The 288,358-nt window shown below is 44.4% G+C and overlaps 1 protein-coding gene across 5 annotated transcripts; it reads left to right on the top strand.

The window, feature by feature from the left end:
- Nucleotides 1-63,659: 63,659 nt before the first annotated feature.
- Nucleotides 63,660-274,489, top strand: IMPDH1 (inosine monophosphate dehydrogenase 1). 5 transcript variants are annotated; one of them, XM_068275922.1, is made up of 16 exons: nt 63,660-64,084; nt 165,315-165,413; nt 202,466-202,514; nt 210,512-210,613; nt 213,501-213,575; nt 215,204-215,410; nt 218,590-218,677; nt 229,589-229,788; nt 230,001-230,091; nt 234,063-234,158; nt 237,694-237,837; nt 239,382-239,526; nt 245,679-245,822; nt 251,244-251,327; nt 257,463-257,479; nt 265,856-269,337. In XM_068275922.1, the coding sequence occupies exons 1-16, from the start codon at nt 63,861-63,863 to the stop codon at nt 265,945-265,947; spliced, it is 1,857 nt and encodes a 618-aa protein (XP_068132023.1). In that variant the 5' UTR covers nt 63,660-63,860; the 3' UTR covers nt 265,948-269,337. The 5 variants fall into 5 exon arrangements, with proteins under 5 accessions (XP_068132023.1, XP_068132025.1, XP_068132024.1 ...); XM_068275925.1 differs by lacking the exon at nt 63,660-64,084 and adding an exon at nt 159,719-159,981; XM_068275926.1 differs by lacking the exon at nt 63,660-64,084 and adding an exon at nt 177,951-178,071 and having other exon boundaries at nt 165,327-165,413.
- The last annotated feature ends 13,869 nt before the right edge of the window (nt 274,490-288,358 follow it).

Below are 288,358 nucleotides of genomic sequence, written 5' to 3'. Positions count from 1 at the left end.
TCTATATTGAAAACTTGTCCTGCTAGGGAGCTGTCCCCGGTAGAACCCACATTTTTACTCAGAATGGGGGGCCCAGGTCTAATATCTTACTTGTACACTTTATTGCTGCCTACTACCCCTCCTATCAAAAATGGTCAGAAATTCTGGAACTAGATTCTGTAGAATAGTCAGAGATTTCCAACAATATATCCAAGGTCTCATCTAACATCATTATAAAGGAGAAAGCGTACAAAATTCTATAAACTTGGTATTTTATCCCCCTAAAGCTTGCAAAAATTAAGGCCATTCCTACTCCGCAATGTTTCCACTGCACCTCAGTCGATGCTAATATGGTACACAGCTGGTGTACTTGTCAACCTATTGCAAAATCTGAGATGACTGTTTTCAGCAAATCTCCATCACCTTGGGTTTCACTGTGCCTGGGGATATAGGTATGGCCCTATTTAGCAAAGATATCCCAGACTTGCATAAACACCATAACAAGCTGATCTCTCTAATGTGCACCACTAATAGGTGCTAAATAATGAAGCACTGGAAAGGTCCCTTAACCATCCTCTTGACTTCTCCACAAAATTTGGTGGATATACCACATGGAGAAAATAACCCACACTTTGGTCACCCTGGATAGCCCGCTTTCTGCTAGGCCACACATCCTCAAGCGGTCCAAATGTATAGCTCTGACACTCATAGCAGTGTATATTGTTGTAAAATCATATGCGCAGTTCTGCTATAAATCCATTTCTAGATGTGTAAGCCAATCTTCCCATTTCTTCTGTTCTTTGTTTTTTTTTTTTGTTTTTTTTTATTGTCGTTACTGAATCAGCTCTATTGTACAAATTATATTTTAAATTGTATAAGTATTTACTGATTCTCAGCACAGTACAGCATATCCAACTCAGCACTTTTGTTAGAGATGTATGCAGAGTTGCACAAGTATATTCCTGTACAATGTGATGTGACAATCTATTTAAAGAGACTCTGTAACAAAATGTTGAGCCTTATTTCTTCTATCCTATAAGTTCCTATGCCTGTTCTAATGTGGTCTGTCTTACTGCAGCCTTTCCTAGTTGCACTGTCTCTGTAATAAATCGTATCTCCTTTCCTCTGTCGTGTCTGTCGGGCTTAGGCTGGAATGTGCAGCACTGCTTGTCATTGGCAGAAGCTATACCCACCCTCTCCAAGCTCTGCATGAGTCACACAGTGAGCTGTTCTCAGAGTGGTTAGAAGCCATGTTGTTTGTTTGTAAACACTGCATACAAATGGCAATTACAAGCCAGGTTTGCAGCAGGGAGTGGCAGAAACAGCACAGATAGGTCCAGGAGAGCATAATGAATAGAATGGTATGCTTTTTATTGTAAGAATTTTAGAGTACAGATTCTCTTTAACATGATGTTAACAGTTACCATGGTATTAAATGTACCTATTAGAAAAAAAAAATGATTGCTGAATACATTGTTACAATTAGCATCCTCAAATAGTGATTTGCATTGAGACTGAGTCCTATTTATAATAAGGAGCTTTCTTCCTTCAACATTTTGCTAGTAATAAAAACTGATAAACTTCAGGATTTTTAACAGGAAAGTGACAGTGTTGTGAAGCTGTTACATTGCTCAATATTTCTTTCACTCAGGTAAATGCTTCTTCCTCAGTAATGGTAATAATACATTTTCACCACAGGGTGTCAGGGAAGGATTTGCATGTAATAATAATTACCAGCTCCTGTCAATAGTGTGGTGAGGATACTTTCTTACAGTGACAGTGTTTTGTGACCCTGATAATGTGTATGTGAAAAGTACTGGTAGCAGTGTTTATTATCTAATTGTGCTTCTATGGTCACTTTTGGCACATTGAAATAGTGCATTTTATTGACAGTATAATGAAACCCATAGCTTTTAGTGGTGGTCAGCTCTCTATACACTTCTTCATCCAACATCTAGAAGACACTGTGACTAAGTTATACCACAGGGCCCACAGGCCGAATGCCTCCCTCCTTGCCATTTTATGCGGCCCTCCAGCAGGGGCATAACTAAGACCCACCGGGCCCCCCTGCAGAAATTTTTAAGCGGGCCCCCTATCCCCCTCCCCCCCCTGTACCCGGTCAGGGACGTTTTGGGGGGCTAGAGGGGTCGCAGCATGAGGGGAAAGCTATGGCCACACTCACCTCAAGCTCTCCCCTCTGCGCTCCCCTCCAGCTTAAATAACTATATATGTGCAGCGGCGGGCAGCGGCAGCTACATACCTTCTGTGCGCTCCAGCACGGATGCTTCTCTCTCTAGTGTCTGACACGACTTCCTGTTTATACAGGAAGTCGCATCAGAGGCTAGAGAGAGAGAGAAGCGTCCACGCTGGAGCGCCCGGAAGGTATGTAGCTGCTGCTGCCCGCCGCTGCACATATATAGTTATTTAAGCTGGAGGAGAGAACCCGAGGTGAGGGAGAGGGGAGACCGTTCCCTGTCCCCGCCGAGTGTGACCATTGCTTTCCCCTCATACTGCGACCCCTCAAGCCCCCCAAAACGGCCCTCGGTGGGCCCGGGGGGGGCCTGCAGGTGCATGGGCTGCAGCTCCTATTGTTACGCCCATGCCCTCCAGAGCTTCAATTGTCCATCATTGTAAGCAGTAAAAGAAAAACAGTACACTGCCTTCCCATCCAGAGGATGACAGTGTCAGTTTGAAACTGGGTGCAGCAACAACCCATGGGATCTCCTCCATGAAATTAGCATGGGGTCCCCTTCCTTGGATCTAACCCCCCCCCCCCCCCCCATATAGCTGGAAAAACACACACCTTTCCAGCTGACACCACCTCCCCACATAGTAGTGCAGCAGAGTACTGTAACATTTTCATGCTCCAGTGCTGTGTCTTGTCTCTTCCATTTTTCATGGAAGTTGCATGCTTCCTTACCTCCAACTCCCGATCACGTGACATGCATTCAGAGCCAAAGGTATGAGACCTGATGCAGCACTGAAGCAGGTAGATATAAAACTGCTCCACTGTGCTACTCTGCAGAAGGGGGAGGAGCAGGGATCCAGGCCCCCCACACGGACACTATATTTATGCCACATTACTTGAGACTGTCCAATAAATGTTAAATCTTAATAAATCATTTGGCCCATGATTAAAGGTGGCCACACAAGATAAAATAAAATGATCTGATTTTACGACCATTTGATAAAAACGACTTTCCTGAAAAATCTAATTTTTATTCAAGCAAGAAAACGGATTTCCCATTTTTTTTCTATATAAGTTGATTGGGAGTGGTGAATTTTTCTGATCAATTTTTATGAAAATTAAATGGCGTAGGGTAGATTGCTGAGTTCTTAATATAAACCCAAGCAATTTTCTCAGTTTTCAATCATTTTTTTATTTATTGGGGAGAAATTGAACACATGTGGTACATTGGTCAGATGTTTCAAAAATTATAATCAATCAGAAAAATTGATTGCAATCCTTGAATTAAAAAGAAATTTAAAAAATGGTATGGTGTGTGGCCAACTTTAGTCTGTGTTTTGGGTTTTGGCCCCCCATGCAATTGAGTTTGACACCCTTGGGGTATACAGCAGAATCTCGTTATAATAAACTCTGATATAGTAAAGCTCTGGTCCCTTGGAGATTACAATAAAGGGATTCTACTATAATGCTTGAGTTCTCCCCACACAGTGATGACTGAATTGGATGCCATAACAATGCATTTTAACACTATTAGGCTTTGTTCACATTGCGTTCCATCCGCGTGTCCGTCCACATTGGCCGGTTTTTGAAGCGGTTTTTTTTTCCGATTCCCGGGGTGATTACCTGCCAGCTGTATTTTTTTTAACTGCTTTTCTAAGCGGTTTTGCCGATCGATTGCGGTTTTTCACTTCCTGATGATAGTCAGGAAGTACAATAAACTCTTTGATCCGGAAAAGAATAAATAAAGTGTATTTATTTTTAAAAACGCAAACGCAATCGCAGCACAAAGCGATTTTCTGAGTGTTTGCGTTTTTCCTATACCTTCCATTGAGGCAAAATCGCCTCAAAAATGGCTCAGGCACCGCTTTTCTTACCGGAATGCGGATGGAAAGCTCCAATCTGAACTACACCATAGAGAAGCATGGTGTAGCCGTTTTTAGGGTGTTTCAGAAAAAAACATTCTCGCTTAAATTTGTCCAAAAACGCCTCTAGTGTGAACGAGCCCTTACTGAGGTTTGCCATACCCTGTAAAACTAAACCACTTTATGTCATTATCTATATTTCACTAATATTTAATTGGTGGCCACTAATGATCCAATTTCAACAGAAAAATAGTTTGAGCGATCAGATAATTTTTATCGGAAGAAAAATCATTCACTATACCATCAACAAACCAATCTTTGCTTCCTATCTATCACAACCAACAAGAAAATCTGAATCCAATCAGACGACTATTTATATAATCCTTCGTAATCGATTGTGCCCATCAACTGAGATTACAACCAATTTGATCAGAATTTCAGATCGTTCAAACGATTTTTCACTAGAAATTGGGACATTAGTGGACACCTTTAGTTCACTCTACATTGTTTAAAGGATACCCAAAGTGACATGTGACATGTTGAGATAGACATGGGTATGTACAGTGCCTAGCAAAAAAATAACTATGCTGTGTTCCTTTTTTTCTTTCTCTGCCTGAAAGAGTTAAATATCAGGTATGTAAGTGGCTGACTCAGTCTTGACTCAGACAGGAAGTGACTACAGTGTGACCCTCACTGATAACAAATTCCCCTTTTTATCTCGTTCTTGCTTTCAGAAGCCATTTTCTGCTAGGAAAGTGTTTTATAGTTGGAATTTCTTATGAGTGAGTCACACTGTAGTCATTTCCTGTCTGAGTCAGGACTGAGTCAGCCACTTACATACCTGATATTTAACTCTTTCAGACAGAGGAAGAATAAAAGGAACACAGCATGTAATGATCGCTGCTGCAGCAGGTGTTGCTGGAAGTAGTAGTGCTGCAGCTCAGGCAGTTCTGATCTCTTTCCATGCAAGCTGCATAGCTTTGTCTGCCTTTCCCTGCTGTCAGCTTGTGACTGATTATTATTCACCTGTGTGGGAATCTGCATGTCTGCTCCCATTGGATGACCTCAGTATAAAGATCTGCTTCCTGCAGGACTCCTCGGGTTTTCATAGCTTCAGTTTAAGCCTGCCTTGCTGTCGCTTCAGCCCCCGATCGTGTTTCTTGTTCTAAAGATACTTTGCTGGTTTTGCATCATATATTGGTTCATTGCCCATATATATGCATACCAGCACGTTTATTATTTTCCTTGTATTCGTGTTACGTTGATACATCAGTGTCGCTGATGTATACGTACACGAACTGTTTATATCCTGTGTGCAGTTAGTCAGCTTTTCAGCACGTTTTGGTAGTTTGCGCGTATCGTGAGCACCCGTGCTGAGCTAGTATCCTGCTCCTGGTCCTGTTCGTGGATTGCGTTCATCTCTGCGAGGAGATAACAAATCCTTCTGAATCCTGTCCTGTTACCGTTTGTGGATTGCGTTCATCTCTGCGAAGAGATAACGAATCCTTCTGAATCCTGTTCTGTTACTGTTTGTGGATTGCGTTCATCTCTGCGAAGAGATAACGAATCCTTCTGAATCCTGTTCTGTTACCGTTTGTGGATTGCGTTCATCTCTGCGAAGAGATAGCGAATCCTTCTGAGTCCTGTTCCCTGTATTACTCCAGTCCTAGTCAGCGTTCCTGCTTATGTCATATATCGGTTCATTGCCGATATATACATATGTTAGTCAGACGTTACAAATAGTTTCATTGATAGCTGTAATTGTAATACGCTAGGAAAACATACTTATTGTATATTTGTCTGTGTTACGTTCATCTATCTTGATCCTGCTATTTCCTGACTATCCTGTCCTGTCTTTGTGAGGCACGCCATCGCTGCAATCGCATTGGCTGCCTCATTCCAGTCTGTCTTGTTTTGGCTGCTTGCTGTCGCTAAGTAGCCGCTAGCTAGCAAGCGTTCATTCTGTCTACCTGTCCTGATCTCCTCAGTTCTGGTTTATGCGCTCAGCGCTACTTTGCGCTGAGACGTTATAACGAAAGCATTGTTTGTGGCTGTCAGATCTGCACCGGCTCTGTGAGCCACAATCTCCTATTGGAGTCAGTCCTCCCCTCCACTATACTAGGGATAGCCTGTTCCCTGTGCTGGTGTGTGTACCTCCTCCACGCCAGCTCATGCGTTGCATGCTGACTGTGGAGAATACACCACCAAGCCTCACATTATGAAAACCCCCTTACCAATCCTCATTGTGGGGGGGATTCCCAGAAAGTATGACACTGTTAATTATGGTTCCTGTTCCTTTAAGAAATTTGAAGAACTTAACTCTGAAACAGAAAATGAGTTTTTCTCTGAATGTGCCAGGAACAATGGCCAATCCCGATCTCCAAGCGACTCCTGTTTCAACCTGGGCACTCCAACTAAGTTATATTTTGTTTAAAGGGGAATTATTCCAGTGGGCATTTGATGTTCTCAATCATTCCGATTTGAAAGAGAGACCGCTGGAATTTCTAGCGTTTGTGATCCATAACTGGTTGCGCATAGATCCATTGCCTTTTCCTCTTAATGAACTCCTGGCAGCAGGCCAATCAGCTTCTCCTTCAATTGCTTGCAAAAATGTTCAGCAAGCAGAAAGTGTTACTGATAATTTTCCTGCAGCCTTGAATAAATCACCAAAAACAGCAGGGTCTAAGGCAAAACGCAAACGTTCTAAGAAACGTGTCCGATCTGCAGAGTCGTTATCCTTAGCGACTGAGACCTATAATGAGATTCTGCCATTAACAGATAATAAAATGCAATTGTCTTTCAGGGGAGTTAAATGGACTTATGAAACTACTAATGAACTTTCCTCCCTGGCTAGGGAAAATAAAGATTTTTGTTTAAAAGAATTATCTGAGTATGATTATGAGGAGATATTACAGAGTATTGAACAAATCAACTTATTTGTGAAGCAAGGAAAGTTTGCATACACTACAGTTCAGCACTTGCTACAGGTATTGGAGATTCTTAGGAATAAGGAATCTGCCAATCACCTGCTAATTAACCCAATATATGTCCCTGCTACAATCATATCTGTAAACCATGATCTGCCTGTTAAGTATGCTTGGAATCCTCCATTTGAGAAAGGAGAGATGGAAGCTCTGGTCAATGAATGGAAGAATGATTCAAGTTCATTTTGTCAATTTTACAGTGCAAAAAGTGAATTAGTATTGAATGCATGCATTAAGTCTGCCTATAACCTAATAAAAACTGGTGTGTGTGGGTATGACTTTGTGGCTCCATTGATTGATGTGTGGGAACTGATTTTGGATGATTTTTATGTGACTCCGAATTCGCAAATTTGGCGTTCTGACCCGCCTGCTTCAGCACCTTTGGCTGATTTAGCAGGTGATTCGGAGCTCTTTTTGTGTGAAATTGAAGTTCCTGCAATTCCACCCTGTACCATGGATAACTCAGTGTTACTTACCAGTAAAACAGAAGCCACTGATACATTCTTAACCTTGCCCTGCGCAAATTTCTGAGCAGAGAATCCAGAGGTCCTGCTGACTTCCGAGTCCAGCCTAGCCAGTACTCATGACTCTTTGTTCAGTGAAACAGACACCAGAAAAATCTTGCCTGCCTCTGCAAACACTTCTGCAGAAATTACCTGTGTTAATAAAGTTCAACTCCTGTCTGATCCAGCAGATGCCAATAGATGCACTACATCAGTTTCCGAGTCCCAGCAATCCTGTCTAGAAACCTCAGAACCCCAGCATCTGAATTTTCCAATTTTACAAATGAATGGTGATTCAGATGCGCAAACATTGTGTCTTGATCTTCCTGTTTCTACACCTCGCTCTAGTTTCGTGAATAGCTCAGAGCATCTGCTATGTGAACCTGAAATCGCAGAATTATTACCTTGTTCAGAAAATATTCCAGTAAATTTGCCCTGTATCGTGAATAGCTCAGAGCATCTGCTATGTGAACCTGAAATCGCAGAATTATTACCTTGTTCAGAAAATGTTCCAGTAAATTTGCCCTGTACCATGAATTGTGCAGTAGATCTCTCCAATGAAACTCAGGTCACAGAATCATTATGCTGTCCAGCAGGTGCTTCCATGGTTTTGCCCTGCAATATGGACTGTTCAGTGATCCTGTCCAGTGAAGCTGTGGTCGCAGAGTCTTATGCTTCACCCAGTACTTTGGATACTTCAAACCCTCTAGCAGAGGAGTCTGAGGCACTGCTTACCTCAGTTGGTGTTGCAGTAATATTCACTTGTCTAGCAGCTGTTTTAGAATTACAGTCTGCTCTAATAAAACTTGATGAATTTCTGCCCAGCAAAGCAGAAGCCATTGAAATATTGTCCTCGTCAGCAAGTGTGTTAGATACCTTGCCCTGTACACAGTCTGATTTAACCAATGTTGTTGAGTCCCTCTCCAGTGTTGTAACAGCCGAGGAACTCCAGCCCTGTCCTCTGAATGTTTCAGAAGTCTTGCCCTGTAACATGGATAATTCTGATTCTCTGGTCAAAATAATAGAAATCTCAGAATTTCAGTCCGGTCTGATGAGTGTTCCTGAAACCCAGCCCTGTATCCTGAAAGATTCTGGTTCTCTGGCCGCTGTGGCAGAGGTTCCAGAGTCCCCTTCCTGTCCAGGTAATTCCTCAGTTTTGCCTAGTCCAGTGGGGGCTGCTGCAATACTGACTTGTTCTGCAGCGCCTCATGAGCTCCAATCCAGTGTATTAGATGAGTCTCTGTCCAGTCCAGAGGTAGTTGTGGAGTCCCTATCTGGTTCAGTGCATACATCAGAAGATTTGTCCTGTCTTGTTAGTGCCCCTGAATCTGATTTGTTACTGACTTTGCTGGAATCAGCGACATCTAAGTCTGATCCTGCATTCTCGTGTAAAAGTCCAGTAGTTGCGAAGTCTAGTCATGATGATTTTTTTTTGGCCAGTCCTGGTTTTGGTCCTGTCTTGGCTGACCCTGAGGCTCACAGTTCCTTGACATGCCCAGAGGTTTCTCTTGTGCCAGTGTGCCCAGATGTTCTTTGTGTGCCAGAATGCCCAAGTGTGTCTAAGGTGTTAGCGTGCTCTGATGCTTCCTTAGTGGGAACATGTTCTGATGTTGCCAGTCTGCCTGCATGCCCAGAGATGGCTCTGGTCCCTGAAAGCCCTGATATTGATGTTTGTCCTTGTGGCCCTGACTCGGGAATTGCCCTAGGTTCCATAGGGGTTCTTGATAGTTCTCCATGTGAGCCTAAGGGGCGTTCTGACCTATGGGGATCTCTTTGAAACTTCAAGGTGTTCTGGGAGGTCTCTGAGAAAACTTGTCCTGGTGCCTTGGACTGGTTCAACAGTGGGTTTTGTGTTGGTAAAGACAGTCCCGGTGGGCATTGCAAAGGCTTTGGCGTTTTTGAACGGTTCCTGGAAGGCGGTGGGTATCGCTCAGGGAGTTTCGGAGGGCTTTCTTCTGGAAATCATGGTTCTGATGGGTGTCACACTGGGGCTTGTAGTACTGATGGGCATGGTTCTGTAGGTTCTGGTTCTGATGGGTCCAGTCTTGTGGGGACTGATTCTGGAATTCGGTCTTGCCGGGCTGTCCCGGTCATCATGAATTATCAGTCAGACTGTTTTGTTGGGAATTTCAGTTTTGAAAAGCGTCTGGAATCCGCTTTTAAGGGCGGGGGTACTGTAATGATCGCTGCTGCAGCAGGTGTTGCTGGAAGTAGTAGTGCTGCAGCTCAGGCAGTTCTGATCTCTTTCCATGCAAGCTGCATAGCTTTGTCTGCCTTTCCCTGCTGTCAGCTTGTGACTGATTATTATTCACCTGTGTGGGAATCTGCATGTCTGCTCCCATTGGATGACCTCAGTATAAAGATCTGCTTCCTGCAGGACTCCTCGGGTTTTCATGGCTTCAGTTTAAGCCTGCCTTGCTGTCGCTTCAGCCCCCGATCGTGTTTCTTGTTCTAAAGATACTTTGCTGGTTTTGCATCATATATTGGTTCATTGCCCATATATATGCATACCAGCACGTTTATTATTTTCCTTGTATTCGTGTTACGTTGATACATCAGTGTCGCTGATGTATACGTACACGAACTGTTTATATCCTGTGTGCAGTTAGTCAGCTTTCCAGCACGTTTTGGTAGTTTGCGCGTATCGTGAGCACCCGTGCTGAGCTAGTATCCTGCTCCTGGTCCTGTTCGTGGATTGCGTTCATCTCTGCGAGGAGATAACAAATCCTTCTGAATCCTGTCCTGTTACCGTTTGTGGATTGCGTTCATCTCTGCGAAGAGATAACGAATCCTTCTGAATCCTGTTCTGTTACTGTTTGTGGATTGCGTTCATCTCTGCGAAGAGACAACGAATCCTTCTGAATCCTGTTCTGTTACCGTTTGTGGATTGCGTTCATCTCTGCGAAGAGATAGCGAATCCTTCTGAGTCCTGTTCCCTGTATTACTCCAGTCCTAGTCAGCGTTCCTGCTTATGTCATATATCGGTTCATTGCCGATATATACATATGTTAGTCAGACGTTACAAATAGTTTCATTGATAGCTGTAATTGTAATACGCTAGGAAAACATACTTATTGTATATTTGTCTGTGTTACGTTCATCTATCTTGATCCTGCTATTTCCTGACTATCCTGTCCTGTCTTTGTGAGGCACGCCATCGCTGCAATCGCATTGGCTGCCTCATTCCAGTCTGTCTTGTTTTGGCTGCTTGCTGTCGCTAAGTAGCCGCTAGCTAGCAAGCGTTCATTCTGTCTACCTGTCCTGATCTCCTCAGTTCTGGTTTATGCGCTCAGCGCTACTTTGCGCTGAGACGTTATAACGAAAGCATTGTTTGTGGCTGTCAGATCTGCACCGGCTCTGTGCGCCACAATCTCCTATTGGAGTCAGTCCTCCCCTCCACTATACTAGGGATAGCCTGTTCCCTGTGCTGGTGTGTGTACCTCCTCCACGCCAGCTCATGCGTTGCATGCTGACTGTGGAGAATACACCACCAAGCCTCACACAGCATAGTTATTTGTGTTCTAGGCACTGTACATACACATGTCTATCTCATCATGTCACGTCACTTCGGGTATCCTTTAATGCTAGGTACACACAATGCAATTTACTGACAGATTTACTGTCAGATCGATTATTTAGAACATGGTCCAATCTGATTTCTGATTGATCTTTCGATCGATTTTCAGTTCACTTCTATGAAAAATCTTTGAAAAAGTTATCGAAAATCTGATTGGACATAATGGAAATAACTGATCTGACAGTAAATCCATCCGAAAATTGCATCATGTGTACCTACCGGTAGCATTAGATGTTTTCAGGCTTTTGTAAGAGCACCTCTAGGAGTTCTGGTTCACCATGAGCTTGCTGGGTAATCTGCAACTGTATGAGCCACCGCACATTATGCGTGAACTGCTGTAACTTGTAAACACATCAAATGTATCATTCTTAGTATTTAGTCATTGAATCTAGTTAGAACAGCAAGGTGGTTGCTGAATGGTTGTGCATATTGCTGACTACCATTTTAAATAAGCCTTTGAGTATTTCTGTTGTGTGCTGAGAATGAAAGCTGTGCCATTAGTTTCCTCTAATATTTGAAGTCAAATTTGTTGCTTGCAGGTATTTTCTTGTACAGGTAAGAGGAAAGTGAATTGCTTGGTGTTTCCTACTGAGTTAATCTTTGCCTCTCTGGACTTTCCTGCTTGCACTAATGACAAGCGTTCAGCATGTTTCCAGCAGCTGCTCATTCCTCTGGAGAACTAGCATAGCAACCTCACATGAAGCGTGTACATGTCTCCCAGGGGAGGAAAAGGCAGAAAACATTATAACAAGACTGAAAGTGCCAGAAGGTAATATAGGGTGCAGGCTCAAGATTCTGAATGGAATTATGATGGATTGCCATACAATATAAAACTAAGAAAGATAGGGTAAGTGTAACTATTGGTGTCAGCAAGTAACAGAATTCTGATTATCAGGTGATCTGCAGTATCACCTATAAGGCAGATATATACCTGATTATATGATGATCTGCAGTATCACCAATAATACAAGTATACCAACAGCTAATGTGATAGCAAAGTATAGTGCTTGGTGCAACAGTAGTACTGATAGGTTTTAGCTATACCACACCAGAGGAGCTGGTGGGCACTAACAGTACAAAACCCCTCACCAGAGACTAGGGCCCTCTGGCGAGAGTAGAGTGGTCAGACTAAACGAGTTGGCAACAGACTGGCAGATATGGTACAAAGTTAGAAGGCAAAGGCAAGAAGGTTTTAACAGGCAGAGTCGGCAACAAGATCAGATGGGCAGAAGTACAGAATCACTGACAGTAAGAATAGTCAGAACGAGCAAGAGTCATACACAGATAATACAATATTCAATTATGATTATGGCTATCAAACAATCCTATCACTGTGTGAAATCCCCGGTTTCCTCCCAGATCAAAGTCTGAGCGCTAACACGAAGTATTCGCAACAGCAGACAAGTTGCGAGTGATTCCGGGAAGCTTAAGAAGCAGAGGAGACCCCTCTGGCACACCCCCTCTCATCAACCAATGAGGAGCGGCGAGCGTCTCCTCTGACGTCAGCCGACCGGGCCGGTCAGCTGACGTGCCTCCTCCCTGCATAAAGGTCTCGTCTGTGCGCGCGCACACGCGACAATGCAACCCTATGTGCTGCTGAGAAACCCATCCTCGGCGTGCTAGACGCCCGAGGCATGGATTTCTCGCTAGGCAGGGAGATGGAGGCAGCTGCGGTGGTATCACTGTTCACCGCAGCTGTCTCTTCCGTGTTTGTTACAGTAAAAGCCCTAGTTACATATATTACACTGAGCAGGATAATTACAGCACTAGTGCAAGATATAGTGGAACAAGTGGATGAGGTGCTTGATTTGAAACCACTTGAGGGCCAAATTTAATGGCTCTGAGGGCCAGATTTGACCTGCGGGCTGGAGTTTGACATGTATGCTGTAGCATAAAGCTAATCATACACAGGTTGACAACATCCTAATTAAATAAGTGATCAATCACTCCCCAAAGTAGTAGTGATCAACATGCCACTGTTCCCCTATGAACTGAAGCATGACCATACTAAACTGAAGTAGTATTATATTACACATACACGGGTCAAAGTCTTTCTAGATGGGCACAAGCGGCCACATGCCTATCTTATTAATTCTGTTACTAGCGCAACCAATGAGCTGCTGAGACTCGTACTCCCGTGGGATTGGTCATAGCTCTAATAACGCTCTGCCCTGTAGGTCTAGTGCATCCCTGCCTATAATTGCATGTCTCTTGTCTCTGAGCTCCATTCTGTGAATTGGAACATTTTAGGCTCAAGTGTAAACCAAGCCTAAACACATTTAAAATATCGCATTCAGTGGATCTGTGGATTGAACAAAAATGGAATGCATAAGCGTGAAAAATGCCTCGCGCATAGTGAAAATTATGCCTGCTGGAACAAAGTGAATTTGGATAATAATTTGCAACAGTGTAAGTTGCTCTTTCTGTGCAGTATTCTACAAAAGGAACACTTCGTGCAGCAGCACATCTTATAATTTAAACCATAAAAATACTTTTGTTACGCAGCTGATACCCCTTTGTTTTTTCTGCAGAGTGCCTTGAGTAAAGTTAATTTTCCAGATGCTTTTCTTAATCATTAGATTTTTTGAAGTTATTGTTTTGGTGTACTTACTTAATTACGCCTCTGGCACTACAACCCTCCGTGATATTTGGCCTAATTCGCGCTTCTTCTCCAGGGATTTCTGTCAGCAGTTATCTCTCTGCATCTTCTCGCTCCAAGTCTTTTAAGATTTTCTATCATATGATTTTTCTCTTGTTTATATGATCTACCATTACCATCGTGTTAGTGATCAAACAAACAGCTTCTTAAAGTGACATGATGAGATAAATATATTCACATATGATACTAGTCCTTTTAAGAAATTATGTATAGTCCCTTTCTGTTTTCTAGTATAGGAAGAGTTAAAAAACTTGAGTTGTTATCTATGCAAAATAAATTTTGTTTCTGAGCCAGAGCAACTTGAGATAATGTCTTACTGCAGAAAAGTTTCAAGGGTTATTACTTCTGCTTGTTTTACAGCTTAAAAGACAGAATATGGATTCTAAACTGCAACTGTCTTATGCAATGTTATAAATAAAGCTATATAACTGAAAATAAAGATATGATACTATGATACTATTTTCTTTACTACTAAGGTTCTATATATTATCCGTGCTGCATAAGCAATTCATTATCTCATAAGTTTATTTTCGCTTCAGATTTGCATTAAAATCTATTTGAGGCAAACTAAATGAATGAGTTTTTCTTCTTTCAGCCTCTAGTGGTCAAAACTGTTCCTCGCCGCAGCTTCGGCCTTTTGTCTGGTCCAGCTGACGGCTCTGAAGTATGCCAACCCCCCATTGGGTAGGCGTCTTCTGCGCATGCGCGGTGCCGTAGTCACAGAAGACGCCGACCATCGGCCATACTTCTGAGCCACCACCAAACACCCTTCAAAGGACAGGCTTACCAATTTTAGGAGAGACCCAGATTATAAGGTCTAGTTCGCTTAAATTGATCACCAAAACGATCATCAAACGATCACTTCTCCTTCTTATTTGTCATCAGAGCTCCAAATGCTAGTTATTCCTCTTCCTTGCAATAATATCAGCTCCCAGCATAAAAACAATAATAACCAGAACAGATCTAAGTGTACTCTGTTAAAAACACCACATTTATTGCACATCTGAACAAATACAATACTCACATACGGGCCCTTGTGACAGGGACCCTCAGAGTAAACTTCGCGTATTACAAATCAATGGAATGCTGTCCTCACGTCTACCATCCGTAATCCCAACCGGTTTCGCTGTTGCGTCATCAGGCGCAGGCAAACGGATGGTCTGAGTTTAGCTCTTTAAATAAATATGCCATATCCAAAAGCCCTCCTCCGTCATGTCATTACTATACACCAGACTACGTAACGTCACTTCCGCCGCCACATCATCAGTCTTGCACTGTATGGAACTCTCAGAAGGTGAAGTATTCAACTTACGCTAGACGGCGTAATGTCACTTCCGCTGCTGCGTCATCAATCTTCCGCCGCTTGGAATGCACAGAAAGGTAAAGTATTCACGTCCAAATGTTATTCTCTACATGGACCGCACAGAAGCAGATCTGTTAATCCACCATTCCAGCCCTATAAATCCTGGACTGGTAGATGTTTTCGGGCACCCCAATATATATTATGTCATATGTACAATACATTTCGCATTATAAATGAATAAAACACAATATATAAATTGATCTAAAAATTTAATATAAAATTAAGAACATTCCTAAAACTAATTAGATCCTCTTCTAAACATTATATGCTGCCATCTACTGGCCATAAAATAAATTAGCCCTACAAAGCTCTTTCTTGGTTTCCATCAAACAAATGGTATACATATTGCACATCTCTTTATTCATCTGTTATAAAACAATTAACCTCCCTGGCGGTAAGCCCGACCTCAGGTCGGGCTATGCCGCGCAGGAGGATTTCTCAGGCCCTGCTGGGCCGATTTGCATGATTTTTTTTTGGTACCCGCAGCTAGCACTTTGCTAGCTGCGTGTACTTCCCGATTGCTGCAGCTCCGCACCGCCCCGCCACACCCCTTGCGCATCCTGGCCTATCAGCGCCAGGCAGCGCTGAGGGGTGGAACGGGACTCCCGATGACGTCACAACGTCGATGACGATCGTCGCCATGGCAACGGGGGAAGCCAAACAGGAAATCCCGTTCTGAATGGGATTTCCTGTTTGCGCTGATCGCCGGAGGCGATCGGAGGGGGTGGGGGGATGTTGCTATCATGTAGCTAGCGCTAGGCTAGCTACACGATTAAAAAAAATGTAAAGTGCTGCGCAGCCCCCTGGCGGTTTTAATAGACCGCCAGGGAGGTTAAGATCCAATTCTATGTTTAACCCATTTGGTTCCATGCAGTTCAATAAAAATATCCACTTAGTCATAGCCTTGGATATCTCCCTAATCCTATGTGTCGGCCTCCAATTCCCCAAATTTCTTTCTATCCCACAGAACTTTAAACCAACCGGATCTTGTGGTGGTGTATCCTAAAATGTTTTGATACAGAATGTTGCCTGAACCCATTTTTTATATTAGTAATATGTTCCCCAATCCTTTCTTTAAGAGGCCTTTTAGTTCTCACAACATAGAACATCCCACAGGGACAGGTTAATAAATACACCACAAACTTAGTTTCACAGGTGATAAATTGCTTAATTTCATAATTTTCTATTCCAAATGACGGCTGTGTCTTTGGGGTTAAGGTACATGTCCTACACGGTAAACACTTTCTACAATTAAAAAAGCCAATTTCTCCAAATGAGCTAACCCCTTAATATCGGGGTGTCTCTGTGGTACTTGATTTTAAAATGTCCTTCAAATTAGGGGCCTTCCTGTATATAACCTCTGCATTCTTTGGCAGAATAGAGCATAACACTGCATCCTCCTTCAGGAGAGACCATTGTTTAGCAATAATCCTTCTTACTTTTTTATGCTGCCCCACATATCTGGTATTGTTTTATTCAGAAGGGATTACTGAATCATTTGTGGGGTGAATTTCTACAATATTTCAAAACATGTCTGTGAAAAAAAAAGAAAAACTGACATGTTTGAATAAAAAAAAATGAATTTTTCTTTTTATTGTTACACATTCCATCAATATCCACCAATAATCCGTGCAGTCAAAATTATCAATGCCCCCATCGATGGATACCTCAGGGGATCTAGTTAACAGAATGGGGTCATTTTGGCGGGAATTTTACTATTTCAGTGGCTTAGTGCTTCAGAGAAGTGATGTACAATGCATTTTATGTCGGTCAAATAACAAGTTAGCAGCCGTTGTTTACCGATGTGAAAACATCCATCTGAACCGGCCTTTATGTTATGTGCTTTACATTATATTTCACTTATCTTTAGCAATTATCCGTTTCATTGCTGGTTCTCTTTACAAAGTATTGTAAGTGTGCCAATGCAGCTGTTGCCATTGCCTTCTGCAATTATCATCTTCACGCATTTTTATTTTCTGAACTCTGGCAATGTTACATCATTTTAACAAATTGTATGAAAATAACTTGTACCAGCTGCCATTCCTGTTATCTCCAGCTTAACCTGAGACACAGTACATGATGTCACAACATAGCCTAAAAACAGATAAACAGACCTGGTTTGACCTACAAAGCACAAGCTTGTGTTCAAAGGCTGTGTGTATGTCATATGAAACCACAACAGGTTTCCTTAGCTAATTATGCATTTTCACAAAGAAGTGTTATTAATATCTTAAGGTACCCTTACGTTACTTGATTTGTGGCATAGATATCTAGCAGATTCTATCATATTAACTGATTATCTGGGAGGGGGGAGTTGGAGGGTGGATGGTGCAGTGGTTAGCTGAGAAAGAGGGGTTAGATGAAATTTAAAAAAAATGTAATTGAGCTTTAAGAGCTATGCCAAACAAGTATGGTGAATCATTTAGTAAAATTGCAAAAAGCAAACCAAAATTAAAACTCTGTTAATGGTATGTTTCTACAATTTTGTTTTTCACAAGACCATTCTCACTTCCTAAATTGCTATTTAATTTAGTTTGTAATATTGTAATCTAGATGATCCTAGGTATGTAATTCTCAATATTTTTTTTAATGTATTTATACTATTGAAATACCGGTATTATTGAACATTATATTCCTAACTTTTGAAATGCAAATTGAATTGGAAGAAGTTTTGAATCAGGATGATACCATTTATTGGCTAACTTAAAAGAATAACAATATGCAAGCTTTCGGCTGTGCAGCCTTCGTCAGGCTACAATCCTGTTTGCTACAAGATGTTGGAACAGACAGCTATATATATGCAACATCAAAAGGAATACATCGGTTTTTTTGCAGGCATAAATACATGTCATAAAGGTGCCTTAAATAAAACAGAACATCTAAATGGGGAGAGAGGTTGTTAGCTGATTGATGACTGATTGAAATGTGTAGATATGGTGCTCCTAAACTGAACCGGTCATGACAGAAATGGAGATGTTGTTGATTAATGTATATACTTCACAATAAGTTTAGACATTTAGGTCTGACTCACTAAATAACAATATCAACTTGTACTCGAGTCGGACCTAAATTTCTGACTCATAGGTGAGGGTAGTTTTGTTGTAGGATTTGATGTTTCTCTGGCCTCTCATCTGATGGCTTCACTGTTTGGCGAGCAGCTGACTAGGAACAAACATTCCCTGTGGCATTTCTGACTTTAGAGGCTGTGTTCTGTATTAGTCAGTGACTGAGGGAAATGTAATGTCGCCATAAGAACCAGGAAACTAACAGCTTGCAAAGGAAGTAAGCAATGCAATCGCCCATAATTTACTCATGACAAGTGGACTGTAATTTCCCAAAGTCCAGTTGTTTCATGTGTATGGTTCCTTGTAAATGGATGAATACCACTCATTACATTGCGAAATATCCAGAGCAATTACATATTATGGGCCCTTCAGTTCAAGTTAGGGCAGCGTTTTTACTTTCCATACTAAACAAAATGTTCAAATCAGCATAACAATATCTGTACCGCACAGACATGCAAATATCTTTGTAAGCAGACTTTTTCGTTCCAGTACTGTCTATGCTTGCGTATGACAGAAACATCGAACTTAGAAACAGCTGTTATCTTCACATGACCTTATCATAACCTTGGGCAAACCCATTTTAAGAGAGATGCATTGTAAGCATTCGTATGTATGTTCTTCTGTATATCTTATATAAATGAGACAATGGACTATTGAAACATTAAATGTACTTGGGGTCACTTTGGGGCAAATGTATAACATTTAGGACTTTGCATATTGAATTCTGTAGATTAATGAGACGTTGAGGTATTTATAATGAGGATTCATTGATTTCAAAGGCAAAGTGATCAGAAGTTTCATGAGAAGTACATCAGAAAATTTGAGTAAAGATGATTCCATTTATTGGCTAACTGAAAATGATGTAAGTTTTCATTACAATAATATCTCTATAACTGAAAGCTGGCACAATGCTGTACTCTACTGCTGCTATGATAAAAGGTTCATAAAAGCATTGGGTAGGTTTTCCTTTCTCACACTTCTTACTTGTGTGCATCGCTGTAGCACAGCCAATGGAATGCTTGATTTATTATTTAGGGGTTTTTTTTCCAGAAAAGGCCAAACTCTTGACTACCTTGCACGGGCAGATATTTTTCACCATGGTATTTTCTAGGATCAGGCTATAGTTAAGTCATCAAGCCTTCTAAAAGCTCAGGGCTCTTGAAGCAGAATGAAACCCAACATTTCTTATTTGCTCCAAAAATGTATTTACAGCATATTATCTACAACCAGCATTTTTTTTTTTACTAAAACAGCATTCAAAGGGTTACACACAGGACTTTAAAGTTCAGTGCAGAGAAATCTGGACACATCCGAAGTAGAGATAATGTTATCTTGTGTTTACTTAAGTGTATCAAGTGAGGAATGTGACACATTCTCTGGCTATGCAGAAGCTCCTGGACACAGATAGACACTCAAAGCATTTCTGCCTTCAATACATAATGAATAAAACCAGTTATGAATAAAATGCAAAGTCAGCTCTCAAAGCTAAAAACTTTTGGGAACTTGTAATTTCTAAAGGAATAATAATACTTGTGCATGAATGCAAATATGATAACCGTATGGCATATAAAAAGTAGGAAAACATGTTTTATTGAATATTATGTCAGGGTTTTATACCGCTTTAAACACAATAACAGGGAATCCATCCCTACTTCCAGGGCCGTGCAGAGGGTCCTTAAGTGGGGGGTGCTCAAATTTAAAAAAGGGGCCTGGCAATGCCTTCCCCCGCATGCCCCCCCCCCTCCTTGTTTCTGGCTAGTGGGGTATTGATTGTCATGCTGCTGAATGCAGATGCTGGGTGCCATGTGGATTCTGGGTGTGAGTACAGAGTGCCATGTGGGTTCTGGCTATGGGTGGGTATCGAGTGTCATGCGGGTGTTGATTGCAAGAACTTAGTGCCATGTAAGATCTGGGTGCATGTACTGGATGTCATGTGGGTGCTCGGTGCAGGTTCCGGGTGTGACATGGGTGCGAATACTTGGTGACATGGCTGTGCTGGGTGCTGGCTATGGGTAGGCTTTGGGCATCACATGGGTTTTGAATGCAGGTACTTTGGGTGCGGGTACTGGTTAAGTGGGTGCTTGGCGCAGATAGTAGGGGCCATGTGGAAGCTGTGTGCAGGGGTGAGTACTGGGTGCAATTTTAGGCCTGGGTGCAGGTACTTGGTGGCATGTGAGTGTGAGTACTAGGTGCCAGCTATGAGGGGAAGGGGTGGATGCTGGGAAAAGTAGAGGTCAGTGTGGGTGCTGCAGGAAGGGGCAGGGCCATGCAGAGGGCCATGCAGAGGGAGAGGTCACTGTGGGTGCTGGGGGAGGGAGAGGTCACTGTGGGTGCTGGCGAGGGAGAGGTCACTATGGGTCCCAAGTGGAGGGAGAGGTCACTGTGGGTGCTAGGTGGAGGGAGAGGTCACTGTGGGTGCTAGGTGGAGGGAGAGGTCACTGTGGGTGCTGGGTAAGAGAGAGGTCACTGTGGGTGCTAGGTGGAGGGAGAAGTCACTGTGGGTGCTAGGTGGAGGGAGAGGTCACTGTGGGTGCTGGGGGAGGGAGAGGTCACTGTGGGTGCTGGGGAGGGAGAGGTCACTATGGGTGCTGGGGGAGGGAGAGGTCATTGTGGGTGCTGGGGAGGGAGAGGTCACTATGGGTGCTGGGGGAGGGAGAGGTCACTGTGGGTGCTGGGGAGGGAGAGGTCACTATGGGTCCCAGGTGGAGGGAGAGGTCACTGTGGGTGCTAGGTGGAGGGAGAGGTCACTATGGGTGCTGGGTAAGAGAGAGGCCACTGTGGGTGCTAGGTGGAGGGAGAGGTCACTGTGAGTGCTGGGGGAGGGAGAGGTCACTGTGGGTGCTAGGTGGAGGGAGAGGTCACTATGGGTGCTGGGTAAGAGAGAGGTCACTGTGGGTGCTAGGTGGAGGGAGAGGTCACTGTGAGTGCTTGGGGAGGGAGTGGTCATTCGGTACTAGGTGGAGGGAGAGGTCACTATGGGTCTCAGCACCCATAGTGACCCCCAGTGGAGGTAGAGGTCAGTATGGGTCCTAGGTGGAGGGAGAGGTCAGCATGCCACACTAGGATTCCTGTCTGGGCCTCTTCACTTGAAAGTGTCCCAGTCGGGGGCGGAGCTTCCCGCGGGTGGGCGGGGCTGATCGCGGTCGGGGGCGGAGCTTATTTTGCGCGGCGAGAGGGGCCTTTTTTGAGGCAGGGAACACACTTGACTGTTTTCGTGCGCGTTTTCTGCACAGAAAAACTGATAACTCATGTTAATCAATGGGCTAGAACACACTTACTGTGTTGTTCACACGCAGAAAAAAAACTGACATTCTGCATCCTGATTCTGCACATTTTGGCAGTTTCCTCTATCATTTACATCAGCTGCTGTGAAAAAACGCGCGCGTTTTCCTGCATGGAAACACACTTGGTGTGCAGAAAAAGTATGCAGAAAAACGCGCGCGGAAAACTGAAAGTCAAGTGTGTTCCCTGCCTGAAGATTTTAAAAAGGGGGGTGCCTGGGCACCCAGAGCACCCCCCTGTGCACGTGCCTGCCTACTTGGCTTCCTGCCTTCCTTGTCAGCTGTCCACTGAGTGCTGCCATCCACTTCCCTTTCCCTGTATACAATTGAAGAAAGAGACCTTGGTGTTTGTATCTGTCTGTGGTGGGGATGAAATAAATGGTGACATCTTTGCAACACATCTGGTGCCCGGATCTCTTTCTTCAATTGCATACAGTCAATGTCCAAGCCGAAGGCACAGTGAGTTATCCACCTAACCCCCCCAGGAGACTGCCATCCCAGCATCTAGTGACGATCATCCTTCTCTTTGACTGCACTTCCCTTTCTCTTATGAGTTATGTCTCCCAGGTCCTGAAGCTCACCCTGACTACACTGGTTACAGCCATAGATAACCCACCCCCTTCCCCACCCTCTAATGGTTTGGTCACTGGTTTCAAGTGCAAGGCATCACTGTGAGGCCATGGCTGATAGAAATAAGGTAAAAAAAAAAAAAAAAAAAAAAGCTGTAGCATGCATGGACCATGGACTGTTGACAGTGCTACTGAGAAACATGCACAGATAATGAGCACTAGCAGAGACAGGAATGGGGGGATGAGTCCTGTCCCATGCCACTGCAGCACCATGACAGCCTGAGAGGCCAGCTGGAATAAAGTAGCAGGTTAGAGAATGAGATGTTCTAAAAGAACCTTCAATCACTTCAAGTTAAGACAAATCTGGGGGGGGGGGCACTTAGCTACATAATGAATTGTTGTGTTCCATGTGAGGAGGCATAAAATATGCTGGTACCATGTGAGATTATATGCATAATTAAACAATCTTCAAAAGTGCGGTGGTGTGGGAGGAGCAGGGCAAAATGTCATATGGAGGGGTTACAATGAAATATCTGAGGGGTATCAAGGTATCACATTTTGCCGGGAGAAGTTCTTCATGCCCTGAGAAGTATTTAGTCAAGAAGCTACCCTCTCTTGCACATACATTCTTTTTTTTCCGAAATTGTATTTGTTTACATCCTGTTCTGCCTTCCACACCCTGAAGACTGTTCTTACATAACTATGTTGTTCCTGACACTCCCTTACAAAATGAGCCCGTGAGTAATTCTAATATTTGACAAGCATGCTTCAATGCCCTATTTCATTTAGTGGCAGCTGTTCACCTGTGTTGTTCTCTCATAACTGTGTGAATACTTACCATTTTTCCCAGACTTATGAACACACCTCTATAATCTTTCATGCAGAAATATACATATTAAGTTCATTTTGTTATGCACCAAGTATGTTTATATTTATTTATATTGGCCAGAGTTTTAAAAGGGAATTTTAGATGAACTATCTATTAATCAATATAACACTCCAAAAATTACACCTTCACGTTTCACATGGTAAAGGAAACTTGTACTGAGAGAAATGTGGAAGCTTCCATCTTAATCACCTGTCACTGGACAACAAAGTTACATGATTGTCACCCAGAGATTTTATACTCTAAGAACACTCTTGAAGCCAGTACATATTCACTCTCGTAGCAGTTTTGTATGATTAAAAGGAAAAAATAAATAACTAGAGAACCATGGAGAGATGTCACCTTGACCTTGTCTGTAATGTTCATTATCTGGCCATAATGTGTTTTGCCCTCCCATGCCCTCAAAAATAGCTAATTTGCCAAGACAGTGATTTAGTTCATTTTATTACAATTTATTTTTATTTTGAAGGAGGTCATGGTGGAGTCCTCCACACTCTCTAATCCCGTGTGTCGTTGTTTCTTGTAACCTGCTAACCTAACTATTTGGCTGTATCTATGAAGATGAAATGCCTGCTACAACCAGAAATGTAAAATAACTTGTTGGTAGATGACTGCATCTGCTTTGATCCAGGTGTCAGTGAGAGCCATGCTATGTCTTGTCTCGATTGTTGCTTCATCATAGTTGTCATGTGGTGAATAGTTTGGGAAGTTCATGTTTTATCCCTGATGGAGATCTCCTCAGCTATGACATGCATAATATACAGAACATTAATATCGCAATTTCCCTTCAAAGTGCCAGGGCTGCAGCCACTAGGGCCCAATATATAGGCAGTAGCAGTGTTAGGGAGTCTTGACCAAGGTCTCCTTGCTAAATAGGTGCTGGCTTACTGAACAGGAAGAGACAAGATTCAAACCCTGGTCTACTGTGACAGAGTCAGTGCCCTTAACCAGTACACGTTCCAGCCATATATTTTACAATTGTTTCATTTTTGTATTTATTACAGCCATTTGGCACCCAGTAAAATAAGTATTATGAAACTTTATCAGGTAGACTAGAGACATCCATATTTATAAACCCAAACGCTTATGGTACTAACATCAAATGAATACAAAAACAAATATGCTGTGCTCATCCTACAAAGACTATAAATAGGGAAAAGGAAGGTTCAAAGGGATGTGGTCAAATCAGATGCAAATCAATATTAACCTTTACATTCAACAGGCAGCAATAAAATCTGCCAAACAAAATAGACGTTTTTAGTTCTCTAAAAATGTTGCAACATTTTTGTATTAAGCCAACCCACTGGAATCATCAAGGTACCCTCCTTAGCATTGGTCCACTCATGCCAGTCAGCATGCAAGCTCTTTAGTGGCTGGATAGTACCTATTCAGTAAGAAGTCCTTGGGTAAGACTTCCTAACACTGCAGGGTGGTGTGCTATACAAATGGTAGGATTATTATTATTCTTGAGATGTAGACTGGGAGCAACTGAGTTTTTTTTTACCTTTAACTAAAAGGTACAAACACATTTGCATCCAACCATCCATTCTATTCTCTCTCACACTATTACAATAAAAAGGATGTAAATGCCCTCACACCTGTGCAGTAGCTCCCCATAGTCATGAGCGAGTGCCAAGCAGAAGGAGAGTTACCGGAAGCACAGACAGCAGCGTCATCGTGAGTATGGGGAGGCTACTGTGCGTGCACAAAGCATAATTACTTCTGGTTCAAAGGTCCTGACTAATGCCTAAGTACTAGGCCTTCTAACAGGACTTATTACAGACAAAAGGAGGCGGACAAGGCGGAATGGAGGACACAACCTGCCAAAGGATGCCATTAGCAACAAAAGTATGTATTCTATTACACACCATTTGTTTTGGTCTTGTATGTCCTTTAAATAGGCACTGTAATAACACAAAGTACAATGTAATACAGTATTTAGTTTATGCTAATGATCCTGGTTTCAGCATCAGAAACACTTCCTAATCTATATATTGTTGTACTGTATATTGGTCTGTAACCCTGCCATACCACTGTGATATTTATCTTAGACTCTGTTTTCCCAAAGCCTTTTCATCCCAGTGCCCTCTGGGAGACTAGGTATTGTTTCTACTCACTTCTAAATTCACAACAAACAAACATTCCACAGTGATGCACCTTGCCAGCAGAAAAGATGTCACCACCTGTGATACATTTAAGAATGTAAATCAGGGTGAGGAAAGATTTTATTACTTGTTAACATTGGCTAAATGATATATAATTGAATACTGTAAAATATACTGTATATGCAATTTTAATCATTAGGTTGCATTCAGAAAAAGTTCTTTTTAAGCTTTGGGTGCAAGGATGCGTATTGATTGTTAATGAAGGCAAATGCATGTAATGTGGGTGTGTTGTGAATCTGGAACTAAATACAACAGCGGTGACACTGTGCTGAATGTCAACCTGGAGAAATCTACAGCACAGTCATGAGACGTAGGTAAAATGCATTGCAGATTGATGAGGTGGGTAAATACCTGACAGAATGAGGGTAAATGTCACAGCACTTTGGCTAGGTGGCTGCACTCTGGCCAGAGAGGGTTTCGGTTTCTAGGTTGTTTTTCTGGAAGTTAGATTCAGTTTTCAAAAGAAAAAAAAATAGGGAGTTCTTCCTTACGGTGACTACATGAAACGGTTTTATAATGATCTGATAAAGGATCCATTTTCTTTGCAGGCAATGAAAATGATTTACATTGTATTCTCAATGACTATTTGCAGGAAGTCTGCTCTCTGATTTTATGTGATTTCCAGTCTGAGCAAACTTTAGAAAGCGTATTTTATAGAGAAGACTTTTTGATCCGAGAGTAACATGGCAATCACCTGTTAGGAGCAGGCAAAACAGGCAGCTTCATATGGGCTAGTCCATTTGTTTTTCATTAATTTGCAGTATTAGTCTAAAGTTAGACAAGTTTACAATTTAAGAAATAATAGCTCGCTTTCTAAATTGATTTTACCTATTTTAGTTATCATTATTAAATTAAATGGCTGTAGTGTAACTAGAAAGACAAATAACACAACACAATCCAAAAGTAACACTCATTTGTGGATGATATAATCATGAGTTATATCCCCTGGGTATTGGCTGTTTTGATAAAGTTTGTTCAGTGTAGTTACGCAAGCTAGTGTTTACATCCAGAATCTAGCAAGGCAGAGAGCTATTTCCAGTCAGTAGGTATTTCTATCACAGGAGCCTATAGGCACAGATGTTCTGACACGGCAGACTTCACTCTTCCCAAACCCACAACCTCCCCCCCCCCCCCCTCCCCAAATCACACTGCAAGTTACCTGACTGGTCCAGTTGTCACCTCTCCCCTATTTCCTCTGCCCGGCATAGGTAGCCACAGATGCCCCATAGTATTAGGAAGCCAGAGGTACCCTCAGTATTAAGTAGCTAGAGGTGCCTCCAATTATTAGGTAGCTAGAGTTGCCCCCTGCTAAAGGGAGGTCTTGTCAGTGAAATGCTGAGACCCGGGTGAGTAACCTGTCATTTATGTGCTGCTCAGGACTCCGCATAGGGAAGGAGGGAGAGAGGCACTCGGGTAGAAAAAAAGAGCCGCCTTTCTATCATTAGGAGCCTCTAGGCTTGGGCCTACAGTGCTTTATGGAAAATATAGCTCTGGGTGCAGGGAAACAAGTTGTTCACAAAGTCATGTTCTAGTATGCTGTGAAGCTTGATATGAGCATGTGTGTCCTGTATATCAATGTATAGGCAATAATGCCCTGTACAGCCAAGATACTACAAGGATATTCATCATTATTTTAAGAGGTTGGGCCTGTGCTTGGACCCAAAATATGTAAAAAGCCCACTTACAATTTATATTTGATCACCTGTGGAGTTATACACATTGACTGTAGCTGAACGTAGAGCAGTTTTCAGTTCTTCGAGGTTTCTGAGAAATTTAGGGAATTTTTTGTCAAATTGCTGCTTGGAGATTTTTTAGCTGACTGGCCTGCTGGGAAAAAGTCACCATTCTTCCAAGTATTCTCCATTTGAAGGGGGTGGTTGCCACCGTGGTTCAGTGAAGTCTTGGCTGGAACCTTATGAAAAGAAAGTATTTTTCAAGACTCTTATGAGTGTGCTTTAATCAGCTATGCATTGTACTTATTTGCTTCTATTGTTCAATACATGCTCCTGTGTTCCTGTACATTGCAAAAACAAGTCTGCAGCAGTCAGTTTTCCTACTCATGTTTGGAAGTGTTACCAGCACTTCTACAGAGGAATAATTCTGAGTGCAGATAGGCAATTTATCCCTGTAAGAGCTCTGGGGAAAGATACAGCCAAATTAATCAGTGTGGAGACTGAGACTAGCACATGCTGCAGCTGGTTAGCATAGGCACAGTGTAACAGCTTATACTGCGCATACTGAGGTTGAAATACCTGTATTTAAAAAAGGTGGTAACACAAGTATTGGATTTCTATTAGGTCCTCATTTTACGTTATTTTAAGCACACTAAGGTATAAGTTCACTAATATGTTCTCTTTCACACATAAGGCCAAACTGCAGTGCTGTTCAGAATTTGATCTTCCCAGCAACAAGTACCTCCTGGCTGCATTATAATGCAGCCACATGGCAGCATTTCTAACCATTAACATGTCAGATTTGCATCCACAGGACAGATGCCTCCTCACTTCCTGTGCCAAGTGCAGGACTACAGGAGCTGCTGACAGGTGGTGGATGCACCTTATGAAGGAGGCCTAAATAACTTTTAGATATTGTCTCTTCTGATGGAGGGGATACAGTTCCAATAGCAAAACTGAGATGACCTGGGAAGAAGTTTAACCTCTCTGTTAGGAACTCACCTGGAGGTTCCCGCAATGCGACTGCTCCTGGCGAGAGTCGCGTCGGTTCCTCCACTTTCGCATGTCGGCGGGCATCCTCTGCTGGTGATGCGCACACTGGGGATCGCTCTGCGCATACTGGTGGGCGGATGTCTCGCTCCTCTCAGCCGCAGTATGGTCTGATGCAACGACAGAGGTAGCTTCAGCTGACAGTGTGGTCAGCTGACACTTAGGCAGGGGTTTATTTAATAAATATAAAATAATGGATGCTGACCCTCGCTGGGATTGAACCCTGGTCTCTCACATCAGAGGTGATGCCCTTAACCAGTATGCCATTGCTGACACTCAGTCAGGATGTTTTGCTGGTCAGCTGACTGGTTAGTCAGTTGACATGTATTGCTACTTGTGTCAGCTGATCTCTCTGTCAGCTGACACTTAAAGCGGATCCAAGATGAAAAACTAACTATAACAAGTAACTTGTCTATATATCTTATCTAAAGTTTAGATAGTTTACACAGCAAATATAGCTGCAAACAGCTTTAATAGAAAATGATTATTTCTTCCTGTGATACAATGACAGCAGCCATGTTGTTTGTAAACATTACACAGAGGCGGGCTTATCTGTATCTTGATCACTAAGCCTGTGAAAAAAACCTTATCCCCTCCTCCTCCCTCCTCCCTCCTCCCCTCTGCCTCTGAAATCAATGGCGAGTAACACCTCCTCCTCCTCTTGCCCAGACTGAGCTCCCATAAGCCCTTGCTACTGCCAAGGCTCTCTGAAAACCAGGGCCGTGGTTTATTTAGTTTATAGGTAATTAGAGTATTAAAACAAAAACAAAAAAGTATTTGGCTTGAGGAATGCCCTATAAACAATAGGAAAGTGTGATGATTTGCTCAGCTGCCTGTGCAGGCAGGCAGCTTTTTGACCATTGTTTGGGTTTGCATGCTGCAGGACTCTGGAAGGAAGAGCTTCTGTCAGTTTTGCAGCTTGTGCTTGCAGAGGAATTTGCATACGTTGTCATGCAAATTGCCTGGCCACATTCATTGGAGGCGTGTACTATAAGTACTATGTCTTTCCCACAATGCTTGGCTGGTCATAAGGATTTCGTCCTATGTAACACTCCTGGTGGGGTGTCAGCCTTACTCTCTGTTTGAAGATCAGCTTAGAGTAATTCCTGAATCTGCGCTAGGCAGGTTTTCCTTAGTGCAGTTAGGATTGTTTATCTGTTTGTTTGTTCTGTTGCCATTGTCCTGTCCCAACGGTGGTCGACAGGAAATGGTTCTGATCTCTGTTCTTGGAGTATAGCTGGTGCAGCAGTTGCTACCAGCTATCTCTTCTGGTCTGTCTCTTTGGATCGCGCTAGCCACTTTTTGCTAGCGCTGTAGATCCTTCTGTTCTGTCTCCTGGGATCGCGCTAGCCACTTTTCGCTAGCGCTGTGGATCCTTCTGTTCTGTCTCCTTGGATCGCGCTAGCCACTTTTTGCTAGCGCTGTGGATCCTTCTGTTCTCTCTCCTGGGATCGCGCTAGCCACTTTCCGCTAGTGCTGTGGATCCTTCTGTTCTGCTACTCTGTACCTGGATCGCGCTAGTCACTTTCGCTAGTGCTGTGGATCCTATCTCTCGCTTGTCCCTGTTATCGTGTGTCTGTCTTGTCTGCTAAGCTTGCTGGAGGCTCGGTGAGGTAACCGTTAAGCAAGCACTCGCGTCCTCTGTTTCATGTTTGTCTGTTAATGGTTAGTTAGGCGTGCTTGTCTCTATTGTGCTTATCACGTGGAGACCGCGCATAACCGCGTGCACTGTTGCGAATGAGTGCGGTGTTCGCGGTTAGCTAGCGTTTGTTATTTTCCGTATCTCCTCATTGTATTATTTGCTGTGCCTTTGCTAACCTCGTATTCTGTTCTGATCTGCCTTGTGTCACGTCTGGCGATCGCACCTCTCGCGATCGCGTTCCTATTTCATATCTGCTGTTGTGTGTGCACTGTTGCGGGGTGGCGACTAGGTTGGCGCACACACATACAACCTGTCCCTTTGCTCGTTCTCATTCGCAATCGCCTCTCTTGCGATTGTGTTCTGCGTTTCGTACAATTCCTGTCTGGCATTTGTGGAGGTACAGAGGATTGGTTCCTCTGCACTCCCCAGCGCCATCTGCCGACAGGAATTTCCCTCTACGGGTGCATAGCACCTTTTGCTGGGTGCCTGCAATTATACGCTTGTGGAGGTTTTCCGCCGTATCAGCGCACGCGTTGTGCGCTGATCACGGAGAAAGTTCCACAATCGTTACAGTATGACCAGCCCAACCCAAAACCCCAGTGTAGACGGAAATTCCGATTTATACGATTTTGTCGAGTTTGGGTCCTGTGTCTTTAAGAGCTTTAAAAGGCTTAATTCAGAGACCAAGGTGGAATTTTTTTCTGAATGTGTGAGGTTTTGTCTGAATCCCACCTTTCAGATTTCTGATCCGTCCACGTCGGCTCTTCTGTTTGCCTATGTGCTCTTAAAAAACGATTTATTCACCTGGGCATATGATGTGCTAAAAACCAATTCTTGGAATGATAATCTGTATCAGTTTCTTGCAGTGATATTTTTTCACTGGTTTAAACTGCCTGGCTTACCACCTGCTCTGATTGATTGTGTAGCTGCTGATAAGTCAGATGATCTTTCCCTTCCATGCAAAACCTTTCAGTATGACAATCAGTTCAATGTGTCAGTTGCCACTTCAGGTTTTAAAAAGCAGCCATCCAAAGCCTCTAAGTCTAAACGTAAAAGATCTAGGAAGGCTTCCCAGCGGAAAGATCCGTTGCCCATAGCAACCACAAATAAAGAGGTTATTTCTGTCAAGTCTGAAATGTGCAAAACCATTCAGTATAACAATGATGTTGATCTGTCTCCTGGTTTTTTGTCTCAATCCAGAGCTTATGTGGATCCTGCTATAGGTAGGATCGCACACTATATTAAAGCAGTTAAAAAAATCTGTTCTTGTTTCTGAACTCCATCCATATGGAGATTATCTAGATACTGGCTTGTTTGAACCTCCATTTGCCTCATGGGATGTTGGGGCCTTATTGGAGGAATTCGATTTTGATTGGAAAGCCTTTTGCGATTTTTACATCGCAAAAAGCGAAGATGTCTTGAATGCTTGTCTCGATTCTATGTACCTTCTGATTGATTCCGATGAATGTGACAAGGATGATGTGGATCTGGTGATTTATGTGTGGCAGACGATTTTGGATGAGTTGCACACACACCAACCAATTGATTCCAATAAAGAGACATCGTTGTCAGATGATTGTTCCTGCCTTTCTGGGGTAAAGCATGTGAGTCTTGACTTTGTGCAATCTGAAATGAATGAGTGTGCCACTGTGCCTGATTCCTGTGAGAATCCTGGAGGATTCTCTCCTGACTGCGTGCAGTTTGAATCTGTGCGATCTGATGCCTGTTTCTCGGATGTTCCTGCAGATTGTGATCGGCTTGAGTCTGCCGGTTTCCTCAAGGATGTGTGGGATCCTTTGTCATTTAGAAACAGATCTTTGAGATCTTCCGTCTGTGACCCTGCTATGGGGAAAATTTCTCGACTATGCAGCGTCAAAAGTAAAATTATTATGCCTAATAAAGTTTATCCTGTTGATGTCGCTATTTCTTCTACAGATGAGTCTCTGTCTCACCCTGTTCACACCTGTAAGGGCCCATTGCCTGATGACAGTTGCTCCAGTGTTTCGGTCCTAGATGCCTTGCAGTCTGCTCCGCAGATCGCGGAGGTTTGCGCTATGGAAGCAGCAGTTTCACAACCTAAAGCGATTTTTGATTCGCAAGTTTTGCGTTCTGGCTCCTCGGATTTGACATTGTTAGCTGAATCTTAGAGTGAGACAGCGCTTCGGTTTTGCAAATCTGACTCTGAAACAGCTCTGCTGGGTCCAGAGAAAGTTTCTCTGAGCCTGCCCTGTACCATGAATAACAAAATGATGTCCAATCACACTGACATTTGTACTCTGGATGAGTCAATATTGCTTTGTACAATATCTCCTGCCCTGCCCCTAGAGGCTCGTCTAGGTATTGCTGCTATTTTTACCTGTTTTTCTGCAGTTTTGGAGTTGCAAGCTAGTTTGACTGCTACGCAGAATTCTGGGTGCAGCGAGATTAATGTTAGGGAGTCAGTGTGTGGTCCAGTGAATATTACTGTACGTTCCACTCATGATGATGAAATTCAGTCTCAGTTTATGGTGGAACCTTCCCTGGGACATCTACCCTGTTCACAAAATAAAGTTACAGTTTTGCCCTGTAACATGGATAGTACAGAATCCTTCTTAGAAAACTTGAAAAATGATGTTCCTGAGGTCTTGTTTGATGTTCTGGAGGTCTCCGAGTTCCTCCCAAAGGGTGCAGAACTTTTAGGAGATGTCTCCTGCCCCCCAAGTCCTTCTGAGGTGTTGCCCTCTTCCGTAGGCATTGCTGCCTTGCTGGCTACCTTTTCAGCTCTGGTGGAGCTTCAGTCATGTGTAGTCAATGATGATATTGCAGTCACAGAAATTTCCGAATTTGAATCCGAGTCTTCTTTTGAAAGTCCAGTGCTTGAGACCATTGCTCATGATGATTCTCTGCCTGGTCCTGGTTTTGGTTTCCTCGTGTCGGACTCTGAGGTTGGCAGTTCCCCAACATGTCCTGAGGTTTCTCCTGTGCTGGTGTACCCCAATGTGCTCTGTGACCCAGAAAGCCCAAGTGTGCCTCGGTTACCAGCATACTCAGATGCTTCCTCGGTGGAGACATGTTCTGATTTAGCCTGCCTGCTTGCATGCCCAGAAGTGGTCCCTGAAAGTCTTGATCTTGATGGGTGTCCTCGTAATTCTGAGTCTAGAATTGTCATTGGTTCTATAGGGGTTCTTGATAGTTCTCCATGTGAGCCTGGTGATTGTTCTGCCCTCTTGGGATCTCTGTGGAGCTTCAAAAGGTTCTGGGAGATTCCGGGAGAAATTTTGCTTGGTACCCTGGATAAGATCAACGGTGGCTTTTGTGTTGTAAGGGACACTTCGAACAGGTTTTGTGGCAGATTTGGTATTTTCGGACGCTCCTTGGAAGGTGGTGGGTATTGTCTGGAGGGTTTCGGTGGCTTCTTCTCTGGTATCCACAGTCCTGATGGGTGTTACGCTGAGACTTGTAGTACTGATGGGCATGTTTCGGTGGCTTCTGTTTCCGATGAGGTCGGTTTCGGGTGGACTGACTCTGGAATTGGACCTTGTCGGGCTGTCCCGACCTTCATGAGTCTTCAGTTTGAGTCTGTTGCTAATAGCACTTTTGAGGGTCGTCTGGAATTCGACCCTGGAGGGGGGGGGGGGGGGGGGTTCTGTGATGATTTGCTCAGCTGCCTGTGCAGGCAGGCAGCTTTTTGACCATGGTTTGGGTTTGCATGCTGCAGGACTCTGGAAGGAAGAGCTTCTGTCAGTTTTGCAGCTTGTGCTTGCAGAGGAATTTGCATACGTTGTCATGCAAATTGCCTGGCCACATTCATTGGAGGCGTGTACTATAAGTACTATGTCTTTCCCACAATGCTTGGCTGGTCATAAGGATTTCGTCCTATGTAACACTCCTGGTGGGGTGTCAGCCTTACTCTCTGTTTGAAGATCAGCTTAGAGTAATTCCTGAATCTGCGCTAGGCAGGTTTTCCCTAGTGCAGTTAGGATTGTTTATCTGTTTGTTTGTTCTGTTGCCATTGTCCTGTCCCAACGGTGGTCGACAGGAAATGGTTCTGATCTCTGTTCTTGGAGTATAGCTGGTGCAGCGGTTGCTACCAGCTATCTCTTCTGATCTGTCTCTTTGGATCGCGCTAGCCACTTTTCGCTAGCGCTGTGGATCCTTCTGTTCTGTCTCCTGGGATCGCGCTAGCCACTTTTCACTAGCGCTGTGGATCCTTCTGTTCTGCTACTCTGTACCTGGATCGCGCTAGTCACTTTCGCTAGTGCTGTGGATCCTATCTCTCGCTTGTCCCTGTTTTCGTGTGTCTGTCTTGTCTGCTACGCTTGCTGGAGGCTTGGTGAGGTAACCGTTAAGAAAGCGCTCGCGTCCTCTGTTTCATGTTTGTCTGTTAACGGTTAGTTAGGCGTGCTTGTCTCTATTGTGCTTATCACGTGGAGACCGCGCATAACCGCGTGCACTGTTGCGAATGAGTGCGGTGTTTGCGGTTAGCTAGCGTTTGTTATTTTCCGTATCTCCTCATTGTATTATTTGCTGTGCCTTTGCTAACCTCGTATTCTGTTCTGATCTGCCTTGTGTCACGTCTGGCGATCGCACCTCTCGATCGCGTTCCTATTTCATATCTGCTGTTGTGTGTGCAGTGTTGCGGGGTGGCGACTAGGTTGGCGCACACACATACAACCTGTCCCTTTGCTCGTTCTCATTCGCAATCGCCTCTCTTGCGATTGCGTTCTGCGCTTCGTACAATTCCTGTCTGGCATTTGTGGAGGTACAGAGGATTGGTTCCTCTGCACTCCCCAGCGCCATCTGCCGACAGGAATTTCCCTCTACGGGTGCATAGCACCTTTTGCTGGGTGCCTGCAATTATACGCTTGTGGAGGATTTCCGCCGTATCAGCGCACGCGTTGTGCGCTGATCACGGAGAAAGTTCCACAATCGTTACAGTATGACCAGCCCAACCCAAAACCCCAGTGTAGACGGAAATTCCGATTTGTACGATTTTGTCGAGTTTGGGTCCTGTGTCTTTAAGAGCTTTAAAAGGCTTAATTCAGAGACCAAGGCGGAATTTCTTTCTGAATGTGTGAGGTTTTGTCTGAATCCCACCTTTCAGATTTCTGATCCATCCACGTCGGCTCTTCTGTTTGCCTATGTGCTCTTAAAAAATGATTTATTCACCTGGGCATATGATGTGCTAAAAACCAATTCTTGGAATGATAATCTGTATCAGTTTCTTGCAGTGATATTTTCTCACTGGCTTAAACTGCCTGGCTTACTACCTGCTCTGATTGATTGTGTAGCTGCTGATAAGTCAGCTGATCTTTCCCTTCCATGCAAAACCTTTCAGTATGACAATCAGTTCAATGTGTCAGTTGCCACTTCAGGTTTTAAAAAGCAGCCATCCAAAGCCTCTAAGTCTAAACGTAAAAGATCTAGGAAGGCTTCCCAGCGGAAAGATCCGTTGCCCATAGCAACCACAAATAAAGAGGTTATTTCTGTCAAGTCTGAAATGTGCAAAACCATTCAGTATAACAATGATGTTGATCTGTCTCCTGGTTTTTTGTCTCAATCCAGAGCTTATGTGGATCCTGCTATAGGTAGGATCACACACTATATTAAAGCAGTTAAAAAATCTGTTCTTGTTCCTGAACTTCACCCATATGGAGATTATCTAGATACTGGCTTGTTTGAACCTCCATTTGCCTCATGGGATGTTGGGGCCTTATTGGAGGAATTCGATTTTGATTGGAAAGCCTTTTGCGATTTTTACATCGCAAAAAGCGAAGATGTCTTGAATGCTTGTCTCGATTCTATGTACCTTCTGATTGATTCCGATGAATGTGACAAGGATGATGTGGATCTGGTGATTTATGTGTGGCAGACGATTTTGGATGAGTTGCACACACACCAACCAATTGATTCCAATAAAGAGACATCGTTGTCGGATGATTGTTTCTGCCTTTCTGGGGTAAAGCATGTGAGTCTTGACTTTGTGCAATCTGAAATGAATGAGTGTGCCACTGTGCCTGATTCCTGTGAGAATCCTGGAGGATTCTCTCCTGACTGCGTGCAGTTTGAATCTGTGCAATCTGATGCCTGTTTCTCGGATGTTCCTGCAGATTGTGATCGGCTTGAGTCTGCCGGTTTCCTCAAGGATGTGTGGGATCCTTTGTCATTTAGAAACAGATCTTTGAGATCTTCCGTCTGTGACTCTGCTATGGGGAAAATTTCTCGACTATGCAGCGTCAAAAGTAAAATTATTATGCCTAATAAAGTTTATCCTGTTGATGTCGCTATTTCTTCTACAGATGAGTCTCTGTCTCACCCTGTTCACACCTGTAAGGGCCCGTTGCCTGATGACAGTTGCTCCAGTGTTTCGGTCCTAGATGCCTTGCAGTCTGCTCCGCAGATCGCGGAGGTTTGCGCTATGGAAGCGTCAGTTTCACAACCTAAAGCGATTTTTGATTCGCAAGTTTTGCGTTCTGGCTCCTCGGATTTGACATTGTTAGCCGAATCTTAGAGTGAGACAGCGCTTCGGTTTTGCAAATCTGACTCTGAAACAGCTCTGCTGGGTCCAGAGAAAGTTTCTCTGAGCCTGCCCTGTACCATGAATAACAAAATGATGTCCAATCACACTGACATTTGGGAGTCCCTTTCTTGCTTTGAAGAAAGTTCTGACTCTCCACCCTGTACTCTGGATGAGTCAATATTGCCTTGTACAATATCTCCTGCCCTGCCCCTAGAGGCTCATCTAGGTATTGCTGCTATTTTTACCTGTTTTTCTGCAGTTTTGGAGTTGCAAGCTAGTTTGACTGCTACGCAGAATTCTGGGTGCAGCAAGATTAATGTTAGGGAGTCAGTGCGTGGTCCAGTGAATATTCCTGTACGTTCCACTCATGATGAAATTCAGTCTCAGTTTATGGTGGAACCTTCCCTGGGACATCTACCCTGTTCACAAAATAAAGTTACAGTTTTGCCCTGTAACATGGATAGTACAGAATCCTTCTTAGAAAACTTGAAAAATGATGTTCCTGAGGTCTTGTTTGATGTTCTGGAGGTCTCCGAGTTCCTCCCAAAGGGTGCAGAACTTTTAGGAGATGTCTCCTGCCCCCCAAGTCCTTCTGAGGTGTTGCCCTCTTCCGTAGGCATTGCTGCCTTGCTGGCTACCTTTTCAGCTCTGGTGGAGCTTTAGTCATGTGTAGTCAATGATGATATTGCAGTCACAGAAATTTCCGAATTTGAATCCGAGTCTTCTTTTGAAAGTCCAGTGCTTAAGACCATTGCTCGTGATGATTCTCTGCCCGGTCCTGGTTTTGGTTTCCTCGTGTCGGACTCTGAGGTTGGCAGTTCCCCAACATGTCCTGAGGTTTCTCCTGTGCTGGTGTACCCCAATGTGCTCTGTGACCCAGAAAGCCCAAGTGTGCCTCGGTTACCAGCATACTCAGATGCTTCCTCGGTGGAGCCATGTTCTGATTTAGCCTGCCTGCTTGCATGCCCAGAAGTGGTCCCTGAAAGTCTTGATCTTGATGGGTGTCCTCGTAATTCTGAGTCTAGAATTGTCATTGGTTCCATAGGGGTTCTTGATAGTTCTCCATGTGAGCCTGGTGATTGTTCTGCCCTCTTGGGATCTCTGTGGAGCTTCAAAAGGTTCTGGGAGATTCCGGGAGAAATTTTGCTTGGTACCCTGGATAAGATCAACGGTGGCTTTTGTGTTGTAAGGGACACTTCGAACAGGTTTTGTGGCAGATTTGGTATTTTCGGACGCTCCTTGGAAGGTGGTGGGTATTGTCTGGAGGGTTTCGGTGGCTTCTTCTCTGGTATCCACAGTCCTGATGGGTGTTACGCTGAGACTTGTAGTGCTGATGGGCATGTTTCGGTGGCTTCTGTTTCCGATGAGGTCGGTTTCGGGTGGACTGACTCTGGAATTGGACCTTGTCGGGCTGTCCCGACCTTCATGAGTCTTCAGTTTGAGTCTGTTGCTAATAGCACTTTTGAGGGTCATCTGGAATTCGACCCTGGAGGGGGGGGGGGGGTACTGTGATGATTTGCTCAGCTGCCTGTGCAGGCAGGCAGCTTTTTGACCATGGTTTGGGTTTGCATGCTGCAGGACTCTGGAAGGAAGAGCTTCTGTCAGTTTTGCAGCTTGTGCTTGCAGAGGAATTTGCATACGTTGTCATGCAAATTGCCTGGCCACATTCATTGGAGGCGTGTACTATAAGTACTATGTCTTTCCCACAATGCTTGGCTGGTCATAAGGATTTCGTCCTATGTAACACTCCTGGTGGGGTGTCAGCCTTACTCTCTGTTTGAAGATCAGCTTAGAGTAATTCCTGAATCTGCGCTAGGCAGGTTTTCCCTAGTGCAGTTAGGATTGTTTATCTGTTTGTTTGTTCTGTTGCCATTGTCCTGTCCCAATGGTGGTCGACAGGAAATGGTTCTGATCTCTGTTCTTGGAGTATAGCTGGTGCAGCGGTTGCTACCAGCTATCTCTTCTGATCTGTCTCTTTGGATCGCGCTAGCCACTTTTCGCTAGCGCTGTGGATCCTTCTGTTCTGTCTCCTGGGATCGCGCTAGCCACTTTTCGCTAGCGCTGTGGATCCTTCTGTTCTGTCTCCTTGGATCGCGCTAGCCACTTTTCGCTAGCGCTGTGGATCCTTCTGTTCTGTCTCCTGGGATCGCACTAGCCACTTTCCGCTAGTGCTGTGGATCCTTCTGTTCTGCTACTCTGTACCTGGATCGCGCTAGTCACTTTCGCTAGTGCTGTGGATCCTATCTCTCGTTTGTCCCTGTTTTCGTGTGTCTGTCTTGTCTGCTACGCTTGCTGGAGGCTCGGTGAGGTAACCGTTAAGCACGCGCTCGCGTCCTCTGTTTCATGTTTGTCTGTTAATGGTTAGTTAGGCGTGCTTGTCTCTATTGTGCTTATCACGTGGAGACCGCGCATAACCGCGTGCACTGTTGCGAATGAGTGCGGTGTTCGCGGTTAGCTAGCGTTTGTTATTTTCCATATCTCCTCATTGTATTATTTGCTGTGCCTTTGCTAACCTTGTATTCTGTTCTGATCTGCCTTGTGTCACGTCTGGCGATCGCACCTCTCGCGATCGCGTTCCTATTTCATATCTGCTGTTGTGTGTGCACTGTCGCGGGGTGGCGACTAGGTTGGCGCACACACATACAACCTGTCCCTTTGCTCGTTCTCATTCGCAATTGCCTCTCTTGCGATTGCGTTCTGCGCTTCGTACAATTACTGTCTGGCATTTGTGGAGGTACAGAGGATTGGTTCCTCTGCACTCCCCAGCGCCATCTGCCGACAGGAATTTCCCTCTACGGGTGCATAGCACCTTTTGCTGGGTGCCTGCAAATATACGCTTGTGGAGGATTTCCGCCGTATCAGCGCACGCGTTGTGCGCTGATCACGGAGAAAGTTCCACAATCGTTACAGAAAGGAACACAATTATGTAATGAGTAAAAGTTCACCTCGGATCCACTTTAAACAGGATTACTGCCCGCATGTGATTGGCTGCTGTGTGCATGTGGCCTGCCACTGATTGGTTGCATGAAGTATTAAAACCTGCTGAGTGCTTTCTGTCATTGCCCGTGATAGCTTAGGCTGTGTGCTTCTGCTGGGTGTGATTTATTGCTTATTGATTATCTGTGTATTGACTTTGCCTGGAATCTGACTACTCTCTGCCTGCTGCCTAAACCAACCTTCTGCCCGATACCCGACTACTCTCTGATCTCTGCCCAGACCGACCTAGGATTGCCTGACCTTGATTACGCCTGCTCCTTGTGTACCTCGATACTTCCGATTATACGTGTATGACCTCGGATTGTTACTGGACTCTGCTTATCTCCTGTTAGATTCTGGTGAGTTACATAGTTCACTCTACGTTCAGCTCCTATACCTTGCACCTACAAGGCCTGGGTGTAAGTGTAGTCGGGCAGGTGCTGTTTCCTCACCCCCTGTTCAAGTGGAGACCTGCCACACAGGGTGAAGAAGGTGGGGATAGATTGGGGCATAGGAGCTGAGCTGTTAGCTGATAACTTGCCAAGCCTGACATTACACTCTCCAACAGTAATACGGACAGCAATAAAAAATAAACTACAATGACACACACCACTAAAGATTTTTTTTTGTGGCTGTCTTATTTCTTACTGTACAAACTTCAGTCCAATTAGGGCTTTTGTACATGTGGTTTAACGGGGCTTGGGCTGCCCTTGAATCATAGTTGTGTTGTGGTTTCTGAGTCTGTATGCATGTTTTGTTTCACTGTTTTTGGAAAACTGCAAGCGCACTACAGCTGCTTATGTTGTGGCTGAGAGGTGTTTTCACTATCGTTCTTTTACAGAGGCCGCAATTCTTCTCAGTGATCCTGAAACAGGAAGTCAAATCTCTCCAACAGAAACACATGCAGCAGAAGTTGCAACCCCTCCCTTCTCTATCCAAAACTAGAATCAACATTTTTGAGTGGAATTCCACCAGGAACCACTCAGTGTGAAAACACATATGCAGTAAAGGGGCAATCAGTAAAGGAGCACAGTAATTGTGATATGCAACCAAATCTAATGAATAATCCAATCTGAGAGTCATATATGTCTGTCTGTCTATTATCTGCCTAATCCTAAAATCAGGAATTTTTTGCCTGCATCTAAAAGGTCATTTTGAATTGTTAATTTTATATATGTTATTAGTGGTTAACTTTGGTTTCAGGAATTACATTGTGTTTCTATTTTCAGAACAGATGGGTGTGTGAGTGTAACATGCCAACTAATTTACTAATGAAACTGAAGCTGATAATCCATTATTTTAGTAATCATTTTTCTGAAGCCTTTGCCATGACAATATGTTGTTAAACAAGGATATGTACAGGCAGCTTGCAAGTAATTTCCTGTATAGAGAATGCCAGAATCTTGTCAGCGGGTGAGTGCCAAATCTATAGGAGTACAGATTTGTTAATATTAATATTGTATGTCTCTGCAACATGTCTGTAAACCATCTGACAAAGAGATGCGGATTAGCTGAGAGCTGATCTAAGAACTACACCAGATCAGGCTATTCTGCACTGTGCCCTAGATTCTGGCTTCTCAATGCATAGTATACATTTTAGAGAGAGCACTTCACTTGGCCCCTGGGGCTATTTCAGCTTGTCATAGTCAATCCATTATAGTATGTTTTGAATGTAAAAAATGATAAACTTAAAATAAAAATGTATAATTTATTGAAAGCATCAGGGAATGTTTGAAAAACACTTATATACACAATGATGGAGCATGCCTAGCAATTACCAGTATAAATGCATAAAAAAGGTACTTGGGGTGATTTCACCTACAGTAGAGTGTACTTGGAGAACACAGTCATTAATAAAGGGAGGCATGTGGTAATAATGTTGAAAAACACTTCTCTAGATCATTAGCGATTTCTCCTCAGATTAACGTGTAAGGGAATCCCTCTCTGGTTTACCAGGGAACAACATGCTGCAGGCCACTTCACCTTCTGACCTTCTGTGAGTGGGTAGTTAAGTCCTAAGGGAAATGCGGCTTATCACTTCACCGCCCTAATAAATCTATTTATAATTCCTTAAATAGTGCAGCTCTTAAAAATACAATGTACATGTTTTTGTGGTAGTGAGACCTTGGGTAGATGCATTCAGGGACCTTTCTGTAACGATTGTGGAATCGTCTCCGTGGTCAGCGCACCAGACGTGCGCTGACGCGGCCGATTTCCTCCACAAGCGTATAATTGAGGACACCCAGGCTAGGTGCTATGCACTCGCAGAGGGCAATTCCCACCGGCAGATGGCGCTGTGGAGTGCAGGCGAACACAGCCGCTGCACAGCCACAGATGCCAAATGGGAATTGTACAGATCCAGGACAAGGTACAATCAGGCAGGGCTGGATAGCCCACAGGGAACAGAGCAAAGGGACAGAACCAATGTGTGCCCACCAAACTAGTCGCCACCCAGCAACGGCGAACACAACGGCGGAAACGAAGTAGGAAACGCAATCGCAAGAATGGCGATTGCCAATAGCGACACAAGACTGAGCAGGACAGAGCACCAGGGTAGCAAAGGCCCAGTAAATCATACAAAGAGAAAGATAAGGAAAATAACAAACGCTAGCTGAACGCGAACACCGCACTCATTCGCAACAGTGCACGCGTTCGTGCGTGGTCTCCACATGATAAGCACAATAGAGACAAGCACGCCTAACTAACCAAGACAAAACAGACACCACACAAACGCGCTACTACACGGTTGCCTTACCGCAGGCACCAGCAAGCGCACGCAAACAGACAGAAAACGAGAATCGATCAAACAGGAACCACTGCTCTTAGAGTCAGAGCCAGTGCGAACCAGGTATCAGAAAGATCCACTGCTCTTGCTGTCAGAGCAGTGTGATCCAAGCACACGACAAACAGAAGGAGTAACCAGCAGCGACCGCAGCCGAGGTTAGCTCCAAGATCCAGACCAGAGGAATCCACTGCCACTAACGCTAGGGCAAGTGCGATTCAGACAGACAGAACAGAAGGATCCACAGCACTAGCGAAAGTGACTAGCGCGATCCAGGAAGACAGAACAGAAGGATCCACAGCACTAGCGCAAGGCGAGTGCGATCCAGGTACAGAGTAGCAGGACAGAAGGATCCACAGTACTAGCGAAAAGAGGCTAGCACGATCCAGGGAAACAGATCAGGAGGGGCTACCAGCAACAACCGCTGTTCCGGTTAGTACCCAGACACACAGAACGACTTCCTATCGACCACCGCTGGGACAGGACAGTCGCAACAGACGAACAAACAGATAAGCAATCCTGACGGCACTAAAGAAACTGCCTAGTGCAGTCCTCAGAATTACTCCAAGATAACTTCAACAAGAAGTAGCATGGCTGACACTCTCTAGGAGTGTTTACTACAAACCCTGAAGGAATGACCAGCAAAGGACTGTGGGTAATTCCAACCTTTAGGCCCGGTTCACATTAGCGGTGGCCGTCCGGAATCGCCGTGCCGGAGCCGGACCGCTTTCAGAACGGACGGAACGGACGCACGGCATGGCAATGAAAGCCTATGCGTCCGTTCACATGCGTCCGTTCTGCCGGACCGGAGCCGGACCGGATCCGGACTCCGGCGTCCGTTCCAACATGCGCTATTTTTTGGTCCGGCTCCTCCGGCAGCCGTATCCGGAGCGGAGCCGGACTGCACCATCCGGCCAATACAAAGCAATGAGAGCCGGAGAGCGCACAACACACTGGCTACAAAAACCGGACGTTCTACCCCACTTCCTATGCATTTTGGATGGGGACCACATGGGCCCAGCATTAGTGGGGCAGCAGCAATTTCATGCTGGAGCTCTTTTTGGCAGCAACATGTCTGATATGTCAGGAGGCGAACAACAGGAAGGAGAGAATTCCCAGGTTTACGAGTAAAAAATGCCTGGATCCATGGTCCCAACTGTAGTCTCTGTATCCACGGATGGTCTCCACACGTCCACCTGTCTCCAACAATGACCCCAGACCCTTCTGCTGACCTCCCAGACCCCAGGTATTTACAGGATGTATATCTCCTTAAGACACCGGATCCGGACCGCAACCGTGTTCACACCGCACGGAAACCGGATGCAAACGGACCGGATCCGGACCGGATCCGGATAGGAACCGTACGGATCAGGTCCGGTCCGGATGCGGTGCGGTCCGGACATCCGGTGCGGTTTTTACAAAACCGCAAGTGTGAACCGGGCCTTATACTGCCAGTCATCACAGGAGGCAGGTAGGGGATTTGCATAACGAATGTATGCAAATTCCTCAGCAGCAAGCTGCAATACTGACAAAAAGTCTCTCTTAAAGAGACCTGCAGAATGCAGACCTGAACAGTGGTCAAAAAGCTGCCTGTCTGCACAGGCAGCTGAGCAGATTCTCACACTTTCTAGTGCTACACGATAATCATGTTAGCAAAGTGAATTGACAGGGCCGATTCACACGGACTTCTGCTGGCGTCTCGCTTAGCCGATGCTAAATACTTTTCTTCTGCAACCGAGCAGAAAAGTGTTTGGCATTGGTTCCTGACGTTCCGTCGCGTTTTGAGCCCCCTGGGGGGAGGGTAGTGCTGAGCGTAACCATTCCTGGACATTACATGTAGCATCCTAGATGAGATGATGAGTTCTAGCGCTGTGTTTTCCCAAAAAGCCATAACTATCATTTCAAAAACATTTCCATTAATTTGAATGGACAGCACTTAATTACTTTTGAATGATGAACGCCGAAACAGCTGCAATTAGACGCCCATGTGAACCAGCCCTTACAGTATACCTGAAGATATGGAGGCTGACGTAATTATTGAAATTTAAACAATACGCATTGCCTAGCTGCCTTGCTGATCATCTGCCACCAATACTTTTAGGCCGGTTTCACACTGAGGATTGGCAGAACTGTACTACTCAACCAAAAATAGGCCTTTGGGGATTACCGTGTTAATACGTGGTAATCCCCTTCTGGCTGACAGCCAAACAAGATCTCTTCCTGTATTGCACGCTGCAATGTCACCGCATACATTTTTTAAACACCCTGCGCAACGCATAGACAACCATAGACTTGCATGACTTCCGGTCCACCACACGTCGCTGCAGATCACCACAGAACCGCGCGGTAAGGTAGATCTGCCCCTGCATCTGGGATGCGGTTAAAACGTCACTTCCATTGCACTGCTTCAGTATCAAAGGCCCTATAGACATTGGGCTGCGGTGGGGTGATGTAAAAGCCCCAGTGTGAAAGCACTCTTAGCCTTAGGCCCTGAACAAGCATGCAAAGCAGATGTTTCTTATTGAATTCTGACTGGATTAGCTGCACGCTTGTTTCAAGCTGCGCGCCCTGGGCTATGCAAAGCTTTCTTCTTTGCATTCCAGCCCACAATAGTGTCCTCTGCTTATAGCACATGACACTAAAGCATGTGGAAACACGCACAAAGCTACGCATAGCCCGGGGCGCTGGCGCAGTTGGCATTGACTTACAAGTTGATGGTAAGGAAACTGCAACCCGGTGGGAGAATGGAGGATCGTGCAGGACTGGCGTGGGACAGGACTGCTGCTGGGGGTTTGGGGAAGCCCCAGGTAGTGAAACTGTTTGATTTACAGCAATTTACAGTTCCGCTTTAAAAGATTGGATGTGATGAGTGAGTGTGCCCACACCACCTGATGAAGCCGGAAGTCCAGCAAAACATGTCGGAGCAGCTGGCATGACACGCACTGGATGCTGGAACCCACCTGGCTCTCCTCTATCTGCCTGCTGGTCCCTACCACTGTGCTCCACCACCACTGCCATTGCACCACCCCAGAGCTGCCCTCCATACCGCCAGTGGTGGCCATGACAGCAACCCACACTAACCCAACCTCTACTTTGTGGATTCCACCAGCTGCAGTTCATGGGCACAGCTCCACAGACTCCTTGAGCCACCAGCACACAGGACTGGTTTGTGGGCTGTGTTAATATACGCATCCTAGTCTATCAATCAAGCTTTCACTTTGATGTTGCTGGCTATTGCACTGTGGTCCTGTGATTGTGTTGTGCACTCTGTATCTGTCGAAACTGCTTGCAACTCCACCATCAGGCTCTACCTTGTCTATTATTGATTGCTGTGTACATGGACTCTGGTTCCCAATGTGTATTCACTAAACATAGAATTGATGGTTTCCACAAAATGGCTGTTCCTGCTTGCTATTCATGCACAAAATGAGGGACTATTATCTTGATGCATACAATGATTAACCAAGTGCTAATCAAGATCAACATGGAGTAGGAGGCGTCCGGAGTGCTTCCAAGTGTATGATGAGTATTAATGTTTAAAAACAACCTTAGCTCTATTATAAATAATAATAATAATAATAATAAAAAATAGTCCTACCTTAATAAGTAAGTAGACCTTTGTTAGGGATAAAAAGGAGTCTTTGTTTGGCACTTTCTTAAAAACACAACACGTTTTGCGGCGTGAACCACTTGCTCAAGACGAGTACAGTGCCTTTAAGAGATGGAACAGGGCACTCAAAAACTGGAGAGCACAATTTTCAGAAGCAGTATATACATCAATAACAGAAGATAAAAGTAAACCATGCAGTAAATAAACCTACATCATTTAGATCAATGTTAAAAACCTACAAAAATATCTCTATTTAATGTCTATAATAATAACAACTAATTGCATGATTTCATATATAAATAGAGATTGCTTGACAGTATGTGTATGTATAAAACTATACTGTATAACTGCTAATCAGTAGGGTAATGGGCTAGATAACTAGGGTGGAGAGATTTGATCAATAATGTCCATAAGGAAATATATATATTCCCCCAGGGCTGGAGAGCGTTGGTAGCATGGGATAATGGTGTGTACACCCATAGTTATAATAGGAGCGAGTAATAGGCACATTATACAGTGTGATTGGGCAGAGAACATGCCTCTGTGTCCTATAATGTACAAACAATCCACCTCGGGTACTCTTTAACACGGAGCAGTGCTTTTCAGCGCTGCTAGATTTGGGCGCAGCCGGCGCCTCCATAGACTACAATAGGAATCACTCCTATTGCAGCGCTCAGTGAGTAACGTCGGCTCAGTCAGAAGACGGAGCCGAGGTTGCTTAAAACATAATAATTCGGCCTCCAGCAATCGCTGGAAGCCGAATTATTTCATTCCCCCACTATCCATGGCGGCCTGGAGGGGGAATAGTAATTAAATCGGCCCGGACTTGTGCAGAAGCAGGATCAGCTATATACCGCTGTATCCTGCGCCCAAGTCTACCGGCGCCGATTTTAAATGTACTCCTTTAACAACCCCCTCTGCTACCTAACTGACCAGATTAATATCCCTTATTTGTATGACATTCAAGCCATACTCTGATTAAAAAGTGTTCCTTTAATTGAGCAGTTACACACAGGTCTAAAGAAACAGTCTTTGTGGTTGACTAACACAGATCTTTATTTGTGCTGTACAAACTTTTTACAATATATACAGATAATCAACATAAACAAAAACTTGGCCCAATAGTGACTACACCTCTCTCACATTTTAGTATTTTTTTCTTTTCATGGGACAACAGAGAAGATATCAGGGTAGGTTCACAGTGATCAGATGCATAAGGCACGCATTTAATAAGAGTGAACTGCATGGAAGACTGGACATAGACCTTAATACAAAGCCTGTATGCAGCGAGTAAGACGAAGGTGATCCGTTACACTGCAGTACTGTGAACAGGCCCATAGAATTGTATGGGAAGTGAGATGACATGCAGAATTATTCTGCAACACTAGTATTGTCTCGCACTCACTAAAGGATCAAACCCTTAGGCTAGGTTTACAGTGCTCAGTTGCGTTGCAGAAAAATTTTGCATGTAAACTTACTGCCCATACAATTCTATGGACCTGTTCACAGTAACGGATTGCATGATTCCAACTTGCTGCATGCAGGTTTTGCATTACAGTCTATGTCCAGTCTCAGTTGCAGTTCACACACATTTTAACATGTGCTTTATGCACTGACCACTGTGAATCCAGCCTCAGTCTTTAAGGGGAGTGCGACAGCTGAAAAGAGTGATGACGCCCTCTATGCAGTATTCAACAAGGAAGAAAGCTGGCACATCCAAAATTAATCTTTATTGGTTCCATGTAAAAATATGGCCAATGTTTTGGAGCCGCGTAGGACCCCTTTATCAAGGCAATATTTGCTCTGAAGCAAAGATCTGTCTGCTGCTGTGCAAAGGATTCTGCATAGGAAGTTGGGAGTCTGGCTCCTCTAACACTCGCTGACAGCAATGTGTACCGCCTGGGATCAGCAGCAGCCTGATACACATCGCAGTGCGATGTGTATCAGGCTGCATGATCGCAGCTAAGCTGCTGTTGATCCCAGATGGTACACATCACTGTCAGCGAGTGTTAGAGGAGCCAGACTCCCAACTTCCTATGCAGAATCTTTTGCACAGCAGCAGACAGATCTTTGCCTTGATAAAGGGGTCCTACGCGGCTCCGAAACGTTGGCCATATTTACATGGAACCAATAAAGATTAATTTTGGATGTGCCAGCTTTCTTCCTTGTTTTATTCTGCAACACAACTGAGCACTGTAAACTAGCCCTGACACCAGGGCCGGTTTAAGCAACAATGGGGCCCCAGGGCAAAATAAACCTAGGGGGCCCCCCAACATATACCCCGGAACAAAAATCGGTATTAGGGGACCTTTTTTGCAGCTGGTATAGTCAGGGTATGACGTCCCAATCGGTCGGAGCTCCACATTCTGGCTATACCAGCCTGCATGGGGGACAAGGAGTTAAAAAGTTTCAGGAGGGGAGACCCCACATAATTTAAAAAAAAAAAAAATTCCCACACTCTAAACATGAAAAAAAAATTGGGAAAATAGAAAAAAATGCCAGGAATCTTCATACAGCCATATTGTGGCTGTATAGCGATCCCTGGCCAAAGCGCTGCGGCTGCGTATAGACCCCCTGGAACCCCTGTCAGGAAATTTATTGCGCTTTCGTTTGATGCATGTAAAATTACACTACCGTTAGGTTTGCTACTAAAAGTGACATTTACCGCATTAAAATAAAAGTATACTTTTTTCCTTTGAAACTTTAAAATCGATTTTCTCAAAAACTATAAGGTCTTTTTGAAAAATTGTTTTTTCCTCTTATTCCTAATGATCTCCTTAACATATCCTGCAAATTTAGGATTTCTAGCATTTAAGGTGGATTTGCTATCAACCATTAAAGTCGGCAGGTTTTTAAATGTGTATTTTTTTTCCTTTGAAACTTTAAAATCGATTTTCTCAAAAACTATAAGGCCGATTTGAAAAAAAATTGTTTTCTCTTGTAGCCACTGGGGGCCCCTACAAGCTCTGGGGCCCTGAGGCAGCTGCCTCCGCTGCCTCTATGGTAGCGCCGGCCCTGCCTGACACTTTGATTCAATGTAAAGTAGTCAGTGAACAGCTTGTAAAATAGTATACATTTACTTTCCCTCAAATAGCTCATCATTGCCCTGTGCATCAAACTGTGAGCAATCCTAGTTAGAAACTCCCACAACATATCAAGTATCACGGTGGGAGGGAGCAGGCACGTGCACAGGGGGGTGCTCTGGGTGCCCAGGCACCCCCCTTTTTAAAATCTTCAAAAAAGGCCCCTCTCGCCGCGCAAAATAAGCTCCGCCCCTGACCGCGATCAGCCCCGCCCACCCTCGGGAAGCTCCGCCCCCGACTGGGACACTTTCAAGTGAAGAGGCCCAGACAGGAATCCTAGTGTGGCATGCTGACCTCTCCCTCCACCTAGGACCCATACTGACCTCTACCTCCACTGGGGGTCACTATGGGTGCTGAGACCCATAGTGACCTCTCCCTCCACCTAGTACCGAATGACCACTCCCTCCCCAAGCACTCACAGTGACCTCTCCCTCCACCTAGCACCCACAGTGACCTCTCTCTTACCCAGCACCCATAGTGACCTCTCCCTCCACCTAGCACCCACAGTGACCTCTCCCTCCCCCAGCACTCACAGTGACCTCTCCCTCCACCTAGCACCCACAGTGACCTCTCTCTTACCCAGCACCCATAGTGACCTCTCCCTCCACCTAGCACCCACAGTGACCTCTCCCTCCACCTGGGACCCATAGTGACCTCTCCCTCCCCAGCACCCACAGTGACCTCTCCCTCCCCCAGCACCCATAGTGACCTCTCCCTCCCCAGCACCCACAATGACCTCTCCCTCCCCCAGCACCCATAGTGACCTCTCCCTCCCCAGCACCCACAGTGACCTCTCCCTCCCCCAGCACCCACAGTGACATCTCCCTCCACCTAGCACCCACAGTGACTTCTCCCTCCACCTAGCACCCACAGTGACCTCTCTCTTACCCAGCACCCACAGTGACCTCTCCCTCCACCTAGCACCCACAGTGACCTCTCCCTCCACCTAGCACCCACAGTGACCTCTCCCTCCACTTGGGACCCATAGTGACCTCTCCCTCGCCAGCACCCACAGTGACCTCTCCCTCCCCCAGCACCCACAGTGACCTCTCCCTCCCCCAGCACCCACAGTGACCTCTCCCTCCCCCAGCACCCACAGTGATCTCTCTCTCCCCCAGCACCCACAGTGACCTCTCCCTCCACCTAGCACCCACAGTGACCTTTCCCTCCCCAGCTCTAGCAGTGATCCTGCCTACCCCAGCATCCACACTGACCTATCCCTCCCCCAGCACCCACAGTGATTTTTCCCTCCCCCAGTGGCTACCCTCCTGTCCCTTGCAGCACCCACAGGGACCTCCCATCCCAAAAGCAGCACCTACAGTGACCTCTCCTATTGCCAGCGCCCACAGTGGCTTCTCCCAACACCCAGCATTCACTCCCTGCTCCAGTAACCACACTGACTTCTCTCAGCACCCACAGTGGCCTACCTTTCCCCCAGCACCCACACTGACCTCTACCTCCCGAGATCCACAGTGATCTCCCCCCAAAGGACCCACAGTGACCTCCCTTTCCTCCAGCACCCATACGGACCTCTACTTTCCACAGCACCCACAGTTACTGCTTCCCGCAGCACCCACAGTGACCTACCCTTCCCCCATCAACCACACTGACCTCAACCTCCCCTAGCAGCAACTATGCCATTCATAGCAGTGACCTCCCACCCCCTGCACCCACAGCAATCCCACCAATATTCAGCACCCTCATTACACTCAACCAGTAACCCCCACTATAGCAAGCACCCAGTACTTGCACCAAGCACTCGGCACCCAATACTCCCATCTGGCCTCAATATGGCACTTACTACTTGCATCAAACAGCCACATGACACCCAATACCTGCACCCCTTCACCCTATAGCTGGCACCCAGTACTCACACCTAAATGGCACAGTACTTGCACCGAGCTCTGACATGTCACTCACTACTCACACCTGCACACAGCCTCCACATGGCACCCACTCACATAACCAGTACTAGCACCCGAAGTACCTGCACTCAGAACCAACGTGACACACAACACCCACCCAGAGCTAGCGCCCAGTGCAGGCATGGCACCAAGTATTTGTACCTATGTTATACCCAGTACCTGTACCCAACACACACATGTTTCATATGCAGTAGTTCCAGTTGCACTAAGCCTCCACTTGGTGCCCAGCACCCACACCAAGCACTCACATATGACATCCAGTACTTGCACCCAGAACTCAAAAGGGACTGAGTACCTGCAATCAACACCTACATGATGGTTGATACATACCCATACAGCCAGAATCTACGACACCCTGTGCCAGCACCCAGAACCCACATGGCACCCAGTATCGGCCTTTAGCACCCACATGACAACAAATACCCCACTAGCCAGCACCCATCACCCATATGTCACCATGTACTCACTTCCAGTACCCACTTGGCACTCAGTATTTGCACCTAAGACCCACATACCCCCATAACTAACACCCACATGGCACAGTACTCACACATCACCAAGTTCCAAAGCCATTATATACTCCTAGTACCTGTCCATGGCCAGCACCCAGTACCCATGCTTGGTCCGAACCCATATGAGACACAGTACTCTCCCATGGCACACATCCAGACCACACATGGCACTCCCTACTCACTCATGTCCAACACTCACATGGCACCCACTATTGTTTATCACCATCTGCTACTCATTCAGCACCCAATACTGCATAGCACCCACTGCAAATAAACACCCAATACAAACTGGACCTTGGTACCCAAAGCAGCTTGACACAGACTTTACTTTGGCATCTCGGCACCCACTGCAACTTACCACAAAGTGAACTTTTGCATCTTACCATCTACTGCATCTGGGCACCCACTGCACCTTGGCACTTACTGCAGTTTTGCATCTACTAATGCTTAGCAACCACTGCATACTGGTAACCACTTCTTTGCCTGAAAAGAGGATTGGGTGCTGATCAAGAGGGACAGAAGTCCCAGTAATGAAAGGTGAGTCTGTGCCTCCATAGTGGGCTCCACTGTGCCCACTCTAACCCAATAACAGTGGACACCAATCACTGCTGATTTGAGGGTGGTAGCACCAAAAGAGTTGGAAGGAGACACAAAGTCTGCCTGATACTGCTATAAAGGTGTGTGTATGCGTGTGTGTGTGTGTGTGTGTGGGGGGGGGGTTAAGACTGCCTTATGCTTTCTGGAGAGGGGTTATTACATACACAATTTATCGATTTCAAATTTGAGCACCACACCCTTGAGGATCCTCTGCATGGCCCTGCCCCTTCCTGCAGCACCCACACTGACCTCTACTTTTCCCAGCATCCACCCCTTCCCCTCATAGCTGGCACCTAGTACTCACACTCACATGCCACCAAGTACCTGCACCCAGGCCTAAAATTGCACCCAGTACTCACCCCTGCACACAGCTTCCACATGGCCCCTACTATCTGCGCCAAGCACCCACTTAACCAGTACCCGCACCCAAAGTACCTGCATTCAAAACCCATGTGATGCCCAAAGCCTACCCATAGCCAGCACCCAGCACAGCCATGTCACCAAGTATTCGCACCCATGTCACACCCGGAACCTGCACCGAGCACCCACATGACATCCAGTACATGCACCCAGATCTTACATGGCACTAAGTTCTTGCAATCAACACCCGCATGACACTCGATACCCACCCATAGCCAGAACCCACATGGCACTCTGTACTCACACCCAGAATCCACATGGCACCCAGCATCTGCATTCAGCAGCATGACAATCAATACCCCACTAGCCAGAAACGAGGAAGGGGGGGGGGGCATGCGGGGGAAGGCATTGCCAGGCCCCTTTTTTAAATTTGAGCACCCCCCACTTAAGGAACCTCTGCACGGCCCTGGGAGGGAGACATTTTAGATAGCACTCTTTGCTGATGACACAGTCTACATTGACCAATCCACATCTTTTCCTGCCCAACCTACTTAAACATTTGTTGGAATTCTGTTATGTCTCTGGGTTCAAGGTTAATAATACTAAGTCGAAAGCAGAGGTGTATCTAGAGGGGTGTAGGCATGGCTCATGCCATAGGCATATAAGTACAAGGATATAGTAAAAAAAAATATTTTTGAAGAGACAAAAAGTTCCAAGATGATCTTAAATTTTAATGTATCAAAAAGTTCTTTTGCAAAAACAGAGTTCACAAATCTTCAAGCGAATTCATCTTTGCAAACAACATCCCATTATCAAGTACCAAAAACATATATTGAAATATGCAATTGTTTAAACAATTGCATATTTCAACATATGTTTTTGGTACTTGATAATGGGATGTTGTTTGCAAAGATGAATTCGCTTGAAGATTTGTGAACTCTGTTTTTACAAGAACTTTTTGATACATTAAAATTTAAGATCACCTTGAAACTTATTTGTCTTTTCAAAAATATTTTTTTACTATATATCCTTGTACTTATTTGGTTATATTATTGGTGTTCTGAAACACCATTGAGGATATAGTTTTTGGGTCTCCCAATTTTTCCAATTACAGTCATGCCATAGGCGCCACAGCACCATGGGCGCCATGTCTGCCCCCTCCTGCCTCGTGCTCCACCACCATACTGAGGGATGCTGCTCGTTACTTATACTTGGGGGGGGCTAACTTTAGCAACCTATACTGGGGGGGGGGGCTACTTATACGGGGGGAAGAACTCATCTAATTACCTTGGGAGGGCAACCTAAACTGGTTGACTACCTATACTGGGAAGGCTACTTCTGGCTACCTATACTAGGGGAAACCTCTGGCTACTTATACTGGGTGGCTAACTCTGGTGACCTATCCTGTGGGCTACCTCTGATTAATAATACTGGGGGGGGGGCTAATTCTCACTACATATACTGGGGGCACCTCTGGCTACCTCTACTGGGGTGGACACCTCTGGATATCCATGCTGTAGTCCAGTATGGATATGGGGTGCAAATAGATATTGGGTGCAAATAGATATGGGACGTAATTTCAGTTTTTGCCAAAGGCACTATATTACCCGGATACGCCCCTGAGTCGAAGGCAATGATGTTCAACCTTCCAGAAGAACAACAGAGGGCCTTAGCTGCCCCATTTGATCTCAAACTTAAACCTTTGGGCTTATAGTATTAGGGTAATAACCCACCCCTGATGGTTTATATATCACCAACTATATTCCTCTCTTTGTAATTTGCACAAGTCACTGAGCAACTGATCCAGTTATTCTCTCTCCTTAATGGGTCGTATGTATTCCATCAGAATTAATCTTTTGTAATTGAAAAGTACAGCGCTCTCACACCAGCCACATATAGTCCAAAAAAAACCCTCCCAATTCATATGATAGTTCTCAACAGTTCACAATAAGGTCCACTGATCTTAGCCTTCCTTCGCAGTAGTAAGTATCACGCTCACCAGATTTGATGGCTGACAAGCTACAATCAGCATATACAGCATGTATCAGATGTCATCTGCCGCTCCCCTTTCAAAATTCCTCTTGTGCGTACCTCAGAGCAAACAAACACATGGCATAGCGTAATACTGTTTAGATGGTGAAAAAGGCACACCTCCACCTGTGACACTGATCACCCGTGTATTCAAACAAGTCACCACACTCCCAGTGTGTATGAATTATATAGTTGCGGGCTCACCAGATTCAATTGCTGATCATATTTAGGACCAGCTAACAGCGCTTTAGTGATCAATCAGCCTCCCGAGTCCAGCAGAGTCTTCTCCCTTCAAAAGACTCAAAGCGGAATCGCCATAGTATAATACCGTTTATTAAAACACTAAAAGGTACATAGTGCACTCACATTTCGTACTCCAAACATGCGCATGTAATAAAAGTTGCTATGGACATCCTCCTGGTTGCAAAACTCGCGTCTCCACACAGCGCCACGAGGCCACGCCCTACCGGTTTCGTCATATGACTCATCAGGGGCTGGCCATTGTGGCTACGTGGAGACGCTATATCCTCGTTATTATGAAAATTACTTCCTCCACAGCAGCTCAGACTGACGGGTGCAGCGCGATCTGATGGTAGATCGCGCTCTGCACTCCTATACGCCTCCTCATAGCTGTGCATTTAAACTTTAAAATTGAAATTAAAACTTTAAACATAGAATGCTAAAACACATATATCATATATAACATATACTGGTAGCAGCTATGCACAATTTAACAATTCCTATCCCGTATCAATTTTCCTAACATCCACCTCTTTACCCACATCAAGGCTACAAACATCTCCTTAAAGGGACAGGCTCCCATACCCCATTAGCTAACTCTCACTATTAATCAATCCCACCTATCATTATAAAAATGTCTTAAACTCCAAATATGTCTCACCCAACTGCACCATCATGTGACAGATACCCCATACAATTCCAAATATGGTGGATGATAATTAAATTGAGGTAAAAATCTGAGCATAAACGTACGTAACTTAATAGTTGAATTTAGCAAATTTTAATCTCAAAATAGAGGGGCATGTGTGACATCCTGGTGTGCCCAATCTTATACATCCAAAGGACACTATATTGATAATCATCACTATGTATAAAAACAAACTCATGGGCCCATATGCAATTCACTTTTTCACCTGAGTTTTCTCCTAGGTGATAATTTTAAACTTGTCAATAAAATTCTTTTTAAGCCACCAGAAAGCAAGAAAATACTCAAATTAATTTTGACAGTACTTTTTCACCTACTTTTTGGTACTTTATTAGTTGAATATTGCTGAAAAGTTATTTTAAATCAAAGATGAAAAATTATCTCCTAGGAGAAATCTCAGGTGAAAAAGTGAATTGCATATGGCCCATTGTCTCAAATCCCTTAAATGACTACCCATTGTGTGTATACAGAATTAGAAATATAATTCCCTATCTGTATACAATCTAACTTCTACACTTACCCAAAAATGCAAAATTTCCACAATGAGCCCCAACCCTGTTGGCCACATGTATAACACCCCTTAAAAAACAATTCTACCCTTCAAATGGCTAATCATCTGCAATAAAAACAGTTCAGGTCAAGGTCCACATTCAATCCCCCCGGCTTCATTGTTTTCATCAAATATATCCATTTGGTCTCAAGCTTTGAAATTTCCCGGATCTTATGACACCCCCTCCATTTGGTTGTAAGTTTCTGGAGTGCAGAGAACTGCATAAGAGAGGCATTGCAGTTATGTTTCTCTGCAAAATGCCTGGACAGGCTATGGCTACGGAAACCTTTCTGAATGTTATTAACATGCTCATTTATCCGAGCTTTGAGCGTTCTTTTTGTTCTTCCAATATATTGGAGTCCACACGGGCACCAAATAATGTACACTACATGTGTACTGGTGCATGTAATAAACTCCTTAATAGCAAACTCTTCTCCAGTGACACTAGATATGTTATGTGTCATCTTCTTGGTGACAGCCGTCAGGCAAGGATTACACTTTTTGCAGGGAAAGAACCCTTTCTGTCCCCACATATCTGTACGATTTTTTACCCTTGGTTCGTCTATACAGGTTTTAACCAGTGTTCTCTGTAAGTTTTGCGCCCTCCTATAGATGAATTTCGGCTGTGAGGATATTTTCTGCTTCAAAACCGGATCATTGAGCAATAGTCCCCAGTATCTCTTTATAATACGTTCTACCTCTTTGTGCTGCATATTAAAATCCAAACATATGACATATTCAAAGTTACCGTTTTCACGAGTTTCTGGTTTTTCCCTCAACATAATTTTTCTATCGTAATGTTTTATCGTTTCTATTTCATTTCTAAGGGGGGCTTCTTGATACCCCTTTTCCAGGAATCTGTGTAATAACATTTCAGTTTGTTCTTCATAATCGGCAATTTTCGTACAATTTCTCCTTATTCTCGTGAACTGGCTCCTCGGGACACTGTTCAGCCAATTTCTATGATGGCAGCTCTTAATTGGTATATAGGCATTCCGGTCAGTTTTTTTGAAAAACGTCTTGGTGCCCAATGATTGCTCCTCTTTATAAATGACTACATCTAGGAATTCGATGTTTTCCTTACTCCAAATGGCCGTCAATGTAATGCCCTTATCGTTCTGATTCAGCCACTCAACATATTGAGTGAGTTGATCCTCCGTTCCCCTCCACAACCATACCAAGTCATCGATATATCTTTTCCAGGAGATTACATTGGTGCTTTCTGGGTGTGCCAATATGCCCATTTCCCAATCATCCATAAAGATATTTGCTACGCTTGGTGCATATTTGGCCCATATTTGGCGCTGTGTGGAGACGCGAGTTTTGCAACCAGGAGGACGTCCATAGCAACTTTTATTACATGCGCATGTTTGGAGTACGAAATGTGAGTGCACTATGTATCTTTTAGTGTTTTAATAAACGGTATTATATTATGGCGATTCCGCTTTGAGTCTTTTGAAGGGAGAAGACTCTGCTGGACTCGGGAGGCTGATTGATCACTAAAGCGCTGTTAGCTGGTCCTATATATGATCAGCATTTGAATCTGGTGAGCCCGCAACTATATTATTCATACACACTGGGAGTGTGGTGACTTGTTTGAATACACGGGTGATCAGTGTCACAGGTGGAGGTGTGCCTTTTTCACCATCTAAACAGTATTACGCTATGCCATGTGTTTGTTTGCTCTGAGGTACGCACAAGAGGAATTTTGAAAGGGGAGCGGCAGATGACATCTGATACATGCTGTATATGCTGATTGTAGCTTGTCAGCCATCAAATCTGGTGAGCGTGATACTTACTACTGCGAAGGAAGGCTAAGATCAGTGGACCTTATTGTGAACTGTTGAGAACTATCATATGAATTGGGAAGGTTATTTTTGGACTATATGTAGCTGGTGTGAGAGCGCTGTACTTTTCAATTACATTCATTTTAGGGTGTCAATACTCACCCAGTTGTGTAGCGATCCATCCAGCCAGCATTTGTATATTGTATAGGATCATTAGAGACTTATTTATATCTGGTATTGATTATTGTTTGTCCGCTAAGGAGCGCATATACCACTGTATCCAGAATTAATCTTTTGCCCAAAATTCTAGCTCTCTTTACAAAATGTATGGGGGGGGGGCGGGAGGAGCCTCCAAGGATTAAATATCAGTATCTTGTGCAAGGTAAATCAACTAGAGACTTAGGAGCCCCTATCTTTATGTAGTATTATTATGCTGCTAGAGTAGCACAGTCCCTACAGTGGGAGCCTACTCCTAGAGATGTTGGATTGTTGGGTGGACCTAAAGGTGGAGTTGACTTACCCTTTCCCTATTGAGAGTTTATTGTGGACCAGTCCGGCTATCTAGATGCCACCTGCATCCCACACCATACGTGAGACTTTATGTATCTAGAAATCCTTTCTTAAGAAATTCTCTAGTTTAGGCTTACATTTGGATAGAGAGTCTCTTTTTTTTTTTTCAAAATGGTATTCTCCTCTGCATGTGAGGCATCTGTCTAGACTTCTTGGCAGGGCTACTATAGAGGCAAAGGGGGCAATTGCCCCAGGGCCCCAGAGCCTGTAGGGCCCCCAAGGTGTCTCCCCCCAACTTAACTGTTGCTCCCCAGGGACCCTGCAGAGTCGTCAGCAGAATCATGGAGTGTCAGCCCATGGCTCAGGAGTACTGGGAGAAATTTGAAGGCAACAAAGGGTCCTTATTGCCGCTTTTTGGTTGAGGGGGTGTCTACTGGGGGGCCCCCTGGTTAATTTTGTCTTGGTGCCCCACTGTTACTAGAACCGGCCCTGCTTCTTGGCTATCCTCTGGGGTAAGTTATGTACGAGATCTGCTATCAGATTGCAAACTTCTCTCATGGCCTGAGATCAGAGACAAATTTCAGCTCCCTGACAGAGAATTTTTTTAAGTATCCACAGCTCAGGGGGTTTGCTCTTCAGTCTGTAAAGAGTCCATTATCTGGTGTTATTGCTCAGATAGGGATAGAGTTCTCCTTGGCCCTCTTGGTCTGATTGCCATTATTTAATCAAAAATGTGGTATCAGCAATTACCAGAAGTTATCCCTCCCATGTTGAAATGGCAAGATAAGCTTGACATGAAGGATTGGCAGGATATTTTTGATGGAATGGGCAGAGCCTCCACTAATTGTATTATCAAAGAAAGACCCTATTATTTTAGATCCGTATAGGACACCCAGGCAGTTGTTTAAAGTGGACCCAAATTAAAAATTCAATATTTCAAAAATAAAATCCATTTTCTAATTTATAATATTCAATAGCAGCCTTTTTTTCAGCTGCATGATGACAAATATAAAATATTTTACATTTATGGGAGGAACCCCTCCCTTCCTTTCATATTGCCGGGACAGAATCCGGCAGTCTGGTGGAGGAGATAAAAAACAAAAACAAAACACAGGCTGCAACTGATGATGTCACGGGGAGGTGATCTCAGCTTGTGTGAGATTTCACATAGACGACGCCCCTGTGAGGGAGGGTAGCTGATGACAAAGACACCCATGATCTAAAACCTCCTACTAAGCTCAGAAGTAATGGCTGCCACCTGTATAACCCTAGTTATGAAGAGAGAAGGGCGAAAATCATGCACTGAAATGCTCATAGGCTTGAAGGAGTGTTTATTTATCTTTGTATGTGTTAGAGTGGTGCAACTAAATATTTTGAATTAAAAAAAAAAGTTTGGTTTGGGTCCGCTTTAAATGGGGACTGCTTGCTAATAATGATCTATGTTTTCAGGGTGGTTCAGCCCCGACTGACAGGGTGCACTCATAGTGGTCCTGTCCAGTAGTCTCAGATTTCTGGAATCTATGTTTTGATATAATACCTGAAGTTTTTCAGGTCACTGCAGTTAAGGACCAATTAGTCGCTTCATTTCCCTTTAAGTCACCAGCGCAAGTTAAATACAGTGTAGTGCTACGTAGCATGCACTCCTAAATTGTGCGCGCCTTACTAAGTTCCGGCAGCTCCATTCATCTGCAGCGAGATGTGAAGTATCACAACCGCAATACTTTACTATTGCGGACACCATTATGGCCTCAATTCACTAAGCAGTTTAGACTAGTCTACAGATGGTTTTTAGTCTACTTATGGTTTGGTGTAATGTTTTAGACCTGATTTTAGACCTGGTCTAACATTCAGTAATTACACAATTCACAAAGACAAACAAGGAGTAACCACGCCCACTTTTTCTGACTGAGATTAGACCAACTGATTTCTGTAGGTAAAGTAATTCTGTGAGGTATTTTAGCTGTGAGGATGGAACCTTTTGGAATAATTATCCAGGAGTTTAATTGTATCCAGAGGAGAGCTCATCAGAGGAGAAGGATGTCAGTCATAGCTACTAGTTTGTGAATTGCATCTTTTGATCATTTAGCCTGCGTTCCTGACCTAATTACCGAATGGTTTAGACCAAGTCTGAAAACAGGTCTAAAACATTTGGTAATACTGAATTCCCCTTTGATGCAACTGACCAAACCATCAGTAGACTTAAAACCCTCTGTAGACTAGTCTAAACTGCTTAGTGAATTGAGGCCTATGTCAATTGATGTAGTAGCAGCCGCGCTACTGAAGTATTGTGGTACTCACTGTATTTAACTGCCGTAGTGCTCCTTCTGTTCCTCTTTGCACAAAGGTGGAGGTAGTGGTTCTGCTGCTGGGTTTTTGCCCTTCTATGGCCTCTTTCACATCTCCTGATGTAACGGCCTGTCTCCTGGTAGCGCCTCCATGCTCTGGACACTATGCTGACAGACACACAGAGCCGGGACAAGGTCCTCCAGCACCCAAGGCTGAGACATCAAAGTGTGCCCCCTTCATTCCTCCCACCCCAGCCGTCACACACTGATTGTTATTAGACTAAGAGGCTCCCCAGGACCCCCAACACCTTAATCTATCCCTTTTCTTATTTCTCTCTGCTTCAAATACAAAAGGGGAATGATAGCTGAGTGAGTTGTGCGCCCTCCTACACTGCGCCCTGAGGCTGGAGCCTCTCTCGCCTCTGCCTCGGCCCAGCCCTGCGCCCCCTCCTACACTGTGCCCTGAGGCTGAAGCCTCTTTTGCCTCTGCCTCGGCCCGCCTTGCGCCCCCTGCTACACTGCGCCCTGAGGCTGGAGCCTCTCTCGCCTCTGCCTCGGCCCGGCCCTGCAGACACAGCAAACCTTCTTGACACAGCTCACATTGATGTGCCATCCTGGATGAGCTGCAATAACTGAGCCACTTGTGTGTGTTATAGACTCCATCTTATGCTACCACTGGAGTGAAAGTACTGCCAGCATTTAAAAGTGAACAAAACATCAGCCAGAAAGCATAGGAACTGAGAAGTGGTCTGTGGTCACCACCTGCAGAACCACTCCTTTTTTGGGGATGTCTTGCTAATTGACTATAATTTCCACCTGTTGTCTATTCTATTTGCACAACAGCATGTGAAATTGATTGTCAATCAGTGTTGCTACCTAGGTGGACAGTTTGATTTCACACAAGTGTGACTGATTTGGAGTTACATTATGTTGGTTAATGGAAAAGTCCAAGGTACTTAAAGAAAAAAAAATACTTACCCGAGCTTCCTCCAGCCCCTGGCAGCTGTCCTGTGCCTTCGCCCCAGCTCTGCTCCCAACCTGTGGCTTGGGCTCCCCTCCAGTGCAGATGCCGACCTCTCCTGCACGAGAGCTGCTCGCGGTTGCGCTGACATCATCTGGAGTGTACTGCGCAGGCGCAGAACTACTTTGCTTGCACAGTACACTCCAGATAATGTCAGCGTGACTGCAAGCGACTCGGGCACAGGTGCAGTGGAGGCGCAGTAGATGCGACCTAGCGAGGGAGTGGAGCTGCGGCGAGGGCACATGATGTTTGCCAGGGGCTGGAGGAAGCCCCGGGTAAGTATTTTTTTTTAAAGTACCTCGGACATTCCCTTTAAGTGTTCCCTTTATTTTATTTTTATATATATGGTTTTATCTGTCTTTATGCATTCTTGCTTCTTTCTTTATGCATTCCTACCACACATTATTATACTGACTAGTGGCCATGGGCATAGCAATCACCCCTGTGACCACCGCCACCGCAGGGGGGCCAGGAGACTCTGGGGGCCCCTCCTCCTCCCTCTCCTCAGCCACAAGTGCAGCCATTTTCACTCACAAAAAACGTCCCAGCCACCTCCTCCCGCCATGGGGAGTAGCAAGTAGTGGAGCGTTTTTAATTTATTCCTGCTTCCAGATGCTGCTTCACAGCAGACCACTCTCTGCTGCCGTTCGATGGCTCCCGATAATATGACCTGCATGGGGTTCGGGGACCAAATGCTATAATTTTTGCAGGAGGGCCCTAGTCAGTCTAGTTATGCCTCTGCTAGTGGCCACACAGCATACAGTCTGGCCATGTAAAGTTTATTTAGGGTTACATTTATGTAAACATGCTGGATTCTTAAGAAATGTTGGTGTACATCCATTAAAAAGGCCAACTATCATTATCCGAAGCGGTCATCATCAGCCAGCTATTATCTAATGTGTTTACTACATTAATACAAACAAACACAACTTTTACTAAACTGCAGCTATCCCGAGAGTAAAGGTGGGTACACAAGTCAGATAAAAGTCTTTGGAAAATGAAAGATCACAGACCAATTTTACCCCCTTCCATGTAGTATGAGGGCCATACCTACACAGTCTATTCTATTGAACTGAACTCATCAGATAAAAATCTTTGCAAGATGCTGCACACACAGATGCTGTACACATGCAACAGATCAGTATCTGCAAAAGATCAGTTCCTGCAAAAGATCTGTTCCTGCAAAATGCATTCATAGTCTATGATATCTGCAGATCTCGTACACACCTTGTTTAACAGACAATTATCTGCAGATCAGATCCACCAGGATGGATCTTCAGATCGGCAGATAATTGTCTGATCTGCAGATGAATGTCCGTTAAACAAGGTGTGTATGAGATCTGCAGATATCATAGACTATCAATGCATTTTGCAGGAACGGATCTTTTAAAGGAACAGATCTTTGCAGTTACTGATCTGTTGCATGTGTACAGTATTTTTGTGTGCAGCATCTTGCAAAGATTTTTATCTGATGGGGAGTTCAGCTCAATAGAATAGACTGTGTAGAGCAGGGGTAGGGAACCTATGGCTCGGGAGCCAGATGTGGCTCTTTTGATGGCTACATCTGGCTCACATACAAATCAGTAGGGGTTGATTTACTAAGCTACACTGATCAAGTAGCGCAGCTTTGTGTGGCAGCGCAAATAACATTTTCAAAGTAGGCACGCTACTGCTGTAGCATGCACTACTAACTTGCTCGCCTTCCCCCCAAAACTAACAACCACTCCAATTGTCCTACCCTGGATCCTGTCAGGTCCAGTGACTTTTTAGGACGAGATCCCCGCACTTTTATTGGCCCAATAGGCTGCCTGTTACTTGACAGGCAGCCTATTGGGCCAAAGTGTGGGGATCTTGTCTTACAAAGTGAATCAACTCCCAAGTCAGCTAGATAATTGTACAAGCTTTTAGTCTGTATTTCTCCTGTCTGGCCCTCGGGGAAATTGCTGATGTTGCTGAAACCCAACAGAAGCTGAAGACGTATCTGACACTCCCGCTGCCTGGCGGATCAACTGTATACACATCACCATAGTAACAGGGACCTGAGCCATCTGCTGTGCATTTGCACTGTCCAGGTTTGAAACATATTCTATGGCTCTAACAGAATTACATTTTAAAATATGTGGCGTTTATGGCTCTCTCAGCCAAAAAGGTTCCTGACCCCTGGTGTAGAGTATGGCTCCTATACTACATGGAAGGGGGTAAAATTGGTCTGTGATCTTTCATTTTCCAAAGACTTTTATCTGATGTGTGTACCCACCTTAAGGTTGTTTTTGTAATATTGACAAGGTCTACATTTCAAAGAAAAATAATAATTTTGTCTGGAGTACTTCTTTAGTACGCGAGTGAAAGAGAAAGCATGACAGGAGTCTAGGAAGTGTGTTCTCATCAAGGTAACAGCTGTTGTATTAGATTTGCGACAAGCTGCACAGTCACTTTAAGGAAGTGCTTGTTCAGTCCTTATCTGCTCTGCCTGTTGTTACTCAGTGAGCACAGAGAAGGCAGCGTGCTCACATCAGCACAGCTGGGAGGCCTGGCCCTCGTGATAAAGGTGCCCAGAAGAAGGTAGAACTCACGACAGTGACATCCCCGGTGAAAGCAGCATATTGTCCTCTGGGTGGAGACAGCTCCTGGAGACAGAGCGCACACAGGGAGGAAAGGGGGCAGGGAATCTGCAAGTGTGCAAATTCCCCAGCTATCAGCATGTTAAATACTCCGATCCTCTTTGACAGATACAGCACAGCTCAGAGAGGCCAGCCTTCTGTCTGATCTGGACGAGTTCAGCACCAACCTGTCTTACAACTTAAAGGACAGTCACATAGCACACAGCTCCTCCTCAGCCCCCAGAAAACTATCCAGACTGCCTGTAGCAACATGAACAGGATGTAACAAGTGCTCTACAGTTATTCTTGCCCAGCACAAGCGCACACCTTCCTGCTGGGCATGGATGGGTACAGGTATGATGGTGATGCTCAACAAGGACTGTATGACTATCGGCTAATTGTAGGGGAGGTAAAGGACCCCCCACTCTCCCCAACTCACTCCTCACAGAGACGTGCAGTGATTAATGGCTGCTCACCTGTACACAGTGGACATCTTCATGGGCATGAAACAGCAGCTCAGAGGTACAGTGCTACCAGGCTACAGGCTGGCTATGAACCTGAGAGGTAAGGAATTTGTTTTGTTTAATATCTTCTGGTTAACATCAGTCACACAGAAAAGCAGGCTTGATTCCATGGAGTTCACTTTTTCTTTAACTTTGCATGCATGTTGCATTTTGTATGCAGCTTGGAATGCAGTTCCTGCATCTGCATTGTACCAATTCCAGCTGCATACAAAACACAACACAATTTGCACAAATTATCAAATTAGTATTCCTTTGATCCTTCTACTAGCGACTTGCCATACAGGTGAACTAGTAATTAGCAATGCTCTCCTTTTTTCTTCTGGGCTCACAGATAGACTTTACTATTAAATATTTCATTTAATTAGCAAATAACTTTTGTTTGTATTATAAAATCATGCAATGCAAAACAGAGAACTAAGCAAGGGAGAACTATGCTGAACTTACTGATTTTACACTAATACTGAATACACACCTGAAGAGGCAAGAAAATGGATTACAGCGGTGTCACCCGATGACAAGCGTTGCCAACCCATCTTCATGCCCGCGGGAACACGCAACATCACGCGATAGCACAGGATGGGCGCAAACGAGAGTTTAAACAATTGCACAGCACTTTGCACAGGAGACGTCAGGGATCTTAAAGATCCGATTAACAAAGCGTTGTTTGCCTAATCACGCACTCCTACCCATTTTGCCAGAACTTGGAAACGATCACTCGCGCTCAAAAAAACAAATCAGCGGTTGGCGGGAGAATTGCGCACAAAATCACAACGTGTGTATGAGCCTTTAGGCCCGGTTCACACTGGCATAAAAAAAGGTCTGTTTAATAGATATATTAGAAACATGGCGTAAAAGTAAAAGAAAAAATATATATGTATGGTCCCAAGTCCAGAGAAATATGTTAAAGCTTCCATGTCTGGCTAACTTAAAGCGGAACTGAAGAAGAAAAAAGAAAGAGTTTCACTTACCTGGGGATTCTGCCAGCCCCCTGCAGCCGCCCTGTGCCCGCAACTTTAGCAAACAATCCTCCAGTCCCCCGCCACGGCTTTGTTTCTTCACTGCCGACATACAAGTCGACGGCCACTGCAACTGCTGCACTCATCCTCACTCCTGCTCACGGCATCGGGAGCATCCTGCACAGGCGCAGTACGAGAAAATCTCTACTGTGCTTGCGCAGGATGCTTCCGACAACAGGAGCGTATACGAGGATGCATGCGGCCAGGGCAGTGGACTGTGACTGCAAAAGTGAAAGTGAGCCACCGCGGGGGACCGGAGGATCATATGGTAATGACGTGGGCACAGGGCGCTGCAGGGGCTGGCAGAAGCCCCAGGTAAGTGAAACTTTATTTATTTTTTTAATACTTCAGGTTTCCTTTAACTTAAAGGGTTATGGACTAGTCCATCTCTTCATGGGGGATTCTCAGGTATTTATTTTTAAAAGCACTTAGTGATTGGCAGTTGCTCTGTCCAACTGCCAAAAAACTGTGTAGCGAGTAGGGAAGCTGGCCAGCATCATTGTTTAAATCCTTTTTAGGGAATATCTTTATTATTTATACGAAGAGATGGACCAGTCCAAAACCTGTCGCTTCTGTTAGATTTCTACTACCTACTGTAAGTGACAGCAACATAGGAGAAAAGTCATTTATGGCTCATTTTACTATGTAAAAAAAATAACTTCTTATTTGTCTATGTTTGCACATATTTTAAATGTTACTATTTTTTGCCATAGTGCCGCTTTAAGTTTAACTTACCTAGGGCTTCTTCCAGTCCCCTGTACTCGTCCTGGTCCCTCGCTGTCTTTCCACTCTTCTCCCTTCAGCCCCTCCGAAAGCTGCATGCATGGCCCTAGCAGGGTTGAGACCTCATCCCTTTAAATACTGACACATCTAAGTTATACAGGTTCTGGAGCTACTCACACATAATCAGTGTCTAAACTGCATCTAACTAGCCACAAGGCATGTATAATTCATATGTACTGGTTGAATTGGATGAACTGGATGAGGTGGCAACCCTGGGCCCTAGGCCACACAGGCATTGATCGTGCTTCCATAGCTGGGAGCATTCTGTACTTGTGCAGTTCAAAAAATTGCAGTTGCACATGCGCCACTGGCTGAGTCGGCAGATTTCAGAGGGGCACAGTGGCTGAAGAGAGAAGAGCAGAAAGACAGTGAGGGACCAGGCCGACTACGGGGGGCTGGAAGAAGCCCTAGGTAAATTAAATTGGGGACCTTACGGTCACTTTAGTTTCCATTTAAAGCTGGGGTGTCAAACTCACATTCAAAGTGGGTCGAAATTGTACACTGGGACCTAGTCACGGGCCAACCTCAATGTCTACTGGCCACCTTTCTCCCATATAAAGTTCCCAGGTGTCTAATGCCCCCCCCAACTCCTATACAGTTCCCTGGTGTCTAGTGGTCTTCCCTTCTCTGTACAGTTCCCTAGTGTTTAGCTCTTTCCCCCTACCGCCCCCATATGGCTTCCCTGTTGTTCTAGGGCTTCACCTCCAATATAGCTTCCCTGGTGGTCTATAATGGGCCAAACATAATGCAAAGTAGGGAAACCACTTGAGGGCCAAATTAAATAGCTCTGAGGGCCAGATATTTGACATGTATGCTTTAAAGAGAGTCTGAAGTGAAAATTAAAAAAACAAAACAGATACTTATCTAAGGGGAGGGAAGGCTCTGGGTCCTATAGAGCCTTCCCATTGCTCTTCTCATCCAGTCGTTCCTGAGCTGGCTCCCTCGTTAGCAGTCTCTGACCCATCGGAGACTACTCTCTTCCGCTTTGGGTGGGCTTTGGAAGTCTTTGGGAGCACTCGGGCTCCCGCTCCATACTGCACACACACGAGTGCCCTCTCTCGTGCACTCGCGCGTGCGCAATACAGAGCTGCCTGTCTTCTTTAGCACTCAGGCCTGTGGGGGAACGAGGGGATGAGGAGAGGAATGGGAAGGCTCTGTAGGACCCAGAGTGGTGCCTTCCCTCTCTTTAGGTATATGTTTTATGTTTTTTTTTGGGGGGGATGCAGTTTGAGGGAGGGGGTTAATAAGGCTTCAGATTCACTTTAATTTCAGTGGCGTAGCAATAGGGGATGCAGAGGTTGCGACCGCACTGGGGCCCTTGGACCAGAGGGGCCCATTAGGGGCCCTCCTGCATCCATCTTATAAGCTATTTATTGGTGCTATGCTGGCAATAAACACCTCTATATGACTACATTGCATAGTGGTGATCCTTAACCAACCGGTTTCCTTATTTTGATTACACTTCTCTGACACTGAAATGGTCCTTGGTAGGTTTTGGGACTTCATATCAATAGAGCGCTGGGGACCCAATGTAAAACTCACACTGGGACCTCAAGCTCTTCAGCTACGCCACTGGGGTGCATTCATACTATGTGCTTTGCAGTGATAATTGCACAGTAACATACTGTAATGGTCCTGCAATGGGTGCATTCACATCTGTACATTGGGGTTGATTCACTAACGTAAATAGCGCAAGTAACCTCCTGTTACTTGCGCTATTTAATCAGCAAGCCTTAATTTCAAGTCCCTGCATGCTACAGGCAGCTTTTTGGGCCAATTAGAGTGCAGAGATCACGTCCTATAAAGTCACCGGACTCAAAGGGGCTCAGGGCGGGATGAGTAGAGCGCCCGTTATTGGCAAGGAGCTGGCGCACTGATTAAATAGCGGGAGTAACAGAAGGTTACTTGCGCTATTTACGTTAGTGAATCAACCCCATTGTGCGCTGCGTAATATGTTGGCGCTTTATAAATACAATAAATAAATAAATAAATAAATAAATAATTGTGTGTTATGAACTGCACATGCCCCAAAAAAACAACGGCTTGTGCACAAAAGAAAGAAGATGTGCACAAGCTCAGGGTTCACAACTTGTGCATGCCCAGTTCAAATGCGCTTTTTCACAATCTTAGTAAACTTCCAGAACGCTGTGACTAGAAAGCTTCCTGTAATGGGAAATTGGAGGGACCCTAAAGCCAACAAGCAACAGGAAGGAGGTCAGGAGTAAGTACTGTAACCCGCAAATGATTTTATTTCATAGTTTCTGCACACTTCATGTGTGCTTTAACTCACTCCTGATTTGCATATGTCTTAGGTGCTCACACCTCACCACCTGCCAGGCTGCCAGACTGCACCAACTTGGTCAAAGGTGGTTCCGTTACAGTAAATATTGGTAGTGAGTAATGGTGCATACACATGCACAATTACTGTCACCCGCCAGGATTGGTACTGGATCCCTTGGTTGACTGCTTGGGGCTGAGTGCTGTACAGACAGCTCTGTTGCTTTGCAGGAGTGTGAGTGATAACAGCATAGCGCATGATAGAGTGTGCCTTAAGGCTGCTTTCACAGTGGGACATTACAGGTGCACGTTACAGCAGCCTGTAATGCAGCCCACCGCACAGTAATGAAAAATTCATGGGCTGTTCACAGTGCCCACGTTGCGTTACAGTGTAACGCTGCACGTTCTGGGAAAGTGCAGCATGCTGTGCATTATACTGGGCTTTAGCTGCGTTAGACTGCTTGCACATGCTCAGTGACTAGCCACATGGCTAATTAATATTCACTACACTGTGGTGACATAACCTGGACTCATAGTGTTGTCCAGATCATGAATGAATCATTCATTTGATCCGGATCTTTTTTGTGAGTGGAATCACCCGGATCATCACAATGAACGATTCGGTTCACAGTGGATGTCTGTCTGGAAGAAACAGGAACATATAGAATATACAGTGCAGGGAAAGTCCTGTCCTGCTAGTCATTTCACCCCCAGTCTGCTTCCCATAAGTAAAATTATTCAAATGATTCGGTTCAAAGATCCGGATCTCTTCAATGATCCGATTCGAATCATCCGAATCCTTGAAAAGATCCAGACTTCCCATCACTATCCTGGAGCTGCTGTTATATCAGTGTAGATAGAAAGAAAACAGCACACCAAGAGCCGCATAACGTGGCTCAATCTGACATCCAACTTCAACACCACCATGCGTTGCGTTAGGGGCACGTTTTGCGATCTTAACGTCCCCTAAAACGCAACGTCTTGGTGTGAAAGAGGCCTTAAGCAGTATGGTAGGCCAAGAAATATGTGCTTACTTCTTTAGCAGAACATATATTGGGTCAGCCTCATGAAGACTCAATTTGTCAATGTGAAATTGATATAAGATCATAACTGTTACTTTTATGAAGATTGACTGATCTGATAACATGAACTAATTTAAAGTTATAGCACATCGTGTGCATGCGCAAAATGCTCCCGGCCATGGACACATTATCAAGGACGTGTACCGCCGGCCAGCGCCTGTTCATTATTTAACCACTTGCCAACCGCGCACTCATAACGCGCGTCTGCAAAGTGGCAGCTGCAGGACCAGCGACGCACATCTGCGTCACCGGCTGCAGGCTAATTAATCAGGAAACAGCCGCTCGGACGAGCGGCTGCTTCCTGTCAATTCACGGCGGGGGGCTCCGTGAACAGCCTGCTGGCTGCCGATCGCAGCTCGCAGGCTAAATGTAAACACAAGCGGAAATAATCCGCTTTGTTTACATTTGTACAACGCTGCTAACAGTAGCAGCGTTGTACCAGATCAGCGATCCCCGGCCAATCAGCGGCCGGGGATCGCTGTCACATGACAGGCAGGTGCCTGTTAAAGGTTGCACAGGACAGATCCGTTCCTGTGCAGTCTCCGATCTCCGGGACAGGGAGGGAGAAGAGGGAGAGGGGGATTCCTGCGGTGGAGGGGGCTTTGAGGTGCCCCCCCCCACATGCAGGCAGGAGCGATCAGACCCCTCCAGCACATCATCCCCCTAGTGGGGAAAAAAGGGGGGGCGATCTGGTCGCTCTGCCTGGTATTTGATCTGTGCTGGGGGCTGTGCTGGGGGTTGCATTGTCGATCAGGCATGTACTTGGCAGCATCGATTTCCTAATAAGATTTTCTAATCAGATAGTTGATTGGCCGCAAAGTCGCCTGACGTATGGCTACATTTAGACTGCCATGGACATCTATGCCCTGTGTTTTCGTATCCATACAGACCTATAAGGTCACATTTACAGTGACCGTTGCAGCAGGATTGAAGGAATGCAATGCAAATGATCTGAAAAGCAGCACGGCACGTTACCCACACTTTGTGTCGCACACAGTGCAGGCCCAGGGTAGTACTGGCCAGGGGGGACGGGGGGAGATTTCCCCCCAGGCTGCCTCTCATTTAGTGATTTAGGGCTGGCACTGTGCCTGGTGAATTCAGGTTTTTGTATAAGGCAATGTGAAACACTAGGCTGAATGAGGGAAATAAATGCCCAATTACAGAGCAATTGCAGGACGGGCAAGCTAGTAAGTATACACAGCATGATACAGAGCAGAGGCTTGCCTGCAGGGTCCGTGGGGAAAAAAATCTGTCTGGTCTCTCACCATTGTTAACTGCATGTGCACAGCTACATAAGATATTGTCTAGGTTGAAAAGTTTTCGACAGTCCCTAGACTCCAGAAGGGCTGCTTGCAGACAGTCCCTAGACTCCAGAAGGGCTGCTTGCAGGACTTGTGTAAGTGATAGAAACCCTAACCGTTGTAACTAAAAATGTATTATGTGCCCCCCCCCCCCCCCCCCCGGTGCCAGTGCATTTATACTTTACCTGTCACGCTGTCCCTCGAGTGTCCTTGCTGTATTTCCCACGTGACTACCGGCATATAGCACGTGGGGCACGTGTGTGATGTCATTTGGGCTGGGGCTGCCGTGAAAACGGGCCTCTAGTTTGTGTTTTCCCCCCAGGCCAATAGGTCCCAGTCCTCCCCAGAGTGCAGCATACAGTTCAATGAAAACTATGCTTCACTGTAACTCTTAAAGTGAACCTTAACTGAACCTACAAAAAAAAAGTTTCACTTATCTGGGGCTTTCCCCAGCCCCTGCTGCCGTCCTGTGCCCGCACCGTCACTATACCGCAACATTCCCACTGCACTGTGAACATCGCATAGGTGGTGCATTGCAGTCCGGTAAGCCGTGTTACCGAGGGGCCATTACACTGCACCACAACACATTAGGCCTGGGGCACAGAGCTACAGAGCTTTTTGCAGTGATTTTGGAGTTTTGAGAATTGCTGGTGCTTGTAAAAACGCTTTGTTAAGGCAAGGCTATGGTGTTGAGCCCATTAGGGCGATTGTAATTTTGGAAATCGCAATTCGCAGGACATGCAGAATTTTGTGAGCATTTGCACTCATATGCATTGTATATGAGCTAGCTTAATCGCCAGAAAACGCAGCTGAAATTGCCTTCAAAGAGCTTGCACAAACCGCTAGTGATGGCGATAGCATTTTGCAGTTTCTAGTGTATCCCAGGCATCGTTTACCACCTTTTTTTGCATTGTGTTGTAATGCTGCATTGTGACTTTAACGTTGCATTACAATGCAGTCTAAGGGTTAAATAAGAAACACATGTTTATATTGAAAGTAATAGAAAAGGCCCCAAAATGTAGGCCCCTGGCCAGCTGTAATAATTTTCTCAGAATTAACTCATGGTTTCTGGAGTATTAGTAGAGTCATGTTATATCCAACATATAATGTATTGCTTTCCTTTCAGTCATGTTTTACTAGCCCCAAGCAGAATAAACAGACAAGTAAAGCACCTGCAAACGTTTATATCAGATATGCATATCAGAAAGAATGTTGCAGGAAATACATATTTATTTGCAATACAAAGTAACTGGGCAAGGTATCTCAATTTATTTATACACTGTTTCAGCTATTCTTATATAGATACAAATAACGGTCCAGATACAAACAACATAAATCAAGTTACATGTTTTAAATATAAAAATCAAGATTGAGATGCCATACTTAAAAGTTTATATGTATTAAGGATATTTGATAAGGTAGGAGGTTAATAAAAACTACGAACTTATGCTTGCACTTGTCCTGCCCTGAGCCCCTGCGGGTTCGTAGCGCTCGCTGTGCTACTCTGATAAGGCATGTTAACTTTGATAAGGTGTGATATCTTTGATAAGGTACGATATCTTTTCATAAGGTGTGATATCTTTTCATAAGGTGTGATATTTGAGTTATCACGGTTTAGTGAATCAAGCCCCAAGAGCAGTTCTGGGCTGGTGCACACCAGAGAGGCTCGTTTCTCCCCCAACTGCATATTCGGGTCCTGCAGCATTTTTGAGATTTCTGAGGTGTTTCTGCCTCAATGTAAAGTATAGGAAAGTGGAAAACCGCTCTGAAAAACGCTAGATCAGAGCGTTTTTCCAAGCGTTTTTGTTACAGTAGCTGTTCAGTAACAGCTGTACTGTAACAAAATATAAAAAAAGATACTCAAAAACGCTCCAAAAAAACGCTAGGCATGTTTAGAAAATCCCTCTTAGGGCCCTTTTCCACCAGCGCGTTTGCGCTGGCTGAATCGCAAAGACGCAAACCGCTAGCGATTTTACAATCGCTACGGTTTGATTTTTAACATAGGAATCGCGGTAGGTCATTTCCACTACCGCGATTCGTTTTTTACGGGAACGCGAACGCGCGGCGGAGCGATATTTGCCGCGATTTTGCTATGCAGTGCATAGCATAGCAAAATCGCGGCCGCAAACGTCGGGGAATTGCCGGTAATTGCGATTCAGCAATCGCTAGCGTTCAGCGTGAACGCTAGCGACTGCTAGTGGAAAAGGGCCCTAAACGTGCCTAGAATTGCTCTGAAAAAAACCTCTTCAAAAACTGCTAGCGTTTGCGGATCCGCTAGCGGTTTTTGATGTGCAACAACCCTTAGAAGTATATGCGAATATACTTTATTGGGAAAGGGAAATGGTCATGGTCATGAATCGCAAAGACGCAAACCGCTAGCGATTTTACAATCGCTACGGTTTGATTTTTAACATAGGAATCGCGGTAGGTCATTTCCACTACCGCGATTCGTTTTTTACGGGAACGCGAACGCGCGGCGGAGGGATATTTGCCGCGATTTTGTTATGCAGTGCATAGCATAGCAAAATCGCGGCCGCAAACGTCGGGGAATCGCCGGTAATTGCGATTCAGCAATCGCTAGCGTTCAGCGTGAACGCTAGCGACTGCTAGTGGTAAAGGGCCCTAAACGTGCCTAGAATTGCTCTGAAAAAAACCTCTTCAAAAACTGCTAGCGTTTGCGGATCCGCTAGCGGTTTTTGATGTGCAACAACCCTTAGAAGTATATGCGAATATACTTTATTGGGAAAGGGAAATGGTCATGGTCAATTTTGAGGAAGAAGTGCTTAGTAAAAAAAACAAAAAAAAAAAGAAGTTAAAGGACAACTGAATTGAAGGGTATATGGAGGCTGCCATATTTATTTTCTTTTAAACAACACCAGTTGCCTTCTAATATAAATGGCTGCAGCAGTGTCTGAATCACACCAGAAACAAGCATGCAGCTAATCTTGTAAGATTTGACAAAAATGTCAGAAACACCTGATTTTGTGCATGCTTGTTCAGGGTCTATGTCTAAAGGTATTAGCAGATTAGCAGATGATCAGCAGGACAGCCAGGCAACTACTGGTAGTATTGCTTAAAAGAAAATAAATATGGCAATCTCCATATACCTCTCACTTCAGTAATCCTTTAAGTAATAAATAGCTGTGCTGAAAGAGAAGAGGTTATGTGCCAGAGGGTCATACAGACAGGGTTAGATGCCAGGCACCTATTAGGAGTATCGGCTGGCAAGAGAAGTAGTGTGTGTGTGTATGGTAATTTTAACACCAAAATATGCTGCTCCTTAGCATTACAAGTAGGCCGGAAAAGAATAACAATGATATAGCAAGCAGTGTTGCTCGGATACCCCCCAAACACGAATTCGAGTAACTCCGGCCACGGCAATATTGAAATCCGGATAGGCCTAGATCGTGATCGGGATTTGAATCAGAGCTCAGGATTCGACTCGGATTTAAGCTGTGATTACATGTAGAATCCAAAGCCCCCATACATGCTACAATCACCAAAATTTCATGGGATAAAGGTGATCAGTGGCTACAACTTAAACATTTTTTAAAAAAGACCTAATCGTTTTTGAGAAAATCAATTTTAAAGTTTCAAATGAAAAAAGTATTCGTGATTAAAAACTGCCAAAACCCGTCGACTTTAGTTGTTAATAGCAAAACCCCCTTACTTATGTGAAGTAGAATAGTGGAGACAAGGGGAACACTTTTTTTTTTCAAAAATACCTTATAGTTTTGAGAAAATAGATTTTAAACTTTCAAAGGAAGTTTCAAAGGAAAAAGTATACATGTAAATGCGGTAAATACATTGATTTACCGCATTTAAATGTATACAATTTTCCTTTGAAACTTCTCAAAAACTATAAGTCTGTTTGAAAAAAAATGTCCCCCTGTTCTACTTAACATATCCTGCAAATTGGTGTTTATATCATGTAAGGGGGGCTTTGTTATTAACCGCTAAAGTCGGTGGTTTTTGGTGGTTTTATCACGGCCGTGATCACGGCTAAATCCGTGATCACAAACTGGATTTGGGCCATGATCACAAGTGCATTCTGAACTGAATCCGTGATCGAGAGGCTATCACGAATTTGGACCACGATGTTGGATAGTGAAAAAATGCTCGTGAATCACGGTGTAAGGATCCCTCCTGCCGGTTGAAGCGGAGCTGCAGCTGAGCAGTTTTGGTGTTTCTGCCTGCATTTGGTTGCTTGGTTTTGTTTGCATTTGCCATGAGAGTCTGACTCTTTGCTGTTTGCAAGCACACTGCAGTTCAGAGGAGCCCAGGATGTTGTCATGAGTCCGCCCATGGCTGGCTGCAGTTGAACTGCAGTCAGACAGTCGTGGATTTCTTACATGCATGTGGTTGCATAATCTGGCATGCATTTGTAATGAGAGTTCTGTCCATTCCCAGACAGCTTGCAGCTTTCAATCAGTGTAGCACAGGATTGCATGATTACCATTCAGCTGTGTGGGGATTTCCATGTCAGTTTCCATTGGTCGATGTCCACATAAAAGCCTGCCTCTCATTCCAGACCTCGTCCGTTCAGATTACCTGAGTTGGCGTTGGGTCCATGCTGTGAAAGTTGTATTTTGTATTGCCTTGCCTTGCTTTGCATTACCTTGCCTGTCTGGATGGTCACTGTACTCGTGGGGTTACAGTGGAGTCTTACCACCCTGCTAGCTGGAGACTGCCTTCACCACGTTGGTGACTGGTAGTTATCTTGCCTGCTCTGTTCCTGAGGACGTGACTATAGCAGCAGTTGCTATTGGTTACGCTCCTACCTGTTTGTCTTGTCTATGTCAGTGTGGATGTTTGCCGTCGCTGGGGCAGCGACTAGATTGGCAAGCATTCCGTCTGTCTGTCTGTGGTCTGTCTTGTTACTCAGTCAGAGGCTCAGGCGGCGGTCGCCCTGAGCAACCATTGCATCTTGTTCGCTAACAGTCTGTCTGTTGTCTGTCTTGTTTCTCAGATCAGAGGCTCAGTGCGGCATCGCACTGAGCAACCATAGTGTCTTGTTTATTTGTGGTGGTATCGGAAGCCCAGAGCTGTGGTTGCTCCCTTGTTCATTACTCCTGTGACAACCTGTGTAGCCTCTTCCATCACCCAGCTACATAGTCTTGTTTGTCTGATGGTACTCTGGATTTCTTGCCCTCAGCTGCTATACCTTGCACCTCCAAGGCCTGGGTGTAACCGAAATCGGGCAGGTGTTGCTTTTCACCTCCCGTTCAAGCGGGGACGCGCCACATAGGATGAAGAGATGATGGTAGATTGGGGCATAGCGGCTGAAAAGAAAGCAGATCTGCCAGGCATTACACACGGCTATTCCGTGATCATGAAGTCGTGATGAGCATCACTAATAGCAAGTAGTATTAACCACTTAAGTCCAGATAGCCTGCCCTGCTGCCCACTGAGCGGGCGTGCACTCCCGCCGCCTTCCGTTATCCCGGAGATCAATGAATGGAAACACAGTTCCCATTCATTGATCTAAGTCCCTATATGAAAGGGACGCTCTCAACCAAACAGCTCTGTCTTTCATAAATCCCCTTCTGCTCCATCCACGCTCTGAGTAAGCTCCGAGGGCATCTTTTGGCCAAATAGTAAAATTACATCTGGAAATAAAAATTTCCAGATGACATTTTTTTAATGTTAAAATTAGTCCCTTACCTCCCACACGCCCCAATAGCTACACACATTATTGTAGAAAAAATAAAAAAATACAATAAAGAAAAATACATAATAGTTACCTTAGGGACTGAACTTTTCTACTATGTATGTGGAAAGGTATATTACTTTTTTTTTTTTTAATTATGGCTTGTAATAAGTGATGGACGCAAAACTGAAAAAATGCACCTTTATTTCCAAATAAAATATCGGCGCCATACATTGTGATAGGGACATAATTTAAATGGTGTAATAACCGGGACAAATGGGCAAATAAAATACATGGGTTTTAATTACGGTAGCATGTATTAATTTCAAACTATAATGGTGAAGAACTGAGAAATAATGATTTTTTTCCATTTCATTCTTAATCTTCCTGTTGAAATGGATTTAGAATACAACAATTCTTAGCAAAATGTACCACCCAAAAAAAAAGTCTAAATGGTGGCGGAAAAAAACAAGATATAGATCATTTCAGTGTGATAAGTAGTAATAAAGTTATTGGCGAATGAATGGGAGGTAAAAGTTGCTCGGATGCATAATGTGAAACAACACTGTAAACTGAAGTGGTTTAAAGAGAACCCGAGGTGTGTTTAAAGAATGTTATCTGCATACAGAGGCTGGATCTGCCTATACAGCCAGCCTCTGTTGCTATCCCAAACCCCACTAAGGTCCCCCTGCACTCTGCAATCTCTCATAAATCACAGCCACGATGTGAGGCTGTGTTTACATCTGTAGTGTCAGTATCAGCTGCTCCCCCGCCTCCTGCAGAGCTCCGGTCCCTGCCCCTGTCCCTTCCCTCCAATCAGCAGGGAGGGAAGGGATGCAGGCGGGGACCGGAGTTCTGCAGGAGGCGGGGAGAGCAGCAGACTGACACTATAGAGATAAACACAGCCAGCTCTGACAAGCTGTTTGTCAGCAGCGTGGCTGTGATTTATGAGGGATTGCAGAGTGCAGGGGGACCTTAGGGGGGTTTGGGATAGCAACAGAGGCTGGGCTGTATAGGCAGATCCAGCCTCTGTATGCAGATAATATTCTTCAAACCCACCTCGGGTTCTCTTTAAAAATAATACCAGTTGGCTGACTCTCCTGCTGATCCTGTGTCTTTAATACTTTTAGCTACAGCCCCTCAACAAGCATGCAGATCAGGTACTCTGACTAGGGATGGTTGGAAAATTCCGCAGAATTCTCTCTCTCTCTCTCTCTCTCTCTCTCTCTCTCTCTCTCTCTCTCTCTCTCTCTCTCTCTCTCTCTCTCTCTCTCTCTCTCTCTCTCTCTCTCTCTCTCTCTCTCTCTCTCTCTCTCTCTCTCTCTCTCCTTATATCATCAAGTAGGGAATTGCAGATTTTCAAAACAGCTTATATACCATAGCTGGGATTTGAACCCAGGACGCAGTGGGTAGTAGGTATCTGTCTTACCCTCTAGACTATGAACCACACTACATGCTAAAGCTGGCCTAGCATAAACCATACTACCATTATGATCAATTCAATAGAAAAAGTAGCATGAATAAGGATTTTGTACTTTTTGAAAAGCATGCTTATATACCATAGCTGGGATTTGAACCCAGGACGCAGTGGGTAGTAGGTATCTGTCTTACCCTCTAGACCATGAACCACACTACATGCTAAAGCTGGCCTAGCATAAACCATACTACCATTATGATCAATTCAATAGAAAAAGTAGCATGATTAAGGATTTGTACTTTTTGAAAAGCATGCTTATAATCCATAGCTGGGATTTGAACCCAGGACGCAGTGGGTAGAAGGTATCTGTCTTACCCTCTAGTCTAGACCATGAACCACACTACATGCTAAAGCTGGCCTAGCATAAACCATACTACCATTATGATGAATTCAATAGAAAAAGTAGCATGATTAAGGATTTGTACTTTTTGTAAAGCATGCTTATATACCATAGCATATCTATTGAATTGATCATAATGGTAGTATGGTACATGCTACGCCAGCTTTAGCATGTAGAGGTGGGACAAGGTCCTTCAACACCCAAGGCTGAGACAGCAAAGTGCGCCCCCCCCATCCCTCCCACCCCAGCCGTCACACACTGATTGCTATTATACTAAGAGGTGCCCCAGGGCCCCAAAACCCCCCAACACCTTAATCTCTACTTATCTGGCTTGCAGTCACTGCCATGTATCACCTTTTCTTATTTCTTTCTGCTTCAAACACAATTGGGAATGACAGCTGAATGAATTATGCACCCCCCTCCTACACTGCGCCCCGAGGCTGGAGCCTCTCCAGGCTCTGCCTCGGCCCGGCCCTGAGTGTGGTTCATGGTCTAGGGGGTAAGACAGATACCTACTACCATGTAGTGTGGTTCATGGTCTAGAGGGTAAGACAGATACCTACTACACACTGCATCCTGGGTTCAAATCCCAGCTATGATATATAAGCTGTTTTGAAAATCTGCAATTCCCTACTTGATGATATAAGAGGATGGATGGATGGATGGATGGATGGATGGATGGATGGATGGGAGAGAGGAGAGAGGGGAGAGAGAGGGGAGAGAGAGAGAGGGGAGAGAGGGGAGAGAGGAGAGGAGAGGAGAGGGGAGAGAGGGGAGAGGGGAGAGGGGAGAGGGGAGAGGGGAGAGGGGAGAGGAGAGAGGGGAGAGGAGAGAGGGGAGAGGAGAGAGGGGAGAGGAGAGAGGGGAGAGGAGAGAGGAGAGAGGGGAGAGGAGAGAGGGGAGAGGAGAGAGGAGAGAGGAGAGAGGAGAGAGGAGAGAGGAGAGAGGAGAGAGGAGAGAGGAGAGAGGAGAGAGGAGAGAGAGGAGAGAGGAGAGAGGAGAGAGGAGAGGAGAGAGGAGAGAGGAGAGAGGAGAGAGGAGAGAGGAGAGAGGAGAGAGGAGAGAGGAGAGAGGAGAGAGGAGAGAGGAGAGAGGAGAGAGGAGAGAGAGAGGAGGGGAGAGGGGAGAGGGGAGAGAGGGGAGAGGGGAGAGGGGAGAGGGGAGAGAGGGGAGAGAGGGAGAGAGGGGAGAGAGGGGAGAGGGGAGAGAGGAGAGGAGAGAGAGGAGAGAGAGGAGAGAGAGGAGAGAGAGGGGAGAGAGGGGGAGAGGGGAGAGGGGGAGAGAGGGGAGAGGGGAGAGGAGAGAGGGGAGAGAGAGGAGAGAGGGGGAGAGAGGGGAGAGAGGGGAGAGAGGGGAGAGAGGGGAGAGAGGGGAGAGAGGGGAGAGAGGGGAGAGAGGAGAGAGGAGAGAGAGGAGAGAGGGGAGAGAGGAGAGAGGAGAGAGGGGAGAGGGGAGAGGAGAGAGGAGAGAGGAGAGAGGAGAGATTTTAAAATTTTACATCGGAATTCCGCGGAACAGCCCCGGAATACCGTCGGAATGAAACGGTAGCGGAATTTCGGTATGATGGTATGCGGAATTGTCCCGAAACGGAAAAGGCTCTTTCGATCATGCCTGACTCTGACTGAAGTCAGACTGGATTAGCTGCATGCTTGTTTCAGGTGTGTGATTCAGCCACTATTGCAGCCAAAGAGATCAGCAGGACTGCCTCTCAGTTAAGGTTCCCTTTAAAGAGGGACTGTGAGCCACAAAATCAAATTCCTTTTACCCACTGCTCTGTGTTTAATATGCATCCTGCAACCTTACCCTGCATTGCAAGCACTCCAATCTATGCAGAAATGTTTCTGATGTAATAAATCTTATCTCAGTCAGCCTAGCTCTATTTTTACAATTGCCAATGAGAAGGAAGCTTGTCATCACCACTCCCACATTCCTGTTCCTCACTGATTGGCTGAGGGGAGTTCAGTGAGCTGCTGAAATCTGATCCGTGAATGTGTTTACAAAGCAAGCTAGATATGACTATGCAGTTTCTAGGAGAAAAAAAAGTAAGGGAGGAAATTACACTAGGATTGGCTTTAGTCAGAGAGAATCAAGATGGCAAATGCAAGGAACAGAATTTTCTTAATTCACTGAATCAAAACATGGACAGTACAATACATCTGTTATGTGTTTATTTTTGTGGGATAGTATAGCTGCTCCCTGCTCCTTTAATGAAGTGTAAATTGTTTTAGATTTGGTCTGTTTTGATTGTTTCAACTCTCCTGGACCTGTAGTACAATATTTTCAACCTGTAAAAACCACCAAGGCTGTGCATAAACAGGATAATACTTTTTATGCCGTGGCCACCTTTTATAACAATTATATGAAGGCTTTGCTATGTGGGTTAAATGGTTTCTGCCTGGTAATAATGTGTGTATCTTTCTAAAGGGGCTCATACACTCAGCCGATTATCGGCCAATCGATCAATCGCAAATCGATTGACCAGTCGATCAATTTGCGGGCCGATTTCAATCGATCTGACATGTTGGAAAATTTAGGAAGATCTGTTGAGATTTCTTATCATTTTGCATTGGACCTAATGGAAATCTGATGGCAAAAAAAATGCCATCAGATCGATTTTCAATTGATTTCATACTGAAATCTGTTGGAAAATCTGTTCCTAGTAAAAAATGTTCCTAAACACATCAGATAGATGAGAGATCTATCTGATGATCTATCTGCTGCTAATCTAACGAGTGTATGGCCACCTATAGACTTATTTTTGAGATAGAACATCATTTCTGTATATAATCTATCAAATCGGTATTCGTGTCTGCAAAATAAATTAGTTTAGGCTATGATCTTCCTATTTCCAAGATTTAAGGAGACGAGTAGCGTTTCAAAACTAACATGGGGTGCCTATAACATAGACAATGGTATAAACAAAATATCAACATTGGCACAAAAAAATACAGCATTGGAAGACATAGTAATTACAGTGACTGATGTAACATGATTATCAAAATGTATAGCAAAATCCAAGGCACAAAAGGGTGAGAGAACCCTGCCCTTGCAAGCTTACAATCTAAAGGAATAGAGAGGAAACAAGAGTATAGTTGAAAGATTTTACAATGGGCAAACATTGACTAAATCATTTCTAAATGATTCTGATGCAGCGCCCGCTATATATTGGGCATTGCAATTGCAGGCGTCTAAATGCCACTATTCTGCGGTGCCTGATATTTTAAGGGTTTTTTTTAAACAATCATCACGTTGCACCACGGCTGCTGGGGGGTTTGCAGTGTTAGTTAGGTAGTTTGTGCGGATGGGGGTGGAAGGGGTTAGTTTTAGGGATTCAGTAGGTAGTATGTGCGGATTGGGGGGTAAGTTTTAGGCACTAGGCAGGTAGTGTGTGCAGGTGGGGGGTTAGTGTTAGGCATTAGGTAAGTAGTGTGTGTGGGTAGGGGGGTTAGTTTTAGGCATTGGTTAAGTAGAGTGTGCAGGTGGTGGTGGTGGGGGGGGGAGTAAGTTTTAGGCATTAGGCAGGTAGTGTGGAGGGGTGGGTGTGGGGGGGTAGTTTTAGGCATTAGGCATGTAATGTGTGTGGATGGGGGAGTAGTTTTAGGTATTAGGCAGGTAGTGTGTGCGGGTTGGGGAGGGTTTAGTTTTAGGCATTAGGCAGATAGGGCTTGATTCACAAAGCCGTGCAAACTGTTTAGCACGGGTGTGCTAAACACTTAGCACGTGAAGTGCCGTTCGCGGACTTGCGCGCGCAAAGTGGCGCGATTTGCGCGATCGCTGACTTTTGCGCGCACAATTTGCCGCGAATCACGGCAAATTGCGTGTGCAAAAGTCCACGATCGTGCGGATTGCGGCACTTTGCGTGCGCAAAAGTCCGCGAACGGCACTTCACGTGTTAACTGTTTAGCACTCCTGTGCTAAACAGTTTGCACGGCTTTGTGAATCAAGCCCATAGTGTGGGTGGGTGGGTGTCGGGGGTGTTAGTTTTAGGCATTAGGTAGGTAGTGTGTGTGGGTGGGTGGGGGGGGGGGTAATTTTAGGCATTAGGCAGATAGTTTCTGCGGGTTGGGAGGTTAGTTTTAGGCATTAGGCAGGTAGTGTGGGTGGGTGGGGGGGTGTTAATTTTAGGCATTAGGTAGGTAGTGTGTGTGGGTTGGGGGGGTAGTTTTAGGCATTAGGCATGTAATGTGTGTGGGTTGGGGGGGTTAGTTTTAGGCATTAGGCAGGTAGTGTGTGTGGGTTGGGGGGGTAGCTTTAGGCATTAGGCAGGTAGTGTGTGTGGGTTGGGGGGGTAATTTTAGGCATTAGGCAGGTAGTGTGTGTGTGTGTGTGTGTTGGGGGGGGTAGCTTTAGGCATTAGGCAGGTAGTGTGTGTGGGTTGGGGGGGTAGTTTTAGGCATTAGGCAGGTAGTGTGTGCAGATGGGGGAAGTTAGTTTAAGTTATCATGCTGGGAATAGATGGGTCGACCGGCGGCTCGATTAGCCGCCAGATCGACCCCAGCCGCGATTGCCGCTCGTCCCCGCCGGCGCTTTCTTATCAGCGCTCGATTCCCTGCCATTGTCCGCCAGCGGGGATCGAGCGGGCGAGGGTCGAGTGGCTTGATCGGGCAAGCTGAATATTATCAGCTGGCCGGATCAGCTGGTCGATACACGGTACAGAAACGAGTGGTCGATATTTTAAGTTTTTCTAGTAAAATATTGGTATTTCATAACAATATTTTGCTACCCCCCCTAACTATGTGACCACATTTCCAGGCGCCCTTAATCGTTTATTTAAATCCTGATTAATGACTATTTAGTGAACAAGTGGAGAAAGGGTCTAGATTCTTGTGGGCAGAGTGGAAGATACAAATCATTTAAAGTGAACCAGAGACGAAGCAGCCTCATATATTTTACCAATTATATCAGTGGGAACATTAGAGAAAACACCTATCCTGCTATCTGTTTAATTCTTTACTGCTCAGCCTGCTTGTGCTCAGCCTGCTTGTTATCAGCCCGGATAAAATCCCCGACTGAGCATTCAGTCTGGCTTTGCTCAGGAATCATTATAGCTCAGTCTGTCTTCTCTGATGTCTTTTCAAGCCCAAGCCTGCCCCCTTCTGGCTCTGCTATAATGACTCAGCTATAATGATTCCTGAGCAAAGCCAGACTGAATGCTCAGTCCGGGATTTTATCAGGGATGATAACAAGCAGGCTTAGCAATAAAGAATGAAACAGAGAGCAGGGTAGGTGTTTTCTCTATTGTCCCCACTGATATATATGGTAAAATACATGAGGGTGCTTCGTCTCTGGTTCACTTTAACAAGAATAAAACAAGTACAGTTTTACCTTAAGCATGATTGCAAATATATTTACTAGCTCTGCAGTGATGATAGAAAGTCACTGATAACTTTGTACAGTTTTCTTGCAACGTGTTTTCATTCTAAAGAAAGATCAGAGAAAATTACACTTAGTCATACCATTTACCAGCAGGAAAGGAGTTTTATATACAGCGGGGTATGAGACCAGCAGGTGGTTTGGAACAGCTCCTTACAACTTCCTGTAGCTGATTTGTTTCATTGTTTTGTATCATTTGCTGGTAAATCAGAGAAAGACAGCTGTACGGTGTTATCAAAACTGATAACTGTGAAGTGAGGCGAGGAGCACCGATGCAAAGTGTGGTGTGCCACGACCCCTGTCCCAGCGTCTCTTGGGACCCACAAAGTCAAAACTACAAATGGGTCGGCGCCACCAAGTATGGTTATAGCTCTTTGACAAGCGGTTTGAAAAAGGGCTTGTTAGCCCGAAACTGCGTCTGTCACTGCTGTCTTATGACACAATAAAAGAGCTATAACTATACTTGGTGGTGCCGACCTATTTGTACTTTTCACAAAACTGATAAGTGTTCATTTATTTTATGGGTTACCACAAAATTACCGTAAGCTTTTGTGCATAAGATTTGGAATAATTGATTTTTATACTCTTTAGTTTTTTTCCCTCAAATGTTAGAAAAAGATAGGATGATGGTGTATTGCTAAAAACACAGGACAAATTGCGGTTGGACTATGTATAAACCTATAATTATGGGGTGTGTGATGCTTAGCTGCGCTTGTATGGTAGCATATGATTTAGATGAGGCCCATGGAGGAATAATACCTGTTGTCTTGCTCTTGTGATAGCCCTGTTCCTTAAATATATTAATGAATGGCCCAGAAAAGGTACATTTTGCTTCCTGAACATTAAGATAAAATAAATTGATGTTTTTTCTCCACAATATCTAACTCCCACACCTTCCATAACAGTCAGTGTTTAAAACACACTTATAACTCTAACTCCTCGAGCCTATTGCTTAAAAGTAATATCTGATTAAGTTCTCTCCTTCAAACCTCACATTAGGGAATATGCACAGACGTGACCTCTATGTCAGCTTCCTGTATCCTGCCCTTTTACTTACCATCTGTAGGTGGCCCTCTGTAGTCTTGAAGCCAATCACGCCAACAGCTGTTAACTCCCTATTAAGCGCTCTGCCCATGCTTTTGGTTTGTTGAATTGAATCTGACCTGATTCTAATACTGATTTTGTCCCTCACTGTACTCATTGTGCTTCTGATTAGGGATGGTCAATGAGATGCAAATAATTCTGAGTTGCTGCAGATTTTATACCAATAACTATTCAAATTTATACAGTGTGAAAATGGATCAAACGTATACCACAGCAGTTTCATTGCACTGTAACAGCCACACCTCCCTTCCAGGAAAGGGATGAGGATGAGTAGTGCAAGGGTCATGCCCCCTTCCATGTGTCACCACGGGAGGCCAGGCCATTGCAATGGCAGGATGACCCACCTCTACAAGAAAAGTCTCCCCTAGTAGAAGTTCCAGAGTGATGTTGCTGAAACATCAGGTATTTAAAGGAGTAAAATTGCAAACGGTGGGAAGAGGTGCCCGCCATAGCATTAGTTTGGGGATTGGAGGAAGGAAGGCTAGAAAAAAAAGTGTAGGAAGGCTTTAATTTACACTTTATTAGCTGTATGCAATCATTAAAAATTATTAAGAATTAATAAGAAGTTACATTGCAACATTGATATCACTCCTGTAGCTAACCATAACATAACAGCTCCTCTCACTGTTTGCATGAGCTAGGTGGAGAGCACTATTTATGGCTTCAGCTTATTAACTGTCACTGGTCACCTGTTTAACTCTGCTTTGCTGAAAGCGAGACCCCCCCCCCCCCCCCCCGCGAAAAAAAAGGTAAAAAGAATGGTGTGCCAAGGTCCTCACCCCGGTACCTAGAGGTCACTTGCAGTAAATGCACACCAAGGACCGGCACCACACAAGGTATTTATAGCTCTTCTGCTAGATTTGGGCGCAGCCGGCGCCTCCATAGACTTCAATAGGAATCACTCCTATTGAAGCGCTCAGTGAGTAACGTCGGCTCATTCAGAAGACGGAGCCAAGGTTGCTTAAAAACATAATAATTCGGCCTCCAGCAATCGCTGGGAGCCAAATTATTTCATTCCCCCACTACCCATGGCGGCCTGGAGGGGGAATAGTAATTAAATCGGCCTGGACTTGTGCAGAAGCAGGATCAGCTATATACCGCTGTATCCTGCGCCCAAGTCTACCGGCGCCAATTTCAAATGTACTCCTTCAAAGGTTTATTGATGCAAACATGACAGCAACGACAGACTGCAGGCTTGAGGAAGCCGAAACAGCAGTCTGTCATTGCTGTCATGCAGGCCCGTTTCTAGGGCCATGCGGGGCGTGCCGCCGCCTGGGGCGCTGTTGGGAGGGGGGCGCTGTAATGGAGGGGGGAGCCGGAGCCGCGGGGAGGGTAGCCCGACCTCTCCCTTCCTCTTCTCTCCCAGGCCGCCCTCCTGCTCCCCCCTCAGATGCAGAGCGAGCAGGCAGGGAGTGCTGTATACAACATACCTCCCTGCGTTCCAATCGCTGCTCTCTCGCCGCCGGTCTCTTCCTCTCTGCTTACACGCTGATACACACGCTGCTTCCTGTTTAGCTGGAAGCAGCGTGTGTATCATCGTATAGGCAGAGAGGAAGAGACCGGCGGCGAGAGAGCGGCGATTGGAACGCGGGGAGGTATGTTGTATACAGCACTCCCTGCCTGCTCGCTCTGCATCTGAGGGGGGAGCAGGAGGGTGGCCCGGGAGAGGTCGGGCTGCCCTCCCGTGGCTCCGGCTCCCCCCTCCATTATAGGGGACAGCTACCTATCTAACTTATACTGGGGGGCACCTACCTAATCTAACCTATGCTGGGGGGCACCTACTTAATCTAACCTACGCTGGGGGGCAGCTACCTATCTAACCTATACTGAGAGGAGCACCTACCTAATCTAACCTACACTGGGGGGCAGCTACCTATCTAACCTACGCTGGGGGGCAGCTACCTTTCTAACCTACGCTGGGGGGCACCTACCTAATCTAACCTACACTGGGGGGCAGCTACCTATCTAACCTATACTGGGGGGCACCTACCTAATCTAACATACACTGGGGGGCAGCTACCTATCTAACCTATGCTGGGGGGCACCTACCTAATCTAACCTACACTGGGGGGCAGCTACCTATCTAACCTATACTGGGGGGCACTTACCTAATCTAACATACACTGGGGGGCAGCTACCTATCTAACCTACACTGGGGGGCAGCTACCTATCTAACCTACACTGGGGGGCAGCTACCTATCTAATCTATACTGGGGGGCAGCTACCTAATCTAACCTACGCTGGGGGCAGCTACCTATCTAACCTATACTGGGGGGCACCTACCTAATCTAACCTACACTGGGGGCAGCTACCTATCTAACCTACACTGGGGGGCAGCTACCTATCTAACCTATACTGGGGGGCAGCTACTTAATCTAACCTACGCTGGGGGGCAGCTACCTATCTAACCTATACTGAGAGGGGCACCTACCTAATCTAACCTACACTGGGGGGCAGCTACCTATCTAACCTACGCTGGGGGGCAGCTACCTATCTAACCTACGCTGGGGGGCACCTACATAATCTAACCTACGCTGGGGGGCAGCTACCTATCTAACCTATACTGAGGGGCACCTACCTAATCTAACCTACACTGGGGGGGCAGCTACCTAATCTAACCTACACTGGGGGGCAGCTACCTAATCTAACCTACACTGGGGGGCAGCTACCTATCTAACCTATACTGGGGGGCACCTACCTAATCTAACATACACTGGGGGGCAGCTACCTATCTAACCTACGCTGGGGGGCACCTACCTAATCTAACCTACGCTGGGGGGCAGCTACCTATCTAACCTATACTGAGGGGCAGCTACCTATCTAACCTATACTGAGAGGAGCACCTACCTAATCTAACCTACACTGGGGGGCAGCTACCTATCTAACCTACGCTGGGGGGCAGCTACCTTTCTAACCTACGCTGGGGGGCACCTACCTAATCTAACCTACACTGGGGGGCAGCTACCTATCTAACCTATACTGGGGGGCACCTACCTAATCTAACATACACTGGGGGGCAGCTACCTATCTAACCTACGCTGGGGGGCACCTACCTAATCTAACCTACGCTGGGGGGCAGCTACCTATCTAACCTATACTGAGGGGCACCTACCTAATCTAACCTACACTGGGGGGCAGCTACCTATCTAACCTATACTGGGGGGCACTTACCTAATCTAACATACACTGGGGGGCAGCTACCTATCTAACCTACACTGGGGGGCAGCTACCTATCTAACCTACACTGGGGGGCAGCTACCTATCTAATCTATACTGGGGGGCAGCTACCTAATCTAACCTACGCTGGGGGCAGCTACCTATCTAACCTATACTGAGGGGCACCTACCTAATCTAACCTACACTGGGAGCAGCTACCTATCTAACCTACACTGGGGGGCAGCTACCTATCTAACCTATACTGGGGGGCAGCTACTTAATCTAACCTACACTGGGGGGCAGCTACCTATCTAACCTATACTGAGAGGGGCACCTACCTAATCTAACCTACACTGGGGGGCAGCTACCTATCTAACCTACGCTGGGGGGCAGCTACCTATCTAACCTACGCTGGGGGGCACCTACATAATCTAACCTACGCTGGGGGGCAGCTACCTATCTAACCTATACTGAGGGGCACCTACCTAATCTAACCTACACTGGGGGGGGGCAGCTACCTAATCTAACCTACACTGGGGGGCAGCTACCTAATCTAACCTACACTGGGGGGCAGCTACCTATCTAACCTATACTGGGGGGCACCTACCTAATCTAACATACACTGGGGGGCAGCTACCTATCTAACCTACGCTGGGGGGCACCTACCTAATCTAACCTACGCTGGGGGGCAGCTACCTATCTAACCTATACTGAGGGGCAGCTACCTAATCTAACCTACACTGGGGGGCAGCTACCTATCTAACCTATACTGGGGGGCACCTACCTAATCTAACATACACTGGGGGGCACCTACCTATCTAACCTACACTGGGGGGCAGCTACCTATCTAACCTACACTGGGGGGCAGCTACCTATCTAATCTATACTGGGGGGCAGCTACCTAATCTAACCTACGCTGGGGGCAGCTACCTATCTAACCTATACTGGGGGGCACCTACCTAATCTAACCTACACTGGGGGGCAGCTACCTATCTAACCTACACTGGGGGGCAGCTACCTATCTAACCTATACTGGGGGGCAGCTACCTAATCTAACCTACGCTGGGGGGCAGCTACCTATCTAACCTATACTGGGGGGCACCTACCTAATCGAACCTACACTGGGGGGCAGCTACCTATCTAACCTACACTGGGGGGCAGCTACCTATCTAACCTACACTGGGGGGCAGCTACCTAATCTAACCTACACTGGGGGGCAGCTACCTATCTAACCTATACTGGGGGCACTTATCTAACCTGTATTGGGGGCACCTACCTAGCTAGCCTATACAGGTGGCAACTATACTGGCTACCTATATTGCAGGCACCTACCTAAATAACCTATACTGGGGGCACCTACCTATCTAACCTATGCTGGGGGCAACTATTCTGGCAACCTATATTAGAGGCACCCACCTAGCTAACCTGTACTGGGGCACCTACCTATCTAACTTATACCGGGGGCACCTGCCTATCTAACCTATACTGCGGGCAACTATACTGGCTAGCTATACTGGAGGCACCTACCTGGCTAACCTATAGCGGGGGCAATTATACTGGCTCACCTATGCCTGGCTACCTATACTGGGGTACCTATTCTTGGCTACCTATACTGGGGGGACCTATACTAAGTGCAACTAGACCTGGCTAACCTATACTGCGGGCACCCATACCTTGCTTGGGGGGGGGGGGGCGCAATTTTTACACTCTCGCCCTGGGTGCATTTTAGCCTAGAAACTGCACTGCTGTCAAGTTTGCATCAATAAACCTTTGAAGAGCTATAAATACCTTGTGTGGTGCCGGTCCTTGGTGTGCATTTACTACAAGTGACCCCTAGGTACCGGGGTGAGGACCTTGGCACACCGTTCTTTTTACTTCTTGAGCCTTTGGTGATGCTCCTGGGCACTTGATGAACATAGGAGCAATGGTTGGCATACAGTGATGTAGCTTCTGTGCAGCCTGATACATACAATACATGGAAGTTGCTTCAATGCATTAGCTAATGTAATTTCAGAAATAAGCATATCAGCTGTCTATTTAACACCTCTTTTGATCGATAGTCTTATTTTTGTGGAGTGGGGGTGAGTACATGTCTGCCTCATGACCTTATATGGGAACATGAAGGCAGGGCAGTTTGTAGGCTAAATTGCACCCAGGGCGAATGTGTGAAAATTGCGCCCCCTTCCCCCCCACCCCGTGGATTCCCAAACCCTTACTCTTTAGGGACAGTCACACAGCCACAGTTCAAAAGTAGATCTGCCTACTTAATAGCAACCAGGTACTCATCCAGGAGAAAGCAGGGACCAGGAGAACACACAGGCAAAGAGAGTTAAGAAAGCTGACTCCTCTATGGGCGCTGCGCACTGACAGCCTGCAGTACCGCTACAGGGCATCAGGTGTCATCACACGGTGCTGACGTGAAGATGACTTGACGTTGGATGCAGGCAGCCCAGGAGGAGTCAAGGAAGATGATAGGACTGGTAATCTTGTTTCTTGTTTCATTTGGCTGCACCACGCGTCACCAGCTCCCTAGCGATTATGTCCTTCTGCCTGCGCCCCCCCCTTCTTCTTCTTGCCAGTCTGCGCTTAGGGCGGTCGCCCTGCACGCACTGCCCAAGAAACAGCCCTGCATGAAGGTTGTGTTTACACTTGGTGAGGTGCGATTTTGAACAATCGCACACTGTTGCAGCCGCAATGTTGCACAGCACATTATAGCCACGGTGCGACCAAATCCAAACTAATTGGTACCTCACTTATTATTGAGAAATGCGCAAGTTGGTAGGTACGTTAACACCCTGTGACTTATTGCACCATAACGCACCGTGTTGAGGCCCCATTCACACTTGAAAGCGCAAAACGCCAGCTTTTCGGGAGTGATTTTTCCGCGATTTCATGCGGAAAAATCACTGGACACTGCAGCGATTTTCCCGCGATCGCGTTTAGTGCTTCTATAGCACTGAACCGCGATCCCCGGGAAATCGCCTGAAAATGGTGTAGGCTACGCGTTTGCGTTTGGCGATTTGCGTTAATCGCTGGCGATTAACGCGAATCACCCAAGTGAGAACAGGCCCATAGGGTTTTATTACACTAGCGCTTTAAAAAGCCAAAATCGCCAGCAAAACGCTCTAGTGAGAATGGGGCCTATATGTGATAGCCCCATAGGGCTATCACTGCTCCTCCTACAGGATGTGGTGTTTTGGGCATATTTAGTATGTGGCGACGCAGTAAGTGTAAAAGGGGACAAAGACTTGTAGAAGGGGACAAAAGTCATAAATAAGATCTCTGACCCTGTAAAACAACTTTCCGGTATTTGATGTCAAGAAGGCTATACAGAGATGCAAACAAGCTCTACCACTGAAAGGAAAACTCAATGGTATGCTCACATGACAGCAGTATGTGAGGTTTACAAATGTACATATTATTTGATGACCTAGTAGAAAAATATGTAGAAGTCATATACAACATTTATGCTGTATGGTGAGCACTGTCGTACTCAGTGCCTGTAATAAATTACAAGTTAATTTTCACCCAAAATTCCTTTTCAGCCTTGGATTGGCTTAAACTACACCTGTGATGATAAAAAATATGGGTGCAGCCATTATGTCAACCAACTTCTGTTCTGACCTTGCTAATTATCGGGCTGTAATGCTGATCCTCTGGCTCAAAATCATTTTTGAGTCACTCACCTGGAACAAACATACATATAAAGAGCGTCAAAGGTGTTTGAGGACACTTAATCAGCACCCTTTTTCACTATTAAACATTTTATGAAACAAATGCAGAAAAAAACAAATACAAGAGGAAAAAAGGCTTATCAATCAGATGTAGAGAACTATCTGCATTCTCACTCTAGGAAGGACTCTAGGAGGACACGGCAACGCAGGTACAGTGGTTTTCAGACTTTAAAGTCTGCAATTCGAAGTGAACCAGAGGCGGGGCCGGAGCATCGGTGAGTGGCTGCGCATGCACAGGATGTCTGCGGGGGACCATTAGAAGCCCCGGGTAATTTCAACTCATTTCCCCAGACCCCTCTACAGTATTCCTTTAAGCTTCAAAAGGGCCCTAGGGCAAAGGTAACCCCCCCCCCCCCAATGGATTTACTGTGACAGGCTTTAGTACCCCTTGAGACCAACAGAGGTACCCCTTGGGGTTACACCAATCACGTTTTGAGTACCCAGACAATAGAACACCTCTTTCAGTCATTGTAGTCATCATTATAGCAAGGCAGAGTGTTCGAATCTCATGGATTATGGGCAAGTTTCAGCTATAATTTTGAATATGCCCAGAAGGAATACTCTCATTTTTAAAAGACAAATGTTCTGGACAGATGCTATGAGCATACTGGTATACAGGGCAGGTATATCCGCAGCAGAGCTCTTTGCAAACTACATTATATTTTTGGTTATTGTTTGCATAGAAAATATACAGCCGCTGTAGAAATGCAAATGTGAACAGTGGGTTTTGTGTCAACCTCTTTAAAGAGAAATGCCACTGTCATTAAAAAACAAGTTAACATAAACATAGATTGGTCCAGCATTTTTCCATTTTGGTCTGCAGCCAGATCAGAACTTTCAAAACTGACAGTAAACACAGATTACTCTGATTTACAGCAACAATAGTCTCTGTGGCCTGCTAAGAGCAGAGGCGTATATAAGGTACAACCAGTGGCGTAGCAATAGGGGTTGCAGAAGTAGCGACCGCATCAGGGCCCTTGGGTCATAGGGGCCTCGAGGGGCCCTCCCTCAAGCACAATATTAGCTCTTTATTGGTCCTGTGCTGGTAATAATCACTTCTATAGATGCTTAAAATAGTAGTAATTATTAAAAAACTATTCCCCATCCCCTTCTTGCACCTCTGACACTGTGGAAATCCTTGGCAGCTTTTGGTGCGTTGTATCAGTTGTTATGTATAGAGTGCTGGGGCCCCAATGTAAAACTTGCACCGGGCCCATAGCTCCTTAGCTACGCCACTGGGTACAACACAGCATGGCTTGTGCTATGGGCTGCAGTTCTTCTGCGTTTCTGAACATTACTGAACTGTAGTTTCTCAATCTAACTGCCAGAACTGTGCATAAGCGAGTAGGCTTGCTGGCTGACATCTTTCCATACGTCCCTGCCATCCTTGCTTTTAAAAGTTTAATAGAAAACATGGACTAACCTATGAGGAGATGAACTAGTCCAAAACCTGTTGTTAAGAGGTTCATAGGTATCACATTAATAATACTGGCTGTAAATAACTGCTACAAATCATTTATTTACCATGAAATTTACTTTGGCACAAATGAACATCTTGGGCTTGATTCACAAAGCGGTGATAACCCAGTTATCATGCCTAAAAGACTTTAGGCGTGATAAGCTTTGCACTAGCAGAGTTATCACCGCTTTGTGCTGCTGATCGCGCGCAAAGCCGATCGCGCAATTGCGCCCGCAGCGCCCATAGGGTTTAATGGGCGCACCACGCACCGTGCGCCGTGTGATTGCGCGTGCAAAACTTTGCGCGCAGGAATTTCGCGCGAGTGTCTTTTTATCATGCCTAAACTCAGTTTAGGCGTGATAAAGGGCTTTTCACAGGCATGCAAACACTTTGCACCGCTTTGTGAATCAGGCCCCTTATATGTATAATATGTGTACACATGTATTTCACATGTCTTTCCCAGCATCCTTTGAAATGTCAAGCCAGTTGATGGCTAGCACATCACAGGCCTGATTCAGTTACTAATGCTAAAACTCCCTGCCTCCAGGTACTCAGCTCCTGCTATGTATTGTCCTGTGAAACACCCTGGAGTTGTGTTGTACCTTGCATTAACCACTTATTTGTAAAACTAGATTTTGACCCCATACTAAAAATTACATAAAACATACATTTCTAAATGTTTAACATTTTAAAAATATTTCATAAATCTGAAATCAGTATAGATTCTTTTTCAGCTGTATTCTCATAATCACACCAGTCTGTGTTGAACATTCCTCAAGCAATGAGCTGCATATCAGTCAATCTGCCTTCCTGTTTTCCCCTGCTGTGACTGTTCCAGAGACAAAGGGTTAAATGATCTCTATGTAAATCGGCTTGTGAGAAAGGCTCAAAGTGTCCGGTGACACAGATTGCTCCTTGCTTACCTTGGGATAGAGATGGGACATGACATCTATTAATCCAAGCTAGCTGTATCCAGGCTAATATCATGCAGTCCTCTACAGAGCTCCTTTCAGAGGGCACCCCTGTCAGCTGAGACACAAGGTATTCTTGCGTAATGCTATTACTTTAAACTTCATGAAGTGACATCTACATAACAGGTGATTTACTTGGGTGTATACACTGTATGAATGCCACGTTAATTTGTAGCATGACTCTTCCTATCTTCCTGTAAAGAGATCCATATGTGAAATACACTATAAATGTCAGCGTAGTAGGGCAGACCCAGCTACCCCAAGCAAGGAAATAATCTTTGAAGTTCACTATCCATCTTTTATACATGTACCCCTCTAATGGCGGTCAGGGATTCACTGGATGTTTATCTTCTTCCTGAGGAGCTGACATTAGACATAACATTGTTATTTGTATTGTGCCTCTCCCTGCCCCACGCTGTGACTCCCTGAATCTACTGACAGCCAGCTTTCCGGTAGACTAACAGGGGAAAGGGCTTCTCTTGCAGGAGAGGCATTCCTGCGAAACGCCCCCTCTGGCATTAGGAATGCCCCTTCCGTGCCTTTCCATGCCCCAGCCCTGCTTCTCCTTTACCCCTTCACCGCCTCTTCCCGCCTCTCTGCACTCTGCGATAAGAAGCACAGATCCAGAGCTGCAGCAGCATGACCCCGCTCGCAGCCAAATTTTTAAACTAAACTCTGGCGTTACTAGAAGGAGCTGCAATAATGGACACTACCTGATCCGGCCAGCTCCCTGGATCAGGTAGTATTTTTACTTTTTACATTACTTTGCTGGCTCAGATTCTCTTTAAGCAGTCTTGTCACAAAAGTGATTAGTTAATAACAAATGTACATGTAAAACACACGTAATCAGACCTTCAGTGGGATCTAAAACCTTGTACACACACTGGTTCATTAAACAACAGAAATGGTAGGACCATTGTTCCCTTCTTACACTACCTCCTGAAAACTCCATTATGCACCGCGTCTTGGTCCCTCTTCTTGTCTCCATAGGTACAGTACATGCTGCTTGGGTATACCCAAACAACACCTCAGTGTAGGTAGGCCCACAGGATCAAGTATGATCCTGACAGGTGACACTTACTGAAAGTGTGTACCCTTCTTCACGGGTTTATGTCAAAATGTTTTTTTGTATTGAAAAAAAAAAGTATCTATAAAATAAGAAAAGTACAGTGAGTTGAGCTCTTGAGCTTATGAGTCAGTCATGACATTTACCCATCATATTATAGGTCCCATAACCCCTGCTGTGGAAGGTTGGTTATTACCACACGTAGTGTGGTAATACCTAACACATAAAGCTAAAGTGCACCCCTAAGGGCATATTCACAGTGGGACGTCGCATTGTAATGCAACGTTAAAGTCGCAACGCAGCATTACAACGCAAAAAAAGCACATTAATGTTGCGTTACCATGGCATACAGTAGATACAGGGGAGCATACAGTCAATGAAAAGTATGCCTCTCTGTATCTTTTAACATCTGCATTTAGAGGTAACGCACTGCAAGCAGTGAGTTACCATAACGCAACATTTACAACGTGACGTTAACATCGCACTGTGAATGTTGCATAGGCTTAACATTACAGTGCATTATCCTGCGTTATCATTACTTTAGAATGCGGGACAATAACGTCCCACTGTGAATGCGACCTTAATGTATTGTTTTTTTATGTCTGGAACCTAAAAGATTCTTTGAAATGCTGTTTCACTAGTAGCAACCTGATGGGTCATTTTACTCTATACATATTTGCTACAGTTATTTGTGTCACAACTTGTGATCGCAACTTACACATTGTGAAAGGGTCTATAAAGTCCCTACATGATTTCTGTATAAATACTCACCTGATAGAACAAGTCAGTCAGGCTGCCATCACACTTATCCCTGTGATTTCCGTACATGTTTGTAACGATTGTGGAATTCTCTCCGTGATCAGCGCACAAGACATGCGCTGACACTGCGGAAATCCTCCACAAGCGTGTAATTTGCGGGAACCCAGCAAAAGGTGCAATGCACCTATAGAGGGAAATTCCTGTCGACAGATGGAGCTGTGGAGTGCAGAGGAACAGCTCCTCTGCCCTGCCACACACGCCAGACAGGAATTGCACAAAGGAAAGAAACGCAGGGCAAGATAGCCCTGAAAGAGAGAGATCAAAGCGACAGAGGGTATGTGTGTCCACCAAACTAGTCGCCACCCTGCGACGATGAACACACAACCATGAAGACAAAGTGAGAAGGCAATCGCCAGAGATGGCGATTGCTAACAGCGACACAAGACCGAATAAGCACAGATGAGGAGTGTATGTATGTCCACCAATCTAGCCGCCAACCTGCGACAGTGGACACACAACAGAAGAAACCAAGTGAGAACGCAATCGCAAGAGAAGCGATTGCGGAAGAGAATGAGCACAGGGACAGATTGTATGTGTGTGCACCAAACTAGTCGCCAACCCGCGACGGTGCATACACAACAGCAGATATGAAGTAGGAACGCAATTGCGAGAGAAGCGATTGCCAGAGGTGACACAAGGCTACAGCAAGGCAGAGCACGAGAGTAGCAAAGGCACAGCAAATCATACAATAAGGAGATAAGGAAAATAACAAACGCTAGCTAAACGCGAACACCGCACTCATTCGCAACAGTGCACGCGTTTATGCGCGGTCTCCGCGTGTCAAGCACAACAGAGATAAGCACGCCTAACTAACCACGGACAGACAAACATAAAACATAGGACGTGAGCGCTTGCTTAACGGTTACCTCACCGAGCCTTCAGCAAGCGTTCGAAGCAGACAAGACAGATACACGAAAACAGGAATAAGCGAGAGATAGGATCCACAGCACTAGCGCAAGAGGCTAGTGCGATCCAGGAAGACAGAGCAGAAGGATCCACTGCACTAGCGCAGGAAGCTAGTGCGATCTAAGTATAGCAAGAGAGATGGAGATCAGACGGATCCACAGCACTAGTGCAAGGCGAGTGCGATCCTGGCAAGACAGAACAGATGAGATAGCTGGTAGCAACCGCTGCTCCAGCTATACTCCACGAACAAAGATCAGAACGACTTCATGTCGACCACCGCTGGGACAGGACAATCGCAACAGACAAACAAAATAGATATGCAATCCTAACTGCACTAGGGAAAATGCCTAGTGCAGTTCCAGGAATTACTCTAGGCTAATCTTCAAACAAAGAGCAAGGCTGACACTCCAGGCCAGTGTTACACAGGAACTAACTCTTATGACCAGCCAAGGACTCTGGGAAACATAGCTCTTTATACTGCCAGTCATCAAAGGAGGCAGGTAAGGGATTTGCATAACGAGTGTATGCAAATTCCCCAGCAGCAGAACAGACCAGAAACTTGTAATGGAAAAACAGGTCTCTCTTGCTGAGACCTGCAGCCCACAGACTAGGGGAATGGTCAAACAGCTGTCTGCCAGTGTATCCAGCTGGGCGGATCATTACAGTACCCCCCCCCCCCTAGGGTCGGATTCCAGACGAGCCTCTAAACTGATTTTAACAAAAGACTCTAATTGAAGACTCATGAAGGTCAGGACAGCCCGACAAGGCCCAATTCCAGAGTCAGTCCAGCCGAAACCGACCTCATTAGAAGCAAACGCCACCGAAATATGTCCATCAGTACTACCAGTCTCAGTATAACACCCATCAGGACTGTGAACGCCAGAGCAGAAGCCATCGACACCCTCCAGACAATACCCACCACCTTCCAAGGAGCATCCGAAAATACCAAACCTGCCGCAATACCTGTTCGAAGTGTCCCTTACAACACAAAAGCCACTGTTGATCTCATCCAGGGTACCAAGCAAAATTTCTCCCGGAATCTCCCAGAACCTTCCGAAGCTCCACAGAGATCCCAAGAGGGCAGAACAATCACCAGGCTCACATGGAGAACCATCAAGCCCTCCTATGGAACCAATGACTATTCTGGATTCAGAATCACGAGGACACCCATCAAGATCAGGACTTTCAGGGACCACTTCTGGGCATGCAAGCAGGCAGGCCATATCAGAGCATGTCTCCACCGAGGAAGCATCTGAGCATGCTGGTAACCGAGGCACACTTGGGCTTTCTGGGTCACAGAGCACATTGGGGTACACCAGCACAGGAGAAACCTTAGAACATGTCGGGGAACTGCCAACCTCAGAGTCCGACACGACAAGACCAAAACCAGTACCGGGCAGAAAATCATCATGAGTGGAGGTCACAGGTACTGGTCTTTCAAAAGAAGACTCGGACTTAAATTCAGAATTTCTGTGACTGTAATATCATCATTGACTACATATGAGTGAAGCTCCACCAGAGCTGCAAAGGTAGTCAGCACAACAGCAATGCCTACTGAAATGGGCAACACCTCAGAAGGACTTGGGGGGCAGGAGACATCTCCTACAAGTTCTGCACCCTTTGGGAGAAACTCGGAGGTCTCCAGGACATCAGGCAAGACCTCAGGAACATTATTTTTCAAGTTTTCTAAGAAGGATTTTGAACTATCCATGTTACAGGGCAAAACTGGAACTTTATTTTGTGGACAGGGCATATGTCCCAGGGAAGGTTCGACCAAAAACTGAGACTTAATTTTATCATCATGAGCGGAATGTGCAGGAATATTTACTGGAACACACACTGACTCCCTAACTTTAATCTCACTGCACCCAGAATTCTGCGTAGCAGTCAAACTAGCTTGCAACTCCAAAACTGCAGAAAAACAGGTGAGTAAAGTAGCAATACCTAGATGAGCCTCTAGGGACACTGCAGGAGACTCTAAACAAGGCCATATTAACTCATCCAGAGTACAGGGTGCAGAATCAGCATTTTCCTCAGAACAAGAAAGGGACTCACAAATGTCAGCGCGAGTGGAGATCAGGTACAGGGCAGATTCAGAGAAAGCTTCTCTGGGCAAAGCAAAGAAGCTTCAGCATCAGATTCGCAAAACCGAAGCGCTGTCTCACTCTTAGATTCGGCTAACAATGTCAAATCCGAGGAGTCAGAACGCAAAACTTGCGAATCAAAAATCGCTTTAGGTTGTGAAACTGACGCTTCCATAGCGCAAACCTCCGCGATCTGCGGGGCAGACTGTAAGGCGTTCAGGACAGAAACACTGGAGCAACTGTCACCAGGCAACGGGCCCTTACAGGTGTGAACAGGGTGAGACAAAGACGCATCTGCAGTAGAAATAGCGACAACATCAGGAAAAACTTTATTAGACATATTAATTTTACTTTTGATGCTGCATAATTTAGGAATTTTCCCCATAGCAGGATCACAGATGGAAGATCTTAAAGATCTGTCTCTAAATGACAAGGGGTCCCACACATCCTTGAGAAAACTGGCACATTCATGCTGATCACAATCTGCAGGAACATCAGAGAAACAGGCATCAGATCGCACAGATTCAAACTGCATGCAGTCAGGAGAGAATCCTCCAGGATTCGCACAGGAATCAACCACAGTGGCACACCCACTCATTTCAGATCGCACAATGTCACGACTCACATGCTTTACCCCAGAAAGGCAGGAACAGTCATCCGACAATGATGTCTCTTTATTGGAATCAATTGATTGGTGTGTGTGCAACTCATCCAAAATCGTCTGCCACACACACATCACTGGATCCACAAAACACCTGTCACACTCATCGGAATCAATCAAAAGGTACATAGAATCGAGACAATCATTCAAGACATCTTCGCTTTTTGCGAGGTAAAAATCGCAAAAGGCTTTCCAATCAAAATCAAACTCCTCCATCAAGGCCCCGATTTCCCATGAGGCAAATGGAGGTTCAAACAAGCCAGTATCTAAGTAGCTCTCATATTTACTACATAGCTCTCATATGGGTTGGGGTCAGGTACATGCATAGACTTTTTTACTCCTTTAATATAGAAAATAATTCTACCTATTAAAGGATCCACAAAAGCTTTGGATTGGGGCAAAAAACCCGGAGACTGAGAAACATCATTGTAAACATCATTATCATACTGAATGGTTATGCACATTTCAGACTTGACAGAAATAACCTCTTTATTTGTGGTTGCTATGGGCAACGAATCTTTTGGCTGAAAAACCAAATCAGCAGATTGGCCTGCAAGCACCAATTCATTAACATATGGTAATGACACTGAAATGTTGCATAACCTAATCTGATCAGCATCATGCTCTGCAGGAAAAAACCCATAGAAATGACCTGGCAGGGGAATTCTAAGCTTACGAGAAAATACATGACTCCGAAATCTGCGAGGGTTATGTCTCAGATTTACGTGTCTGGCACACTCATCAGCCCACCCAAACAGATCCCCTTGGAAAAGATTGTAAGCAATCTGACCACTCCAAGTGGAAATATTGGTGGCCTGAAATTTAGGATTTGCAAAGAATCTGGAACACTCTGATATAAACTCATCTCTGGTTTCAGAGTCCAGTATCTTAAACCTCTTAAAGATACAGGACCCATATTTGACCAAATCGTACAAATCGGAAATTCCCTCTACACTGGGAATTTCGGTTGGGCTGGTCATACTGTAACGATTGTGGAATTCATGTCGACAGATGGAGCTGTGGAGTGCAGAGGAACAGCTCCTCTGCCCTGCCACACACGCCAGACAGGAATTGCACGAAGGGAAGAAACGCAGGGCAAGATAGCCCTGAAAGAGAGAGATCAAAGCGACAGAGGGTATGTGTGTCCACCAAACTAGTCGCCACCCTGCGACGATGAACACACAACCATGAAGACAAAGTGAGAAGGCAATCGCCAGAGATGGCGATTGCTAACAGCGACACAAGACTGAATAAGCACAGATGAGGAGTGTATGTATGTCCACCAATCTAGCCGCCAACCTGCGACAGTGGACACACAACAGAAGAAACCAAGTGAGAACGCAATCGCAAGAGAAGCGATTGCGGAAGAGAATGAGCACAGGGACAGATTGTATGTGTGTGCACCAAACTAGTCGCCAACCCGCGACGGTGCATACACAACAGCAGATATGAAGTAGGAACGCAATCGTGAGAGAAGCAATTGCCAGAGGTGACACAAGGCTACAGCAAGGCAGAGCACGAGAGTAGCAAAGGCACAGCAAATCATACAATAAAGAGATAAGGAAAATAACAAACGCTAACTAAACACGAACACCGCACTCATTCGCAACAGTGCACGCGTTTATGCGCGGTCTCCACGTGTTAAGCACAACAGAGACAAGCACGCCTAACTAACCACGGCCAGACAAACATAAAACGGAGGACGCGAGCGCTTGCTTAACGGTTACCTCACCGAGCCTTCAGCAAGCGTTCGAAGCAGACAAGACAGATACACGAAAACAGGAATAAGCGAGAGATAGGATCCACAGCACTAGCGCAAGAGGCTAGTGCTATCCAGGAAGACAGAGCAGAAGGATCCACAGCACTAGCGCAAGAAGCTAGTGCGATCCAACTATAGCAAGAGAGATGGAGATCAGACGGATCCACAGCACTAGCGCAAGGCGAGTGCGATCCTGGCAAGACAGATCAGATGAGATAGCTGGTAGCCACCGCTGCTCCAGCTATACTCCATGAACAAAGATCAGAACGACTTCCTGTTGACCACCGCTGGGACAGGACAATCGCAACAGACAAACAAAACAGATATGCAATCCTAAATGCACTAGGGAAACTGCCTAGTGCAGTTCCAGGAATTACTCTAGGCTAATCTTCAAACAAAGAGCAAGGCTGACACTCCAGGCCAGTGTTACACAGGAACTAACTCTTATGACCAGCCAAGGACTCTGGGAAATATAGCTCTTTATACTGCCAGTCATCAAAGGAGGCAGGTAAGGGATTTGCATAACGAGTGTATGCAAATTCCCCAGCAGCAGAACAGACCAGAAACTTGTAATGGAAAAACAGGTCTCTCTTGCAGAGACCTGCAGCCCACAGACTAGGGGAATGGTCAAACAGCTGTCTGTCAGTGCATCCAGCTGGGCGGATCATTACAATGTTTTTCCACTTTTTTTTGTCTTTGCAATTCTGCATTTTGCAATGTAGTTATCCACTGTACGTTTATTTTCATAATTAACTTATAAACAGTTCTGGATCCTTTCCCTAAACTACCTGGAAAAATGAAAAAATAGAAGTGTCCAAAGCAACCAGTTGCATTCTGGGTTTTGTTGCTTAGGTTTTGGTTATAAAATAAAACACCTGATTGACTGCTGTAAAAAAAATTCTCCTTTTTGCGTATCTTGTCTTGTGCTACCAATTTACATTTAAGTATAATATATTAATTGTGAGGTAAATCAGAAGGTGATTCCAGTCACAAAAATAGGATGCTTTGCATGTGGTTAGGCTGAAATACAGTAACTTAATGTTTTCATTAGATTGTATAAAAATGCTGCTTGCATATTATTTTATGCTGTGTGATCACAGCTTCTTCTTCCTGAGCTTTTCATGGAGCAGGTTAGAGGCACAACCCTGTAGTTTTCCCTCATCTAATTGTTTAATAATGCCTTGGTGAATAGAACTGCGCATGCCTTTGCCTCCCCAGGCCCCTCCAGGTCTGTTCACAAGGGTGACTTGACTCAGCAACACTGGCTGTGGAAGGGAATTCCCATAATGCACAGGGGAAGTTGAGAGATCACATCCTGTATTTCTACCCATAAGGAACTACAATCAGGGCACTCCTCTAGCCTCAATTTCAACTGGCTTTGAAAAGTTAGGTATAGGTCACACTCACATAAGCTTATTGTTGGGGTAAAAAAAATGTGTTTGGACTTTAATAATGTTGACAAATATGCAATAATAACCCTTGAGCAGGAGGAAGGTGAGTAGATGTGCAATAAGTTTTGAAAACTGTCCATTCATTTTAATGTTCATTATATGATTAGTATTTACCCACACATGAATTAATAATACAGCATATTATACATTTATGTATGCTCGGTGAAGGTGCCCCCCCCCCCCCCCTTACAATCAGCACAAATAAAAATTCTGTCATGTTTGGTTAGCGCAACTTTGGTGCCCATTTGTGCTGCACTAACCAAACATGATGACATTTGTATTTATACTGATTGTAGGGAGGGCAGCTTCACAGAGCTCTTTTAGCATGGTTTGATCCTCAAAGAGCCACCCGTGTCCCTTTTGTTAAGAATATTCCGTTTGCAGCAGCCATCAGTGCAGACGTCAAGTAGGACATACATAACAGTGAGGGATTGTGTGTGTGATTATCTGCACTTAGCTGTTTGCTGTTGAATCATGTCATTCAGACCAAATAGGATCTTGGTCTCCCTCTGTTGTTAGCCTGTTATTTCTACAGGCACAAAACAGTGAGATAATATATTGTATATTTTCTATAGTTCAAAGAAAAATATAGATCTGCGTTCAAAAGCAGGCTGTATGATGAATCTCTGTCACATTAAATCAAATTAAATGTAGTAAACAATAAATCTTTAGTTTAGGCTCATGTTATTGCATACTGTGTGGAATGATTTGCAGTGCACAAAGTATTGTACATTGCACAGAAACCATTTTTGCATTACTCATTTTTCCTGTGTGACGTCAGATGTTGCTTGGCTGGACTGAACAGCAGTCTGTGAGCTGTCCAAATTCATTAGGACCCTTGACATGGGCAGCTGATAGGCGGTGAATTCATCACCTGTCAGCTGCTCCTGCACCAGCTGAGCATTTGTTAGCGCTCGATACTGGCGCTAGACAGGGGGCACCCCATGGAGTCTTGTTTGAGCAACATGTCGCGGTCCTCTACTGCCCTGTAACACCACCATGTTCAGCGTTTAACACGTGTGGTGTTACAGGGCAGTGGTGACGCGTGTGGTGTTACAGGGCAGTGGTGACGCATGGTGTTACAGGGCGTTTAACTTACACCAGAATTGAACTGGAGTGCAGTTTAGTCTCCCTTCTGAAACAGGCCTATAGCCTATCACATGGGTAGCTGCAGGAACTGAATTCACGGGCTGTCAGTTGCTCCAATGCACCGGTTGGGTGCTTGCTAGCACTTGGTACAGGCAAGGCAGAGAGACAAGACAAATAAAATTTATATTGCACTTTTCTCCTGGGCGCGCTCAATGGGCAGTGGCAGTGTTAGGGAGTCTAGCTCAAGGACTCCTTACTGAATGGGTACTGGATTACTGAATAGAAAGAGCTAAGATTCTAAACGAGGTCTCCTGTGTCAGAGGCAGAGCCCTTAACCATTCCACTATTCAGACACAGGTAATTTGGGCCCTGAGCGGAGCCTGGTAATTTGGTGGAGGTGCATGATCTATGTAAGGTGCCAGGTACAGGAAAATACTATCTATGCCACCATCCAGGTGAGCATAGTTAAGCTGCAAGAGCAGAGGTAGTACCCGGAGTGAGCACTGTGCCTAGAGGGTGTGGGCGTGGGTTCTGGTGTCCAACTTCAGAGTTTTCGCTTCGTGCCCAAATTACTAAGTGCCTTTTTCTTTGTGCACGTGTGCAGAGACGTCCAGCGCATGGAGTCACATATGAGCACGGCCACAGTCCAATGCAACATCTGGATAACTGCACCACTTGTAAGAGGCTGCCAGACATGGAACTACAAATTATTAACTTGCAGAAGGAAGGTGCTTGGTGAAGGGAGGCGGAACTGCCTGAGCAGCATGCAAGTCGCCCACCGTCCCATGTGAAGGAGGTCTTACAAAGATTTTTACTGTGTGCATACCATTACTACTGCAGCAGCAATGTGAGAATTTCTGGACAGTCTCAGGGCAACAGTACTCCTAACAGACAGTATAGTGGCTAAGCTGCTAAAAAGAACAAACTGAACTTATTGTACATTTTGAAAATTCTTAGCTGGCTTCAGATTTAAAAAACAACATCATTTTCAATACCATTAAATTGCAAAAAGACTTGCTCAACACTGACCTAGGTGTACGTTTTTTATGAAAGTGCAAACTTGCCTTTAAAAGAAACCTGCAGTGAGAGAACTAACTCTAAGGCTAGGATCACAGTGGCCTTTGAGTTTCCTGTAGCAGCAGCAGCAGCAGCAGCAGCAGCAGCAGCAGCAGCAGCAGCAGCAGCAGCAGCAATACAACAGAACAGAAATGCGGCACCACATGTTTTACGCACGTAGCATTGTGTGTAGTTAAAGCGGACCCAAACCAAACATTTTTTTTTAATTAAAAATATTTAGTTGCACCACTCTGACACATACAGAGATAAGTAAACACTCCTTCAAGCATATGAGCATTTCAGCGCATGCTTTTCATCCTTCTCTTTGCATAACTAGAGTTATACAGGGGGCATCCATTAGCAATTCATCCTTTCCTGGACACCATCTACTCCACCAGTTTGCCGGAAAAATCCCGGCAATTTGAAAGGAAGGGAGGGGTTCCTCCAATAAATGTAAAATATTTTATATTTGTCATCATGCAGCTGAAAAAGGGCTGCTATTTATTATTATAATTTAGAAAATAGATTTTATTTCTGAAATCTTGTATTTTTAATTTGGGTCCACTGCTGTAACACACTGCATGCAGTGCATTACAATGCCCCACCTCCTTATACCGTACCCGCCACACTGTGATCGTCACATTGGTAGTGCATTGCAGTGTGGCAAACGGTTGTTAAAGTGGATCCGAGATGAACTTTTACTCGTTGCATAATTGTGTTCCTTTCCTATTTTTTATAGGGCATTCCTCAAGCCAAATACTTTTTTTGTTTTTGTTTTAATACTCTAATTCCCTATAAACTAAACAAGCCTCGCCCACAGCTTTTCAGAGAGCCTTGGCATTTTCAGACAGTAGCAAGGGCTCATGGGAGCTCAGTCTGGGCAGCAGGAGGGGGAGGTATTACTAGCCAGAGATTTCAGAGGCGGAGGGGAGGAGGGAGGAGGAGCGGGGGATTAGGTTTTTTCACAGGCTGAGTGCTGAAGATGCAGATAAGCTTGCCTGTGTGTAATATTTACAAACAACATGGCTGCTGTCATATCACAGGAAGAAATAATCATATTCTATTGAAGCTGTTTGCAGCTAGATTTGCTGTGTAAACTATCTAAACTTTAGTAAAAATATATAGACAAGTTACTTGTTATAGTTAGTTTTTCATCTCGGATCTGCTTTAAGCTGCATCACCCACTGTGAACGTAACATAAGGCAGTATACTGGTTCCAGGTCTGTGACACAGCTGTTACTGAAGTCATTGTTGATGAATAAAATGGCAGCCTCTATATTATACGCACTGCAGGTTTAGACTCAAGCAGCTAAGTGAATAATTTACAAAAACATTGCTGCTGTCTTTTTTTCACTAGGCCTCACTGTTACTGCTGTAGTTATAGTGTCTCTGGTTAGAACCTATGTCAGGTTTTTACTGCTGTCTGTGCCCCACTGAGATTCCCCTCATTTCCTGTTCAGGTGGTTAGGGTTACTGCAGCAAGAAATGAAAGGGAACCTTACCAGATGAGATGTAGAGGGGGAAAAATAAACTTAGAATAGAAACAATATTTATTATGCTCCCAACACACAAAAGCCAGACTAGAAGCAGTGTTAAATTGCAAGTAGGAGATGATCCAGATATGGATTTGCTAAATCAAAGACTATTTGTATTAGAAAGGGGACATTAGTTCATCTGTATAATATTCCTCATGGATAAGATGTAAGGGTGATTATATATTTTCATTTTATAACTCGGGGGCAGAGGTATGTTCTTCCGCAAGCTCTGAAACCTCTGTAAGGATAGCTGAGCTTGTGCCTCTTTACAGAAATGTGCCAGTGCTCCCAGTGGGAGGATTATGCCAGTTATCAGCAGGTTGCACTGAGAGGAGCAGCATGTACGTAGCATAGCCTGCAGCCCTGACTGTGCTGAGCTGACAATTAGCAGTGACACCAAGGGAAATGGCAGTAATTAGGATTGTTGTCTTTACAGCTTGTTAGAGCTGTGATAACTGCAGCTTCTATGCCTGTAAAGACCCATATTCACTTTATTAAAATAAGCCAATAAACTTCTTTATGTAAATGTGCCTTTTAAGCTTCCTGCAGCTATACACTCTACTGTTGGTTAAATATTAAACTGCAGGGTGTGGAAATATACTGCAAAGGGGAACAATATCTGTTATATAAGGAAGTTCATGTTTATTGAACATACCTGTTTATAAATATAATTAAATATAGACATCAGTTTAATATGCCATATATATAATATCAACTTTACTATGTCTGCTCTATTAGGTTTGTTGCCAATGCTGTCAGTAGACTGCCAAAACACCAGGCATTGAGGTCACTCCAAGTGTGTGCTGAAACCACCAGGCACCAAAATCAAAAGTGCTGACAATATACTGACTGCTGTGTAATCTTGGTGCCTGTTGGTTTAGGGACGTGGTAAGTCCAGTGCTGACAGTTTGGGATTTTGTGGCTGTGTTTGGTACAATGTTGTCGCCCACAAGCTACTATGACAGACCCTACAGCAGTGTTTGACTTGAGGTTTGGCCACCTGCACACTGCATCTAAAACCATGTATTTACACACAGGAGGATAAATGTGGCCTGAGGGCTAGTTCACAGGGCTCAATTGTGTTGCAGAAAAATTCTGCATGTCAACTCACTGCCCATACATTTCTATGGGCCTGTTCACAGTACTGCATTGTATCTGATTGTATTATTCTAACTTACTGCATGCAGTCTTTGTATGAAAGCCTATGTCCAGTCTCCATTGCAGTTCACACTCATCATAATGCATGTATTTAGCAACTGACCACTGTGAACCTAGCCTTAAAAGATCTTTCCTAATTAGTTTGGAATTTCAAAATGTGGGAAAAGAAAGTAATAAAACAGAATAATTGTTAAGCCGCCCTACTTTTTTCTCACCTCAAATAATATTTGTCTGAATCAATTACCTAGTGGCAAATTAAAATAAGTGAGAAATTCAAATTGTGATTTCCTAGTGGGCTTTTTTTTTCTACATTTGCTTCCAAGGATTTCCATTGCTCTAAATGAATTGGCCAATGGGAAGCTTCAGTATGAAAATAAAAAATCCTAAGTAATCTAGTAAATTGTTGTGAATTGTGGTGAAGCGTTGGGGAAATAAGGACAGCGGAGCGGTGTTCTGCAATCATGAACAGAGATGAAAAGAAGAAACAATCAATGAAAATTAGCAGATCATGATGCTGGATGTTTAATAGTAAGCTCTCATAGTGATCTGGAACCAAATGTACTACAACTTTCAACTAGAACCCTTATCAAAAGTATGGTAGAACAGAGGCTCTGCATCCACACCAACACACAGAAAACAGCAACATCTTTAATTGGATATGTACAAGCCAGTGAACAGCCAACGTGTTTGAATGTAGACTATGGCCTTATGGCACTTCCCTCAGTGTTGAAAGCCATGTGGGCTGTTTTTGGATCAGGGGAGGTACTGGGTCCTTAGTGGCTTCTCCCCCCTGCCCACCCACATACATGGTTTGATTAATAACTCTCAGGGGGATCTACACTTTTTTATTTTTTAAATATTTTTTAGATATTAATATACAGGTACTATTTATATTATTATATATATTATTTATATACCGCTGACATCTTCCGCATCACTGTACGTAGTACAACAGTGGGATAGCTAGAGATCATGGGGCCCCATAGCAAAACTTTAATGGGGCCATCGGTTGACACTCTTAAAGGGAAAGTTCAGGGACTAACAAAAAATAAAAATAAAAATCCATATCCACTTACCTGGGGCTTCCTCCAGCCTGTGGCAGGCAGGAGGTGCCCTCTGTGCCGCTCCGTAGGCTCCCGGTGGTCTCCGGTGGCCGACCCAACCTGGCCAGGCCGGCGGCCAGGTCGGGTTTCTTCTGCACTCCATTGTGCGTTTCACGCTGGCGTGCTGACGTCATCGGACGTCCTCCGGGCTGTACTGCGCAGGCTCAGTAGTTCGGCCACCGGGAACCTGCGGAGCGGCGCCGAGGGCACCTCCTGCCTGCCACGGGCTGGAGGAAGCCCCAGGTAAGTGGATATGGATTTTTATTTTTTTTGTTAGTCCCTGAACCTTCCCTTTAAGCAATGCCACCCGCCCCTATTCTATGGATATGAGTTAATTGGGCAATTTACATTCTCATGCAATTAACACTACACATAGTTCATGGGCAGTGAGAGGTTGGAGAAACACAAGAAAGTAAATGATGAATACATTAAGTACCACCTGGGCCGCATAGCAGCTGCTATGGCTATTGCTACACCCCTGGCATACAGTCTAGTGCGTGTAAACAATGAGATTGCATTGATGTGTTATATCAGCCTTTCTCACGCTTTTTAACCTGGAGGAACCCTGCAAATAATTTTTGGATCTCAAGGAACCCCTGCAAATATTTTTGGATGTCAAGGAACCCCTGCATTTATTTTGCCGGAGGGATGGACTTTAAAAGTAGGTGTGGCTGTTTATTTCACTACCACCTATTACAGTGTTCCTCATTAGTGTCTCCTTATTCTGGTGCTTATTATTGATGTGCTTATTATTATTTTGACCCCCAATTTAGTCCTTTTTTTACTGTATCCCCTGTTTAATGTGCTCTCTATCATACTTCCCCCACAATGGCCTCAATTCAATAAGCAGTTTAGACTAGTCTATAGATGGGTTTTAGTCTACTGATGGTTTGGTGTAATGTTTTAGACCTGTTTTTAGACCTGGTCTAACATTCAGTAATTACACAATTCACAAAGGCAAACACGGAGTAACCACGCCCACTTTTTCTGACAGAGCTTAGACCAGCTGATTTCTTGTCAGTAAAGTAATTCTGTGAGGTATTTTAGATGTGCGGATGGAACCTTTTGAATTAATTATGTAGGAGTTTAATTGTTTGCAGAGGAGAGCTCATCAGAGGAGAAGGATGTCAGTCATAGCTACTTGTTTGTGAATTGCATCTTTTGATCATTTCCCCTGCTTTACTCACCTACCGTATTTTTCGGACTATAAGACGCTCCGGACTATAAGACGCACCTAGGTTTAGAGGGTAAAAACCAGGGAAAAAAATATATACTAAACTTGGTGCATCCATAGTCGAGGAGCATCTTGTAGATGTTCTCCCCCACTTATTGTCCTCCTCCTTTCCCCCTCAGTGTCCTCCTTGTGTCTTCCTCCTGTTCCCTTGGTGTCCTCCACTCCCTCTAGTTTCCTTCTCCTGTCTTCCCAGTTTCCTCCTGTCCCCCAGCATCCTCATTCTGTCCTAATGCTGTCCTGCATGTGTTCTCTTCGGTGTCCTGCTCCAGTTCCTCTTGTGTCCTCCTCCTGTCCCCCCAATGTCATTATATGGTCCACCAGTGTCATAATGCTATTCCTCTCAGTGTCTTCCTTGTGTCTTCCTCCTATTGCCTTTGTTGTCCTTCTCCTGTCCTCCCAGTGTCCTCATGCTGTTCCCCGTGCCTTCTTACTGTCCCCCAGTGTCCTATTCCTGTCCCCCAGTGCCTGCCTATGCGCCCCCTAATTGAGCTGAACGTGCAGTAATTGGCAGCATTAAAATCACTCACCGGTCTCTGTCTGACGCTGCCTCCTTTTGTCCGCTCGCTATGTTGGGTCCCCGTTGCTGCACTGTCACTCACTATACCGATCGTGCCCGCGATGAGCTGCGGCTCCTCTCTCACACACTCCTTCCCCCCTGAAGCCGCACTTCCTGGTCGCGTGCATGGCCGCGTCATTATGCACCTGACTGGAGATAATGACGCGGCCATGCACGCGACCAGAAAGTGCGGCTTCAGGGGGAAGGAGCGTGTAAGAGAGGAGCCGCTGCTCATCGCGGGCACGATCGGTATAGTAAATGACAGAGCAGCAACGGGGACCCGACATTGCGAGCGGACAAAAGGAGGCAGCGGCAGACAGAGACCGGTGAGTGATTTTAATGCGGCTAATTACTGCACGCTCAGCGCAATTAGGGGGCACATAAGCGGACAAAAGGAGGCATCTGCGGGCACAGATGCCAGTGATTGATGCTAATAAGGCTTAATTACAGCAAGGAGAAGGCATACCAATGGGGCCCCGACACAATGTGGGTGGTCACAAGGTGGGCGGACACAGGCAATAATGAGTAATACAAGCGGCTGCTGCCGCTGATTGCAACATGCAGAGGCACAGCAACGGCCCGACACAATGCGGGCGGACGGACACAGATGCTTTGATTGATATTCGGACTATAAGACGCAGGGACTTTTTCTCACACCTTTTGGGTGTCTTATAGTCCGAAAAATACGGTAATTACCAAATAGTTTAGATCAGGTCTAAAAACAGGTCTAAAACATTTGTTAATAGTGAATTCTCCTTTGATGCAACTGACCAAACCATAACTAGACTAGAAACCATCAGTAGACTAGTCTAAACTGCTTAGTGAATTTAGGCCATTGGTGGGAGGGGAAGTATGATAGAGAGCACATTAAAACACCATAGAACCCAGGCAGAGTACTCAAGGAACCCTGGGGTTTCAGGGAGCTCTGGTTGAGAAAGACTGCATTATAAACATATTTTCCTGACAAAATCTTTGTTTAAAAAGCAGCATCACCAACTATTTGCTGGCAGTGATTGAAGCCATTGCCTGGGGCATAAAAAGTAAACCTTTAAGGTGGCCATACATCTATCGACTTGGCAACCAGTCGACCATCCAATTTGATTATTATTATAGAATCAGATGAAAATCGATGCCACCAAAAGCATGCCCAATTGACGAGACAACCAATTTTGGGCTAAAATTAGTTGCATGTATTGATCAGACATGCTGCAAAATTTCGGTCCGTCGTGGTTGATTGGGTGAGTGGCTATAACAGCGAGCGATATCGGAATAGCAACAAACACAACAAAACCCCCAGCGCTGTCCCCCTAATGTCAAATGTGCCCCCCAATGCACTGTGCACTATACATTACTGGTCCATGTTCGCTGCTGGCTCTAGGCTCCACCCACACTGGCTCTGGATGACATCTCACACATGCCCATGTTACTCCGACCACCACATGGGGAGAGTGTAGGACCGAGCCCATAGCCAGCGGCAGACACAGACAGGTAAAGTATAGTGCACCGGGCACAGTTGACATTAGGGGGACATCGTTGGGCCAGCGAGGTGGCGGATGCTGCATCACAAGGCCAATTGCATTTCTTGATTAAACTGCTATAGCAGCCAAATGCAAGCACTACTAAATCACAAGGAAAAGCACCTGAGAAAACCGCAATTGCATCGCAGCACTCTGATCGCGATTTTTGGTAGAAAAGAGGCCTAGTGTTTTTATGCACTACATATGAATGTTAAAGTGGACCCCAATTAAAAATACAAGATTTCAGAAATAAAATCTATTTTCTAAATTATAATAATAAATAGCAGCCTTTTTTCAGCAGCATGATGACAAATATAAAATATTTTACATTTATTGGAGGAACCCCTCCCGTCCTTTCATATTGCCGAGACAGAATCCGGCAAACTGGTGGAGTAGGTGGTGTCCGGTTTGGTTTATTTGGTTTGGGTCCGCTTTAACTTGAGTCCCAAGCAAAAGTCATGTGGCTTTGGGAGAGGATGAGATAAGGGGAAGCAAGCAAAACTTATAGACTTAGTTACAGAGTCCCAGCTTCAGCCATACTGATCCTTCCCCCTAAGGCTAGGTTTCCACTTGTGCCATTTTTCCAACACTTTTCACAACAAAAATTAGCATTTGTATGAAAAAACAATTATTGTGAATGGGCTAGTTTCCATTTCATGAGAATTTGTGCATGTGATCATATGCGAGAAAAAAATACTGACAGCCTGCATGAGAAAAGTCACATAAAATACAACTTTTCAAATCTGTTTAATACCGGAAAAAGGAACTTATGTTGCTAGGCAGAAAATGGAAATTAGGGCAATTGCAAAAAAATTGCAGGCAAAAATTCACATAAAACGCATGTAAAATACCATGCGTTTTTTTTTTTCATTTTCAGAAAAATCGCATGGAATTTTTCTTTTGTGAAAACGCAATGCTGCGGTGGACACATAGCCTAAAAACACTATCAATTGTGTCCTCGTGCTGCCTATAAAGTTCTTTCGAAACTCCCCCACACTAATTTGTCTGTAGCACCAAAAACTGTTACACACCGGCTGATACTATTTTAGTATCTTACAAAATAAAAGCTAATAAATTGTATAGCCATCATATTATCTATTAGCAATGTTATAATACAGTAGGTATAGACTGTAGTAGGTTCTTGGTTCACATCAAGCCAGATCATGAACAGCCAACCAGTATGGACAGTTTAGTGTCCAGCCTGATGGTGCATTGTCATCTGGTTGAAGTCCTGAGCGCATTTTCACCACACGCTTATGTGGGAAACGCCTCTGCTGTCAGGAATTATCGAGCAGGTCAGATTTTTCAATTGTGTACTAACAAGTGTCAATGGATCCTATTAATAAATAGGATTCATCATGGGCGTCCGCAGAAAATTTTCCAGGGGGGGGCAAAAAGTGGGTAGCAAATCTGGTCTGGAGTTGTGTACGCGCGCCAAAAAATGAAGCTACGTCATGCGGCGCGCATAGCGTGCCGCACCGAAAAATGGGTGTGGTCATGAACCAGAATGTGGGTGTGGTCGTGGGTGGAGACAAGTTTATATGAACTAAGCAATGGTGGGACATTAGATTAGGACAGTGGTGGCGAACCTTTTGGAGGTCGAGTGTCCAAACTGCAAAGTCACTTTACTATCAAAGTGCCAACAGCAATTTAAACTAAATACAAACGTTTTAACTCATACATGAACATTATGGAAAATTAAGTTGAAAATAAACTGTGAAGATAAACAATTTCATCCATCGTACTCCTGAAAAAATTATTCATTTTTTTTAGAACCTCCCAGTTTCATTTTCTGTTTTAAAAAGCGTAAAAAGTAGGTTTAATGCTATTGTCTCATATGATGATGATTCAGCTTTTTCCATAGTCTCATGTGACCCCCAACAAGACAAATTCAGCAATCATGAGCCCCCCCCCCCCCCCCCATCAAGACAAATTCAGCAATCATGAGGCCAGTGGCGTATCTGGGTAAAAAAGCGTCTATGGCAAATACTGAAACTGCGCCCCCCCCCCCCCCCCCAGCAGAGTCTCATGTCCCTGTAAAAAAAAACAGCCAGGTGCCTCAAGATAGAAAATTTGGAGAGAATGTAATGTCGCCAGCTGCTTTCCTGGGGTCTCTTCCAGCCCCCTGAAGTCCTTCTGGTTCCTTGCTATCATTCTGCGCTGCTCCATCAGCCCTGTGCCTTCTCAATTGCACTCCCACAGCTGGCAGTATTAGTAAGTAAAAATTGCTAATTGCTACTGCGCATAAGCAGAACACTCCCAGACATAGGAACGTGATTAAAGAGGCACAGGGTAGGGAATGTGTGGTGGCCAGCGACTGGTGGACTCTGCCAGCTTTTAGATGGGACAGCGACTGAACAGAGCAGTGCGGAATGACAGTGAGGACACAGGGGGACTTCAAGGGACTGGAAGAAGCCCCAGGTAAGTTAAGCTAGCCAGATTCATTCCATTTGAAAGTTCCTTTTAAGGGAGGGATAATAGATAGAAAGAGGAGGGGGAAGTGAAGCAGAGAGAGGGGGGAGTGGGATAGGGGAATGGAAGAGAGTGATAAGTGTGGGAAAGTACAGGGTGGACTTAAAAGAGAGGGTAAAAACACAGGAGAGAGAAAGAAGAGGGCAGATAGAGAGCAACAGGAGGGAAATACTTTGTGGAAATGGAGGAATCTCTTCACCAGTCTCATGGCAGGGACATGTATAATCACACCACCATACTGCACTGTTCAGAAAAGAGAGGACAGTGGGAGGGAGAAGACAGAATAGGAAAGGCAAATAACCCTCTTATCTAAATTGTCCGGAGCTCCTTCTCTCTGCTCCAGTAACTTCACACATAGCGGTCAGCGTCACTTCAGCTACGCGGTCTCATGCCTGTGAGAACAGTGGCATGCAGCTCTCGGATCTTTCTCTGGCTGTCTCTGTCTCTGCCTGCCTCACTTAGTAGTGTGCACTCATTCACTATGGAACTCCGGCTGCAGCAGCTACAGTCAGCTACACACACTGTTCTCCTCTGCTCTCCCACCCCATCAGCCCCAGCGGCAGCAGCAGGATCCAATCAGGAGGGGGATGCGAGGGTTGTCAGTGCGACGAAGTAAGCAGCAGGGAGGTAACTAAAGTAATGTCTCCCACTACTGTGTATGGGCCAGCGCTTAATGGCAAAGCTCCGGCGCCCAGCAAAATATGCGTCATGGGAACTTCCCATTGGGAAGGAACCAGGATGTGTGGCGAAGCATGGACTCGGACCTTGCTGGAAGGTAGTGGTGATGATCTGATTATTTATGCGCCCCCTTGGAGGTGAGTGACAAGGGGCGCCTATAGCAGCTGCCCCATGTGCACGCCTTTAGATACGCGTCTGCATGAGGCCCCCAACATGACCAACTCAGCAATCATGAGGCCCCCAACAAGAAAAATTCAGCAATCATGAGGCCCCCAACAAGACAAATTCAGCAATCTTGAGGCCCCCAACAAATCATGAGGCCCCCAACAAGACAAAGTCAGTAACCATGAGGCCCGCAACAAAACAAATTCAGCAGTCATGAGGCACATAAATAGACAGCTTTTCACATAAATAGGCAGAATGCCCCCTTAATATGTAGACACCTCTCACCTGGCAGCAGTTCCCCAAAATACACTCAATCTGACAGCAGTGGTTCCCCAAAAATAGGTAGCCCCAGGTCTATAGGTGTCCCCAGAATAGGTGGCCAGCGGTATAGATGTCCCCAGAACTGGTAGCCAGGGCTAGAGATGTTCCCAGAACAGGTAGCCAGGGGTATATGTGCCCAGTATATGTAGTCAGGGGTATATGTGCCCAGTATATGTAGGCAGGGGTATATGTGCCCAGTATATGTAGGCAGGGGTAGGCAGGGGGTATATGTCCCAGTATATGTAGCCAGGGGGATATGTCCCAGTATATGTAGCCAGGGGGGTATGTCCCAGTATATGTAGGCAGGGGTATATGTCCCAGTATATGTAGCCAGGGGGATATGTCCCAGTATATGTAGCCAGGGGGATATGTCCCAGTATATGTAGGCAGGGGGTATATGTCCCAGTATATGTAGCCAGGGGGATATGTCCCAGTATATGTAGGCAGGGGTATATGTCCCAGTATATGTAGGCAGGGGTATATGTCCCAGTATATGTAGGCAGGGGTATATGTCCCAGTATATGTAGGCAGGGGTATATGTCCCCAGAAAAAGCGGCCATGTGTGCCCCAGCAGGAGGGGAGCAGCGCAGGGAAGAGGGAGAGCTATGGGCACTCACCTTAGGAGGCTCTCCCTCCCTCTCCCCTCTGGAGTCCGGAATGAAGTGTGCAGCGGCTGGGCAGCGGGCGGAACTTACCTCCTCTCGTCGCACGCGCCGGATGTATTAGCCGCTACTCTGGTCTGATCCAGACCAGAGTGCGGCACCAGAACTTCCGGCGCAGGAGCGAGACGAGGTAAGTTCCGCCCGCTGCCCAGCCGCTGCAAACTTCATTCCGGAGGGGACAGCGAGGGAGAGAGAGCACCCTAAGGTGAGGGAAGGGGGGGGGGGGGAGACGTCCGCCCTTCCCCACTGTGCCCATAGCTCTCTCTCTTCTCTGCGCTGTTCCCCTCCTGCTGGCTGCACGGGCATGCGGCCAGGGGGGGGCAGCGGGCGGCCAGGCTCGGGCAGATGCCCAGTTTTGCCGTATGTGCGGACGCCCATGGGATCCATTCAACTGTCAGTTTGTGTTTAGTTGCAATCCTGTAAAACAAACTTTTAATTTTGCTTTGGGGTGTGAGCCGAGCAAAATGTTTCTATAAATTGTTTGGAATTTTGATAAACTAAGCACATATGTTGGACATAGCTGTTAATTCGATCTACTGTATAAACAACATAAAATATAAAAGTCGTTTCAATCTGCTGCATACTACAGATAGTGAAAATCATGTGACTGTTAATGTCATAGGTCATATAGTAATTATGTAATTGCTACTGAAGAGTCATATGCTGTGTTCTCAAGTGGTTCTCACCACAACTAATGTAAATCTCCGGCTTGGACTATTATCCCTGACAGTAAAGTCATGCACTACCTAACTAGGAACAACTACATTCATTCAGCTGCAAATATTGTATTATTGGTCACAAGGATGCAAGATAATTTGATCACAAGTCTTACATTTTACTCAAAGTGTTCATCACAGAGGGTTTTTCTTATGGCCTTTATGACCTGGTACATTAGTTATTTTTTTTACAGGAACTGAGAAAAGGTGTATATAGCGCACTACAGCCTTCAGAAAAAAAACTTTAAGATGCCTATGAGCCTGAGATTTAAAGTAATACCCAGGGCTGTGGAGTCGGTACAAAAATCATCCGACTCCAACTCCACAGTTTATGAAACTTCCGACTCCAACTTCAGGTACCCAAAATGGCTCTGACTCCTTAGTCTAATACCAGGGCTGTGGATTCCTCAGTTTATAAAACCACAGACTCTGACTCCAACTCCAGGTACCGAAAATTGCTCCAACTCCTCGACTCCCACTCCACAGCCCTGGTAATCCCGAAGGGACTATGAAAACAAAGTTATACACTTACTTATGTAAAGGGAAGGCTCTGGTTCCCATAGAGTCTTCCCAGTCCTCTCTGTGCTCTCGGTTCACAGATGTCCTGTAACGATCGGTGTCAGCACGCAGAGAGAATCTAATTATTGGCGATCTGCAGTATCACCAAGAATGCAGATATATTCCCGATTATTGATGATCTGCAGTATCACCGATAATCAGATATATTGCTAACTTCTGGACACCCAGCGAAAGAACACAATAAAGACAGTAATATACCACGGAAGTGTGGAAATATCCACCACACGGCAATTCCTCAGAGGTGTGGTTACCTCTGAATGGGAACCCCGTGAGTGAGATCCTCTAACCAGGCAGAGTGAGGAATCTCGACCCCTAGCAGTAATCGTCTGCTTGGGGCAGGCGTCTCGGAGAGGCAAGCCTCAGAGATAACCCTCCAGTGGGAGACGTTCCACTGAAGGGAGAAAGGTCAGACAGGCAAGGGTTCAGCAACAGAGATGACGGCAGCGGTACAGGAGCGGAAGGCAGAAGAGTAATCGGTAATCAGGCAGAGGTCGGCAACAAGAATCAGATAGGCAAAAGTACAATAGCATAGAGAGAGAGAGTAGTCAAGGATAGCCGAAGTCAAAACACAGATACAATATCAAAGTACAATCCTAACTAAGGTGTGAAATCCTTAGTATCAACACCAGGGCACTGAGCTAAGGTCTGAGTGCTAACACAGCAATGTATTCACGACAGCAGACAACCTGCTACTGACACACAAGCCCTATATGTAGCCAGAGAGCTGCCCAGCGCCGCCCCAGAGTCCCAACCAATCAGGACACCTCCTGAGGTCAGCTGACTGGGGAGTCAGCTGAGCCTCCTACGTAGGAGGTAAAAGTCCTGCCTCCTTGCGCGCACGCGTGTGACCCTCTGCCTCTGTATAATGGAGAGGCCAGGCCCCGGGTCCGCGTCCGCCCGCGGACTGAAGTCCGCTTGGCGCCATGTGAGACCCGCTGCCGTGTCGCCAGTCGCGGCGGTGGTGTCCCTGCCAGCCTGTGCCGGCCACTCCGCATGAGCGACGGAGTCCGCCGGCTGGGAAGCGGAGACCGCCGCCATGCTGCCCCGCATGGCGGCGTTGTCTCCGCTATCCCTTACAGTACCCCTCACCACCCTTGAGGAGTGGACTCCAGACACCTCCTACACGCTTTCTCAGGATGCAACTGATGAAACTTCTTCCTCAATCTCTCAGCATGCATGCGATCCTCTGGTACCCAGGACCTGTCCTCTACACCAGTGTTTCCCAACCGCTGTTCCGCGGCACACTAGTGTGCCGCGGGATGTTGCCTGGTGTGTCGTGCGGGGATCCCCAACCTGTGGTCCGCGGGACGCAGGACTGTCCTCTTCCTCCCCCCTCCCGCCCGTCCCCGCGGCCGCCGCTTTTATTACCTTAGCAGCGGCCGCTCTCCCCTCTCCAGCGCATGTATTTATTCAAGCAGCGTATCTCCCGGCTGCTCTGTGTGTGATGCGCAGGAAGCAGGGCTCGGTCACCATAGTAACGGCGATACATATCGCCGTTACAGGAAGCCGCTGCTCTGCTTCCTGCCGCATCACACAGAACAGCCAGGAGATACGCTGCTTGAATAAATACACGCGCCGGAGAGGGGAGAGCGGCCGCTGTTAAGGTAATAACAGCGGCGGGGACGGGCGGGGGCACCACCTACCCATACTGGCTATCTATCCTGGGGCACTATACTAGCTATCCTGGGGCACTATACTGGGGCGCTATCCTGGGGCACTATACTGGCTATACTGGGGCACTATTCTGGCTATACTGGGGCACTATACTGGCTATACTGGGGCACTATACTGGGGCACTATACTAGCTATACTGGGGCACTATACTGGGGCACTATACTGGCTATCCTGGGGCACTATACTGGCTATACTGGGGCACTATACTAGCTATCCTGGGGCACTATACTGGGGTGCTATCCTGGGGCACTATACTGGCTATACTGGGGCACTATTCTGGCTATACTGGGGCACTATACTGGCTATACTGGGGCACTATACTAGCTATACTGGGGCACTATACTAGCTATACTGGGGCACTATTCTGGCTATACTGGGGCACTATACTGGGGCACTATACTGGGGCACTATACTGGCTATACTGGGGCACCATACTGGCTATACTGGGGCACTATACTAGCTATACTGAGGCAACTAAACTCCCTATACTGGGGCAACTATGCTAGCTATGCAGCCACACCCCAGCCCCCCCCCCCCCCCCATAGCCTGCTGCGCACGGCACTGTCCACTAGGTCGCGCAAACACACACACCCCCCCCCCCCCCGCCGTTCCCCGGAAAAAATTTGGTCAGAAAGTGTTCCCCAGGCCGGAAAAGGTTGGCAACCACTGCTCTACACCATACCCTTTCCAATGGACCAAATACTGCACCGAATTCTGCACCAGCCGAGAATCCAGAATCCTTTCAACTTCGTATTCCTTCTGACCCTCTACTACCACTGGGGGGGGGGGGGGGGGGGAGAGGAATCTACATAAACTGCCGGTTTCAGTAAGGAGACGTGGAATGATCTGAAACATCTCATACTGGCTGGGAGATCAATCACGTAAGAAACATCATTGATCTTCCTGACCACAGGATAAGGCCCTATGAACCTGGGACCTAACTTGGTAGACAGTTGTCTAAGAGCCAAATGTCTGGTCAACACCCACACCTTGTCTCCTGGGGCAAAGTGCCACTCAACAGACCGTCTCTTGTCAGCCTGTTTCTTTTGCTTTTGAAAAGCTACTCCCAGATTTTTCTTTACCTGTCCCCATAGTTCCCTTAAAGCTTTCTGCCAATCTTCCAGAGCTGGGAGCGAGGAAGAACACACAGGCAATGGAGAAAACTTAGGGGACTTTCCAGACACAACCTGAAAAGGAGACAACCCAGTTGATGAGCTCTTCAGGTTGTTGTGCGCGAACTCCGCAAAAGGCAAAAACTTGACCCATTCGGTCTGTGCATCCGCAACATAACATCTAAGGAACTGCTCCAGGGCCTGATTAACCCTTTCGGTCTGCCCGTTGGACTGTGGGTGATACCCTGATGAAAACGACAGGTTCATACCCAATGTGTGGCAAAAAGCCCTCCAAAACTTCGACACAAACTGGACTCCCCTGTCAGAAACTACATCATCTGGGATCCTGTGCAAGCGGAAGACGTGCTGCACAAAGAGATCAGCCAACTCCTGGGCCGAGGGAAATCCTTTAAGGGGAACAAAATGGGCCATTTTGCTGAACCTATCTATGATTACCCATATGACTGTCATGCCTTCCGATCTGGGTAGCTCACCAAAAAAATCCATGGACAGATGGGTCCATGGTTCACTTGGTACCGGCAAGGATTGTAGGGTACCCACTGGAGCCAGGTGGGAAGGCTTGCTCCTGGCACACACAACACACTCTCGGACAAACTCCTTACAATCCGAGGCCAAGGAGGGCCACCACACACACCCAGTGAGTAAATCCAGAGTGTGAGTGGTCCCAGGGTGACCCGCATTCTTATGGGCGTGGAACAGCTGCATGATCTGCAGCCAGAACGGAAGTGGTACGAAAAGAACCCCATCTGGTTTCCCCTCCGGAGTATCCAGTTGGTAGGAGGCTAATGTAGCAGCCCAATCCTCCCAAGTTTCAGTGGCAGCTAACACTACCTTATGGGGTATAATGCCCTCTGGAAGTGTAAGCTGAGCTGTCTCAGGATCGAAACATCTGGAGAGAGCATCTGCCTTAATGTTTTAGAACCTGGGGTGTAAGTGATGACAAATCTGAAGCGAGAAAAGAACAAAGACCAGCGGGCCTGTCTCGGAGTAAGTCTTTTGGTGCCCTCAATGTACTCCAAGTTCTTATGGTCATTATATACAACAATAGTATGTTCTGCACCCTCAAGCCAGTGACGCCATTCCTGAAAGGCCAGCTTGATGGCAAGGAGTTCCCTGTTGCCTACATCGTAGTTTCTTTCAGCAGGAGAGAATCTACGTGAAAAGTAGGCACAGGGATGTGTCTTGCCCTGCCCACCTGAACGTTGAGACAGGACTTCCCCCACCCCAATCTCCGATGGCATCTACCTCCACCATGAAGGGAAGGGTGACATCGACGTGTCTCAATATTGGTGCAGAGCAAAATAATTTTTTAAGGGTGTTGAAGGCTGACTGGGACTCAGATGACCAATGGTAAGGGTCCGCCCCTTTCTTGGTTAGACTAGTCAGAGGGGCTACTACCGAAGAGAATCCCTTGATAAATCTCCGGTAGTAGTTAGCAAAACCAAGGAACCTCTGAAGTGCCTTTAAGCCTACCGGTTGCGGCCACTCTAAGACAGCCGAAACCTTTTCTGGGTCCATAGAGAGACCTGATGTTGAAATAATGTATCCCAGAAAAGGAATTTGAGTGACCTCAAAGAGGCACTTCTCTAGTTTTGCATACAACAAATTTTGTCTCAACTTCTTCAACACATATTTGGCATGCTTGCGATGCTCTACGAGGTTTGGAGAGAAAATCAGTATGTCATCAAGGTATACCCGGACAAACTTCCCTAACACCTCCCTGAAGACCTCATTAATCAACTCCTGGAAGACGGCCGGGGCGTTACACAACCCGAAGGGCATAACTAGATACTCGTAATGCCCGTCGGGTGTATTGAAGGCCGTCTTCCACTAGTCACCAGCCCTAATGCGTACCAGGTTGTATGCCCCACGTAGGTCCAATTTTGCGAAAATACTGGTATTGGTAATCTGGGCAAAGAGATCGTCTATCAGAGGCAATGGATAGTGATTCTTCATGGTGATCTTGTTCAGACCTCGGTAGTCAATACAAGGTCTAAGACCGCCATCTTTCTTTTGAACGAAGAAAAACCCTGCCCCGGCCGGTGACCGAGAAGGGCGGATGAATCCCTTTGCCAGGTTCTCAGTAATGTACTCCCACATCGCCAGTTTCTCTGGTTCGGAAAGATTATAGAGATGACCCCTTGGGGGCATACAACCAGATCTTAGGTCGATAGGGCAATCGAAACTCCGATGTGGTGGGAGTTTATCAGCGGACCTAGGACAGAACACATCCGCAAATTCAGCGTATTGAGCTGGTACCCCTTTAACCTCTACCTTGGCAGCACAAATGGCAATCCTCCCCAAACAATGAGTGTGGCAAAAAGGTGACCAGCTGAGTAGCTGACCCGAAGCCCAATCTATCTGTGGGGAATGAAGCTGTAACCAGGGCATCCCGAGAATTACGGTGGAGGTTGCTATGCGCAAAACAAGAAACTGTAAAGTCTCCTTGTGTAGAACCCCTATTGTGCATGACAACCTCGGGGTCTGAGAGAGAGGTTGTCTACACTGTAGAGGAGAATCATCCACTGCTGTGACGACTATTTGTCGGTCTAAGGGCTGTAAGGGCACACCCAGCCCTTTCACAAACTCGTAATCTATAAAATGTGCCGCAGACCCAGAGTCCACGAAAGCTTCAGTACAAACAGTAAAATTCCCCCAGGAAATGGAACACGGGAGGAGTAACTGATTATTCTGACTTAGAGGTAAGCTCTGTGCATCTAGGGTATTACCTCTAACTACACCTAGACGGCAGCGTTTCCCGATTTCCTGGGGCAATTTTGAGCAATATGACCCTGCTCTGCGCAATATAGACAAAGATTTTCCGCCCTTCTGCGCTCTTTCTCGGCTCGAGTCAACTGAGAATGTCCGATTTGCATTCCTGCCTCTCGATTGGCACTGATAGCGCAATCTGCGATCCGCACGTATCGCCAAGGAAATGGCGTCATCGACGGACTTGGGTTCTGGGTGTCCTAACATCAATTCAGAGACTGCGTCTGATAGGGCTGAGAGGAAGCAGTCTAATAAGGCGTAGGACCCCCACCTAGATGACACAGCCCACCTTCTGAATTCGGCCGCATAAACTTCCACCGAATCTCGACCCTGCTTGAGAGATTTGAGTTTCCTCTCAGCAGTGATCGAATCATCCGGATCATCATAAATTATAGCCATTGCTTTAAAGAACTCCTCAACTGACGTCAGTGCTGTATCCTCGGGCGAAAGACCATATGCCCAGGTTTGTGAGTCCCTGGACAATAAGGTCTTAATAAAGGTCACCCTTTGCTGCTCAGTTCCTGACAAAGTTGGTCGTAGCTCAAAATAAGACAAAACCCGGTTGCGAAAGTTCTGGAAGTCGGATCTTTGCCCTGAAAACTTTTTGGGCACTGATATACGGAGATCCGTGACCGGAGGGGATTGCACAGTGGCCACAGTCGTCTGCAAGACCCGTACAGACCCAGCCAATTGGTTGATCTGAGTCTGTTGCAAATTAACCACCTCGAGGTTATTAAGTGAGGTGGTTAGAGTCTCCATCTGACTGCGTAGTGCTTCCATACTAGTGGTCTGCTGTTCTGTAACGATCGGTGTCAGCACGCAGAGAGAATCTGACTATTGGCGATCTGCAGTATCACCAAGAATGCAGATATATACCCGATTATTGATGATCTGCAGTATCACCGATAATCAGATATATTGCTAACCTCTGGACACCCAGCGAAAGAACACAATAAAGACAGTAATATATCACGGAAGTGTGGAAATATCCACCACACGGCAATTCCTCAGAGGTGTGGTTACCTCTGAATGGGAACCCCGTGAGTGAGATCCTCTAACCAGGCAGAGTGAGGAATCTCGACCCCTAGCAGTAATCGCCTGCTTGGGGCAGGCGTCTCGGAGAGGCAAGCCTCAGAGATAACCCTCAACAACAACAACAGACAACCTGCTACTGACACACAAGCCCCATATGTAGCCAGCCGCCCCAGAGTCCCAACTAATCAGGACACCTCCTGAGGTCGGCTGACTGGGGAGTCAGCTGTGCCTCCTACGTAGGAGGTAAAAGTCCTGCCTCCTTGCGCGCGCGCGTGTGTGACCCTCTGCCTCTGTGTAATGGAGAGGCCAGGCCCCGGGTCCGCGTCCGCCCGCGGACTGAAGTCCGCTTGCTGCCATGTGAGACCCGCCGCCGTGTCGCCAGTTGCGGCGGCATCCCTGCCAGCCTGTGCCAGCCGCTCCGCATGAGCAACGGAGTCCGCCGGCTGGGAAGCGGAGACCGCCGCCATGCTGCCCCGCATGGCGGTGTTGTCTCCGCTATCCCTTACATGTCCCTTGTTGAAATTCTGTGCCTTCAGGACTCCTCGGAAGGCTTCTGTAGAACTCACCTCCATGAGTGGTTCTGATGATGATGCCTCCTTACTGGGCATGCGCAATATAGACCCTTTCATCTTTGAAAGTACCCAGGAATTTGAAGTACTTCCAAAAACTTTCATGAGAACTCCCAAAAGCGTATTTGACAAGTAATGTCCACAAGGGGAGGGTGTGAGGCTATAGTGGTAGACCAAGGGAACAGAGAGAGGACCAGGAGGGCTCTATGGCATCCAGCGCTTTCCCTCTCCATAGGTATCTAAAAACATTTTCACAGTGACTTCAGATTTGCTTTAAAATGACTGCCTAACTATTGAACATGAATCGTTCAACTGTCTTTAATGTGTATGGTAGGAAAATTGCAGTAAACAATAAGGCCCAAAGTTTTGAGCACTGCACATCACTTTTTTTTTTTTGCAATAAAAGTATTGAAATTACCTAGCTGCCAATCTGCCATTATCCTCTAGATATTTTCTGCCAAAAGAGTGAACATTGCTTCCTCATCACAGAGCTCATCATCCAATCATGGGAATGGGCAGGCATTAGAAGTTGAGCTTATTGGAGGGTTTTCTACATTTATGGTAACATATGTTAAAGTGAACCTCCGGACTAAAAATCGACTCAGCAGCACTGAAAAGGCTTGGTGTTTCTTTAAAGGACTTCCGAGGCCAAAATCCGGCCCCCAAATGTAAAAAAAGTTATCTACCTGTATGACTTTCTAAGGCACGGAGGACGCCGTCCGCGCCCTCCGTGCCGTTCCGCCGGGTCCCCGCCTCTCAATACGACCCCGAATGGCTCCCGACCCCACGGCCAGGGTCGGGCTCTGCTGCCTGTATAAAGATGGCCGCCGACCCTGGCCGCGGCTGCGCACTCCGCATGGCCGCTACTGCGGCTGCGCAGCACTAGGGCCAACCCCCCGATCCACGCTACAGGAAACAGCCTGTTGCGTGGATCGGGGGGTTGGCCCTAGTGCTGCGCAGCCGCAGTAGCGGCCATGCGGAGTGCGCAGCCGCGGCCAGGGTCGGCGGCCATCTTTATACAGGCAGCAGAGCCCGACCCTGGCCGTGGGGTCGGGAGCCATTCGGGGTCGTATTGAGAGGCGGGGACCCGGCGGAACGGCACGGAGGGCGCGGACGGCGTCCTCCGTGCCTTAGAAAGTCATACAGGTAGATAACTTTTTTTACATTTGGGGGCCGGATTTTGGCCTCGCAAGTCCTTTAACAGTTTCACAGCATCAGAACTTTTTTTCTCTTATACAAGCCTCATTTTTAGCTGCACAGAAGAAAACTGCCCGGGCATTTTTCCCCTGATGCTGTGCAAAGCATGATGGGATTTCTGATGTTGTTGTTCTCGTTCTGCTGTTTTGGTGCAATTTTCTTTTTTTTTTTACATTTTGAATTTGACATTTGAAGCCTAGCGTGTGCAGCTGGGAGGGGTAATCAGGACACAGGACAGTTGGAACTGTGTCTCCTGCTCCTTGTCACCTCCTTTCAACCAAAAAGATGGCTGCTCCCATGACAAAGATGGCAGCCCCCATGAATCACAAACATTTGCCTGTTCTTTTAAAACAGGGTGGGTAAAAAATTATATTACCTATCTATTCTAATTAACATAACTAATGTAACTTAATGACAGTATGTTTGTTTAGGCTGAAGTTCCCCTTTAAGGGAGCAGAGAGAGATGGGGGAAATATCACAATTTTCAATAGACAGTCTAGGATTCAGTATAATACTGTATAGAGGTCAGGTCAAGAGCTGAGAGACAGATTTGGGTCTTCTCAGCATAGAGGAGATACTGGAAACTGGAGAAGAGTAATAGTTGTCCAAGTTCATAAGTGTAGATGGAGAAGAAAAGGGCTCCCAGAATGGAATCTTGTGGTACATCAATAGACAGTGGCTGTGGGGAAGAATTAGTGTCAAGGTAGGAGACTCGTGGGATATTGTCAAGGTGTCCATTATTTTTGGACAGTTCTCCCTGGCAAGTACCTATACAAAGATCAGGGACGTTGCTAGCCCCAAAGATCAGTGGCACATCAGAGTCAGTTGTGGTGCCTCAATGGTGGACATGCTGGGAGCTGTGGTGCATCAATCAGGGGTATGCTGGGTGCTGTGGTGCCTCTCTGTGGGCATACTGGTTGCTGTGGTTCCATGCTGTGTGCTGTGATGCCTTTATAGGGGCATGCAGGGAGCTGTGGTTCTTTTATGGGGGCATGCTGGAAGTTCTGGTGCCTCAATGGAAGACCAGTGGCAACATGGGAGGGGGACCACTAGACAGTCAGGGAATGCTATGGGGGAACTGTCAGACAACCTGGCAGCAGACCAGCCTGTCCAGGAGAAAGCCAGACCAGCATGCCAGGTAACTCTGCACAGTTATGTTTAAATGACACTACCTATTTATGTGATGTGCCGCCTTTTTGGGGGTTATTTTTGTATTAATAGAGAGGGGGCTTTCCATCAACATTTTGCTGGGCAGGACTACTTAGACCCCTTAGAAGTTCATGTAAACTTGCCCCCACCCATGACCACACCCACATTCTGGTACATGGCCATAACCATTTTCTGGCTGGAGTGCCCAAAAGTGCCCCATATCTCTTAGGACCCTATCAACACCCCTGAAAAGATGCTGGCTTGCCTGCCTACTTGTGCGCAAACTATTGTGTCATTTGAATGCTTTGAAAAAAATAAAGAAAGCCTTGAGAATTCCTCATGAGGAAATGAATTATTAAAAAAATTGCTGGTAAGAGGTCCAGAGCTCTTAGAATAATATACCTATTCCAGCTGATAGCTATATATAAAACGGTAAATTACAGTTCGTTTCAGCCTTTGAAAAATCGACATTTTGACCAGTTGCCTTACCCTTATATTATAGGAAGAGTGTTGTACTCCACTCTGAGACACTAACTTACATTTATGTTGATGCTGTTTATGTTTTCATCTGCTTTGTCATTTGATATATGCTGTATTTTGGACGATGTTTGTAACATTCTGATGCATAATCTTTGTATTCATGACTTGCTCCAGATTAAAATCTTTTTTAATGTAAAAAAAAAAAATTGCCAAAATTGTCAGGAATCTTAAGAGGTAATAACCCAGGAATGCGAAGTGGTTAATGTGCGTGTGCATATGCAATTTAAATTTAAAATGTTATTTTCTGTCAGCTGTTCCCACTTCCTACAGTGTGTCTTTAAGAATAGAGTAGTGAAAAATGGTTTCTTACTGCAGGCAGGGCAGGCAGGGTGATGAGAGGAACACAAGGCTTTTAAGGCATGTTTCCACTAACTCCAATTACACAGCATTTTCCCACATTTGAGCCAGACAGGAAAATGCTGCTAGTATTCAGAACATATTTTGCTGTTCAAATCACATGCTGGTACGATTCTGGACAGTATGCAGTAGTTTTCTGTAGCAGGCATCCAAATCCCTATAGCGATTCAGCTGCAGCTTCACAACAGCACGCGCCACCCAGTAGAAATAGGCCCATACAGATATACTAGGCAAGGTGTGTAAAGAGATGAAGAAACTGCTGAGTTGCAGGGCTGGCCACAAATAATCTCAGCAGTGGGAATTAGTGGAATATGATGATTTGCTTCTTGAGCACAGAGATAATCACCTGACTCCACTTGTCTTTCCATTATACTGCTGAAAGATTAACTCTGTGGCCAGCACTGCAGCTAAAAAATGTATTAAGCACTGAACTTCCCATTTTCATATACTATTATTAGTAGACATTTATTATAATAAAGCATAATGTGAAAAATTAACATAGGTCTTTTGCTCATAAGTATGCATATCTTGAAGTGTGATGAGGCTGTGTTTTTAGCCAAACATTTTTGCACTGAAAGATGTCCTGCTCTCTCAGATCAGAAAGTTTGGAGGTATGGTAAACTGCTATATAGATACAGGCGGTAAATAAATAAAACATGTTTCTTATGAGAAACTTGGAGCAGCTACCTGGCACAGTGACTACATTGGAGGCATTTCAAGGATAGATCAGTCTTCCTGCAGCATCTGTCCATGAGAAAGTATATTCATCAGATAAGGTGCAAGGACAACCATGAAGAAGCATCAGTCACAGGACTACATTATACATGAGAGTTTTGGAGTTCATACAAAATGCAGAAGCAGATGTTTCTCTCAGCCATAACATCTTACTGTATATATCTTCCTAGACTAGAAATTCCACAAATCTGTCATCCTTTGGAAACAATATTTTTTTTCCCAGCAGTTGCTGAAATCATCCCTTTTCCCCAGATTAATAAACAGACAAACTAATGAAGGAACTAGATTTGTGTACTTTGTACAGCAAAACTAGAACAACTTATTTCCCTATTACAGAAAAATGAATAGCATTGTTATTATTAAAGAGAACCTGAGTTGAAGCTCAGGTTAATAATCACATACTTACCTAAGGAGAGGGAAGCCTCTGGATACTAATGAAGTAGCAAAGTAGAAAGAATACGCTCAGTGTTGGATCCTAATGAGGCTTGCCACGTTGTCCTCTGGTCCCCTGTTGCCACTGGCGGACCCTCCAGCTGATTGGGGCTGCGCTCGTCTTCTGGCATGAGCGTGTCTGCGCCTGCGTTCCAGCTTACTGCGCAAGTGTGACCATACTCATGCAGGCACAGTACGGCCACTCTTGTATATGAAGAGGAGCGCGTCCCCGATCAACTTAACGACAAGCCCAAGACGGTAATCTTTAGGGGGTCTGTAAGCAGCAACAGAGAATAGAGGAGGTCAAGGGAAGCTCATTAGGATCCAGAGGCTTTCCTCTTCCTAGGTAAGTATGTGATTCTTAACCTGAGATTTGGCTCAGGTACACTTTAAGCATTTACATAGTGCTGACATTTTCTAGAGCACTTCAAGGGTTCAAAACTTGGCTCTTCCTATCCAGTAAGCCAGCGCCTATTCAGTAAGAAGTTATTTGGGCAAGACTTCTTAACACTGCTACTGCCTACTGAGTGCGCTCTAGTGGCTGCCTCACAAGCACTTTGAGTCCAACAGGAGAAAAGCACAATACAAAAAAGGGAATTATTATTATTCATGCTTTACAGACGCGTTGCTAGCCTCTGTTGCTATGGAGTGGAGAGTCGACAGAGCGGTACATGACGGAGCAGTATGAAGTGGACAGGGTGAGTAGGAGAACAAAGGCCTCAGACTGCGCCAGGCAGATCACTTGCCTATGCATTGAGATGGATCGGGGGCAGAGATGGATTAAGATGAAATGGGGCTCTAGGCAAGGTAGTAGTTTTGGCTTCACCTTATGGTGCTTTTGTTAATCTAAAATGGGAGATGGGTCAGACAAAGTGCCAATTGGGCCCCCTGACACCCACTGGGCCCAAGGAACCTGCTTAAGTTGCCTGGTGGATGATACTGTTCTGCTCTGATGATCCATCTAGCTTGTTTACAAGACTTAAAGAAAACCCGAGGTGTGTTTAAAGAATGTTATCTGCATACAGAGGCTGGATCTGCCTATACAGCCCAGCCTCTGTTGCTATCCCAAACCCCACTAAGGTCGCCCTGCACTCTGCAATCCCTCATAAATCACAGCCGTGCTGTGCGGCTGTGTTTACATCTGTAGTGTCAGTCTCAGCTGCTCCCCCGCCTCCTGCAGAGCTCCAGTCCCTGCCCCCGTCCCTTCCCTCCAATCAGCAGGGAGGGAAAGGATGCAGGCGGGGACTGGAGTTCTGCAGGAGGCGGGGAGAGCAGCAGACTGACACTATAGAGATAAACACAGCCAGCTCTGACAAGCTGTTTGTCAGCAGCGTGGCTGTGATTTATGCGGGATTGCGGAGTGCAGGAGGACCTTAGGGGAGTTTGGGATAGCAACAAAGGCTGGGCTGTATAGGCAGATCCAGCCTCTGTATGCAGATAATATTCTTCAAACCCACCTCGGGTTCTCTTTAAGGTGAATTTTGGAAGAAAACAGTTAATTTACCAGTATGTTTTCTGGGTGTGGGAAGAAACCCAGGCAAACATGGGGAGAACGTACAAACTCTAAGGGCCCATTTCCACTAGCCGCATCGCACCGCAGGTGTGCTGAACCACATGCACAGCAATGGAAAAGTTTCACTTGCGTGCATGTTGTGCAGAGCGGTGTGATCCGAGAATCTGCAGCATGCTACAGATTCTCGCACGGCCGCATCTGCCCGCAGCCGCGTCCCATCTTCACCATTGACTTCCGCATCGGGAGATGCGGAATTGATGTGGCCGGCGGCGGAAGTGATGCGATGCGGCTAGATAGCCGTATTCGCATCACTTTGTAGTGGAAATCGGCCCTTAGTGATTCAGACAAACAGTTATCAGGAGGGCTCAATTAATGTCCCTGCCACTCATCAAGCATCTCCTCACCCACTCATTATAAAAGAATAAATTGACATGGCAGTGCCTTGCAAGCAGTCATTATGGCCCATACTCACGGGCTACAATTGTCGCCCGTGAGTATGCGGTGTTGCACGGGCGCGCACCCCAAACTGTCGCTCGTCGCTGATGTCACCCGCAACTCCGCCGCAACTGTCGCTAGTCCGCGTGAGTACGCGGACTAGCGACAGCAACAAGATAGGATTACATTGGGCTTCCGGCGGGGGGAGGAGCAACAGCGACAGCTTCCGCCGCATCAGTTGCCAGGTCCCTCCGCCGTGTGTATGCGGAGGAACCTGGCGACGAGCTGTCGCCGGCCTGTCGTGCACACGCTCACGTGTGCTGGCGACAGGCCAAAACAGTTGCCCGTGAGTATGGGCCATTAGTCCTGCTACAGATGCAGATCTTGTACATGTGGCAATTGTGGGCAGTGATGCAGCTCATGCCATTTTCTTCTGCAGTTTGATGGCCTCGTTACTCAAAACAAGCTTTCCTGCTTACTTCAGGTGACTTTTTTCCCTAGTGTACAGAAAAGTTGCCCATTATCTGCTATATCACCTGATGCAATTATGAATGATCTTTCTGGGCAACGAAAATCTAATTTGACAGTTGCAGAGATTTTAATCAGCACTACCTCAGGCCTATATATGAATAGTCTGGCTGGGGCGGTAGATACTGGTGTTGTCTCAATTGTACTTCGGGAATGTTTATATAAGGACATTTTGGCAATAGATGGATAGACCACTGCTCCCAAAACCCAAGTACAGAAACCATAGTTCCAGAGCACTATTGTGTTACCAACATCAATCAGGATTTTTACCAGGCCTGAAAATCAAGTCTTTCAGTTGTAAATCACTTCTAGGATTTAATCATAAAAATGCACATTATGATACATACAAAAAGTACATTTGATATGAATACACGTTATTTTTATGTTCTCTTAATACAGATAATCCACTAAAAGTGAATTATCTTGCAGAGAACTACATATGACCACAAACAAATATATTAGTTCTGAGTCAATGAATGCATTCAGCTACTAAGCCAAGTTTATTTTAAAAGCTTCTAAGCATCTTTCCTTTCACATTGCATATCTTTTTTTAATATGGAGCCTTTAGGGATTTTACCCTACTCAGTCATTAGCCATAAAGATATTTAAGTATAAAATAGACTGTGAGGGAAATAGCGCTTATATTTAAAGTAACTATAACTTAATAACAAAGCAAATATTTTTTGTGTGGCAAGTTTGTCATAGTTAATGGACTACAAATAGCCGAACAGATAAGCTGGCACTGCACTGTACCACTTAGAAGAGGCTTGTGCCATGTGATGCGCAGTACATCACATGCTGGTTGAAAAGAGCAAGTGATCAGAAGTAATTTTCCTTGGTTTGTTTTACGCTGAATTTAATGGCTGTTATAAGGTCATCATGTGACACCAGATGCTTTACTTTTTTTTTGTTTGTTCTGAAGCTTAAAGAGAAACTTTAGCAAAAAGGGGAAAAATAAATGAATACACTGCAAAGTGAGAAGTTAAAAAATAGAAGAGAGATCAAGAAATGATATGTCATGTAATTCATATAGTTTGATCCACAATCAGCCTGCACATAATCATCTTTACTACTGGCAGAAATGAAAACAAACAGATAGCACCAACTTCCATTATCTATAGCCACACCCCCTAATGATGCTAAAAGCTAAAAGGTTGTTTTTTATAGATAAAATATGTACAGAGAGAGGTACTGGTTGCTTGACAGTTGGAAAAAGCTGTTATTTCCCACAATGCAACAAGGTTCACAGACAGGAAACTGTCAGGACCATGGTCATGACATCACACTGTGGGATCAGCCATACAGACCCCCCTAATGATCTATTAGAGAAAAGGTAAAGATCTCTCATGGGTGAGTGGGTATCAGCTACTGATTGGGAAGAAGTAAAATCCTTGGTTACAGTTCTTATTTAATATCTTTAATGCACACAGTTTTAGATCCATGGAGCCATGCATGAACATATCTTTGAAGGAACATACTTGATAAATAGTATATTGGGCAACTAGCCAGGGTACTAGCTATTTATTGTCAGATATGGATGTTGAATCAGTATTGCAGAAATACATTACCACTGGGTACTGCAGCTTACTGCACACCTAATTAATCAAAAGTATGTGAGTTTTAGCTCTTAACAGGCAGTGTGCTATGATTAAGCTCTGCTTATAATGTGCAGCAGCCAGACAGTACAGCGTATTCACTAAGCTTCTGTCGCCCAAGAAGCTTCCATGGTGTTACAGATATTTAGCACTCTGGAGAGCAGGAAAAAACAGCTTGACCATCCTCTCAGGCTATACTAATCAACCCCAGGCTGTAGAAGCTAGTAACAAAGGGAAAAAACTCAGTGGGGCAGATTTATCAAATCAGTTACCACTGTTTTTTCTTCCTATTTCATCACATTTGGAAGAAAGTAGTAATCTGCATGTGTTCTGAGAGTAAATTTACTACTTACAAAATTACAAGAAAGATGTATGCAGCATGATCCTCAAGTAAGAATGAGTCTCTTTATTTCCTCATAATGAAAAATTACAAGGCAATATTAAAAAAGATGCAGTATGGCAGCAACAGCCTGCTGTTTTTGATAAGCACTTTCACGAGCTGCTCAGCATTGTCAGTTAAAGGGGGTCTTTCGCGAAAAAAGTAGGCAGTTAAAAAATGTGACAGATGACAGGTTTTGGGCCAGTCCATCTTTTTAACCTCTTGAGGACTGCAGTGCTAAACATCAGCAGTTGGCTGATGGTGTAATGGTTAAGGGCTTTGCCTCTGACGCAGGAGACCAGGGTTCGAATCTCGGCTCTGCCTGTTCAGTAAGCCAGCACTAATTCAGTAGGAGACCTTTGGCAAGTCTCCCTTACACTGCTACTGCCAATAGAGCGCGCCCTAGTGGCTGCTGCTCTGCTCTGGCGCTTTGAGTCCGCAAGGAGAAAAGCGCAATATAAATGTTATTTGTCTTGTCTAAACCCCCCTAGTGACCAGGCCATTTTAAGCAAAATGTGCCACTGCAGCTTTAAGGCTAAGCTGCAGATCTGCACAACACAGCACACACGTGATTTCCCCCCCTTTTCTCCCCACCAACAGAGCTCTCTGTTGGTGGGGTCTGATCGCCCCCAGATTGTTTTTTTTTTTGTTTACAAATATTTTTGTTTCTTTTTTTATTAAAAAAAAGCGTGTTCTTTTAAATCTATTCCCTCCCTCCCTCCCTCCTTCCCCACAGCCAGCCAATTGTGGCGATCGGCTGTCATAAGCTTCTGCCTATGAGAGCCGATCGCTCTCCAGTATCCCAGGGGGACAGCCGTGTCACATGGCTGTCCCCAGTACAGCGCTGCTGCCGATCGCAGCGCTGTACGGGTAAATAGACGGCGTAGTCTTCCGAGCGGCAATAGCTGCTCGGAGACTGAAGAGGGGGCGGAGCTCCGCCCTCCGAGAATGAGATGCGCGCGCAGCGTGCGCGCGATCTCATTCAAAACAGAGCCCCAGGACTTTACGCCAATTGGCGTTAGGCGGTCCTGGGGCTGCCGCCGCGGCCACGCCTACCGGCGTGACGCGGTCGGCAAGAGGTTAAAGGTGGCCACTAACTGTCCAATTTCTAGCGAAAAATCGTTCGAGCGATCAGAAATTCTGATCGGATGAAAAATCGTTCACTACACCATCAACTAACCAATCTTTGCTTCCTATCTATCACGACAACCAAGAAAATCCAAATTTTCGTTCGACGAAAATTCATTCGGGCGACATTTTTTTCACTCGTTCATAATCGATTGTGTCCACCAATGGAGATTATTTACAACCAATCCGATCAGAATTTCTGATCGCTCGAACGATTTTTCGCTAGAAATTGGACCGTTAGTGGCCAGCTTTAGGGGGATTCTCAGGGCTTTCTTTGTTTTCAACAGCATTTCCTGAACAACAGTTTAACTGCCAAAATAGCAAGATGCCAGCCGGCCTCCCTAATCACTTGCACACTATTATGTCAGTTAGATTTTGCAACTGTTGTTCAGGAAATGCTGTTGAAAACAAAGAAAGCCCTGAGAATCCCCCTTAAAAAGATGGACTGGCCCAAAACCTGTCACATTTTTTAACTGCCTACTTTTTTCGCGAAAGAACCCCTTTAAGAAGAGTTCTGCTGTCAGCCGTTCATCAGGAAGAGTCTTTATGATACAGCACTCCATAGGCCCTTATGGAATGTGCATGTGCATGTACTGTATTGCAGAGTATCAAAGATTGAGAACAATGAAGAAGGGGTTCACGTCACGTGAAAGGGGTTGTAGTCCTTATAAAAAAAAGTATCAATTTGGGGGTATTAACTCCTAGATTTTCACAGAAAAATCAGTGGCTGATCTTTAAGGGCTGGTTCACACAGATGCTTGGCAGCGTTTACCGCCAGTGTCCGGAACTCGTTGGTAAACGCTCCCATTAAAGTGAATGGGAGCATTTGTATAGGGCGGCATGTATCGTTTACCATAAGTTTGTGCGACACCATAGACGTCCACATAAATAAAAGCTGGGGGGGTTTAAGGTTAGCCAGTGTGTGTGTGTGGGGTGTTAAGGTTAGCCATGGGGGGAGGTTTAAGCTTAGCCATGGAAATGTGTGGTTAACCACTTTCTCCACTGCTACAGTATATCTACGTCATCTGTTGCACCATGACGTAGATATACTGACTACGTTTGCAGCCCTGCTGTGCACGATAGGGTGCGCTTCAGAGTGCACCCCCTGGCACTGTCAGCTGCATTACTAATTGGTGAAAGGGAACATGTTCCCTTGTAGTCATTTAGTCCACCCCCCTCCCATGAACGATCGCTGCAGTAGTCAACTGCAGCGATCCTTCATCTGTCCCCCTCCGTGCAGAAATCATTAAAAAACACCTCCAGCAAGCAGCCTAAATCACCTTACCTCATTCCTGTGTCTATCCTGAAGCCCGAGCCTCCGATCCCCGCTCTGCATTCTGCTGCGTATTGACGACTACCCGGGTCTCGGCTTGATGACGTCATCAAGCCGGGACCCGGGTAACCAGCATTATGCGGCTGACTGCAGAGCGGGGATCGGAGGCTCGGACTTCAGGATAGTCGCAGGAATGAGGTAAGGTGAGTGAGACTGCTTGCTGGAGGATTTTTTGTATGATTTGTGCAAGGAGGGGGCTGCCTGATGGGGGGGGGGGGGGGGGGGGAGGGGACATCTGGCTATCTATAATGGGGGATAGGATATGTAAAAGGGGGGTACATATTTACTGGGGGGCATCTGATTAACTAAGGGGAAGGGGGATTTAACAATTTGGCACATCTGGGCACCTGGGGGGGGGGGCATAACCAAACACTAGGGGCACATTTGGGGGGCAGCGCTAATCCTGGGGGTACATCTGGCTATAATGGGGTGATTGTGATCCCGGGACACATCTGGCTATAAATTACTATTCCTGGGGGTGCATCTGTCAATCTATTCTGGGGGTGGCAAACACAGGGGACACATCTGGCTATGCTGGGGGGGGGGAAGCTGGTATTGGGGAGACATCTGGCTATACTGGGGGGTGATACTGGGGACCAATCTGGATATCTATACTGGGACGACTTTAACTGGTGGCACAGTTTTTATGTCAATAGCACTTTTTATTTTTAAACAGAAATTGGTCAAAATTGAGAAATAATGCATTTTTTTTAATTTTACCCACTTTTTCCCATTTAAAATGCATAGAGAGGAACATTTTACTTGGTACAAAATACCTCCTAATGAAAGCTTAGTTTGTCTTAAATAAAATGATATATAGATCATTTAAGTGGCATGAGTACAGATGAAGTTATTGCTGATTAAAAAGGGAAACAGCTAAAGCGCCAAAACTGCTCTGGTCCATTAGGGGAAAACAAGGTCTGGATGCAAAGTGGTTAAAATGATCTAAGCAGCTCCTGGCTTCAAATAGCTGAAAGGGCTGCCATGTTTCAGGAGTTCAAAAACTCCTGCTGCTTTTACAATGTCTTATCCAGGCTAGGTGTGAAATTCTTCAAGTGTGTCTTATGTTTTCTGTTTGAAGTACAATGGGGAAGGCTCAGAGTTTGTTTGTGGTCAATTAAGTCTAATGAGGTTATTTCTTATCAGCCTTCCATCATCTGTTGATCTCTGTCCACAGGTCAATTCAAGGACTCAAGAAGTGTGTATTTTAACCTTTAAATGTAAAAAGATGAGGTAAAAACGAAAGTTTTTTTTAATAACAAACCACATTTTTAGGATGCATTTTTAATCTGCTATAGAGCTGCACTGCATGTTAAAAATGATGCTCAGTTCACTTTAAGGTTAGCAAAGGAAGGGAGGTTTTAAGGTCACTGGGGGGGGTGGGGGGGGGGAAGGTTAGGAAGTCAGGCGGAGTGGTTAAGGTTAGGAATCGGAAGAGTGAGGGTTCAGTGTAAGAATAGGGTTATGTGTAACTATTAAAATATGGGTATCTATTACCTTCATTAGCACTGTAAAAGTAGAATATTGTTAAATATTTACAGATATTCTACTATTGGCCATTTCTTTTTGCCCTTTTTCATATACACAAGTAAGAGATGCATGTAGCCGTTCCCGGGCTCTACATGTCCAGGACAACTGAACCAAGTTCGAATTAAGACTATTGTTTTCAATTTAAAAAGTAGAAATCAGCCTACATGGCTGCGACTTTTATGCAGGATATGAACATTCTCATAATAGTCAGTTAACCACTGGTAATTAACAACACTTTAGTGATAATTTGGTTATTTATAATGGAAGGGACATCACATTAATTTGTAAACAGGGCCCACTTTTCCCTAAAACTGTCTCTGGCTACATACCCCTTCAGGGTAACGTCAAGTACAGTCATCACAATACTAATTAACAGAGAACAAAATCTGATCGCCCTTGTAAAATTTGATATCATAAAGGTGGTGCTTAGATTTTGAAACTAAATGGCAATATACTATCAGATCACTACTTCTTTATAAATAAACTCCTATAGCTGTAAATCTGTGAGGTTATAGATCTGCCTCAAGATATAAACATGATGAATCTGCTTCTGCTACTAGAGAAAGACTAATATAAATCCTATCAAAGAACATAATTTAAATATCAGTGTTCAAACTAACTTAGAAAATAGTATTTGCGCTTCTGATGCCCTTGAAAAGGATGTTATTTCACAGCATATTTCTGCATCTAAGTAAAAAGATAATAAGCAATGAAATAGACAGACATGAAAAAAATTCAACAAATATGTGACGTAGTTTATCATACAGCAACTTAAGCAAATAGTACAATTGTATTAGTATTTAAGAGATTTAAAGGAAAACTGTTTAGTAAAACAAACATAGCGGTTCATAGTGACAAATTCATCTCAAGGACAAATGTGGTTACCTTAAAAGGCTCAGAGACTTAACGGATAACCATACTTTTAAGGCTTTCTTCACAGAAAGCTTTACAGTTAGCTCACGGCCAATAAAGTAAACATACTGTATTATTGATTTTGTTCCTTGAACATGTGACTAAGCAAGCTGAACCCATGGTTTACCTAAAAGAGTTGCACAGAGTTCTATGTGCACACCCAGATCTGCTCTATAACCTACTCTGCTCACATTAACGTCAAACTATAAGGTCTTGTTCACATCATAAACCGCAATCGTTGACGCCAGCGGTTTGCGATTTTGTGAGTGATTTTTTTTTAGCACCTACCGGCGCTTACCTGCGCATTAGCGATTTTTTTTGTAAAGCACTTTACTAAGCGATTTTGCAGAGCGATTCGTTTTTTTCAATTCCTGACGTCAGTCGCTGGGGAAATCGCTATACAAATCGCTTTTTCGAGATTTCCCTAGAACTTCCATTGAGGCCAATCGCCCCAAAAATAGTACAGGCAGCGCTTTGGTGAGCAGATCAGAATCGAACCGCTCATATGTGAACACTCTCTCATAAGGAAGCATTGCACAAGCGCTTTTAGGGCAGTTTTAAAAATCACGTAAAAAACCCTGAAAATGCTCTAGGTGTGAACAAATCCTAAAGGTAGCCTGATTCAGTCGACAAAGTGATCGACTTTATTGGTGAATCGACTTCAGTATGGTTGATCGAAAGTCAATCAACAAGTGACCCACACACTACAAGTGATATCCTATGCGATTCACCATCACTAATCGATCTGACCAATGTTGTGTCTCCATGCTCTAAATGCAAAAATCGATTCTGAGTCTATCGAATGATCTGTAAACAGTATCCGATTCCTGTGTGATCGACCAATATCATGCATCTTGCTCAATCAAATAAGCTGGTCGATTTGACATGATATCAGCCACTTTTCATCGATTGGGCGTACTGGAACACACATAATTCTCTCTCGATTCGATAAAATGATCGAATCAAATAATCAATCGTACAGCAAAATCGCTAGATGTATGGGCACCTTAATATTGCCTATTACCAGGCTTTGTAAGCTGATTCCTTTCAAGACCAAACTCTATTGCAGTTCACAGTCATTATAATGAATGGGTTATGCAAAGCGCACACTGTAAACCTGGCCTTACCATTTGTTTAAATACTGTATACCTCAGTTCCTAAAATTAAAAATTCCACTAAAGGTTGAGGAAGAGGGCTCTGGCTTGCAAAGGGACCAGGAAGAACTGGTTCTGACAAAGAAACATGGAACTCGTGTCAGGATCGATCTTTAGTAAAGAAATGTTATTGTTATTTTACAGATTATAACATATCAGCATGCCATTTGTGATAACATTGCTAATACCTAATGACCTGTAACAATTGTAGTTAATACAGTAAATGTAACCTTTCAAGTGCAGTATTGAAGAAATAAAATATGCATATTGAATAAAACATATACAATTATACAATGTTAGAACATGAGTATCATAAGACATTGAGAGGATTCAGATATAATGGCATAAACTAATCTAGTTTGCTAGGTTCAAATAAAGCAAAATAGCAAGGCTAGTTTCAAAAAACATTTAACATAATGTATCTTAGATATAGTTTAGGGTGAATAACAGGGTATCTAATCCTAGGTTATGGGAAGGTACGGTAGAAGTATATAGTTTGCATATGAGGATTTAAACCACAAAGACCATAGGTCATAAAAGGATTCTATAGAATTTTGAAGAATGATGGTTAGATGTTGGTTTTAAAAAATATAGTTCATCTTGTTTATTACCTTATTTAAAGCTACATCGGGAGACAACCATTTTGATACAATATGTATTCTAATAGAGATTAAATATTTCAAAAATACAGTAATTTGCTCTCATTTCAGTTAAGATAGGGATGGTTTTGGCTTAGAGGGATGCTTAAAGAGAACCTGAGGTGGGATTTACTTATGCTAGTGGGGCACAGAGGCTGGTTGTGCACACTAACACCAGCCTCTGTTGCCCCATGGTGTGCCTCCAAGGCCCCCCTGCGCGCCGCTATACCCCCCGCAGTGCTGGCGACACGCAGCGTGTCGCCAGCACAATGTTTACCTCTCGCCTGTCTGTTAGCGCCGCTTCTCAGCCTCCTCCGTATCGGCGCTACCCGCCCGCGTCCCTTCCCTCCCACTGATTGGAGGGAAGTGACGCAGGCGGGTAGCGCCGATACGGAGGAGGCGGGGGAGCGGCGCTAACAGACAGGCGAGAGGTAAACATTGTGCTGGCGACACGCTGTCTGTCGCTAGCACTGCGGAGGGTATAGCGGCGCGCAGGGGGGTCTTGGAGGCACACCATGGGGCAACAGAGGCTGGTGTTAGTGTGCACAACCAGCCTCTGTGCCCCACTAGCATAAGTAAATCCCACCTCGGGTTCTCTTTAACTGTAAAAAAAAAAAGAGTTTTACTTACCTGGGACATCTACCAGCCCCCTGCAGCCATCCTGTGCCCTCACAGTCACTCATGGCTCCTCTGGTCCCCCGCTGCCAGCTAGTTTCATTTTTGCCGACTAGGAGTCGGCCGGCCGCCATGCGTACGTTTTTACGCATCTCTGCTAGTGCAGGAAGCTATTGCAGACATCAACAAGTACATTTTTACGCGTTTGTACTTGTTGATGTCTGCAATAGCTTCCTGTAGCAGCGGGAATGTGTAAAAACGTACGCATGGCGGCCGGCCGACTCCCAGTCGGCAAAAACGAAACTAGCTGGCAGTTAAGGTTCCCTTTAAAGAGAATCTATAATAAATAAAGAGCCCTCGGAAACAGGAAGCCTCTGGATTCTAATGAGGCTTCCCCCTTCCTCCTATGCAGCACGGATCCAGCACTGGAACCCCTGGACAGCAGCAGACAGCAATATTTACATTTGTGAGCCAGCGCAGGTGCAGTACCATCTTCCCCCTCGAGCACGGTGGAAATAACTGAGCTTGATCAGGCCTGTGTGCCTGCACAGTAGAGCGGACATGATCGGCCTTGGCTATTTGCGCTGGAGCTTCGGGGAAAAGCTGGTACTGTGCCTGCGATGAATCCCAAAGGTAAATATCGCCACGCGCTGCAGGCGGTAATGCACCTGCGTGCATCCACCGACAAGCTTGTTGGCTACACAGGAGGATGGGGGAAGCCTCATTAGGATTCAGAGGCTTCCCCCTCTCGAGGTAAGAACCTCCAGGGGCACTCTTTTCCTATTACAGAGTCTCTTTAAAGTATACCTGACCTGAGGCAAAGCTACCTGGGGGGACATAAACACTTCTGTCCAGGGCCACATTTTACCTGAAGCGGTCAACACGGTAGCGTGGTGGGACACACGGTGGCGTGCCAGGTCAACATCTGCAAGGAGTTTGTATGTTATCCCAGATCTGTGCGGGTTTCCTCCGGGCACTCCTGTTTCCTCTCACATCCCAAAAACATATAGATAAGTTAATTGGCTTTCCCCTAAATTGGCCCTTGACTACAATACACTACACGATACATACATAGACATACGACTATGACTATCTTCCTCTCCCTGCATACCTCTCCCCCACCCCACCCTCTGCCTTAACTCCTATCACAGAGGATGAAGTCAGCCGCCTGCTAGCCACTTCTCCTGCCACCTCCAGCCCCCTAGACCCTGTGCCATCCAACTGCCTCCGTCCTCTCTTCCCCGATCTGGCTCCTGTCCTCACCTCACTGTTTAACCTCTCCCTCTCCACGGGCACCTTCACCTCTGACTTAAAACAGGCCACTGTACTTCCCCTACTTAAAAAACCCTCACTAGACCCCTCACTTCCATCCAGCTACTGCCCTATCTCCCTCCATCCTGTTGCATCTAAACTCCTGGAGCATCTAGTCCACCAACGCATGACCCATTACCTTGGCTCCAACTCCCTGTTTGACCCCCTACAATCAGGAATTCGGCCAGCCCACTCCACCGAGACTGCCCTCACCAAGGTCGTCAATGACCTCACGCTTGCCAAGGCCAAAAGAATATACACTATCCTTCTCCTCCTAGACCTCTCATCAGCATTTGACACTGTTGACCATTCCCTGCTTCTCCAATCCCAGCAATCTGTGGGTATCCAAGACCTTGCCCTAGCATGGTTCTCCTCCTACCTCTCAAATCGCTCCTTTAAGACATCCTTCAATGGTTCCTCCTCATCCTCCATCCCCTTTTCAGTTGGGGTCCCCCAAGGCTCTGCTCTTGGTCCCCTACTGTTCTCAATTTACACCGCCTCCATCAGAAAACTCATCTCTTCTCTGGGTTTCAACTATCACCTATATGCAGATGACACCCAGGTTTACCTCCATACCACTGACCTGTCCACCACCACCATAGAGAAGGTATCCTCCTGCCTCTCGGCTATTTCATCCTGGATGTCTGCCAGGTTCCTAAAGTTAAACCTGTATAAGACTGAATTCCTAATCTTCCCGCCCCGTGCTATTTCAACCCCCACAGACCTCTACGCCACTGTCAATGGCACAATCATTCGTCCAACCACACAAGCCCGTTGCCTGAGTGTCACCCTAGACTCAGCCCTCTCCTTTACCCCCCACATCCAAACCGTAGCAAGGGCCTGCAATTTCCATTTACGTTACATCGCCAAGATCCATCCTTTCCTTACCCCAGAGACTGACAAACTCCTTGTCCATGCCCTCATCATCTTCCGCCTGGACTACTATAACTCCCTTCTGTCCGGCCTTCCTCAAAACAGCATCGCCCCCCCTACAATCTATCATGAACGCAGCAGCCAGACTTATCTACTCCTCCCACTGCTCTGTCTCCATGACTCCCCTAAGCAAATCCCAGCTTCAAGATCCTATGTTTGGCATACAAATCTATACACAAGTCCTGCCCAACCTACATCTCTGACCTGGTCAGCAGATACTGTATACACCTGGCCGCCCACTTCGCTCCTCCATCAACCTCCTCCTAACCACCCCACACATCTCGCACTCCCATGCATGACTATAGGACTTCACTAGAGCTGCCCCATCCTGTGGAACTCTCTCCCACTGCCCATCAGGCTTGCTCCCACCTTCAACGCCTTCAAAAAAGCACTCAAAACTCACTTCTTCAAGGAGGCCTACATCAACTCAACCCTGCCAAGAACTTCTTGATGCACCCCCTCCTTTTGTGTCACTAACCCCTCCCTCTACATTGTAAGCCTTTGACAGGGCCCTCTCCCCTTGTGTATCATATTTGACTGTGTGCACTTTACCCAGATTTATGGAACTAGCTTATTACCTGTATTGTTGTATTTATTGTATATTACCTGTATTGTGCTGTCACCCCGTTATCATTGTCTGTAATCCTATTTATTGTACAGCGCTGCGTAATATGTTGGCGCTATATAAATCCAATAAATAATAATAAATAATAATTATAGGGATTAGATTGTGAGCCCCTCTGAGGGACAGTTAGTGACAAGACTATATTCTCTGTGCAGCGCTGCGGAAGAAATTAGCGCTATATGAATACTAAATAATAATAATTATAAAACTGGCCCTCATGAGCATGGTGGAGGGGAAAAAAATCAATATATCACTTCTGTAACTAGTCGATCAAAAAGTCATAACTGTAATCCTAAAAATATGGAGCTGGAACATTGTAGGGTCTGACATGCATTACCAGATATTTGTAGTGACCAAAGCAGGTATGGAAACTTTTCCGTATGTGTCCCTCCCTAATCCTGACAAGATTGGATGCTCCCTGTAAAAGACTAGCATACAGTGTGTACTGCTATTGCATTTTACCTTAAAACACTCTTGCGCTTTCACTCATTTCCAATGCCAGTTAGCTAACTGCTTCTTTGCTGATGTAATCATCTGACTTCCTCTCCCATCCCCCAAGTGTTCATCCTTCCTCATCAGGTGCAACTCATACACACCCCACTTCCCCAACTTAGCAAGCCAAATATGAAACAAAAATGCCCTAAATATAGCGACCAATAGGTCTTTTAATTACACATATTATTTTGTGCATATACATAGCTCCCAACTGTCCCTCTTTTGGAGGGACAGTCCCTCTTAGGCAGGGCCGGTTCAAGTAACAGTTGGGCCCTAGGGCAAAATTAGCCTGGGGGCCCCCCAACAGACACCCCCCGACCAAAAAGCGTCATGAGAGGCCCTTTGTAGCAGCCAAACTTCCCTCCTGGGCCCCTGAGCTGGCTGCTGACCCTCCCCCAATCACCTCCCAACTTAACAGACTCTGCAGAGACCCTGGGGAGCAACAGTTAACATGGGGGATGGACAACTTGGGGGCCCCTACAGGCTCTGGGGCCCTGGGGCAGTTGCCTATTTTTTCCTATGGTAGTTCCGGCCCTGCTCTTAGGGAGCCCTGTCCCTCTGTCCTCCTCATTTGTCCCTCTTTCAGGACCTTGTCCCTCTTTCTATGTAAATATACAGTGATGTGAAAAACTATTTGCCCCCTTCCTGATTTCTTATTCTTTTGCATGTTTGTCACACTCAAATGTTTCTGCTCATCAAAAACCGTTAACTATTAGTCAAAGATAACATAATTGAACACAAAATGCAGTTTTAAATGATGGTTTTTATTATTTAGTGAGAAAAAAAACTCAAAACCTACATGGCCCTGTGTGAAAAAGAAATTGCCCCCTGAACCTAATAACTGGTTGGGCCACCCTTAGCAGCAATAACTGCAATCAAGCGTTTGCGATAACTTGCAACGAGTCTTTTACAGCGCTCTGGAGGAATTTTGGCCCAGTCATCTTTGCAGAATTGTTGTAATTCAGCTTTATGTGAGGGTTTTCTAACATGAACTGCCTTTTTAAGGTCATGCCACAACATCTCAATAGGATTCAGGTCAGGACTAGGCCACTCCAAAGTCTTCATTTTGTTTTTCCTCAGCCATTCAGAGGTGGATTTGCTGGTGTGTTTTGGGTCATTGTCCTGCTGCAGCACCCAAGATCGCTTCAGCTTGAGTTGACGAACAGATGGCCGGACATTCTCCTTCAGGATTGTTTGGTAGACAGTAGAATTCATGGTTCCATCTATCACAGCAAGCCTTCCAAGTCCTGAAGCAGCAAAACAACCCCAGACCATCACACTACCACCACATTTTACTGTTAGTATGATGTTCTTTTGCTGAAATGCTGTGTTACTGCTACGCCAGATGTAACGGGACACGCACCTTCCAAAAAGTTCAACTTTTGTCTCGTCGGTCCACAAGGTATTTTCCCAAAAGTCTTGCCAATCATTGAGATGTTTTTTTAGCAAAATTGAGATGAGTCTTAATGTTCTTTTTGCTTAAAAGTGGTTTGCGCCTTGGATATCTGCCATGCAGACCATTTTTGCCCAGTCTCTTTCTTATGGTGGAGTCGTGAACACTGACCTTAATTGAGGCAAGTGAGGCCTGCAGTTCTTTAGATGTTGTCCTGGGGTCTTTTGTGGCCTCTCGGCTGAGTTTTCTCTGAGATCTTGGGGTAAATTTGGTCGGCTGGCCACTCCTGGGATGGTTCATCACTGTTCCATGTTTTTGCCATTTGTGGATAATGGCTCTCACTGTGGTTCGCTGGAGTCCCAAAGATTTAGAAATGGCTTTATAACCTTTACCAGACTGATAGATCTCAATAACTTTTGTTCTCATTTGTTCCTGAATTTCTTTGGATCTTGGCATGATGTCTAGCTTTTGAGGTGCTTTTGGTCTACTTCTCTGTGTCAGATAGCTCCTATTTAAGTGATTTCTTGATTGAAACAGGTGTGTCAGTAATCAGGCCTGGGGGTGACTACAGAAATTGAACTCTGGTGTGATAAACCACAGTTAAGTTATTTTTTAACAAGGGGGGCAACCACTTTTTCACACAGGGCCATGTAGATTTGGAGTTTTTTTTTCTCACTAAATAATAAAAACCATCATTTAAAACTGCATTTTGTGTTCAATTATGTTATCTTTGACTAATAGTTAACGTTTTTTGATGAGCAGAAACATTTAAGTGTGACAAACATGCAAAAGAATAAGAAATCAGGAAGGGGGCAAATAGTTTTTCACATCACTGTATATATTTCTCTACTAAAAAATGTATTTGATTGACTCTACACTTTATTCCCATCCTTTAAATTGATACATTACTAATTTTAAAATGTTAATATGAAGGAAAATTGTAAGGTTTAGCGGAGGCACCGCCGCCACGCTGGGCAGCATGGCGGCGGTCTCCGCTTCCCAGCCGGCGGTTTCCGCCACACATGCGGAGCTGCTGGCACAGAGCAGTGGGGACACCGCCACGGCTGGCGACATGGTGGCGGGTCCCGCAACCCAGCCGGCGGACTTCAGTGCGCGTTCGTGCGCTGACCTGGGGCCTGGCCTCTCTGGTACATAGAGGCAGAGGGTCACGCGCGTGCGTGCGCCGAGGCGGCAGGACTTTGACCTCCTATGTAGGAGGGTCAGCTGACTCTCCAGTCAGCTGACCTCAGGAGGTCTCCGGATTGGCTGGGCTTCTGGGCGGGCTGGCTGAGTGACTCTCAGCATATAAGGAGCTGGATGTCAGTTGCTCCTTGTCTGCTGTCGTGAATACATTCGTGTTAGCGCTCAGTCCTTAGTCCAGTTTCCTAGGTGTTGATACCAAGGACGTCACACCTTAGATTAGGATTGTATTTGTATATTTACTTGTGTTTTGACTCTGGCTATCCCTGACTACTCTTTACTCTGATCGCTCTTGAACTTCTGCCTATCTGATTCAATTTGCCGACCCTGCCTATTTACCGACTCTGAATCAGCCTTTCATTTCTGTACTGCTGCCGCCTTCTCTGTTGCCGAACCTCTGCTTGTCTGACCTTTCTCCCTTCAGTGGAACGTCTCCCACTGTAGGGTTATCTCTGAGGCTTGCCTCTCCGAGACGCCTGCCCTAGCAGACGATTACTGCCAGGGGCCGAGATTCCTCTCTTTGCCTGGTTTGAGGATCTCCAACACGGGGTTCCCATTCAGAGGTAACCACACCTCTGAGGAATTGCCGTGTGGTGGATATTTCCACGATCTTGTGAATTGTTACTGTCGTTATTGTCATTTACTGTATTGGGTGTCCGGAGGTTAGTTACACTTGTATTATTGGTGATTCTGCAGATCATCAATAATCAGGTGGCGTCTGTATTATTGGCGATACTGCAGATCACCAATAATCAGATTCTCTCTGTTTGCTGACACCGATCCTTACAGAACAGCAGACCAGATATTATGGATGCATTACGCAGCCAGGTTGAGGCTTTAACCACCTCAGTAAATAACCTCATCGAGGTGGTTAATACGCAACAGACCCAGATCACTCAACTGTCTGGATCTGTGCAGGTCCTCCAGACGGCTGTTGCTACTATGCAATCCCCTCCAGTCACAGATCTGCGTTTGTCAGTACCTGAGAAATTTTCAGGACACAGGTCTGACTTCCAGAACTTTCGCAACCGAGTGTTGTCTTATTTTGAGTTGAGACCCAACTTGTCGGGTACCGAGCCTCAGAGGGTGACGTTTATAAAGACCTTATTGTCCGAGGACTCACAAACCTGGGCATATGGTCTCCCGCCTGAGGATGTGGCATTAACTTCAGTCCAGGAATTTTTTAAAGCAATGGCCATCATTTATGACGATCCGGATGCTTTGATCACTGCTGAGAGGAAGCTCAAAACTCTCAAGCAGGGTCGAGATACGGTTGAGGTTTATGCGGCAGAATTTAGAAGGTGGGCTGTGTCATCTAGGTGGGGGTCCTACGCCTTGTTAAACTGCTTTCTTTCAGGCCTATCAGACGCAGTTTCTGAATTAATGTTAGGTCATCCTGAACCTAAGTCAATTGATGACGCTATTTCACTGGTGGTGCGAGCAGACCGCCGGTTACGTTATCAGCATCAATCCAGAGGAAGGAATGCAGTAAGGGCACTCTCCTATGCATCCTCCTCACCTACCCCGCCTACTGATGAACCGATGCAAATCGGACATTCCCGATTGACACGGGCTGAGAAAGAACGCAGAAGGGCTGAGATGCTTTGTTTGTATTGTGCTAAGGAGGGTCACATTGCTCAAAATTGCCCCAAGAAGTCGGGAAACGCTGCCGTCTAGGTGTAGTCAGAGGTAATACCCTAGGCGAGCAGAGTCTACCTCTAAATAAGAATAATCGTTTACTCCTCCCTTGTTCCATTTCTTGGGGGAATTTGACTACTTGCACCGAGGCCTTCGTAGACTCAGGGTCTGCGGCCAACTTTATAGACTACGAGTTTGTGAGGGGTCTGGGAATTCCACTACACCCTTTGGATCGACAAGTAGTAGTTACCACAATTGATGACTCCCCGTTACAGTACAGACAGCCTCTCTCTCAGACTCCGATGTTGTCTTGCACGATAGGCGTTCTACACAAGGAAAATTTACAGTTTCTTGTACTGCGCATGGCAACCTCTACTATTGTCCTCGGTATGCCATGGTTACAACTCCATTCCCCGCAGATAGACTGGGCCTCAGGTCAGTTGCTCAGTTGGTCACCTCATTGTCATAGCCATTGTCTGGAGAAAATTGATATTTGTACCACCAAGTTAGAGGTAAAGGGAGTCCGATACAATACGCTGAGTTTACTGATGTGTTCTGCCCTAGGTCCGCAGATAAACTTCCACCTCATCTGAGTTTTGACTGTCCCATAGACTTAAGATCTGGTTGTATGCCCCCTAGAGGACATCTCTATAATTTGTCGGGGCCAGAGAAATTGGCCATGCGGGAGTACATTAAGGAAAATCTGGCAAAGGGTTTTATCCGTCCGTCCAGGTCACCGGCCGGGGCCGGATTCTTTTTCGTACAAAAGAAAGACGGTGGTCTTAGACCGTGTATTGATTACAGAGGTCTAAACAAGATCACCGTAAAGAATTGTTACCCTTTGCCTCTGATAGATGATCTTTTTGCTCAGATAACCAATGCCAGTATTTTCTCAAAATTGGACTTACGTGGGGCATACAACCTGGTGCGCATCAGGGATGGTGACGAGTGGAAGACGGCCTTCAATACGCCCGACGGGCATTACGAGTACCTAGTTATGCCCGTCGGGTTGTGTAACGCCCCGGCCGTCTTCCAAGAGTTAATAAATGAGGTCTTCAGGGAGGTACTGGCGAAATTTGTGTTGGTTTACCTTGATGACATATTGATTTTCTCTCCCAACCTTAGAGAGCATCGTAAACATGTCAAGTTCGTATTGAAGAAATTGAGACAGAATTCTCTGTACGCAAAACTAGAGAAGTGTCTCTTTGAGGTCACTCAAATTCCTTTTCTGGGTTATATTATTTTGACTTCAGGTCTCTCTATGGATCCAGAAAAGGTCTCTGCTGTCTTAGAGTAGCCACAACCGGTGGGCTTGAAGGCACTTCAGAGATTCCTTGGTTTTGCTAACTACTACCAGAGATTCATCAAGGGATTTTCTTCGGTAGTAGCCCCTCTGACTAGTCTTACCAAGAAGGGGGCTGACCCATACCATTGGTCATCGGAGGCTCAGTCAGCCTTCGATACCCTGAAAAAATTATTTTGCTCTGCACCCATACTGAGACATGTTGATGTCACTCTTCCCTTCATGGTGGAGGTGCCTCGGAGATTGGGGTGGGGGCTGTCCTGTCTCAACACTCGGGTCTGCAGGGCAAGACACATCCTTGTGCCTATTTCTCACGTAGGTTCTCCCCTGCTGAAAGAAACTACGATGTGGGCAACAGGGAACTCCTTGCCATCAAGCTAGCTTTCCAAGAATGGCGTCATTGGCTCGTATTGTGGTATATACTGACCATAAGAACTTGGGAGTACATTGAGGGGGCCAAAAGGCTTACTCCCAGACAGGCCCGCTGGTCTTTATTCTTTTCACGCTTCAGATTTGTCATCACATACACTCCAGGTTCTAAAAACGTCAAAGCAGATGCGCTCTCCAGATGTTTCGAGCCTGAGACAGCTCAGTCTACACTTCCCGAGAGCATTCTATCCCGCAAGGTGGTGCTAGCTGCCGTCGAGACCTGGGAGGATTGGGCAGCCACATTAGCTACCTACCAGTTAGATACCCCAGAAGGGAAACCGGAAGGGGTTCTCTTTGTACCACTTCCCTTCCGATTACAGATCATGCAGTTATTCCATGCCCATAAGAACGCAGGTCACCCGCACTCTAGATCTGCTCATGAGGTGTGTTTGGTGGCCTTCATTGGCCTCGGAGTTTAAGGAATTTGTCAGAGAGTGTGTTGTGTGCGCCAGGAGCAAACCTTCTCGCCTGGCTCCGGTGGGTACCTTACAATCCTTGCCAGTGCCAAGTGAACCGTGGACCCATCTGTCCATGGACTTCATGGGCGAACTCCCCAGGTTCGAAGGCATGACTGTCATATGGGTGATCGTAGACAGGTTCAGCAAAATGGCCCATTTTGTTCCTCTTTGAGGTTTTCCCTCAGCTCAAGAGTTAGCTGATCTCTTCGTACAACACATCTTCCGGTTACACAGAATCCCGGATGATGTGGTTTCTGATAGAGGAGTCCAATTTGTATCGAAGTTTTGGAGGGCCTTTTGCCATACATTGGGTATGAACCTGTCCTTTTCTTCTGGGTATCACCTGCAGACCAACGGGCAGACCGAAAGGGTTAATCAGGCACTGGAACAATTCCTTAGATGCTATGTGGCAGATGCACAAACTGAATGGGTTAGGTTTTTGCCCTTTGCAGAATTTGCGCACAACAACCTGAAAAGCTCTTCTACGGGGTTGTCCCCTTTTCAGGTTGTATCGGGAAGGTCTCCTAAATTTTCCCCATTACCGGTGTGTTCTTCTCCCTTCCCTGCCCTGGAGGATTGGCAGAAGGCTTTGAAGGAGCTTTGGGGACAGGTGAAGAAAAATTTAGGAGTAGCTTTTCGGAATCAGAAGAAACAGGCCGACAAGAGACGGTCTGTTGAGTGGCACTTCGCCCCAGGAGACATGGTTTGGGTGTCAACCAGACATCTGGCTCTCAGACAACCATCCACCAAGTTGGGTCCCAGGTTCATAGGGCCTTATCCGGTGGCCATTAAGATCAATGATGTCTCTTATGTGATTGATCTCCCAGCCAGCATGAGAAGTGGGAGGTCATTCCATGTCTCTCTGTTAAAGCCGGCAGCGTATGTGGATTCCTCTCCCCCCCCCCCCCCCAGTGGTAGTGGAGGGCCAGACGGAGTATGAGGTTGAAAAAAACTTTGGATTCTCGTCTGGTACAGAATTCTGTGCAGTATCTAGTCCACTGGAAGGGGTATGGTGTGGAAGACAGATCTTGGGTACCAGAGGATCGCATGTATCATGAGAAATTAAAGAAGAGGTTCCATCAGTTACATCCTGAGAAGCCGTGTAGGAAGTGTCCGGAATCCACTCCTCAAGGGGGGGGGGGTACTGTAAGGTTTAGCGGAGGCACCGCCGCCACGCTGGGCAGCATGGCGGCGGTCTCTGCTTCCCAGCCGGCGGTTTCCGCCACACATGCAGAGCTGCTGGCACAGAGCAGTGGGGACACCGCCGCCGCGGCTGGCGACATGGCGGCGGGTCCCGCAACCCAGCCGGCGGACTTCAGTGCACGTTCGTGCGCTGACCTGGGGCCTGGCCTCTCTGGTACACAGAGGCAGAGGGTCACGCACGCGCGTGCGGACTTTTACCTCCTACGTAGGAGGGTCAGCTGACTCTCCAGTCAGCTGACCTCAAGAGGTCTCCAGATTGGCTGGGCTTCTGGGCGGGCTGGCTGAGTGACTCTCAGCATATAAGGAGCTGGATGTCAGTTGCTCCTTGTCTGCTGTCGTGAATACATTCGTGTTAGCGCTCAGACCTTAGTCCAGTTTCCTAGATGTTGATACCAAGGACGTCACACCTTAGATTAGGATTGTATTTGTATATTTACCTGTGTTTTGACTCTGGCTCTCCCTGACTACTCTTAACTCTAATCGCTCTTGAACTTCTGCCTATCTGATTTAAGTTGCTGACCCTGCCTGTTTACCGACTCTGAATCAGCCTTCCGTTTCTGTACTGCTGCCGCCTTCTCTGTTGCCGAACCTCTGCTTGTCTGACCTTTCTCCCTTCAGTGGAACGTCTCCCACTGTAGGGTTATCTCTGAGGCTTGCCTCTCCGAGACGCCTGCCCTAGCAGACGATTACTGCCAGGGGCCGAGATTCCTCTATTTGCTTGGTTTGAGGATCTCACACACGGGGTTCCCATTTAGAGGTAACCACACCTCTGAGGAATTGCCGTGTGGAGATATTTCCACGATCTTGTGAATTGTTACTGTTGTTATTGTCATTTACTGTATTGGGTGTCCGGAGATTAGTTACACTTGTATTATTGGTGATTCTGCAGATCATCAATAATCAGGTGGCGTCTGTATTATTGGCGATACTGCAGATCACCAATAATCAGATTCTCTCTGTTTGCTGACACCGATCCTTACAAAAATTAACCAAGATAGAAAGGACCAGTGTGGTTTGAATTATAAAACATATTTTTCTTATTAAATCATTATGGTATGCGTGACTAGGGGCGTGGCTTAAAGGAAAACTTAAGTCAAATAAAAAAAATGACATTTACTCACCTGGGGCATCCCTCAGCACCCCGAAGCTGGATGGTGCCCTCGCAGCCCCGCTCCGATCGTCCTGTCCCCGCCGGCGGCTACTTCCGGTTCGGCGACAGCCGCCGACAGGCTGGGAACGCGGCTGATTTTCCGCGTTCCCAGCCGCTGCTATCACCCTCTATGCTGCTATAGCGTATATATAGACGCTATAGCAGCATAGAGGGTGATAGCAGCGGCTGGGAACGCGGAAAATCAGCCGCGTTCCCAGCCTGTCGGCGGCTGTCGCCGAACCGGAAGTAGCCGCCGGCGGGGACAGGACGATCGGAGCGGGGCTGCGAGGGCACCATCCAGCTTCGGGGTGCTGAGGGATGCCCCAGGTGAGTAAATGTCATTTTTTTTTTTTGACTTAAGTTTTCCTTTAAGTGTCCTTCTTTCTCATCTCAAAAAGTTGGGAGGTATGCATATAATGCCCTTATGTGTCCCTTGTAAGATACTAGTCTTCTTTTTTGGGGCTAATAGGGACCTTAAAGGGGATAAGTTCAATCAAAAACTCTTGTTCATAAACCTTGCTAGGTGATTGATGAATCAAATCATTCGACAACCAGTTAAAACATCAATTTATTACAACCAATTAAAAATTTACACATGAATAAGTACAAAGTATCCGCATCATCCACATAGCCATTACAGCAATACTATAATTCAACAATTTTTAACCATTACATTTTTTGTTCCCAGTAAGGGTAACATTGGTTTTGGAATCTTGTCCCTTAGTTTCACCATTTCATTAGGTGTTATGGAGACCCTAACGGGACAACCGTGTCTTTATTTAGCAAGCTATATATGTCAGCATTTGCAGCACTAACAGATACAGTGGCCCTTATTGAATTCACTTCTCCAAAGTTTTCTCCTAGGAGATAATTTTTCATCTTATTTTTAAAATAACCTTTCATCTCTCTGCGATTGAAAAAGTATCAAAAAGTAGGTGAAAAGTAATGTCAAAATTATTCTGAGTATTAAAAGGCATTTTATTGATAAAGTGTGAAAATATTACAAGTATGTCATCTTCTGCATCAAAGTGTTGTCTCACCAGTAGAGATGGCCAAATAGCTGCTAATAATAATACTTGCTAGGTAATATTTAACAGGGAATTTTCCCAGACTTTCTAATAGATATGTAACGTATCCATTAATTTAGCAGTTAAACACTCCATTTTGTGAATATATGGGATTCTACAATAAAGTTCCTTCCAGTGATTAGATATAAGGCATTTTGCCGCTGTAAAGAAAATCTGTAACTTTAAAAACAAAAAAGTGCCAAACTTTCGTAGAGGTAAGCTAGGGGCAGGGAACACGGACTCACCTCTTCCGGATTCCATGAAATGGAGTTTCACGACGTGCTCCTGTCTCCAAGCACTGTTCAATGCTCACTCTACTTCCTGAGACCGAGAAGAACTTGGGAGCTCCATTGCATGGAACCTGTAATGATCTGCTCGGCTGCCTGTGCAGGCAGGCAGCTTTTTGGCCATTGTTTAGGTTTGCATGCTGCAGGACTCTGGAAAGAAGAGCTTCTGTCAGTTTTGCAGCTTGTGCTTGCTGAGGAATTTGCATACGTTGTCATGCAAATTGCCTGGCCACATTCATTGGAGGCGTTTACTATAAGTACTATGTGTTTTCCACAATGCTTGGCTGGTCATAAGGATTTAGTCCTGTGTAACACTCCTGGAGGAGTGTCAGCCTTACTCTCTGTTTGAAGATCAGCTTAGAGTAATTCCTGGAAAACTGCACTAGGCAGGTTTCCTTAGTGCAGTTAGGATTGCTTATCTGTTTGTTTGTTCTGTTGCGATTGTCCTGTCCCAGCGGTGGTCGACAGGAAATGGTTCTGATCTCTGTTCTTGGAGTATAGCTGATGCAGCGGTTGCTACCAGCTATCTCTTCTGATCTGTCTCACTTGGATCGCACTAGCATCTTGCGCTAGCGATGTGCATCCTTCTGTTCTGTCTCCTTGGATCGCGCTGGCCACTTTCCGCTAGTGCTGTGGATCCTCCTGTTCTGCTACTCTGTACCTGGATCGCGCTAGCCACTTTCACTAGTGCTGTGGATCCTTCTGTTCTGCTACTCTGTCTGCCTGGATCACACTCGCCTAGCACTAGTGCTGTGGATCCTTCTGTTCTGCTACTCTGAACCTGGATCGCACTAGCATCTTGCGCTAGCGCTGTGGATCCTTCTGTTCTGTCTTCCTGGATCGCGCTAGCCACTTTCGCTAGTGCTGTGCTATCCTATCTCTCGCTTGTCCTTGTTTTCGTGTGTCTGTCTTGTCAGCTACGAACGCTTGCTGGAGGCTCGGTGAGGTAACCGTTAAGCAAGCGCTCACGTCCTCTGTTACATGTTTGTCTGTCGATGGTTAGTTAGGCGTGCTTGTCTCTATTGTGCTTATCACGTGGAGACCGCGCATGAACGCGTGCACTGTTGCGAATGAGTGCGGTGTTCGCGTTCAGTTAGCGTTTGTTATTTTCCGTATCTCCTCATTGTATGATTTGCTGTGCCTTTGCTATCCTCGTATTCAGTTCTGATCTGCCTTGTGTCACTTTTGGCAATCGCCTTTCTTGCGGTTGCGTTTCGTATCTGCTGTTGTGTGTAAGCTGTCGCGAGGTGGCGACTAGATTGGCGCACACACATACAACCTGTCCCTTTGCTCGTTCTCATTCGCAATCGCTTCTCTTGCGATTGGGTTCTGCGCTTCGTACAATTCCTGTCTGGCATCTGTGGAGGTACAGAGGATTGGTTCCTCTGCACTCCTCAGCTCCATCTGCCGACAGGAATTTCCCTCTACGGGTGCGTAGCACCTTTTGCTGGGTTCCTGCAAATATACGCTTGTGGAGGATTTCCGCCGTATCAGCGCACACGTTGTGTGCTGATCACGGAGAAAGTTCCACAATCGTTACAGAACCAGGAAGAGGTGAGCCCGTGTTCCCTGTCCGCAGCTTCCTTTGTGCTAATTTCTGGAGGGGGCACTAAAGGGGGTCTGTGGCTGTGTGTGCTTGCTGCTCCCCCCTCCCGCGATATAGCAGTAATCCTGGGGGCACCTATATCAGGCTATCTATACAGGGAGTGCAGAATTATTAGGCAAATGAGTATTTTGACCACATCATCCTCTTTATGCATGTTGTCTTACTCCAAGCTGTATAGGCTTGAAAGCCTACTACCAATTAAGCATATTAGGTGATGTGCATCTCTGTAATGAGAAGGGGTGTGGTCTAATGACATCAACACCCTATATCAGGTGTGCATAGTTATTAGGCAACTTCCTTTCCTTTGGCAAAATGGGTCAAAAGAAGGACTTGACAGGCTCAGAAAAGTCCAAAATAGTGAGATATCTTTCAAAGGGATGCAGCACTCTTAAAATTGCAAAGCTTCTAAAGCATGATCATCGAACAATCAAGCGTTTCATTCAAAATAGTCAACAGGGTCGCAAGAAGCACGTGGAAAAGCCAAAGCGCAAAATAACTGCCCATGAACTGAGAAAAGTCAAGCGTGCAGCTGCCAAGATGCCACTTGCCACCAGTTTGGCCATATTTCAGAGCTGCAACATCACTGGAGTGCCCAAAAGCACAAGGTGTGCAATACTCAGAGACATGGCCAAGGTAAGAAAGGCTGGAAGACGACCACCACTGAGCAAGACACACAAGCTGAAACGTCAAGACTGGGCCAAGAAATATCTCAAGACTGATTTTTCTAAGCTTTTATGGACTGATGAAATGAGAGTGAGTCTTGATGGGCCCGTGGCTGGATTGGTAAAGGGCAGAGAGCTCCAGTCCGACTCAGACACCAGCAAGGTGGAGGTGGAGTCCTGGTTTAGGCTGGTATCATCAAAGATGAGCTTGTGGGGCCTTTTCGGGTTGAGGATGCAGTCAAGCTCAACTCCCAGTCCTACTGCCAGTTTCTGAAAGACACCTTCTTCAAGCAGTGGTACAGGAAGAAGTCTGCATCCTTCAAGAAAAACATGATTTTCATGCAGGACAATGCTCCATCACACGCGTCCAAGTACTCCACAGCGTGGCTGGCAAGAAAGGGTATAAAAGAAAAACGAATGACATGGCCTCCTTGTTCACCTGATCTGAACCCCATTGAGAAACTGTGGTCCATCATAAAATGTGAGATTTACAAGGAGGGAAAACAGTACACCTCTCTGAACAGTCTGGGAGGCTGTGGTTGCTGCTGCACGCAATGTTGGTGGTGAACAGATCAAAACACTGACAGAATCCATGGATGGCAGGCTTTTGAGTGTCCTTGCAAAGAAAGGTGGCTATATTGGTCACTGATTTGTTTTTGTTTTTGAATGTCAGAAATTTATATTTGTGAATGTTGAGATGTTATATTGGTTTCACTGGTAAAAATAAATAATTGAAAAGGGTATATATTTGCTTTTTGTGAAAGAGAATCTGTAACGTCAAAACGTCCCCTGGGGGGTACTCACCTCGGGTGGGGGAAGCCTCAGGATCCTAATGAGGCTTCCCACGCCATCCTCCGTCCCTCGGGGGTCCCGCTGCAGCCCTCCGTACAGGGTCGACGTAAATTTTTACCTTCCCGGCTCCTGCGCAGGCGCTCTGACGGCTGTCGGCTCCGAAGTAGGCGGAAATACCCGATCGCCGTCGGGTCTGCTCTACTGCGCAGGCGCAAGTCTCCGGCGCCTGCGCAGTAGAGCAGACCCGACTGAGATCGGGTATTTCCGTCTACTTCAGAGTCGAAAGTAGCCACAGCACCCCCGCTGGAGCCAGCAAAGGTAAATATTGAATTGACAGTCGGGTCTGTTGCCGGACTGTTCGGAGGGCTGCAGCGAGACCCCGTGGGACAGAGGACGGCGTGGGAAGCCTCATTAGGATCCCGAGGCTTCCCCCACCCGAGGTGAGTACCCCCCCAAGGGATATTTTTGATGTTACAGTGTCTCTTTAAGTTGCCTAATAATTATGCACAGTAATAGTCATCTGCACACACAGATATCCCCCTAAATTAGCTAAAACTAAAAACTACTTTCGAAAATATTCAGCTTTGATATTAATGAGTTTTTTGGGTTCATTGAGAACATGGTTGTTGTTCAATAATAAAATTATTCCTCAAAAATACAACTTGCCTAATAATTCTGCACTCCCTGTACTGGCAGGGCCGGTTCAAGTAACAATTGGGCCCTAGGGCAAAATTAGCCTGGGGGCCCCCCAACAGACACCCCCCAACCAAAAAGCGTCATTAGAGGCCCTTTGTTGCAGCCTAATTATTCTCCTGGGCTCAAGAGTTGGCTGCTGACCCTCCCCCAATCACATCCCAACTTAACAGACTCTGCAGAGTCTCTGGGGAGCAACAGTTAAGATGGGGGAGGGACAACTTGGGGGCCCCTACAGGCTCTGGGGCAATTGCCCATTTTTTCCTATGGTAGCTCCGGCCCTGTGTACTGGGGAAATGTATACCTGGCTACCTATACAAGGAGCACCTATACCTGGATACCTTTGATGTGGGTACCTATACCAGGCTACCTATATTGGAGGTACCTATACCTGGCTACCTATACCTTGCTAACTATTCTTGGGAGTTACATCTGGCTATACATCACTGGCTAACCAATACTGGAGGCTGCACAATGCTGCTTTGCTTATAGTATATTTGAGTCTAGGGGGATGCAATGTTTCCACCCTTGCCCTGGGAGCAACATAGCCTAGGCACTGCCCTAGTCTGAACCTATTCTACTGCAGATTGGATGCCATCCGTACTAGTGGCCAGGAAGTGACCAGACTGCAGGGCAGACTCATTACATGTTGGAACCATTCTAGAAAGGGCTGCACCTGGCTTGGTTCAGGGCCCGTTTCCACTATAGCGTTGCGGAATCGCCGGCGAATCACCGCAGGCAAATCGCATGCGGGTGCAATTCCGCATGCGTTTTTTGCCGCGATTTCGCATAGGTAAGGCTGTATGCGAATTTAACCATGTCACTGCCTGTGTAAATTAACATTAATACCTATGCGAAATCGCATGCGAAATCGCGGCAAAAACGCATGGGGAAAACGCGTGCAATTCGCCTGCATTCCACACGCAGGCGAATTCTGAGGGCCCTACCCTGCAGATTTCTGCACAGAAAAACGTGCGGGGAAACGCACAAGTGGAAACAGTCCCATCCACTTGTACTGACTGTGCGAATCCGCATGCGGGCAACGCATGCGGATTCGCGATAGTGGAAACGGGCCCTCAGTGTATTTCCAGCTGGGCTCTATGACTATTATACATTCAGTGCCAACCTATGCAATGCTGCTGCGCCCCTATAAAAATTAAACAGAGCAGCAACGCACATCCAGATATAGGTCCAACTTTATTCCAACATTGTTAAAATGAAAAATAAAGTTGGATTTTTATCTGGATGTGTGCTGTCGTTCTGTTTACTTTGTTAGTTTGCCTCTGCCAATTGAGCTAGCTAGTGATATATATCCCTCTACCTACATTTGCAATGCGGCTGATCAACTGTCAAAATAGCAGACGACAGCTGCTATAGCTAGACTTGCTCATTGCGCGGATTTGCCATTGGTGACGCGTGTTATATCTTTAGCTGTTCCGTGCATCTGGTCTCAGATGTATACGTGGCATGTGCGTACACCACTATCATCTCATCAGTAGATATCAGTAGCATTATGTTGTCATAGTGAGGAGGAAGCATGCGGTGTCACGAGCATACACCGCTGAGCCTGCAACTGTTCTGTATAGCGATGCTGGAGAAGGCAGTAGGCGGCATTACCACACTACATAGGCATAGTCTGTGCCCAGTGCCCACGTGTTGCTGTTTGCTTCCGCTTCCCACGTGGATCCCCTTCCTGCCCTCTGGACTGTACACTGCGCCTGCTCTGCGTGAAGGGCGGGCTGCCAGTTATTATATGACAGGATGCTCGTCTACACGCGATCTCCAGAGCAGTGGGCGAGGCAGTGATGTGGAAGGCGTGGTTTCATGCTTGACAGTCCCGCCTACAGGGTGACGGCTTATGTTCCGTCGCCGTGTTGTCTCAGGCCGTTATTCTCCTGTAGAGCTCGGTAGTGTCGGTGCAGACACAGGGCGGCGAGCGAGAGACGTCCAGCTGTGCGCCAGGCAAGCAGCAAGCGTCCCCTCCCGGGGATAGAGCCAGTGAGCAGCACGAGCGGAGGAGGGATAGCTACATGTATGTATATGTGATATTGTGCTGCCATTGTGTGTCTACCTGACCATCCTACAGGGGAGAGCAGCAGGCCTGCCGCCCCGATCTCATGTTGCCTCACTGCTATCACTCATACCTGACATGGTGCCTCACTGTCTTCTCCTATCACCGGAGGGGAGGGAATGTGAGCCGCCATGTGCCTGTGATTCATACGCTCTGTAGCTCTGATCGGGTCATTTACATTTGTCACTCGGAGATGGTCAGTCAGATGCTAATGGATGCGCTTCGTTTTTGCGAATTGTATGACACAGTGCATACATTATACACCTGTCAGTTTTGCGGCCGAATGACCATCTGATTTGATTATCGAATTGGTTTAAAATCATAACAGCCACAAGCATGCCTGATTGATTCAACTATATCGATCAAATGTACTGGGAAATCTCAGGCAGACGTGATAGATCGGGTGCTTGATGGTAATGGGGTGGTATATTGCGATTACCGCGATGTAATCGCCGGTTGCTGCCCCCTAAGGTCTCGTTCACAGTGGGATGTTGCGTTTGATGCGACGTTAAAGTCGCACAATGTGCCTCTAGTGCAGCGCATGTAGGTTATGAAATTGGATGTTATTTTGCACTGCGTAGTGTCTCTTGATGCAACGTTTTTGTTGCATACTGATGGAACGAAAAAGGTGCATGCGTTACATTTAATAAAACAAAAATTACTGAGCATGTGCAGCACACATAACGCAGCAAATTTATTGCTAAATGCACAGCATGCAGCACTTTCTAAATATTGCTACACGTTACACACAACGCAACGTGTGCACTGTGAATGTCGCACAGACTTTGTATTGCTGTGCGTTAGTCTGCGTTATAATTTTTTATACTGTGCGACTTTAACGTCCCACTGTGAAAGAGGCCTGAAGTGGTAGATTACCCCCAGGGCCTGTGCATGTAAATACTTTACCTGTCTGCTGCCCTCGAGTCTCCTCCGTAGTTCCATGTTTGTGTACCACATAACTACCTGCGTTTAGCATGTGGGGTGTGACTGTGATGTCCCATGTGACTATAGGCCGGTAGTCACGTGAGACGCAAATGTAAAAGTACAGCGCAGATGTGCGAGGGCAGCAAACAGGTAAAGTACCTACATGTACGGGCACTGGTGACATCTAACATTTGGGGAGATGGGGTGGTGAGACGGCATCCTGAAAGACTTCATGCTGAGATCGATTGAAAATCGTCCTGTAGCCAACAGATCTCTATCCAATTATATTTGATCAGACAAACCTTTGTCTCTTGGTAAAATTTGCCCATACATTGATAGATGTATGGGCTTCTTAAAGAACCACTCCATCAAAGAAAGTAAGTTGTTAACATCTGACAGAACCAACAGGTGTTGGAGTAGTCCATCTCCTCATGGGGGATTCTCTGGGTTTTCTTTGTTTTCAAAAGCATTTCCTGAATGGCAGTTTTACTGCCAAAACCGTAATATACCAACCAGCCTCCCTACTCACTTGCATAATATTTTGTCAGACTGAGCAACTGCCATTGAGGAAATGCTTTTGAAAACAAAGAAGACCTTGAGAATCCCCCTTGAGGAGATGGACAGGTCCAAAATCTGTCGGTTCTGTCAGATTTTAACTGCTTACTTTTTTCACTGGAGTGGTCCTATCAACAAGCAGTTACTATAAGGGTTTAATTTCCAATCAGAACCATAGAATTGGTGGCAGTTAGTGTGCTGCTATGTGGGTACTACATGTGGTCTTCTCAGTTATAATTATGGGAAAACTGATTCTCTTTTATTTCCTGAATCTAGGGTAAATATTTTGCACTAACGTGACAAATAATGGTATTTAACCTGTAATCTGTTCAAATGTACCCAGTTCTCCAACTGGCTGTGTAAAGCTAGGCATACTCGGGTTAGCTATGAATGGATATGCCAAGCTGAATGTTCCTGCACACTCAGTTTTGATAGATTTCAGTGCAACTGATAAAACCACAAGTTTTATACCTTGTCGGCTAGCACACAATTTTTACCAAAATGTTTTGAGAACATTTTCTATCGTTAAACTGCTTCAGTCATAGAATCAAAAGTTGCACACTTTTTTTTTTTTTTTTGCACTGACAAAAAATGGTGGTTGGATTGCTCTTGAAGAGTTGTGCCTGGTATACATGCTATTTCACATTAGATTGATAGGTTGCATGTCTTATCTGTGTCGACCTGTCGATCTAACAGGTAATTGCGTCTTTATGCTTTGTACACACTTGACATTAACGTTGCTTGACAGTAGTTTGGGGCTGATGCTGTACAAACAAATTGCTAGTCTGTCGCCATGGTGGCAGGGCAAAGGGGAGAACACTGGTGAGATGATCTGGCATTCAAGATCTCATGCCGACATATTGGGGCCACCATACACACATTAAATACTGGCCGAATAACAGCCAAAGCTCAATTACAAAATTAGATACATGGATGCATACTTAAAGAGAGGGAAGCCTCAGGATCCTATTGAAGTTTCCCTCCCAGCTCTGAATTCCCCACCCGTTGCTGAGTTCGAATTCCTGCAGCAGGGCCGTGTAATAGCTGACCCAGCCTGCCCACACGTGCAGGAAGCCAGAGCTGCAGGCTCCATGGTACAGCGCATGCGTGGGAGGGCTCATGCGTCCACACTTTAGGAAGAAGAGCTGCGCAGCCCCGGTGTGGAGAGGGCTCAGCAACACTCGGGAACACTTTAATATAGTGTATATGTATGAACCAACTTCTTACACACAGGAAGCTGAACTATGCACTTGTTAAGCAGTTCAAGCTGCCAGCTACGAGCGCCTTTTGTCCACTATTTCATGCAGCCATATGGCAGCATTTGTAACCCCATGTACATCATCGTTAAATGGTGTCACCTGGCGGCAAAAAAAAGTGACATGCGGTCGTGCGCAGATGACCCCTTAGAGGGGTGCTATCTCTTTACCGCCTGTTCAAAGGTCTATCACGATTCTGGCTGGGTGCATTGAGGGGTCGCCATGCATGCATCTTGGCCAATAATCTAACTTTACTCCCATTGAAAGATCAGCATTAGAGTATCACAGTAATTTTTTTTTCAATACTGCATAGAAGCAATTTTTAGCATAATTGATGAGTAATTTCTGTGATTATCCCTTCGATCCCTGTTTGGGAAAATATCTTGGGACTAGGTTCACAGTGGGAGTTGCATTGCGTTCCTGTGATGGTAGGAACGCAATGGGAAAACGGCCCTGCACATTATCCGCGTGTTACCGGAATCCATGTTAGATGTAGGCATCACATACAGTGAAGCAGTCAATGAAAAGTATTCTTCATTGTTACAGTGCACCACTGTGAACTGAGCACCTCTTCATCTACATCTTCCGGCCGGTAACATGTAACAACAAAATTATGTCATAAAGCAGTGTTATATATTTTGCCCATGTAGACATCTTTGTATTTCAGACATGTAGCTTGTAAGTAGAGGCTGTCTATATACTATCAACATGGATTTGCATAGTGGCACTAAGCTAGCAGTGTAGTGGTGTAATAGAGCTTCAATCAAATTTCTGCTGATACCTGTTCAAGATGATGAAAAATTAAAAAAATAAAAATCTGGAGTTTGCCACACTCATAGGGGTGTAATTGCAGTTCTGTTCACTTGGCTTCTGCCAATTTGAGATATGCGGTCCTAAAGACACTGGTATAACATAACATTTTAGTAAAGATCATAAAATGTTAAAAGGCACATATCCCACAAAGTATATACATATTACTGCCCCTCAGTGGTAGACTAGTATGAAGAAAGGTGTAATTGTTGACCACCTTTTGTTTCTAAAATCTAAAGTACTCCACGGAGGGTAGCAACACACTACATACTACTGTGCGGTAAAGTTAGTGTTTTGCTGCATGTTTGCGTGTTTATAGTGCATTTTCTGTGCGTGTGCGTTTTTTTTTCTTGCAGTTTTGTGTGTTTTTCTTGCGTTTGCGGTTCGCATATACAAATCGCGTATGCGTTTTGCATGTGTTTTATTTTTTTTTTTTTTTTTTATGCAAATCACTAGGAAGTCAACAGGAAGTTTGAAATAAAAAAAAAAAATAAACTGAAAAAAAAACACATAAAGGGGGAAAAAAAACCCGCATAAAAAATGCACTTAAACACAATACCTCTGTGTCACCATTGACTTTAATTATGTGTGTTTTAGATGCGTTTTTAAACAATATGCCGCAAGACCAGCATTTTTAAAAACCCATTGCAGAATGCAAACACATACACTTTTTTTTTTTTTTTTTTTTTTTTTTCATCCGGCCTATTGACTTACATTTTATGCGTTTTCGCTGTGTTTTCCGCAACGCGTTTTTGCCTAGTGTGTTCCTACCCGGAAATGGACCATAGAAATGACCAACTCTGCTCTGCCAATGTAATTCTCCGAGTTTGGTACTATGTCTCAGAGGCATATAATACTGAGGGGGAGAGGGCCAAGGCCTAATACCGGGCATAGACGGGTCGACTCCAGCCGCGTCCGTGCGGATCGATTCCCGCTCGTCCTTATCAGCCGCTCAATTCCCTGCCATTGTCCGCCGGTGGGAGTCGAGCGGCTTGATCGGGCCAGCTGAATAATATCAGCTGGCCGGATCAGCTGGTCGATACACAGTACAGAAACGTACAGTGTATCCCCAGCATTATGCTGGGTTTACACCATACAATTTTCTGTTAGATTTACCTGCCAGATAAAGTTCAACATGTTGAAAATGTATCTAACGATCTATCTGCCGAGCAATTAGGCATTGTTCTACTCAGCAGGAGATAAACAGAAGACAATGCACCAGAGAAGATGACCATTCTATACAGAAAATTAATCTAATTATGCATTCTAACAGAAGAATCTAACAGAAAATTGTATGGTGTAAACACAGCATAAAATAATTAACATAATTGGTGCACATGCAATGTGACAACAACCAACATGTTTCACCTCTAGGAGGCTTTGTCAGTGTAAAATGGCAAAAACACGGTACGCACAAGACCACCACAGCCTCAAAAATAATTTACATCAAACAATACTTGGCATGCTCAAGTCAGACAGCTAAAGCTTAACCCTATTCTCACACATAGCACTTCCTCTAATCTTGCCTAATGCCTAACCTTAATGAGCCCCCCCCCCCCATGCTTAACTCTTAAACTGGGGATGGGTTGAAATTCCTCCAGAGTAGGCAGCAACATTAGGCTTCTGAATCAAAGGTTTGTTTGAGCTCATTATTATGGTTCGTCATTTGATAGTATCTTTTTACTGTGTTTTATCTTTTTTGTTCCATGAAAACTCTATATTTTAATTGATTTTTTTTTTTTCTTACAGTATGGCAGACTACTTGATTAGTGGAGGTACTGGATATGTTCCAGAAGATGGACTCACTGCCCAACAACTATTTGTAAATTCAGATGGGCTCACTTACAAGTAAGGAATAAATGGAAAAAAATACAAATAATTTGTTATTATTATAAAGCTGATTTAGAATAATCTCTGCGAGTTCAGTAATTGACCCAATGACTGAGCCTGATCCTGCCTGCGGGACCATTGCATCCTGAAATAACGGTAGGCGTCGGTGATTGGATGAAGATCTGGCAGCACTCCCTGTCTGGCTGCACAGCCAGAAGCAAGGTTAAGCTGGAGCTGCCCCGTGGATCGCCTCTGAACAGCAGCTCGTCGCGGGACTCCACCCCTGACTTCGTAAGTATTTTACCTACTGGGAAGGCACAAGACACGTACGTGTGGGCACAACAGACAGCAGGACACTTGGGCAGAGAAAGACAAGGGCACATGTGGCAGAGAAGGACTTGGTCCAAAAAATACGGTAATCTTTATTTTTTCACATATATTAAGCTCTTGGGCATAGCGTTGCTCACAATTTAAAATGCCATCTACCTGTACCCAAAAGACAGGAATTGCAATCGGTTATAGTTCCTAATGCAACTGCATGCAAATTCACATGTTTATTAGACACGAAATTGCATGATAATTGACTTGCTTATATGTCTGGTTTTTATGTGCGAATTTACATACGTAACTGCTAATTTTTTTTATTAGTGGCAGCAAGTCGACACTAATTCACATTTAATGGAAATGGGCCCATAAAGGATCAGATTCTCTCATGCTGGGATAGATCCAAGACGTTCTAGATTGTCGTAGTCATTGACACACTTTATTGTAGTGGAAATACATTGCGTACTGTACATAAGTCCATTCCAAGTTTAGTTCTCATGCCCATAAGTAAGTGATTGTATTTCATTTTTTACAACTGCTATACTTGATAAGCTTTCTCCTTTTCAGAAAAATCTTTTTAACCACTTAAGCCTACCTGGACAAGTATTCATGTCCAGATAGGCACTAAAGTCTAACTGGATGTGTATTCTCGTCCAGTGTTTAAGTGGCAGTACCCGCGGGGTTGCGGCCCTGCGCTCCCACACTGTTTTCCATTTCGGCAATTGGGGAAGGGAAGCAGAGCTTCCCGGAACCCCTATTTCAGTGCCTGCAATGAATGGACATGACCCCGATCAGGGGCCATGTCCATTTGTAATAAAGTACAGGAATGAATGAAGAAATTTATAGCGCCATCTAGTGGCAAAAAGTTAAATTACAAAATAGATTTTTTTTTCATTATCCTCCTTGGCGGTAATCCCGAGCTGGGGTGGGGGCGGAAAACCGCAGCTAAGAGCGGTAATCCTGACCTTTGCTTGGGGTAGCCGCGGGAGCCTGTGTGCAGAGCAGTGCGCCCAGCGGGCGGTTTACATACCTCCCATACATCCCAGCCAGTTCAACATCTGCAAGGAGTTTGTATGTTCTCCCCGTGTCTGCATGGGTTTCCTCCGGGTACTCTGGTTTCCTCCCACATCCCCAAAACATACAGATAAGTAAATTGGCCATAGTTTGATACATACACTACACGATACATACATTGACATATGACTATGGTAGGGATTCGATTGTGAGCCCCTCTGAGGGACAGTTGGTGACAGTACAATATACTCTGTACAGCGCTGCGGAAGATGTCGGCGCTATATAAATACTAAATAATTATACCTCCCAGGGAATCCTGATGTCGGTCGCCTGTCTTCTTCCTCTCCTCCAGGGCTCTGCTTCCTCCTGGTGAGACCGCCAGCTGTCGTCATGACAGCTGGCAATTTCTCTTTAAAGTTGCAGCGCCACCCCGAGGATGGAGGCATGACTGCAGCGCTGGAGCCAGGGAGGTGAGTGATTGTATAAAAAAACTGCTTCAGATCTGGCAGCATTATTTTTACTGCTGCAGATCTGGCAGCATGATATTTTTTTTTTTTTCCAGGTTTAATGCTGGGATTACACCATACAATTTTCTGTTAGATTTTTCTGTTAGATTTTCTGTTATGCTGGGAGTACAGGTCCGCACGGATCGATTACCGCTCGTCCCCGCCGGCGCTTCTTATCAGCTGCTCAATTCCCTGCCATTGTCCGCCGGTGGGGGCCGAGCAGCGTGATCGGACCAGCTGAATATTATCAGCTGGCCGGATCAGCTGCTCGATACATGGTACAGAAACGTACCGTGTATCCCCAGCATTAGAATGCATAATTAGATTTTCTGTAGAGAATGGTCATTATCTCTGGTGCATTGTCTTCTGGTCATCTCCTGCTGAGTAGAACAATGCCTAATTGCTCAGCAGATAGATACATTTCCAACATGTTGAACTAATGCTGGGCATACACGGTACGTTTTTTACTGTGTAATGAAGCCGCTGGCTCGATTCCCGCTCGTCCCTGCGGGCGCTTCCTTACCTTCCGCTCGTTTCTTCTTTTGCCCTGCCCGCCGGTATCGAGCGCGGAATCGATACGGTGGGGTATCGGACGCGTCGGAAATTATCAATTGAGCCATCAGCGGCTCGTTACACGGTAGAAAACGTACCGTGTATGCCCAGCATTAGAGAATCTAACAGAAAATTGTATGGTGTAATCCCAGCATTAGGATCTGAAAGGGTGCAAAAAAATTACACCGCTTTTTAGACCCTAAAATCCGTAAAGAATCCTAACGCCGAGGGGGTTAAAGGACTTACAATGCGAGAAAAAAAAGTTAAATACCTGGCTGCATGTTTTAGCAACAGAGGACGCCATTCCAGGTCCTGCCACGCCTGTGCAGTTCTCAAAGCTGCGAGTGTGGATGCGCATCTGAGTCCTCCAGCCCTGTCGTGGCTCCCAGCTGTCTCGTGGACGTAAATCGCACAAGACTGCCGGGTGCCATGACTGGGCTAGAGGTGGACTCAGAGCTCTACAGCCGCACTCGTAGCTATGAGAACTGCACAGGTGCGACAGGACCTGGCGGCCATATTTGATGGGGCACATGCAGATGACCCAAGGGATTGGGTCCTGACCTCAGTAGGAAAATAAGCAAGATATTTATTTATTTCAATTCTCGCATTGTAAGTTCTTTAAAGAGGAACTCCAGTGAAAATAATTTAATAAAAAAGTGCTTCATTTTTACAATAATTATGTATAATAAATGATTTAGTCAGTGTTTGCTCATTGTAAAATCTTTCCTCTCCCAGATTCACATTCTGACATGTATTACATGGTGACATTGTTACTGTGGGCAGGTTATGTAGCTGTTTCTAGCTGCTCTGGCTGTTACAGACAGCTTTAAACAGCCATTTCCTGTCTGTGAACATTGTTACATTGTGGCAGTTTGCCCAGAGTATCGCGGTACTCAGAGCTTCTTGTGGGAGGGGTTTCAGCACAAAATTAGTCACACAGCGCCCCCTGATGGTCTGTTTGTGAAAATCATTCTATTTCTCATGTAAAAGGGGGTATCAGCTACTGATTGGGATAAAGTTCAATTATTGGTTGGAGTTTCTCTTTAAAGGAAATGTGCTTAACACCTTCCAAAGCCCCTCAACCCACACCCCAGTTACCATGCAAATAAATGAAGGGGAGGGGGGGGGGGGGGGGAGTAAAAAAAAAACAGTTGGTGGGACACAAAAACAAAACGGGAAAAAAAAAACCTTTTTATTTCCACATAATGATGCTATACATTGTACAAGGAACATAATTTTAATGTTGTGATAGCTGGGACTAATAGGCAAATAAAATGGGTGGGTTTTATTTATAGTAGCATTGCTTATTTTAAAACTAGGTGAATGGAATCAGAGAAATGGCTTTTTTTTTTTTTCTGGTGTCTATTTGCATGTAAAATTAGAATAAATCTTGCTTCAGACCTCATAGTCAGCAGGGGCATATGTGCCCCTGCTAAAACGCCGCTATCCCGCAGCTAAACGGGGGTCCCTTACCCCCCAAAATCCCCTCCGAGCAGTGCATCCCCTCTTCCGGATTCAGGCAGGGCTAACTGCCACAGCCCTGCCTCACGCGTGTCTGTCAGCGCGTATCTCCGCCTCTCTTCCACCCCTCTCAGTCTTCCTTCACTGAGAGGCACGGGGGAGAGGCGGCGATGCGCTGCTGATAGACGGCGCTGAGAGGCAGGGCTGCAGCCGTTAGCCCTGCCTGAACAGCAGCAAAATCTACGACCAAGTCGGTCGTTGATTTTGCAGGGGGGTGTTGGGGGGTCAGGGACCCTCGTTTAGCCTCGGGATAGCGGCATTTTAGCAGGGGCACATATGCCCCTGCTGATTATGAGACAAGAAGCGAGATTTATTCTCGCTTCAGTGTCTCTTTAAGAAATTACTGAAAACAAGATATAGATTATTTACGTGTGATGAGTAGTATTTGGTGAATGAATGGGAGGTGCGCTGACAGGGGAAAACTGCTTCTGTCCTGAAGGTGAAACGCCTGTAGGCTGAAGTGGTTAAACCTCTGATTTAGGAAAAACCCCAAAAGTGCAGTCCCTGTTATTGCACAGGCATGCAACTTAGGTGAGATTTCCGATTTGCCTGAATTCCGGGTAACAGGAACTTTGCTATCATTCCTATCACAATGCAATTAGATTGCACTGCTAACGCATAGATGTGACCATACCATTACAGTGTGCTGGATCCTTTGGTAACAACACTATGCATGTACTGCTGTACTGTATTACCGCTTGCAGTGAAGCATAATTTCTGTATACTGTTTTCACTGTATGCGTCTCACTACAGGCATAAAGTGCAATGCGACTTTTCCCTCCAGTAAATTATCTTTTTGTACAGGGAACGCTACTCCCTACTGAAAGTTAGGAACAGCTTGTCCTCCATCCCGATCACAGTGCCTGTAATGAATGAAAGCCAGCGTCAGCAAGATGCCGGTATTCCTTTACAAAGTGAAAGTAAAGTAGTTGCACTTAATACTTCCGTATACTGTTTATAGTACTTGGGAATTAAGTCTTGTGGCCGAATTATTCAGCCCCCTGAGTCAATACTTTGTACAATCACCTTTTGCTGCAATTACAGCTGCTAGTCTTTTAGGGTATGTCTCTACCAGCTTTGCACATCTAGAGATTAAAATCCTTGCTCATTCTTCTTCGCAAAACAACTCCAGCTCAGTCAGATTAGATGGACAGCGTTTGTGAACAGCAGTTTTCAGATCTTGCCACAGATTCTTGATTTGGATCCGATTTTTAGATCTGGACTTTGAGTGGGCCATTCTAATATATGGATATGTTTTATTTTAAGCCATTCCATTGTTGCCCTGGCTTTATGTTTAGAGTCGTTGTCCTGCTGGAAGGTGAACCTCCGCCCCAGTGTTTTGCAGACTCCAATAGGTTTTCTCCTAAGATTGCCCTGTATTTGGCTCCATCCATCTTCCCATCAACTCTGACCAGCTTCCCTGTGCCTGCTGAAGAGAAGCACCCCCAGAACCTGATGCTGCTACCACCATATTTGACAGTGGGGATGGTGTGTTCAGAGTGATGTGCAGTGTTAGTTTTCCGCCACACATAGCGTTTTGCATTTTGGTCGCATCTGACCAGAGCACCTTCTTCCACATGTTTGCTGTGTCCCCCACATGGCTTGTGGCAAACTGCAAACGGGACTTCTCATGCTTTTCTGTTAACAATGGCTTTCTTCTTGCCACTCTTCCATAAAGGCCAACTTTGTGCAGTGCACGACTAATAGTTGTCCTATGGACAGATTCCCCCACTTGAGCTGTAGATCTCTGCAGCTCTGTCCAGAGTCACTGTGGGCCTCTTGACTGCATTTCAGATCAGTGCTCTCCTTGTCCGGCTTGTGAGTTTAGGTGGACGGCCTTGTCTTGGTAGGTTTACAGTTGTGCCATACTCCCTCCATTTCTAAATGATTGCTTGAACAGTGCTCTGTGGGATGTTCAAGGCTTTGGAAGTCTTTTTGTAGCCTAAGCCTAATTTACATTTCTCAATAACTTTATCCCTGACCTGTCTGGTGTGTTCTTTGGACTTCACGGTGCTGTTGCTCCCAATATTCGTTGACAATCTCTGAGGCCGTCACAGAGCAGCTGTATTTGTACTGACATTAGATTACACAGGTGCACTCTATTTAGTCATTAGCACTCATCAGGCAATGTCTATGGGCAACTGACTGCATGCACTCAGACCAAAGGGGGCTGAATAATTGCGCACACCCCACTTTGCAGTTACTTATTTGTAAAAAATGTTTGGAATCATGTATGAGTTTAGTTCCACTTCTCACGTGTACACCACTTTGTATTGGTCTTTCACATGGAATTCCAATAAAATTGATTCGTTTGTGGCAGTAATAGGACAATGTGGAGAACTTCAAGGGAGCCGAATACTTTTGCAAACCACTGTAGTTAACCATATACACAAGTTTAGGGCCTATTTCCACTACACATAGAATGGATGCATAAAAACTAACTCCAATGAATGCCTATGGGAAAATCCTGCATCAGAAAAATCGCGGTTAGTGGAAACAGGCCCATAGGCATTCATTGGAGTCAGTTTTTCTGCATCCAATCTGTGTGTAGTGGAAACGGGCCCATATTAGGCTTGTAATGTATCAACTCCTGCAAAGCCAAAAAGGGCATACAACTTTACATGCGGTTGCTGTGGAAGAATAGTGTGGGTGGAGGCCTGAATATTGTCTCCAGCGTTCACATGAATGTAGTCATGGTTTTAATTTTGTTCACTCCTTTTTTTTTTTTTTTCTTTTCGGTAGTCCTCATACTATAGAAATGTTTAAAGGCCTGGGGCCTGCTAGCAGCACTATTCTAAGCACTTGGGATTGAAAAGCTCTTGGCAAATGTAGTGCAATGGGGGCTTTTTAGAAAATCGCATCCCTCAAGTGGGATCACACAATGTTTTGCCCCATTTCCAGAAAAGTGAAATAAGATATTCATTTAAAACCGTATATGCCATTCATCTATCTTCTCGCTCTTCCTCTGCTGATCCTCTCTGTCAAGATCTTCACTGGCTACCAATTAATGAGAGGATTCAGTTCAAACTCTTAACCCTAACCTACAAAGCTCTCCACAATCTCTCTCCCCTGTACATCTCCTCACTAGTCTCCAGATACCGACCCAACCGCAATCTTAGATCTGCACACGAGCTTCTTTTATCCTCTTCTACAATTACCTCCTCACATTCACGTGTACAAGACTTCTCACGTGCCTCACCCCTCCTCTGGAATGCCCTTCCACAACGCATCCGCCACTGTCCCACCTTTGAAATCTTTAAACGCTCCCTCAAAACCCACCTTTTCCGACAAGCATATTCTCTAGCTTAGGCCATGCACCCACTAAATAACCTAATTACGCACTGCTTGTACATATACTGTATACTTCCCCACCTCTTGTTTCCACCCCATTCCTTTAGATTGTAAGCTCGCAAGGGCAGGGCTCTCACCCTTTTGTGTCATGGAATATTATTAATTTAATTGCTTGCACACTGTTAGACATTTATACATTTTAATCATCATGTTAAATCAAATTGTAATCAGCAGTGCTGTATCTTGTATCAGTGTTCATATTTGATGTATATTATTGTCTGTATCATTATGTATCCCTTGTTTGTTTTCTTAAATTGTACAGCGCCACGGAATATGGTGACGCTTTATATAATAATAATAATATAGCCAGTACCTTGTTTCAGTTTATTTCTTACATTTTTATGAAACTCAATTTGGTCAGAATTACTTTTTCATGTCACTTATGCAAGTAGAGTATGATGGGTTTTTTCCTCTATGTAAGGTGCAGTATGTACTCTTAATGTAAGCTGTAGTTGGGTTTGTAGCATTGACTGGTCATTGATTCTATGTGGTTGTATAATAGAATGTACTGATCTTCTATAGCCAGTGTGTAGTAAAATGTGGTTAGTGGAAAATTGCCCTGGGATATTTACAAGACATGTTATTTACATGCAGCATGCATGCCGGGCCAGAACGCCCACAGCAATCTGTCCCTTGCTGTAATTTACTCATACAAATACACTAATGGACTAGTTTGATTAGCTAATGAGAAGTTGCTCTGGTTCATCCAAGATTTATATTTATAAGGAAGCTTCTGAAATCTTTATCTCTATATGTACAAATTTTAACTTTGAGGAAGTTTCTTTTTATAGGAAGTATTGCATAAGGAAACTACACCCAGCCCGTGCTCTACTAGAATAGACTTTTATTCATAAACCCTCTTTTGTCAGTTAAATTGATATACAACCTTTTTGGTACAAATTTGCTTTAAAAAAATAAATAAATAAAATAAATCTGCTTACAAGGATAATTCTGAAAATGACTCCTGCCACTGATGTTGGCATTGGGTAATTATTTTCACCTAGGGACCCATGCAGCACTCTTCTCCAAAATTGCACTTGAATTGCTTGAGTGAAAGGAACTGGACTTGGGTAACCTTTCAGAATGCAGCATTGCTTACTTAAAGGGGCGCTATGGCGAATTACTGTTTAAATTAATGCAGCATAAAATTAAGCCATCATGCAAAAGAAGCTGCAATAAAAAAGCTTTAGTTTCAGAAAAATAAACAGAGCTGCTTGCTCAATCACTTTAGCTTTCAGTAGCCCGTCATTTGCATGTTATGCGTCGGACTAAACAGACCAGTACGTTCATCGCAGGGGAACATCTGGTATGACTGTTTGTTTTTTTTCAGATCTCACCTCCCTGTCACCTGGTTGTTTTTAGTTTGTCCGCACTCACGAGCCAGCCGAGCCGCCCGCTATAAACAGTTGTAAAGCTACGCTTCATCACAGCGTATACTGAAGCCATGAAGGACCCCTGCGATCTGTCATGCAATAAATCAGCCACCTTATCTCGGCTATCTATCTGCCCCCCCCCTCCCCCTGTGTTGATAGGAAACTAGCGTAGTATCTGCTGTAAAGATCAAAGGTGGCAGATCTGTATATTGTACAGCATGTAGACTGTCTATTAGGAAGATGTAATTGTAGAAGTCTTGAAAAACATATGTAATGAGTATGTATATACACACACGTAAATACATATTCATTACATATGTTTTTTAAGACTACTACAATTACATCTTCCTAATAGACAGTCTATGTTGTTTAAATTACATTAAGGCGCTAGTGCTGTACAATATACAGATCTGCCACCTTTGATCTGTACAGCAGATACTACGCTAGTTTGCTATCAACACGGGGAGGGGGGCAGATAGATAACCGAGGTAAGGTGGCTGATTTATTGCCTGACAGATCGCAGGGGTCCTTCATGGCTTCAGTATACGCTGTGATGAAGCGTAGCTTTACAACTGTTTATAGCGGGCGGCTCGGCTGGCTCGTGAGTGCGGACAAACTAAAAACAACCAGGTGACAGGGAGGTGAGATCTGAAATAAACAGTCATACCAGATGTTCCCCTGCGATGAATGTACTGGTCTGTTTAGTCCGACGCATAACATGCAAATGACGGGCTACTGAAAGCTAAAGTGATTGAGCAAGCAGTTCTGTTTATTTTTCTGAAACTAAAGCTTTTTTTTTTTTATTGCAGCTTCTTTTGCATGATGGCTTAATTTTATGCTGCATTAATTTAAACAGTAATTCGCCATAGCGCCCCTTTAATGTACCTGAGACAAATGCTAGGAAAAGATTTTTACTTGCCTGGTACTTACTCCAGTCCCCTGTAGTAGTCTGCTCCCTCGGTGGCCAAACACTAATAATTTTTTTTTTTTTTTTTTCTCTGCTGTTATCCAGCCAATTCACTTCTGTTAGGAATCACTGCCAGATTTTCACCTGAAGTTGGTTGATCACATTTGCTGGAAGAGATCTTCAGTGGCAGCATTGCACTGCATTGTGTGTATGTAGGTAGCTGGAAAAGATATTCAGTGGCAGCAATGCATTGTGTATGTAGGTAGGTAGGCAGGCAGGCAGACACGCACCAAGTTATACAGATTGTATAATTACCAATATTCTACTAACCCAATAGTAATATATTGCTAATTATTGGTAATTATACAGCTCTTCTATCACACTTTATACCCTTATTCACATACCAACCCTTCTCTATCTATGCTTAACACTAACCTCCCCCCACCTACTCATAACCCTAGCCTGGAAATTCACCCACCCATGGCCAACCCATTAATCTAAAAAGCCTGGAGTTCGGCTACAGTGTATTCAAACTCCAGTGCACTACTGCTCCAGCACACAGCTGTACAGCAGAGCAGCGAAACCCAACCACTGCTATTTTGGTCGGCACCCGGGACACCCAAACATTTTTATTTTTTTTTCTGTCTGGAGAGTTCTGCTAGATCAGGGGTAGGGAACCTATGGCTCTGGAGCCAAATATGGCTCTTTTGAAGGTTGCATCTGGCTCACAAACAAATCCAGTAGGTGTTGATTCACTATGCTACACTGCTCAAGCAGCGCAGTTTAGTGTGGCAGCGTAAGTAAAATGTTCAAAGTAGTGCATGCTACTGCTGTAGCTTGCACTGACTTACTCACGCTACCCCAAAACAAACGGCGGCTCCAATAGTTTCACTCTGGACCCTATCAGGTCCAGTGACTTTGTAGAACGAGATCCCCACACTTTGGCCCAATAGACTGGTCCAATAGGCTGCCTGTCAAGTGACAGGCAGTCTATTGGGCCAATCAAAGTGCGGGGATTTCATCCTACAAAGCAAATCCACCCCCAAGTCAGCTAGCTAATTGTAGAAGCTATTAATCGGTATTTCTCCTGTCTGGCTTTTGGGGGGAAATTGCTGTTGTCGCTGAAACCCAAAAGAAGCTAAAGACGTGTCTGACACTTCCCCTGCCCAGCGGATCAACTGTATACACATCACCATGGCAACGGGGAAGTGAACCCTACTGTCCCAGTTTGAAATATATTGTATGTTTCTCACTGAATTACATTTTAAAATATGTGGCGTTTATGGCTCTTTCTGCCAAAAAGGTTCCTGACCCCTGTGCTAGATAGTGGCGGTATCCAAGTTGTTAGTGTCTACAGTGGCTTAGCAATAGGTTGCGACCGTACCGTGGCCCTTGGTTCAGAGGTGCCCACTAGGGGCCCTTCCTCAACCACAGTATTAGCTCTTCAATGGTGCTATGCTGGTAATAACCTCTATGCTGTATATGCTTTGAATAGTGGTAATTCTTAACAGAATACCCAAGAAGCTCGGTGTGACCCATAACGACTAGGAAAGTATAGGGTATCACTGGTAATAATTCCCAAACTGTTCCCCTTCACTGTTCATGCCTCTCATACTGTGGATGTCCTTAGCAGGTTTTGTTGGGCCATATGAATTATGTATAGAATGCTTGGGGGTGGGTGGAGCAGGCAATGTAACACTAGTTCTGGGGCCCAAAGCTCCTTAGCTACACCGCGGAGTCTGACTTGTCACAGCTACATTGGCCCTGATTCGAAACAGTTCTTCTTTCAGACAGATGGCTAAACTGCGCGCTTGTGAAAGCATAATTCCGGTACATTTTTTTTTTTTTTTAAATTTAGCCAAATGGCAGTGTTTGGCACACAGTGGTGTTTATGCTGCTGAAGAAAACGACATGTCTTGTCTGAGCACATCCATACTCCTTGTAAACTCCATGGTGGGGTGTCTGCCATTGCTCGTTCCAAACACTAACAGGCGTGCATGAAAACAGCTGACAGGCAGTGAATTGCCACCTTCAGCTGCTCAACTGAAGTGTTTTTGTAGAAGTTCAGTTTTAGTAAAGTTCAGTACATTTTATCTAACTGTAACTCTAAGCTGTGTCATTGTTAATGAGTCTTGCACAAAATATTATCCTTAGTACTTGTGTCCCCAAAGGTGTTCAGCAATCTGCTGTGCTTCTACAGGGAATGGCTGCTAATACTTCCCCTGACCCGGCCAAGCTGGTTTTATCAAAGTAGTGTCTGTATCTTACACAATAGCAAATGCATATTTCAGATCACAATGGCATCTATAATTTCTGTTTAAAAAAGTTACCCTGTCAGGAAGTCCCAAAAAACGACAGTTCATTTTAAGTGAATTAAGGTGGCCATATGCATCGATTTTTCTCATTCAATTCCTTGCAGTTTCAATTCATCTGCTGGGAAATGATTCCTCAAAATGTCTGATCGTTGTTTTTTGTTTTTTTTTTTGTGTAAAAAATAAATATATAAAAATAAAAAAATCGATCAAAAGTATCGATCAGATAGGATGGAAAATGTAAAACCATCGGAGGGCGGTGCAAGAGCATTGACAGATTGATGGCCTAGAAAGTGAACAATCGGTTTGGAACATCTTTTTGAGTGGAAATCTATAATGCCTGGTACATATAATGCAATTTTCTGTCAGATGGACGGTGTAATGTATTATTTCTGACCGATCTGATTTCCGATCGTGTTTCTGATCTATTGTTTATAGAAGTGATCAGAAAAATGATTGGAAATCGATTAGACTGTCATTCTGATGGAAAATTACATCGTCATACCAGACATAAGTGTATGGCCAGCTTTGTCCTAAATATCTACAGTCTGTCCCCCCCCCCCCCCCCAATGTTTGTTAGCTTATTTTGAAAGATCTGTTTTAAAGATGACAGGTTATAAGCTTGCATTTGAGATCTGCAGGGCAAGCGAACGAGGAAGGAATGTCTGTAACAGTGCCCTTCTCCCATATTCCAGATCAAAATAAATAACTATAAATCTGTCACGGTTGCCTACATTTAAAGCTGATAATGGAGCAGAAGGATAGAGCCAGCAGTGAGCTTACATCACCGCCTCTGTCGCTAAAGAGTCCAGAATGGCAAGTCCTTTTATTTGATTTTTTTTATTTATTTTTTAATTATCCATGCTGTCCTTCTGTGTTAACTGCATAGAGTGGGTAATTTGTTTTCCATGGGCATTTTGTGTGTGTGTATATTGATTTTCCTGCAGCCGGTGTAAACGTACTGTTTGAACTTGAGCACATGAGTATTTGAGCTTGCTGATTTAGAAGTAAGCTTCAATACAAGGTTTCTTGAGCACAGTTTGACATGCCATTTATTTATATATCGCCATTATGTTCAGTATCGCTATACAATAAAATGACAAGACATGAGAGCCCAAGACAAAGGTAGAACAACATGAATGTGATCCCATTTCATATAATCAAGGTTACTCCCTTCCCACCACTGTGCAATAAAGAAAAATAATGCATCAAAATCTAATGGTTCCCATACACGTCTATAGATCTGCTTTGATTTTCTTTTGACTTTATAAAGTTAGTAGAAATTCAAAACTTTTTTTTTTTTTTTTCTTTTCCTTTCCTCTTCGGCCTCCTGTTCCTTAGAATACCAGTTTAAGCACAAGGTTGAATTATGTGCAAAGGGCAAGATCACCAGACTCTCCCCACCTCATTTGAGGTTTAAAGGGAATCTGAAGTGATAATTGTGTAGTACAGCCATGAAATCTAACATTAGTAGCACAAACTCAAGAGTTCCTATTGTTTCCAGTACAGGAAGAGTTAAACTTTAGTTATCTATGCAAAAGAGTTTCTCTGAGCTTTTTGTTAGCGGCAGTGCTGTTTTCTGAGGCACTTATAAGCACTTATAACTTCAAAGAAAAAGTGTCAGGGAGTTTCAGATTAGATTTTTACTGCAGGGAAGTTTAAAGGTGTTTAGCTCTGCTTTGTTTCATAGATTAAAATACGGAGTGTAGTTTGTAAATTGCAAATATGATGGAGTGATGCAATGTTGTTAAAAAGCTACAGTCTATACCTGAAAATAAAAAACAAACTCTTTTCTTTGCTACTTATGTTCCAATACTTATACTACACATACAATTCATTAGGTCATGTGGTTGTGTTTTTTTTTTTTTTTTTTTTTTTGTTTTTTTTCTCACTTCGTCACTTTAACTCGGTGTAACTCAGCAGTTCTGCCCAATGTGCTCTAAAGCATTTACCCTTCATAGACCTGCTCTGAAGTAATAAACTTATAAGATAACAAATTGTATGTGTAGTATGACAATAGAACATAAGTAGCAAAGAAGTCTCATTTTTTTTTTTCCAGTACAGGAAGGGTTAAAAAGAAACTTGAGTTATCTATGAAAAAGAGCTTTTCTGAGCTAGTGGAATAAAGGTGGCCATACAGTTATATGTCCACCAGATCAACCAGCAGATGGAGCCCTTTCTGAGAATCTGATCAGAGAGTGCCTATCCGGTGCCGCTAGCGATGTGCTCCCAACCCGTGGTTGTTTGAAAAATTTTTTTCATCTGGGCCAATAGATCAGATTGGGTGGGCAAAATCTATTGGTTGCCCACAGACTGCACACACATTTTGAATCTATTTCAGAAAAAAAATCTATTCAGAATCTGTGTAGCTATCGCCGCCCCCAGGCCTCCCCATCCGTGTTCTCCCTGGCCGGTAGCAGTACCCTCGCCTGTCTGGCTGGAGTGTTTCCTTCCGGGTCTGGTGTTTTTTAACTTCATGCAGTGGGTCGCCTCGTCCCTGTGTCACGCTTCTTTTCCTGGTCATGTGACTTAGGTGGGTATCTGTTATATATTATTTCCACTTTAGATTCTCTGAGAGGGAAGGCTCTGGGTCCTATAGAGCCTTCCCGTTCTCCTCACGTTCCCTGCGTACCAGCGCTGGATCCCCGGTTCAAATCTCCCGCCGCAAAGTTCACACTAGGTCGGTGTGTATGCTGCCAGACATCTAGTGTTTGAACTTGGCTTGTCCACATGATGCCTAAGAGGACATATGGAGGAGACCCGCCGCATGAAGATAAAGCACCGGACCTGGGAGGACCTATACCAGCTGTACAGGTGATACTACTGCCGCTATTCTGCGTTGGTTGGTGCCTATCCGTTGCCGCTAGCGATGTGCTCCCAACCTGTAGTTGTATGAACAACTTTTTTTTTTTAATCTGGGCCAATAGACCAAATTGATAGGGCGGGCAATTGCTGATTTCATAGCAGTCGATTAGTGATCGAATCTGCTGTATATTGACGGTAAAATTGAGCAGTGTATGGCCTGCTTAACTTGGTCGAACTGAGTCCAGTTTTCTGAAGAGCTTAAACGGCCAAGAAATTTGATAGCTTGAGATAAGGTTTTACTGCAGAAAATGATGCAGTTTTATAATTAAAGCTAAGTAACTGAAAATTAAAAATGACTCCTTTTTATTTGCTACTAATCTATTATCTGTACCACACATACGGTACAATTCATTATTTTCACTTCAGATAAGCTTTAAAGGGCACCCGAAGTGAGAGGTGTTTGAAGGCTGCCATGTATCTTTCATTTTAAACACTACCAGTTGCCTGGCAGTCTTCCTGATCCTGTCTTTCTAATACTTTTAGCCATAGGCCCTGAACAAGCATGCAGCAGATGAGGTACTCTGTTTTACTGGATTAGCCATATGCTTGCTCCAGGGTTTTGACTCAGACACTGCTTATGTCAGAAGATCAAGGGGGGCTGCCAGGCAATTGGCATTGTATACAAGGAAATATGGAAGCCTCCATATCCCTCTCACCTCAGGTTTCCTTCACCCTTTTTAGAAAGTACTACTTAGAACTTGCAGAAGCTGATTTACAGGGAAATAAGGCTACATGTCATCTCTGGATGCTAAGTATGTCATTTTTGATGTCCTCTAGGCATCAGTTCAGTGTTTTTATAGCAAGCCTTGGAGGCCATACACAATACAATGAAATTTATTGATTTTCCAGTTTTTCAATAAACTATCAATTGAAATTATTAATTTTTTTTTTTCCTTCAATAAAACTGATCAGATGTATTTGAAAAAAAAAAAGTAAAAACTGACACTTCTGTTTGATCGTTGGTTTCATATTTTTGGGAAGGAACGATCATAAGTGTATGGTAGATTGGTTGGAATTTTCAATGAAGCTGAAATTTTAAATTTCTCTGGTCGTACCTTCCCCCCCCCCCCCCCCCCCAACACTGAAGGGTATGGCCATCTTTAAAGAGAACCCGAGGTGTGTTTAAAGAATGTTATCTGCATACAGAGGCTGGATCTGCCTATACAGCCCAGCCTCTGTTGCTGTCCCAAACCCCACTAAGGTCCCCCTGCACTCTGCAATCCCTCATAAATCACAGCCGTGCTGTGAGGCTGTGTTTACATCTGTAGTGTCAGTCTCAGCTGCTCCCCCGCCTCCTGCATAGCTCCGGTCCCTGCCCCCGTCCCTTCCCTCCAATCAGCAGGGAGGGAAGGGATGCAGGCGGGGACTAGAGTTCTGCAGGAGGCGGGGAGAGCAGCAGACTGACACTATAGCGATAAACACAGCCAGCTCTGACAAGCTGTTTGTCAGCAGCGTGGCTGTGATTCATGAGGGATTGCAGAGTGCAGGGGGAGCTTAGGGGGGTTTGGGATAGCAACAGAGGCTGGGCTGTATAGGCAGATCCAGCCTCTGTATGCAGATAATAATCTTCAAACCCACCTCGGGTTCTCTTTAAAGGAATAGTATCAAACTTCATCAATTTCTGGCAGTAGCATAAATCAAAATTCAATCAACAGTCTGATGGAACACAGCATATCTTTTTGCTGTGCAGTGTCTTATTTTATTTATTTTACCTTATAGATTGCGTCCCCTGAGAAACTGACGGGGAATGGGGCAGCTCATTATATGAGAGGGGATTCCTCTGACAGTGTAGCAGTGCCTATCCTACTTTCCCCACATCATAGCGCATTATTCAGCGCATGACCCGCCTAAGTAGCCTGCTATGAGGAGCGAGAGACAAGACAACCTCTCTCGCTCCTACTCTGCCCAGCCAATCTGCCCCAGCAGGCTTCTGTGTGTCGTGCTGCCGCCGCCGCATCGTCATTGCTGTTTGCTACGGAACGGCAAACACATTAGCTGGAGGAGGGCGTGTCATTGCTCCTGAAAGCATTGGAAGCAGGAGCGGAAGGGGAGGAAGGCTCATGACCTGCCCTCCTCCAGCTAATGTGTTTGCTGTTCCATAGCAAACAGCAATGACTATGCGGCAGCCCGAGCCAGACACACAGAAGCCTCCTGGGCAGAGTAGGAGCGAGAGAGGTTGTCTTGTCTCTCGCTCCTCATAGCAGGCTACTTAGGCGGTTCATGCGCTGAATAATGCGCTATGATGTGGGGAAAGTAGGATAGGCACTGCTACACTGTCATAGAGGAATCCCCTCTCATATGAGCTGCCCCATTCCCCGTCGCCGTCAGTTTCTCAGGGGACGCAATCTGTAAGGTAAAATAAATAAAATAAGACACTGCACAGCAAAAAGATATGCTGTGTTCCATCAGACTGTTTGAATTTTGATTTATGCTACTGCCAGAAATTGATGAAGTTTGATAGTATTCCTTAAAGGACCCAACACAATGCAATAAAATTATCCAATTTTATGGCAATTTGTACAGAAACATTTAAAGCTTATTTATGAAAATTAGTGTAGGGTAGATTGTCAATTTCTTGATGTGTAGACCCAAGCAATTTCAATCTACATATATTTTCCTTCCTTATTTTAACATTTAAAAGGGAACCTTAACTGAGAGGGATATGGAGGTTTCCTTTTAAACAATACCAGTTCCCTGGCAGTCCTGCTGAACTCTTTGGCTATAGTAGTGGCCAATTCACACACCTGAAACAAGCATGCAGCTAATCCAGTCTGACTTCAGTCAGAGCACCTGATCTGCATGCTTGTTCAGGGATTGTGGCTAAAAGTATAAAATCTAGTACACACTAGCAATTTTGATTGGCCAATGATTGGTCAATTTTACCACCTCCATGTAGTATGAGGGCCAAACAGATTTTCAATTCTATGCAGATTATATAGGTAAATGGTCGTACTACATGGAGGTGGTAAAATTGACCAATGATTGGCCAATCAAAATTGCTAGTGTGTACTAGGCTTTAGAGACACAGGATCAGCAGGGGAGTCAGGCAACTGGTATTTTAAAAGGAAACTTCCATATCCTTCTCAGTTTAGGTTCCCTTTAATGTGTGATACAGCGGTCGGATTTGTGAAATTTTACAGTCAATTAAAAAATGATGACCTTTTGTATACAAAAGCACCATTTACCGTATCTTTCGGACTGTAAGATGCTCGTGACTATAAGACGCACCTAGGTTTAGAGGGAAAAAAATAATATATATTTATTATACACACACTAAACATGGTGTGTCTATAGTCAGCAACCAGAAGAGTGGATAGGGTGGCACTAGATGCCCTGGTAGGCAGCCCCAAGGGGGTAGCAGGGGTTAGAGACCGTGCCTCCGGAAGAGTAGGTACAATTTATGGCACAAGAAAGTATACAAATATCCGGGCACCAATCAGCAAGATAATGCACAAACTCCTTTAATCCTTCCCCAAGAATTCTGACAGACAAATTGTATGGCCTAACAGCCGTTTCACAGAGAAATCTGCTTCTTCAGAGGCAACAATAAAGATTTATTGTTGCCTCTGAAGAAGCAGATTTCTCTGTGAAACGGCTGTTAGGCCATACAATTTGTCTGTCAGAATTCTTGGGGAAGGATTAAAGGAGTTTGTGCATTATCTTGCTGATTGGTGCCCGGATATTTGTATACTTTCTTGTGCCATAAATGGTGTGTCTATAGTGCAGGGGCCAGAGAGCAATTGGGAGCTTATAATATCACATAGTGCAAAGGTTAAAAGGATGTCACAAAAGTGCTACAGAATACAAGCACTGAAAGGGTTACCAGGAGAAAACTACATAATGATCATATCTCAGCATGTCACCAGTACAAGGGTTAAACCGCACTATAAGAATTACACAGCACTGTAAGGGTTTGTCAGTGCATGCCAGTCCTGTAAGGGTTAACATGTAGAGAGCAGTATGCAAGCCATCGTGCACATAGTAATGTAACTGGTACAATAATTTAGAACATGAATGGGCCCTATGGAGAAGGAGCTAAACACACACAAACTCTAATACATACCACCAGAAGCAGATATAGTCAGTGACACATTGAACAAGTTAATATATAACTAGATTGCTGATCCAAATGTTTCCAATGTGGCTCAGCAAAACACTCAACCAATACCACACACATCAATGAGATCAAGAACCAGCAAAACAGCACAACACTCACGTGCACCTCAAGGCCTGGACTCTGTTGTGGACGCACGGCTCAAGACCTCAGAAATTCCATCTTGAGACTATGCCAGCAGGTGCAGGAGGACTGGAGGCAGTGGGACCCAGGGAAGCAGGACTGGAAGCAGCGACAGTGAGGACAGAGATCCATGGGAGCAGTACTGAAGCCAGCGTTACGGACACCCGGGGGAAGCCGGACTAAAAGGCAGCGGGGACACGGGGCAGCAGGACCAAGAACCAGCATGCAGCACAGTACTCGTATGCACCACAGGTTCTGACGTGCAGCTCGAGACCTCAGAGTTGACATCGCGTGACAGCGCCAGGAGGCAGACTGGAGGCAGCGGTACTCGGGGCAGCAGGACAGGAACCAGCGGCAGTGAGGACAGAGACCCGTGGGAGCAGTACTGGAGCCAGCGGTAGCCGGGATAGATACTGACACCCGGGGGAAGGAGGACTGAAAGGCAGCGGGGACACGGGGCATCATACAGCACAGTACTCACGTGCACCACAGGGTCTAACGTGCGGCTCGAGACCTCAGAGTTGACATCGCGTGACAGCGCCAGCCGGTGGAGGAGGACTGGAGCCAGAGGCAGCGGGACTCGGGGCAGCAGGATTGAAGACCGGAAAGTAAGAATGTCAGTAGTAGGCACTTTAGCTGGGAACCTGCTTTAGCTAGGAGCATGCTTCTGTGTGATATGCCCGCAGCATATCGAGCGTGGGCAGAGAATGCTATCCCCAAAGTTAAATCATTGCGCTGAAATGCTGTGATTGGGCGGCAGAGAAATCCCAGCCTGCTGTGATTGGATGTGCGTGGTGGAGAGGCGGGGCACTCTACAGGGAATCCCAGAACCAGGGAAATTGATAATGACTGTATACTGGATACCGGAGAAGCGCATGTTGGATTGTAAGGTACCTGATTAAGTGTACATTCGGACTATAAGACGCAGGGACTTTTTCTCCCCACTTTTGGGGGAGAAAAAGTGCGTCTTATAGTCCGAAAAATACGGTAATGTGTTGATCTTTCTAATAGAAACCTATTATGGAAATCCCAATAGCGTATATTTTGCCATAGTGCGCCTTTAAGACACAAGACTTGGTAGGGGTATTGGACCGCTCTGTCACTTAGATCACTTGGTGTAATAGCTAGAATTGCATTGTCAGAAGTGTTCCTGTCTGCCAGAGGGCTGCTCCTTGTTACATCACTGTTAAGAGCCTTAAGCCTGGTCTTAGAAAAAACTGTTGTTGCTATGGTGTTTTTGTGTGGAATGGGATATTGCTGCATTACGCACACACAGTTATGCTGGGATTTTCATATTAATTTTTTTGTTTTGTTTTAGGTAGTTCCTTTTTTATTGTGCATGTCTCATGTAAGAGTCAGCAATAGCAGCCTCTCCCTATTTTTGTGGCCTATGGCAAAATGCTAATAGCTACAGCTAACAGTATAGTTATATACAGGATTATCGATACAAGAGAGGGAGGCTCTGGCTAGCCTTGAATCCTTATGGGATGAGGTTAACCCACCACCGGATGATTTGTTGCCCACCTTACCTGAAAATGTTGAGGAGCTTTTTCCCACTAAAACAAGTTTAAAGAAAAAATCCAGTTTTATATACCTCCCTTAAACAATAATAATCTGTCGGTATTTTTGGAAGCAATAGAGAGAGACCTACGAGGTGGAGATTGGTCGATACCAGTCTCGGAGTACAATCTGAGTCGAGGAGAGTTTAAGGCATTGGAGGAATTGAAAAAAGCCCCAGGTGTCATTATTAAGCCAAGTGACAAAGGCGGCAACATAGTCTTGCTCGATGAGGGAGACTATGTGTGTGTGAAGCCAACAGACAATTAAGCGACTCGGACACGTACCAGAGACTGGAATTGGACCCTTTCCCACAAATTAAACAAAAAGTAAATGATCTCTTGGATGAAGCCCTGTATACGGGAGTAATAAATCAAAGAGTGGGAATATATGAGAGTAGAGGAATATAATGTGCCGGTAATCTACTTCATCCCCAAGGTTCATAAACAACTACCTAACCCCCCAGGACGCCCAATAGTGTCCGGAAATGGGAGCCCTACAGAACGTTTAGGCCAATATATTGACATCCGATTGAAACCCATTGTAATGTCCCTTCCATCTTTTATATTGGACACTGGTGATGCCTTGCGTACTTTGGCGGAATTTGCTGTCCCACCGAGTTCCCTCCTGGTGAGCATTGACGTGGAGTCGTTATACACGTCGATTCCTCACCGGGAGGGACTCAGAGCCCTGGAATCTTACACATATGAACATTACCCACAAGCATATGCCCATAATGCCTTCGTGGTGGAGGCCATGAACCTAATTTTGGGGAACAATTGTTTCTTTCTCAGGCCAGCACTACAGACAAGTCCGGGGGACCTCAATGGGCGCATCATGCGCCCCGATGTACGCTTGCCTCCATCTGGGGCTATGGGAGCGACAAGTGGTCTACCAGGACAAGGACTTTGAGGATGGGGTTGCTCTGTGGGTGAGATACATTGATGATGTGCTGGTGGTGTGGAGAAAAGGCGTGGATGATCTTAAACGTTTTGTCGATCGGTTAAACGACGTTGAAAGAAATCTAAAACTTACCTACAATTAGTGATACAAACCTGTCGTTTTTTGGACCTGTTATTAACAATAAAGGATGATCGGGTTGTGACTTAATCGTTTCGTAAACCGACGGCGGGAAATGGCCTCCTCCATGCCACCAGCCACCATCCAGGTCATCTGCTCAGGGGGATCCCATATGGACAATTCGTTTGTTTACGAAAGAATTGCTCCACGGATGATTGTTTTAGATCTGAATCAAGGGAGATGTATAGGAGATTTCGTGAACGGGGGTACCCACACAAGTTGTTACGCAGGGCCCTGAAGAAAGCATGGGATATACAGAGGGACGGTCTCCTAGATGGAACTCCTAGATCTAAACAGCCTAAAAACGATGTACAGAAAAAGTATGACAAGGTCAGACTAATCTCCACTTATGGGGCGCATTGGGGTAAACTCCATGAAATATTAGACCGTCATTGGCATATACTCACTGGTTCAGCGGAAATAGCAGAAATTATAGATCCAATTCCCAAGGTTACAGCAAGGCGAGCAACAAATTTTAAAGATATGCTGGTTAGCAGTGAATATAAGAGAAGCCCAGCACCAGCCACATGGCTAAATAGGACTACCTTGGGAATGTATAGGTGTGGTAAGTGCAAGGCCTGTCCCTATGTACATAAGGCCCAAACATTCTGGGACAGTGGCGGATCAAAGGAATACAAAATTCAGTCATTTATTAATTGTTACACTGAGTGTGTAGTAATATATGGTCACGTGTCCATGTGGCCTTATGTACATAGGGATGACGGAGAGAGCCTTGAAATCCCGCATATTAGAACACATGTGCAATATAGTAAACAGGAACATGGATACAACTCTGGGAAAACATTATGCAGAGAATCATGGGTCCAGCTTGCGGGGTACCCTTTTTAAGGGGATTTTTAAGTTGAGGATTTCAGGGAGACGGGGTGATTGGAGAAATGAACTCCTTTGTAAAGAAAGCATGTGGATCTTTAAGTTGCAGACACTGGCTCCATGTGGCCTCAATAGTGAATTCAGCCTAAAACCCTACCTAAAAAAAAAAGCAGCATATACCTGAGTGATAAAAATATGTAATGCTGCATAGATGGAAACTTAGGATAAGTATGGCTGGTGTAATGCTGAATGAAGCTAGTATGAAAGGAATGAGGGGTTTATGTCGGTGCAGTCCCCTTTTTCTTTCCCTATCTGCCTTATCTCACCTGTTCCCTATCATTCCTCCCCCCCCCCTCCCCTCTTCCCTTCCATCCTGCTTTCCTCCCCCCCCCCCCCCCCCCCTGTCTACTCTTCAACTATGCCCCATCCCGCCAATGCAAAAACCTTGATACTTGGACTAAATGAATGACCCTGCACTGCTGTTACAATGCTGTAAGAAATGTCTATATGAGTACATAGTGGAAGAAATGTGACAAAGAATAACCATCGCTAACTGCTGTCGATCTATTATGGATAAAAGAAAGAATGGAGTACAATACCTATAAATCATGTTATCCGCTATAGTGCAAATACATGACGAACAGTAATCACTTTCCGTATATGGAACAGTAACCATTTCCCGTAGAAAATCGGAAAGGATCACGTGCGCACAGGCAGGAGGAGTTACAATGTGATGCAGATATAAAGATGGTGTAACACTAGCCCAAAGTTACATCCTAGTTACATCCTGACGAATCGCCCAATTGGAGGGCGGGAAACGCGTAGCTGGGCGGTGACTATGCATCACTACCTCATTGACCACACACCACCAGAGACGCTCTGACGTTTCGGCGTCTTCGTGGGGCGAGACGCTCCGACGCTCTGTGGACACTGGTGCGAGCTGTCCGGCTGCACCGGTAGGAAAACACGTGTCGCAGAGTTTCCTCCTCTTCACTGGTGGCAAAGACGAGCGGACTACAAGCGTGGGTACCCACTGAACTGTGAGCGACGGAAGTGGTGAGAGACTTCCTTTAGCTGGGCTGTGAAAACTCTTCCTCCAGTATATAGTGACAGCAAGGTTGGGAGAAGTTTGGACTGCTTGACGGCTGTTGTCGATCTCTTGCTGCTATTGCTATCGCTGCTATGCAGGTGGACTCCCTGGCTGCACCCAATGGGGTGCTTTACCGCTAATGCTTATCTGCTTATGGACTGTGGCCACTAGTGATTGTGTGAAGGCGCCGCGACTGGTTGGTAGAGTGGTTGTATGTGTGCAAGCCGGCTTAGATTAGGCAAGCTAGGTCTGAGCTATATGTACACTGTGATGCACAGTTCTCCAGCAATTTTTTAACTTATTTTTTTAATCTCCCTTTTTGCTAATTTTTGCATGCAATTAAGCAGATTTGTACAGTTTTTTTTGATAATGAATTAATTAAAATTGTGATCTATTTGGCAAACACGTTGTGAACCCTGGCCATATGTATATAGTTATTGAGCAAACAGTATAGTGCTCTGTTTTAAAAGCAATTAAAATTCTCCTGTTATGTAAAACCTGTTCTTCAAGTGTGATAGATGCTTTGAAGTTGAAAGGCCCAGGACGATGGCGAAATAAGCTCTAATTCAGTTTGAAGCATTGCTGTATGCATAATTTTTTGTTGTCATCTCCTACAGTCCTGGCCAAAAGTTTTGAGACTGTCAAAAATATTCAAAATTAGAAAGTTGGTGCTTGAGTTTTTATAATAGCAATTTGCATATACTGCAGAATGTTATGAAGCGTGTTCAGATGAATTGCATAGTCCTTCTTTGCCATGAAAATTAACTGCATCCCTAAAAAACCTTTCCACTGCATTTCATTGCTGTCATTAAAGGACCTGTTGAGATCATTTCAGTAATAGGCGGTTTTAGCAGCGATCCGCCAGCCGCATCCGCTGGTGAAAACGCCTGGCTAAAGTATTTCAATGGGATGGTGCACACCAGCGGTTTGAGTTGTTTTTTTTTTTTTTCTCCAACCCGCAAACGCGCCTACTGCTGCACGCTTGCGGTTTTTCAGTAGCGTTTCGTTCTCAAAGTAAAGTATAGGAAAAACGCAAACTGCTGTGGAAAACGCTGCATCAGAGTGTTTTTCCAGGCGTTTTTGTTACAGAAGCTGTTCAGTAACAGCTTTTACTGTAACAGTATTTGTAATCTGCTACACATAAAATGCTCCCAAAAAACGCTAGGCATATTCAGAAAACGTCTCTAAGCATGCCTAGAATCACTCTGAAATCCGCTCCAAAAACTGCTAGCGTTTTGACGATCTGCTAGCGGTTTTGGTGTGCACTGGGCCATAGTCTTGTTAACTCAGGTGAGATTGTTGAGGATGGCCTGGTGTCAAGAAGGGCAGCAAAGAAGCCACTTCTCTCCCAAAAAAAACATAAGGGACAGGTTGATCTTTTGCAGAAAGTATGGTGAATGGACTGCCGAAGACTGGGGCAAAGTCCTATTCTCCAATGAAGCCCTTTCTGATTATTTGGGGTATCTGGAAAAAGGCTTGTCAGGAGAAAAGGTGAGCGCTACCATCAGTCCTGTGTCATAACAGTAAAGCTTCCTGAGGCCGTTCGTGTGTGGGGTTGCTTCTCATCCAAGGGAGTGGGCTCACTCACAATTTTGCCTAAAAACACAGCTATGAATAAAGAATGGTACCAAAACACCCTCCAACAGCAACTTCTTACATCAATACAACAGCTTGGTGAAGAACAATGGATTTCCCAGCACGATGGAGCACCGTGTCATACGGCAAAAGTGATAAAGAAGTGGCTTGGGGACCAAAACATTGAAATTTTGGGTCCACGGCCTGGAAACACCCCAGATCTTAATCCCATTGAGAACTTGTGGTCATTCCTCAAGAGGCGGGTGGATAAACAAAAAAACTACAGTGGTTTGCAAAATTATTCGGCCCCCTTGAAGTTTTCCACATTGTCATATTACTGCCACAAACCTGAATCAATTTTATTGGAATTCCACGTGAAAGACCAATGCAAAGTGGTGTACACGTGAGAAGTGGAACTAAACTCATACATGATTCCAAACATTTTGTACAAATCAATAACTTCAAAGTGGGGTGTGCGTAATTATTCAGCCCCCTTTTGGTCTGAGTGCAGTCAGTTGCCCATAGACATTGCCTGAGTGCTAATGACTAAATAGAGTGCACTTTTGTGTGTAATCTAATGTCAGTACAAATACTGTGACAGCCTCAGAGGTTGTCTAAGAGAATATTGGGAGCAACACCATGAAGTCCTAAGAACACCCCAGACAGGTCAGGGATAAAGTTATTGAGAAATTTAAAGCCGGCTTAGGCTACAAAAAGATTTCCAAAGCCTTGAACATCCCATGGAGCACTGTTCAAGCGATCATTCAGAAATGAAAGGAGTATGGCACAACGGGTGTGCTTCTCTTCAGCATGGAGAGGGAAGCTGGTCAGAGTTGATGGGCAGATATATGGAGCCAAATACAGGGCAATCTTGGAAGAAAACCTCTTGGAGTCTGCAAAAGACTTGAGACTGGGGCAGAGGTTCACCTTCCAGCAGGACAACGACCCTAAACATAAAGCCCGGGCAACAATGGAATGGTTTAAAACAAAACCTATCCATGTGTTAGAATGGCCCAGTCAAAGTCCTGATCTAAATCCAATCGAGAATCTGTGGCAAGATCTGAAAACTGCTGTTCACAAACGCTGTCCATGTAATCCGACTGAGCTGGAGCAGTTTTGCAAAGAATGAGCAAGGATTTCAGTCTCTAGATGTGCAAAGCTGGTAGAGACATACCCTAAAACACTGGCAGCTGTAGTTGCGGCAAAAGGTGATTCTACAATGTATTGACTCGGGGCTGAATAATTGCGCACACCCCACTTTGCAGTTATTTTTTTCTTTTAAAAAATGTTTGGAATCATGTGTGATTTTTGTTCCACTTCTTGCATGTACACCAGTTTGTATTCTTGTTTCATGTGGAATTCCAATAAAATTGATGTTTGTGGCAGTAATATGACAAAATGTGGAAAACTTCAAGGGGGCCGAATACTTTTTCAAACCACTGTAATTCTGAGAAACTCGAAGTTATTATGAAAGAATGGGTTGCTATGTCAGGATTTGGCCCAGAAGTTGATTGAGAGCATGCCCAGTCGAATTGCACAGTTCCTGAAAAAGAAGGGCCAACACTGTAAATAAATCTCATGTAATGGCCCATAAAAACCTTTGAAACTTATGAAGTGCTTATACTTATATTTCAGTACATCACATAAACATCTGAAACAAAGATCTAAAAGCAGTTTAGCAGTAAACATTGTGAAAACTAATATTTTTGAGTCTCAAAACTTTTGGCCAGGACTCTACTTTCTAAAGGGATGTCTGGGATGCCTCTTACTATTATAATGCCTACACTGCACTAAAAAACTTGTAACAAAACGGACAGCTCCACACTCTTCTGCTGTTACCGAACAAGTTTTTGTCAATGGCGTTGTTAAACTACCGCACTTGTGAACATTTTTATGAATTGGCACGCAAATCTAAAATACGGTACTGAATGCAGCATTTTCAAGTCCAGATTTTTTATGTATGTATGTAATTTTTTTTTTTTTTTTTTTTTTTTTTTTTTTTTTAGCACACAGCCTTTTGTGAATCAAAGCCTTTGTGTGGTGAGGCATAGGAGCCTGATAGGAGACCTCTTCATAACTATTGTGAATGCCGAGATTACTTTGTACATTGTGTTTTGCCTGTGGTGGCGTAGGTTACCTCCTATATGCATTAGGTCATTTGGGAATTCCATCTACACGGCCTGACAAATTTTTGGTCATTGGCCGTTATCTTATTACTGCATCGTGACTATTTTGTCTCATTGATGTTGGCCACGCTCCCGTGTTTTCGAATTCATTTACTTGTAACTGCCGTTGAGGCTCCAGTTTAATGGCCGCTCTGCGCGCCCGCCGTGTCCTCCTGGTTTGCAGAGTTCCGCAATCTGCGTTCCAGTTGCATGCTGGGGCGCGTGGCGTGCGCGCTGATTGGCCGCATACTCGTATGAATAGATTGAGTACGTATGATGATGCGAACGTTGTTGACACGCCCCCTCGAGAAAGCCGGAAGCAAGCCGGCGAAACATGTCGGGTCTACACGGCGTGCCGGTGTGACCCACGTGGAGTTTGCTCGTCCTTCACCACTCCAGCCTGCTTGGTTGGGACACCTTGTGCATGCCTCGATCTTGGTCCTTTGGCCTGCTGGACTCTGCGGACGCTCCTCCTCCTAGCAGCCGCAGCTTGCTTACACCGCATCTGTTCCTGTGGATTACAAATCCCTTCAAATTCCATCTAAGCGGTATCGGTCTGTGCATTCACCCTTGAATGGGACTTCTGATATCGAGCCAGTCTACCATCGACACGGATCGGGTAGAGTATACCTGTACAGACTGTGATGCTGCTCTGTTCTATGCTGCTTATGCTGCTTTAATGACGTGCATGCCGCTTTGACTGTTACTGTTAACTTGCATGCTGCGTTGACTGTTGCTGTAAACAAGGAGATGACAGCATTTACTCCTGACACCTCTGTGTCGTAATTTACTGCCAATGGACCGATACAGGATGAATTGCAGATTAATACTTGGGGGCCAGTGATACATTGACAATCGAGCACAGCTTCCCAAAACATACGGAAGTTGTTGAACACATGTAGTGCACTACATCCCCGTATGTATGGTGCATGACTGTTGTGGTGTGAAGTATAGGACTAGCTTAAATTACCTCGTGGGTGTACACCCTTTTAAAGTTTCATTTTATACACATTATTGGATGTACTTTTTTTAAAGTGTTAAAATAAAATTCATATTTTTAGCGAGAAGCTTTAAAATTTATTTGCAGTGTACTCCTCCTCTTATTTACCCATACATATTTTTTGCGTAGGTTACCTCCTGGCTGCAGCATAACCGTTTTTAATCTGAAGGAAAGAGCGCTTGTATCGTTACACCGCAAATAGCCTTTGTATTGTGCCATCCAAATATCCAGAGATTAGTCAGCATCTAATATTTCCATCCGGCTGGCTTAAACCCATCTGCCTTCTGAAGCTTGGTCCTAATGGCTTGAGTTCCAAGTAATTGCAAAATGTGTTTATTTACATGATGTGCTGTTGGCCGTCAGCTTATAATTCACTCGCTTGTTTTAGAACTTCAAGCAAATTGGATGTGCTTTTCTGTTACTTTCCACTGTTTCTTGCAGATTGTTTTGCTTTAACAAGCTGTTATATTTTTGTTTTTATTTTTTTTTCTGGGAATTTCATGCTGATAGACTGATAAAATATTAGCACACAGCTTTTAATGTACCGTATTTAAAAATCAGGATGTATATGTATATATGTATATGTGTATATGTATATGTGTATATTTTTTTTTATTTTATTGCAACTATAAATGTCATTCAGATGCTGTCTTAATCTAAAGTACCAGGTAGTCCCCAGTTAGCTAAAGAGATGAGGATCGAAGGTTCGCTCTTAACATGAACCTGTAAGTCAAAACACTGTCAGCTATGCCCCCTGTGCCTTCAGTATCCCCTCGGCCACCTCTTTGCAAAATGTCATTTTACTGGTTTTAAAAACATTTTTTTTTAAATTCTGACCCTTTTCTGTTATTTCTAATGCTAGGTACACATGAGATTTTTTTTTTAGCAGATGAACTGTCAGATCAATTATTTCTAACATGTCTGATCTGATTTCCGATTGATTTTATATTCAGTTCTATGGAAAATCGATCAGAAGCCAGATTGGACATGTTGGAAATAATCGATCTGCCAGAAATTCTCATTGTTGTTTGTACCTAGCATAAAAATAAAGTAAAAGGTTTGTCTGAAGTGTGTGTTGTAAACCTACATGCCAGTCTAAACACTCAGCAATCTTCCCTTGCTAGTTGTTAGGTAGTTTAGCTACTGAATGTCTTGATTTTAAAAAAAGTGCTTTTTATTGGCTTCTATTTGTGTATCTGCACTGAAGTAAAATTTGTTCTATAGGTACACTGCTGTTGACTAAGCTGCAATCCTATCCTTATTGCTGCCCTTTTATAACCGCTAGGGATGAAATTGCTCTTAGGCCCCGTTCACACTGCACGCGTTTCCAGCCGCGTTTTGGAAACGCGTGCAGGTGGCCGACACGCACGACATCAGACATTTGCATAGAGTGCAATGTCTGATGTTCACACTGCATGCGTTCCGGACCTGTGTGGTCCGGGAACGCATGCTGCACGCATTTTTTGTAAAAACGCATGGCTGTCCCATTCACTTTTCAGTGATGGGATCAGCCACGCAACGCATACGAACGCGGATGGCGTGCGTTCGTATGCGTTGCGGTCTGCATGCGTTGCGGTCCGCATGCGTTGCGGTCCGCGTTCTGCAGTCTGAACGGGGCCTTAGAGCACTACGTTGATTATCACACTAACAGACTTGGAAATAAATGTGTCTGTCTTTGGGCTTGCCACTTTGTTACTTTATCAGCTCAGTGCCTGAGTCTTCTCTGATCTGTGCAGTAAATGCCTGCATGCTTCAGCTGTATGTTGCAGTGACTTGGATTTTTCTGTTTTGCAAAACAGGGCTTTGGAGTTGGAGTCCGGGCAATTTTGGGCACCCGGAGTTTGAGTAGGAGTCGTTGATTTCATAAACTCTGGAGTCTGAGCCATTTTGGGTACCCGGAGTCTGAGTTGGAGTCGTAGTTTCGTAAACTGGGGAGTCGGAGGAGGGGTTGGAGTCAGAAGATTTTTGTACTGACTCCACAGCCCTGCTGCAAAATATAGGCATTGATGTGTAGACAAGACGGGTCAATGAATATTAAGTGCCTACAAAAGTCACTTCTAAAGCGGATCCGAGGTGAAAAACTAACTATAACAAGTAACATGTCTATATATCGCATCTAAAGTTTAGATAGTTTACTCAGCAAATCTAGCTACAAACAGCTTCAACAGAATATGATTATTTCTTACTGTGATATGAGGGCTGCCATGTTTTGCTTGTCACATTACACAGGCAAGCTGATGGCATCTCTAGCCCTCAGGCTGTGACAAATTCACTCCTCCCTCTGAAATCTATGGCTAGTAACCTGCTCCTCCTGCCCAGATTGAGCTCCTATAAGCCCTTGCTACATGGGACTGAATGCCAAGGCACTCTAAAAAGCTATGGGCGAGGCTTGTTTAGTTTGTAGGTAATTGGAGTATTAAAACAAAACTATTTGGCTTGAAGAAAGCCCTATAAACTATATGAAAGGAACACACTTATGCAATGAGTAAAAGGTTTTTTTTAATCTCTGATCCAGTTTAAAATGTTTATTAATGTTTGCTAGTGGGTCCTGGCCCTAAAAGTATTAGAGGCAAAGCATCATCACAGCAGCCTCCATATTCCTCTCACTTTGGTCCTCTTTTAAAGTACTTTAAAGAGGAACTCAAGTGAAAATAATGTAATAAAAAAGTGCTTCATTTGTACAATAATTATGTATAAATGATTTAGTCAGTGTTTGCCAATTGTAAAATCTTTTAAATCCCTGATTTATATTCTGACATTTATCACATGGTGACATTTTTGCTGGTGGCAGGTGATGTAGCTGCTGTATGCTGTTTTGGCAGTTGGAAACAGCTGTAAACAGCTATTTCCCACAAGGCAACAAGGTTCACAGACAGGAAACTGCCAGAAGTACCTCGGTACTCAGAGCTTCTTGTGGTTAGTGTTTCACCACTATATCAGTCATACAGCGCCCCCTGATTGTCTGTTAGTGAAGAGCAATAGATTTCTCATGTAAAAGGGGGTATCAGCTACTGATTGGGATTAAGTTCAATTCTTGGTTGGAGTTTCTCTTTAAGTCCAACTTTAAAGGGAACTTTTTGTGGTTGCTCACAGTAATTACATTGTTTCCACTGATTAGTTTGATCTTTTTTTTCCCAAGGCACAAATGCCCTGCATATTGATTCTCAGTGCATCTTGTGTTTATGTCTCATTGAATGCGACTGAATGGGACTTTGCAAGTTCACAAAAAATGCGCAGAAAAAAAACCCAAACCCTTTTCAATTCCCTCATAAAGCTTTCCTTGCTGTTGGTCACCTTTTCTTTCAGGGCTGTGGAGTCGGTACAAAAATCTTCTGGCTTCAACAAAATTTATGAAACCTCCAACTCCGGGTACTCAAAATGGCTGCGACTCAGACGCCTCGACTCCTTAGTCTAATACTTACCAGGGCTGTGGATTTTGTACAAAAATCATCCGACTCCCTACTGCTCTATTTATGAAATAACCGAAATACCTAAAATTACTCCAACTCCACAGCCCTGCTTTCTTTGACCATACCATGCTATTATTAGGGCCAGTCTTCTAGTATTGGTGAATAGCTACTCTTTTTAGATGAGGCCATGAAACTGTGTAATCAAGGGTCCCATGTGTTTGTGTTTTTGTTGCTTAATGGGAAATTATATTGTTTTTACTGCAAAACTACCACTGTAGAATTGACAGGGTTATGAAGAAAGCCTTGTGCCAGTAGCACACTTACTTTGCCCATGTACACTAATCGGACGTTTAAATCATTAATAAGAAATCACATAGGACACTAAAAAGAGCAGCTAATATTTTTTCTTTGGTCCCCCCCCTCCCCCCCCCCCCATAGGTGGTAAACCAATATACATGCACTTGTTTATCACACTGATTATAAGCAGTTGGCCGTAGTGTAATTTATTTGGGGGCTGATTGGTTTGTCTTCTGGTGCTGTGGGAAACACTTCTTACCCTCCCGTCATAGGATGGTAAATGCAGCTTTACCAATTCCAGCATGCTTGAACTGTGATTGGCTGCTGACATGCGATCAGCCAAACATGATTGTTGAGGTTGGCAATAGCATAAGGTCTGTGAAGGGCTTTTCCCAGCTGTTGAATGTGGCCTCTTGCTTTTGTGTTAACCTGGTTGCATAATTGAAGGATGAAAGCCACAGTGAAACAATGAAATATGAGAATTCCCATATATCCTGTCCTGACATTATTTTAACAAGCTGAAAATTACCAATACTTCTCGGCTAACCGAGTATTGTTCAATCTCTGTTTCAGTTAAAACCATCATGCCAGGAATATTGCTAAAGTTTCCTTCATACAAAATCACAAGCTTCTCCTAATGTGTCATATAAAATGCACACAAACGGTTCGAGTATCCGGGTTAAACTGTTTCCTTCATATGTAAAAGCATAAGTACAGTACCTTCATTTAATCCAGTAATCTCCATGTTCAAGAGCACAACTGCTGTCAGTGAGTCTCTTTTCAAATTGCTTGGTTATCTGGTCTGCTCTGTCGCTCCCTGTACCGCATGATAGGGCCAATTAATTTTGGCTCCTTTTCTTGTCGCTAATACAGCTTTCTTTTGGTGCTATTTGATTGCTGCTGCGAGTTTTAGTTTTTATTATATTCATCGAAAAAGACATGAATTTTGTCAAAAAATATTTTTTTTTTTACTTTCTGTGCTGACATTTTTCAAATAAAGTAAAATTTCTGTATACATTTTTGTCCAAATTTATTCTGCTACATGTCTTTAATAAAAAAAAAAATCCAATAAGTGTATATTTATTGGTTTGGGTAAAAGTTACAGCGTTTACAAACTATGGTGCCAAAAGTGAATTTTCCCATTTTGAAGCATCTCTGACTTTTCTGACCACCTGTCAGGATTCATGAGGTGCTAAAATTCCAGGATAGTATAAATACCCCCCCCCCCCCCCCCAAATGACCCCATTTTGGAAAGACATCCCAAAGTATTCACGGAGAGGCATGGTGAGTTCATAGAAGATATTATTTTTTTGTCACAAGTTAGCGGAAAATGACACTTTGTGACCAAAAAAAGGTTTCCATTTCTTCTAACTTGCGACAAAAAAAAAAATGAAATCTGCCACGGACTCACTATGCTCCCCTCTGAATACCTTGATGTGTCTACTTTCTAAAATGGGGTCATTTGTGGGGTGTGTTTACTGTCCTGGCATTTGGGGGGGGGGGGGGCGAATTGTAAGCACCCCTGTAAAGCCTAAAGGTGCTCATTGGACTTTGGGCCCCTTAGCGCAGTTAGGCTGCAAAAAAGTGCCACACGTGGTATTGCCGTACTCAGGAGAAGTAGTATAATGTGTTTTGGGGCGTATTTTTACACATACCCATGCTGGGTGGGAGAAATATCTGTAAATGACAACATTCTGATTTAGAGATTTCTCCCACCCAGCATGGGTATGTGTAAAAAAATACACCCCAAAAACACATTATACTACTTCTCCTGACTACGGCGATACCACATGTGACACTTTTTTGCAGCCTAGGTGCGCTAAGGGGCCCAAAATCCAATGAGCACCTTTAGGATTTCACATGTCATTTTGTGACATTTGGTTTCAGGACTGCTCCTCACGGTTTAGGGCCCCTAAAATGCCAGGACAGTATAGGAACCCCACTAATGACCCAATTTTAGAAAGGCACCCCAAGGTATTCTGTTAGGAGTATGGTGAGTTCATAGAAGATTTTATTTTTTGTCGTAAGTTAGTGAAAAATGACATTTTGTGAAAGTCAATAAAAATCAATTTCCGCTAACTTTTGACAATTAAAATCTTCTATGAACTCATCATACACCTAACAAATACCTTGGGGTGTCTTTTTTTTTCTAAAATGGGGTCACTTGTGGGGTTCCTATACTGCCCTGGCATTTTACAGGCCCAAAACCGTGAGTAGTCTGGAAACCAAATGTCTCAAAATGACTGTTCAGGGGTATAAGCATCTGCAAATTTTGATGACAGGTGGTCTATAAGGGGGCGAATTTTGTGGAACCGGTCAGAAGCAGGGTGGCCTCTTAAATGACTGGTTGTATTGAGCCTGATCTGATGGATAGGAGTGCTGGGGGGGTGACGGGAGGTGATTGATGGGTGTCTCAGGGGGTGGTTAGAGGGGAAAATAGATGCAATCAATGCACTGGGTAGATGATCGGAAAGGGGGTCTGAGAGTGGATCTGAGGGTTTGGCCGAGTGATCAGGAGCCCACACGGGGCAAATTAGGGCCTGATCTGATGGGTAGGTGTGCTAGGGGGTATCAGGAGGTGATTGATGGGTGTCTCAAGGTGTTATTAGAGGGGGCTATAGATGCAAACAATGCACTGGCGAGGTGATCAGGGCTGGGGTCTGAGGGCGTTCTGAGGGTGTGGGCGGGTGATTGGGTGCCCTAGGGGCAGATAAGGGTCTAATCTGATGGGTAGCAGTGACAGGGGGTGATTGATGGGTAATTAGTGGGTGTTTAGAGGAGAGAACAGATGTAAACCATGCACTTGGGAGGTGATCTGATGGCGGGTCTGCAGGCGATCTGATAGTGTGGGTGGGTGATCAGATTGCCCGCAAGGGGCAGGTTAGGGGCTGATTGATGGGTGGCAGTGACAGGGGGTGATTGACAGGTGATCAGTGGGTTGTTACAGGGAGGATAGATGCATACAGTACACGGGGGGGGGGAGGGGTCTGGGTAGAATCTGAGGGGGGGGGGGGGTGATCAGGAGCACCCAGGGGGCAGTTTAGGGCTTTAAAAAAAATCAGTGTGATTGGGTGCAACATAGGGTGGCTGCAGCCTGCCCTGGTGGTCCCTCGATCACTGGGACCACCAAGGCAGGAGGCAGCCTGTATAATGGGCTTTGTATACATTACAAAGCCTATTACACACTGTTACCGGCGATCGGGCAGCTAGTAACCCGCTGGCTCTTCCGAACGGCCGGCGGGTTACAGCGCGAGCGGGACGGAGCCTGTCGCCGGCGGTTGATCGCGTCACGAATGATGCGATCGCCGCATAACCACGCCTGCCACTGCCGATGGGCCTATTGCGGTCGTTTAGGCCCAGCCTTTGCTGCCGCCCATCGTCTGGGGGCGGTCCTCAAGTGGTTAAAGAGGATCGTTCCAAAATTGTTTTGCAAGGACTTAGGGGAATATAACCCTGCATTTTAACTTTGCTCTAAAACATTATTTACAGCATATTATATGCAACCAGCATTTTTTTTTGTTACTAGACCAGCATTGGAAGGGTTCAGATAGATACATTTAACTAGAGTGTAACAAGTGATAAATGTTACACACTCTTTGGCTGTCCTCCAGCTCCTCAGTCAGAGAGAGTGAGTCACATGCCACACTTAGATACATTTATGTAAACAAAATGTATCTATGTAAGCTTCTGTGTAACCCTTCCAATGCTGGTCTAGTAAGAAAAAAAAATGCTGGTTGCATATAATATACTGTAAATAATGTTTTAGAGCAAAGTTGAAATGCAGGGTTATATTCCGCTTTAAGGCTGGGATCACACTATGCTGGAGCAGTACCGTACCTGTATTACACATTTATGCTGTATGGCATTAGGGTCTGACGCCTTCATATCATGGATGGTAACCAGGGCTGTGGAGTCGGTACAAAAATCTTCCGACTTCTCAGTTTATGAAACCTCCGACTCCGGGTACCCAAAATTGCTCTGACTCCACAGCCCTGATGGTTACACAATTGACTGTCAAAAAAAATCATGCCTTTCACAATGCACATGTGTGGAAGGCACCATAGGGAACCATTGTCCAGTCTGTCCACTGCATTAAAATACAGGGCAGGGAACATAATTGAACCGGGCCTTAGTTTATAAAATAAGTGTATAAAATGCTTAAACAAGTAATTAAAAGCACCTCTCCTGGTGCGGCAACTATTATTAATAATAATAATAATAATAATAATAATATGTATAGACTTGCCAAATCTTTTCTCAAGATTAAATAGAAAAAAAATAAGTATTATATCAATCTATTCACTGCTCATTAACTTAAACAACCAGTTTAAATGTATGTTCTCAAAGTGTAAGGCCTACTGATTCAAATGCCGAATACTTCACTTTGTTTTCACTATCTGAGGAAGGGGACCCGCTGTGGCCCCAAAACAATTGTCATGTTCGTTGTGCTGATGAAGCCAACCTGGACTCTTTGCTTGACATTGTACCTTTGGATGCTAGGGCTCAGCACCCTCAGGTTGTAGCACCCGCACCGTGGGTAAGGTGTGCCACCTCTGTAACATTTGCATTAAGGTATAAGGCCTGGGACACAATTTGATTGCTTTTCTGACCATCTGCGCTTTGGCTGCGTTTATCTATAGAACAACAAACAAAAAAAACCCTCTCCCAATGACTTGCATTAGATTCGCACGATCGCAGCAGGTTTTTTTTTTTTTTTTTTTTTTTGTTTGTTTGGTCAATGGGAGCGTTTTTTAAAAGTGCTGACACTGTGTTGACAGACAAAAAAGCGCTCCGTGTGTCTCAGGCCCAAGTGTATGCATATAGAGGAATTGGCTTTGAACACCAAACCCAGATAATTTGTGATCCCTTCTCCTTCCCCCTCCCTCCTGTGACATTTTAGAATACAAGACTGACTGTATATCAGCAGAAGTGTATAGTTGTGTTTTTTTGTGTGTGTGCACAGTTTTTAATGCGTTACCAGAATAGCATTTAGTTCTGTATATTTGAGTTATTTATGTCATTAAATGCGTTCACCCTTCATGTCTACACATTTTGATGTGGAATTCTTATATATATATATATTTTTTTATCCCCTCATTTTAGTGACTTTTTGATACTTCCCGGATTTATTGACTTTACGGCTGATGAAGTGGTGAGTAGTGCTGAAACCTGTGACTTAAGTTTCAGTTGCCCTTTTGATGAGGCATCCTCTCTATGCATTCATTCTAGAAAGTGTTTGGTAGGATACGCTGCTTATTGTGGAGGGGCAGGAGCAGCATACTTACTATTATGCTTGGTACAAGCCATGTAACTTCCCATCAGATTTGGGGTCGACACTATTACTTCCGACAGGTCCTGGTGTACCAGGCTTTAGTGTGCAGTACAAAGCTTATGACACTTGCAGGGATGAGGATAATGGATAAGATCTCTGCTGGGATGTGATCTAATGCCTAATACACACGGTACGATTTTCCGTGCGATAGATGGATCCGATTGATAAAATCTGTCATATCCAATATTGCTCCCGATAGTTTCTGCGCTCGATTTCTCATAGCGGTGAATGGAAAAAGATTAGAAAAACGAATGAAGATAAGCGAATTGAGTGCAGAATCATGTGGGAAAAACGAATGGGTCTCAAAATCGCATAGAAAATCTTACCGTGTGTACCCAGCATAATACCTAATGTGGTAAATGTATCCTATCAAGTGGTCCTCTATTGTTAACCACATTAAAGGATACCCGAGGTGATGTGTGGCATGATGAGACATATATTATGCACAGTGCCTAGCACACACTGTGTGTGTTTTTTTTTTTTTTTCTTCCCCCCCCCCCCCCTCCCTTTTTCTGCCTGAAAGAGTTAATCAGGTTCTCCCCAGGCTCTTTTACCCGGGTGATCCACCCGGCTAGTTTTGGTGAGCACCTGGCTGTCATCAGCACACTTGCTCTGCTGCAAGCAGAGTTGAGCAGAAAAGCACTAGCCCTGCAATCTCTCATCTCGCCCCACCCGGGTACTTTTTCGTGCCACCCGGTTGGGAAAAAAATTCTGGGAAGAACACTGCTCGCTAATAAGAAATTAAAACTATAAAACACTTTCCTAGCAGAAAATGACTTCTGAAAGCAGGAAAGGGATAAAAAGGATCAATAGTTCATAGATTTTAGCTCTGGCATACTTCAATGAATGGGTCATTGAGCAAAAGCAATAAAGTAGATTTAAATATGAAATAAAACTGCAATATTTTAAGTAATTTGTAGAAGCAGTAGGGGTAGATACAATAGTTTGTTTCATTAGTTTATTTTCACCTCAGGTGTCCTTTAAGTGTGTACCTGTGTACAATACTTTTTCACTGTGAAGTCTCAGGCTAGTGGCACACTAGGCAGAATCGCAAGTGTTTTGCCTATAATGAAAGTCTATAGGCCACATGTAAAAATGCATATATGTGTTTTTTTTAAAACTTATAACTTGCTGCATAGTTATGAAAAGTAGAAACGAAGGTGTGAACACCGCTACCACCCACAAAACCTCCAACAGTGCACGACCAGGCCAGCAAAGCACAGGAAAATGTAGAAGAGGAAGGTCCACACTTGTCCAGGTTTTCAAATCTTTATTCTAGGACATATCCATAAAATAGAACACAGGTACATTCATCAAATTGCTGACATATTTCAAGCTGCAAGCTCTTTATCATAGCATAGTTATGAAAAGCATGTAAAAAGCACATAATGTATCAGTGGAGACGCAAAGGACTGCATTTTTAAATGCGTATTTATATAAAAAAAAACCCTGTAGTTTACTCCATCGATAAAGGTATAATCTTGGCAAAACGTGAAGACATGAAAATGCTAATCCATAAAAAATCGCACTGAAAAATTGAGTGCAGAAAACACATTTTCTGTACTGCCTGGTGTGCTGCTAGCCTCTGTGAAGAATAAAGATGGTCTCTTTAGGGTGTTAAGAATTCTGGCTTGCATACACATTTCATGAGAATTGTATGCAACTTACAATTGAGCCAGTTCAGATTATTTCCTGTTAATTATGATTGCCCCAATTTCAAGCTACATGCAAGCCAGGATTATTAGAATCTTAGTGACCACCTGTACAGAAGAGTTTAGAGTTGACTGAACTGATAAGTGACTTGATAGAGTATGTATTTCTTATGCTGGGTACACACTATGGGCTTGATTCACAAAGCTGTGCAAACTGTTTAGCACGGGTGTGCTAAATAGTTAGCACGTGAAGTGCTTTTCGCGGACTTTTGCGCACGCAAAGTGCCGCGATTTGCGCGATTGCGGAGCAAATTGCGCACGCAAAAGTCCGTGATCGCGCAAATCGTGGAACTTTGTGTGCGCAAAAGTCCGCGAAAAGCACTTTGCGTGCTAACTGTTTAGAGCACCCGTGCTAAACAGTTTGCACCGCTTTGTGAATCAAGCCCTATGAGATGTTCTGCCCGATTTACTGTCAGATCGATTATTTCCAACATTTTCTATTGAAGTGAACGGAAAGCAGATCGGACATGTTGGAAATAATCGATCTGACAGTAAATCGGCCAGAAAATCTCAGTGAGTGTGTACATAGATAGATGTAGAGATATCTAGATCTATTTTTTTTTTCTTCTTTCTTATAAGCTTTGCAAGTACTATAATTCTGTGAATTTTAAAAAGATGGCAGCCCCATGAAACCGTTGATAATTTTTCTGGAGCTACAGCTAGCAAGACAAGATTGTGCATTGTAAAACAAAACGTTTAGGCTTGTAGAATGTGACAACCAATGGTACCAAGTGCAGAAATGCAGGGCTGTGGAGTCGGAGTCGGGGCAATTTTGGACACCCGGAGTTGGGAGTCGTTGATTTCATAAACTGAGTCGGAGTCGGAGTCTGGTGACTTATGTACAAAATGCACAGCCCTGTTAAGTATTAAGCTAAGGAGTCGAGGAGTCTGAGTCTGAGCCATTTTGGGTAACCGGAGTCGGAGTTGGAGTCGGAGTCGTGGTTTCATAAACTGAGGAGTCTGAGTTGGAGTCGGAAGATTTTTGTCCCGACTCCACAGCCCTGCGAGGAATGTTTTTTTTCAAGATAAACTTGAAGGGCTAGTTCACAGTGCTCAGTTGCATTGCAGCTTAATTCTGGATGTCAACTCACTGCTCATACAGTTCGATGGGCCTGTTCACAGTACTGCGTTGTAAAGGCAGGGCTGTGGAGTCGGTACAAAAATCATCTGACTCTTCAGTTTATGAAACCACTGACTCCAGGTATCCAAAATGACTCAGACTCCTTAGTCAAATACTTACCAGGGCTGTGGATTTAGTACAAAAGGCATCAGACTCCTCCGGTTCTGAAACCTCCGACTCCAGGTAACCAAAATTGCTTCGACTCTGACTCCACAGCCCTGTGTAAATGATCACTTTATTCTGAGGCCTCTTGCACACTGCAAGCGATTCAGATTCCACTTTTTAATCAGTTTTTACATCCGATTCAGATTCTGATTTGCAGTTTGCTCCCTGCACACTGCAAATCGGAATCTGAATCTGATGTAAAAACTGATTAAAAAGCGGAATCTGAATCGGAATCGCGTGCAGTGTGCAAGAGGCCTAACTCTGTGCATGCAGGCTTCGTATTTAAAGAGACACTGAAGCGAAAAAAAAATATGATATAGTGAATTGGTTGTGTACTATGAATAATTACTAGAAGATTAGCAGCAAAGAAAATATTCTCATACTTTTATTTTCAGGTATATAATGTTTTTTCTAACATTGCATCATTCTATAATATGTGCAGATTACACAACACTCAGCATTCAAAATGAGTCTTTCAAGCAGTCTGTGAAGTAATGACCTCTCCTCTAGCAGAGAAAAAGTAAACAGTTCTCTTACAGTTGAGATAATAAGTCAGATAACAGCCCTCTCCACAACTAACTTAGTCGGAGAGCTTAATGGCTTGTTTGCATAGAGATAACAACTGGAGTTTCTCAACTCTTCCTGTACTGGAAACAATTAGACTGATGTATCTGATCTTAATGTTTTATTTCTTAGCTGTACTACACATACAAATCATAATATTATAATTTTTTTTTCGCTTCAGTGTCTCTTTTTAAGTCGAATTCCAGTCTCCATTGCAGTTCACAATCTTTAGAACATGTGCTTTATGCAATGGACCACTGTGAATCCAGATGAAAGTAATAAATTAACTAAGGGCCATAGCTCACTAGCGGAATAATTGAACACAACAGAGGCGCCAGCAAGAATAAAATATTTAAAAACCGTCTAAAAGGAGGGATGTAGGTGGACTCACCTCCCTCAAGTAAAGACCAACCAACGAGTCGTCAATAGACAAAAATATTATATGTTTAGGATTCTCCAAGTATATGCAATGCGTTTCACGGGCAAAACTCCCTCCTTTTAGACGGTTTTTAAATATTCTTGCTGGCGCCTCTGTTGTGTTCAATTATTCCGCTGATCAAGTCCACCCTGGGTGGAGGGGTGTATCCCCATCTGTTTTTTTTCCTGTCTACAGAGAGCGACATTTTAATTACCTGAGTGGGGTCAGGTTATAATTTCCCCACTTGCCGTTCCAGTGGTTGCCTTTGTGGTAACCCAACCTTGTGAGTACATTTACTATTGATTTACATTTAATTCCATTCTGACATACTGCTCCATATCGGGCTCTTGGTCTCGTTTCTGTTTTTCAAAAGCTATAGCTCACTAGAGCATTTTTAGCTGCATTAAAAATCTCTGGCGAAGTTGAAATGCGAGGCTAATGGCAGTGAATGGAGGCAAGCCCACAGGAGAGATTGTGATTTGCTGCAATTGCGGGTCCTACAGCATTTTTGTAGTGATTTTAATTGAAGAAAGCAGGGGTCAAAATCTTTACTCTAAATTGCTCCAGAAATCACTATAAAATTACTCTGCCTTTTGAGAGCAATTTGGAGACAAGGTGCCCTGCCAACGCTTATCTGAACTCAGATTTTTAAAAGGAAAAAAATACTGGATACATTCCTTAGTGGAGGAAAGCATCTGGAGAGCCCAGAGGCTGTACCGATATTCTATGCCCTTCTGTTCCAGCACTGGGTCTTTCTATACCTATTGTATTAGATTGTCAAGTATGTAGTTTGTGGTCATGCTCACCTCAGTATACAAGGCTTGGCCGTACTGCGTGTGGAAGTATGAGCTGCGCCTGTGCACCAGCAGGAAGCGACTCAACCACAGCTTTTTCCTCAGTGCATCGTACTACTGCGCAGGCAGGGCCCGCACTCCCACATGTGCAGTACAACCGCATTCATACCAGGGCTGTGGAGTCGGTACAAAAATCATCCGACTTCTCAGTTTATGAAACCTCCGACTCCAGGTACCCAAAACTACTCCGACTCCACAGCCTTGGTTTGTACATGTAGGGTAATGCAACCCTGAAGAATAAGAGGGTCCCAGCCAGCAGAGAAGGGGTTGAGGATTGGTAAAGTTCCCTCTATTCGGGAAAGTATGAATTGTTTTTGTTCAGATTTGCTTTTTAGCGATTTCTTGCCAATAGTGACAGATTTTAGTTTTTTGAGTTGTAGGCAAAGTTCACACAATGAATGTGTAATGTCCACGCTACACGACTGGCATAATGCAGCAGCACACTCTGCATGATAAAACATGCTTGTTTTCATAACATGAACTCCAGTGGATTGTGCATGTTTTCACAAGTTATCCAGAGATGCACCGTAGAAAGTGCAATATGGTTATTGAATTGATTTCGATTTGATTCATGATTTCCTTCAAATCAAGCTTTGTTCCCCCCCCTCTGTGCCTCTTTGTCCCCGTCTCTCTTTGTGCACCCTCTGGGTCTGTCTCTGTGCCCCCCCCCCCTCTGGGTCTGTCTCTGTACCCCCCCTCTGGGTCTGTCTCTGTACCCCCCCTCTGGGTCTGTCTCTGTACCCCCCCCCCTGTGGGTCTGTCTGTGTCCCCCCCCCCCCCTGTGGGTCTGTCTCTGTTCCCCCCCCCCCCCCCCCTGTGGGTCTGTCTCTGTTCCCCCCCCCCTGTGGGTCTGTCTCTGTTCCCCCCCCCCCTGTGGGTCTGTCTCTGTTCCCCCCCCCCCCCTCCGGGTCTGTCTCTGTCCCCCCCCCCTCCGGGTCTGTCTCTGTCCCCCCCCCCCTCCGGGTCTGTCTCTGTCCCCCCCCCCTCCGGGTCTGTCTCTGTCCCCCCCTCCGGGTCTGTCTCTGTGCCCCCCTCTGGGTCTGTCTCTGTGCCCCCCTCTGGGTCTGTCTCTGGGCCCCCCCCTTCTGGGTCTGTCTCTGGGCCCCCCCCCTTCTGGGTCTGTCTCTGGGCCCCCCCCTTCTGGGTCTGTCTCTGGGCCCCCCCCTTCTGGGTCTGTCTCTGGGCCCCCCCCTTCTGGGTCTGTCTCTGGGCCCCCCCCTTCTGGGTCTGTCTCTGGGCCCCCCCCTTCTGGGTCTGTCTCTGGGCCCCCCCCTTCTGGGTCTGTCTCTGGGCCCCCCCTTCTGGGTCTGTCTCTGGGCCCCCCCCTTCTGGGTCTGTCTCTGGGCCCCCCCCTTCTGGGTCTGTCTCTGGGCCCCCCCCTTCTGGGTCTGTCTCTGGGCCCCCCCCTTCTGGGTCTGTCTCTGTGCCCCCCTCTGGGTCTGTCTCTGTGCCCCCCTCTGGGTCTGTCTCTGGGCCCCCCCCTTCTGGGTCTGTCTCTGGGCCCCCCCCTTCTGGGTCTGTCTCTGGGCCCCCCCCTTCTGGGTCTGTCTCTGGGCCCCCCCCTTCTGGGTCTGTCTCTGGGCCCCCCCCTTCTGGGTCTGTCTCTGGGCCCCCCCCTTCTGGGTCTGTCTCTGGGCCCCCCCCTTCTGGGTCTGTCTCTGGGCCCCCCCCTTCTGGGTCTGTCTCTGGGCCCCCCCCTTCTGGGTCTGTCTCTGGGCCCCCCCCTTCTGGGTCTGTCTCTGGGCCCCCCCCTTCTGGGTCTGTCTCTGGGCCCCCCCCTTCTGGGTCTGTCTCTGGGCCCCCCCCTTCTGGGTCTGTCTCTGGGCCCCCCCTTCTGGGTCTGTCTGTGTGCCCCCCCCCTGGGTCTGTCTCTGGGCCCCCCCTTCTGGGTCTCTGTGTGCCCCCCCCCCCCCTGGGTCTGTCTCTGTGCCCCCCCCCCTGGGTCTCTGTGTGCCCCCCCTCGATCTGTCTCTGTGCCCCCCCCCCCCGGGTCTGTCTCTGTGCCCCCCTCTGAGTCTGTCCCCCAAGCTGCAGCAGTGCTGGACATACCTTCCAGCGCGTATGCGGGGAGACTTTTGCTTATCCTGCTTCTGCACAAGTTCCCGGTGACGTTAATTATTATTCCCCCCCAGGTCAATGTGGATGGTGTAATTCAGCTTCCAGCTATTGCTGGAGGCCAAATTAGTGTTTTAAAAGTAACTTCAGCTCCGTCTTCTGACGGTGTTGAAGTTACTCACTGTGTGCCATTATAGCCGTAATTCCTATTACGGTCTATGTTGGCACCAGCTGTGCCCAAGTCTCCTGTGCTGCTTGCCAGTGTTTGCCTTCCAGCACGAGTCCAACGATGCCAGTCTATCAACTTAACCTCCTGCAGGCTCTAATGCATGGCATACTTGCTGTATGTCGTGTCATACAGGAACCATAAAGTATGTCGTGCACAAGAGCAGGTAGACGGCGATAAAGTACAGACAGCGTTGGATTCGTGCGGAAGGTATGTCCAACACTGCCGATGCTGCTGGCTGCACACGCCAGGACTTGGGGGGGAAGTGTAAGACGCTTCTTCAAACTTCCCCCAAGTGAAAATGTCATTGTGGAAATTGCCGATTTGATTATGAAATCGTGATCTTGATGATCCAGATTTCAGTTTATTTTCGATTTTATCATTCAGGCCTACATTATGTTCAAGTGGTCCATTACAACATGGAGATTAGAGTGTGCCCATACATGCAGAAACACATCGCGAAGCAAAGCACAATAGGGTATATACACTAAACTGTGTTAAGCAGAATAATGCTTGTAAAGTCTTACCACATGATTAGAGTAGAATGCAATACATTATGTGCAATGCATTACGCTCTAGTCATCCTGCATAAGACTTATACCAATTTAGTGCATACACCCCATAGTGTGAGCTTACCCTAAATATCTGTTTCAGCTCTCAATTTCATGGTGTTTTTCAAAAAAATAAATCTAATCTCTCCTAGGATCTAACTTCTGCCTTGACTCGAAAAATAACTTTGAAGACTCCATTAATCTCCTCTCCGATGGACACGGTGACAGAATCTGATATGGCTATTGCAATGGCGGTGAGTGGATGTCGTTGCTGTTTTGCAGTCAGTGTGAACATCCAAGTGTTGCACTCATTGCGTTTTTTTGATTATAGAGCTTTGCGATTCTTGTTTGGGGAATGAGAACCTTACCACAATCACTCCAGAAATGCTCTATGCAATGTTTTTGCAAATTGTAAGCAAGAGTGGTCCCATAGGGATACATTGCCACAGTGCTCTGCTGAGCGCCGGCAATCAGCAAAGAGCTGAAACTCTGCTGAGAAGCGCCCCCCCTTCCCTCTCAATATTAAACGAAAGTAAGAAGTATCCCATCGTAGTAATAATGGATTAAGTGCAACTTTTTTTAATGACTTTTTAATCCCTTTTTACCATGCTTTTGGTTGCAGGAAGAAATTTGTAGACATTTTTTAAAATGCATAGTAAATGGAAACTTGAGCGCATGAAAAATTAGAAGAAAATGTTTGCTTTGATGAGGACCTATATAGGCTATACAAAGGTATTTTACTATAATGGGGGGTGGGGGATTCCTCCTGCAGAAGCTGAGACAAGGGAGTGGGGCTGCTCATTGTATGGATAAAACTTGTGTGGGCACTAGATAAGACCAACAGACCAAGTAAACTGTAATTTTTGTCATTAAGGGTGTGCTTACTGTGCTATATCCTGAAAATTAATCAGAACAGTTGCTTGAGAACTGTTATATTATATCTATTTTACAGTTTGGGAGTGTGGCTATCCTTTAAAGAGGAACGGTCACAGAAATCTTAACATTTAAAACTCATACAAATAAGAAGTACATTTCTTCCAGAGTAAAATGAGCCATAAATTACTTTTCTCCTAAGTTGCTGTCACTTACAGTAGGAAGTAGAAATCTGACATTACTGACAGGTTTTGGGTTAGTCCATCTCTTCATGGGGGAATCCTCAGCATGGCCTTTATTCTTTTTAAAGACATTCCCTGAAAATGTTTGTACAAAGATGCTGGACAGCCTCCCTTCTCGCTGCATAATTTTTTGGCAGTTGGACGGAGCACCTGCCATTAACTAAGTGCTTTTAAAAAATAAATAAAACGCTGAGAACCCGCCCATGAGAAGATGGGTTAGTCCAAAATCTTTTGGTAATGTCAGATTTCTACTACCTGCTGTAAGTGACAGCAACATAGGAGAGAAGTAATATATGGCTCATTTTACTTTGGGAAAAAAATACCGGTACTTCTTATTTGTATATGTTTACATGCATTTTAATTTTAAGATTTTCGCGACTGAGGTCCTTTAAAAAGAACCTGAGGTTAGTTAGAGGGTAGTTAACACACTTATCAAAGAAGCGAGAAGATTCTAGATAATGTAGAGGCTACCTTTGTCACTGCTCGCTGGGGCCTGCTGGAACATCAAGGCCAAACTTCTGGTCTGGCATGAGCTCAGCTGTGCTGCATCTGCAAGGATGTCTGCACATTTGCATGGAGTCATTTGTGTACAAACAGCTCCAGCTTACTGTGCAGAGGCGGCCATATGTGCTCAGGCACAGTACAGCCACGCTTGTGCCTGAAGAGGATGGTCCCAATTTTTCATTTTGACAAGTCCTTGTCAGAATTCTTCAGAGGGGTTTGCATTCGGCAACTGGGGACTAGAGGCCGATGTGGGAAGAAGCTATAGATTCCAGAGGCTTCCCCCTTTTTAGGTATGAGTTTTCGTACCTGATGTTTACCTCGAGTACACTTTAACCACTTCACCACTGAGGGGTTTTACCCCCTGACCACCAGAGCAATTTTAACCTTTCAGCGCTCCTTCCATTCATTCGTCTATAACTTTATCATTACTTATCGCAATGAAATGAACTATATCTTGTTTTTTCCGCCACAAATTAGGCTTTCTTTAGGTGGGACATTATGCCAAGAATTATTTTTTTCTAAATGTGTTTTAATGGGAAAATAGGAAAAATGTGGGGAAAAAAAATTATTTTTCAGTTTTCGGCCATTATAGTTTGTAAATAATGCATGCTACTGTAATTAAAACCCATGAAATTTATGTGCCCTTTTGTCCCGGTTATAAAACCGTTTAAATTATGTCCCTATCACAATGTTTGGCGCCAATATTTCATTTGGAAATAAAGGTGCATTTTTTTCAGTTTTGCATCCATCCTTAATTACAAGCCCATAGTTTATAAAGTAACAGTGTTATACCCTCTTGACTTAAATATTTAAAAAGTTCAGTCCCTAAGGTAACTAATTATGTATTTTTTTTAATTGTAAATTTTTGAATTTTTTTTTAATTACAAAAAAAAAAAAAAAAAAAATGGGGGGTGTGGGAGGTAATGAGTTAATTTTTTGTGTAAAAGTCCTTTATTTGTATGTGAAAAATGTGTAGGGTGTAGTTTACTATTTGGCCACAAGATGGCCACAGTAACTTTTTGCTTTATTGCGACCTCCAAGCCTCCTTCCGGAAGCTTGGAGGAAGAATAAGGAGGCTGGACACGTGAGTTTCTTCTCACAATGATCGCGCTGCCCATAGGAGAGCAGCGGGTCATTGTGGGGCTTAGATCAACGAACGGGAATGGATTTTCCCGTTCATTGATCTCCGGGCGAGCGGGCGGCGGCGTGTTTACGAGCGGGAGCGCGGACAGCGTCGGGAACGCGGAAAGTACGTGTTTCTCCGTCCCTGGTTTTTAAAGGATGGAAAAAGGGGCGGAGAAATACGTACGCGCGGGGGTAAAGTGGTTAATATTGCGCTGTCATGAAGGACAGGTCTTCCTTTCTGCCATTGCATTAACTTTTGTGTGGTCTGTATTGTCTCAGACAGAGCTTGCACCAAGTAGAGCAATGTCTCACCACAGGCTTCTATCACACTACCTGTTTAATTAACAGTCCTGATGGTTAACTGTTTCACCTGCTAATGTTCTGTTTCTTGTTGCAGCTGATGGGCGGCATAGGTATAATTCATCACAATTGCACTCCAGAATTTCAAGCCAATGAAGTGCGGAAAGTTAAGGTATTCTTTTCATAAGTATTTATCTGTGTTTTTTTTTTTTTTTTTTTTTTTTTTTTTGTCTTTAATTCCTGGATAACTTATAGCAAGATATTGAAAGTGTGTGTAGATAATATTTTATAGATCTGCATGCAAGCAAGCCCCCCCATTGCAAGATATTAAGGGCCCGTTTCCACTAGCGCGAATCCGCATGCAGACAACGCATGCGGATTCGCATAAGCAATACAAGTGGATGGGACTGTTTCCACTTGTCAGTTTTTATTTGCGTTTTTATGTGCAGGATTTTTCTGCACGGTAGACCCTGCAGAATTCGCCTGCGTGTGGAATGCAGGCGAATCGCAGGCAATGTATTTAATAGGGAAATCGCATGCGTTTTTTGCATGCGTTTTTCCCCGCGATTTCGTGTGCGATTTCGCATTGAAAGTAATGTAAATTGACACAGGCAGTGACATGGTTAAAATCGCATATACTCTGCCTATGCGAAATCGCGGCAAAAAACGCATGCGGAATCGCATCCGCATGCGATTTTGTCAGCGGTGATATGCGACGATTCCGCACTAGTGGAAACGGGCCCTAAGAGATCAAGGAAATGTGGCCTTTGCTTATGTCTTCTAATGAACCCCAGCCTAGAAGATGCACAGTAAATATTGTCTAAGGGCTGAGACACACTGAGCGCTTTTCTAAAGCTGGCCATACACTGGCCCGATTTTCCGCCGTTTCGACAGCAGATTCGATCACTGGGATCGAATCTGCTGCCAATCGTTTGCGCTACACGCTGAATTTCGATCCATTTCGTCCGATCCTGTCGATCGCTCCGTGCGGAAAATCGATCGCCCGCGGGTAGGGAGCGCGTCGCTAGTGGCGTTAGAGTGCCCGACGACCGACGCAATAGAGCGGCAATACAATACCTGCTCCGCCTGCGCGACTACCCCCGGTCACCGCTGCTCCGTGTCCGCGCTGGTCTCCGGCATGCTTCAGTTCCTCCTGCCCGGCACGAAGTTTAAACAGTAGAGGGCGCTCTACTGTTTAAACTTCCTGCCGGGCAGGAAGAAGTAAAGCATGCCGGGGCCGGAGACCAGAGCGGCGAAGGCAGCGGAGACCTGGGGACTGGAGTCGCGCCGGCGGAGCAGGTAATATATGCGGGCGGGGGGAGCGGCAGCAGCACCACCACCACCGCAACAGATTGTGATCGGTTTCAGGCTGAAATCGGTTCACAATCTGTTTGCAGTAAAGGTAGCCATACGATCCCTCTCTGATCAGATTCGATCACAGAGGGATCTATCTGTTGGTCGAATCTGATGGCAAATCGACCAGTGTATGGCTACCTTAAGCGTTTTTGGTCCGTCAGAACTTTCTGCGAGCATTTTAAAAAAAAAAAAACACACATTGACTTGCATTAAAATCGCACTATTGTATTGCAATTTTACCATGATTTTAATGTAAGTCAATGGGAGTGTATTTTAAAAAGCTCTCAGAAAGCTCTGATGGCCAAAAATTGCTTATAGTGTGTCTGAGCCATAAAGCTATTTTCCTTATTCCCTCATGCTTTCCTCTTGCTTTCAAGAACAAACCTGCATTTAATGTGGAGGTATTTTAAAAATGTTACATTGCATACTGTCTTTCTCCTACAGAAATTTGAACAGGGTTTCATTACTGACCCAGTTGTGATGAGCCCTAGTCACACGGTGGGGGATGTGTTTGAAGCTAAAACCCGGCATGGCTTTTCTGGCATGCCAGTCACTGAAACTGGAAAAATGGGCAGCAAGTTGGTGGGGATTGTCACCTCCAGAGACATTGACTTCTTAACAGAGAAAGACTACAGCACTTATCTGAGCGAGGTATTGTACCAATGGTTTTAACACTGCAGTTATTATTATTATTTTGTTTCTTGTTTGTCTTGTTGACTTTCATTAATGCGTTTGGATGAGGGAACACACTAGGTAGTGCAGAAAACTATGCATGTACTGCTTTCTGTTTCTAAATTCCTGGGTGCATTTTTAATGCGTTAAATGCTGATTAACCTGTTCTGCCATGCATGAGTTAAAACATAAAAGATAACTGTGCAGCCCTACGGATTATACTCGAAAAAGCCTGTGTGGTCCTGTAAATCGCTTTACTTGGGCTTGGACAGAAATAACTCATCTTTCTTGCTTTCCTACACTGCCCTCTAGTTTCTGTTGATGTTACTACACTACTTTAAGGACAACTGAAGTGAGAAGACTATGGAAGCTGGTGTATTTATTTACTTTTAAACTGTTGCCTGGCAGTCCTGATGATCTATTTGGTTGGTGAAGAACACCAGAAAAAAGCATGCAGCTAATCTTGTCAGATGTGACAATGTCAAACACCTGATCTGTACATGTTTGTTCAGGGTCTGTGGCTAAAAATAATATAGGCAGAGGATCTGCAGGCTAGCTAGGCAATTGGTATTGATTGAAAGGAAAGAAATCTGCCTCTATATCCCTCTCGTTAATTGTCCTTTAATTATTCTGTTTACAGTATCTTGAGCCTAATAACTGCTATTATCCCACACTTATTCTGTGATATCACGGCTGTTCTTTCTTTTTCTATTTTTTTGCCTGCCACAATGGGGTCATGTATTTGTTAGTATTTACCACACGCAAGTTTTCATGTTTTGTCATGCTTATTTTGTAATGGCACCGAAGAGCAATAGAAATGGTGGTGAGATAATGGAGGAGCAGAGAGCGGGGAAAGGCTTTATGCACAGGAAACTTGAACAAACTGGGGAAAAAAAAACAGAATTGCCAGTGGCCCACTGATTGATTATTGTATGTGTGGCAGTGTGCAGTTTCATGCGATGTGGCAAGAACGCGCACAATTTTAAGGAGTGTGCACTGCCTAGGTATATTACTTAGTATCAAGAAAATATTGTGTGTAGTAAATTACATTGACTTAACTAAATTGGCCTGGAGCACTTGCAGGCTACTAAATTGGCGGTTAAATATGTGCAAATCGTACCAACCCTTAAAGTGGACCCGAGATAAACTTTTACTCATTGCATAATTGTGTTCTTTTCATATAGTTTATAGGGCATTCCTCAAGTCAAATCCTTTTTTTGTTTTAATACTCTTATTCCCTATAAACTAAACAAGCCTCGCCTATAGCTTTTTCAGAGAGCCTTGGCACTCAGTCTCAGTGATTGCCACCAATCGCAGGCGTTTCCATGATTAGTGGCAATGCATGCAGCATTTTACCATGATTCTTGAGCGATCATGGTACAGTGCTTAACAAAGCGCTGATCGCGATTGTCTGGAATTGCAAGGGTGTCCAGTGTTTTGCTACTTTGTAGTGTGAATGGGCCCTTAGAAAAGGCTTCTAGTGGGTTTGAGCCCTCATTCTGGTACAAATCCACTTTACCACCAGCACTATTTAGAGCTCTTTACCACAGGCAGACATACACACTACTACTAAACCATGCACAGCAGCGCTATCTCAAAAAAGTCATTAAATATCTCTGATATATGACAAAGACCAACAGTCCGCTGAGAACTGTGTGCTCAACAAGCAGTTACCAGACGGCAGTGAGCAGTTAACAGGTAGCAGCAAGCAGTTGTGAGTTAAAAGGCTTTTCACTGCCTAACAACTGCTTGTGGAAAAGGGGCCTTATAAAGCTTGCATGTGCCAAATTAAACAACCTCCTCCAAGGTGCGATTAGACATTGCGTTTTGATTGGGCAGTGGCTGGATAGTGTAATGGTTAAGGGCTCTGCCTCTGACACAGGAGACCAGGGTTCAAATCTCAGCTCTGCCTGTTCAGTAAGCCAGCACCTATTCAGTAGGAGATCTTGGGCAAGTCTCCCTAACACTGCTACTGCCTATAGAGCGCGCCCTAGTGGTTGCTGCTCTGGCGCTTTGAGTCCGCCAGGAGAAAAGCGCGATATAAATGTTCTGTGTTCTGTGTCTGTGATTGTGTCTAAAGCCTGGTACACAATTAAGATTGGCCAAATTTACCACCTCCATATAGTATGAGTATTAACCTACCCAATCTTGTCATAGTATTCAATATCTGTTGACCCTCATACCATGTGGAGGTGCTAAAATTGGGGTCTGTGAGTGGCCAAGCATAATTTAAAGCGTGTACCAGTCCTTAGGCTTGTATCTTCCTTGCGCTCTAAACACTATGCAGGTTGTCTTATGTTTATTCCTCCCCCCCCCCCCCTCCCCTTGCATACTACACGTTATGACCGCTCTCCCACAAGTGTGTGTGGTCTGTGTATATGTATGTTAGTGTGGTTGCATAGTCAAAGTCCAAATCCAGGACTGCACTTAACTAATGAAACCTAATCTAGACTCACAGAAATTGATATAAATACTGTATATACTTCACTATAAGTCTAGAAATTTAGGACTGATTCACTTATTAAAAGCATAGGGGTCCACTGAGTAATGTGTACTATTCCTGATATTCCCATATTTAGCAATTTACCCAGTGGTAAGTGACACTTTCTTGATAAAGAAAATGCCAAGAAAACACAGATCTGAAAGTCGTGGCCACAACAATTAACAAGAAAGGGGGAAAATACTGGGCTGCAGGAAGGGGAGTGAATTATTGCTGCACTTGGGGACCTAGAGGAGTTATTGGTTGCACTTAAAGGGAGCCAGAGACGAAAGACGACCTGCAAAATGGAAAAAGATGTTATACATACCTGGGGCTTCCTCCAGCCCCATAAAACTGGATCGCTCCCACGCCGCCGTCCTCTGCTGCCTCGATCGCCGGTACTGGGTCCCGTCACTTCCGCCGGATGCGGCCAGTTGTACGCATGCGCAGGAGCTGCCTCCAGCTCTTAATGCCTGCACCTGCGCAGTACAGAGGGAGCGCACTGCATCTGCATCGACTGGCCGAAATGACTGGACCCTGTACCTAGATTGTGGTATGTTGATTTATCCATTCACTTAGTGTGAGGGGTCCTCCTATATGAGGACATTTGCTATTTTTTATGTTTAAACTATCTATCTATCTAAAGAATGTTTGCTGAATGTATCTTGATGTATTACAGGTAATGACCAAACGAGATGAATTGGTAGTTGCTCCAGCTGGGGTCACTCTGAAAGAAGCGAATGAAATCCTGCAGCGTAGTAAGAAAGGTATGGCAGCTGTCAGCACTGTGCAGCTTTTCTCCTCCCATGCAAGGTCCTGGAAATAAAACTGGACATGGTCTCGGGCAATGTTGTATTGGCAGGATCCAATGTATTTAAACACCTCAGATTTGTACTGGCTGTTTAGTTAGTATGCAGACGGTATATCCTATATATTGTTACTTCAGTGCTGAATTTGAGCTTGTGTGGTTGTGGTATGGTTCTCCGCTCCATATGCATGTTATTTATGGCAACAGATATTTGTCTACGAAAAACAAAGTATGCCTACAGGTATTCTCCTCCTCCTCCAGGGCTGTGGAGCAGTTTTTGGGTACTCTGAGACAGAGGGGGGGGCTCCAGCTAAATTTTAGCAGAGCTGTTGTGAATCCACTGATATTGTGCTCACTAATCGCAGAGTTGTTGCCTATAACCCGTAAATAAGTGTGATCAATGCAATGCAAAGATTTCTGAGTTCTTGCAGGTTTACTGTGTGTTTTTTTTTTTTTTTTTTATGCAACTATATGCAGCTTGAAAATGGACCAAACAAGTCCCACCAGGTTTAAATTGATTTGTCCATTTTCAAGCTGCATATATTTGTATAAAATGTTACGTAAATCTGCATGAACTCGGAAATATTTGCATCTCATTGATCATCACTACCTGTAAACCCGGTTCAGATTGTGTATGAAGAATGTATAATAGAGGAAGATGGATAGCGAAATAATCCACTCATTCTGAGTACCTGCACATCAGTCTTGCTTGTACCCACAGTTAGGCCTGGAACCCACTAGCAGTACATTACTAAGGAATTTCTAAGCGCTTGTGATTTGAAAAGCTCTTGCTAATGTAATGCTATGGGTGTGATCCCACTTGAGCAATGTGATTTTTATAAAAGTCCCCCAGAGCATTCCATTAGCAAGAGCTTTTCAAATCACTAGAGCTTAGAAAAGACTGCTAGTGGGTTTCAGCCCTTAGATTCCCCACGGCCCAGTCTGTTGTTTTGTTCCTGTCTGCTTCCTTTACTAGTACTAAGGACTAGTTTTGATTTCTAATGAACAGCTACTCTATGGCTATATCCTAAGTTTAATTAAAATGCATCTCTGGTGAACATAAGAAAAAAAAGTGTAGGCCAAGTTAGAATGTCCCAACATATTGTCTTTTTAAAGGGAACCTAAAGCGAGTAAAAAATATTTAAAATAAACACATTAAACACATGATGTAGCTGCAAATGCTCACCATTTTCTTCTTAGAGTGATCCCTTCCAGTTCTGACAATATTTTGTCAGAACTGAAATATACCAGTTGCTTTCAGTTATATATCAGCAGCTGTAAGTTACAACTGAATGTGCAAGGTAATGTCCATGTTTTCCTATGGCTCAAGTGGGTGATATGAAGCTGTTATGGGGTAATGGCCATTTTTAAAATGGACGGAGAATTCCATTGATCACAGTGGACAAATGGGATGCAGGAGAGGAGAAAAAGAGTGAGAAGTAGACTACACAGAATCAAACTATGATCTGTGTGTGGTTTTTACTTTTTTTTATTTTTTTTTTTTGTCTTTTATAAAATTCACAGGGACCCTGTATCAGTTGTGTTCTGTTGCATAGATATTCCCCCTTGCAGAAAATGGCCCTGGCCTATTCTATTTTAGATAGAAAAGGTAGAGGCCCTTTTCTGCAAGGTGGCAGGGCTACATGCTGGAACTCGGCTCCCTTGAATATTATACAGACCACATACTGGGGCATTCATGTTGGCAATAGGGTGGGCAGAGAAGAGTGTCTGCTTCATAGCAAAGAAAGAGCATTGTATTCACAAAAAATTGCCATCTTAATACTGCTTTAAAATTCCTAAACTTTGGCAGTAATGAAATGCCTTTTATGCTACAAACTCAACAAGATTGTTATGCAAATTAGGTGTTGTCTGATGTACAGACTCCACAGCTCTGGTCTTAAACACCTCTTTAGCCTAGGCTGATTAGCTATGCGGAATTCCTTAGGTTAATTTTGTACAATATAGATTGGAGAAAATCCATGTAGTACAGATAAATCAGTGTGCCCAAGTCGACATTCATTGTGCCACCAAGGACCAGAAGGTTTTTGTATAGCATATGTGTGACATTGCAGGGGTAAGTGGGTGGAGTTTTACTCCAGTACTGTAGTTCCCTATCAGGTCTACTTGTGACATGACATGTTGTGATTGAGTTACAGGCCCTCGTTGATTATGATTGATCACTGAATTGTGTATAAGTGAAGCCTCACGGGCTAAGGCTACATACACACTTGCGATAAAAGGCAAAGATCACAGTCCAATTGTACCCCTTCCATGTAGTATGAGAGCAATGCCTACAGTCTATTCTATGGAGCTGAACTGCCCATCAGACAAATCTTTTCACTATGCTGCACACAAAAATGCTGTAGACATTCGAAAGATCAGTATCTGCAAAAGATCTGTTACTGCAAAAGATCCGTTCCTGCTAAATGCACTAAAGGGCCATACACACGTCGGATTTTTTCCGAACGACTGGTCGTTTGAACGTCCCGTCGTTCAGTCGTCCGCACGCCAAATCGGGCGTGTGTACAGACTGTCGTTCGGGTGATAAGACTGGTCTTGAGCGATCCGCCCGGAAAAATACAAAGTGTGTATGGGCCTTACAGAGAATCTGTACTCTAATATTCTTACACTAAAAAACATACCATTCTATTCCTTATTTTCTCCTGTGCCCCTCTGTGCTGTTTCTGCAACTCTCTGCTGCAATCCTGGCTTGTAATTAACAGTTTTAGGCAGTGTTTACAAACTAACCAGCTTGTGATAGGCTCACATAAGCAGAGTGTGTGAGTCATACAGAGTGTGCAGGGGGCCTGCAGAGGGTGTGTATCGCTTCTATCCAATCACAAGCAGCCCTGCACATTCCACACATTCAAGCCTTAGCCCGACAGACACGACAGAGGAAAGGAGATAAGATTTATTACAGAGACAGTGCAATTAGGAAAGGCTGCAGTAAGCCAGAGCACATTAGAACAGGCAAAGTAACTTATAGGATAGAAGAACTAAGGCTGAAAAATTTGTTACAGAGTCTCTTTAAAGTGAACCTTAAAGAAAACCTGTACTGAGTAAAAATATTTAAAATAAACACATGAGGTAACTTCAAATGAACATTACATAGTTACCTTGCCATCAGTTCCTCTCAGAAGCTCACCATTTTCTTCTGAAAACAATCCCTTCCAGTTCTGACAATATTTTGTCAGATCTGAAATATATCAGTTGCTGTCAGTAAAATATCAGTTGCTGTCAGTTATAGCTGAGAGGAAAACTGATTTAGCAGGAAAATGTCCATGTTCCCCTATGACTCAAGTGGGCGATGTTACAGTTTAACTGTGTGCTGACCAGAAAGCTGTTATGGGTAATGGCCATTTTCAAAATGGAGGACGGAAAATTCCCTTGATCACAGTGAACAAACAGGACGCGGGACAGGAGAAAGACACTGAGTAGACTACATGGAAGGTAAGTATGACTTGTGTATGCTTATTTTGACTTTTAATTTTCAGTTCAGGTTTTCTTTAAGCCAGAAAAAAAAGTGAAATGATTTTTACTCACCTGGAGCTTCTACCAGCCCCGTGCAGCAGTCCTGTGCCCTCGCAGTCACTCACTAATCCTCTGGTCCCCCGCTGCCACATAGTTTCGTTTTTGCCGACAGGCCCGTCAGGACTGGCCGCACGTAGCTTTTTCCGCATTCCCGACTGTAATTAGCGCTATTGCGGGCCGCAACGCGTACAAAAATATTGCTGCATATCTATGCGTGCGTAATTCGGCAACGCATATTTTTGTATACGTTGCGGCCTGCAATAATGCAAATTACAGTCGGGAATGCGAAAAAAAAAAATTTACGCATTGAACCACTAACGCGTAAAAATGTATGTGTTGATGTTCCTGCACTAGTGGGTATGCGTAAAAATGTACGCAATGCGTCCCGCCGACCTCCCAGGTCGGCATGCTGCCAGCGGGGGACTGGAGCAGCAGTGAGTGACTACGAGGGCACAGGATGGCTGCATGGGGCTGGTAGAAGCCCCAGGTAAGTGAAACTCATTTTTTTTTATTTTGCTTGGACCTTCCCTTTAAGTGAATGTTTACCTATTTAAAAATCGAAGTCAGATACTCGCCTAAGGAGAGGGAAGGCTCGGTCCTAATGAGCCTTCCCTCTCCTCTCCCGGTGCCCGGTCCCACGCAGGATCCCCCGTGACAGTATTCGACCAGTTCGGTCAAATACTGCCACTTCCGCATGCCGAAGGGAGCTTTCGGAAGCCTTCGGGAGCCCTCGGGCTCCCGAAGACGGGCCGCTCCATACTACGCATGCGCGAGTGCCCTCTATGACGCACTCGCACGTGCGTAGTATGGAGCGGCCCATCTTCGGAAGCCCGAGTGCTCCCGAAGACCTCCGAAGTCCCTGCGGCGGCGGACGCGAACAAGGGAGCCAGCGCAGCATCGAGGGCACCGGGAGAGGAGAGGGAAGGCTCATTAGGACCGAGCCTTCCCTCTCCTTAGGTGAGTATCTGACTTTTATTTTTTAAGCGGTAACCACTGGCTTTAAGTGTCTCTTTAAAGAGAATTTGTACTCTAAAATTTTTACAGCAAAAAACATACCATTCTATTCATTATGTACTCCTGGGCCCCTCTGTGCTGTTTCTGCCACTCTCTGCTGCAATCCTGGCTTGTAATTAACAGTTTTAGGCAGTGTTTACAAACTAACCAGCTTGTGATAGGCTCACATAAGCAGAGTGTGTGTCATACAGAGCCCGCGGGGGGCCTGCAGAGGGTGTGTATCGCTTCTATCCAATCACAATCAGCCCTGCACATTTCACACATTCAAGCCTTAGGCCACTTACACACATCAGACCATAGTCTTTTGAAAATGAAATTTTACCCCCTTCCATGTAGTATGAGAGCCATACTATACACAGTCTATTCTATGGAGCTGAACTCCCCATCAGATAGAAATCTTTGCAAGATGCTGCACACACAGATGCTGTACAGACACAAGATCAGTATCTGCAAAAGATCTGTTCCTGCCAAAGATCCGTTCCTGCAAATTGCATTCATAGTCTGAGATCTGCAGATCATCATACACACCTTGTTTATCTGACATTCATCTGCAGATCAGACAATCTGCAGATCTGAACATCCATCCTGGTGGATCTGATCTGCAGATGAATGTCTGTTAAACAAGGTGTGTATGAGGATCTGCAGATCTCAGACTATGAATGCAATTTGCAGGAACGGATCTTTGGCAGGAACAGATCTTTTGCAGATACTGATCTTGTGTCTGTACAGCATCTGTGTGTGCAGCATCTTGCAAAGATTTCTGTCTGATGGGGAGTTCAGCTCCATAGAATAGACTGTGTAGGTATGGCTCTCATACTACATGGAAGGGGGTAAAATTGGTCTGTGATCTTTCATTTACCAAAGACTATGGTCTGATGTGTGTATGAGCCTTTAGCCCGACAGAGCCGACAGAAGGAAACCGCTTAGATCATATAACAGATAAAACAGCCACTGTGCAATTAGGAAAGGCTGCAGTAAGCCAGAGCACATAGAACAGGCAAAGGAACTTCTATAATAGAATAACTAACTAAGGCTAAACATTTTGTTACAGAGTCTTTAATAGTCTATATCTGCAGATCCTCCTACACACCTTGTTTAACAGACATTCATCTGCAGGTCAGAACCGCCAGGATGGTTCTTCAGATCTGCATATGATTGTCAGATATGCAGATGAATGTCTGTTAAACAAGGTGTGTATGAGGATCTGCAGATATCAGACTATAAATGCATTTTGCAGGAGCTGGTCTTTTGCAGATACTGATCTGTTGCATGTGTACAGCATCTGTGTGTGCAGCATCTTGCAAAGATTTCTGTCTGATGGGGAGTTCAGCTCCATAGAATAGACTGTGTAGGTATGGCTCTCATACTACATGGAAGGGGGTAAAATTGGTCTGTGATCTTTCATTTTCAAAAGACTATGGTCTGATGTGTGTATGAGCCTTTAGTCTTCAGAGCAATTCAGCAGCTTGGGGAGAAAAAAAAAAGAGCTTCGGAACGGAACGAAACGGAAGTGCGACACTGTGTCACTGCATGCCTGTTGTGATCAATAAACAAGCTTTCTGATCATCAGTGCCTGTCCTGCATTCCATGCATTTATTTTGAAGTCAGTTTAAAGCGGGTAACAATGTGTTTTAGTGTTAGAGAAGCACAGCACTGGTGAATTGTTTTCTTCTCTATATTCTGTCTATGATGGTCAAACCTGCTCCTCAGGCATTTGAGTCTGTTTTTTGAAGGGAATGTTTGCAAGTCTGGTTCCTTTTTAGCAACGTTAAAATACAAGTGTCTCCTTGGCTCCTACACTTCTGAGTTGTTGTTTTTTTTGTACCTCTTTATAAATAGAGGGCAACAGGCTAAATTACAAAATGGCTGATGACCTTGGTTAACTTTCGAGTACAGGACACAGAGGCAGTTCTAGTTATCCAATTCCTTTGCAACCCCTGGTGGATGGTCCCCTTCAGGAGTGCATGCTGCTCTTTCTTAAGTTTTGCGAGTGTTCTCTTGGGTAATGTGGTTGGATCTGTCCTTTCGGACATCATTTTATTTACCATACTGACTATTGTGGATGATGTAATATGTTCCATTGTGGAAACCAATTTCCCAACAGGGACAGACTGCAGCAAACCTCTTACTGTTCTTAACGTGTCATCGTGTTATATGTAAAGGTTGGATGGCATTGTGCAATATATTTTGTACAGCACATAATGTGCCATAATAAGTGAGCGGCAGCAAACATGCTTTATAAAACCCAGAGGAGTATAAATATGAATGGAACTGCAGAGTATCTGTAATCTAAACCTTCAGTCTGCTTTCAAAACACATGAGCTGAAAATAAACGTCTCATATTTTTATTTTCAGTTTACAAGCTCAATTTATGAATTTTGTACAGAACAGTATGATGTGAAATCTACTCAGTTAGATTGCAAAACAGAATGATCCTTTGAACCTTTCAGCACTAAAACCCTATAAGCATTGCTTTTTCAACCAGATAAAGGTGTTTTGCCTTCTATTTACTTTTTAGAATATCAGGCTAAATTTTACTCTGTTTGCCTCATGAACATAAATAACAGAACAGGTTTTTAACCCTTGCTGTTCTGTAAAGCAAAAATGCATTGAAGGCAGTACTGTATGTACGTTTCTTTTTTTCATATAATTTATTATAGAAAAATGAACATCCCAATCTTTTATTCCAAGCATCGGTATACATTTCACCAAATTTTACAAAAACAAACAGAACTCCCCAATCCCCTCCTCCTCCCTTATCTACAAACAAACATCCTCATCATATCAATATCTCATTATAACCAAGAAAACAAAAGAATTCCATAATGTTCATAAATCCCCTTAAATTCCATACCCTCCAATAATATCACCTTACATTCCCTTGAGTACTCCTCCTATTACATCTCCATCATATCCCCGTATTCTAGTGTCACACGTCAGGTACCCTTTAAGCATGCTCTTCACTGAGCATCCATGTTTACTGACTTATAGGCCTCAATGTACTAGTCCTACAGGAAAAGATGAGGAACATTCAAGACATTGCTGCAGCTTGCGTTGAAAGGTTTCTTGGAGTTTGAGTGTTGGAGTTCTAAGGCTTGAATACTGTCTGCTTAGAAAATTATGTAGGAATTGGAAAACCTTTTGCATATGTGGCATACATTTTAGAGTCTAAGCATACCATACTTATGCACAGATACTTGTTGCATAAACATGTCTTTGGAAGCTAACAAGCTACAGTGTTTTTAGCTATGAAAATTGTTTTATTGTACTTTTTCTTACACAAACCTTTTACAGATAAAGTTTTGTTCTCCGTTGCACCCCCTTGGCTTTTCCCTTCGCATTACGGTAAGGGGGCAAATGTCATCTTGGTGGTAAGATGTTGCTTAGCCAGCTAGGAGAAGTGTTGCAGTGTTCTCCCTGCAGGCTGCTCAAAGTCTTCTGCCTGAGTTCTCTATAGCAAAGAATCTATTTCCCTCGCAGATATATCTAGTTAGCGTGGAGGTAGGGTATAATTATTTGGGTTATAGGCAAGTGTGAGAGAATCCACACACTTTAAGTTTAGAGGGAAGTATATGTGCTTTCACACTGCAGCAGGCAGATGTTACACATTCCTTTCTGTCTGAATGACTTCAGTGAAAACCTAGGCAATATAAAGGAACATATGATGAATAAATACTTAGCATATTACCTACAGAGAAAACTGTCAGAATGACAGGTAGTTCCATTAAGAAGTTAGTAAATGAATAGAGGTAAGATGTTCTAGCTCACCCATCTTACCTTTGAAGCTTAAATGCATTGTTTGATTTCATTTTTCAGTAGGGCTTAAAAATTTCATGTTGTGCTTTTTAATCTTGGCCCACTTCATGACATAATGGTTTTTCATTGAAGGTAATTTCATGTATTTTTCACTGTGCTTTTTATCTTTTTGCACTGGTTTGCAAATGGTTAACTTTAATGTGATTTTGTGCTCGTGTGTGTGTACTAATGTGATGTGACTTGTATCACGTCTAGCTTCCTGCACTTACATTTGGCTTTACTTTAAACCCTGCTGGTACCGCTGGAAGGGAGCTGCAGCAAAAGCATACTTTAATCTTCTGTCATTTGTCCATTCACTAGACCAGTGAGATTCCTGTTAGTTGGATTGAATTATGGCAGGCCTCTTTCTAAACAAGAAACACCAGAAAAAAAGCCTCTTTAAAGTGAGACTAAAAAGATACCGAAGGAGAGGGAAGGCTCTGGGTCGTATAGAGCCTTCCAGTTCTCCTCACGGTGTCCTCTTCCCCCGCAGGATCTTCCGTGTGAACCTCCTGCTGCTAGAGACTTAAGCTCAACACACACCATACAATCTTGGTTGTACAGATTTACCAAATCTATGTAGTACAAGGGCCAACACATTGAAAATACCTTGAATGCTTAATTGGATAAGCTCTTATACTACAAGAAAGTGGTAAGATTGAACAACCAAGATTGTATGGTGTGTGTTGAGCCTTAGTAAGCTTTCGGTCTCCCAAAGACCAGTGGCTCTGTACTACGCACGAACGCACGAGAGGGTGCTCGCTTGTGCATGTGCAGTATGGAACAGCCCACCTTCAAAAGCCTGAGTGCTTCTGAAGACTGTCGAAGCCAGCCCAACCCGGAAGAGAGCAGTGCATGACCAAACGGTCTTAGACTGCTAGTGGGGGAACGCGGAGAACGGGAATGCTCTATACTACCCAGAGCCTTACCTCTTCTTAGGTGACTATCTGTTTTTTTTTTTTTTTTTTCTTCAGACTCCCTTTAAGTTTGCCAATGGGTTTCATATTAGTCTATGCATTAAGTAATAGCATTCCTCCTTGCTGAGGAATCCCATTGGTCAGTAAAATCTTTCCAGTTCTCATAAACACCTCTGTTCTTAACATGGGACAACGGAGCTTTGCAAGAGGTGGAAAAGATTTAGTTATTTCTCCCCCCCCCCCCCCCCCCCCCCCAGTATTATTCAGGTGGTGGATACTGAGCCTGGGCAGTTCAATTGTTCTGGTAACGCCAGCCTTCTTGGGGACTAGGGGTTAAAGATGAATAGATATCTTATCTTATCACCTGCGTAAAGCAGGTGCTACGTTACCGCTCATCTGTCCTCATAAGTTTTTTTACATTACACATCAGCTCCCCACCTCTAAAACAAAAAGTTGGATGAGAAGAACTCTAGATAACAATGTGCAAATGAGTTCTTTCTCGCCTTGTTGGTTGAACGGACATTCGCCTGGCAGTGCAGGATTATGTGAATTGCAAACTTTTGAACAATCACCAAGCTTCAACAATTCAATTTTATTGAATCCAGCCCCTGGACCATTCCTTTCAGTGATAGTCATTTGGGCTTTTTTCACATCTAAAATCAAAATTGCTGCTGCCAGCGATTTTTCGATTTCGTGCCAGATTCCAAGACCCTCAGCCCCCCATCGACCCGACCCCCCCCCCCCCCCCCCATGCTACAATTTTGTGTAAAACGCTTTTTCAGTTTTGTTTTTTTTTGTTTTTTTTCCCCCCCCCCACTCCGTGACCTAAGTCAGGAAGTGATCTTTTTGACCCGCAAAAAAATACAGGGTATTTATTCTTAAAAGCGCAAATGTAATCGCCACACAAAGCGATTTTGCGAGTGTTTTTCCTATACCTTCCATTGCAGCGAAATTGCCCTAAAAATGGTACAGGCATTGCTTTGCTGAGCGGATCGGAAACGAACCGCTCAATGTCAACGCTCTCATAGGGAATCATTGCACAAGTGTTTTCAGGGAAATTTTAAAAAATTGGAGCGCAAAACGCCCTAGGTGTGAACGAGCCCTTTGTGTCCATTATATCACTGTCTGGTACCTTTCAGTCTACAAAAAGTGCAGTGCACGGTAAGAACGCAATTGTTTCCGGTGAGCTTACACTTGGCTTTTTGGTGCGATGTAAATGGTGCTGGATGGAATTGCGCCCAAAATGCCGAATGTGTTTGCAGATCACAGAATCAGATCACACTAGTGGAAACGCCACTTCATGATTTACATTACTGTACCAGCATCCTTGTGATCGTATTTCAATATTCTGATTAAAAAAATGTAGTGTGAAAGGAGCCTCAGTGTTGGACTCCTCAGGACAAAAAAAAATCTGAGTGATGGGTCCCTACCAATTCATGACATCAGTCACAGGTTCAATTTAAGCTTCTAACCTCTTATACAGTAACATGACATCCATATGTCTTACTTTTCTGGCTCTGTTAAACCGCTACCAAGTTTCTACATGCATGAAGTTTGCACTGTTCTCATATCTGCATGTTTCATGTTCTGACCATAATGATCTTTCACTTCAGGAAAATTGCCAATAGTGAATGACAGTGATGAGTTGGTGGCCATTATTGCTAGGACTGACCTGAAGAAAAATCGGGACTACCCACTTGCCTCCAAGGACTGCAGGAAACAGCTGCTGTGCGGTGCGGCTATAGGAACCAGAGAAGATGATAAATACCGTCTTGATCTGCTCATGCAAGCTGGTGTAGATGTCGTCGTACTAGTAAGTATCATAAATGCACTATTTTTCCATCTCCTAGACTATTTTTCTCAAGTAGTCTTACTTTAGTGTTAATACATAAAATTTTAAAAGTAATGTAAATACTGCAAAGTTTCAAAAATGTGTCCTAGTTGCAACGGTCGGGCACGGTGGGAGTTATCAATCTTATATGTAGACCTCCAGCTGAAATGTGTGTATTTTCTTGTTTTTGACAGGACTCTTCCCAGGGTAATTCTGTCTATCAGATAAATATGATCCACTACATCAAACAGAAGTATGCTGAGCTGCAGGTGGTTGGTGGTAATGGTGAGTGTTTTATACTGGTCTATGGTGCATCCATGGAGTCTTTGCTATCAAAAGTAATTGCACTCCCTTTAATGCAGATTTGTTTAAATGATACCCGAAGTGACATGGTGAGATAAACATGTGTAGGCAAATGGGAGATAAAAATCAAGGACACTGGCACTGCAGTCTGTGCACTTCTATGAGGGTGGGAGGGGGAGGGAGATGGCTGAGTCCACACAGTCGGGTAAGGATCTATGAGTTCCCAGCGTGCTCAGGCAGCAGAGAATCTGCATCAACAAGGAAGGAGAAAAGCGCCGGCACTGCTGTCATACACAATTTGTTCAAGGATAGGCAACATGTTGAAACATGCGTAAATGCAAAGTTACGTGGTGGAAACCCATACCCAGGTGTGGATCGTAGCGGTGTGATGGTGGGTGCAGAAGGAGAGGAGCCTGACGGCCGTTTCGCGCTATGCGCTTCTACGGAGGCTGCAAGGGAAGGGGTGGGACGGGCAGACCTAAATACTTTCACTAGGGCTGCGTGTGGCGTCCTGCCGCTCCGAGACCCGCCCCTGTATCATCAAACATCGCTCCGTATGCGCGGCTAGGTCACAGGAGCCGCCTAGAGCGAGTGACGTCAGGTACTTCCTGATAACGGAGGCCTAAGTGGGAAACACTTGTATTAGGTTTCCCGGGCAACAATTGCAATCATAGGCTATATCGTAAGTCAGGAAGGTATGCTGCCATCTTGTGGCCAGCTGAAATATGCCAAGCATGTAAAAGATAGTGTGGAAATATTGTTGAATCATTAAAAACCCTAGCATAATCATGTGTGCAATTGATTGTGTATATAAATTTATAAATCCACATCTGCTCACTAAAAAGTGCTGGAATTGTCACTTGACACAATGTGATATATTTAAGAGCCATTGCATGAATATGCATGGTACAATAAAATGTGTGAACAAAAGTCACAAGTGGCTAATGTGCACACCTGAAGTGATGATAACAAATGGTTAAAAACATCAATACTGGAACGGCGGGCCCTAAAAGGAGGGGAAAAGGAACCCCATTGTTGTACGGACTAACTACCTCAAGGATGGCCTGGAATATATATATAACGCGGTATAAAGGGGGGGGAAACAGGGGATAATTACATCAAATCAGGGCCGGGCTAAATATTGCGGGCCCCCCTGAACACAGTGCATATAGCATACATATGTTAGGCAATTACATAGCATTAATAGTCCAATGCAACGGTCTTAAGATCTCAAATCTGTGGATCCAAAAAACACGAAAGGTCAGTATGATCGTTCATGCCAAGTGGGCCCATCGCATCAGATCTAAGTATCATCCGCGCCTCTTCTCTCTTTAGAATTCTCTGTTGCCTCCACGTCTTGGGGGCAACACATGCATTAATCCTGCAAAAGTCAGTTTTGTGGGGTCTCCTTGGTGGGCTTCCATGATATGGGTGATAACCCGAGTGGAGCCCTTGCCTGATTCAATAGAGTGAAAGTGTTCACGGAATCTCCTAGTCAGTGGCCTTGTGGTCTCCCCTATATAGAATCTGCCACAGGGGCACCACAACGCATACACCACAAACGACGTTTGGCATGTGATAAAATCCCGCGTGAAGCGCGAGATGGGACCCACTTGATGTCGAGAACCGGTGGCCATAAATTCACACGACACGCATCTGCCGCATCGGTGGTTCCCCTGTGGCAGATGGTCACTCAACCAGTTGCCATTCCTTTGCGAGATAAACTCACTCCTACTGATTTTGGAACCAATGGTTGGGGCCTTCCTATAGGAGAAAAGAGGTCCTTCCTTAACTAGGGGTTTCAAGAGGGGATACCCAAGGAGAATGTCCCAGTTTTTCTTCGTAATTTCCTTTAATTTGCCAGCCATGGGGGAGTATTCGAATGTGAATGGGACCTGACCCCCACTAAGGGGCTTCTTCTTCTGCTTGTGTCTTGTTAGGAGGTCCCTCCTATTGATCCCACTTGCTTTTTTAAAAGCTCTTTGGATGGTCTCCTGTGCATACCCCCTGCTCACCAATCTCCTCCCTAACTCCTCTGACTGTGAAGTAAAATTAGCATCATCTGCATTGTTTCTCCGTAACCTAAGAAACTGGCTATATGGTATTGATTGGGTCACATGGTGAGGATGGAAGCTTGAATTGTGCAGGAGGGCATTAGAAGCAGTGGGTTTCCGGAAGCCTCTCGGGGCTAAAACATCGCCCTGTATAACCAACTCCAAGTCCAGGAAAGCCACCCTGCTCCCATCAATAGTGGCAGTGAAAGTCATGTTCATGGGGTTGTTGTTAATATATGCCACAAAGTCCTAAAAAGTTGCACAAGTCCCAGACCAAAATATGAGGATGTCGTCCACATACCTGGACCACATCCTGAGTTGGCTACGGAAGGGGTTGGCGTCCGTGTGGACGTAGGCTTCCACACGCAAGAAAAATGTTGGCATAAGTGCAGGAGACCGCCGTTCCCATGGCAGTCCCCGACACCTGCCAATACCAAACACCGTCGAAAAGGAAAGCATTGTGGGTCAATACAAAGGTGAGGCATTCACATATGAAGTCCTTATAATCACTGCTTTTATCAGTCCTGTCAAGGAAGATTCTCACAGCTCGCACACCCAAATCGTGGGGGATGTGACTGTAGAGACTCTCTACGTCGATGGTGGCAAGAGAATCTCCCTGAACCCACGTCAGGTTATCGATCCCCTTGAGGACATCTAGTGTGTCCCCCAGGTGAGATGGAATCTCATCTAAAAGGGGTCTCAGGACGTGGTCCAGATACCTGGACAACCATTCTGTAACCAGTCAGTATTTAGGTCTGCCCGTCCCACCCCTTCCCTTGCAGCCTCCGTAGAAGCGCATAGCGCGAAATGGCCGTCAGGCTCCTCTCCCTCTGCACCCACCATCACACCGCTACGATCCACACCTGGGTATGTGTTTCCACCACGTAACTTTGCATGTACGCATGTTTCAACATGTTGCCTATACTTGAACAAATAAATTGTGTATGACCGCAGTGCCGGCGCTTTTCTCCTTCCTTGTTGATAAACACGTTTATGTAGAGTGCCTAGCACACAAATAACTCTGCTGTGTTTTTTTTTTCTTTCTCTGAAAAAAAAAAAAGTTAAATAGCTGGTATGTAAGTGGCTGACTCAGTCCTGACTCAGACAGGAAGTGACTACAGTGTGACCCTCGCTGATAAGAAATTCCAAGTATAAAACACTTTCCTAGCAGACAATGGCTTCTGAGAGCAAGAAAAAGATAAAAAGGTAATTTCTTATCAGTGAGGATCACACTGTAGCCACTTCCTGTCTGAGTAAAGATGGAGTCAGCCATTTACATACTTTATATTTAACTCTTTCAGGCAGAGAAAGAAAAAAGGAAAACCGCATAGTTATTTGTGTGCTAGGCACTGTACATACACATGTAAAACAAATGGAAAAACGAGAGCCCCAATAGTGTGTTACTGTTGTTGTTGTTTGGACAGATAAAGGAAGGGAATTTATACTCACAAGTGTGGGTTGCCGAGCTAGGCAACCACTGATATAGCAGGCGGGGATTTTAAACCTGTCTCCGCTCAGGTTAAAAGGTCGCTCTCTATAGAAAGAAGGTGCTAACAAACATTGTTGTGGAGTAAGAATAAAGCTGGTTTTTTTTTATGCGAATCAGTGCGATCTGTCGTCACTGGGGAGGTGTTTCATCCAGCACCACCCCTTTTTAAAAATATTTTCATAATAATCTTTTAAAAAAAAGGAACATATTTTTAACCTTTGGGCGCCTCTGTACTTCTGCACAACTGTACATACACATGTCTATCTCATTATGTCACATGTCAGTTCGGGTATCCTTAAAGGGGCAACTCTCCAATAATAACTAATATGTTTGTGTAGAAAGTGGCCACAGTTTTATTATTTCAGTTATTTTATTTTTTTGTATAACAAATGTCCTTTTCTTTTTGTCAGTTGTGACTGCAGCACAAGCCAAGAATCTCATTGATGCTGGTGTGGATGCCCTTCGGGTAGGGATGGGTTGCGGCTCTATATGCATTACTCAGGAAGGTGAGTAATTCTGAATGTCCTGTAAAATTTGTTAGCAAAGTGTCTGACCAGAACAAATCTGATTCCTGCTTTAACCACTTCGCCATATCTGGACGCATATATCCGTCCAGATAGGCAGTGGTGCTGCAGCCGTGTGGTGTGCGCGATCGGGCGTGCGCCCCCGCTGCCTCCCGCTGCCCTCCCCCCCCCCCCCCCCACCCCCCCCCCCCCCCGATCAGTGAATGGGAATATAATTCCCATTCACCGATCCAAGTCCCCGGCAGAAATACCAACGCTTTCTCATCAGAGAGCGTGGTATTTCTGCCCCCCAGGAAACAACTTCTCTTAATTTTAGTTCCTAGATGCGACATCGTTCGCATCTAGGAATTTTTTGAATGTGGCCATCTTGTGGCCAAATAGTAAACTGCACCCACATACCTGTATTGAATAAAAAATACATTATATTACATCTAAAATTGGCTATTTACCTCCCAAACTAAAATTACCCAAATACATTTTTGTATTAAAAAAATAATAAAAAAAATTACAATTAAAAAAAAAAAAACTACATAAATAGTTACCTAAGGGTCTGAACTTTTTAAATATACATGTCAAGAGAGTATCTTATTACATTTTTTAAAATTATAAGCTTGTAAATAGTGATGGACGCAAATTGAAAAAATTCACCTTTATTTCTAAATAAAATATCGGCGCCATAAATTGTGATAGGGACGTAATTTAAATGGTGTAATAAGCGGGACAAATGGGCACATAAAATGCATGGGTTTTAATTACTGTAGCATGTATTAATTTTAAACTATAATGGCCAAAAACTGAGAAATAATGATTTTTTTCCATTTCTATCTTAATCTTCCTGTTAAAATGTATTTACAGTAAAGTGGCTCTTAGCAAAATGTACTACCTAAAGAAAGCCTAATTAGTGGCGGAAAAAACGAGATATAGATCAATTAATTTTGATAAGTAGCGATAAAGTTATTAGCGAATGAATGGGAGGTGAACATTGCTCGGATGCATAAGATTTTCGAAGCTGTAGGCTGAAGTGGTTAAAGCAAGTCTGAAGAGGACGGAGGAGGAATCCCCCCCCCCCCCCTCTTTACTTTAAAGGGATACTGTAGAGGGGGTCAGGGGAAAATGAGTTTAAGTTACCCGGGGCTTCTAAGGGTCCCCCACAGACATCCTGTGCACGCGCAGCTACTCACCGATGCTCCGGCCCCGCCTCTAGTTCACTTCTGGAATTTGAGACTTTAAAGTCTGAAAACCACTGCGCCTGTGTTGCCGTGTCCTCGCTTCCCCTGATGTCACCAGGAGCGCATGGCGCAGGCACAGACCAAACTGGGCCTGCGCAGTACGCTTCTGGTGCCATCAGCGGGAGTGAGGACACGGCAACGCAGGAGCAGTGGTTTTCAGACTTTAAAGTCTCAAATTCCAGAAGTGAACTAGAGGCGGGGCCAGAGCATTGGGGAGTGGCTGCGCGGGCGCAGGATGTCTGTGGGGGACCATTAGAAGCCCCGGGTAACTTAACTCATTTTCCCCTGACCCCCCTACAGTGTCCCTTTAATAAATCGGTAAAAACCAACAATAATTGTTGAGTGAAAAGGACGCTAGGGCACCACTAAATTGTAAGCACTTAACTTATTTGGTGCAGTGTGGTTATTGCAGGATATTAAACAAGGCCCTTAATGTCAGTTTTACTCTCCGATGAAGCTTGGTTATTTATGCTGTGGGTATTTCAGCCCACTTAAGAGTAGGGACAGTTAAGAATCCAAATACAAGCGGTTCTCTACAAACAAATCCAACGCACAAACCCACGGAACAGAACCTGTTTGTAAGTCATAGAGATAAAATGATTTACTTTCGGACATCTCTGGATTTGGCCATAAAATATAAACAGTGGTTTTGGGTTTTTTTGGTTGTCTTCAGTGTGCTTTTAATGTGTTTTAACTACCTGGAGACCGCTCCACGCCAATGGACGTGGCAGCCTCAGGACCGCCTAACGCACATCTCCTTGTCGGGGGGCGGAGCTCCGCCCCGCCTTCTGTCTCTGAGCAGTAATTGCCGCTCGGGAGACTTAGACGAAACCCCCGTCTTTACACAGAGTACAGCGTTGCGATCAGCAGCGCTGGAGGGGACAAGAGCGATCAGCTCTCATAAGCAGAAGCCTATCACAGCCGATCGCCAGGATTGGCCGGCTGGGGGGAGGGATTTGTATAAATGGGAAAAAAGACAGTCTAAAATATAAAAAAATAGAATATAAATAAAAAATTGTGGGGTGATCAGACCCCACCAACAGAGAGCTCTGTTGGTGGGGAGAAAAGGGGGGGGGGGGGGCAGTTGTGTGCTGTGTTGTGCTGCCCTGCAGCTTGACCTTAAAGCTGCAGTGGCCAATTGAACAAAAGCAGCCTGGTCTTTAGGGGGGGTTTAGCACTGTGGTCCTCAAGAGGTTAAACTACCTACAACAGTATACAACCCTGGAACATGTAGCAACAAAAAGTAATAATTATGTATATTTAGCACACGAAGACCAATTTGTGTGTATGAAAGATTGTAACTTGAGTTGTTAGTAGAGGACTGCATGTAACTTTATGTTCATTAAAGCAGACAGCATGAACACAAGGGGGGGGGGGGGTAATTCCCCCATTCCCCCATTTCCCAATCCCATCCTACACATAGAGGAAAGGGTTGTTAGGCATTACTATTAAAGCAGACCCAAACCAAACATTTTTTTTTTTTTTATTAAAAATATTTAGTTGCAAAACTATGACACATACAAAGATAAACACTCCAAGCCTGTGAGCATTTCAGAGCTTATCATGGGTGTGTTTGTCATCAGCTACCCTCCCTCACAGGGGCGTCGTCTATGTGAAATCACGCACAAGCTGAGATCACCTCCCCTGTGACATCAGTAGCAGCCTGTGTTTTGTTTTTGTTTATCTCCTCCACCAGTCTGCTGGATTCTGTCACGGCAATATGAAAGGCAGGGAGGGGTTCCTCCAATAAATGTAAAATATTTTATATTTGTCATCATGCAGCTGAAAAAAGGCTGCTATTTATTATTATAATTTAGAAAACAGATTTTCTTTCTGAAATCTTGTATTTTTAGTTTAGTTTGGGTCCATTTTAAGTCTCTGTACTTGACATATAGCTCTAAAAATGATAATTTTTATGCTGGAAAAATATTACTGTTTGCGTCCAGACCCATTAGGACTGGCACAGGAAGCTTCAAATTGAAATGAAAAGTGGTTGTGTTCATTTTTTTGTTACCTATATTAAAAGTACTTGCGATACACAAGCATTTTTGTTTTAAACAAACGTGGAATTTTGCATAATTTTAGTGACATAAGGCACAGGAAATTTGGCACTTATCCCTTTCTACAGTGTGGATAAAGAGCAGTAACATTCAGAGGTGCTAATGGTCCCTTTCTCCAGAAAAACAATTCTCATATACTAGTCTTCATATATACATTGTGCTGCACACAAACAAATGTATTTTCTTTATTTAAATGACTGGTAATCTAGCTCCTTTTCTTGTTGACAGTAATGGCCTGTGGCAGACCTCAGGGAACAGCAGTATATAAAGTTGCAGAATATGCTCGCAGGTTCGGTGTCCCAGTAATAGCCGATGGAGGCATTCAAACAGTGGGACATGTCGTAAAAGCTTTGTCTTTAGGAGCCTCTACAGGTAAACCTAATACCTACTATTTACAATTTCTGTTCTTTGTCCATATTGAGTTTTATAACTTGAGACTGCATGAAAGAGGAGACTGCATGAAAGAGGAAACTGCATTTTACATAGTCAGGGATGCACAGAGATAGATTTGGGTATTGCCCAGGTAGAAGTGAATAATGGAAGGCAAAAAAATACTAATAAGCTGGGCCATAGGTTTAGATGGGGAAAGAGATTCAAGTAGTGAACCCTTCAGTACTCCCAACAGAAAAGCTGAGTACTGCAGATGGTGTTAGAACATGGAGGAACCTTTCACTAAAATAAGGCTATAAGAAAGCACAAATATTGATGTATAGAGATGTGGGGATCTGGAGTAGAAAGGGATGCTCAGCTGTGGCAAAAGCCAAGCAGTGATAAAGAAGAATGCATCTAGAATTGTGACTTTTACTATATGCAACTTGTGGTCAGAGAGTCTGTTTTATGTGTGTGGATGCTCTGTTGCTCAACTCTTTTTGTAAATTTCCCTTGTTAAAGAAAGTCTGAAGCGAGAATAAAACTCTCTTCAGCGCTTATATTCAGCAGAGGCATGTGTTCCCCTGCTAAAACGCCGCTATCCCGTGGCTGAACCTCCCAAATCTCCTCCGTGGTGCCCGGGGATCTCTTCCTGGTGAGGCAGGGCTAATGGCTGCAGCCCTGCCTCACACGCGTCTGTCAGCGCGTATCTCCGCCTCTCGCCGCCCCTCTCAGTCTTCCTTCACTGAGAGGGGCGGGGGAGAGGCGGCGATGCGCCGCTGACAGACTCGTGTGAGGCAGGGCTGCAGCAGTTAGCCCTGCCTCCAGCAGCAGCAAAATCTACGACCAAGTCTGGTCGTAGATTTTGCAAGGGGGGATTTGGGGGATCAGGGACCCCCGTTCAGCCGTGGGATAGCAGCGTTTTAGCAGGGGCACACATGCCCCTGCTATATATAAGCTCTGAAGCGAGTTTTATTCTCGCTTCAGAGTCTCTAGCTCCAACAGACTAAAGTTAATAAAGGAGAGAGTAAAGCTACATACACACATGCGTTGTGAACGACGAACGAACTTTTGATTGACGAAAGGACGACCTAAGTAAAGCTAGTTTTTAAAGGTGTGTAACTATCTGATCGTTAAAACGAACGTTACATGACGTAAAGCAACTATTGCGCTTGCGCATAAAAATGAAAAGTTTCATGGAGAAATAGCGAAATGCGCATGTCAAGTCTAGTACGAACGACACGTTTCCAACGATGTACTACTTTTGCAAACGATAGTCGTTGGAAAAAAATCCGCCAAGCTAGATCGTTCGTTTTTAACGATCTAGCTCGTCCGCCGTTAGACTAATGGTCGTTGGCTTCTTTTTTTTTTTTTTTCAAACGATCGTCGTTTGAAATGGTTGGGGGAACGATCGTTTCAAACGACTATAGTCGCATGTGTGTATGCACCTCTAGAAATATAGGTACCGGTAACCAGATCTGCGTTAATGTCGTTATTGGTTTCGATGAGAAAGGATAGATTGTAAAATTTTTTTTTTTCTCGTTCAGTAATGATGGGCTCCTTGTTGGCTGCAACCACAGAGGCTCCTGGTGAATATTTCTTCTCTGATGGTGTAAGGCTCAAGAAGTACAGAGGGATGGGGTCACTGGATGCTATGGAGAAAAATACAAGCAGCCAGAAAAGATATTTCAGGTCAATGAGTTGGTTGTCTTTTTTTGCTAACTGATTCTTTCCCAGCTGCGTCCACCTCACCAGAATTTTTAAGATCGAATGCAGTTCAAGCTCTTTGCGATTTCCCTATACCTTCCATTCAGGGCAAATCGCCCTGAAAATGGTACATGCAGCGCTTTTGTCAGTGGCAAACTGGATGCCCCAATGAGTACTATCTCATTGGAAAGCATAGTGTAAGCGCGTGCACACACTCCGCCGCCAGGAGCGTACTACACATGCGCAGCACTATTGCGCAGGTGCAGAATGCTCCTGGCTGTGAGAGCGGCACGCGGCCGGACTGCGATGACTGGCTGAATTTCCGGGACTCTTAGAAGATCCAGGACAGCGAGGGACTGATTATCCTGATGGGGGCTGGAGGAAGCACCATGTATGTATACAACTTTTCTTTTTATCTGTCTCAGGTACCCTTTAATTTGTAGTCATCAAACCAAATTTTTACATATCAAATTTGATTTCATGAGCAAAAGGAGTGCAAAAATGTGCATAAACCAGCATCAGCGCAGAATTATTTCCTTCTCATTGACCATCTCTATTAGTAAAACAGCGACATATCAGGCTTTATTCTTACATCGTCTCTTTATGTAGATAGCGCTCCACAGTGTTGATTGATTAGGAGATAAGAAAAGTCCCCTCTAGGACCGCACTCACCCTCTTAGGTGGACCACTGTTGAACTGGTCATCAGCGTTTCAGCAATCATCCTAGAGGAAATTAATGAAGCTCTCTGTCCGTTGTCCAGATCAGGGTAATGGCGTCCCCAATAAGATTAGGTGTCTCCACTTCCGATTAGGCCTCTGCGCTCCTCATAGAGGGTATGGAATTTTAAAGGTACCTCACAGAGGAATAAAATGGACCATAGCGTAATTCCGTAAAAAATGTAACAATTTATTCTTTAAAACATACTCACAAACGTGGAATGGGTACAAGCGTTCAGAGTTAGTAACGGGCTCTCCCCCGTGCCTCCCGGGTAAGGCCTATAGGTGGTGGTCCGTTCCGCTCGGTATCCGCTGTATGATACAGCGGATACCGAGCGGAACGGACCACCACCTATAGGCCTTACCCGGGAGGCACGGGGGAGAGCCCGTTACTAACTCTGAACGCTTGTACCCATTCCACGTTTGTGAGTGTTTTAAAGAATAAATTGTTACATTTTTTACGGAATTACGCTATGGTCCATTTTATTCCTCTGTGAGGTACCTTTAAAATTCCATACCCTCTATGAGGAGCGCAGAGGCCTAATCGGAAGTGGAGACACCTAATCTTATTGGGGACGCCATTACCCTGATCTGGACAACGGACAGAGAGCTTCATTAATTTCCACTAGGATGATTGCTGAAACGCTGATGACCAGTCTAACAGTGGTCCACCGAAGAGGGTGAGTGCGGTCCTAGAGGGGACTTTTCTTATCTCCTAATCAATCAACACTGTGCAGCGCTATCTACATAAAGAGACTATACAGAAGGGATTTGCTATACCCCATAGAAAAGCGCATACACAGAGACTATCTACCAAGATTGAACTGTTCAGTTTATTGGTGCAGTTTTGAATTGTCTATATTTGATAATTGCAGCGCTATTTAGACACATTGACATTTATTCTTACATCCTATATGTTATTTAGTATATATGAGATGCCCGTGTACACATCATATCACAGTCACAATCCAATTTGTATATCTGACTTTAAAAATATGGGGACTGCTTTATTGAAGCAGCACTAGTATTTGATTGGTTTATTTCATGTTTGTAGACTAAGCAGAGCTATTACTGTGTATATATATAAATTATTTATGATGACTATCTGAGAAATAGAACATTTTATCATATTTTCTATTTTAATTACAGTTTAAAATCATTAGGAATCTGCATTTTTGTTCCGACTCCAGGTACCCAAAAATTACTCCGACTCCACATCCCTGGTAGTAACATTCAGGGCTGGTGCACACCGAGCGGCTTTTTGGGCGTTTTCAGATCCGCTTGCGGCTGCGGATCTGCTTGGTCAATGTATCTCAATGGGGTGGTGCACACCAGAGCGGCAGGCGTTTTGCAGAAACGAAAAATGCCTGGGTGAGGCATTTTTTGGATTGCGGATGCGTTTCTGCCTCAATGTTAAGTATAGGAAAAACGCAAACCGCTCTGAAAAACGGCACTTCAGAGCGGTTTTGCAGGCGTTTTTGTTACAGAAGCTGTTCAGTAACAGCTTTACTGTAACAATATATGAAATCTACTATACTGAAAACCGCAGCAGCAATCCGCAAAACGCCTCATAAAAATAAAAAAAAGCGTTTAAAAATCTGCTAGCGTTTTGCGGATCTGCTAGCGGGTTTTGGTGTGCACCAGCCCTGAGATAGAATTTAATCTGGAACTTACCAAACACACAAAGTGGGAAATGCTCACTCCCAAACAGTCCTCTGCTGCTTTATAAAGCCTGCAGGCTGCTTATAAGCCAATAAGAAGTGCACACACACGTTACACCTAGTCTGCAGTAATTTAATCAAGCAGAAGCTGAGCAGGTCAGCCAATCGTTGGAGAGGGCTTCAGTTGCATATAGACAATGGCTATATGACCAGCAGGGGGCACCAGCGTGCAGGATATTCCCTCTCCCATGCAGTTTAGTTAGGAGGGGGGCAGATGAGAGGGAATATCCTGCACGCTGGTGCCCCCTGCTGTTCATATAGCCATTTTCTATATGCAACTGAAGCCCTCTCCAACGATTGGCTGACCTGCTCAGCTTCTGCTTGATTAATTACTGCAGACTAGGTGTAACGTGTGTGTGTGCACTTCTTATTGGCTTATAAGCAGCCTGCAGGCTTTATAAAGCAGCAGAGGACTGTTTGGGAGTGAGTATTTCCCACTTTGTGTGTTTGGTAAGTTTTTCAGAGCAGTTGGGGACAGGCTCTTGGAGGTGGCAGCTCCAGGGCTTGACTGCGCTCACATATGGTGTTACATGCTGGTTCCCGGGGCCCCGGGCAGTGAGAGTTCCCGGGGCCCCGGGCAGTGAGAGTTCCCGGGGCCCCAGGCTGGCTTGTGCACCATTGTTTTTAATTATAGAATTTAATCTGGATTCTAGAACATTACAAAGTGGTTTCATATTTATTTGCACGTTACACTTAAATGAACTGGTTTAGGGTACGTAGTGGAAAATGCTTATGCGATTCTGCCTAGTGTGTTACTAACCTAAAACCTGTTAGTCATTGGGACCCAGAGCCTTCCCTCTCCTTGGGTAAGTATCTGTTTTTTTTGTTTTGTTTTTTCAAAGTTCCTATAACTTTTAAACCTGTGTAACTATTGTCAGGTCTTGGACCAATGCCTCATGAGTTTTAAGACTAACTTGACTCCTGAAATGTGATATGATACATTTGGTGTTACTATTTATATAATGTACATTTTACAGTACTAGATATTAAGACAAGGAGCACTGGAAGTAGTATATAAATCTAAAATTTTACATTTGACTATATGCTTAAAATAAGCATGCCTCAGTGGCAGTCATACTATAAACATTTACACCTAATTGAGCTTACTGGTGTCCCCTTCAAAAATTATATCAATTGGGGAAAAGTAGAGTCCAAAACAATGTATATAAAAAAAATCTGTATAAAATACCTGAAAAGAATAAAAGAGCCACGTGTATGTTTAGGCTAATGTGCACAAACAAATCCAGGCCAGTGTATCCTGTAGCAATACTGTGGATAGTGCAATAGTTCACACTGCCTCATATATAAGTTGTTATGCGTATATCCGTGATGCTGTTAGGTCTATGTTGGAAAAGACAGTACTGTTCCCTGCAGATCTATTGTGTATCCACTGAGAATGTGTACACCAAATGCAAAGGTGTTGGCTATTGCTCTCAAACCTGGTTCAGATGCATGAGTGAGGCCAGAAACCCACTAGGAGCGATTTCTAATTGCTTGTGATTTGAAAAAATCTCTTGCTAATGTAATGCTATGTGGGATTTTTATAAAATCCCATCGCTCAAGTGGGATCAAACTCAAAGCATTACATTTAGCAAGAGTTTTCAAATCCCAAAGTGCTCAGACAATCGCTCCTTCTGGCCTGGAACCCACTGAAATCCGCAAACGCAAAACGCAACCGCTAGCGTTTTGTCTGAGCGGTTTGCAAGCGGATTCATGCGCGTTTTCGGTCGCGTTTTGCAACATTGTATTTTTTTGCTCAGCGGTTGCGTAGCGTTTTGCGTTTCACGTTTTTATCCTTATTGGTCCTGTGAATTATTTTTCATTTTGTTAGTGTGCTGAACCGCAAACAGCTAGCAAAACCGCTCAGTTAAGGTTTTGCTGAGCGTTTCCGCTAGTGTTTCAATACTTTACATTGAAGCGCTAACGCTCCCAAAATGCTGCACGTCCTGCGTTTGCGTTTCTGGGAAACGCAAACGCTCCTGTGAAAGTTGCCCCATCCATTAACATTAGCCCAGCGTTTTGGCAAAGTGCTAGCATATCGCAGCGCTGCCAAAACGCTGCCAAAAGCGCTCCTGTGGGTTCCAGCCCAATGGGTTTCTGGCCTAATGAAACTTAGGACCCTTTCCCACTTGTGCAATGCTCTCTGATCTTATGCAGATCTTATTAATTTACAATGAATTTGCATTGCATTTCAATTGGCTTTTGTAGGCTCCACCCACTTTTCTTAATATTAAAGCGGTTTAACACCCAGCATTACAACTTTGCTTTAAAGATTGCTTACAGCTTAGAAATTATTATGCCAGATTTTTTTTTAAGCAGAAATTCACTGAATGGGTTAAACATGACATTTTAGTGTTGGATTTAACTAGGAATCCGCATCAGTTCTTATGTTTAGTTACAAATGTATCTTTGTTTGGAATGCAAATAAACCTTTGAAAAGCCTGCCAGGGAAGCCCTCTTTGTTCTCTCAGAGCAGTGTTTGTTTATTACTTTGTAAATTGATACATTTGTAACTAAACCTAAGCACGGAGGAGAATTTCTAGCTAAATGCAGCACTAAAATGTCATGTTTAATCCATTCAGTGAATTTCTGCTAAAAAAAAAATCTGGCATAATCGTTTCTAAGCTGTAAGCAATCTTTTAAAGCAAAGTTGAAATGCTGGGTGTTAGACCACTTTAAACCCAGTCACCCGGTGACCAACTGCAAAGTTTGAGAAACCTACCATTAGCAGTGTAAGAATGGCTGCAGTTTACATTTTCCTAGTGAAATTTGTATTTGTCACCGCCCACTTTTTGTTTATGGTGATAAAAAGTATCCTATAGGTTATTCCAGGTAATGTACTATGTGTGCCAAATTTTATTCAAATCTGATCAGCCATTGTTGCATGATTAACAAACATCCAAACTTTCGCATTTATAATATTGACATATATATATAACCCCATAAAACAACGCATACCAAACATCCTCATCCTGATACATACCACACTGCTCCGCTTCAAATGCCATCCCAGATACTCACATATGCACCCCCCCCCCCCTCCCCACCGGGGTCGCATATCAGATGATACATGTCACTAACTTGAAATGGTTTCCCATAACTGTTTCAAATCCGCCCACTTAATTGAGCCATTCATCTCTCCCTCCTCAATTGTCCGATTGCCTTACTGTTTTGATAATATATGGATGGAAATCTCGAGACATAAAAAAAGTTGTACCATAAATGGAAATCTGAGTCTAAAGCTGTATATACTGAAGCAACAGCCCCACTTGGACATGTAATGGCTTGCTTATAGTGTAAGCAATGGCCATACCAGGCATCACTGTGATGGCCAGCTGTATATGTAGCTAAGAATCTATATCCTAATAATGTTGTTGAACAATGCGTAGAGTTAATTCTTCAGTGTTTCCCTGAGCCCTATATTTAAGGTTGCAGTGGGAAAATATATATATATATTTTCCCACTGCAATATATATTTCCCATATTATTTATATACTTCTATTTTCTATTTTTTTTCCCCCCATCATGACCTTAAAGATTAGAGGACCAGTGCCTTGAGATGCATCAATTTTCCTTCATAGCTTTAAATGTACATTGTTTTATGTTTGAACCCTTTCATAACTTTAAGTGTAGCTACCTTGAATTTAAGAATTGGTGAGAACCCGCCTAAACCCGCATTTTTGTGTCTTTTCCTTTTAGTGAGGGCGATAAAGTCAAAGTGGCCCAAGGAGTGTCTGGTTCCATACAAGATAAGGGATCAATTCACAAGTTCGCACCATATCTAATTGCAGGCATTCAGCATGGCTGCCAAGACATAGGGGCCAAAAGTCTTTCTATCCTACGGTAAGCTCTATTTATGTGCCATTTTATGTTCTGTGGTTTTGTGATGCATGCACTTTTTTTTTTTTTTTTTTTTTTTTTCTCTTAAAGCATACGGTTGACCATTGGGTTAAAGAGTCTGAAACCAAAATAATTTCCTCTTTGTAAGTTGTATCTTGTGATACTCTTGACCATGAAGACCACAGCTGTTTCCTGCTGCAGAATTATGTATTTATGCCCCCGAAATTCCTGTGGCAAAATTCTTGGGATCGCAGATGTCTCTTCCTGGTAGAGCATACATGTTAAACTCCGGCCAACAGGCCAAATCTGGCCCTCAGAGCCCTAAAATTTGGCCCTCAAGTGGGTTCCCCACTTTGCATTATGTTTGGCCCACTCTAGACCACCAGAGAAGCTATATTGGCGGTAAAGCCCTAGAACACCGGGGAAGCCATATGTGGGAGTAAGGGGATAAGCACTAGACACCAGAGAACTGTATATGGGAGGGTGGGGGACTCTAGGCACCAGGAAACTATAGGGGGAGGGTCATGGCATCTAGTCATTAGGGAACTGGATAGGAGTGGAGCCATTGGACACCAGGGAACTTTATAAGGGAGGAAGGTGGCCAGTAGACATTGAGGTTGACCCATGACTTGGTCCCAGTGTACAATTTCGGCCCAGTTTGTATTTGCGTTGACACCCCTGTGGTAGAGGCAAAGCTGTGTGCAGTAGCTTTGCCTCTAATCCAGTGAATCGCTGCTGTTCTCTGCCTCTCCCCGCGCCTCTGTCTTCTTTCACTGAGAGGGGCGGGAAGAGGCGGAGATTGACTGGAGGCAGAGCTACAGTGCAAAGCTCTGCCTCCCCCGGGCAGCAAAATCTATGAACTGGAAAGTTGTAGAATTTTTTTGCACTGGGATTTTGGGTGAATACATTGTTCTGCCGTGGGGATGCGGCAAAACAGCTGTGGTCTTAATTCTTAAGAGTACTACAAGATAGTCTGAAGCCAAAATAATTTCCTCTTTAAGTTTTTATATGTCAGTATTTCCCAGTCCTTGCGTTATTGTGGATCACCATCACAGACTTGAGTTGGACCAAAGTCCTGCCTGTATAATACAAATCACACGTATAATGCATTTATATATCTAGTATCCAGTCAGGACATTGCCTTTTTCCATATGTCTGGTTTGACCTGGCAGTTTGTTTTCCCATGCTTTTCTGTTTTCTGATACTACATTAAGCAGATTTTGCTCACAAGAGTTTATGCTTCGAATCTTACCAGTAGTATTGCTTGCAATGTTCTCCACTATAGCTCCACAAACTCCACTATAGCTGAGCAAAAGATGATCCCTTCAGTTCACCTCCTGTATATCAGTGATTGACAGACCTACTATCTTGCTTACAGCTAAAGTTTTTGTAAGTTATTCCTTGGGGGTTCCTAACAGAGCTTCTTATATGGGAGTGATCAAAGCGTGGAAATTTCGTTACCTGCTCCTACTTTGTGTACTAAAATGTCAACTGTAGCATTGTTTAGTTGGCTATGCTCTGTTTTTAAGCTTTGAAAAATTTCCATTCCACCTTTCAGACCACAACCTTGTAACCTTAACTGACTGTTCTTCAATGTGTCCTGGTCCCCATACTATGCCATGCTTGTATGGAAGTTATTTCAATTTTTATCGCCCTTTTTTTTTTTTATTTGCAACTCCTAAGTCCTCCTGCTCTCTTTGGCCCATAGGTCTGGTTCACACGGACACTTGCCAGGTGGTAAAAGATGGCCATGATGCTTGTCATTCAGCACTGTCCATTCAAATAATTGCCAGTGGTATCGTCCTTTTTAAGCAAACATTGTTTTTATCCCATTTTTTTTTCTCACTGCAAGGGTGAAAAATGCTGAAATGTCAAATGTTTTTTTTGCATGTTTGCACAAAAGCATTTGCCTGAGATGGGGGGGAGAGCCCGGCAAGCATCGTGCGAGCCAAGCCTTACACTGACCCTGAGACATCATGCCTTCCCTTTTTTCCAACACGGTCTCCTCTGTCTTGAATTAGGCTGCCTGCCTTAACACTTGCTCCAGCTACATGAAGGTGCAACCCTGGCTGGCGAAACCCATTAAGCTACTTAAAGAGACTCTGAAGCGAGATTAAAAATCGCTTTTTACCTTATATTCAACAGGGGCATGTTTGCCCCTGCTAAAACGCCGCTATCCCGCGGCAGAACAAGGGGTTTTTACCCCCCAAATCCCCTCCGTGGTGCCTGGGGAGCGCTTCCTGTTGAGGCAGAGCTAATGGCTGTAACTCTGCCTCTTGGCGCGTCTATCAGCGCTGATCGCTGCCTCTCGCCGCCCCTCTGTCTTCCTCCACTGAGAGGGGCGGGGAGAGGCGGAGATCTGCTGGCTGATAGACGCGCATGGAGGCAGAGCTGCGGCTCATAGCTCTGCCTCCATGAGCAGCAAAATCCACGACCAAGAAAGTCGTGGATTTTGCAGGGTGGGGATTTGGGGGTAAAGACCCCTCGTTCTGCCGCAGGATAGTGGCGTTTTTAGCAGGGGCAAACATGGCCTTGTTGACTATAAGGTAAAAAGCGATTTTTAATCTCACTTCAGAGTCTCTTTAAATTGTTCCAGGGTGACAGAACAACACTGGAGAAAGCACTTTGGAGGTCTACCAGCATTACAAATAAACTCTGCCGAAGTTTAGTAACACCCTTTCATGCTTTAACATCTATTTTCAGCCTCAGCATTCACTGGGAATTTCCACTCCTTATTCAAACATGAAAACCATAACATTTTTTTTTCTTTTTCTCTTTAAACCTTTAAATCCTACAGCCTTCTCCAGCCACTGCCCCTTCTCATTTCTAAACCATTGAAACTGCACTTGAATTCAGAACTTTCTTTCTCCCTACTAACTTCTTGTTTAGTCCCCTTCAGTCTGGTTTCTGCCCCCACCATTACACTGAAACAGTCCTTCATAAAGTCACTAATGGCCTGGTCACAAAATCCAAAGGCCAACTCTTCATTGTTATTACTACCTGACATTTCCTCCCTGACAGTCTGACATTTTCTGCTTCTCCTGGCCTAATGCATTTTTGAATCTTCTCTTACCTGTCTGGATGTTCCTTCAATGTTGCTTACTTCGATAGTAACCTCCCCAAGCCCCGTCTGTTAGTGTACCAGAAGGTTCTGTTTTTAAACCTCTTATTTTTTTGCATCTACACTCCTGGCTTGGGACAATACACACTTTGTTTTTTCAGGGATGATAAATGAGGTTGATGCAGTATTATGCAATACTAAACATCTTGAAAATGAAACAGTTGAATTCCGTGTCGGCTCTAGTTGATTAGTACAATTTCAAGCTGCGTACATATGCATAATTCTTCCTCAACTAATTTATTTTGCATTTACTCTAATTTTCAGTATCTCCTCTACACTGACACCCACATTTCTCTCAGCTTTTGACTTCTCTATACTATTGAGTCCCTGACTGTTTATGTGCTGTTTCTGCATTTTTCATCTTGTTTCCTCAAACTTCATATGAGCAAACATTCTGCGATCTTTCTTCCGCTTTCTCCTCCCTACCTGTAGCTACCATACATGTTGAAAACGCCCAAATAACCTAAACTACTATTGCCATGTTTTGGGATAATATTTGACTCTGAGCTCTCATTTAAGCCAGGTATTACCTCTGGCTACCTCCTGTTACTTCTATCTCAAAAAATATATATCCTGAATTTGGATCATATCAATTCTGTCTTGCCCATTGCAACATCCTGCATTTGGATCATATCAATTCTGTCTTGCCCATTGCAACATCCTGCTTTGCAGACTGGCATCTCCAATCTCTAGTGAACTCTGCCCTTCATATCATTCATCTTTCCTCTCCCTTTTTGCCAATTCCTTCAGTGGCTGCCAGTTAGGAGATCCACTTCAAAAACCCAGCCCTCTTATACAAAGCTCTGTTAGGCCCAGTGCACACCAAAAGCCTCTAGCAGATCTGCAAAACGCTAGAGGTTTTTGAAGCAGATTTTCAGAGCGATTTAGGCATGTTTAGAGAGGTATTCTAAACATGCCTAGCATTTTTTTTGGAGTATTTTTGTGGAACAGATTTCATATATTGTTCCGCAGTATCTGGTTGTGGATAGGCACACCTTGCCGTGGATGTTGGGTGCTTAGCCTTTATGCAGAAGCAACATCAGTCCAGTAACAGCGATTCAAGTTCGGCTTGCGCACCAGTATCAATCAAGCAGTTTTATTGTATGCACAACATGTTGTGCATACAATAAAACTGCTTGATTATTGATACTGGTGTGCCAGCCGAACTTGAATCGCTGTTCATATATTGTTACAGTAAAGCTGTTGCTGAACAGCTTCTGTAACAAAAACGCCTGGAAAACTGCTCTGATCTAGCGTTTTTTTCAGAGCAGTTTTCCACTTTCCTATACTTTGAGGCAGAAACGCATCTGCAAACTGCAAAAATGCTGCAGGAGCCATGTTTGCGGTTTGCTAGAAACCTCAAACTGCTGGTGTGCACCATCCGCAAACTGTAGAGATCCAAGCGGCTGGGCACATCCAGTAAAAAAAGACCTTTATTCAAAATTCCATTTAAAAGCACTACATGCAGGTACAGCAATCGTCAGCCAGGAAAGAGGGGACAAGCACATAAAAATGGTCTACAGCTGTTTCGCACTGGACTCAGGAGTGCTTCCTCAGGACGAACTCAAACTGCTGGTGTGCACCATCCCATTGAGATACATTAGTCAAGCGTTTTCACAAGCGGCAGCGGTTTTGAAAACTACCAAAACCGCTTGGTGTGCACCAGGGTAGGAACACAGTAGGCAGAATCACATTTTCCATAAGCAAATAGTGGAAAACGCATATGCGATTCTGCCTAGTGGTTTCCTACACTATTTGTTCCACTCATACATTCTCTCACTAATTACCTGATGCCATTGTACCTATACACGCATACAACCTCTGACAAATGTAACCTCTCCTTTTGGAACTCTTACATTCTTTGACTGCCATGTCTCCCCTTTAGATATATTAATTTCTGCTTCAGATGTTGCCTCATCTGGTAGCCTTTTTCTTTTTCTCCTCCCTTTCTACACCCCACTACTTTCTAGGGTGTATTCATGTATCTATGATGCCCACAGTTTTTTCGAGACAGAAGTTTCGCTTTTAAGTGATTTAAAGTGTCTTCGTAATATCTAACAGATATTTAAAACCCTATTATTGCAACAACATTCATGAAAATACAATGTTTTTCTTTATGTATTTTTTTTTTTACCTTATTTGAAGTGTTACCTCATGCTAAGCTGCTGCAATATGAGAGACCAAGTAAGTAATTGATGACACAATTGCCATATAGAGTTTCTTTCACTGGAATTCTTTTTGTCACCGACTGCATTTTTAACCTAGCATGACGACTGTGGTAATTGGTTTTTCTAACTTTGCAGTTCTATGATGTATTCTGGAGAGCTCAAACTGGAGAAGAGAACAATGTCTGCCCAAGTAGAAGGTGGAGTCCATGGCCTCCATTCGTAAGTGCATAAATGTTCATTCCATAGTGTTAAGCCTGGTACACACATCCAATTTTGCCACTTCCATGTAGTATGAGAGCTTACCACCACAATCTGTCCATGGTGTTGGGACTCTGTAGGGTCACATACTACATAGAGGTGGTAAAATTGGCCAGGGATTTACCAGTCAAAATTGGATGTGTGTGCACCATTGTTCTTTAGTGTTTTCATAGTCTTCATTCTTCACGGACTGTAGTTTTAATTTGTTGCATGCCCCTTTTAGTACTACCATATTGTGTGCCATTTCATGGCTAGTGCATGTTTTAAGCAGTGTTCTGAGTGGATACCGTCATTTCCCCAATGGGTAGCATAGTCACATAACTTGCATGCCGCACGGTTTCCCTTTTCTTTACCCAGGCCAAACTGCTTTGCCTTGTAGGATGGGTGACTCGCCACACCTCCCAAATAAAACCGTGGAGGAGGTGTTTATTTTCCACCTCTCACCTTTAATTCTTCTATATTGGACATGATGGGGAAACCAGTCTATCACTGGAAAAGCAAAGCTGCACTGTTCTCATAGATTGGTTCTTGTCAGGGAGGTTACTATAGTTGTCTGTAAATTGCATATGTTTTTTAAGAATCGGCTAAGAGATTTAGGCAATCGTACAAAGAACATTTTGTTGAAAAGTGAGATTAACAGTCAGATAAGTTTTCAACTAGCCTTAAATGAAAAATTTTGGCACGTGTTTTTTTTTTGTTTTTTTTTTTTTTAATTAAAGCTCATCCTCCTGCAAAGATCTGAAAAATGTCATCTAATGGCTTAATAATTAGAGCCCCCAGATGTTGCCTATTGTGTTTTTAATGTGGTCACTTGACCAGAAGCTGTTGCGTTATGAAATTCAGTCTCAACCTCTGAGCAGCTTGCAACCTATAACAATGACATTCTGTTGTAGGAAGTGACCAGTGTCTGGGTTCCTGACTTGGTCATTTACACCCACTATTCCTGGAACAATACTTGTGGTGGTTTGCAGGCTTAACCTCTGTGTTTTAATAAGTGTATAAGGTTAGTTAGCAGAAGTGCAAGTGGTGTTGGGGAAGGGTGGGGGGTCTCTGTGATGTTGGAGATTTCAATCTGATGTCCTGTGCACAAATGACTGACCCAAGAACAAATAGATGCATGGCATCTGAATATGGACCATAATGCACAATTTAGAAAACAGTAGTGTACCTCCACATAAGGACTCTTAGGCCAACCAGGAGTTTTGCGTGCAGATGTTATAACCTCTGCCTCGCTCATCCAGCATTAAACATTTGAAGTAAAGGCTAACAGCTGCACCAGATACACACTTTTCAATCTTTACTGAGCTAAATAAGATGTTAAATCTCACCACAGGAAGACAAAGGTGTCAGGACATTAAACTGCAATAGGCAATTGTTTGCACGTTCTCAGCCCATCCTCATAGACTTGTGTGTGTGCTCTATGTGGGGAGAAACACAATTTAGTATTTTGATTATACAGATGGGAAGCTATTAATTATAAGAGAGGATAGTACATAGATGGCTTTGGTTTTGTACAGCTACATGTGAATGACAGGCAGGAAGTGTTGCACGTGTTCCTGCTGAGGGGGCATTTGTTGCATGTTTTTCCTGGCAGCACAGTGGAAATTGAATGGTTACAGCAGTAAAGTCCTAGGACTATCATATATGCAGTGAGCCATATCTTGTAGCTTGGGTACACATCTTATTTCTGTGAGAACAGTAAATGACTTATCTGAGTGGAACAGGTTGCTGCACTCTCTCACTGTTACTTCCTTATTAAAGGGTTTACTACTCAAACAGCTTTTTTATGTGAGAGCAATCTGTAGTATCTGTACTGTAGTATCCCTGCATAATCCTCTCTACAATTTTTCCCAGAGATAGTTGTATTTTTTCTTTTGTTGTGTAAAGTGACTGATTGATTAAATCTGCTGGAGATCTGTGCCAAAACATGGCCACCTGATCATAATTTCCAGCTAAAATCAATTTCCACTTTTGATGGCTCCTGACAGAAAGATTGTGCCTAAAAAGGGCAGGTCAGGTGCTTGGTGGTAAATCAATGGTTTCTGTAGAAATGCCCAGCTGTGAGTTTCTGAATTGTAACTTTATTAGAGATTGTTAATGAGATGCAAAAAAATCTTGTTAAATTGAATTCAGTTTTTTTTAATGTAAGTTTTTTTAGTTAAGTTCCTCTTTGACCATAGTGTATGCTGCTTAGAATAGGACCAGTCAAATGTAGTAGCTAATGATTTTTATACATTTGCAGGCTGCATAAATGTGCATGCTAAATTAAAATGTGCATCAACTCTCTCTGAAGTTCTTCAGGACTCTTAAAGGGAACCAGAGACGCCAGGAAAAAGATTTTATACATACCTGGGGCTTCTTCCAGCCCCATACGCACGGATCGCTCCCACGCCGCCGTCTTCCACTTCCTATATCAGCCAGTTCCGGGTCCCGTAGTTTCGGCCAGTCGGCGTCAGCTCGCGGCCAATTGTCCGCATCACAGGGGCTCCCAGCATACCGTTGCGCGTGCGGCTGCATACTGCGCAGCCGCACGCGTAAAGGTATGCTGGGAGCCCCTGTGATGCGGACAATTGGCCGCGTCCGCCGGAAGTGACTGGACCCGGTACCGGCGGATCCAGGAAGCGGAGGATGGCGGCGTGGGAGCGATCCAGGCTTATGGGGCTGGAAGAAGCCCCGGGTATGTATGAAATATTTTTTTATTTATTTTTCTATGTCCGGCGTCTCTGGTTCCCTTTAAAGGGACACTTAAGCCAGGAAAAAAGGAGTTTTACTCACCTGGGGCTTCTACCAGCCCCCTGCAGCAGTCCTGTGCCCTCGCAGCCAGTTACTAATCCTCTGGTCCCCCGCTGCCAGCTAGTTTCGTTTTTGCCGACAGGACTGGCCACGCGTAGCTTCCTCCGCATTCCCGACTGCAGTTAGCGCTATTGCGGGCCGTAACTCGTACAAAAATGCGCTTTGCCGTATGTGTAGGTAATGCGACAACGCGTATCTTTGTACGCGTTGCGGAGAAAGCTACGCGGGGCCAGTCCTGACGACAAAAATGAAACTAGCTGGCAGTGGGGGACCAGAGGATTAGTGAGTGGCTGCGAGGGCACAGGACTGCTGCAGGGGGCTGGTAGAAGCCCCAGGTGAGTAAAACTCATTTTTTCCTGGCTTAAGTGTCCCTTTAAAGCAGCGTACATACGTGAGATAAGTTTCTGAAAAAACAGAATTAGTTTGCTGCATTGGTTTTGCGGGAAGCTTTGAATGACTGTACAGATCCATTCTCACATGCAAGCAATCAGTTCATGCAAAAGACTCAAGAAAAGCCTTTGTAGTCCAACTTCCGCCTTCACTTCAGGTGCTGTTAACACAATGGATATAATCTGAAAATATCATGCACGCCTTGTGGAAAGGATGATTGTCCTTCGCTGATCTTTAAAATGACCCAGAAATGAACTCTGGTAAAGCTCTGATACTTACCCGGGGCCTCCTCATGCCCCATAAACACGTCGAAGTCCCACGATGTCCTCCCGCAGTCTGACGTTCAGCCTTGGTGAGCCCCGGTAAGAGGCTCAGTGACCTCATTGCGGGACTACTGCACCTGCGCACGAGGTCTGCACGTGCACAGTAGACCCATACTAACATTGACTGAGCCGATTACAGGGGCTCACCGCGGCTGAACAGCAGACCGCGGGAGGACTGAGTGGGACGTGTTTATGGGTCGGGAGGAAGCCCCGGGTAAGTATCAGAGATTTACTTTAGTTCATTTCTGACTCTCTTTAACCACTTCCTGCAAAACTGACATTATAAAATGTCAGGGTTTTTTTTTTGTTTGTTTGTTTGTTTGTTTTCTTCTGCACTTTTTAGCGCAAAACAGACGTTCTAAAATGATCTGTTTGCAAGAGACAGGATCGCAATACACCTGCGGGTGTGGCAGGAGCGTGCGTACCTACATGCATGCCACTTTATGCCACTTATGGGCAGTCGGGAAGTGGTTAAATAATTAGAAGGAAAATTTCTATTTTTTTTTTTTTTTATTTTTTTTTTATTTTTTTTTTTGTCGCCTCAGTGTTAGTTGTACACACCTCATTGTTTTGTAATGAATGGGGCCAGATAAACATGGCAGCGATTACTTATGGTGTGTACACACTTGAAAGATAAATGAAAGATCTTATGCCGGGAATACACGGGTCGACCGGCGGCTCGATTAGCCAATTTTACCCCCTTCCATGTAGTATGAGACATACCTACAGTCTATTCTATTGCGCTGAACTCTCCATCAGATAAAAATCTTTGCAAGATGCTGGACACAAAGATGCTGGACAAATTCAAAAGATCAGTATCTGCAAAAGATCCGTTCCTGGAAAAGATCATTTCCTGCTAAATGCATTCATAGTCTGATATCTGCAGATCCTCATACACACCTTGTTTAAGGCCTCGTTCACATCTGAGGAGCGCAGATGGCCGTGCAATCCGAACGCAGCGCATCCGATCGCACGCCATCTGCGCTGCTGATCCCATCCATTGACAGTGATGGGATCAGCTCTGCGCTTCCGGGTAAAATGCAGCCAGCAGTACGCAAGCGCTTCCAAGTGCATTGTACTGCTGCGGAGCGCAGTAGATGTGAACGGTAGAAGGGCAGTCAATGCCCTTCTGCCGTTCCTACGTTCCAGCACATCATACGCGCTTCCATATCCGCACGGAAGCGCGTATAATGTGAACAAGGCCTTACAGACATTCATCTGCATATCTGAAAATCCATCCTGGTAGATCTGGTCTGCAGATGAATGTCTGTTAAACAAGGTGTGTATGAGGATGTGCAGATATCATAGACTATGAATGCATTTTGCAGGAATGGATCTTTTGCAGATACTGATCTTTTGAATGTGTACAGCATCGGTGTCCAGCATCTTGCAAAGAATTTTATCTAATGGGGAGTTTAGGTCAATAGAATAGACTGTGTATGGCTCTCATACTACATGGAAGGTGGTTAAAAATTGGTATAAGATCTTTCATTTATCTTTCGTTTTATCATTAGTCTTGATCTCTCTGATAGTCTGATCATTGCCCTGGGAAAACACTGCATCAGTAGCACCTATATCCTTGTGGTCCTCTATGGTAGCTGTTGTGGGGGTTCTTGTGATGTAGTACAGACTATTCAGAGCTGAAGTACATGGAGGTTGTTTAGCTCCATGTGCTGTCTGGCTAGAAGGTGGGGGTCATGTGATCCTGGAGGTGAGCGTATAGTTGCCTAAACTGATTATTTTTGGTCCGTTTTTTTTTCTACAAGCATCACTAGACCTGTTCAGCCACACTGGAATTTTACCTTTTGATTGCTGCTAGGCATTTTCCCCCACAGTTGAAGGACTCCTTCCCCTCTTCTCCCCTTCCTCCATAGAGTAATATATAGCCACTTAGCCACAAAAAGCAAGATCCAGCTAATTCCAGGGATGCTTGTACAGTCTTACGTTTTTAGCTAATAGTACCTGATTCAATACCACTGAAACTAAAGGTTAATGAATAAGAGTGTAAGCAGTGGGGCAAAAATGCATAAATAAAATACATGGCTCTGCACATCCATAAAGTGCAAATGCAATAATTTGCTTGTTTAAACATATTGGTTAAAATGCAGTGTTGGGCAATAGCAGCCCAACAGCAAAGAGCATTAGGTGCTCTTCAGCTGCTACTACTACAGAACAAAAAAAAAAACCAAGGTACACTTTTTAATGTCAAACAGTTGATGTACTTGTGGTGTGTGTTTGTGTGTATATATAATGTGCATTGTATAGCCTGTGCATTTGACCTTATTGAATCCCTCTTAGCATATGTACGATTATAACTAGCTCAGGGATGGACTGGTAGCCAAGTTGTCTTGAAAAAAAATAAATTCACCAATTTTTAGAAGTTTGTTTGCACATTTTTGTTTTGGTAAAATTATTAGCTAATGTGTGCATTGCATCGACTGGCTCCAAGACCAGATGTCCACCCCTGATCTAGCAAACCTTTGTATTTGTGCTTTATTCATTGGTAATGGTGAAGGGAGAGCTCAAGCTTGTTCTAAACCCAGACAGCTATTAATCTTCTCTTTTTCTTTTGTACATGCATCCATTCTAGATATACATTCCTTCCATGTAAGTAATGTAGTATTTGTCTTGTTCTCTGAAAGCCAGACTACATTGAGTTTAGAGGTTCCCATGTAGCCAATTACTCACCCAGTCATCCTTTTGGAAGATGCATTCAGTCATTAAAGGGCCAACATTTATCGGTTAAATACTGGAGTACAAAAAGTGCCATATATATATATATATATATATATATATATATATATATATATATATATATATATATATATATATATATATTCTCAACACTTATTTATAAATCTACCGTTCTAAAAAATCCTATTTTAGGTGCTGGTGATCAGTGTTTGATCATTAGTACTCTAACTGTAACTGACCATCTGCAGCTTATTCATTGCTCTCAAACGCACACAAAAACAGTGACCGCAAGTATGCCATTGACTTTTTTGTTTCAGCCTACCACCTTAAAGTGATGACCTGCAACATGTCATGACCAGGCTGTCTGAAGAAACTCCTCTGCTTTCTACCGATGACATTTGCCACGGTGACCAAAAGGAGCACCGTATGGCATTTTGATATTCAGCTGGCAGAGACCCCCCCCCCCCTTTATGTCTAGCTGCATATACTTCAAAAGTAGGGAAATGATGCTGGATTGTTGTTGGTGCTAGTGTGCCTTACTACATCCCCACAGTTCCACTGTGGTGGTAATGGTAGTAACTTATCTTTACCTGCCATATCATACCCTGTAATAACCTTGGATCTGTAGGGAATCAAAACCAGCAGTCCTGCAACTGTTTTTTCTATTCTGCTCATTAAAAAGCACCCAGGCCTTCCTCCAGCCCCAAGAGCACCCATGCCATCCTTCCGAGTGCATCCATTCTCCTGGGATCGATTCCAGGAATCTGGCTCAGCTCTGCCAGTCTGGTTCTTAATCCTAAAGTGTACTAGAGACTAAATGTAAGGGGAAAAAAAAACAAACAAAAAAACCTTGCATACCTAGGAATTCTTCTGGCCTGATCACTCCCTCTGTGCCACCATCTGCCTCCTGGCTCTTCAATAACGGGTCCCGGTATCTTCGGCTAGTTGGCGCACGCACGGCTGGGCGTGCTACCCCATGTCTCTCTCCCGTGGTCAGGAGAGTTCTGCGCTTGGGCAGTAGTATTGCTCCCGTCGATGGGACGGGGTAGGTGTGTGAGGCCTGGCTGCGCATGCGCAGAAAGCCCCGACTGGCTAGGATACCAGGACCCGTTACCGAAGATCCAGGAGGTGGAGGATGGCGCCAAAAGGAGATTTATTTATATTATCTCTCATTTTAAAGCTATGCAGAGCAATCTAAAGGTTCATGTTCTGACTGAATACTCTGCTTGTGTTAAAAGTTAACTTTTTAGAAACCATAGCAACAGTAATGCAAATTTGCACTTAGTGCTTCACAGAATCCTCATTCTGCTTGTGCCATTGGCTCAGAACTTCTTCAGAACTCTACAAAAATCGGGCAGTTGGGAAGTAAAATAACCAGGTGTCTCTAGGCTTACTGCGATGACCCATTCAATACATGTGGAAGGAAAGAGTAGGTTGATAAGAATGCTATGCCTATTTGATTAATTGCACATTTTTATTCAGACTTCATACAGATTCTGTTTGGATTGAATTCCAGATTGGATATTAGCCAATCAAATCCTGTTTCTGCTGATCTGGATTGGTCCAGTTTCAATCTGCATACAGATTAAAGTGTACCTGAGATAAGAAATTATATATACAGTGGGATGCAAAAGTTTGGGCAACCTTGTTAATGTCATGATTTCCTGTATAAATCGTTGGTTGTTGAGATAAAAAATGTCAGTTAAATATATTCTATAGGAGACACATACAGTGGTATTTGAGAAGTGAAATGAAGTCTATTGGATTTACAGAAAGTGCACAATAATTGTTTAAGTAAAATTAGGCAGGTGCATAAATTTGGGCACTGTTGTCATTTCATTGATTCCAAAACCTTTAGAACTAATTAATGGAACTCAAATTGGCTTGGTAAGCTTAGTGACCTCTGACCTACATACATAGGTGAATCTAATTATGAGAGAGTATTTAAGGGGGTCAATTGTATATTTTCCTCCTCTTTTAATATTCTCTGAAGAGTAGCAACATGCGGCTCTCAAAACATCTCTCAAATGACCTGAAGACAAAGATTGTTCACCATCATGGTTTAGGAGAAGGATGCAGAAAGCTTGTCTAAGACCACAGCCTTAGTTCAAGTTAAGGCTCGAAGTGTGCAGACCAAGAAAAATCTCGGATAGACAGAGGCGACGAATGGTGAGTACAGTCAGTCAATCCACAGATCAGCACCAAAGATCTACATCATCATCTTGCTGCAGAGAGTAACTGTGCATCGTTCAGCCATTCGGCACACTTTACACAACGAGATGATATATGCAAGAGAGATGGAGAGGAAGCCTTTTCTTCGGCCACAGCACAGAGCCGCTTGAGGTATGCTAAAGCTCATTTGGACAAGCCAGCTTAATTTTGGGGTAAGGTGCTGTGGACTGATGAAACTAAAATGGAGTTATTTGTGTATAACAAGGGGCGTTATGCATGGATCCAAGAAAAACATCTGCTACCTAAAGTAAAATATGGTTGTGGTTCCATCATGCTGTGGGGCTTTGTGGCCAGTGCAGGAACTGGGAATATTGTCAAAGTTGAGGGAAGCATGGATTCCACTCAGTATCTGCAGATTCTGGAGATCAATGTCCAGTAATCTGTGACAAAGATGAAACTGCGCCGGGGATGGATCTTTCAACAAGACAATGACCCTAAACACTGCTCAAAATCCACTAAAGCAGAGGACCAAATACAATGTTCTGGAATGGCCATTTCAGTCCCCAGACCTGAATATAATTGAAAATCTGTGGTGCGAGTTAGAGAACTCTCTATGCTCTGAAGCCATCAAACCTGAATTAACTAAAGATATTTTGTAAAGAGGATTGGTCCAAAATACCTTCAACCAGAATCCAGACTCACATTGGAACCTGTAGGAAGCGTTTAGAGGCTGTAATTTTCTGAAAAAGGATCTACTAAATATTTCATTTCTTTTTTTGTGGTGCCCAAATTTATGCACCTGTCTAATTTTGTTTAAAGGAATACTATCAATTCACGTATTTTTTTCTATTGGCACAGGAATTGTTTGGGAAGTGCTGCTAATTACTGGTGTATACATTTTAGTAGCAACTTCTTTGTTTACTGTTATCAATATGCATTCAAACTTTACTGATGCCAAAACTGACGGCTGACTGAGCCATGAGGAGAAGGGTAATTCCCCTCACACTTGATCAGTTAACTCTGTGTAGCTCTGTGTGTGACAGAGAAGAGAGCTCCCAACAGCTGCAGCTCCTGTGTCCTGTGTTTCTGACTGACTTGTCTGAAGAGAGCATAGGAAATGTAACTAATTGTCACAGCTTTTTCATACTGTTTTTGCTTTCAGAGTTTGATATGTTTGATATTTGCTTTCTGTAGTCTGATATGCAACTCTGGCTGTGCATTGAAATTGAAGCAGACACCCCTTCTGCAATTGATTTGTCCCAATATAGCTAAATCCTACCCTCAATAAATTACAGCGTTTGCCTCTGATATTTAAAGGGAAGGTCCAATCAAAATAAGAGTTTCACTTACCTGGGGCTTCTACCAGCCCCATGCAGCCATTGTGTGCCCTCGTAGTCACTCACTGCTGCTCCAGTCCCCCGCTGGCAGCTTGCCGACCTCGGAGGTCGGCGGGCCACATTGTGTACATTTTTACGCATTCCCACTAGTGCAGGAACATGAACACATACATTTTTAATGGCTCAATGCATGAGCGCGCCTGCACAGTAGCACAGAATTGCTTGTGGATGAGTGGCTTCGGCTTGCTGTGCAGGCGCAGCCGTACTGGTACAGGACAGCTGCACTCTTACACAGTAGATAGTGTTTCAGATATGTTTCCAGGGTACATGTGCAGCAATGGTGAAGTTGAGGAGGATGCTGGGAAGCCTGTGGACTATTCAGAGACTTCCCTTTACTTGGGTAAGTAACTTCCTCTCCCCCTGCTGCCTCTGGTTCACTTTTTATATTTAACCATGAATTTGAATGTAAAGCTTCAGTCCAGAAATTTACAATATGTGAGTATTTATCAGTTAGATGCCTGCAGAGAAAGTTCTGACTTTTCGCCATGGATTCTTAACCCTTATACTGGCGTGGACTTCTATAGGTGTTTGTGTTTCCGCATCTATACTCCACAAACAGGAGTGTTTGTACAAAACTACTGCTGCCTGCCTCAGATGGCTACTGGTATTTGTTTCCCCATATTCCTGTGCCATGGACATCTAAAGGCGTTTAGTACAAAATTTGGGGTCAGTGCCAACTTTCTACTTGACATATATGTAGATAATTCCAAGTAGAGATGTACAAATCAAATGCTTCCACTGCAAGATTTTCATAGTTGTCATTCTGTATAGTAAAAGCATAGTTTTCAATTATCTCTAATTTATCTGCACCTTTATTGATATCCCTACTGACTTATGTGGCTTTATGAAAATGTAGATTTGGGCAAGACATTTAGTAAACACAATTCAAACATAGCTGGTGTGTAGCTTAAAAAATAAAATAATATATATATATATATATATATATATATATATATATATATATATATATATATATATATATATATATATATATATATATATATATATATATATATATATATATATATATATATATATATATATATATATATATATATATATATATATATATATATATATATATATATATATATATATATATATATATATATGGTATATATATATATATATATATATATATATATATATATATATATATATATATATATATATATATATATATATTACACAGTCTGAGGATTAATCTTTAGTGAAAGAACACAGCCTAGTTATAGTATCGGGACTGCACATACAATTTCTCATGCCACTTCAGGTAAACTTTTACGTAAGGATTAATTTGAAAAAAGAAAAGTAGGCAGGGTGGGAAGCGCCTGTAGCGGATGAAGCCATGTGATTGCACAGGGTTGTGTTTCCCTCTCTGTGGACTGAAATGAGAAAGTCAAAGGTTTTAGACATCTTATCTAGACATTTCACTGTTTCACTCTTTGTAGTTTTTCAAGAGGAGGTAGGTTAACAGATATATTTTGAGTCTCAGGCTAGTTTTAAATCCGATTTCAAACCATGAAAAGTTTCAGAGGTGCCTGACTCTTCTACTGACCACATATGCTATTGCTCCGTTGTTATTGCCTGATGAAGCGGGATCAAACCTGCGATACGCGTTGCATATTTGGAGTGCATAAATAAAATATATTGACTGTCTTTACTACAGTCGTTGTGTGTCTACTTGGAGTAGGTAAGTCCACCACTACCTCCTCTATTTACCAAGAATTTGGTTTTTAAGCTCATTTAGCTTCCTTTACTGAAAAGTTTCGTTCCACATATAAATGCTGTAGAATTCCACTGCACTGATTTGTGCTTAGCTACATCAGAGTGTAATTGGTCTTATCAGTAGCTGTGACTTTGCCTGTGCAGGAAAAGACAAAGGCTTAACACTTACTGTGCTCCCTGCAATGTTGTGGTGAGTTCTCGCAGCGGTGATTGTCCGCGACACTCGCTGTTTAAAGTGTACCCGAGCCAAAGCTCGGGTTCAAATTGAGATGCTAAAGAGAGAGAAGCCGCAGGATCCTATTGAGGCTTTTTTTCCCCCCACTTTTTTAAAAGTGCTTTCTGGCGACTTTCTTCACGTTCGCTCGTTTTTGTAAGCGCTTTTGCAGAGCACTTCCGTCTTTTGATCCGGAAAAAATAATGCATTTAAAAAAAAAAAGAAAACCTCGCACACTTGTTTGCCAAAGAGATTTTGTGAGCGTTTTGCGATTTTTTTTTTTTTTTTATTTATTTATTTATTTATTTTTTTTCTATACCTTCCATTGAGGCAAACTGCCTCAAAAATGGCCCAAGCACCGCTTTTCAAAGCAGATTGCAAACGAACCGCTGTGATATGAACTCTCTCATAGAGAATCATTGCACAAGCGCTTTCAGGATTTTAAAAATCGCCCGCGCTTAAAATTTTATGAAAACTCTTATAATGTGAACAAGGCCTTAATCCAGTAAAACTTCAGGATTTGTTTATTTGTATATTGTACGGAAGAAGTAATCATGGTGTGCCTAATCTGTTAAAGCAGAGAGGAACTTTTGCGTTTAGGTCCGTTAAACGTGTTGTGTCATCAAACTAGGTCAGATTCCTTGCGCTACCTTGCACATTTCACTCAGTCAATCTCTTTAGAGGCTGGAGTCCAGGACCAATCTGGCTATCTTAGACTCCATTTTGTTAGCCTTCGCTCTACCTCGACCCATTAAACACAGCATCCATTACTGGTAGGGGATTATGGTATACTGTATAGCAGAGTTATATAAGCTGTAATTATTATGTTTTGTCTGTACTTCAAAATCTTGTGTGTGTGTGTGTGTGTGTGTGTGTGTGTGTTTGTTTTTTTTCTATTCTCCTTTTACCAGGTATTGCTTTTATTAACCACTGGCTGTAGAACACTGTGTATACTCCCCATCCTAGAAAAGGAATGTAAGAAGATTGAGAATTGTAATAGTCAAAGGAAGGAGAATGTTACTAACCCCCAATTCCCATGTCCATTTCTATATTTTAGTCCTCAGTTTAGGGGAAGGTAGGAGGCGCCCGTAGACATATAAACAGTAGTATTTAGTAGGTGATATGGTAGTAGAAAGAAGGTTCTCTTGTTCCTACCTTATAGTAGTGAAACTCGCACGTAAGGTAGTAGTAAATACTTCATAAATTTTATTAGGGCACAAATGACAACGCATTTCTCGGCCACAGACGCTTCCTCAGGTCTATGGATGTGCCTACGGTGGTGAGATGCTATATTCGGCGCCAAGCTAGTTTCACTACTAGAAGGTAGGAACAAGAGAACTTTCTTTCTACTACCATATCACCTACTAAATACTACTGTTATGTCTACGGGCTCCTCCTACCTTCCCCCAATCTTTGTCACCCCTGTATAGGGGAGTGCACAGTTGGGAGTTTTCCATGTGGCCAACCTTTTATTTTATCTGGAGCTGCGACCTACCTTACTATCAGAAGCAAGGCCGAGTGAGGACGGTACTTCCTCACATGTGAGAAAGGTGGTTGCTTTTTTTTAGCAACCCAATTTTGTGAGTAGATCTCTGTTTTACATGCATCTCCTGGTGTCCCTTTGATGATACACCAGATCGGGCTCCCGGTCTCCTTGTGTCTTTTTTTTGTTTGTTTTTTTTACAAGAATCAGCCCTCAGTTTAGCCATTTCATGAAAAAAGCTAAAATAAAACTGAAATATTTATGGGGACTGATCAATGGTACCTTAAAGAAAACTTGAACTGAAAATTAAGTAAAAATAAACACACAGTTCATACTGACCTCCTGTGTAGTCTACTCCTCAATCTTTCTCCTCTCCTGCGTCCTGTTTGTACACTGTGATCAATGGACTTGTCCATCCTCCATTTTGAAAATGGCCATTACCCCATAACCGCTTTCTAGTCAGCACACTGTTAAACTGTAACATTGCCCACTTGAGCCATAGGGAAACAGACATTACCTGGCACATCAGTTGTCCTCTCAGCTATGACTAACCGCAACTGATATATAACTGACATCAACTGATATATTTCAGTTCTGACAAAATGTTGTCAGAACTGGAAGGGATCATTGTCAGAAGAAAATGGTGAGCTTCTGAGAGGAACTGATGGCAAGGTAACTATGTAATGTTCATTTGACGTTACCTCATGTTTATTTTAAATCATTTTACTCCATTCAAGTTCGCTTTAAGTCCTACCAGATACACCCAGGTTCATTTATTGAAGAAAACTAAACTTGTTACAGTTATTTGTATCCAGCTATATCCTCCTAGGTGTCCATTAGGAGACATTCTGGGGAAACCTCTATGCATAGTAAATATTCTGCTAGCCAAGATTTATTGTGCCCACCCAGTTCTGCAGTTTCATATGTTTTTAAACTGGACTGCAGGTTCTCAGTCAATGCAGTTGTGCAGCTGTGACAAAACAGTTGGGAAGCTATAGCAACCAGATCATTGAGTTCATGAAATATGGTTGCTGAATACTAGGTATGAGCTACTGGACTGTCCACATTGCTTCCCACATTAAGTAATGCTCCAATATAGAATTTGTGACAGAAGACTTTGACAGTTTTTGTCTAACCAGCTGTGTTGTCATTTTGGCATTGCCCATTGTATAGTCAAAATTTTTCGCTGCCTCTGTTAAGTCATATCTTCATATACTAATAATGTTGCGTAAGTACTTTTTAAAACTATTTTTTAAAAACGTAGTTTCATGAAATTCTGCGTTTTTGTTTTACAGTTACGAGAAACGACTATACTGAAGCAGGGAGACGTAGCCATCGTCGGTCTACTCCCAACATTCCCACTTTGGTCCCAACCAAACCCACGTGATGCATTGAAGAAACCCAGCTCCATTGTCCTCAGCTTTTTGCCTTTTCCCTTCCCCTGACTTATGCAGGAAATCCAACTCGGCAATGTTTACTGACAGCGCATGGCGTGGTATTTGCACTAAGGACACCTTTCCATAGGGTGTGTAGGGAAGACTTCAAAGACTGAAACCCAAAACTGCTGCCATGCTGAAGTACCAACTGATCATAGAAATGAATTAGTAGTACAGAGTGCTTTTGTTATATCCACAACATTAGTCTGCAATCATGTACAGTAATTATCTGTAGAACTGGGTGCTGCTTTTGCAAAGACAGTATCTTTGAGAAGTTTCCAGGAAAAAAAAGTTAATTTGAGGTGTTTATACTCCAGCTTCCTCTAAGGTGTTTGAAGTGATATGATGGTGATGCTGACAATCTGCAGAATCCATATCTCCTATCTTATTTAGTAGTATACTTCAGTTAGGAACCAGCTCCAAGATGTACCCATAATGGTAATAACTGCCAGGCTTAACAGGCTGCTTTACTACTTCTTGCTCTATCCCTAGTTGGCTTGCTGCAATGTTTGCTTTACTTTTCAGTTAAGCACATCAGTTCTGAAGTGTGGCGCATTATCTATCTATCTCGTACAGCTTAGGGTGGAGAGTCTGGTGGCATAACTACTAGAAGATGGTACAACAAAAACAAGCACTCAGTCCTGGGAGAACGTGCCACTGCGATCACACATGCAGTTGGTGTCTCACCTGTAAGATGTGAGTGCAGCGTCTTTTAAGGGATGTATTCTCAGATAGAAGGCAGGAATTAAACATTTTATTAAAGGGGAACTGAAGTAAGAGTTATACGGAGGCTGCCATATCTATTTCCTTTAAATCAATACCAGTTGCCTGGCAGCCCTGCTGGTCTATTTCTCTGCAGTAGTATCTGAATAACACCAGAAACCAGCATGGAGCTAGTCTTGTCAGATCTGACTTTAAAGTCTGAAACACCTGATCTGCTGCATGCTTGTTCAGGGGCTATGGCTAATAGTATTAGGAGCGGAGGAACAGCAGGGCTGCCAGGCAACTGGTATTACTTAAAAAGATATAAACATGGCAGCCTCCATATACCGCTCTCTTCAGTTGTCCTTTAAGAAGTACAAAGTCTGGGCACAGGCCAATCAGCTGTCTTTAGTGGTTCACTGTAGTAAGTGTAACAGTGCATCCATACATAACAAGAGTACCCAGGCAGTGTTTTGGCACTATAGCCTTTTGTGACTGGAAGCTGCTTGGTCATATGCTCATCGACTTTCTTCTTTTTGATACATGACTACTAAAAGTTCTGCACAGGCTGGCGCCAGAATTTGGACTAGTAGATGCGGCATTAATGGCATAGTGATTGAGTGACTAGTATTTACCAGCCTTGAACATTTATAGTATTTTACTACAGGATGTTCAGTTTTTTAAAGCACCAGATATCTGTAGTGAACCCCCATCTAGTTCTGTGTTGATTCCACAGTCTAACCTGTTGGCTTATTCCGGGTCACGAAGTTATTAGTGATGCTATAGGAGAAGCAGAAAAGCAAGGGGACCAACACATTCAGCAGTAGTGAAGTCTATACTTCCAATATCAAGGGTTTGCTTGTAAAATGAGACTGGGGAGGGTGCATGTTTTCATTTTTAGATGGAAAGTTGTTCAGGGCTGCAGAAAAGAGTTAGGGATGGTGAGTGAGATGCAAATCTGAGTTGATGCAGGATAATGAACATTTTTTGGCCAGCTTTCAAGCTGTAGAAGTTTGCAAAATCTATTTAAGCCAAGGGGAATTCGCTTGGTCTGTTTTCAAGTTGCATACATTCGCATACAAACTTTGTAGAAACCCGCATCAACGTAGAAGTATTTGCATCTGCTTGATCATCCTGAGAGCTGAGTACATTTCCACTATTTACAAAATGTTTGTATTTCTGTCCAGTATTGATCTGGTTGTGATCTTGCAGGAAATCTGGTTGATGGATTAATCCTCCTTCACCTACCACTTGTGATCTCTCTCCCATCATTGCCCTCAAGTGTAGTCTAGCAGAGGTTAAGCCAAGCAGGATGACTTCCACTATGCTGGATCCTTATATACCTCTCCCTGTCACATCCCAGACACTTGGACACAAGTCCGTGCTTGATGAGGTTATAATTGTCCATAATGTGAATCAGTCTGCTCATGTACATGCTAACTTGAGGCTAAAATGTGTTCAGCTTTCCTATTTAACACAATTAAATGTACTCTAGGACAGTCTGTTGTAGTCTTTCAGCCATCTTCCACTTTCTTGTGATCTTTGAGGCCCCGTTCACAGTGGTGTGTAGCAGTGTAACAGCCACTTTGTAACGCAACTTTCTGCAATGCACCACCATACGAATTTCAGTGTGTGGCGGCACAAAGGGTCACCAAATTGTAACGCACTGCATGTTAAATGCACTTTAACATTAGAGTCAACCATACTTTTCACTGACTGTATGCTTCACTGCGCGTGACGCAACGTGGCCATAACATGCGGTACAATTTTTTTTGTTCCATTACTCTCCTGTTAACAAGGAACACAATGCAACATCCCACTGTGATCGTGGCCTTAACTGCAAGTGGACTAGTGTTGGAAGTTATACATTTCCATTAATTCCCATTCTATTACAAAATAACTTAAAATGCAATAATCCCAGTACTTCAGCAGTTTGTCTCATTTCTGATGGTGAATTATCATTGAAGTTTTTTTTGCCTGTGTAGCATTTTACGTTTACATGTTTTTTATATTTTGGGTAACACTGCATGTAGAATTGGCTGTGCATCAACTCAGACTTTGAAGCAATTTCCACAGTTAGCAAGACTTTGGGCTCCAATGCTGGGCAATTCTAATTTGTTTTTGTTTTTTTTAATTGAGTGTTTTCCATTGTTACTTTGACAGTTCTTACACAAGATTTTGCTAAGCAGAGCTGCTCTGTACCTACTGGAAAAAAATGAGTGATCATAACTTGCTCAGTGTATATGTTCATCTGCCTTTATACTGTACAGAGGGCATAATCTTCATGTTCTTTCTGGGACTTAAGCTAGAAAATAAGAGGATATCCGTAACTGGGTGTCAACATTTCAAAATTCTGGCTGCATGTTTTTCTGTTTGTTTCTTTAATCTGGCTAATAATGTGAGGGGTCTTTTACTACAGTCTTTTTATGAGACTGTTGTCTGTGTTACAATATTTTTCATATTGGGTCATAAATGGATATGCCTCAGCTTCCCCCTTTTTTTTTTTTTTTTTTTTTTTTTTTTATACTAAATAGGTCAGATTTGCTGCAGGTTTACAATTCTGTCTTTGCTTTCAACTGGAAACAAAGATTGTTAATCAGAACTTACCAGACCTTGGGCCCCAGTGAAAGTTTTTTTTTTTTTTTGCGTTCAAGATCAGAAAGGTGCAGAGAGATGTGTGTGCGGTGGGGATTATAGCCATCTTTGGTTTGCAGGGGTTGGAGGGGGGGGGGGGGGGGTTGATAGTATTGAGCAGCATTTTGCCATATGGAGAGGGGGATTCCATTGATTTGTTTGATCGATTGTAAAGATTTGATTATATTCCAACTCCAGAGCAATTTAGCCTCGCCTTCTATTACTGGAATTTGATCAAATTGCTCAAGGGTTGGTGTTGGATATATAGATATATTAATCAGCTGTAAATTTATTCACATACAGCTGTAGCAAAAAAAAAACTGGATTTTACAGGGTCAATGCCGTAAAGAACATATTAGGTACTTTAAACTCTCCATTGAATCATCGATAATGCCATGCTTGTTCTTGACCGTTTTATCCCTTTAAATGGCGGTTTAGCAATACCCGAAGATTTCTTAAATATGAAATGTATTCAGTTTACAGAATTCCATCCCAGACTTATTTTTAGTTTCAAAGATTTTATTAACATTTTTCAAAATACAAACTTAGACATTTTTAATGGCTCCTCATGTGGATACATCCAAGTAGAGGAAGAATCAAGACCATAACACAAAAAGTACTTTTTTAAAATGAAAACTAGATATACACTGCCTAACAGTATCTGCAAACCAATGGCCAAGGTACAGGGCAAGAGTGCCATAGGGTGTTTTCCCTTGTGATGTTGCACGGAACCTTCTCTCTAGCCATTCCCTCTTATACCCAAACATTTTGATTTTAGTGGTATAGGGTTAAAACTCCTGCAGGGCTATTACTGCTGTCTGGCACCCCTTGGCAAAAAATACTACCAAAATGCATAGTATGCATCGAATGTGTCTCAATGGTAAGTATTGCAAACGCCATATTAAATGACACATTAAGTCCCTTTCTTTGGTCTTTAGGTAAACTGCATCCTCTCTCCAGTTAGGCAGCATGCCCCTTTAAAGGGATACTGTAGGGAGTCGGGGGAAAATGAGTTGAACTTACCACGGGCTTCTAATGGTCCCCTGCAGACATCCTGTGTTGGCGCAGCCACTCACCGATGCCCCGGCCCTGCCTCTGGTTCACCTCTGGAATTTCAGACTTTAAAGTCTGAAAACCACTGCGCCTTCATTGCCGTGTCCTCGCTCCCACTGATGGCACCAGGAGCGTACTGCGCAGGCACAGACCATACTGGGCCTGCGCAGTACGCTCCTGATGACATCAGCAGGTGCGAGGACACGGCAACGCAGGTGCAGTGGTTTTCAGACTTTATAGTCTGAAATTCCAGAAGTGAACCAGAGGCGGGGCCGGAGCATCGGTGAGCGGCTGCGCCAACACAGGATGTCTGCAGGGGACCATTAGAAGCCCCGGGCAAGTTCAACTCATTTTGCCCAGACCCCCCTACAGTATCCCTTTAAGTAGGCATGGACACTTCACCCCTTCCTTAGTTTGGTGACTCGCTAAGCAGTGACCTCCCCAGTTTTTGCTTTCATCGCTGAACCAGGTCGGCAACATCGCCTACCAGTTCAAACCAAGACCTCGTCCTGTCTTTGGTCACGAAATGCAGCTACCCTTGTCTGTCTTTTGTCATTCTCTAAGCTCCTTCCTTTGTTTTCTTCACATCGCTCACCTCTTTCAGCTGCTTCCCTTGTCTTCCTAGCACTGATTCAAATAATTCACTGGCATCAGCTGCCTGGACTAGGTGGTAACTGTTGAGTATTGCAAATGATTTGGAAATCAATCCATGGGTACCGAAGATTGGGAGGGAAGGCAATGGCACTACAGCACCCACTTAGAAGACAACTGATTTACACATTGAGAGGCAGTGTCTCCACTTCTTGTCCAGGTGACATCTAGGGCTTCTAATGTGGCTATTATGTACACATGTACACATTATGTATGTCACAGAGGGCACACAAGTACAGTAAGGCTGGGTCCACACTAGACCCGGTTGCAGGACGGACCCTGCAGTCCGGATCAGGGGAAGTACCCACCGTACTGCAAACTGATGAAAGTGCATCAGTTTTGTATCAGTTTCCGTTCAGGTTTTTCCCTGACAGAAAACGTCTCTATCATTAGGAAGGAGTGGGAGGATTTTTTGGGCCAATCATAAAGCTCAGGCTATCCGTTTTCACATCCGTTTTTTGCCTGTGGAGCTGGAGATGCGTTTTCTCATTGCTTTCACTACCCCTGCGTGTATCCGTGGTCCTGATCCGTTGCGTGAAAATGCAGCAGATCCGGACCTTCCGTTCAGGTTTTCAAAACGGGTCCCCGCAAACGCAGACGGATCTGTTTTTTACTTGGGTGAGGCTGGCTGCTATTTTAAACATTAGTATCCGGGACTCCGTTTTTCATCAGGTTTGAAAAACGCAGCCACGGATACGTTTCCGGACCTAGTGTGGACCAGGCCTAAGGCTATGTTACACCTCTTATCCAGTCTGAAGAAGTTATTGTTGCGGTCTCATGATTAGATTTTTGTTCCTGTCTCGCATCTTCTCTGGATCACCATTTAAGAAAATCTCTTCCACTCTCCAGCCACAAATAGAGAAGTAAAATGTTCACACTTTCTGCTCTATTCAAAACTTAAAAAAAAGTTTTGGTTGGTTTATAAATTGCTTGCAACTTGAAACCCACAGTTTCTGGAAAACTGGAGGCAGAGGGACACCTTAAAGCTAAAGATGCCCATTAACTGTGCAATTTTTAGTGGACAATCGTATTTTGGGTAAGATCATGCAGACTAAAATGGGGGGGGGGGGGGGGGACCGGGACCTTATTTTTAATTCACAGCATTAAAGGTTCCAGCTTGTGATTGTATCTAAATGAGTTACAATCTAAGCTATAAAAAAATAAGTTCCCATGCCAATCCATTATTTCTTTGAAAGCTATCGATAGTGCGCTTCTGTTTTCATACTATACCATATGAATAATATGATCAAAATTAGAGTCAAAATTGTATTGTCAATTGTATTATTAATGGGCACCTTTAAATTCTATGCAAATGAAAACAATGCAATATTGCAGCTCTTTACCAATATGCAGTTCTACAATATAAAAGTGTCTCAGCAGTGCTGTAGAAAGCAGGTTAGAGCTGGCTGTGGAGGCTTGCTGAGCATTCCAGAGCCATTTATTCAATGACTTTAGGTGTCTTTTAAATTACAGTACCGAGTGGACACATTTTACAGCCTTCTCAATTTTAGCTGTCATTGCCTGTTGCTGGTCCAATCAACATTTGCTCCACGCTCACATGCAGTACTTGTCTCCTTTAGCCAGCATGCACCCAGTATGCTGTATGTATACCTATGTACCAGTGCCTCGTAGGTTTTCCTTATCTTGGATACTGATCACTTTCACAGCTGTTTTTCAGAAATCTTTTAGCAAGCTATTAAATGGCTTCCAATTTATAGGTTATATATTTTCTGCAATGTAACTAGTAATTTGGTGCTTATGATGCTGCACTCGCCAGTTGTCAATTACATTTGTATAAACACTTGAAACCTTTCAGCTATAGATCTCTTTAAAAAAAACAAAAAAAACCCCTAAACCTATGTAACACTAGAACAGTTTTTGGACGTCTTGTGATATGAACAATCGTGTATGTTTTTTAAAATTGCTTTTACTTGGCAGAAGTGGTGTTTTACAAGCCGAGATGATGCAGTGTGATGCATTGGACTCCAGATGGCACTGTTATACTAGCCTGTGGATTGCCAATAGGTGTTGGAGCTACACAGATTGCTTTTCACATCTTGGAAATGTGCATTGTTTTCTGCTCATTTACAGGTTCCATTATTTACCAAAGTCTGTTTGCATTTGTCTATATCATTTAATGGAGTATCTAAAATTCAGTATGCCATCTGTTTTTTTTTTTCTAGATGAACTTACTGCTGGCAGTGTATCTTGACAATATTTCAGAACTTCGCTTTGTACTTGATTTTTGCGCCTCTTGGACTTGTGTGTAATTGCTGAAATTAGGTTTTCTCCAACCTATTGTATAAGTATTTATAACAGTTTCAGCTGCACATGAAACGTGTAAAGAATGCAAAATTAAGATTTGATAACAGAAGATGTATTTTGTGTACAGTAGAAAGTGTAAAATATGAATTTATGTATTTTGTGGTTGTATAGAAGAAAAAATTACTTATAGACCGCAAACTGTTCCAAAATAAGACCGTAGATCGGACAATATACTACACTCCTACATTTATTTATAATATTCTTCTGTTAACATTTCTACTAGCAGTGAAGTGTGATGAGAAGCTTAGATCATTGGTTGTTAACCTACCCTTAACTCTCGCAGCACTGTACACGACGCAATGGACATTGCATGGTCTATGTACATTTCAGAGTGCATTGTGTTCTTCCAGCGCCTGTGTTCCCCATACTAGTTTGTAGCAGTATTTTCGTCCCAGTACACACTTCTCCAGTATCACCTCTGTTTATATACAAGCTTTCCAAGCTAATGGCAATACATAGCCATCAATTATTCTCAGGTTCCTTCTACTTATGAGCAGACAATCTCTAGTCTACAGCATCTGTGAGAAAATACAGGGTGATTTCTTATACATTTTCCTTTGTTGCACTTTTTTTTTTATTTGAATGTTGTAGACATTTGTAGAACATGGGCTGTGATTGGAACAGGATAACTAGGATAGTTTGATATTTTAAATGCAGCAATGCCTTGCAAATGTTTGGTAGATTGGTTGTGCCTCCAGGTAGGGTAAAATATGTGAACAATATGACACTACTGAATTATTGTATATCCCTCATATTACATTTTTTTTTTTCCTGCTGAAACCAGTACAATGTACAAAATACAAGAAGCTTGCCCAATACAAATAGATAAAAATATGGTTGGTAAAAATGGATGTGCTTCATTCTTATTTCCATTTCCCTAGTGAAGATCCTAGTGGACATTTGATCATACTCTGAACACCTTTCACTAGAGCTGTGGCCATGTCTAAAATGGAGTATTTTTTTTTCTTTCTACAGGCCATGTTACAAACACAAAGTATTAGGTTATGCTGGCTTTTAGAACAGGAATGTGATAGTCTTATGCTGGGTACACACGTTGCGATTTCCCGCTCGATCCGCGGGATTGATTCGATTATTTCCAACATGGTCGATCGGGTTTCGATGGATACTGCCGTCGATCGGCTGTATCTATCGAAACCCGATCGAACATGTTGGGAATAATCGAATCGATCACGTGGATCGCGTGGGAAGTCGCAACGTGTGTACCCAGCATGGGAGGTAGAGCAAATCTCTTGTCATATGGATTGTTGGGGTGCTGCTACATGTTTTTAGTCTGTGTAAACTTTTAGTTTGTGATGCGTTGTCATCAATGTCCTGAATCCATTATGAACAACGAGCCAACAGAAATCCGCTCAACATGTTACAAAAGTCCCAGGGAACATAGTATGATCATTTCTGACTCATTTTCTCTCTGCTCCCTCTGTATAAATTCAGACTACATTCTGTTACAGTGCTTGCAGTTAATGAGCAGCAAAAATGTTTGCACTGCTAAAAGAAAATAACAATATATATCCATTTAAAGCTAGCCACTGCTCCTCAATTAGCTGGGGGCTGGTTAATTAACCAGCAGCTTAAAGTGTACCTGTGACGAAAGGAGGCAAAAGGTTTTTTTTTTTTGTTTTTGGTTTTTTTTTTTGCCTCCAGCCCCATCCATGCAGATCGCTCCCTCCCTGCTATCCAAAGTCTCGTTCTCTAGGCCCATCTGTACAGGTGCAATTCCGCGGCTGGGAGTGTTCTGCGCCTGCACAATACACCTCACTGGCCAATGAGTAGGGGGCTGCTACTGGAGGATCCAGGAGGCCTTTGGACTGCGGCAAGGAAGCGATCTGTCTGGAGGAAGCCCCAGGTATGTATAAAACGTTTGCCTTCTTTCGTCTCGGATACACTTTAAGACCTTTGTTGGCTTGAATCAGTCCCATTCCTGTCTCAGACATTTTTATTTTTTACATTTTCTCACTACTTGCTGTCACTTGGGGATATTGTAAACAGTTGAATAAGCAGTAATGATCAGAGAATTGTGTACAATATGTAAGATTTCTGTCCCCTTTCTAGGATATAATATTTTCATATGCATAAACTGCTCTCCAATCATTCTGTTGCTGGCTATGGCTCTAGCATTGCTGCAGTCTTTTTTACCCTTGTAAGCAGGATGTTGGCTAAACACCTTTGCACTCTGGGACTTGGTATTAGTTTAATGTATTCTACTTTAAATGATTAGTTAAAAGTACTTCCTCCTCTTGTGCAACAGGCACTCCCAAAGGTCAGTTATTTTATGCGACAGTGTTAGAACTATCAGGGATCTTTAATGTCACCCCTTTTTTTTTCCTTGATGTTTACGTTTAAGAATCATGTTTGCAAAGTATGTCTGCATCAAATACATATATTTCAAAGCTTTAACAACTGGGTCCAACTCTTTGTGCAAATGTGTTCAATACAGAATAAAGTGGATATATCATTGTGTGAGAATTTTTGTGTGTTAGAATGTGCACTTTCGTTACAGAATGGTAGATTTTATATTCCTATCCATTCACACTGTGCTCATTGCTCTATGCAATGAAATGCCCATGAGGTCATCTCATCAAGCAGATACTTTTTTGAGGTGATGTACTGCGTGCAGTGTGTTTATGGGGTAACATGCATTTACAGTTGCAGTGAGGCATACTTTCATTGTACTGTATTCCTTACTGTATGAAGCTTGTGTTGCAACTTATTCAAAAAGATAAGTGTGAAAGAAGCTTCAACTAGCATTTGGAAGTGGTAAAGCAACTCATCAGCATCTAAGAGCATTACTGTGCATCCACCTGCTCTAAGGCTTTCTTGGCCAATCATGAACAGGAGACTCTCTCCAGGATCATGTCAACAAGGTCTGAGTGAACAGCTGTTAAATTTGGTGTGATCGCTTTCACACTTGGTCACTGGAAATTGAACATGGCACCTCATGGCAGAGAACTCTCTAAGGGTTTGGACATTTTTTTTACAGGGGATTGCTAATTTCATAAAACTGAGCTGTAGCATGGTGTCCAAGACCATACAACTATTTAACAGGACAGGTTTAACTTAGAACAGGCCTATCCATGGTCAACCAAATAAACTGAGTGCCCATGATTGGCGTCATAGCTAGTGGTTGTCTTTTGAAAATAGACATTTGAGTGTTTTCAGCATTCCTGAGGAAGTTTAAGGGTTGGAGGGGTCAGCATGTCACTGCTCAGCCCATACACTACAAAGTTCATCAAATTGGGCTGCATTGTGGTTGTCTCAAAAGGAACTCTCTTCTAAAGATGATGCTCAAAGCCTGCAACCAGTTTCCTAAAGACAAGCAGACTAAGGCCACATACACACATCAGACCATAGTCTTTTGAAAATGAAAGATCACAGATCAATTTTACCCCCTTCCATGTAGTATGAGAGCCATACCTTCACAGTCTTTTCTATGGAGCTGAACTCCCCATCAGACAAAAATCTTTGCAAGATGCTGCATACACAGATGCTGTACAGACACAAAAGATCAGTATCTGCAAAAGATCTGTTTCTGCCAAAGATCCGTTCCTGCAAATTGCATTCATAGTCTATGAGAGCTGCAGATCATCATACACACCTTGTTTAATTGACATTAACCACTTGAGGACCCACCCTTTACCCTCCCTTAAGGACCAGCGCTGTGTTGAGTGATCTGTGCTGGGTGGGCTCTGCAGCCCCCAGCACAGATCATGTAGCAGGCAGAGAGATCAGATCACCCCCCTTTTTTCCCCACTAGGGGGATGATGTGCTGGGGGGGTCCGATCTCTCCTGCCTGCATGTGGCTGGCGGGGGGGGGCACCTCAAAGCCCCCCTCCGCGGCGAAATTCCCCCCTCCCTCTCCTACCTGCTCCCCCCCCCCCCCGGAGATCAGGGCTGCACAGGACGCTATCCGTCCTGTGCAGCCAGTGACAGGACGTCCCCTGTCACATGGCGGCGATCCCCGGCAGCGCCGTACAATGTAAACAAAGTGGATTATTTCCGCTTGTGTTTACACTTAGCCTGCGAGCCGCCATCGGCGGCCCGCAGGCTATTCACGGAGCCCCCCGCCGTGAATTGACAGGAAGCAGCCGCTCGCCCGAGCGGCTGCTTCCTGATTAATCAGCCTGCAGCTGGCGACGCAATACTGCGTCGCTGGTCCTGCAGCTGCCACTTTGCCGACGCGCGGTATGAGTGCGCGGTCGGCAAGTGGTTAATCTGCAGATCAGATAATCATCTGCAGATCTGAAAATCCATCCTGGTGGATCTGATCTGCAGATGAATGTCTGTTAAACAAGGTGTGTATGATGATCTGCAGATATCATAGACTATGAATGCATTTTGCAGGGACGGATCTTTTGCAGGAACAGATCTTTTGCAGATACTGATCTTTTGAATGTCTACAGCATCTTTGTGTGCAGCTTCTTGCAAAGATTTCTGTCTGATGAGGAGTTCAGCTCTATAGAATAGACTGTGTAGGTATGGCTCTCATATTACATGGAAGGGGGTAAAATTGGTCTGTGATCTTTCATTTTCCAAAGACTATGGTCTGATGTGTGTATGAGCCTTAAGGATATGGATCACTGGAACCTGTGGTCTGATGAGACAAACTTATTTGGTTCAGATGGTGTCAAGTGTTTTGTGGCAACCAGGTGAGAAGTACCAAGACACGTGTCTTGCCAACAGTTAAGCACGATAGTGTCATGGTTTGGGGTTGCATGACTACTGCTGGTCGTTGGGGAGGTACAGTTCATTGAGTGTTCCGAACCATGAATGCCAACATGTACTGTGACATACTGAAGCAGGCCATCAGCCCCTCCCTCCAGAAACTGGGCTGCAGGGTAGTATTCCAACATAATGACCCCAAGCACACTTCCACGATGACCACTGCCTTGCTAAAGCAACTGTGGCGCTGGTCTGGCCAAGCATGTCTCCTAATCCCTATTAGGTATTTTGTGGAAGGTGGAGGAGTGCAAGGGCTCTTCCTTGACAAAGCTAGTGGATATTAGGATTACAGTGGTAACCTGAGAAGCTATAGTGAAAATTTTCAACAGTGCAGGAAAATAATAGTGGGCATACAAAATGTTGACACGTAGCCACCCTGGCGTTCTATTTTCCCAGGATTTCCGTGCAAAAAGTGGTTCAATTAATTTCCAACCAATTTTTTTTTTTATATATATATTGAATTCAATTCAGGTTATTGTATTGAATTCAATAAAAAAAAGTGTTGTGAGATGATGATGATGCTGTGTGACCCTGGTGCCATCAACGCTGATTGACTGGAGACGTGATCGCCCAAGGAGAAGCAAAATCTGCCAAGGGACATGGAAGAAGGCACTGGGGAATTTATCAGAGGTACGCGATGAGGGATCAGCACGCCAATGGTGAGTATAAGACCCAGATGTATAGCCAGATGTATTAGCCAGGAATAGGTAGCCAGATGTTTTGCTAGGTATATAGTTAGCCAGATGTTTGCCAGGTGTATGCCCCCCCCCCCCCCCCCCCCCCTAGTCTGAAGCCCTGATCTACTCACCTGAGGGCTTTCTCTTGCGGTGGAAGCGGAGCACTTCCTCCTCCATCGCGAAGTCTTGTGTTCTCTGTAATTACAGTTACGAGGCTTGGTGACCGAGCCTCACCGAGCCTCGTAACTGTAACTACAGAGACCGGGACTTCGCCGATGGAGGAGGAGGGTGTCCATCGTGGCCAGCGCAGGAGAAAGCCCGCAGGTGAGTAGATCAGGGCTTCTGACTAGGGGGGGGGGGCGGATGGAGGGAGAGGTCACCCACAGCCCCCATATGAGGGGACACCTTCCCATACCCCCCCCCCTATAGAAGGGGGAGTCCCCAACCGGCCACAACTAGCTCCCATAGAAGGGGAATCTCTCACACACACGAGTCCCCGACCAGCCTGAACAGAAGGGGGACATCGCCCACACACACACACAAGGGACACCCGCCTGCAGAGAAAGGGGAATCAAGCATGCAGCCAGCACATTCTCTGCCCCGTTGGGTGCACAGGGATTCCCCAGGGTGGCTGGATGCTAGTTCTGCACGCTGTGGGTAGCACAGATCGCTACCCACAGCATGCAGAAAGGCATCCAGCTATCCTGGGGAATCCCTCTGATCGGTAAAAAGAGCAGCGGGCGGTGCCGAGAAATAGGAAATCTCTCTGGCGGCATGGACGAGCTTAGCTCGTCATTACCACTTTTTGCATGTTTTTCCTGGATAAACTCAGCTTTTCAATACCGCCAGGGTGGTTAAAGCATCATTTAAAAAAAGTGAGAACTGTTGAGCATTTGAAATCCTACATCAGCTACATTTGTTGCCCTTTGTCATGAAATGAGGATTATGATTTTTTTTTTTACCTATTTATTTCCTTTTAACCACTTCAGGGCGAGAGCAATTTTCACATATCAGCGCCTCTCACATTCATTTGTGAATAACTTTATTACTACTTAACACACCTAAATGCTTTTTTTTTTTCCACAGGATAAATTAGGCTTTTAGTATGTGATAATTTTGTTTAGTAATTACCTTATTTTCTATGCATTGTAAAGGGAAATATAGAAAAATCACACTATCCATTTATATCCATTATAACTTTACAATAAACAGTGCTAACTAAGTTAAACCCACAAATTTTTGTTGCTTATCCACCCTGGTTATTTAACATTTAAATTATATTCCTAGCACAATGTATGGTGACAATATTGTATTTGGAAATAAAGGTATTAGTTCTATTTTTTGCTCTCTCAATGTAGACTATAGGTAACAAGACCTTATTTGCAAAAATAATCGTAATATACCCTCATGGCATACATATTTTAGAAGCCAAGTTCCTAAGGTAATGTTTTTATATTTAGTCACTTTGTTTTCATTTTACAAGTCTTTTTATTTTGGTACATAATACAGTATGTGAAAATGTAATTGCTTCTGAATCAGTTCAGTTTTGTGACAAAAAAAAGAATACACAAGACATGGGCCTCAACCCGAAGGCTACTTACACACCAGGACGTTGCGTTTAGGGGATGTTATAGGGCATATAACGTGCCCCTAACGCAACGCCTGGTGGTGTTGGAGCAGGACGCTACCAAGAGCCGCGTTACAAGCAGCTCTTGGTGCACCTGCTCTGTCGGAGGCACTGTGGAGACCACGTGAGTGGAGCTCTCCGCATCACGTGATCCTGCCATCCAATCCGCGGCCGCTCCAGGATGTAAACCCTGCAAATGCAGTGAATAATAAGTAGCCATGTGCCTGGCTAAGTAGCAGCTTCTCCCCACCTCCTCTCCACCCATAAAATGAAAAAAAAAAAACCCTACTGAGCATGTGTTAACAGGCCTAGCCGCGTGTAAAGTACTGCATGTAGTACGTTATGTAGACGTGCTGCGTTACAATGTAACGCAACGTGGGCACTGTGAACAGCCCATTGATTTTTCATTGCTGTGCGTTACAGGCTGCACTAACGTGCTCCTGTAACGTCCCACTGTGAAAGCAGCCTGAAACTCTCTAAACTTGATTTTACTACTTATCACAGTTAAAATGTTACCACGTATGTCTCTTGTAGTTTTGCTAAAACTTTCCCAAGTTTGATCACCATTTTGAATTTTATATCTAATCCATCTAATCTGACTGAGCTGGAGCTGTTTTGCAAGGATTTCAGTTTCTAGATGTGCCAAGCTGGTAGAGACATGCCCTAAAAGACTGGCAGCTGTAATTACAGCAAAAGGTGGTTCTACAAAGTATTGACTCAGGGGGCTGAATAATTACGCACACCGCACTTTGCAGTTATTTATTTGTAAAAAAAAAAAAGAAATTTGGAATCATGTATGATTTTCGTTCCACTTCTCACGTGTACACCACTTTGTATTGGTTTTTCACGTGGAATTCCAATAAAATTGATTCATGTTTGTGGCAGTAATATGACAAAATGTGGAAAACTTACAGTGGCTTGCAAAAGTATTCGGCCCCCTTGATTTTATGCAGAAATATGAAACCTTCTACCTTTTTAAGCCTATGTGATATGAGTATATCTTCCAGACTGCATGTTTTTTTTTTTTTTTTACTAATTAGTTAATTACATTCGTTTTGTATGTTCTGTCTTGGTATAAGTCCTAAATAAATTGTGGAGACATTGAAGCGGACCAGTTCTCCTTTCTACTTCTCGTCTGGACTACTGCAACATACTACTTTGTGGACTACCTTCTTAGGGCTGGAACCCACAGGAGCGCTTTTAGCAGCGTTTTGGCAGCACTGCGATACGCTAGCAGTTTGCCAAAACGCTGGGCTAATGTTAATGGATGGGGCAACTTCCACAGGAGCGTTTGTGTTTCCCAGAAACGCAAACGCAGGACCTGCAGCATTTTGGGAGCGTTAGCGCTTCAATGTAAAGTATTGAAACGCTAGCAGAAACGCTCAGCAAAACCTAAACTGAGCGGTTTTGCTAGCGTTTTGCGGTTCAGCACACTGTAACAAAATTAAAAATAATTCACAGGACCAATCAGGATAAAAACGCAAAACGCTAGGCACCCGCTGGGAAAAAAAATACAATGTTGCAAAACACAACCCAAAACGCGCATGAATCCGCTGCAAACCGCTCAGACAAAACGCTAGCGGTTGCGTTTTGCGTTTGCGGTTTTCAGTGGGTTCCAGGCCTAAGAGACTGGCCCCTCTCCAGTCAGTACTAAACTCAGCTGCTCGTCTCATTCATCTTTCTTCTTGATCTTCCTCAGCTGACCCTCTCTGTCAAGCTCTTCACTGGCTGCCAATTAACCAGAGGATCCAGTTCAAACTTCTAACCCTAACCTACAAAGCTTTCCACAATCTCTTTCCCTGGTACAAATCCTCATTAATTTCCAGATACAAACCCAATCGCAATCTCAGAGCTGCACATGATCTTCTGTTGTCCTCCTCTAGAATCACCTCCTTACATTCATGCTTACAAGATTTTGCACACGCTTCACCCCTTCTCTGGAATGCCCTCCCACAACACATCCGTCACTCGCCAACCTTTGTTACCTTTTAAATGCTCTCTAAAAACTAATTTTGTTCCGACAAGCATATGCGCTACCTTAGGCCACTTCCCTTTGTCCTAAGACCAAATTGCACTCCTACTAGGTATCCTAATTTAAACACACTGCCTTTATATATTTTATTGTATACTACCCCTCCTCTTGTTCCCCCCCCCCCCTCCCCCCAATTCACTTTAGATTGTGAGCTTGCAAGGGCAGGGCTCTCTCCCCCTTTTGTGTCTTGGAAATGATTATACATTTTATGCATCATGTTACTTTTATCACTGTCATTACCAATTCTGTATTCTGTATGTTGTAACATTTTTTTTGTATTTTGTCACTAATTATGTATCTTGTATATTAGTGTACACCATTGTCTGTATTATGTACCCCATGTTTGTTTCTTACTTTGTACAGCACCACGGAATATGTTGGTGCTTTTATAAATCAATAATAATAACCTGACTTCATTACATGTAATAGGATTTTTTTCTTCGGGGATGAGGAGGAATAAGATTCCAAATTACACAAATGCAATGTTGTATGTAAAACATTTCTGTGAGGTGGATGTGATCTAAGATTTATGGAAATTGCAGACTGATCCTAAAGCTGTACAAGTCTCCCTACCGGTTTAATCTGTAATCTTCTTTATATAAGATTCTGGTGTGTACTACATGCAAGTACAACGTAAAACCTTAAATACGATGTTGACCTCGCTTCAGCTACTTGTAGAGGTAACGACCCCTCCATTCCTATTTAACTCTAGTAGAAGAGAATGTGTAGCACTTCCTCTTAGTATTGAATTAGTCTGACGTGCCAGGCCAAGATCCAGCAGCACTCCGGATCACACTGCATGAAATGGAGAGACAGCCGGCACCATCCAAGTCAATAATGCTCTTTTATTGAGATAAAAAACATCTCAGCAGGTCACAGTGACGTTTCGAGGAAATCACCTCTTTATCAAGCTCGTGCTGAGGACAAGTCACAAATGAACAATACAAGTTGGCGCTTATATATCAAACATGGAAATGCAGCAGCCAATCACATACACTTTACACAATGCCCAATCATAATAGTCCGTAAGTTGCCGGACCTGATGGGGAACTTAGAGGCTGCTGCCTCATAGGTACATTCAAATGGGGTCCCTCCCATCCCCCGACACCCACCTTGGTAAACCGCCGCGGCCCCTTCCGCCCGTCGATCACCACAATCTCCTCCCATCCATCCGCCCATGGCGGACCTGACAGGGGACTAAGTGGGATGGACGCCTGTGTGTCCGCGCTCATGCGCAGACACTCTGCGTCCAGACGGGCGGATGGTGACGTAGGCGGCTGGAGAAGCCGCCATGCGTCACACGCTGATAGGGCGGGGCAGCGGTGGCGACCAATAGGAGCGCTCAAAATTCAATGCATAGTAAAATACGTGTCTATGGCGTACACTGCGCATTAGCATATGTAAACAGTCATATTGTAAGGCACAGTGCATAATATATATGTAGCAAAAGAACATACATAGGGCACTAAGATCCATGTACATATAAGCACTATCGTAGAGTCACATGCTCTCCCTACTAGGTTTACCAAGGTGGGTGTCGGGGGATGGGAGGGACCCCATTTGAATGTACCTATGAGGCAGCAGCCTCTAAGTTCCCCATCAGGTCCGGCAACTTACGGACTATTATGATTGGGCATTGTGTAAAGTGTATGTGATTGGCTGCTGCATTTCCATGTTTGATATATAAGCGCCAACTTGTATTGTTCATTTGTGACTTGTCCTCAGCACGAGCTTGATAAAGAGGTGATTTCCTCGAAACGTCGCTGTGACCTGCTGAGATGTTTTTATCTCAATAAAAGAGCATTATTGACTTGGATGGTGCCGGCTGTCTCTCCATTCCTATTTAACTCTAGAGATGGTCAATGAGATGTTAATATACAGCGCCACAGAATATGTAGGTGCTTTATAAATCAATAATAATCATTTTCATTTAATGTATAAATGAACCTAAAATTGTCATCAACACAATTATTAGCATCTAACAGACCATCTGCTTACTGGCAGTAACTGAGTCAGCATGAATAGACCCATATTCAAGAAGGCCTAGTTCACATTATAAATCGCAAGCGCTAAGCGCTTTTCCCTGCACTTTGAGCGGTTTCTGCTTTTTTCTAAGTGGTTTTGTTTTGCGGGGTTCCACCCCCCCCCCCCCTCGACAACAATCAGGAAGTGATCTCTTTGACCTGGAACTGAATAATTACAATGTATTTATTTTGAAAAACGATCACCAAATCGCTTTTCAAATTGCTTTTTCAAGCACTTTGAGATTTCCCTATACTTTGTATTGAAGCGCAAATGCTCAGGAAATGGTGCAAGAGCTGCGTTTTGGAAAGAGAGCTCATCACTCATGTGAGAATACTCACATTGAGCAACATTGCTCAAGAGCTTTTTAAGCTGCTTTTTAAAAATCATCAGTGCTATTAAAAAAGAAGCGCTCAGTGTGAACAAGCCCTAACGGAACACTATCAGTTATTATTTTCCTGAACTTTTTTTTTTTAATTTTATTATTATTATTATTATTATAATATAAAGTGGAGCCACTTACTAATGGTAATTATGGTAAAATATTTTTTTTTCCATCCAGTGTTCTCCTACGGAATTCCCATTAAACTGCAGTTGGTGTCGGACAATGTGCAAATTACTGTATCCTGTATGTAGCCGAGTCTATTATTCCACCACTGTAGGCAGGTGGCCGTGGCAACACGCCTGTAAGGAGCACTCGTTCTCTGCATGTACTGCAAATAGCGCTGAGGTGCCGGTCCAGTTCCCGATAAACCTATGCCTCTAAAGGTGGGAGGATCTAGGTGGGGGCTTGTGCGTTGTATTGCACGCAGCCTTGCATTTCTACAGGAAGCAGCAGTGAGAGACAGACATATGTTATTCTTTCCCTGTTTCTTTATGCATTCCAGTTTTGAGTGCTGCTGTCAACCTGGCTTCAAAGCACATGTCTATTTCCTTACTGCAGCCTCCTGCGGAAATTCAATTGGTGTTCCTGAACACTGTCATTCGGCTATATGCAATTGCAGCTGAATGGTGCTTATGGCTTGCAGCTGAACTGCTCAACAAACGAGCAGTTCAGCCGTCCATGGTAAAGAGGCCAGTTCAGCCGTCCATGGTAAAAAGGCCTTTGTCAGTTTTAAAATTTGAAAAAGGAGCAATTTTTTTATTTATTTTACAATGTAAATCTGAAGCAATGTGACATGAGGTAAACCTGTTCATATAATTTCCTAGTAGGGTTATCATTTCTGTTTTTCAGTATAGGAAGTGATAAAATATCAATGCAAACGAGCTTCTCTGAGCTAGTTGACCAACTTCATGGAAATCCGTCCCATTTTCTGAAGAGCGTAAACAGCCAAGACATGCCTCAATTCACAAAGGTTAACTCCTGTCTTTAATAACTCTTCTGAGCGGTTTTCCAGTTATCACAATTATATTGCCATGGTGATAACGGTAAAACAGCTCAGAAGAGTTATTAAAGACAGGAGTTAAGCTTAGTGAATTGAGGCCAGAGAAACCGCTTGACATAAAGTTTTACTGCAGACAAGTTTAAAGGCTTTATTACTTCTGCTTTGTTTTACAGCTTAAAAAAAAACTGGGGATTCTTAACTGCCACTGTGACAGTCTGACGCAATATTATAAATAAAGCTATAACTGAAAATGACTTTTTTTCTATTTTTACTATCTTACCACACATACAATTCATTATCTTATAAGTTTATTTGCTCTTTAGATTTGCTTTAAAGTTACCAAAAGTATTATGTCGCACTAATGTATTTATAGTAACTTTTTAATAATTATGGTTTACACTTAGTTTCCTGCCCCCCCCCCTTTTTTTTCTATATATAAAGGAGGAAGACACAACCCTGATAATGGATCAGGAAGAATGAGTTTCCACTGATAAAATGTCAGCACACTATCATCAGGTGTGCAACAGTCCTATTGTTGGACTTTTTCAAGGGTTCATCTCCCCCAGTTGGCTAACTCTAAAGTATTCCCTTCGCCTTCCTTCATACCTAACTCCAAATTCCACCTCTTCCCAGCACCCCAATCCCTAGCCTGCTCATTCCGTAGCCCTAAATGGTTGCCGTAGGAATCAAGTGACAATCCCTGTTTGGTGACAATTCTCGTGTTTATGAGGCTTTTGCGTACTATGGCATGTATTTTAATAGCCACTCATTTGCTATAATTTAATACTGTGTTGGGTATTCTTTTTTTCAAATTTATTTTTATTATATTTAAAGCCATAGAAAGTTACAACGTGATTACATAATCCAATATGACTTGGTATGAGAACAAATACAATGACGTATCATAAGTACAGCAGCATAGCTTTCAGGCACATTTATCACAGGAAATGCTAACAAAAAACAAGGTGTAACGGTAAGAGTAGGGGAAGCCGCAAAAAACAAGCGGACATAAAAGGTGATTGGGGGGGGGGGGGAGGGAAGGTTAACATTTTATAGGGTTCGTCCTGGACCAGCCAGAGAATAAATGCCATGACTATATTAGGATAGGCGAGATAAGGGGAGTATTGAAGGGGGAGTCTGGGGACCAAAGGATTAAGCTTGAGAGAAGAACCAGGAATCCTAAGGGGCCCATATTTTGTCAAATAAAGGGGTAGTTTCTCTAAAAGTGGAGGTAATTTTTTCCATAGTAAATATTGATTGGACCTTATTAATTAGCTCTGGTCTTGAAGGGGGGAGTGACTTCCAGCTCTTGGCCAAGAGTTTTGGCAGTGTTGCATAATTGGCCCAAGAGCTTATTCTGAGCTTTGAGTTGAGGGAGGGGTTTATGGAAAAGGGCAGACCAGGGGTCCGGACAAATTTCCAGGTCCAGGACTTTAGACGCTATAAAGAAACACAAGTTCCAGAAGCTGGCAACATAAGGACAAGACCACCAACAGTGGGATTGATCTGTAGTAACGTGATAGCCTCTGTACCATGGACTGGAAGGTATTATTCCCCATTTGGCAAGTTGGGCCAGGGTGCAAAACCAATCTTATGATATTCTGTAGCTCCGTTCTTTAGTGAGAGTATGTTTAGAGGAACTAGCCATAGCACTAAATATCAACTCCCAATTTTTGTCATTATCGGAGGCATTTAGGGCCATATGCAATTCCCTTTTTCTCCTGAGTTTTCTCCTAGGAGATAATTTTTCATCTTCAATTTAAAATAACTTTTTAGCACTTTGCAATGGAAAACGTACCAAAAAGTAGGAGAACATGTACTGTAAAAGTTATTTTGAGTATTTGTTTGCTTGCTGGTAGTTAAAAAGGCATTTTATTTACAAGTTGTGAAAATCTCACCTAGGAGAAAACTCGGGTGTAAAAGTGAATTTAATATGGCCCTTAGACTCTCCTGCCACTTTACCATTGCCATATAGAGATGTCGCAAACCTCCGATTTTCGGTTCGCAAACTTTCGTGGAAGGTTCGGTTCGCGCAAACTTTCGCGAACCGCAATAAACTTCAATGGGGAGGCGAACTTCAAAATTTTTAAAAATTTCTGCTGACTGGAAAAATGATAGAAAAGCTGTTTCATGGGGTCTAATACCTGGAGGAAGACATGGTTGAGTAAAATACATATCAAAAGTCCCAGAAAAAAATCTGGATTTAATACAAAGCAGTGTTTTAAGGTCAGAAATCTCATTGAATTCAATTGCAGGCCTACACTGCTTTATGACATCAGGAATACCCCTCTCTCCCTCCTCCTGGGAATTGTAGTATTTCAAAAGCCAGCCTACATATCATGGCTGGGAATTGAACCCAGGCTGGGAATTGAACCCTGGTCTCAGTGTGCAGTAGGGAACTCATTTAACCACCAACAACACTACATGCTGAAGCCAGCCTAACATGTACCATTATGATCAATCCAAGAGAAAAATTAGCTTGCTTAATCCACGGAATTGTACTATATCAAAAGCCAG

Source organism: Hyperolius riggenbachi, chromosome 3 (assembly GCF_040937935.1).
Source record: "Hyperolius riggenbachi isolate aHypRig1 chromosome 3, aHypRig1.pri, whole genome shotgun sequence".
NCBI lineage: Eukaryota > Metazoa > Chordata > Amphibia > Anura > Hyperoliidae > Hyperolius > Hyperolius riggenbachi.
Note: the sequence above shows the minus strand (reverse complement) of the source record. Positions and strands in the feature narration are given on the sequence as shown.

What these genes read in the sequence shown, in the direction of transcription:
- IMPDH1 (XM_068275922.1), top strand. Translation starts at nt 63,861, where the DNA reads ATGGATGGGTACAGGTATGATGGTGATGCTCAACAAGGACTGTATGAC. An exon ending in GTGTAGATGTCGTCGTACTA is followed by an intron (nt 229,789 to 230,000) that starts GTAAGTATCATA and finishes TGTTTTTGACAG; the next exon opens with GACTCTTCCCAGGGTAATTC. An exon ending in AAAAGTCTTTCTATCCTACG is followed by an intron (nt 245,823 to 251,243) that starts GTAAGCTCTATT and finishes CTAACTTTGCAG; the next exon opens with TTCTATGATGTATTCTGGAG.